This window comes from Halichoerus grypus, chromosome 2 (genome assembly GCF_964656455.1).
Source record: "Halichoerus grypus chromosome 2, mHalGry1.hap1.1, whole genome shotgun sequence".
Classification (NCBI taxonomy): domain Eukaryota; kingdom Metazoa; phylum Chordata; class Mammalia; order Carnivora; family Phocidae; genus Halichoerus; species Halichoerus grypus.
Genome location: NC_135713.1, coordinates 156,347,730 through 156,636,087, shown reverse-complemented (window position 1 = coordinate 156,636,087; position 288,358 = coordinate 156,347,730). Strand labels below are relative to the sequence as shown.

General features: G+C 46.2%; 2 protein-coding genes, 1 long non-coding RNA gene, 1 other non-coding gene and 1 pseudogene across 12 annotated transcripts; 2 read left to right on the top strand and 3 right to left on the bottom strand.

Moving 5' to 3' along the window:
- Nucleotides 1-98,261: 98,261 nt before the first annotated feature.
- Nucleotides 98,262-119,541, top strand: ELAC2 (elaC ribonuclease Z 2). 4 transcript variants are annotated; one of them, XM_036067688.2, is made up of 24 exons: nucleotides 98,262-98,548; nucleotides 99,124-99,174; nucleotides 99,314-99,384; nucleotides 100,134-100,198; nucleotides 102,612-102,669; nucleotides 103,378-103,446; nucleotides 104,527-104,634; nucleotides 106,077-106,135; nucleotides 108,054-108,112; nucleotides 108,216-108,288; nucleotides 108,837-108,949; nucleotides 110,279-110,374; nucleotides 111,222-111,360; nucleotides 111,438-111,523; nucleotides 113,029-113,147; nucleotides 114,189-114,285; nucleotides 115,398-115,536; nucleotides 115,970-116,008; nucleotides 116,131-116,240; nucleotides 116,719-116,818; nucleotides 116,901-117,021; nucleotides 117,122-117,200; nucleotides 117,688-117,832; nucleotides 118,380-119,541. In XM_036067688.2, exons 1-24 carry the CDS (start codon nucleotides 98,316-98,318, stop codon nucleotides 118,614-118,616), a joined length of 2,466 nt encoding a protein of 821 aa, XP_035923581.1. In that variant the 5' UTR covers nucleotides 98,262-98,315; the 3' UTR covers nucleotides 118,617-119,541. The 4 variants fall into 4 exon arrangements, with proteins under 4 accessions (XP_035923581.1, XP_077924059.1, XP_077924061.1 ...); XM_078067933.1 differs by lacking the exon at nucleotides 104,527-104,634; XM_036067689.2 differs by lacking the exon at nucleotides 99,314-99,384 and having other exon boundaries at nucleotides 98,367-98,548.
- Nucleotides 119,510-280,362, bottom strand: ARHGAP44 (Rho GTPase activating protein 44). Of its 6 annotated transcripts, XM_036067685.2 has the most exons (23): nucleotides 279,941-280,362; nucleotides 191,896-191,935; nucleotides 191,409-191,513; nucleotides 179,585-179,661; nucleotides 172,245-172,356; nucleotides 170,157-170,233; nucleotides 163,142-163,259; nucleotides 155,639-155,707; nucleotides 153,335-153,416; nucleotides 152,762-152,889; nucleotides 151,395-151,506; nucleotides 150,895-150,976; nucleotides 147,774-147,854; nucleotides 145,178-145,291; nucleotides 144,485-144,576; nucleotides 143,542-143,722; nucleotides 133,322-133,339; nucleotides 132,358-132,579; nucleotides 129,988-130,026; nucleotides 128,296-128,453; nucleotides 125,281-125,664; nucleotides 122,893-122,943; nucleotides 120,728-120,867 (listed from the first exon to the last, which is right to left on the bottom strand). In XM_036067685.2, exons 1-22 carry the CDS (start codon nucleotides 279,991-279,993, stop codon nucleotides 122,936-122,938), a joined length of 2,352 nt encoding a protein of 783 aa, XP_035923578.1. In that variant the 5' UTR covers nucleotides 279,994-280,362; the 3' UTR covers nucleotides 120,728-120,867; nucleotides 122,893-122,935. The 6 variants fall into 6 exon arrangements, with proteins under 6 accessions (XP_035923574.1, XP_035923575.1, XP_035923576.1 ...); XM_036067681.2 differs by lacking the exon at nucleotides 122,893-122,943 and having other exon boundaries at nucleotides 119,510-120,867; XM_036067682.2 differs by lacking the exons at nucleotides 122,893-122,943; nucleotides 133,322-133,339 and having other exon boundaries at nucleotides 119,510-120,867.
- LOC144381179 (uncharacterized) lies at nucleotides 140,355-147,355 on the top strand. Its single transcript, XR_013446014.1, has 3 exons — nucleotides 140,355-140,478; nucleotides 146,726-146,864; nucleotides 147,213-147,355. It is a non-coding gene; the product is annotated as an uncharacterized LOC144381179 (long non-coding RNA).
- Nucleotides 178,952-179,049, bottom strand: LOC118519948 (U6 spliceosomal RNA). Its single transcript, XR_004909436.2, has one exon. It is a non-coding gene; the product is annotated as a U6 spliceosomal RNA (small nuclear RNA).
- LOC144381178 (small ribosomal subunit protein eS27-like pseudogene) lies at nucleotides 255,015-259,017 on the bottom strand (annotated as a pseudogene).
- Nucleotides 280,363-288,358: the final 7,996 nt, after the last annotated feature.

Sequence of the window (288,358 nt, the reverse complement as noted above, 5' to 3'; positions counted from 1 at the left end):
CAGTCATCGACTCAGACCATACAGTGGCTCTCCATCCCCAAAGTCATTTCTGCTCCAGCCTGTAGAACCGCGCATGTCTCGTGTACATCTGTGCCTACAGCCTCTCCCATCTTTGACTCGAGACCCCATGGTTGTTTCTGAATGCAGCACACTCCATCCCTTTTTAAATGTGCTTTGCCACATGCAACTTTGAACTCCACAAGGAGGACGAGGATCTTTCTGAAGCAAGGAGCCTAGCTTCTTTAAATGGCACTGAACGTAACACGAATCTTGCAGATGAGATAAGAAAATTAGCCAATCAAATATATAAATATGAAAATAGCATGTTCCAGGGGGCCAGGCTTCTGCAGAGAACTCCAGTGGCCCACAGCCTCTGGTTCAGTGTTCAGCGATCGTTGAGGATGTTCCTGCCAAATACTGAGACACTGACCCCTTTCCTCTCTGGAGCAATCGGTAGTCACAAACAATCACAACAAAGACTTGAAGGTAACAAGACATGCTCTTGGTTGAAAATCCATCTAAATGAGAGAAACCATGGAACAAAAGACCCCTGCATTTTCTGTTTACTTGGAGGGCTGTTGTAGGAGAAAGATCCTGGACTTCGGGGTCTGAGAAAGCAAAGTTTGAACGCTGCTTACTAAAAGGGTGAGCCTGAGCAAATCATTTACTTTATCTTAGCCTGACGTTTGTCAGCTGTAGAATATAAAAGACAAGGATTTGAACAACCCAAATATTTACATTTCTGACATAGCCACGCTCTTTACAGATTGAGTCTCAAACTAGCCATCATAGATCTTAAAGGGTGGTTTTAACAAAAGAAAAGGTCAGCCATCATTCGGTAGTAAGAAAGGGCTAAACCATCTTGAGACCCTCTGCTACATTCCCTGAGGAATCCTCTTCTGCCCCAAGATATCCTATATCAGTGGTTTCCAAACCTGGCTGGTGACCAACATTAAATGTAAAACTGTAATAATTGTATGTCCCTGAGCCCTACCCCGTGATATCCTGATGAAGTCTAGAATTGGGCCAGGAATGTCTATTTCCAATAAGCAGGCACAAGGTGCTGTTGAATTCCAACTAGGTTTGGGAATTATTGCCTACCCTCTAGAACAATCTGGAGAATCCTTTGAGCTCAGGCAGTGATTGATGCATTTACCCAAGACCTGCCCCTTAGTCCCAAGCTACGAAAACAAGGAAATCGTCCACGTGAGACTGCCTTACATTTGTGTATGTGTTTGGAAAAACAGACTCCCATTTATGGGCTCTCTGAGATCAAGGGGTGCCAAGGAAATGTTATGGGCTCTCGCCTTGTCCCCTTAAGTTTGATTTCTAAGCAGAGCTAAAAGCAAATCATTGTCACTCAGGTGGGTTAACTGAGTTCTCCTTACAGACCAGATGTCATTCTCAATTCTTAGAGGAACATCGGGTATCCCTTACCTTAAAGACTACATCGAGGCTTGCTGCTCAAGGAATCACAAGGTACTCCCTCCCTGTCCAGGCTAAGAGTGGATACACTTCAGTTATTTGCCAGCCAATTTCCAGGTGAAATTAGATTCAAAATAGAATCCAGCCCATACAAATTCTGGGTATCTGCTCTAGCAATAAGCCTCTCATTGAGGAAATACACAAAACATCAGTGTTCCAGCTAAGTAATGAGCCTCAGTCTTAAAGGACCTGTTTGGATTTGAAACACAGGAGTCAGAAGGTTGGAATTCGGGACTCCAGAGTGCGTGTGTTACTTGTAAATTGTATTCTCATGCCTAGCCTCACACCAGGATTTCCACCAAAGCCCCCAGAGATTAATTAATCTGTAACGGAAATACACTTTTTCTATTCTTTCACACCACGTTGCTTTTCTTCTCTCTCAAATAAATAAAGCATTAAAAGATGCTAAATCCCAGAGGACAAATTTTTAAATGAACTATTGTTTCAGCCTGGACGGGAAAGGACGTGGCAAATGTGCTCAGTGCGAAAACTCTCCACCTAGAAAACTCAAAGCAGAATTGACTTGGTGTTGAATCCAGCCCCCTTACTTCCCTCCGTCCCCCCCACCCTTTTCTCTCTTCTGGGCTGAGGAGAAGCTGACAGCTTCAACAAAGCCCCCGGGTGAACAAAGGACCCTTGTAAGAGATGAGTCTGCGGCCCCTCACCCAGCCTCACCCATCTTCTGCCCCTTCACCCTGAGTTCCAGGAGAGGCTTATTTCGCCCTGAGGAAGAACTGAACTCTTTGGATGATGAACACTCTTTAGCATCCATTTTTTTAAAAACCCACCATTAATATAGACTGACACCGAATCCCCTGGTAATCGGATTAGGGTATATTGCTCAAACTGTCATTCAGAGCTGAAGCCCCTTTATCTCTTTGCTGATAGGAAGCTAAGCTTCTTGACTCACTTTGCTGCTATCTCTTTGGAGTCCTCAAGAATCTGACTTCTTCAAGCCAACAATTTTATTTGCTTAATCTTGGGTGAAGAGATTAGCAATTTAGAGAAGATTTTTCAACATCGCTGCCATCCCTGGTGAGAGGCCAGATTCCTTCCTCCCGTATCCCTTCTCCCTCTGCCAGCAACACACACACCAACCGAAGCAACACAGACACCTGACACACACACCCCAACGAAACACAACACACAGAGATACAACACACACACCCCCAACACACCCAACAAATCCAACACACGGAGATACAACACACACACCCCCAACACACACACCCCAACACAACACACACAGATACAACACACACACCCCCAACACACCCAACAAATCCAACACACACAGATACAACACACACACCCCAACACAACACACACAGATACAACACACATACCAACACACCCAACAAATCCAACACACGGAGATACAACACAAACACACCCCAACACACACACCCCAACACAACACACACAGATACAACACACACACCCCCAACACACCCAACAAATCCAACACACACAGATACAACACACACACACACCCAACACAGAGATACAACACACACACACACACCTAACACACACAACACAACACATAGAGATACAATGCACACACCCCCAACACATCCAACAGAGATGCAACACACACCCAACACACCCAACAAATCCAACAGAGATACAACACACACACACACCCCCAACACACGTAACACAACAGAGATACAACGCACACACCCCCACCACACCCAACACACAGAGATGCAACACACACAACAGAGACACAACACACACAACACACTGAGATATAACACACACAACACAGAGATGCAACACATACCCCCAACACACCCAACAAATCCAACACACGGAGATACAACACACACACACACACCCCCAACACACAGAGATACAACACACCCAACACACAGAGACACAACACACACACATCCAACACACAACACACAGAGATATAACACACACACCCAACACACACAACACACCCAACACACAGAGATACAACACACACACACATACACATCCAACACACAACACAAAGAGATGCAACACACACACCACAACACACACAACTCACAGAGATACAACACACACAACACACAGAGATACAACACACACAACACAGAGACACAACACACACATCCAACACACACAACACACAGAGATATAACACACACATCCAACACACTCAACAGAGAGATGCAACACACACACAACACACAGAGATACAACAAACACACAACACAGTACACACGTTGTTGTGCACATACAACTTAAGAGAAGAAAGAGGAATTCAGGCCTGCTGGTGGTTTCATCAAAAAATGGCACTTCCACAGATCTGGGAGAGCGATTCTCAGAGTTTAGGACGCCACTGAAATCAGCTGGCCAACGTTATGCACTTTTGTTGCAGGACCTGTGAACAATTAGGGTGCTTATACCTTTATGCTCTGCCAGAGGTCAGCTTGGACCAGAGCCTGGCAGCTTTCCAGTGGAGACCCCAAGTGTTGGGGGGTGGGGAGCAAAACTTCCTATTCCTAGGGCCCGATCAGTAACACTCTGCAAATTCCCTGATCCTTTGGGTCCTTTGGTCACCATTCTGCATTAGGATATGTAGCGCTCTATTCAAAAACCAAGCTCTGTAACTCCACTCAGCTTCCATCCCCTAACAAAATAAGACAACCACAGCACAAAAGATAAAATGCTCTCCTAACCTGAGCGCCAAAGGTGAAATTTTTTATTCAAACTAGAGGGGATTCAGAGTAGAGGCACCAAGATGGCCAGAACTCAATAAAGCACATAAGATCACATGGGAATGTGAGTCAGATGAACTCAAACTCCCCATGCGACCCAGCACAAGTCACTTGTCCCTGCTAAAACTCAATTTCTCCATCTCTAACATGGGGCTAATGACAGATTCATATCTGCTTCACTGTCCTTATGGAGTCGTCTGTGGGTCAAGTGAAGTTATACATTAAAAGCTCTGCAGACTAATAAAGACTGTTCATCAGGAATTTGTGTAATTATTGTCATCACTTGCAGGATGAAAAAGCAAAGGGTAAATAAGAGAGCCTAGGGCACGGCACCTAGCTGGCTCAGTCAATGGAGCATGAGACTCTTGATTTTGGGGTTGTGAGTTCGAGCCCCACATTGGGTATAGAGTTTACTTAAAAATAAATACAATCTTAAAAAAAAAAAAAGGTGCCCATGGCTACCTTCAAAACTTAATCAGTTATGTGGAAGAGCAATAGACATGTCTCACATGTGTTCAGGGAAGAATGAATGCCAATACTCAAAATTACGAAGAGGTGGACTTGAACTCAGTTCATCTGAACTCAATCCAAAGACCCCTTAACTGAGCATATCGTATGTGCCAGGCATTTGGCCAGGTGATCGCCTGCTTCCCAGGAGCACATATAAAGGGAAATCATGGTGAGGCGCTGGCTTTGATGAGATGTACATGGTGCATAGGACTTCACCAGGAATCCAGAGGGGAACCGTATCATAAAGGTATGTAGGTGAGAAGATCAGAGCTGGGTTGGGAAACACTCCTCTTGGTACAATATCGGCAGGTGTTTGAGGTAACAGCGGAAAGTCAAGAGATGAGACTTGTCAGGTAAACCGAGGTCGGTCTGTGAAAGGCCTTGTACATCATGGCAAGGGCTAATTCTAAAGGCAGTGGAAGGTACTGGAAGTTTTGGGGCAGTGAAGCAACAAGATTAGATAATAATTGAGAAAACACCTATTACCTATCACTTGCCCCTGATAAGCACCAACCTGAAGACCTTCCCGTCCCTTCAGCAGCACACACTCACATTTTCTGCCCTGCAACCCAACCCCCAACTGGGAGGGTGATCTCCCCAAAAACCTCAGGCTAGGAAAATTGGACAGTATCCGAACCGAAGACCTGCCAATTGGGTAAGGAGATCAGAGACACAGTGAATGAGCCCATGGAAGCTCGTCGAAATACGTTCGTGGTCACAGTGACAAAAGCTTTCTGCTAAGAATGAAGAGTGCCAACGACATTTCTCTAAAATCGGTGAGAACTCGTTTTCGCTCATCCTCTGCGCTTACTCCCACATCTGTTGAGAGCAAGGAGACGCTCCGTGCTTCGCTAACAGATGGCTCCCTGAGCTGCGTGTCGGCAGCACCAACTCTGCATCTCAATGTTCAATTTCAAATTCGTGGCTCCAAGTGGTAGTCACCTCCTCATCTGACTCTGCCTGCCTCTAGGACTCGGAGAGGGGTGGTCAGACATGCTATGTAACCCTATGTCACACAGTGCTAGTTAACGCCTCCCACCTCCCAAGCTGCGCGGCTGCATCCCCCGAGCACCGCCCCGGATAATGTGGTGGGATAGCCCGCGCTGTCAACTCGCTATCCATCTCCCGATGCCTTCGTGCCTCAAAGACGCAAGAAAACAGTACTCGATTCCCACCTTGCCTTCCCTCCACCGCCTTTCTCTCTCCTAAGCTCTGTTGCCAAAGTCTCTATTGCACCCTGCTGTCTGCTTTAGCTCCTGTGTGTTTGAGGGAAAACTCATCTTTATACACTGGAATTTCAACTTAGCAAGAGCTGAGGCTCATAATGGCAATGCAGTGTCATCAAAGTGCTACTGGAGACTATTCCAAAGTGCTCACAGATGTAGGGATAGGTGTTCAGGAAGCAGAGTGAGCCACAGCCTTAGTATCTCATCCATGAGGATGGTTTCAACTGCCAGAAACAAAAACACTTAATTCGAAGTGATGACAATAATAATATCTCCCAGAACAAGATGTCCAAAAGAAGCTATCTATGGGGTGAGTGCAGTGGGCTAGCCGTGTCTTCAACAACCCAGGCTCCTTCCATCTTTCTCCTCTATTGGCATATTGACTTGATCCTGAGGTTTACCCGCTCATGATCACAAGAAGGCTGCTGCAGTTCCGGGCATCACACGATCACACAAAGATAGCCAAAGGCAATAAGATGGGCCATTTCTCTCTATGCATCTCTGTTAACTGGCTTCCCAGAAGCTTCCCAGCAGATTTCCCTTTGATCCCACTGACCTATATTAGATCATACACCCAAGCCCAATCTGCAAAGAAGGCTCTAAGAATAAATATCTGGTATGCCCAGCCTTTACGTTAAGAGGCAGCCTCAGTCATGAGCAGGCAACCAACGGTAGTGTGACCAACTCAACCTAGTTTGCCATGATTTTCCCAGTTTTAAAACTGGAAGCTCCAGGGGTGCCTGGGTGGCTCAGATGGTTGGGCGTCTGCCTTTGGCTCAGGTCATGATCCCAGGGTCCTGGGATTGAGCCCCACATCGGGCTCCTGGCTCAGCAGGGAGCCTGCTTCTCCCTCTCCCTCTGCCTCTCTCCCTGCTCATGCTCTCTCTCTCTCTCTGTATCTCTGTGTCTCAAATGAATAAATAAAATCTTTAAAAAAAAACAAAAACTGGAAGCTCCATGTCCTGGGACACCCCTCAGTCCTGAGAAAACTGGATGATTTCACCCATTTGTCCCAGTGGACACAGGCAGGGTGGTGGAGGAGTGGAGCAGGTTGTAAGGGGATGCTTGCAGTTTCAGGAAGGGGCGTAAGTACTGCAAGAGGCATTTGGGAGTGGGGAGAGGGACTGTCCCGTGAGCTTTCCAGAGTAGAATGGACACGTCATGATTAACATTGGGATGTGAAGCATGAAGGGCAGCCAAGAGTCACTGATGACTCTGAGGTCCTAGCATAAATAATGATGATACCCATTAATTACCTAACTATTCTGTGAGTCAGCAGTCTGAGTACTACATGACTCAGCTGGCTCTTCCGCTTGGGGTCTCAACAAGGCTTAAATCAAAGGGCCCAAGCTCTTTAGAGTTGCTAGCAGAAGTCTATTCCTTGAGATTGTAGGACCGAGGTCCCAGTTTCCCTGGCACGTGGTTTCCTATATCCTATCCTGTCCCTGCCTTAAATCTCTGATTTTATGCTTCCAGCTGGAGTAAGATTTCTGCTTTTATGGGTTCATGTTATTAGATTAGGTTCACCCAATAATTCAGGATAAGCTCCCAAAGTCGGCTGAGCAGTAACCTTAATTACATCTACAAAGTTGTTTTTGCCATGTTAACATATTTACGAGAATAACACTAGGAAGGTCACAGGGGCCAAAATTCTGCCTAACAGAGATGGGTAGGTCAAACACATAGGAGGTCATCAGTGAGATTTTGCCAAAGAAGAAAGATTTTTAGCAATAGAAATCAGCCCTCACTGGGATGCCTGGGTGGCTCAGTCGGTTGGGTGTCTACCTTTGGCTCAGGTCATGATCCCAGTGTCCTGGGATTGAGTCCCACATCGGGCTCCATGCTTGGTGGGGAGCCTGCTTCTCCCTTTGCCTGCCACTCCCCCTGCTCATGCTCTCTCTCTCTCTCTGTCTCTCTGCCAAATAAATAAGTAAAATCTTTAAAAAAAAAAAAGAAAGAAATCAGCCCTCAGACTATCTGTCTTACAAAGCTCGCAGCCCTCCACCCAACAAAGAGAAGGAATTTGGAGCCATCTGGAATGTACTTAAAGAAATCCCTGCCCTGAGGAAGGATAGCAATGGATGGTTCCCAAGATGTCACCTAACGCTACAACCCGCCAATTTCAGTTTTCCAAGTGGAGAAGAGGATAGTGTGTTTGATTGATGAAAAGACAGAAGTTCTCAAAAAAGGCTCAGACCATTCTAATACAGATGTTTTGACTTTCGCTGCAAACGACTTGCAGTAAAACTTGAAAGCAAAGACCTGCAGAAATTGACCTCTCCCTTCCCATTTCATGGAGTTATTAGTTCTGAGAAAGCATGGAGACACTTAGAGATTCCCAATCTTGGCCCTCTTCAACTCGACTTCAGGTGATTGGGCACTATTATGAAACACTCCGTAGAAGAGGCTGTTAGGATATCTTGCCAATGTGTCGTGTTAGGGATCTTTCCCTTTTAGGTGACAGCCAGAGTGCCAAAAGTGGAAACAGACTCTGGCCTGCCCTGAAACAGAGCTTTTATTGATGGTAAAGGCAGGGAAGGGGCAGGAGATGAGGGGTCAGGAAGTCTGCTTTGAAAAAGGCAAATCCCCATGACTCTAAACCCTGTAAGATCGGGCATTTAAGCAGAGTGTCTTCTTTGCATATGAGGCAGACTGACACCAAAGCCCACTGAGGACAGGATGAGGGCAGGTCAAGCAGGGTAACCGTGATTATCTGGAGCTCTGACCAGATGGCAATGTGAAGTAAAAGGCGAGATGACCATTGGCGGATATTCGTGAAGGTGGGTAAATTTGGGTTCACTGTTGACCTAGAAAGACAAAGGGGAGAATGCAGGCTCACCTCCCCGCCCAGTTTTGGAGACCACGATATCTCATCTGGCAGAGCTGAAAAAGTATGCCTGGAGAAGGTCAGAAAGTGCCCAAGGGATGGAACTCCCCAAAAGGGAGCCCTGAAATACGCAGCCTCTGAGCAAAAAAACCAAGACATCACATCTTCCAGAATGTCAGGTAATAAGAAATAAACAGAAAATGAAGTGTAGAGGTTGAGGCATTTGGGGGAGGAAAGGGGTTATAACAGCAGCCACACTGAACACCAGGCAGACACTCCACGTATCATTTCATTCGTGCGCACACACCAGCACGCACCACAAAGCTCTGAGTGAGGAACGTGTCCATGCTCAGCTGAGCCAGAGTAAGGCAGAGTCAGGACATGACCCACAACAGCTGACTGTAGGACGCACGCTCCTAAGCATGATGTCACCGTAACACAGCTTAGACACAGGGGCTGAGCTCTCGGAAATGTCTATAACTTTGTCACAACTACCTATGCAAGACCATGAGGATCACTGTATCTTCATATCCAACGGGACCACAGCAGTCTCTTGCTCCCAATCCCTTAGCCCATATAGGTTACCTTCGACAGCACCATTACCAGATGACTCTCCTTACCTGCCAATGTCTGAAGCTGAACCAATTTCACTCACAGACAGCTCATTCCACTGCCAGCCATTGATGATTGTTAGAAAAGTCTTCCACGTACAATCCGACATCAGCCTGCCTTTGAGCAACTACTGCCCATTGCTCAAAGGTCTAGAGCCATACAGAAAAAGCCTAGCATTTCTCTAGATATAAAATACAAGAGAGAATCAAAGGCACCTATCACTAACCCCAAATCCTTGCTTCTTCAGGAAAAACACTCTCAATTCCTTCAACCATTTTTTAAACGAACGAAGACTACCAATGTCAACCTGGCCACCTCATTAAGACAACTGCCGCGGCTATCACGGTCCCTTCAAGGGTGAAGGAAAAAAGAAGTACTCAGATAAGTGAAAATCTTAACAGGTCAAAGAAAAGCACCCAGTCAAAAGATTCAGAATAACTGTCTCACTACAACAACTTGATATAAGAAGAAATGGGAGCTCAAAAGGTCTGAGCAGACATTCACCGAAGAAGATATATGAATAACAAATACACATGAAAGCATTACTCATTTGGGAAATGCAAATTAAAATATATGTCCACACCTCACCTACATGTGATTTTTTACTCATAATAGCACAAAAATGGAAACAACCCAAATATCCTTCAATTGTCTAAAGAGCAAACAAATTGTGGTACCTCCATACAATGTAACACTATTCCACAATAAAAAGACAAACTGCTGATTCGCACACACACACAAATGGATGAAACTTGAGTGCACTTTTCTAAGGGAAAGAAGCCAGAAACAAAAGCCTGTGTATTGTATGGTTACATTCATAGGTTATTCTGGAAAAGGCAAAACCAACAATCAAACATACAGATCATAGGTTGCCAGGGGTTGGGTCGAGGAGAGGGGTCAACTACAATAGGTCAGCATGGGCATAATGAAACTGGTCTGTATCACAATTGTGGTAGTGGACACACAAATCCCAAACGACAAAAAGACTGAAGTTTACTATATGTTGAGTTTGCAAAATATCAATCAAGATATGGGGGTAACAACACCACCAAAAAGAATATGAACTGTAAAAAATGAACCTGACTGTATTACAAATTAATAAGGTAACCATCATGAAGGGGTCAAAGAAGAAAACTAATCTAAGTAACTCTGGAAAACTATATTGACCAGATATCGTAAGGCTAAAGGCAAAAAGAACTGTACAGATATTTTACCCTAGCTAGTAATTTTTTCCCTCACAGATGGATTAGCAACTCTAAAAATACTTTCCATGTATTCTAGAGTTGAACAAATATATTGTATACAATGAAAGCTGGGTTTGTCCTGTTGGCGAAAGAAGTTATACATAAGGAAAAGAGAAGGAAGGATAGAATGAGCCCTGTGGCGTTGTACTGGAATTAAAGGTATCAGTATGAACAGATGGGGTTGTTAAAAACAGATAACCTAAGAGAGAGACAGAGGCAGAAAGAGACAGAGAGAAATTTCTGTTTATATGTAGGTTAATATATACTCATGTATTTCCAATTTCTTTCCACTGAAAAGAGTCTAGAAGCGATGAAATCTCAGTAGCAATGAGCACACTGAATGCCTAGATCTTGGTTTCTAAATCCCATTCTTCATTGAAAAGAGCCAGGTCTTCTTGGAGAAGGAGCTATTTCTGGGGCTAGAGCAGGAAAGGCCCATGACGAACCACAAGCATCCTGTGGTGCCAGAAAGTAAGATACAGTGCTGAAGGAAGAATAGGGCCACATCAAAAAGACACAGGAGCCAAGTGGAGAAAGTTCCCAACAGCCAAACCTGGATTACTTTAAACAGCAAGAATATTGGGTTCTAATCAATAGAATAAAATGAATATCCATGAGCCCAAAATAAATGGTGGGCAGGGAGAGCTATACCTTACAGGAGAATTCCAACCAACAAATGCAAAGGCAATGAATAGCAAACAAACAAACCAACAAAACACATATATATAGATATCTATATATATATATAGATATCTCAACAGCAATAAGTGGAGACAGGAAACGCCAATGGATGTGAAACTTCCATAGCCAAAGTTTGAGGAGAAACAGGAGATTTGAATAGTCTGCAAATATCTCCCTCAAGATGTAGGACAATAGAGAGAATGAATAGAATAGAATAAACAGGGGGCGGAGCAAGATGGCGGAGGAGTAGGAGACCTAGATTTCGTCTCCTCTCAGGAATTCAGCTGGATAGGGATCAAACCATTCTGAACACCTACAAACTCAACAGGAGATCGAAAAAAAGAATAGCAACAACTCTCTGAACAGAAAAGCGACCACTTTCTGGAAGGTAGGACGTGCGGAGAAGTGAATCCGAGGCGTTATTCGGGAGGATAGACGGCGGGGGAGGGGCCTCCGTCGGCCGCTTCTGGCAAGTGATAGAGCCACGGAGCACAAAATCGGAACTTTTAGAAGTCTGCTCCGCTGAGGGACGTCACTCTGGTGGCGAAGTGGGGGGTGGAACCCTCGCGGGACAGTGTGGTCTCAGGACCCTCGGGGTCACAGAAAGACCGGGGGTACCTGAGGGCGGCAGAGCTCCCAGGTATCGGAGGAGGGAAGCCGGCTGCAGAGACGGAGCCCAGGCGCGGGCTCTCAGCTCGGGGTTGTCATAAACCGTGATCCGCGGCACAGTCGGGCCACTGCTCCTCCAGCAGGGACCCAACAAGCGGCAGATCCGGGGAGACTCACCTTCTTCCCCCGGGAGGAGAGGTGCGGGAGCGCACCGCGGGGATCTGCTGGGTTTGGAGACTCCACCCGGGGTCGGGTGCCAGATAGAAAGGCGCGGTCACAGGCCGGGTGAGCGCGGAGTGTGGCCGGAGACCGGGGAGACAGGAGTGACTGACTGCTTTTCTCTGGGGGCGCACTGAGGAGCGGGACCCCGAGTTCTAGGCTCCGCCAGGGCGGAGACTGGGAGGCCGCCATTTTCACTCTCCGCCTCCAAAGCTGTACGGAAAGCTTGCAGGGAACAGAAGCTCCGGAGAGCAAACCCGAGCCGATTACTTAGCCCGGACCGGCAAGGGCGGGGCAATTCTGCCTCCGGCAAAGACATTTGGGAACCACGGCAACAGGCCCCTCCCCCAGAAGATCAGCGAGAACAGCCAGCCAAGACCAAGTTTACCGATCAATGAGAACGGCAGAACTCCAGCGCTAGGGGAATACTGCACATAGAATTCATGGCTTTTTTACCATGATTCTTTAGTCTTTCAAAGTTAATTATTTTTTTTAACTGTCTTTTTTTCTTTTTTCCTTTTTTCTTTTTTTTTGAATTTTTCTTTTTCCCTTTTTCAACCAACATCTTATCAATCCCTTTTTTAAAAAAAAACATTTTTATTTTTCATTTTTAAAGTCATATTCTATCCCTTCATAGTAGTTACCCATATTTTTGGCATATATATATAAGTTGTTCTCTCTTTAAAATCTTGAGATAGTTTCTTCTAACAGATCAAAATATACTCTAAATCTCTAGTGTATGGTTTTTTTCTACTCCCCTGCCTGATCACATTCTCTCCCTTTTTTCTTTCTTTTTTTTAATCCTCTTCTTTCTTTTTTCAAACAACTTATCAAATCCTTTTTTAAAATTTTTTATAATTTCCATCTTTACAGTCATATTCCATCCCTTCATCATATCAACCCTTATTTTTGTACATATATAAGTTTTTCTTTCTTTAAAATTTTGGGAGGCACTTTCTTTTAACAGACCAAAATACACCCAAAATCTAGTGTGTGGCACTGATCTATAATCCAGCCTGATCATATTTGATCACATTCTGTTTTTGTTTTGTTTTGTTCTGCTTTTGTTTGTTTTTATCTTTATCTTTTTCTTTTTTCTTTTTTTCTTTCCTTTTCTTTTTTCTCTCTTTCCCTTTCTTTTCCCACTGCTTCAGGTCTTTTCTGATTTGTTTAGAGTATATTTTCTGGGGACGTTGTTACCCTGCTAGCATTTTGTTCTCTCATTAATCTATTCTCCTCTGCACAAAATGACAAGACGGAAAAAATCACCTCAACAAAAAGAACAAGAGGTAGTACCGACTGCCAGGGACCTACTCAATACGGACATTAGTACGATGTCAGATCTAGAGTTCAGAATCATCACTTTAAAGATACTAGCTGGGCTTGAAAAAAACATGGAAGTTATTAGAGAAACCCTTTCTGGAGAAGTAAAAGAACTAAAATCGAACCAAGTAGAAATCAAAAAGGCTATCAATGAGGTGCAATCAAATATGGGGGTGCTAACTGCTAGGATAAATGAGGCAGAAGAAAGAATCAGTGAGATAGAAGACCAAATGATGGAAAATAAAGAAGCTGAGAAAAAGAGAGATAAACAACTACTGGATCACGAGGGCAGAATTCGAGAGATAAACGATACCATAAGACGAAACAACATTAGAATAATTGGGATCCCAGAAGAAGAAGAAAGAGAGAGAGGGGCAGAAGGTATAATGGAGCAAATTATAGCAGAGAACTTCCCTAATTTGGGGAAGGAAACAGGCATCAAAATCCAGGAAGCACAGAGAACCCCTCTCAAAATCAATAAAAATAGGTCAACACCCCGACATCTAATAGTAAAACTTACGAGTCTCAGAGACAAAGAGAAAATCCTGAAAGCAGCTCGGGAGAAGAGCTATGTAACCTACAATGGTAGAAACATTGGATTGGCAACAGACTTATCCACAGAGACCTGGCAGGCCAGAAAGGACTGGCAGGACATATTCAGAGCACTAAATGAGAAAAATATGCAGCCAAGAATACTATATCCAGCTAGGCTGTCATTGAAAATTGAAGGAGAGATAAAAAGCTTCCAGGACAAACAAAAACTAAAGGAATTTGCAAACACGAAACCAGCCCTACAACAAATATTGAAAGGGGTCCTCTAAGCAAAGAGAGAGCCTAAAAGCAACATAGACCAGAAAGGAACACAAACAATATACAGTAACAGTCACTTTACAGGCAATACAATGGCACTGAATTCCTATCTTTCAATAGTTACCCTGAATGTAAATGGGCTAAATGCCCCAATCAAAAGACACAGGCTATCAGATTGGATTAAAAAACAAAACCCATCGATATGCTGTCTGCAAGAGACTCATTTTAGACCCAAAGACACCCCCAGATTGAAAGTGAGGGGGTGGAAAACCATTTACCATGCTAATGGACACCAAAAGAAAGCTGGGGTGGCAATCCTTATATCAGACAAATTAGATTTTAAACCAAAGACTGAAATAAGAGATGAGGAAGGACACTATATCATACTTAAAGGGTCTATCCAACAAGAAGATCTAACAATTGTAAATATCTATGCCCCTAACATGGGAGCAGCCAATTATATAAGGCAATTAATAACAAAAGCAAAGAAACACATCAACAACAATACAATAATAGTGGGGGACTTTAACACCCCCCTCACTGAAATGGACAGATCGTCTAAGCAAAAGATCAACAAGGAAATAAAGACTTTAAATGACACACTGGACCAAATGGACTTCACAGACATATTCAGAACATTCCATCCCAAAGCAATGGAATACACATTCTTCTCTAGTGCCCATGGAACATTCTCCAGAATCGATCACATCCTAGGTCATAAATCAGGTCTCAACCGGTACCAGAAGATTGGGATCATCCCCTGCCTATTTTCAGACCACAGTGCTTTGAAACTAGAACTCAATCACAAGAGGAAAGTCGGAAAGAACTCAAATACATGGAGGCTAAAGAGCATCCTACTGAAGAATGAATGGGTCAACCAGGAAATTAAAGAAGAATTAAAAAAATTCATGGAAACCAATGAAAATGAAAACACAACTATTCAAAATCTTTGGGATACAGCAAAGGCAGTCCTAAGAGGAAAGTATATAGCAATACAAGCCTTTCTCAAGAAACAAGAAAGGTCTCAAGTACACAACCTAACCCTACACCTAAAGGAGCTGGAGAAAGAACAGCAAATAAAGCCTAAACCCAGCAGGAGAAGAGAAATAATAAAGATCAGAGCAGAAATCAATGAAATAGAAACCAAAAGAACAGTAGAACAGATCAACGAAACTAGGAGCTGGTTCTTTGAAAGAATTAACAAGATTGATAAGCCCCTGGCCAGACTTATCAAAAAGAAAAGAGAAATGACCCAAATCAACAAAATCATGAATGAAAGAGAAGAAATCACAACCAACACCAAAGAAATACAAACAATTATAAGAACATATTATGAGCAACTCTATGCCAGCAAATTAGATAACCTGGAAGTAATGGATGCATTCCTAGAGATGTATCAACTACCAAAACTGAACCAGGAAGAAATAGAACACCTGAACAGACCTATAACCACTAAGGAAATTGAAGCAGTCATCAAAAATCTCCCAAAACACAAAAGCCCAGGGCCAGATGGCTTCCCAGGGGAATTCTACCAAACATTTCAAGAAGAATTAATACCTATCCTTCTGAAACTGTTCCAAAAAATAGAAATGGAAGGAAAACTTCCAAACTCATTTTATGAGGCCAGCATTACCTTGATCCCAAAACCAGACAAAGACCCCATCAAAAAGGAGAATTACAGACCAATATCCCTGATGAACATGGATGCAAAAATTCTCACCAAAATACTAGCCAATAGGATCCAACAGTACATTAAAAGGATTATTCACCACGACCAAGTCGGATTTATCCCTGGGCTGCAAGGTTGGTTCAACATCCGCAAATCAATCAACGTGATACAATACATTAACAAAAGAAAGAACAAGAATCATATGATCCTCTCAATAGATGCAGAAAAAGCATTTGACAAAGTACAGCATCCTTTCTTGATCAAAACTCTTCAGAGTATAGGGATAGAGGGTACATACCTCAATATCATAAAAGCCATCTATGAAAAACCTACAGCGAATATCATTCTCAATGGGGAAAAACTGAGAGCTTTCCCCCTAAGGTCAGGAACACGGCAGGGATGTCCACTATCACCACTGCTATTCAACATAGTATTGGAAGTCCTAGCCACAGCAATCAGACAACAAAAAGAAATCAAAGGCATCCAAATTGGCAAAGAAGAAGTCAAACTCTCACTCTTTGCAGATGATATGATACTTTATGTGGAAAATCCCAAAGACTCCACCCCAAAACTGCTAGAACTCATACAGGAATTCAGTCAAGTGGCAGGATATAAAATCAATGCACAGAAGTCAGTGGCATTCCTATACACCAACAACAAGTCAGAAGAAAGAGAAATTAAGGAGTCGATCCCATTTACAATTGCACCCAAAACCATAAGATACCTAGGAATAAATCTAACCAAAGAGGCAAAGGATCTGTACTCAGAAAACTATAAAATACTCATGAAAGAAATTGAGGAAGACACAAAGAAATGGAAAAACGTTCCATGCTCATGGATTGGAAGAACAAATATTGTGAAGATGTCAATCCTACCTAGAGCAATCTACACATTCAATGCAATCCCCATCAAAATACCATCCACTTTCTTCAAAGAAATGGAACAAATAATCCTAAAATTTGTATGGAACCAGAAAAGACCCCGCATAGCCAGAGGAATGTTGAAAAAGAAAAGCAAAGCTGGCGGCATCACAATTCCAGACTTCCAGCTCTACTACAAAGCTGTCATCATCAAGACAGTATGGTACTGGCACAAAAACAGACACATAGATCAATGGAACAGAATAGAGAGCCCAGAAATGGACCCTCAACTCTATGGTCAACTAATCTTTGACAAAGCAGGAAAGAATGTCCAGTGGAAAAAAGACAGTCTCTTCAACAAATGGTGTTGGGAAAATTGGACAGCCACATGCAGAAGAATGAAACTGGACCATTTCCTTACACCACACACAAAAATAGACTCCAAATGGTTGAAAGACCTCAATGTGAGACAGGAGTCCATCAAAATCCTAAAGGAGAACACAGGCAGCAACCTCTTCGACCTCAGCCGCAGCAACTTCTTCCTAGAAACATCGCCAAAGGCAAGGGAAGCAAGGGCAAAAATGAACTCTTGGGACTTCATCAAGATAAAAAGCTTTTGCAAAGCAAAGGAAACAGTCAACAAAACCAAAAGACAACGGACAGAATGGGAGAAGATATTTGCAAATGACATATCAGATAAAGGGCTAGTATCCAAAATCTATAAAGAACTCATCAAACTCAACACCAAAAGAACAAAGAATCCAATCAAGAAATGGGCAGAAGACATGAACAGACATTTTTCCAAAGAAGACATCCAAACGGCCAACAGACACATGAAAAAGTGTTCAATATCGCTCGGCATCAGGGAAATCCAAATCAAAACCTCACACCAGTCAGAATGGCTAAAATTAACAAGTCAGGAAATGACAGATGTTGGCGGGGATGCGGAGAAAGGGGAACCCTCCTACACTGTTGGTGGGAATGCAAGCTGGTGCAGCCACTCTGGAAAACAGTATGGAGGTTCCTCAAAAAGTTGAAAATAGAGCTACCATATGATCCAGCAATTGCACTCCTGGGTATTTACCCCAAAGATACAAAAGTAGGGACCCGAAAGGCTACGTGCACCCCGATGTTTATAGCAGCAATGTCCACAATAGCCAAACTGTGGAAAGAGCCAAGATGTCCATCAACAGATGAATGGATAAAGAAGATGTGGTATATATATACAATGGAATATTATGCAGCCATCAAAAGGAATAAGATCTTGCCATTTGCAACGACGTGGATGGAACTGGAGGGTATTATGCTGAGCGAAATAAGTCAAACAGAGAAAGACATGTATCATATGACCTCACTGATATGAGGAATTCTTAATCTCAGGAAACAAACTGAGGGTTGCTGGAGTGGGGGGTGGGGTGGGAGGGATGGGGTGACTGGGTGATGGACACTGGGGAGGGTATGTATCCTGGTAAGCGCTGTGAATTGTGCAAGACTGTTGAATCTCAGATCTGTACCTCTGAAACAAATAATGCAATAGATGTTAAGAAAGAAAAGAAGAAGAAGAAGAATGTAGCAGGAGGGGAAGAATGAAGGGGGGGAAATCGGAGGGGGAGAAGAACCATGAGAGACAATGGACTCTGAAAAACAAACTGAGGGTTCTAGAGGGGAGGGGGTTGGGAGGATGGGTTAGCCTGGTGATGGGTATTGAGGAGGGCACGTTCTGCATGGAGCACTGGGTGTTATGCACAAACAATGAATCATGGAACACTATATCTAAAACTAATGATGTAATGTATGGGGATTAACCTAACAATAAAAAAATTAAAAAAAAAAAAAAAGAATAGAATAAACAGTCACTTTACTTTGGAGAAAGCTAGCAGATCTCAACCAAGTGACCAAAGTCAACATCCAACAAGAAGACGTATCAACATCCAGTAACAAGACACATCAACATCACGCATCCCCTGCACTAGGAAAGGACACATCCCCTCTGTGGGTCTGCTTGCCCAAAATCCAGAACCTCAACCAAATTATAAGAAACCACCAGACAAACTCAAAGGAAGGGACATTCTACAAAATAATTGGTACTATTCAAAAGTGTGAGGGCAAGACAAAGACAGACAGGGAAACGGGCCAGATTGGAGGAGGCCAAGGAGACATGACAACCGAATCAATATGGAGCCCAGGGTTGGAAAACGTTAGTCGAAACAAATGAGATCTGGCTAAAGCCTGTAGTTTACTTAATAGTATCGTACCAATTTCTTAGCTTTGAGAACCGTACTAAGCTTATAAGATGTTACATGCCCTTAGCCAGGGAGCTCTGTACTAATTTTGCAACCTTCCTATGAATCCAAAAATATTTCCAAATAAAAAGTTTTTAAAAACTGCAATCACGGGCGCCTGGGTGGCTCAGTTGGTTAAGCAACTGCCTTCGGCTCAGGTCATGATCCTGGAGTCCCTGGATCGAGTCCCACATCGGGCTCCCTGCTCAGCGGGGAGTCTGCTTCTCCCTCTGACCCTCCCCCCTCTCATGTGCTGTCTCTCTCATTCTCTCTCTCTCAAATAAATAAATAAAATCTTTAAAAAAAAAAAAAAAACTGCAATCACAGTCTCTTCAGAAAGGAACAACGTTTGAAGTTATGCTGTGCATCCAAAGCTAAACTCAAAAAGACATTCCTACTCTTAAATGCCTTTTAGAGTAGGTGCATTCAGGAAATTTAAAAATATGAACACAGGGGCGCCTGGGTGGCTCAGTCATTAAGCGTCTGCCTTCGGCTCAGGTCATGATCCCAGGGTTCTGGGATCGAGCCCCACATCGGGCTCCCTGCTCCGCAGGAAGCCTGCTTCTCCCTCTCCCACTCCCCCTGCTTGTGTTCCCTCTTTCACTGTGTCTCTCTCTGTCAAATAAATAAATAAAATCTTTAAAAATATATATATATGAACATAGACGCATATATCCACAAAACAAGAGAAATAATAAAGATAAAAGTTTCGATAAACTGAAAAAAGAAAAATAGAGCAATGTTAAATGGATCAGAAAGAGAAAACACAAGAATACAATTTAAAGTCTAAGAAAGAGACATTACCATTTATAGCTATTTATAGCCATGGATAGAGGGACAGTTTTTTAAACCGCATTGAACACTGCAATATTAACTTTTTATTTCAGGAAATGGAAATATTCTAGGAAAACATAAATTATGAAAATTGACACAAAATACATAGGAAAGTCAAAAAGCTTAATGATAGAAGAAATTCAGTAAAAAAAAGAAAATTGTTCAAGATCTACACACTAGAGTCCTTGTCTTAACTAGTTTTATAAATAAATCCTTTAAAATGTTCAAGGAATAGTTAACTCACATCGATGAAGCTATTTAGGAGCAGAGGAAAAGAACACTGAACTTGTTCTCCAAAATGAGAACAATCCTGCAGACAAAAACATGGCAAAGCATAAAAACTAAAATGCTCATATTGGGGCGCCTGGGTGGTTCAGTTGGTTAAGCGTCTGCCTTCCACTTAGGTCGTGATCCCCAGGGTCCTGGGATTAAGTCCCACATTGGGCTCCCTGCTCAGCAGGGAGTCTGCTTCTCGCTCTATCCCTCCCCCCTGCTTGTGCTCTCTCTCTCTCATGCTCTCTCAAACAAATAAAATCTTTAAAAAATAAAATAAAATTGGGCACCTGGGTGGCTCAGTCATTAAGCGTCTGCCTTCGGCTCAGGTCATGATCCCAGGGTCCTGGGATTGAGCCCCGCATCAGGCTCCCTGCTCAGTGGAGAGTCTCCTTCTCCCTCTGCCCCACCCTCCCCTACTCGCTCACTCTCTGTCTCAAAAAATAAAATCTTTTAAAAAATAAAAAAATAAAATAAAATGCTCACATTGTATATATAATTACTATGGCAGAGAGTTGCAATTCTTAGGATTTTGTTCAAATGTAGATTGAGAAACACAACACAGACTAAAAATAAATTTTAAAAATGTCCGAGTCATTGTTTTTTCTGCATTCTCTCTTCACTGTTAGACCCCTCACCCAGGGAGAGGCCAGACACACCCCTCGTGATATGATTCGAGTTCGGGTCACATCTCAGAAAGCCTATCTTCCTGGTACTTTTTGCCAAGGCTCGGCACTTTGCTACTTTCCCACATTCCTATTAGCCTGTCTTTTCCATCTCTTCTTTGTATTATGCCCCTCCTTGCATCTCTTGAACGTGTTTTTTTAAAATGGGATTAATCAGAAAGTCTAGCCACATTGATTTTTATAGATGTCTTCCCCTTTTCTTCATCAAAAAATCATTTGTAATTATATTGCCAGAATTTAATTATTGAGAGTATTTTGTCTTTTGTGGGCCAGAGACCTTTTTAATGATTTTGGGCTTGGAATAATGGCTCCTTTTTCTGTAAAGCTTTTGAAATTTGAAGACCATGGGGCTAGGATGCACGTCTGACTGACACTCCCCTTTGGTGTTTGTGAGATGAGTAGCTTTCTTTCTCCCAAAGCTTTCCTTCAATTCTGCTTAACCAACCGTTCCATCCAAGTTGATCCAAAAATTAGCAGTTTCACTACACCTAATTTTTTGGACTTTTCAACAGGTGAGATTTCCCAAATCTCATTTTTTTTTTTTTTTTTTAAAGAAAACCTTCCTGTTTCATAGTTTCATGTATAAGGCAGGCCTAAACTGGTATCCATTTTTCTCACACTGGAACTAACAGCATTAAACAATTCTAGAAATTTAAAGTCTCACTAGGCCTCAGGAAGAGCTCTTACAAAACCAATTAAGCTCAAACGCCTGTTTTCACTTGACCAGTCTGAGAGTCTCCCGCAGACGTTTCTGAGGGTAGGAGAGCCAAGACTGCACCCATGCATCCCCCTCGGGGCTCCAAGAAACCAACAGGGTGCTCACAGAGGATGGGCGCTTTCCAGCGATGATTCTTAAACACATAGGCAATTGATCAAGCGCAAACCACTGGGGTCACAGAGAGCCCAGCAGGTCAAAGGCCTTCACTGTGAAACCACATCCCATCCTTGCTGAAGAGCAACTGCGGTAAAAAGAACAGGACATCAGGAGCCCCCGAGCATCCAGAGGGAGGACACTGAGGGGTGACCTCCCTGTCGGGTTCAGCCACTGAGCTCCACTGAACCCAGAGAAGAAATGGCAAGGAGGTGCCGGGATCATTAATTTGTATTTCTAATTTTTTTTTCCTTGCCTCCTTCCTGCTCACTGCCTGCATTCCAAAGAAGTTGCTAAGCTTTCAGTGGGGTTTTCTTTTTTTTAAGTGTATTTAAAGTAGAAAAAAAGAAAAGAGAGAGAAATGACATACCCAGGGTACCCACTCTCCGGAATTAATGTTAACTTTTTGCCACTTTTGCTTCAGAATGTTTTTTTGAACAATAGAAATAAAACATTCTGGATAGGGTATGCTCTGTTCCCATCTCCAGGGCTCTCCCTTACCCTTTCCAGAAGAAATTACATGCAAGTCTGTGTGCGCACACACACACACACACACACATATATGTGCTAACATGTTTTGTAGTTTTTAAGAAATCCTCATAAATGTATCATATAGCACATTCTTCCTTCTCAGTCTCTTTCTATATGCATACATGAGTGTACTTATCTATCTATATATCTACATGTATGTATGCATGTATCTACCGATGGGCATTTGTAACAGAGACAGAGAGAGAGAGGCTGACTTTGTGGAGGCAGGAGAACGGGAGTGGTTTCCCCCAGACTATGGTAGGTTGATCCCTGGAGCAGTGAAGACCCTCACAGCCCTCAGGGGCAAGATGTGGCCAGACCACAGAGGGACACAGCTTCGTGAAGAACCTCAGGAGACTGCAATAAGGTCCTTAGCCTCCAGGAAGCACAATACCAGCAGAGTTGCCAAACTTCAGAAACCACCTGGACATAAAGGATGGACATCCCAGCCATAACCAGAGAGGAGAGAAGAGAGAGGGCCCTCTCTGATGATCTGGGCAGTTGACCACCCAGGATTATGAGCCCTGGAGGAGGAGAGAAAAAGAAAGCCACGTTAAGAAATAGACTTGAGCTTGGGAAATTATTCTAAAGGTCAAGAAAAAACACTAATTGCACACCTGAGTTTCACCCACAGAAGGGAATTTAGAAATCCTCTCCCCTGTCTTTGATGTTTATTCAAATGAAAATCCCTCAAGGCTATGTTCCCTCAACTTCTCCAGAAAGCCATCTCTAAGGACACTAGCTACAGTTCTATCTTCTTTTACTGAGTATTTATTGGGATGCAGAATGGAATGATTAAGAAAGTGAACTCTGAGTTACCTAGGCCTGCGTGATAACTTTTTCCATGTATTTTTTTTTTTTTAATGCTATTGGTATTGTGACAGGGATTGCATTAAATCTGTAGATTGCTTTGGGCAGAAGGGACATTTTCACAATATTGGTTCTTCCAATCCATGAGCATGGGATATCTTCCCACTTGTTTGTATCATCTTCAATTTCTTTCATCGGTGTTTCATACTTTTTTAAGTACAGATCCTTCACCTCCTTGGTTAAGTTTATTCCTAGGTACTTTACTCTTTTTGGTACAGTTGCAAATGGGAATGTTTTCTTAATTTCTCTGTCTGCTAAATAAATGTAGGAGACGGAAAGGAGCTCCAAGGAGTTGTACAAAATAAAAGACTTTTATAGGCATAAGGGAGTAAGAACAAGGAAGTTAAGTTAGGGACTGGTTAGTGAAAGGTCACTTCCCTTTAGGGGATGGCCAGGGTCTATCAGGCAGATGACCTAACTAGTGCTAACCAGACAATTCCTGATGGACTGGTTTAAGATTCCATTTCTGGAAGGACTGAGACTGTCATTAAGTTAGTCTTGGTTTGGTGATGTGGGACTTAGCAAATATGACTCCAATTTTGGACCTGTTGTCTTGTTTTTAACAATGCCCTCCAGAACTTAGGCAATTTACTCAAGCTCTCTGAGCCTCAGTTCCTCATCTTTTAAAAATGGGGAGAGTATGGGGCGCCTGGGTGGTTCAACTGGTTGAGCGTCTGACTCTTGGTTTCAGCTCAGGTTATGACCTCAGGGTCATGAGATCAAGCCCCACATTAGGCTCTGCACTGGGCATGGAGTCTGCCTGAGATTCTCTCCCTCCCTCTCCCCCTGCTCCTTCCTCTCTCTCTCTCTCATATAAATAAATCTTTAAAAAAATAAATGGGGAGAGTAACAGAACCCGCCCCATAGGGTTGTCGTGAGAATTAAGATATGTCAAATATTTATAGCATAGCTATTTCCTCCAAAATAACTATTATCGTCCATTATCGCACTTATGATCTATAGCACATATTTCAGTATCTCATTGCATATGAGAGCAGTTACATCATTGTATTGTGTGTGTGAACACGTACCTATGTTCTACCCTGTGAACAACTCCAGGGCAAAATTTTATTCATCTTTTCATTTCTAGTACATAATACAGTCTTACGAATAATAGTGAATAACTGACTTTATTAAAAAGTTGACTAATGTTTGCCTTGTGTTACTGGTTCATGTACTGATCAACGTAAGGGGAAAATAAAGATTTTTCAGAATTCTAAAGGTCTCAGAAAGTTTATATCCAATCAACTTATTCTTAGGAAATTACTTGCAAAATAAGAGAATAAACCAAGATAGTGAAAGATGTGGAATCTGACCCAGAAGAAGAGTAAGGAGAATTCCTATGACAGCATTAAGCTAAAGTCACAATTCAGATGGACAGTGATTTTGAGGAGAGGAGTCAGAGTACAAGAAATTGATAGAATAATTCTTAAGACTGAGGACTGGGAATATTTTGAGAATAATAAAGGTAATTACTGGACAGGAAAAAGAAAAAGGAGACCCCATATGAATTTGAACATAGAGAAAGACTGTCCACTGAGGGGCATAGAGATGATCACATCCTACACATATTAGCGGAAATGTAACCCTAGCACATTACTTGGTTCTGCAGAGAACAATCATTACATACGGATAACAGGATAAATGCTGTGGATTAGTTCTCAACTTTTAGAAGCAACTCAAGCCACCATGGGAGGCAACCCTACTTACATAACAAAATATTATCAACCTAAGCTTTTGTGAGAAAACTTTAAGAGGTAGGCTGGGAGGAAGAGTCAGGGATGAGTCAAGGATGAGGGGAGACAAACTACAGGTAGAGAATAAAGATGTCTTATAACTGCTAGACAAAAAAAAAAAAATGTGAATGGAAGGATAAAGTCTGAATCTGCAGGTGTGACTGAAAGATGTGCCGGTTGGTGACAGAAATACACCACGCTTAGGGGATAGGGCTGGTGGTAAGAAAATGACAAGTATTCTCACCTGTCAAGCAGAAAGACAACCATCAGCAATTACAGCAGATTCATCCAGAATTGGTAGTAGAAATGGATTCTCTCAAGGAGACACACACACACACACACACACACACACACACCCGTTAATGAAGGAATAAATGGTCAACCATACAACGCATCCATTTTTAAAAAAATACAATAGGAGACATATACAATATTGACAGCATTGTTTGCCATAGTAGAAAACTGAAAACAACCCCAAACAAGTAGAGACATTGCTGCATTGTAACACAATGCAGTCTGGGGTAACAGTGCAAATCAACTATGGAGAAGGACATCGACACGAATTAACAGAAACACAGTAGGGAATAAAAGAGCAAATTGCAGACCACGCCAACAGGATATCATTTTCAAGTTGATAAAAACAGGTAAAACAAGTAATATATTACCTGGGAGACGAACACATACATCCTAAAACTATTAAGGAAAGCAAGGGAATGAGAAAAAGTAGGGACCCCCCCCCCCGCCCCGGAGAGGTGGAAAGAGAACGGAAAGAACACATATGAAGCTTCAACACCATTGCTCATGTCCTGCTTCTGAACTTGAGAGGCAGCGCCCCAAGTATTCATTTTATTATTATATACATAATTATGTATATAAACTTACATGTGTTGCATTTCTTTTGGTTTTATCAAATATTTTTATTAAAAACAATAGTGTAGATATCGTACCCATGCATTTGTGAGAAACTATATTTATGTGCATATGTAATAAAATTGTTTTCAAATGGGGAACACTTCTACTTTCTGAGATGCAAAGGTTGGAAAGGTGTCACAACGTTATTACATGGAAAAAAGATTAGGACAGAGCTGTGCTCGTTCATGTAACCTCATTCGTGGAGCGGAGAATGATGTATTGCAAATGGAGACTTGTAATACGTAGAAAATATTGGAAAAGACATACACAAAATCACGGTAGGTGCCTCTGTGGGATGGGATTGGAGGACTGGGGGAAAAGGAGATTTTATTTTGCCTTTTATATTGTATGTAAGACTAAGCATTTATCAGATGATAGTAACAGTGGATATCCTTTAACATGAGGTTTGGAGACACTGACTCCCCCTTTTTATGCAGCTGAAAATCTACTTATAACTTTTGACTCCCCCAAAATTTAACTACTCATAGCTACTGCTGACCAGAAGCCTCACCCATAACATAAACAGTTGATTAACACAGATTCTGTCTATGTATTATGTACTATGTTCTCACAGCAAAGTAAACTAAAGAAAATATTAAGAAAATCAGAAGAGAAAATACACTTACAGTATGTACCGAAATAAAACCCCATATTTATTTAAAAAAAAAAAAAAAGACAAACACAGTTCAAACCCAAGCTGTTCAAGGGTCAACTGTATAAAAGTGTATAATACTAAAAATATAATAGTACTATCATCATAGTTAATACTTAACGGAGTACTTAGTACTGACATAGTAAGCACTCAACAGAAGTTAGGTAGTGTTCTAGGGGTACCTGGGTGGTTCAGTTGGGTAAGCATCTGACTTCAGCTCAGGTCATGATCCCAGGGTCCTGGGATGGAGGTCCATGTCGGGCTCCCCACTGAGCAAGGAGTCTGCTTCTCCCTCTGCCTTCCCTGCCCCCCTCTTGTGCTCGCTCTCTCGCTCTCAAATAAATAAATAAAATTTAAAAACAAAAAACAAAAAACAGGTAGGTAGTGTTCTTATCACTCCGAGGCACGCCGCCAGGACCATGAGACACCACCACAGAAGGAACTGTTGAAAGAAATGAGGATTTTTTTTAACCTGGAAAAGACAAGACTCCAGGACATGATCTCTGTCTTCAGATACGGTAAGGACAATCCTTCAGGAACATAACGAGGTTCACTTTGCATGTTTCCAAGGCGAAGGACTACAGCTCTGGACCAAAGCAGCAGGAGAGACAAACAGCCCTTCCAAAATGAAATGAGCCGCCTCTGGATGGAGCACTCACTCACGGTCACCAGCACCCACTGTGGACTTCAAGCTCCGCCCTGAGGACCGTTACTCAAGGACAACCTTTAAGACCTCCTAAATATGAGACCCTGTTCTTCAAAGTCAAAGGCTGCATTGCTGACAGGGAGCGGATACAGCACGTCCTTTCCCAGAGTGGAAAGTGATGCGTTGGCACTTAACATCCCAAGGTAAATGCTGAAATCATCGAGTTTTGCTGGGATCCTTCATACGCTGGGTGAAAGCTACTCTCTTGGTCAAAATTTGCAAAAGAAGGGACACCACCACAAAACCTCTCCTCGGAGGTGGGGAGAATGGGGGAAATCTGCCTGAGACTCAAAAAGAGAATTCTGGGGTGGGGGGTGGGGGGGGCTAGAGCCAGGATTGAAAATGAGAACGAGGGAAGCAGGCGGGCAGACACAGGGCGGGCAAAGGCAGGTGAAAGCTGCCGCCCGCAGGTGGTGGGACCAAGCGGGTATGGACCACATGTTGAATCAGGGATAAACTTTGGAACGGACTATAACCAGGAATGAGAAGTCTGGCATTTTGTAGTTTCTAAAGAATTCCTCCTAAATTCCCTTTCCTTTCAGTAAACACAAGGAAAAACCACTGCCCGCTGTGTGTGTGGTCTCCATGGCACACAAAAGTGAAGGTCAAGGCCAGGACAGGGCAGGAGAAACCCAGAGGCCACCGGTGTCCCAGGTTCCGAGAGGAGAGAGGCAGCCTGCCCTCTACTGGTTTCCCCGGGGCACTGCAACACCGAGGCTCTGAGGTGGAGCCCCAGCCGGTGATGGGCATCTCAAAGCAAGGAAAACATTTGTGAATAGCAAGCTTCTTGGCTAGCTGCAAACAAGACAATGCCTTTCTCTACCTGGACATTTTATTAGGGAAGGGAACCCAAGAAGCCAAAATTATCTTCACAGCCAACTAGACACTTTGCAGAAAAATATTTTAAAACGATTGGTAAAACTGGGTGGGAATCGGAACACCTGGGTGGCTCAGTCGGTTAAGTGTCGGCCTTTGGCTCAGGTCATGATCCCAGGGTCCTGGGTTCAAGCCTTGCATTGGGCTCCTTGCTCAGCGGGGAGCCTGTTTCTCCCTCTGCCTCTGCCGCTCCCCCTGCTTGTGCGTGCACACCCTCTCTCTCTTACAAATAAATAAAATCTTAAAAAAAAAAAAACTATATCAGAATTTTCATCCTAATGACAAACCTCTTTCATCTGCCCGGTGACTGGACGTTTGCAAAAACACTTTGACATTTGTTGTCTCATCAAGTCCCTATGAAGAACTGTTTTCCTCCTTTGCAGAGGAATGCAGTCCATAGGCATCCCCAAAGGGTCCACTGCACAACTAAGGTCCAACATCAACTCCTGGTTTGTCTTTCTACCTTGTCGCCATTTTACCATCCAACCCAAAGACCCCAGGAACAACCCAATAAATCACTCCGATTCATGGTGGTTCCTGTCTCAGTAAGCACAGAACCTCCTCATGGACTGGAAGCCAAGGTCTCAAGCCATTTACTCCCCTGGCAAGGAACCCATATTAGGAAGAAGAAACGAAACCAAGGCCTTTGGTATTTATGGATTATTCATGGGCGCCTGCACGCGACCCACACCATCCCTCTCTTTATGGCATTACTAGAGAGTTCATAAAAGAAGCAGGCTTTTCTTCTCAGCAGAGCTACGTGTTGTGCAATTACAATATAATAAAGGGAAGCTTGTCTGCAATTTTTCCTGGTCCCCACAAGTTAAACTTTTGACACCAAAGTCACCCTGCCATTTGAACCAGGGAAGCCAGGCTGGGAGCTGGTAAGACAATAAGGTCAGTAGCAGATCAAGCAAAGCCTTCTTGTCTTAGCCCAGCAGAGGTGGTGAGCCCCTTAGCACCTTGTCAAACACTAAATTTAATCCGTTTTATTTTTGAATCGCTTTTTAAAAATACACTAACCATTAAGCAATGGGGGGAAAGGTCCTTTTAAAATGATTTATTATGTGTTAACAGCTAAAGAAAATCTAAACAATGTCTCCATAAAGACCCACGATCACGTTTTTAATTAAGAGCCACAACTTTTAATGGAAGGCATAATATGCCCATTCATTTCAGGGTACCGGCCGCAGTTCGGTAATCCCGCAGTCAGACTCAGGGGAGAGTAACAGCTTTTGAATCACACCTCAAAGTCTTCTGTTAAAGAAAATAACAATAAAGTGAGATCCCTTTAAAACTGAAGTTTGAGAATTTCAACACAGAGAAAGGACACATTTTGTTTCATTACAGGGGTGCTTGTTACTGTGTCTACGTCTACAATAGCACACTCAGTGCTCTGAGGAACTCAGACACCTCCTAAGTTTTAATATGCAACTAGGTCGTTCTAAATGTGCCGTGTGTGTGTGTGTGTGTGTCCTGGTAAATTCCTGCTCATACTCTGGGGAGGCTGTGCCCTCTGAGAAACAAATCATTACTGTCTTTCTCAAACTGGTCCCTAAAAGCATTTAGCATTTCCTTCTCTTTAAGACCAACATCTCATGATCTAGGAGAACAGAGCTATGTCCATTTGCACGGTCTCGCAAGGAAATATTCATAGTAACACCCAGCCTTTAGTGGCTGTTTCCCATGTGCCAGGTTCTGCAGGCTCTGTGCCAGGGCTGGCTAGCAGCATCTCACTCGATCCTAGCAATAATGAAGTGAAAGTCTTATTATCCCCATTTGCAGACCGGAAGCTTAGAGAGGAGGAGAAAGTTGCTCCGGTCCCTAAGTAGCACCACACACCGTGGGCTGCAGAAGGGTGGGAGTGGGGTGGACTAACCTATTAGACCCAGTTCTCCCCCTCAAAGAGTTTTAGGTCTTGTTGGGAAGGGAGGACTTAACCACAGAAAAACACAACTAGCCCAGCAGGACCCCAGCGGTAAGAACCCACTGAGAGCAAAGGGGATACATATTAGTGCTGAAGAAGTTCACAGAGGGAACACCTCCTCTGGGGTTTCAGATACAGGGGGATTCCATCTTGACCTTTAAGGACCCACAGAGTTTCCAAAACAGTGACAGAGTGTGGAGGAGGTAAAAGACAAAGATAAATCCTGTAAGCCTGTGTTCACCTAATTTGGTTCTCTGTGCCACCTTCAAAATTTATGCCCCATTCCCATGACACCTGGATACCCCAAGCACTACATTCCTGCCTAGACTCTACTATCATTTCTCAATATTTTTCTTAAAACAGATTACCTTTTTAAAAAAAAAAAAAACCTTAGTGGGGCGCCTGGGTGGCTCAGTCGTTAAGCGTCTGCCTTCGGCTCAGGTCCTGATCCCAGGGTCCTGGGATCGAGCCCCGCATCAGGCTCCCTGCTCGGCGGGAAGCCTGCTTCTCCCTCTCCCACTCCCCCTGCTTGTGTTCCCTCTCTTGCTCTCTGTCAAATAAAAAAATAAAATATTTTTAAAAATAGAAAATAGAAAAACTTTAAAAACCTTAGATGTATTTTTAAAGGAAACTTTGTATCAGTACCATAACTTGAAAAGGAGAATCATATAGTCAAAAGCAAAGTAGTCCAAGACAGAACATGGGGTAAGAACAAAATAATGCTCTCAAGTCTAAAAATTAAATTTAGGAAAAGTACTAGAATACAACTAGAAATGAGAAAAGTCGATAATTTGCAAAAAGATAAAATAAAAACACATGCTTGGAAAGAAGCACCCCTAACTCAATGTCGGTTGGGTAGCTAACGCCAAGCCGACCCAGACTTTCCTGGCTTCCCTGCTGCGTGGTTCCAGAAGCCTGGTAAGTGGGCTCCCTTAGGTAAGTCTTCCCTAAGCCACTGCCCCCAGCACAGCCTGCTGTCCCCAAAGTGGGGGCTGAGGGCCACTTGTTGGATGTAGGGGAAATACAGCAATAACAATTCACTCTACCAATATTTCCAGAAACGTGTGAATAAAGTCTAGCTACATAAAGTGTAAAATATTGATGAGCTGGCAGAGGGAAGACAACGAGAAAGACAAAGATAATTACGTGTCTGGAACAGGCACCGGGGGCGCTCTCCGGAAGCCGCTCCCGCTAAAACGCGTCCCCCGCAGAGCAGAAGCGGGATGCAGACAAGTTCACGCACAAGCCGGCCTTAAAACGCAGGACCCGGCTCCAAAAACCACCAATGAGCTGCCTGAGTGGCCTGCCAGGCTCAACCAATCAGGGCGAGACCCTTCTGACCAATCAGAACGAGGCCCTTCCAGCCAATCAGGATGAGGCATTTTTTTTCCCTTTCCCTAATTAGCATATTGGACCCCTAGCTGGAACCTGGGCGGGAGCTTTTCTCTGTATGAGCAGAACGTCAGGTTTGCACCTGGGGTCAACTTTACTTTATTAGTACTGCGTCTCTCTGTAGCTTTGAGCTGTAGCCTCAATAAGGCCTTGCCTGTGCCTTTGATTTTTGGGGGCTGACCTCTTTGCTATCATTGTGGGATCCAGGCACCCTATACTGGCAACGAAGGGAGAAAGTCCGCGAAAGTGTCCGTCTGGGTCCTGGGAGCTCTCAGCACCTTCCTTGTAGTTACCAGGAATCCTGGCTATTACAACAGCTCCTGTTCTTAGGTACCCAGGAATGTATTCAGGATATACTTTTTTTTTTTTTCTCCAGTGGCTTGTACCCAAAAGATCACTGCCTAGAACATATCAGAAGTGACATGGGGACTAGATAGAAAAGACGAGCAGCGGTTTGAGAGGCAGAGAAAAAGCAGGACATTCAGCCTACGAAAACATCCAGCGTCCAGATCACCCCCAGTGTTTTCCATGGTTCTCCTTTGTCTCTCCATAGCCAGCCCTGCCTGTTCCACAAGATGGACTGAACCAGGGTGGAATTCTAGGCTCAGTCTGTGAACCAGGAATAATTAATCCAGAAAGCTCTTTAGAGCCCAGAGCAGAGGTGGCCGGAAGTCCAGACAAAGCCTTGTGCATGCATGTTCGTAGCAGTGCTATACCCAAACTGTCCAATGGATGCATGGACTGTCCAATGGATGCAATCCTGAGACCCCAATAAATGCCTTTGTTTTATTTCAGTTCGCTTTTCTCCCATCTACAACTGATAGCAATAATCAATCAATACTATATGTAAAGAACAAAGAAGGAAAACCTGCCTAAGCCAAACTTGACAGTCCACATATTTCCAGCAAAATTATCTATAACCAGGGTGCTGGCTGGCTCAGTCAGTGGAGCGGGCAACACTTGATCTTGGGGTTGTGAGTTCGAGCCCCAAGTTGGGTGTAGAGATTACATTTTTTTTTTAAGATTTAGTTATTTATTTTTTATCTATAATCAAATTCTCATGCAAAAAAGGAATTTTAATAGCCCCGTAGTTTTGTTGTTATTAAAGAAGTGAGTTCTGCTAAGAAAATAACTGCAGAATTCAAGTCCGTAAGCTAGGTAAATATATTCCAAATAAAAGAAAATGTTACATACTTGTGTAAAATAAATATTTGCTACTTGTTTGTTAATGATAAGTGATCTTTATTCCCTCATTGCCTTATTCCCCATTTCTGTTATGACCTCCTAAAGTCGGCAGTCAAGTGTCATGGTGAAGAACAAGGCTCTGGACCCATGATGCCAGGACGAGAATCCCATTTCTGCAAAGTGAACTTGGAGGTTTCAGATTCTTTGTCTTCAGGGCCTCATTTGTAAAATGAAGGTGAAAACATTCTCTCCATCCAAGGGTTGCTGAGAGGAGTCCGTGAGTCAGTACAAGCCTCGCACTTAGCACCTGGTCACGGCAAAGGGTTAATAAACATCATCAACATTATTAGCATCATAGAAGTCAGAACTGATATGTAGGTTAGGCAACGCGACCCCTTTAACTACCAGCTGAGGGATCTAAATTTCAAAGAACTGTTCCCATCCAGAGCCTGGACTTCCAATCAAGTCTCCTTTCATGCTTAACTGAGTATCCAGGTGAAACAGAAAGCAAGAGTTGTTTATTCTACGAGTACTTTAAAGGCTGTCTTGAAAGAATTCCATGACAACTGCTTAAGATGTTATTCTCTTAGGAAACAGGAGACAAACAAACCTCTTCATCAGGTCTAGGGGACTGTGGGGCACTGTCTCAGAAACCAGATAGGGCAGGGGATTTATATGGCCTCTGAGTGTTACAAACACCCCCAGGGCTGGATTTACAACCAAGCAGGAATCCAAGTCCCAAAAGTCCTGCCCACCCAAAATAACTCCTGCTGGTGTTCACAGAGCCTGAGAACCATCTCTTCGGACACATGGTGCTGTTTCCTGAAGACCCTGATTAAAACACGGAAGTACCTACCCAACACCACATGCCTCAACTGGAAGCTAATTGAACACCTGTGATTTATTACAAAATAATCAATTTAAGTACCTAAGTTTATAATTTACTCTTTTTCAAAAAAATTAGAGCAAACCCTGATGTATGCCGGTATAAATACTGGTGCGTTCTGGTGTGCCTTTTCCAGCTGGAAGGAAGGGGAAACGTTACAGCAGGCAAGACGAGTTCCTTCTGTCCTCCCGTCCTCCCGTCCTTCCGTCCTCCCATCCTTCCCACACAAGAGCAAGAGTGATCTTAAAGTGTAAATCAAATTGAAACACTCCATCTGTTTAAAATTCTGCAGTGGCTTCCCATTCACTTACAAGAATATTTCAGCCCTTTACAATGGCCCTGCCTTTTCTGGCTTTCATTCCTCCGCTCTCTCCTGCTGCATCCCTTCCCACTGTCCTCCAGCCCTCTGCTAGTCCAATTCCTGAACTCTCTTTTCCCACCTGTGGAAATAAATTGAGACCAATCAAATGAGAAGTAGAGGCTATTGATTCAGAGCTCACTCTTTTTTTTTGCGGTGGGGGTGGTCAGCCACCATCACTTGCATTTTGATGGAGACTCAAAGGCAGGCAGAGGAGTGGGAAGGATCTATAGTGGGGAAAAGGGGAGGCTTCAGGGGTGCCCTGTTGGCATGGGGAAGCTATATGTGGGCTCATTGCAAGTGGGGCATCCTACGTGATAGGTTCACGTGATGTAGCTGTTGTTATACATAAAGAGGTGATCTGGGAGGCCTCCATCAGGAAGGGATACAGCTGAGGCTTAGGGAAGGGACGGACATTGAGAGGAATCCCCGTGATGAGATAGGACAGCATCTGCAAAGATGCAGACATGAGCTAGCATGCAGTGCGAGCAGGGACTGAGGGTACCTTTGTACTGTTGGAGATCAGAATCCAAAGTGGAGAATAGGGACTTAAAGCTGAAGAGGTAAATAGGGGCCAGATTCTCATCTCAAAAGCCACGCTAGTGAGATAGACCAATCACTGTCTCCCCATCTCAACCCATATTCACACAGCCTTGGTGCCCTGTTCCGTACCGTGCCATTCTCCTGTCATCCCTCAATCCTTGCTGGCTGAATTGTCCATGGACCAAGCTCACTCGCTCAAGATTTTGAACCGAGAAATACAGAGATGGGGGGAACTGCTAGCCAGACAGATTGATGGCTCCATGCCAAGGTGAAGGTCCATGAACTCACAACATATTTTCCTAAAGCTACACATGCTGAGGTTGTGGGTATTTCTGAGATCTGCACCCTTATAATCAAACTCCCTTTCATATGAACTAATTTAAACAGGTATCTGTTTCTTGTAATCGAGATGTCCCAGATAAAACAGAAATTAACACCAGGCAATTAGGTTGTGTGTTAAGCATCCAGCTCTGGGAGAGGTGGTGGGGTGGTGGAGAACCTTGATTTGTAACACTGGCTGACTCCATGGTGTAAACAGTCCCATCATGGCCAATTTCAAGCTCCCAGTGTGACTTCTTAGAAGGTGGAGTTGCGAAGACATGCGTAGCCAGACTTGCTGAGCCAGCATGAAATAGTACACATCAGTGTCAGCCTTCTTCAGCATGTTTGGGACAGGTTACCAGGTTATTGGTTATTGGTTCTTGATGTTCCAACAGGAAATAAGATGCTTGATCGTGTCCTGGTATCGCCAGGAAGCCTCCCCTTTTCCCCACTATAGATCCTTCCTGCCCCTCTGCCTGCCTTTGAGTCTCTGTCAAAATGCAGGTGATGCTGTTAGCTGAGCTGATAGTCTGAGCTGAAGAGGTTAGTGATGACCTTGTTACCGAAATCCAGGTTCAGCTGCTCACCACTTGAAAGCCAATATCCGGGCGCCTGGGTGGCTCAGTTGGTTAAGCGACTGCCTTGGGCTCAGGTCATGATCCTGGAGTCCCAGGATCGAGTCCCGCATGGGGCTCCCTGCTTGGCAGGGAGTCTGCTTCTCCCTCTGACCCTCCTCCCTCTCATTCTCTCTCTCTCAAATAAATAAATAAAATCTTTTAAAAAAAAAAAGAAAGCCAATATTTGAGAGAGGAGACAACTGTTGGCTGGAAAGGAAAGTGTGCTTTATTCAGGAGGCCAGCAACCTGGGGAGATAGCTGACTGATGTCCAAAGACTATCTCCGAGGTTCCGGGTTAAGGAACAGGATTTTTAAAGAGGAAATTCAGGGGCACCTGGGTGGCTCAGTTGGTTAAGCATCTGCCTTCGGCTCAGGTCATGATCCCAGGACTCTGGGATCGAGCCCTGCATCGGGCTCTCTGCTCAGCGGGAAGCCTGCTTCTCTCTCTCCCACTCCCTCTGCTTGTGTTCCCTCTCTCACTGTGTCTCTCTTTGTCAAATAAATAAATAAAATCTTAAAAAAAAAAATAAAGGGGAAATTCAGGGTAGGAGATTAGATTCATATTGATGAAAGGGGCAGGGAAACTTATGATTATTCATGAGGAAAGATGGAACATGCATACTGAGCAAACACATATGTAATATACACCCCATGTTCACTTTGGGATGGAGACAACACCAGAACGAGGCAATATCCAGCTCCTGACATCAGGAAGTTACCTTAGGACAAGATGGAGCAATGTGCATGCTCCAAGAGCTGGTATAAACTGGATGGGGTCTTGAGCTCCTTATCTCTAGTAAGGAATGCAGGGCCTTCCTTTTTCTTAGGCTGGAACCATACCAGTTGACCCTGAGTCCAGGCTTCTGCAGAGACAGCTAGTGGATTTGCCAGTGGGGTCTGAAAAGACACAATAGCACATCAGGGAGAAACAGTTCTCTGAAAAACAGGCTTTGAATGTTCTGCTAGTTCCAACCTCATTAACCCTCTGGGGCATGGTTTCCACTCCCCCTTGAGTTCTAATAATTCCTCAATCTTGAGGAATTGGGATGTTGACCAATGGCTCTGGCTATTTCCTTATCTCCTCCGGTGAGGTAGGTTTTGGGTAAAGAGCACTTCTTCCAAATCTTAGCTATAAGCAAAATTCCTTTGATGATTAACATGCTTACATGCAGGGCTAAGCAGAAGTTTCTAACCTATAGGTCACAGCAGCAAGGGAAATAGAAGCAATATGGAGTCAGACATGCTATTTCTTCCCTCCTACACCATCAGCTAGCAAACATTCGGGAAGAATAAGGCTTCGGAGATCTTTCACCAGAGGCTAAGAATATGCATGGAGGGTGAGCTGGGATGGTAACTTCTTACCATACTGGGAAACCAAGAAAAGAATACCACTGGCATCAGAATGCCCATCTCAACGTACAAAAGGACACTTGAGGCAAAGAGGTCCCCTTATAGAGCCAACACACTCAGACTGCTAACATCCAGGCTTAAAATTTATCACTACTGTTGCTCAAAAGCTCACTGACTAAAATAATAACTGGGCCAAGATTCTTCCTTGTTCCTTTCCTTGGGAAGCAGGGATTTGCATAACTGGAGAGGGAATCTCTTCTGGGAAGTAAAGGGCTGGAAAATCTGATCCTGAGCCTCCTCCACAAGCCTTCCCACTGTACCATCCTTACCTGCTTTGACTTATCCTCTTGCTAGGATGCTGTTAGGGGCTCAGGTATGTCTCCCAAGATTCATATGTTGAAGTCCTAACCCATGATTCAGACTGTGACCCGACTGGAAATAGGATCTTTATGTAGGTGCTGAAGTTAAAATGAAGCTGTGGGGCACCTGGGTGGCTCAGTCGTTAAGCGTCTGCCTTCGGCTCAGGTCATGATCCCAGGGTCCTGGGATCGAGCCCCGCATCGGGCTCCCTGCTCCGCGGGAAGCCTGCTTCTCCCTCTCCCACTCCCCCTGCTTGTGTTCCCTCTCTCGCTGTCTCTCTCTCTGTCAAATAAATAAATAAAAATCTTAAAAAAAAAAAAAATGATGCTGTTAGGTTGGGCCCTAATCCAATACAACTGGTGTCCTCATAAAAAGGGGAAATTTGGAAGCAGATATACACATGGGAAGAATACCATGTGTGCATGGAGACAGAGACCAGGGTGATGCTTCTATAATCCAAGGAACAACAAAGATTTCCAGCAAACCACTAGAAACTGTGACAGAAGCAAGGAACAGATTCACCCTCATGGCCCTCAGAAGGAACCAGCCCTGCTGACACCTTGATCTTAAACTTCTAGCCTCAAGAATGGTGAGATGATCCATTTCTGTTGTTCAAGCCTCCCAGTGTATGGTACTTTGTGACAGCAGTCCTAGCAACCTGATACAGATACCAAAGCATGAACATGGGGTCTCTGAGGCTCCAGAACATAGCCTGGCACCTAGTAAATATCCACAGAGATTTTATAAATGAATAAATCAATTGATAAATTAAGAGAATGAGGTCCTTTTGTGACCCAAGTCACAGAGTGTCTGTACATAATTTATAAAGACTATATGATGTTGCTTCCTTTCCTTTGAGGGATAATTTCTTTCCTACTTACTGTGCTCCCAACAGGATAGAAATCATGGTATCCACTGCCCTCCCACAGGGACAAGTACATGACCCAGGAGGATCAGTCAGGAGAACCACTGGCTCTAGGGATTAGTTCAGAGCTGACCATGTGTCTCAATCTGAGCCAAACAGGTACCCACTAAGACTTCTCTGTTGGAGTTCAGCGAGAAAGTCTGATTCTTGTCTTGGGGATCTTAATGTTGGAAAGATGAGCGATTGGTAGCCACCTAACCCATGTGCATGCAGGTCACCCACCGTAAGGCAAGGAAACTAACCAGCATACACTGGGAAGCATTGTCCAGGGAGAGAGAACAGGAGAGAGGCGGAAGGGAAATGGATATAACATTTTTTTTGCCGGGCCCAGGCCAGATCAACCACTGCTTCCTGCTTGTAAAAGCCAATAAATCCCCTTTTCTGTTTAGGCTAGTTTATTTTATGTTCCTGTCACTTGCAGGCAAAATTGAATACTGGGGAATTCAATGCCAGGGCTTTTAAGAGCAGTTGTCCATAGGCCATACATATCTATCACTGTACCTTTCTTAGTAAATCCCTTCAGAGAAACACAGTACACCTGAGTTGCTAACACTTTTTTTCCCTTCCAGCTATTCTCATTCCACATGTGGTTCAAATAACACAGAAACATTCCATGGTCCAGTGCCACACACACTTTGTTTCAACTTTTACTGTCATTTAACTCACTGTCGCGCATTGAGATTCATGCAGATTTGTGGCTGGTGCCGAATAGTTCCAGAAAATGGAAGAAAACCCACTCTCACCCTTCTTTGCCCTTCTTCCCATGGAATACCAGCACCTCTTCTAAATATACATGCAAGAATATTGATTTGAAGATGCCCATGTGTCTCAAAGGGGCCCTGTTTCAGGAGGACCCCCGGGGCCACCTCAAGAGATGGGGGGGATGTTGGAATTCTGTGCCCCAGGAGACACCTGGTCAACCCAGGAAGGTCTTCTTTGAATTATGTTATATACTGGAATATACAATTACTTAATATACTGAAATATGTTATAATATACTAAAAGAAACTTGCTAAAAATAATTGCTTATGACCCTCTAGGGCAGTAGATCCCCACTAAATATTTATTGCATTAATAAGCCAATGGGTAGGCACTCAAGAACTGAGGTTAGTGCCCCCAGCCCAACATCTTCTGAGCATGTACCAGCAGAGTTCTGTGACCATGGGTCTGACATGGGTAGTAGAGCAGAGACAAAGCACTGGTGGCTCAGAGCATGGCACCCCTAATAAATCCCAGCTCTGCTAGGAACTAATTGTGTGGCCTTGGACACGTCTCACAAAGTATCTTGGTCTCCTAGGCTATCAGGTGCAGGATGGTCATCGTGCCTCCTCCCTCATAAGATCATTGTAAGCCCTGAATTCCTCTAAACGTAGACAGCGTTGACAAGAGTGCCTGTGCACGCACAAAACCTGAGGGAAATCCAGGGCATGTGGGGTGGTGGGTCAGCCTCTCACACTCCACCAAAAGCCACTCGGAGCACACAATGTGTTGGGAGGACAACCGTAAGATGAGGGTGCTGGGAAAACCAGAAGGAATGTCCATCGCGTACATCTGTAATTGTATAGTGTGGGACAGAGTGACTTCTTCTCCTGCACACATTTTCCATTATAAAAAGGGGGAAAAAAAAAAAAAGAAAGAAAGAAAAAGAAAACTCTGGCACCATCCGGTGCATCTGTCCCCTGGGTTTTGTATGGAGAATGGCTAGCAATGACTAATCTAATATCAGAGGTAGCTTGACAGCCAAGGACTTAATTTATGAAGTGTTTAGTACATTCCTGACAAAAATCAGCTCCAAAATATGGACACACGTTCATTCATGCCTTATGGTTCCCAGCTGCAGTGCTGTAGCCATAAACACTCCTTGTTGAGAGCTTGGTGGAGGCTGCAAGTGGATTCCCAGGAAGGCCCCCCCGGCCCCACCCCCACGCCTCCCCCCTTCCCCGGCTGGGGCAGGAAGAGGCCTGAGGATTGGGTCTTGCCTGTGGGAAGGGGCTCCTCAGGTTCACCATCTCTGGAATTCAGAGTCTGGAATTCCTTAGAGGGCAAGGGGCAGAGGTGATTTATTTCTCCCCACTTTGTAAATATGAATGCAAGGACTAGGAATGCAAAGGGTGAATTTGTATAACAAAAGGTGTCAACTATTTAATGGGAAGGAAAAAAAAATGTCTTGAAGGCAATTTGGGATGGAGCCTCCTTGGGGCTGAGAATAGGCTGTTTCAGTGGGGAAATGTTAGCTTGGGTTACCCAAGTCAAAATCACTGTTGAAGGTCTGGTGAATGAATGAGTGAGTGAATGGATGTGTACAGGTTGCTCTTTGCAGGGAGAAGGAAGTGTTGTGGAAAACAACTGGCCTGAGAATGAGAATGGATGGAGTCTAGGCTTGTGGATGGTTCATCCTTGTTTTGTGATGTAGGTCCATCCCTAAAACTCCATTTCCTTAACCATAGAAAAGAGCAATGTATCCTGACTACATCACGGGGTGATTGTTCAGCTCAAACAAGATAATGTGTGTGAAGCACATGGTCAACTGAAAAGCCAAATTCAAGCATGAGGGGATGTGATGTAGGTGAACGGTGCCATCCTGTGGCTGTGGGAAGTTCTGAGCCAGCTGGTTGCAGAGAGCGAAGAGCTCAGGGTACAGAAAACACTGGAAACCCTGCTCACCACATACACCAAGAGAACTCAGGACATTGCCAAAGACAGTGTTAGGTTCAAATAATGGTGGACCCTAGATCAAGGTCTTTTTTGTTGTTGTTGTTGTTGTTGGTTATTTTATTTTGTTGTTTATTTTATTTATTTGGGGGAGGGAGCAATGAGCAGTGGGGAGCAGCAGAGAGAGGGAGAAGCATACTCCCTGCTGAGCAAGGAGCCCAATGAAGGGCTCAATCCCAGGACCCTGGGATCATACCTGAGCCAAAGGTAGACGCTTAACCAACTGAGCCACCCAGGTGCCCCAGTGAATCATTTTAATAATGAAATGTAAGAAATCCTACTGACTTGGCAGGTATCAAGTGGGCATCTGAATTATAAGAACTGTGGATGGATGGTGGAGAGAGGATTTGTCAGGCTATTATTAAATTTCCCTTTGCTTTTTATCTTGTGTTTTCTTTGTTTGTTTGTTTCTTTTTTCCGACTCCTGATAAAGTTCTGTTGTGCCCTGACTTTTTTTTCCTGGCAGACATCTTGGTTGTAGTTGAGAATTTATGCAAGGATACAAGAAGCATTTTTTTAAAAAGAGAAAAATCATCTTAGTTTGGGTGTCCCTAAGGAGAGGCTGAGACAAGGATTTGTGTGCAAGTCATTTGTCTGGGACGTGATTCTGGAAGGCTCTGTGAGGATGTGCGGGGAGCATGACTGGGAAGGAAGAAAAGCCAAGTACTTGTCCAGTATGTTTCCTTCCATGGTGAGTAGCCAGGCCTCCATCCTCCTGTGGACCTTTTATGGACTGTGTGAAAGGTGCCTCAGAGTTGTCCGTTCAGGAAGCAAGGAGGCTGGGCTATTTCACTACCAACAGCAATTTGTCCCTGCTTCAGTGACTCTCCTGAGAATTCACTCCCTGGTGCTTCTGGTCAGCTGCAACACAGACTAAGAACACTCCAGAGCCATATAAAACCCTTAGGCAGAGAGAGGCAAGGTCTTAAGAAGGAAGCTTTTAAGGTATGCAAGAACCATCCACTGAAGATGCCGATGGAGGTGTGGTTATGTGCAGAGTAGACCAAGGTCTATGAGCGGGGCAGAAGAGAGTGTATCACACAAAGGAAGCAATCTGGGGAAATAGCCTTAAAATTATCAGTGGTGTGGAGAACCTCATAACAACACCTGACCCCATCTATGACTTTAATGGTTCTGTAGCGTGTGGAACCTAGAACAAGAAGCTGGGGGTTGAAATACCCAATGGAGGAGGCTTTCTTTACTTTCAGCCCAGGATATCCTGTATCCGAATCCCCTGGAGGGTACCTATTAAAAATTAACATCCCAGGCTTACCAAAATCGGATCTGGGAGGTGGGGAGCTGTGGTGCATGCATTCACAACAAACACCCCAAGGGATCCTAAAAGACACTACAATCTTCAGTCAGCTCCCCCTGAAACCTCCAGCAGCTCAGCAATCCCTTGGAGTGTCATCAGAGCAGTGGAAGATGGTGTTTGTGCAGGTACAACCTCTGGGACTTAATCCTAGCAAGGATGCCACATCCTCCTGATGGCCCTGAGCACCTTCCACCAGACAGGTAATGATGCCCAGAGACTCTCTTCACACAGTACCTTCAGACTTAGCACATCCCTCTTAGGGGTCTGCCTTCCACTTCTGCCTACCTCAGGTCCCTACCTTGTCACATGTATGCATTGGTTCCTTTACCCATCTCCCTTGGCTCCTGGGGGAGAGGCCAAAGACAGAACCCATGGGGAAAGATCTAGCACCTTGTGAAGCCCAACACCTGTGATGGGAGGCACTTGGAAGCCTAGAACTCTTTAGATTAGACATGCTTTTTCCCAGGTCCATCCTCCTGTCCGACAGGTGCTAAATAATTGGGGAATAAATGAATGAGTCTCTGTGCGCCCTCTGTGTTTTCTGTCTCATTCTCTCTTCCACTTCTTCTCCCCACACTCTCCACCTCCCCTCCCCCCCCCACTTCTAGAACATTCCTCCTGTTTTCAGACTCCCATTTTCCCCTCAGTCTTCTTTGTATGGCTATAATATAGAATTAAATGATAAATTGATGTGTTATTCTCAAAGTAATTGTATCTTTCTTTAATTTACAAAGTACATAAGACATTTACAAAGTATATAAGACATTTACAAAGCATATAAGACATTTACAAAGACATTTACAATGTATATAAGACATTTCATTTCTCTGGAACTAGTCTACTTTGACATGATAGTTTCAAAGTGTTTTATTTATTTTTTTTTTTAAAGGTTTTATTTGAGAGAGAGAGAATGAGAGAGAGAGAGAGCACATGAGAGGGGGGAGGGTCAGAGGGAGAAGCAGACTCCCTGCCGAGCAGGGAGCCCGATGCGGGACTCGATCCAGGGACTCCAGGATCATGACCTGAGCCGAAGGCAGTCGCCTAACCAACTGAGCCACCCAGGCGCCCTCAAAGTGTTTTATTTTTAATATATGGAGTTCTTCATATATTTTCCCCCAGTCATTGGACATGTAGTAGGAAAAAAGAAACTTTTCTGAGTCTATTACTGTGTGAACACACACACATCAAAATGTCTCAGGGGTAGTACCGACATGGGTTTCAGGTCAAGAAACACGAACTCTTGGTCTACCAACCTGTTTTTGTTTTTTGTCATTCACTCCAATTTCACATTTAACTGAAGATGATTAAATCATTAAGATGATTGAAGGGATTTTTGTTCAAACCCAGAAGAAACCGATGTTGCTTTTAAATTATGTGGGGAGGCAGTGGAGAGGACATAAGGATCAAGCTTTATTCCACATTACAAGCTTAATCTCCTGATAGGGACCCCATACCGCGAGGGGAGAATTATCCTTGACTCACGTGATACCGCTGGCCTGGAGTTTGATTTAAAGAACGTAACATCATTTTAGAGACGTCTGTTTATTATAGCCCTTTTTACATAAAAGTCCATAAATTAGGAAGGAGGAAAAGAGGGATCTGGGTGGGGGCACAAAGGGTGAGTCTCGATGTCTAAAAGGATCAAGGCCTGAATCGTTGATGATTTACAGCTCGTAAAACAAGAAATGAACAGAGCAGGGAGGGCTTCAAAGGCTCTGCTGGCCCAATGCCTGTGATGTGAGGCAGCTCAGAGCCCAGGGACTATGTAGACTACACCTAACTCTTCCAAGTCCGTCCTCCTGTTCAAGGCAGTGCTCAGTGGGTGCCCCTATTTTAGAGATGGGAAGACTGAGGACTGTGGAACCAACTACCTGTAGGAGGTCTCCTGGGCTTTAAATTTACAGGCTAAATCCAGAACTTAAAACCACCAGGGCCTTCGTAGTCAGTTTATAAGGAGCAGTAAAAAGCTTCCCTAGAAACCCGGAGAGGAAGATCAGAAGTCATGGGGGGTGATGTGACCCCTTTGAAAGGGGAGGTGGATTTCCTTGGAACATCTAGAACCTCCTCTCCTCCTCTCCAGATCTCAACAGGGAAAAGACACTGCAGATCCCATCAGTGTGCCTCCCTCCCTCCCTCCCTCCCATGCAAAGTCAGGGGACAGGAGTTGGGAAGGGGGAGGGGAGGCCTTACTGGACAAGCAGTGGTTACATGTCCATGACACTAGGCCAGAGAACGCAAGGGACAGATTCCTGGCCTGAAGCTTGTCTCTCTTCTCAACCATCAGGGGGGAAGGGAGAGGGCATTTTGGTGTAGGTGCAATTGAATCATCTTAGTACCAGCCGCCAGTGATTCAAGTCAGCCCTCAAAGCCACACTGAGGACACACACTTGTGCAAGCTTGTACTCACTGCTCACACCTCCAGGACATTTAAAACAGGGAAATGGGGAGATATAAAACAGTAATATAGAACTGAGGTCCCAGGCCACACTGCCCTCCATGACATGTTGCACAAAGTGGAAAAGTCACCCTGGGCAGGAGCCTGGCTTGCTGAGCGATACTTTCCCGAGGCGTCCTCCTCTGTGTGAACATAGTCAAACCACAGAGTTCATGGGGTGTCAAGAACAGTGTGGGATGAATTCTAACCCCGACACACCCCTCTGCTGGCACCTTAAAGTAAGCCAGTCACCTGGCCTTGCTCTTCTCACCTTCTTTCTGTCTGTCCCTGCTTCTCAGAGGGCCTAGGTGTAACTCAGTCTGAAATATGTCCTTGCCTGAGATCAAGTCAGCCATTTGTCTGTCATTCTTAATGTGGCCTAGACCCTCACTGCATGCAGCAGAGGGTGGGGGCTGGGGTGGGCCCGATGAAGAGGGAGAGGGGTTTTTTCTAACCTTGGAGAGGCATCCTATTTCCTGTCCCACTTCACCACGCAATCCTCCAGTGTTTATCAGGGCTGGAAGCTAAGGTCAGCACACATACCTCTGTGTCCACACCTGGACCGAGAAAGCCTACACAACTTGAAGTGAATCATTCACTTCTTCATTCAACAAACCTGTTTGGAATCCCTGCTACGTAAGCAGCATGGTGGTAGGTACCATGGGAGGAAGAGATGAGGACATTGTCTCTGGCTCTAGGGCTGACCTCAGATAGTGGGACCAAAGAGAATTCCCTAAACCCCAGTGCACTGCCTTTCCTGGCATGAACCCCAGCCTAAAATCCAAGGAATTCCCCAGAGCCCCAAGAGATCCCAGACTGTGGTTCCGCCCCGGCCCCCCTTGGTGAAGACTTCTTGGCCAGCCCATTTCCTGTCCCATTAATAATATCTGTGTCAGGAGGTAGAAGAAGTCAGGGCAGAGTGGAGGAACAGAGGGGTGTGGGAGGATGTGGGAAGGTTTTCTACGAAACATCAAGAACTTTTCCAAGCCAGAAATAAGAACGGAGCTTCAGGTGCCTTTGCTCTCATGTGGTGACCTGTCTTCAGACAGGGATCAGATATTATTTTTCCCCAAATTAAACTCAGAGGCATCTCAGGAGCTTCCTCCCTTTTCCCTCTTGAAAAAGGCTGGGTTTTGTTCAAATCAAACACACAAGGGATAGGGACGCGGGGAATGCATTGGTCCCTGTCCAGGAGCCAGTTAGCAGGTGCTCCAGCTTCTGAATCCGCCCTGGGTCTCCTTGGGCTCCGGTTCTCTCCCATGCCCTAGGCTGCTCAGGTCAGTGACCTGAGCTGCTCGTTACCTCCTACCAAGAATCCTGCAAACACATCCCCTCCCCACACGGAGGCCAGTTCGAAGGCAAGCAGTGGGCAAGTGTGGGAAATCATTCAAAAGACTGTCAGCTTCGTGCTTTCTGTAGGCGATCTGAGCCGCGGGGTCAGAGCTGCGTTGCAGGGAAATCAATGATCACGTGGCATCACGTGTACCCCTCATCCTAAGCTCCCCAAAGCAATCCCTGCATGAGTGTGCCCTTGCGCACACGTGTACGCGCGCACACACAGGTGCCTTGGGGCACTTTGAGTTCTTGGCTGCCCTTTAAGGGGAAGAGTGGGTGCCATATTGGATCTCAGTTCTTCTGCCATTTGATTCTTGGTCAACGCCCCGTGGCTCGTAAATATGACACACTGGCTTGAGAGAGAAAGCCCGTAAGACAGGAGAGGCAAGGGGCCTGAGGCAGCAGATGCAGAGGCGGGTACCCGTGGTGCCTCCCCGACTCCCCTCCAGGACGCCTTTCCTCCACTGAGCATCTAGGAGAAGCGCACTGACCTGGCTTCCAGCCCGGGTCTGCCCAGTGCTGCAGGAGGGCTTGAGATGGTGCTTCTCCAGGGTCCCTTCCAACCCCGATGTTTTACGAGTCTGTGATTACCTAGTATTTGTAAAACTAACACAGGGTCTTTTGTGCGCGCAAAAAGAAACAGAGCGTCTGGCTCAACCCTTCCACCCCTAGGAATTTATTCCTAAAGAGAGAATCTCACATGTGTGCAAAGTTGGGGGCATAAGAATGTTCACCGCAGTGTTATTTATGGCGGCGAAGAACTGGAAAACCTCAGTATCCAGCACTAAAAGACTGGTTAACTCAGCATTTCCCAAAGCGTTCTGTGATATGAATGGGTAGGATTGGGGGGGGTGGGAGGGGGGATAAAAAGGAGGAAGGTTTCGACATTCCGTGGTCAAAGACTTTAAAGAAACATCACCTTAAATAAAGAACAAAGTCAAAAAGATTTCTTTAATGTGGAATTTCATTGGTCTTTTATGCAGTATATATTTAGTACTCAATAAAATCTATTAAATGACTAAACAGAAAATATTTATAGTTGGGGGGGAAAAAGCTGTTTGCTTCATTTTTTTTTTTTTTTTAAAGTCATGAAACATCGGGCCTATCAGTCTAGTTTTCCTTTATAGAACCTAAAGGATAGAGGGTACTTGTTTATCTCCATCTTTATTTATTTTCAGCCTTTTTTTCCAGGAAAAGACTTAAAGTGGGTGAGCAGAATTACATCTTATAAAGTTCCTGGAGGTTGATCACTGATATGAGGAATTCTTAATCTCAGGAAACAAACTGAGGGTTGCTGGAGTGGGGGGTGGGGTGGGAGGGATGGGGTGACTGGGTGATGGACACTGGGGAGGGTATGTGCTCTGGTAAGCGCTGTGAATTGTGCAAGACTGTTGAATCTCAGATCTGTACCTCTGAAACAAATAATGCAATATATGTCAAGAAAGAAAAAAAGAAGAAGAAGAATGTAGCAGGAGGGGAAGAATGAAGGGGGGGAATCGGAGGGGGAGAAGAACCATGAGAGATGATGGACTCTGAAAAACAAACTGAGGGTTCTAGAGGGGAGGGGGTTGGGAGGATGGGTTAGCCTGGTGATGGGTATTGAGGAGGGCACGTTCTGCATGGAGCACTGGGTGTTATGCACAAACAATGAATCATGGAACACTATATCTAAAACTAATGATGTAATGTATGGGGATTAACATAACAATAAAATAAATAAATAAATAAATAAATAAAAGATAAAGTTCCTGGAGGTTGAGGGATCCTGCCTGGGGCACTCTCTACATACAGGACCCTAGGCCAGAAGAAGAGGCAAGTAATTGAATATATTGTCCATGTACCTGTCCCAAAAACCCCTTCTGTTTCCTATAAAAATGATTAGTTCAGAATGGAAATATATATTCATTTGGAATCCCGGATCTCAGAGTCTTCAGCTAGCACCTCCTGACACTGAAACTTTTCACAGGCAATATGTCCATTCTAGGGTGCCTGGGTGGCTCAGTTGGTTGGGCGACTGCCTTTGGCTCAGGTCATGATCCTGGAGTCCTGGGATCGAGTCCTACATCCGGTTCCTTGCTCAGCGGGGAGTCTGCTTCTCCCTCTGGCCCTCTCCCCTCTCATGCTCTCTCCCTCAAATAAATAAATAAAATCTTAAAAAAATATGTCCATTCTAAATAAGATGAGGGATATTTACATTATTTATGACTACGGGCCTTCTTTCCTAGGCTTTTTTCCAGAATCGTGTTCCTGGTGAGCTGGGCTGGACCACATGTGAGTTAGAAAGACTTCTTTGTGTTCCCCGCCCAAGACATAATCTAAAAGTAAACATAATATAGGGCAGAATCAAGAGTTTATAAACATCTTAACAGGCCGGCGTGTAAGACCCAAAGCAAAAAATGTTGTTGGCCATAGTAATGCTAATTAACATTTATTGAGTGCTTAGGGCATGCTAACATTGTTCCAAGTGGCTTTATGTGGATTAATGCATAATTCTTAAAACAGCACCACAAGGTGAATACCATAGTTATCCCCTATTTTACACTTCAGGAAAACTAAGGAACAGAGAGGTGAAGCAACTTACCCAAGCACACACAGCTAATGATAGAACTAAGATTTAGACCCAGCACTCTGTCTACAGAATCCATGCACTGACCTAGCGCATGATGCTATCTCTTAACTGAGACAGTTAAGTAATTTAAGATTAGTAATCTTAAAAACTGTTCTCTAGAAATATAGCAAATGTATGGGACAAATTGATGAGTTTTTATAAAGTGAACGTACCTCATTAGCTACCACCCAGATCATAAAAGAGAACCTTAGCTACAGTCGAGAAACCTGCCTGATTATTCCTCTCTAATAATCATGATTTTGATCACCGTAAATTAGTTTTGCCTGTTTTTGAACTTGACATAAGTGGAATCATAACATATATGCTCTTTTTGGTCACACTTGTCTTCCATTCATGATTATATCTGTGAAGCTCATCCATATTTCCCTTCCTTTCTCTCTCAAGGAGAGGAAATGTTTTTGTCCAGCCCATGAGCTAAGAATGATTTTTATATTTTGAATGGTTGGAAAAGATTTCTAAAGAATAATATTTTGTGATATGAAAATTATATGAGATGCGTATTTCAGTGTTCATAAATAAAGTTCTAGAAACATGGCCATGCTCATTCATTTATGGGTTGTCTGTGTCTACTTTCACACTCCAACAGTGGACATAAGTAATTGTGACAGACACGATATGGCCAGCAAAGCCTAAAATGTTTACTATCGGACCCTGTACTGAGAAAGTTTATGGAAACTTGCTGCAGAATGTTTGCGTCCCCAAGATTCATATGTTGAAATCCTAATGTCCGATGCGATGAAATTAGGAGGTGGGGCCTTTGGGAGATGATGAGGTCATGAGGGTGGAGCCCCTGTGAGTGATTAGTGCCTTTATGAAAGAGGCCCTCTAGCCCCTCCCACCATGTGAGGTTATGGTGAAAAGATAGAGAGCTAGGAAGTGACCCCTCACCAAAGACCAAATCTTCCAGCACCATGACCCTGGACTTCCCAGCCTCCAGAGCCATGAGAAATGAAGTTCTGTTTATAAGCTACCTGTCTGTGGTACTTTTTTATAGCAGCCTAAACACACCAAGACACCTGTTATATAGTGTTCCATGGTATGAGTGAACTATCATTTATTATCTCCTCAAGTGTTGATAGGCATTTGGGGTGTTTCCAATTGGGGAGTATAACAAACAGTGATGTCATGTTGTTCTACACTCTTGTACATGTCTTTTGATGCACACATGTACACATTTCTATTGCTTTACCTAAATATGGACGTGCTTGGTAAGTGAGTATATGTTTAATTTTATTAGGTACTAATAAATAATAATAACAGTTTTCCAAAGTGAGTGGCCCAAACTACACTGTCACCAGTAATGTAAGTGGGAACTTTATTATAAATCAGGTCATTTATAATCGTGTGAATCTGTTTCCGAACACTCCGTTCCATTTCATTGATCAATGTGCCTATACTTATATTAGCAAACCACGGTCTTAATTACTATAGCCTTTATAATGTTGTAAAGTTTAATGATCTTTATTCTTTTCTGACCTTGGCTATTCTAAGCCCTTTGCCTTTCCACATCAATTTTAGAATCAGCTTGTCAATTTCCACAAAAATAAGATCTGTTGGGATTTTGGTGGGGATTGCATTGAATATATAGATCAGTTTCAGGAAAACGAGATCTGGTAACAACACTGAATCTTCCAATCCATGAACATGGTATTTCCTTCCATTTACTGTCAGTAATTATGTGTCATCTTCAATGTAGAAGTCTTGAATATCCTTCTCTGGGCATATCTTAGGTATTTGATGTTTTGATATTCTTATGAACCACATCTCTTCTTGAATTCTCTAAATTCCAAACCTCTCTGATAATCATTTTGACCTTTCACACCATAAATTAGTTTTGCCTGTTTTTGAAATATTTATAGGTAACAATATGGATGAACCTCACAGATACAATGGTGAGTGGAAGAAAGCCAGACCAAAAAGAGCATATACGTATATAAAGTTCAAAGCAGTTCTCCTCATGGCCCCTGAGCACCTTTAGAACATCCTTCTCCACATCTTATCAGTCCCCCTCTTCTGAGATGTCCTCCTTACTTTTCCCACCTACTAGGATTCCAATTACATTTTAAATTCAGAAAAAAAAATCTATCTTTTTGTTGAAATCCTCACAGACCTCTCCAATTACCTCGCTGCAGTAATACCCCATGACCCTCAATTAGTGACCCCTATTATCTGTGTTGCTTATTTACTAATTAATGATCCTTTGATCCTTGGCCTCTTTTGGGAATAGATCAACACACAACTTTTGATGTCTCCCCAAAAGTGCACAATCACTGAAGATAGACATAAATTATCTTTCCCTTTTTATATTCTTCAAGTATTTCAGAGTAATGTGTTCAGGAGGAAACTTAATGCTAGCTCCTTACTTGGTTGAATCCCAAATTCATTTCTCTGTACATAGTTTCACTGGAGATTGATGCGAAGCAGTTATTCATTTCCTATTCTTTCTGTAGTTGATTCATACATTGTACACATAATAATTCATGGGTTTAAAATCTTTTAATGCTTTAAAGCTAAACTTTTCAGTGAATTAAGAGAAACATATTTTTTGTTTTCTTCTTTATTTCTTTTTGATGAAAGATGTAGGCAGCTAGTACAAAAAGAGATTTTTTAAAAACCACTTTATCATTTAGCCTTTTTTTAGCTTATGAAGTTCCATTGAATGATGCCATGAAGCTATAGAAGATGCAAATCCGTTATCCATAATTTGCAGTTGTTGACATGCGAGACCCCCCTGTATGTATTAATAAATCAGTTTTCAAAATGCCAAGCAGCATTTCTTTGGCTTACAAATGGCAGTACTGTGGCCTGTATGACCCAAATAATTTGTTTCTTTAATTGGGAAAGCCTTAGATGTAGCCAGGCAGATTTAGAAAAGAGAAAAGCAGAAATACAGAGAGGAGGAAGAGGGAAATGGCCAGATTGTGATTGGAACCTATTTTACTCCCACATTGGCTTCCATGAATTGGGATTAGGCCAAATGATGAGGGTGGGGAGAGAAATTAGAAAGATTGAGCTTTTGACAAAGGGGATTTTGTGGAGAGTGTATCCACAGATCATTTGGGGCTATGTTTTGTTTTAAAAAACATCACACCACAACAACCAGCCTGATCCCTCAAAATGCCCAGCAGCTGGCTCCGAGAGATAAGGCAGAGGTACTTCACAGTCTAATACTAATCATATTTGAGCATTTCAAGTTAGATTGGACCATACTTTTTTTCCTCTCTCATAATGTTTACTTTTAAGTTCAAAGCAGGAACTTGTTATGTATATGAAAAGAACCTCTCAAGTCTAAAATACAAAACAGAGAGATGGAAACAAGGATGCAGCACGCAAGGCAGGGGGTAGGAGTTAGAGAAGGCTTGCATCTCTCTCCAACAGAACCTGGTCTTTAACGTTGGAATTCTTATAAAAATCCAGGCTCCCCCAGTGGATACCCACATGAGTGGGGGAGGCTGCTACCAGGGTCGCCAGACCTCTGAGCTGGGGAAGGAAAGTTCAAAGACTAGCCATGTCTTAGGATGTTCTAGGATGTCACAAAGAGGAGGACCCAAGGGCAACGAGACACATTTGAATCATGATGATCAGCTTTATTCCTTTGCCAGTCCTCCAGATCACATGTTCCCTTCAGCAAGCAATCCTATAATTCTACATACTCTGTGCATCATCTCCTTGGACCATCATTGGGAAAAACAAACAAACAAACAAACAAACAAACTGTAGTCTATGCTAGAAATGTTCATTACTGATTAGTTTCCTTTTCCTAAAACTATGTCTTCCCAGTCTTGCTCATGTTACAGGCATCACATGTTTTCCTTCATGCGCATTAGACCGGGTATAAGTCAATGACTTCAAGCTACAAACAAATTCCCATCTTTAAATGAGGTCAGCATGCAAGTAATGGTTGGTCATCTTTCCCCCTATTCCAGCTTTTTCTTCCAAATCCCAGTCACCAATCCCAAACCCACATAGGATCAGAGGATGAAAAAACCCTCACCAGCTAATCCACTTTACTGCCACACAGACAAAACATCATGCCCCTACACCTTTGTCATGATTTGTCCTAGAGTTCTGAAGAGCTTTAACTCCTATCTCTGCTTGTTCTGCTCCTGGTTGTTATTCAAGAACTGTACGAATCATCATCTTCTCAGTGAAAATTTCCCTAAAATTCCTAGAAAGAAAAATCTTTTTCTCCATTGTTCTCCTTGAGCCTTCTCCATATACCACAAATTGTGATACTTGGCAAATAATCTAATGATTATAAATCCATTCAATGTCCACTCCTACCAGACCATTAACAAAACAGGAGGGAAACTTTCTTCAGGGACATCAGTGCATCCATAACTTCTAGCTGTAGTTGGCACATGGCAGATACACAATACAACATTGGATAAGTGGATGGGTGGGTGGATGGATGATTTGGTGCTTAAATGGAACTAGAGGAGGATGGTTGTGTTGGTTTTCCATTGTGAGTAGGAAATAGAGTGTGATTCTATTTTTTTTTTTTTAATATTTGCTCATGGTGTTCAAGCATTACCCCCACCCTATTCCTTTTCTGCCCCACACCTGGCCACCATGATAAGAATGCCTGGGGGCATTCTCTCCCTTGGTGTTGATGAGAAGATCAAACCATGCACAGGAACCCCCTGTCCCCAACTCCTAACCACCATAGAATCTCCACATCAGTCCCCTTTCCCTGCTTTCTGAAGCCATTTTGGACCTGCTTGGGAATTACCCTGAAAGCTCCATTACACAAGTAACAAACTGTCTGGATCTCTTGGTACATGTGACATCATTAGCCTTGACATCTGAACCAAATTTTGGGTGGGAGTCCACCCTGTCTCTGAGGGCTGGCCATAACATGCTATCACAAATTACCACCAACTGAGTGACTTAAAACCCAGATTTATTATCATAGAGTTCTGTGGGTCAGAAGTCCAACATGGGCCTCACTGGGTGGGCTGCATCCCTTTCTGGAGGCTATGGGAGAGAATCCATTTACTTGCCCAGTTTCTAGAGGCTGCCTGGATTCCTTGGCTCTCAGCCCCTCCTCCCCCCTCCAAGCCACCAGCAGAGCATTTCTCTGACCCTTCCTCCATCATCATATCTCTCTTCCTCTAACCACAGCTGAGGAAGGAAGGCTTTTCACTTTCAAAGACTCTTCTGATGAGGGTGGGCTCACCCCAATGATTAGAAGGATAATCTTCTAATCTCAAGGTCTGTACCCCTAATTATATAGGCAAAGTTTATTTTGTCATGTAACACCTTATTCACAGGTTCTGGGGATTAAGGAAGGTATGGACATCTTGGGGCTGGGGGTGTGCATTACTCTGCCCACCAGCGTAAGCTAAAAATACACATACGAATACTTGTCAGTCATTTGCTGTAGCTATGAGGTTGATCTTTACAAAAATAAAGCAAACTTGAGACTGGGAGAATCCAGGTTGACAATAACAAAAGCTCAAAGAAACAGAACCAATGGTGCGGATAGAGAGAAAGAGATTTATTATGAGGAATTATGGGGCTCGTGTGATTATGGAGGTTGAGAAGTCCCACAATCTGTTGTCTGCAAGCTGGACACCCAGGAAAGCTGGTGGTGTAATTCCATCCAAGTCCAAAGGCCTGGGGACCCCTGGGAGCTGATGGTGGAAATCCCAGCCCAAGGGCAGTAGATGACTGATGTCCCAGTTTATCAGTCTGGCAGAGAAAGAGAATTCAGCTCTCCTCTACCCTTAACAGATTGGTTGATGCCCACCCACACTGGGGGGGGCAGATTTCTTTACTCAGCCCCCCAACCCAAATACTAATCTCTCCTGGAAACTTCCAGAAATAATGTTTAGCCAGATCTCTGGGCACGCCAGTCCAGCTGACACTAAAATTAACCATCACAGGTAGCATGATATGGAGTCGGGTTTTTATGGTAGCGTTACTTTTCATCAAGGATAATAGGTCACTCCTCAGCCTCTGTGTCCTGTCACTGACATGTAATGTGAGAAAGTGGGAGGTGTTAGGGCCCAGTCTTGCTTGGAAAATTGTTGAGAAGTGTTTGCATCAAACCAGTGCTGCTGGCTTCAGGGGCATCACAGCGGGGAGAGGGGTGCCAAGCCAAAGCACCTGCACATCTGGCCATCAGATTCCTACCTGCTGGCAAGCACAGCAATAAGCAGGTAAATAAGCATGGCCTCTGTTCACCTCAGCAGATCCAAGAGTAAGATAATCTAACATGCCAGTTTTACAAAGGCACAGATTTGCGAGTTTAAGTCAATTGCCCAAGGCTACTCAATTACTAAATGATAGTTCTGGAATTCAAACCAAGCCCCTGACTCCAAAGATGGGGCGTCCCCACCACCACCATTTACCATGACGTTAGAAGACATTTCACACACTCCACAGTGCTGGAGAGTGACGAGAGCGTTCTGAGCCCCGAGTCTCAGATGGGGTGTGTTGCAAAGTGGACCTCACAAAGAGACAGGAAGTCAAGGTTCTGCTTCTTGCTGTCATTTGAATTTATAAGACTTTAAGTTGCATTTGTTTTCTGGAGGTGAGGCCCTGGGACATCGACACATCATTGATTTCAAAGCAGAAGGCCATGTTAGAATATTTTAGTTCCTTACCGCTCTAGGATTTGCTTTCCAGAATCAGATCTCTGCTGTACACCGAAGGCCCTAGATAGTGTCCTTTTAATTGTGCAGTCTCTACTTGTAACTTACAACAACAAAAAAAAAAAAAAGAGAGAGAGAGAAGAAAAAAAGGTTTAGAACAAATCCTTACAGGGACTCACTCTGTCTGATTCAGTAACAGCCAGGAGGTCAACTGTGTAAGAAAGAGCACTGAACCATAAGCCAAGACTCTTCCTCTCTATCACTCATTAGCTGTGTGCCCTTCGGCAAATCACTTAGACTCTCTGTGCCTCCACTGCCTCATCTGTAATATGGGGATAGTATTTGCTGTCCTCTTTTTAATGTAAAATAGAGTATCCTCATCAGTGTGGTAAGAAGTCCACCTGGCCTAGAAACCTGCTGCTGGATGAGAGTCTGGGAAGAGAGAAGGACAAGGATGGGACAGGAAGTGGGGAGGCTATACAAATTCAAAGAAAGTTAATAATCGCCTTTGTTTGTACCTCGAGACAGCAGTTTCTTTCAGTTCTTCATTTTGTCCCCAGTCTTTTCCCAGCCAAAGCTATACTTAGTTTATTTTTGTTTTGCTCCAGTAAATATCATGATGATGAATATTAACAAGGCACGATTGTTCTCCTTCCCTACTCTGGTGTCCTCCTGAAACCCTCCAAGGTCTTTAAGCCATAAAGAGCAATACAAAAGTAAGTCATTGCCATTATTATGATTATTGCTATTATTTCCACGATTATTGGATAATCACCTTTGTGATCATTATTAGATTCAGAACGATGAGATAGGGTAGAAGGCGTGCTGAGCCAGGTACCAAGAAGCCGACCTTGGCAGTACTTAATTGGGTGATCGCGGGCACATCAGCTGACCCCTCTCTGCCTAATGTTCTCCACATCCAAATGGGGAGTCGGACCACGCGACGTCCCGGAGTCCCTTTTAGTCTCTAAAATTTTAGTCTGCAGCATGAAATCATGACTTCTGACACACGCAGTGGCTCACCTAAAGTGTTGGTTCTCAAGCTTGTGGCCTGAATGCTTTTTCTGTCCTGGTTGTTTTTAGCTCTGGTGGTCTTTTTGATGTGTCTGCATCCGCAGAAGCACATGTTAGGAGCAGCCGCTGTCTCCCAGGCCAGGCTGCCTGATTAAAAGAACACATCAAGCCAGCACAGGTCTCCATAACCATCGTTTTGTTGCCCTGAATGCTTGTGTTCTAAAGTCAGATGGGGTCATGCCCAAAGAGTCTGTCCAGCGAGTGTCAGCATAACATACAAGCCAGAAGGGCACCTGATGGTTCAGTCGGTTAAGCATCTGACTCTTAATTTTGGCTCAGGTCATGATCTCAGGGTTCTGGGATCGAGCCCCACATCGGGCTCTGGGCTCAGTGGGGAGTCTACTTGAGGTTCTCTCCCTCTGCCCCTCCCACTGCTTGGTCTCTCTCTCTCTCTCTCTCTCTCTCTCAAATAAGTAAATAAATAAACAAATCTTGAAATAATATGCAAGCAGGGGAGCTAGGGTTCGAGTCCTGCCCCCTCTGGTACCGCTTAGGAGATTTCGGTCCTACACCTCCCTGAAGCCCTGGGCCAAGACTGAAGAATGTGTGGAATGATACGACCTCACCCACTTCCCTTTATCTCATTTAATCTCTCAATAGCCCTGTGCGGGTTTATACATTTTTAGGCATCACAAAGATGAATGAGAAAGAGGGAGTACTGGGGTAGAGAGAGGAAGAAGAAAACAGACCGCCCACGTCCACTGTTCCTGGCTACTGCCTCCTGAGCCATTTGATGGGCTCAGTTCCATTATTTAGGGTTTTTGCTGCATTGCCCACAAATACAATGAGCCTAAAATCTGCCTTCAAACTCGGCATAAGTAAAAATGTCCTATAGGGTAGAGCCCTGTGGTTCACCCTTAGAAACAACCTCTCAGATTAATGCTAATCTTTGTTTTTCATCTTTTGGACCCAGGTGCTCAGTGAAGCATTTTGGACCCAGGTGCTCTGTAAGGTTCAACTAGTCTTAATTATACTGTTATTCAAGCTACAGTTTTCTGTCTATGTGGAGAGACTTGGTACACTTAGCTCAAATACCTCATTTAAATTCAGTGAATTAGTTAAGCAAGAGGTCCGGTAAGAAACACTACGACTTGGGTCAGGGTGGTCAAGAGGAACAAACATCCAGTTGTCAGATAAATAGGTTCGGGGCGTGTAACGAACGACATGGGCTATAGTTACCAAAATCGTATTGTGTATTTGGAAGTTTCCAGGACAGCCGATCTTCAGAGTTCTCATCTTAAGGGCAAAAGAATTGGTAACTGTGAGGTGATGATGTTAATTTACCATAATGATCATTTCCCAATATACTCATATCAAATCATTAGGTTTCATGCCTTAACACTTACACAGTGTTGTATGTCAATTGTATCTCAATTAAATGGGGGGGGGGGCAGAAAATAAATAAATAAATAAATGCAAATGTTTTTTTAAAAAATCCCTCAAACGGTGCCTTGGTGGCTCAGTCGTTAAGCGTCTGCCTTCGGCTCAGGTCGTGATCCCAGGGTCCTGGGATTGAGCTCTGCACCAGGCTCCCTGCTCGGCGGGAAGCCTGCTTCTCCCTCTCCCTCTCCCCTGCTTGTGTTCCCTCTCTCGCTGTCTCTCTCTCTCTGTCAAATAAATAAACAAAATCTTTTAAAAAAAAATCCCTCAAAGATACACCAGAATTGGGGCACCTGACTGGCTCAGTCTGTTAAGCTTCCGACTTTTTTTTTTAAGTTTTTTTTTTTTTTTTAACAGAGAGAGACACAGCAAGAGAGGGAACACAAGCAGGGGGAGGGGGAGTGGGAGAGGGAGAAGCAGCTTCCCGCAGAGCAGGGAGCCCGATGCGGGGCTTGATCCCAGGATCCTGGGATCATGACCTGAGCCGAAGGCAGACGCTTAACCGACTGAGCCACCCAGGCGCCCCAAGCGTCTGACTCTTGATTTTGGCTCAGGACATGATCTCAGGGTTGTGAGATGGAGTCCCGAGTTGGGCTCAGCACTCAGCAGGGAGTCTGCTTAGGATTCTGTCTCTCCCTCTCCTTCTGCCCCTCCCCCGTTCTCTCTCTCTCTCTCTCTCTCTCTCTCTTAAAAAAGAAAAGATACCCTAGAATTGTAGAATTTCCGCACTTCCCATCCAGAAAAGGAGTGGGTCCCGTCTGGAATCACACTCATAAAGAATGTGGTTTTATCTGTATTTGATTGTGTTTTATCTGTACGTATGACATTTCCATTCGTAAGTGCTCAGGATGCCATCAAAGACGCTGTTCGGCAGGCTTGATCAAAAGCTGAAGGAGGGGTTTGGAGGGTAACAGGCTTGCCCCACGCATATTTAGGCAATAATTGCTATCTGCCCACAGTTCTGCTTACTGTTTGAGGCAGTGACAATCTGGGGGCTCTTGCCTCCTCCAGCTTTCTGCTTTCCACCCATGTCCCACAAGCCCTCAATGCGCTCTGGTGATAGTTCTATTCCAAACATCACTCGGGCTTTCAGAAGATTAGGCTAGAGTTTCAGAACGGGATCCATCTCAAGCTCTTCCTAGGCTCTGAATCAGGAATTTTGTATATAAGGACTAAGGATTAAGCTGTTCAATCTCGGGAGCCGGGCAACAACACTGGAATTTTTAAGAGACTTACTCGGTACAAAATGCTTTGCACAGATGTAAACATTGATCGACTTCACATGTTCATGATCCAACTTGCCACTTCTCTTTGCTTCTCCAGTTCCAGGCAAGGGATTGCCTACAGCTTGGCACACGAGAAGCCTAGCGCCTAGGACAGCTCCGGGTAGAGCTAGCTTCTTGGTGATGTTAACCAGAGTTGGCTGCTGGGATCTTAGAGGATCAAAAGGAATTTTAAAAAATTGTGCTTGAGACCAGAAGAAAGCTCATAAAATCACTTCCTTGTGTCTGTGGGTTCCACCCATTAATGGCCTGCCAGACCCAAATACCTGGGAAGAAAACAGGGTACAGAGAGAAGAAAGGAGGAGAAACTGACTCTGGTGGAGAAATGAATCAATCCCCAAACTCTGGATTCACTGGCAAATAATAGAGGCCAAGGGGGTGCATCCTTCCTGTGTATATCATTCGTGTATGATTTTAGGGAGAAAGCTACATAATCTTCTATTGCACTAGCTGACATTCTTCATCAATGTTATAAGAAATCCACCCAGCCTGGAAACCTGCTGCTGAGTGAGGATCTGGGAGGAGAGAAAGACAGGGTGAAAAGAGAAGAAGGGAGAGACAGAGCTAATTCAAAGACAATGAATATCTCGTTGCTTCCACCCAAAAGCAGTAGATGCTTTCAGTCCCTCATTTTGTCCCCAGGCTTTTCCCAGCGAAAGCTCTGTTTACTGCCTTTATTTTTGTTTGGCTCCAGTAAATATCATGACAATGAATATTCACAAGGCACTATCATTTCCCTTCTTTACTCTGCCAACCTCATTAAAGCATCTAAGAAAAGCTCTAATTTGTAGCCAGGCTACTTCAAATTGACTTTAATCACGAAGCCCACCTCCTCTCAGTTTGCCTTCCCTGGACAACCAGGTAAGTTAAGCAATCAGCTCCAGGGTGCCTCTGTGCCTTTGCAGGGCTGTTCCCATCACTCGCATGCTTGTCCTTTCTTACCCACCTGGTCTCCGGACTCACCCAGCACTCACTCCCGCCATCTTTACAGTCCGTCTCCTTCCCATCCCTCAAAGGGGCTCGCAAGCCCCCTGCCTTCCTTTACAAGCCTGTCTCTCCCTATGGTCTTATAACATGTACATTGTTCCGATAGAAGTCTGGTTTTCTCAACTATGAACAACTCAAGGGCAAGATCCCGATCTTATTCACCTTTTTATTACTAGCAACCAGTAAATGATGGTTGAATGACTGATCTTTCACCGGAGGAAGGCTAGCTCTATTCTTTATCCCATCACAAACCTTGCACCTCATCCTCTGCTTACAGTGAGGACAGATAGTCCATATGTAATGGATGGGAAGAGTTGTGCTAATGGGCAGCACTATGACATACGCATGCGTGTGGTTCTGGGTGGGGGAGGGTGGGTTTATACATGGAGCGTAGATGCAATTATCCTCCATTGTCCGTCCATTTATCTGTCTCTTCCCTCTTCATCACATAACCAACACCATGTCCAAAATGACAACAGTGAGAATTGAGGCATATTAAGAGCTTCAGTGCATGCTCAGCAAATGATTGGTAAATGAATTAATTGAATGACGGAATAAATGAATAAAAGCCGTATGATTAGGAGCAAGTTCGAGAGATGTTGGAGCAATTGCCTGCAATTTTCCTTATGGCGTTTGTGCTGAATGCGGCACAAAATGCTTAATAAATGTTAGTCAACGTTGCTGTCATCATCATCACCAACATGGTCATCAAGAGTGCCTGGTATTTGTATTTAGCAATGGATCTATTACTATTAAAACCTTACTAAATCTATTACTATTAATGCCCATCATTATGGTGAATATTTAAGGTTCTGGGAGTTCCAGCCAACTGCAATCAGACAAGCAATAATAGCAGGCTGTATGTGCCAGGTACTGGGCTATATGCTCAAGAGGCAACATTTTGTTTAATCCTCAGAAGATCCCTGTAAAATAGGTTTCATTATTCCTTTTTACAACTGAGGAACCTGAGCCTCAGAAATTGGGTAAATTGCAGAAGATTTGAGCGAGTAGGTGGTACAGTTGGAATTTACCCCAGGTCTGTCTGTCTGGAATAGCCATGCTTTTCTAGCATTATACTATATTGATCTATATAATAAGAAAAAGAAGTAAACGTCCTAAATATCAACACCCATTTCTTGCAAATAAATGATTATCTCTTTGCAAAGCCCAAGACCTCCAACCTACATGAAATAACGTAATAAAACAGCAAATAAAGCTAATTACGAAATAAATGCTCAAAAATTTTGCCTTGTCTATAGATTCCCCAATATTTTGTTCAAGATCGAAATGGTATTTAAAGATCTCTTTCACGGGGCGCCTGGCTAGCTCAGTCGGAAGGCGTGCAACTCTTGATCTGGGGGTTGTGAGTTTGAGTCCCACGTTGGGTGTAGAGATTACTTAAAAAAAAAAAAAGATCTCATTTGCAACAACAATAAAAAGATTAAAATATCACATCATGTGCCCCAGTCCAGAAGGATGTGCTTTCTTGCATGGCTCCCAGCCCAACTCACCCCTGTCCCCTGCCCCAGAAACCCAGGGCTTCTTTATCTTGAGGATAAAAATTTAACCTTGGAAAATTTTGGAAAAGTGGGAATGAAACTCATAAGTAAGATTCAGGACCTATATTAAGAAGACAACTGAAAAACTTTACTAAGGTATATATAATAATGAGAATACATTAAAAGACCTACCCTATTTCTGGATGAGAAGATTTAATATTGATTAAAAAATCAAGTTTTTGAAAATTTAGTTTTACCTTAGTGATGATAAAAACCCTGACAGGACTCTTTTTCTGAAACTTCACAAAATGGTTTTAACATTCATATGGAAGAACATACACAGTAGAGAAGCCCAAAATATTTTGGAAAAGGAGAGTTACAAGAAGGACTTACCACAGAAATATTAACATGTAATATATAGCACAATAATTAAAGCAATATGTTACTGGCACCAAATTAGGAAGACAGAGTAATAAAATGGAATAGAAGTATAATAGCAGACCCAAGTGTGTGTGTGTACACACATATGTAATATTTGATAAAGGCAAAATTTGAAACCAGTGGAAAAAAAAAAAAAGAATAAATAATTCAAGAAATGGTTTGGGGAAACTGGCTAACCCATTTAGAAAGTAAATGTAAATACCAAACTCACACACACTACACCCTAGATAAATTCCAGATGTGCTAAAATTTTAGGTGTCTTACAAAAGTAAACTATAAAACACAGTAAACATTTCTTTTTTTTTTTTAAAGATTTTATTTATTTATTCATGAGAGACAGAGAGAGAGAGAGAGAGAGAGGCAGAGGGAGAAGCAGGCTCCCAAGGAACAGGGAGCCCGATGCGGGACTCGATCCCAGGACCCTGGGATCATGACCTGAGCCGAAAAAGGCAGACGCTTAATGACTGAGCCACCCAGGCGCCCACACAGTAAACATTTCTATGTCGTTTTTAGGAGAGCAGCGCCCAAGGGTCTTACCAAGAGCAGAAATCTAAAAGGAAAAAAAAAAAAAAACCCAGAGATTTGACTAAATACAATTTTGCGATGTTTGTTAAGTAAAAGAAAAAAAAAATTTGAAGACCAAATGAAAAACCCAAACAATCTCTTATAAGTTATATGGTAAAGGCTTCATTCCTCCACATGTAAAGATCTTACGTGAATCAATTAGAAAAGGATAAACATGCCAGAGAAAAGCTCAGGAAAAGCAAGTCACAAAAGAAACACAAACAGTTGTCAACCCTACCAGACTTCCAAGAATTGCATCGCAAAACATCTTTGAGAGGATGCTGCTTCAGCGATCAAAGGGGCAATTGATTTCCTGAACCGTTGGTTAGATTTGAGTAAGAGTCATTTTCATGCCCTGCTTGTGAGGAGTACCAATTTATTTATGCAGGCTTTCTGGACGTTAATTTTGTTACCGATATGAAAAAGACTTGAAATTAACAGTAACCTGCTCTGGGAATAAAAATAAGGAAGTTAACCATACATGCAAATAAACATTTAGCTTTTAGAAAGTTTACGGAATCATTGTTATGGTCATGACAGGCTAAAAGTAGTTTGAATTTCGAACTTTAGAGAAATGATTTTATTTTATTTCGTTTTCTTTTTTTAGAGAAATGGTTTTAAAAATTGGTTGTACATTTCTCTTTCTTTTTTTAGAGAAATGGTTTTAAAAAGTGGTTGTACATTTACACCATGGAATACCGTACAGATATATGAATGGATAAAGAAGATGTGGTATATGTATATTTATATAGAATATATAAAAATATTTATTTTTTATTTATCTTTTTTATTTATTATTTTATTATATCTATATTCCATTATAGGTAATATATATAAATGATACATGTTTATATATAGTGGAATTATTTATTTATAATATAGATAATATAAATGATATATTATTTATATATTTATATTTGTACATTTATATATATATTTTTATATTTATACATTTATATATATATTTATATATTTATACATTAAATTTATACATTTATATATTATAAATAAGCGGTCATTATAAAGGATACTCTGTTGTCATATTTTATGACACAAAAGACATTCACGATCAGTGAGACAAGATGCTAGGTTCCGTATCTGCAAGGCCCGACAACCGACCTGAGTGAAAGGTGGCTGGTGCTACTGAGAAACAGAATCTGTACGTTTAATTACTTTAATTAAGTCTTTTTTTTTAAGATTATTTATTTGTCAGAGGGAGAGAGAGCACAAGCAGGTGGAGGGGCAGAGGGAGAAGCAGACTCCCTGCAGAGCAAGGAGCCCGATGCGGGCTTGATCCCAGGACATTAACTGAACGAGCCACCCAGGTGCCCCATAATTACTTTAATTAATTCTAATTTGAGCAGCCACGAGGGGCTATTGGCTGCCGCTGAGGACCGTGAGGATGTGGAGTTTGATCCTATTTTTATCTACATATGGACCTGCGGTCATAATAATTGGAAAGATATCTACCCGAATGTAAGCAGTGGTTACCCTTGAGGACTGGGACCGGAGGTGTTTTCTTTGTTTAAATATGTTTAAATTTGTTTTAATAGTTAAGGGCAGTTCTTTGACAAATAGGATCACAAAGTGCTATGAACTGTTCGGCAAACACTTCTGTGTGTGGGGAGAGTGGTGACAACTCGGGGCCGCTTACATGGGTCCCTAATGGCTTTGTCTGGCCACCCAGACGGAGGCGTACTTAATTGGGGGTCCCCAACTGTCCCTGAGGATGGCTCCAGATGTCACCACCCCATCTCCCTGCACACCCAAGATCGCTTCCCCCAGAGTGACCGCCCCGGGCTTCGGTCAATGTGCCTTTACCAACCGTTTCCTTAACTGATGGGCGGAGAGTGAGACAACCTTGTGTGGATGATAGGACGGGAGGAGGCCTGGTTTTAATAGAAGCCACACTGACGGGATGGGCTGTGCTGCTCCCATTCTGCGAGGCTTATCTCATCCACTGTCAGAGCTTTTCATCACATCATGCGCCCCAATCCGGGGAGATTTGCTTCTCATTATGGCTCCCAGCCCAGCTCCCCATCCCCGGAGGCAGGCCCTGGCATGCCTCCAGGATGAAAAATTATCCAAGCTGCTGGGCGTTGGGTGTACTTAAGAACCCTCTGGTATTGAGAGAGTGAGAGCAAGAAGAGTTGTGCCAGATGCCTGGACATGGGGCTCCCCCACAACTCTTGGGGGCCATCACGGAACACTCCTTTTGTCTTCACGTGTCTCTGCTTCCCCCCCAAGACTGGCCTGGAATAATCAGGTGTGAACGCCACCCTCTCCTCCTGCTGGCTGTTCATTGATCAGTCCCAGTGAGGACTCAGCAACCTTCTCAATGCATCAAGAATTGACACATCAAAAGAGAGCCGTCTCGCCCCCAGAAATTAACGTTTGTTTTCAGATTGCTCAGTGATAGCGGAGCCCCTGGTGAAAGCAGAGTCTGTATTTTTTGGATATTTGAGAGCAAAAAGCAACGATCACTTATAGCCATTTCTAGAGCAATCTGATGTACATCTGCAAAAAGCTCAATGACCCTGTGAAATAGAGAGAAGGACCCTGATTCTAGCTTTTCCCCCCAACATGGCACTTCTGCTCCGCCCAGCTGGCAGCAGAAAATCCCAAAGAGACCCAAGGCTGCCCACCCCCAGAACATACCAGGGGAGTGGGGAAGGCTGGGTCACCCTCTAGCATTGGGCTCAAAACTTGGCCTCACGGCTTCCTAATTATGTGACCTTAGGAAATTTCTCACCCTCGGTAAATCTCAGTTACTCCAGCTATAAAATGTGGATGGTAAAATCATCTCCCTGGTAGAGTTGTGAAAATCAATCACGTCCCACAGTACCTGGTCTATGGTAGCACTCAGCAAACAGAAGCTCTCCTCCTGTCCTAGGAGGACAACCCCAGGAAAATGGCCCGTCTTCCATTATAGCAGGAGGATCTTTGTACCCCAACCCACCAAGTCAACTGCATAAAAGACTGATACACCACCCAGAAGAGAAGGACTGGGGTCTGGCCAAAGATGAAGAAGGAAGCAGTTGCAAAATTATTTTTCGGGTTCCGGTTGAGGTGGATGGAGATTGGCCAATGGCCTTGGGGAGATCAAGGCTGGGGCCCGGGAACTGAATGGGACCCATTGCGCTCAGAGGTGTGTGTGATATGTCATAGCTGGCTCTAGTAGGGTGCTCTGGAACTATACCACCTCTCGTTGGCCTGGTGCAGCGAGCCACTGCCCCTTCTCTTGGCCTCGACCTTATGCCCAGAAGAATTAAGCCTTCTCCCCCAAGACGGCGGCTCCCGGCAGTGTGCCACCCAGTGGCCACAACTGGTAAGTGCAGTCTTACACTTGGCCAAACACGTCTGCGTTCCAGAGGGAGGTGGGCGGCCGCCTTAAGAGTGAGTAACTTTTTAATCTTATAATGATGAAGTTTCTAGGAATACTTTGTGGTAGAAAGTGGAGAGCATTTATAGCCTAGTTATGGTTTGGAGATGCAATGCACCACCACAGCCAAAGGCCCCCAGGAATGCCAAGAATTCGAGATCCTGACCCCTGTCTGCCAGGTCCATTTCTCAGGGCTGTGTTTGCAGCAGGCAGCCGTCGGGGATGAGGTTCCATGTCCTCCTAGCCGGGAGCAGGCCTGCTTACCACTCGCTAGAAAAACAGTCAGTCCCCCAAGCTCAGGATTCCTCTTCTTTAATGCAACCCACTGTTTGTGAAAGCATCATTCTAGCTCATCGGCATCATCTACCCCGTGAGACATGGGAGTCCCGGGGAACGGCGAGTAGCTTGGAGCTGGGGCCTGGCCCCCGGGCTCTAAGAAAGGCTTTTGGCTCTGACCCAGACTCATCATCTCTGACTCCTGTCCTCTGCCAACATCCAGGAAATAGAAAGGGGTTCCCTTAACAGCTCACAAGTAGGATAAACTCCCGGAACCTTTATAGTTCTTGGCACGTAAACGTCACCTCTTAAACAAAATTTAGCATTTTGTTGGGTTCTGTCTTGGATGGTTTGTGAACTGGGAGATATTGTACTAGACAGGACCACCCTAGTGCCCCCAAGCCCACAGACTCTTCTAAATGAGGCGGGTGGTCCCGTGAGACGGGCCAGGTGACTATCCCCACACTTAGTGACAGCTCATTGGACCTGGAACGGGCCCTGGAACTGAATGCAGCCGATTCATGAGCTGTCCAGCAGTGTGTGATGTGGGTGAGCACAGGACATGAGCTGGGCCAGGTTGACTACATCAAGAAACACGCAGCTAGTGGTGATAGCTGAGCTGAGGCCTCATTGTAGTCACTGGCTGAAGCTGTAAGACAGTAGATGCTAGGAGTGAACAAAACCAATGAGGCAGACAAAGGGTATGAAGAATCAGGGGAATGAATCAACCAGGTAGTAATTAGACAGAAAGTACCAGACAAGGGCTCTGCTGAATTATTATGATTAGTGTTAGCGGTGGGAAACAGAGCAAAGACTCAACAGCTCCAGCTAAGAAAGCCCACTGAGGCATCTTAGACCCCAAACCACCCAATACTTCCTGGCCTTCTGGAAGCCTCCTTGTCTGGCTTTTCCTGGGGTTCTGCACTTTTAATAAGCCCCCATTACATGAGGTAACTGAATTCCCCAGTAAAAGAAACACGTACACACCCCATCCCTTTGCATGGTCTTTGTTCATACAGCAGAGGCATGGTTTGAAGAAAGTTAAGCGGGAACATTTCAGGGTGCTCCCCTGGGATCAGCGTGCCTTTCAGCTGACACTTGCCTGCATGCCTATCCTGGGGCTCCACTGACAGGCATCTCCCAAGGAACCAGCAAACCCTGTAAGCCTTCTAGCCTTTTTTAGTATTTCATGGTTAACCTTGGACAACTCTCAGGTGCAAAGTAATATGGCACTCATTTCATGTAAAAGAAACATAGTATATCTTTGTGAAAACTGTTTTAAGCCCATGTTAGAATACAAATATGGGAATCATTTAATTAAAATGACAATACCTCTTGGGGTACTTGGGTGGCTCAGTCCGTTGAGCTCCAACTCTTGGTTTTCGCTCAGGTCATGATCTCAGGGTCCTGGGATCGAGCCCCACATCGGGCTCTGTGCTGAGCGAGGGGTCTGCTTGGGATTTTCTCTCTCCCTCTGCATCTGCTCCTCCTTGCACTTGTGCGCTTTCTCTCTCTCTAAATAAATAAAATCTTAAAATTAAATAAATAATAAATTTACAATACCTCTCAATACTTGCTTTTCAAATTAATATACGGTAAATTTGTCCGTGTGTGCATACAGTTCTCTGAGTAAGTAAAGATCTGGGTAACTCACACTACAGTAATGATGTGGAATAATTGTGTCATCTCACAAAATTCCTCCATGCTGCCCCTCTTAGGAAGTTAGACCCTCATCTCAACCCTACCCATCGGCAACTACTGGTCTGTCATCATATGCTCCTGTCTTTTTTAGAATATCATGTAGAGGTGCCTGGGTGGCTCAGTCGGTTAAGCATCTGCCTTTGGCTCAGGTCACGATCTCAGGGTCCCGGGATCAAGCCCCACGTTGGGCTCCCTGCTCAGTGGGGATTCTGCGTCTCCTTCTGCCTCTCCCCCCTGCTTGTGCACTCTCTCTCTCTCTAATAAATAAATAAAATCTTAAAAAAGTAGAATATTATGTAAATAGAATTTTATAATATGTCCCCTTTTGAGATTGGCTTCTTTCGCTCAACATGAGGCCCTTTAAATCCACCCATGCTGTCGTGCATACTGACAATTTGTCCCGTTTATTGGTGGGTAGGATTATTGGTGGATGTTCCACAGTTCGTGAATGCATTCCCCTTGCCAGGGCATCCTTCCAGATGCTCCCTGTTTTCTGCCATCTGCCCTCTCCCATCAGCTCAAGGGAAGAGGGAGCTAAGGCGGGTGTCTGATTCTCGGGGTCTTCCTGTCTCCTCCCAGACACGTGCTCCTTCTTTTCCCAAACACTGCTATTTCCACAGTGAGGGATGATACACTGTACGTACCATTGCACTTTATGCATGTGTCTTCCCGATTCTATGTGTAGTCCTGTATACAGAACCCTATTATGGCTTCTCCAATTTCTACATTCCTTCTGCCCTTTCAGATTTAAAAAAAAAAGGACAGTATTGACCCAAATAGTAGCGGCTACGACACATGATTCACAGCCATGACAATATGATCTGACATTTTTTTTTTCACGTTCTTGTTTCCCTCGTTCCCCAGCTTCTGTCCTACATTTAGCATCATATATGACAAACCACATCGGCACGATCCAGTCCAAACCACACGTCACTCTGGGGGAAATTAATAACAGCCCGAAGAACAATAACAGCAGGGCTGAGCGACTAGCTGCGTTTAAAGTAAGTTTTAAGTCATTCCGATTGAGAGAGTCAGTAAACCATCCGGTGGAATCAAACCCAGCAGTCCATGAGGATTCAGAGCAAAGGATGTTGTGATCGTTCTCTAGAAATGAGAGCAAATGCTCCAGGTCAATCATAGTCCAACTTTGTCCATAATGCAGGTAGCATCTGTTGAATATGAAATCCCCTTCTGAGCACCAAAGAGCACAGTTAACATTTCAGGGCTGATGCCAATGATGTCTTGCACTATTTTTAACCACCTCCGTTTGAGATTTCTATTATTTTGCGGACAGCTCGACACTTATTCGATGAGCCATTTGCAAGGGACACAGTGTGCTCTTATCTCAATATCCCCAAAGCCATCAATTTCTCCACGAAGCACATTCTCTCCACCAAATGAGTTGTTGGAAGGCTTGACCAATTGAGGAAGCAAATCAAGCTTTAATGGGCCACCTCATAATTACAAAACAAAACAAAAACAGTTCTACGCATTAAACATCCCCACATATTGACAAGGACTGAGCAAAATTCCTCTTCTAAACCCATACCAGTTCCCCAGCATTTTAATTAGGATGAAACAGTCTGGTTTAGTATCAGATTTCTTCTTGCAAGGGATCTAGCTTCTGCAGGAGTGAGTCTGTGTTTTATAAAGTCTCCTTTCCCCCAGAAAATGCTACTTATTTTCATTCGCATTATGTTAAGGCAGTATGGTAGAGTTACTATTCCATGAAAAGCAATTATCGAGAATTAGCCTCTGGAGACAAACTTACCTGAGTTCAAATCCGAGTTACAACTACGTGTGTAAACTCGAACAAGTTACTTAGTCTCTCTGGCCCTCAGTTTTCCCGACCCTAAAATAGGGACAGTTTTGTTTGCCTAATAGGATTGTGGTGAAGATTAAGTGAGTTATTAATGTAAATCGCTTAGCTCGGTACCAGGCACATGGGATGCATTCAGTAAGTATTAGCTACCTACCGCCCAGAACATTCTTTCTTGTTTTTACCACCTTGCACTAAGGTACACCCAGATCTCAAGAGACCACAAAGAACCACCTTCCACTTGAAGAAAGGGTCTCATTGGTTTCCCTGTCTGTCCCCTGGAGGTTCATGGAGCCCCCAATGTATAGAGAGAACTCTGAACAGATGGGTACAGCCTACTGGATTTGATGATAGTTGGCTCTCCCCAAGGTTGGCTTCAGAACTGTCATGGTTGGATTCTGGTCCCGGCCCCAGTGGAAACAGTCTTCGTCCCGATGGCCAGATATCAGGTTACCACCAACTCCATTCAGCCTGACCTTCTGTACACTCAATTTTTTAATTAACCTTGGATCAGCAAAGCAATATCTGTTCTCCAAATACAGTCATATTTTATGCAAGCAGTGACAAGCTAATTAAGTTAATTATTATAACACCTATCTGTATAATGAAAGTAAGGTTGGATGATCCCAGCTGCTTCTCCTTAAAGTGCATCCCAGCAATGATTAAAAAATAATTAATATTTCACCAAAGACAGGAACAAGAAGTTAATTAAAAGACGGAGGTGCAGTCTTAATGAAACATATCTAATTGTGTTCACGACCGCACTCCTCAGCCAAATCCCTCCTCAGAATGTAGATGAACACCAGGGAACATCAGGCCTTCCTCAAGAGCCTGTAGAGATCATTAACATCTCCCACTTGCCCCATCCAGCAAACATTCTAGAAATTTCTCTTTGCCTTTTAACGCGATAAAGGCAACTCTTTTATTTATTTGGTCAAAGCCAACCAATGAATTCCAAATTTGAACCAGTAATATGACATTTTGGGGGAATTACTTCCTCAAAACGGTCACTTCTCTGAAAGTACTGCTGACAGACATCCCAATGGGTCTCAGCTCCATGGGAGAGCTCCCACTAGTCCCATTTTTATCTAGCTGATTGTCCTACCTTCAAAAGGGAAAGACTAAATTAAATGTCATGGTTGAGAACATTTAGAATTTTCCTTGATTCAGCTGGTTTGACTTAGGTCTTTTGCATTGCGGGCACCGGTTCTCTTGCCGAGGGGGACAGAGATGCCCGAGTCAACAGGATAGCTTGTTTCCTGGGCCCACGGGACCACGAGGACTGAAGTACCACAGATATCCAGGTGGCAGAAAATTCCAGGGCCAGAGCCACACTCAGCCAAATCATCTTGAGGCTTAGGAAGTTGAGACTGGAGTCATCTGCGGAGGGGATGGGGATTGGCAAAGTTCTATTTCAGCCAAAATTAGAACCAAGAACAATGCCCCTCAAAATTGGAAGACCACGGTCCCAGTCCTCATTCAACCGCTGGGCGATTTTGTGTCCTTGGACAAGACGCTTTGCCTTTTGGAGCGTCTGTTGTTTGGTTAATAAAATGAGGGAGTTGGACCTAAACTCCAGTAATGGTGTCATTCGTGGATCTAAGATGTCATCCGAGAGAGTTTCTCGAAGGTTAGAAGGAGATACGAATGGTATTATTACACCTATTTTATAGACCAGAAACCTCCTACTCCTACAACTTCCAGAACCTCAGATTTCAAACTGAACACCAGAGACCCTGATTCCTCGCCCAGTGCCCGACTGTTGGTGCCGAGAGCAATCGCATCCATCAGCAAGGTCCCCAGGTTCTTTTCCTATCAGGAAACCCCTTCCGAGATCTGGGCACGAGCTCCATGAGACACCACTGTGGGTAAACCAGCAGGATTGCCGCTCAGCTGCAGAGCAAATCAGGTGGAGTCAGTTTCCCTTGCTTGGCTGTGTGTTGTTTTCCTACTGGGGGATGCTCCCTAGCCAAAGAGGAAGGAACTCCGTGAAGGGCCACCTCCGTAAAAAGCAAGTAATGGAGTCAATCCAGATGGGACTTCGCTCCAGTCACAGACCCTGTGGCGCTCATCATTAACACCTCATTTGCAGCCCGCTCTCATGGTCTTCCTCTCAGGAAGCAATTACACACACATGCAACCCGCCTTGTCTCGAAATCGTATCCTTGGCTTCGGGTGGCTGGGGCACCAGCAAAACCTGGCAGAAGGGGGTTCCTTTCTCATTTATTTGGAATGGGGGTTTTCAGGGCTGGTGTCACAGGAAAGTGAAGACATTTTCGAAAGGCCTTTGGTGCCCAAAGAGGGATGGGTGAGAAGAAACGGGGAGGGGGTAGTGGGAGGCTGTTCACTGTGGGAGGGGGGGATCCCAGATATGTAAATGGGAGTCTAGAAATCCAGCCTGAGCAATGCCATTGTTCCCGAGGCTTGGGAGGCAAAACAGCCCGGCATCTTTCAAGAGGGGCTCTCTGCTGCCCGTCTCCTGGGGCTGTTTTCCCCTTAGTCCCTGTTACAAAAGGACCATGAACTCATTCCCAGCCCCGGAGGAGCGGGCCTGCATGGGCACTAGGCGCTGAGAAATCACATGCATATGCCCTGGGTAAGAAAGAGCACGTAGAAAAGAATCTCATCTTTGTAGGGAGTCAAGACTGGCTGGGCATTTCCTTGCTGCCCTCCCCACATTGTGACTTGCCAGTGGGCACAGCAAAGAACGTGGAGCTTTCCAGACAGCACTTATTTAATAAAATGTTCTCATAGCCACTGTCTCATGTGAGCTGCATATGGATAAAATGGCTGTTACCATCATCCCCATTTTACAGATGAAGGAACTGAGTCCCGGGGTGGGGGGGTAAGGGGCTTATGGCTAATGTTACATGGATCCTAAGTGGTTCGAGCATTTCTGTGGAGCCCTAACCTGTGAACACTGCTCTCCCTTCACCCACTAACTCTTTCCCCCCAACTCCCCAGAAGGCTGCACCTTCTGAGGCAGAATTCAAGACATATGGGTACCTTTAGAACCAACGCTACTGAGTCCATTGGACACCATCCCTGTACTGGGGCTTAAGATAACTGGGTCCATCAGGACTGAAATTAAGGGGACTTGAGAATGCATTTTTGCATTCCCTAAGAAAACCATGCCTTCCTTTCGGAAAGAAACCCAGGCTTTCTCTATCCCCCTAAGATGCTCTGCGTGTCAGTTCTCCCCTTTATGACATTTTAGACTTTCCCTCCATGTGCTACATGGAGGGGTCCAAATGGCAAGAGTCAATTCAATAAGCATGTGCCAAGCAGGAGAGCCTGCTAGGGAAGAGCTTGGGCTCTGGGGTCTGACCCCTGGGGTTCCGATCCCAGCTTCCCATGCAATACATGGAATTTTGAGCAAGCCACTTCACCTCCCCGACGCTCGGTGTCCTCATCTGTAAAAGGCAGGTAATAACACTGCCTTCCTCCAAGGGTCCTTCTGAGCTAGATCTCGTGTAGATAGATAGTGTTAGCACATCATCTGGCATACAGCAAGAGCTCAATATTAGCTATTACTATTAAATTTCCACAGCTGCTCAGAGTGCCTCACTCAGAAGTAGGTAAGTCCTGCTTTCAGGGACCTTACAGTCTAGTGGCTAAAACCACATACATCACAGGACACTAAGTGTGGGAGAGAAGAGCAGTTCTCAGACTTGTGTGTGCACCCGAATCCCCTGGAGGGCTTTCCTGTGTTTTGGTTTGGTCTTAGAAGCTAGGCCCACCCCCAGAGTTTCTGTTTTAAAAGGTCCAGAATGGGGGCACCTGGGTGGTTCAGTCTGTTAAGCATCTGCCTTTGGCTCGGGTCATGATCTCAGGGTCCTGGCATAGAGCCCCGCGTTGGGCTCCCTGCTCATCAGGGAACCTGCTTCTCCCTCTCCCTCTGCCCCCCCCCAACTTGTGCTCTCTCTCAAATAAATAAAATCTTTAAAAATAAAATAAAATAAAAGGTCCAGAACGGGGCTTGAGAAGTTCCCAGGTGATGCTTCCACCGCTGTTGTGGGGACCACACTTTGAGAACCATGGGTCTGGGGAAAAGATCAGGGTCTGGGAGCACAAAATCCTGGGCTGCCCCTTCAGAGATGTGGGAGTCTGAGCAGGTTGTGTGATGCGGTGGAGTCAGCATTTCTTCTTTTGTGAATGTGGGGGAAGGATTTGAATGGAAGGAGGGTGCATAACTGAGCAATCAGCATATACAGGAGAGATGGGCCTCGCTGTTGGGTCATACTTGCCTTGGCCAACTGGGCACGAGGTAGCAGAAGCTATAAGGAGGCATGGGTCCCAGCTGGGAGGGACGGAGGTCTCAGGGACGGCGTTAAGTTTGAGGAGAGTCCTAAATAGTTGGAAGTCCCAGCGATGGTAACATAAATGCTTTGAACCCTTGAGAACATGCCCTGGGATATTGAATAAGGGAATGATTCGAAGCATATTTCACGCTATCTTGATAGACTTGGACCCTTCAGGACTTTGAAATAAAGAGCGATGGCAGATGACCAAGAGGGACCCAATTCTCTCCACCCAGGATCTCCCTATAAAGGCGGCCACGTACTGTGGCTTCCTGTGGCATCGAGATGGGATTGATATTCCAGGCAGCCAAACATCAGAAACAGTTGTGTCAGACCAAAGAATTAAAATAAAACAAGGAACTTCTGTTACCCACGCTAGTTGGCTGTTGGCACTGGGATCCATTCATCTCACTCACTCATTGTTCCAATTCAACACTTCGCTCACTCGCAGTTTAAAAATGTTGATGTAAAATGTGGCAGACATTTCCTGAACACACCAAAAATTTGACAACCAACTCCCGGGGGAGTCGTTTGAAATCGCTCAACGTACTTGCCCACAACAGACTCCAGCGCCCTGCACTCACATTGGGTTTTCCGTGGTTACAATCCCCTCCTTCTCGGACGTTCGCTTGGATCTCGAAGCCACAGAATATGAAGCGATTTGACATCTGGCACCTCCTGCGAAAAAGCAAAGATGCAGGGTGGGGGTGGGGGGTTCACACACAAGAGAAGGAATTGGGGCTTTGGTTGCATAAATTCGCAGCTTCTGGAGGGAGCCAAGTTAGCCCAGCCTGGAGGGGAGGTCCTGACCCTGCAACCAGGGGAGCCATCTCCCACTTCCTCCCACCATATTCCCACTTCCTCCAACCATATTCCCATTTCCCTGCCCAGTCATCACCCGTCTCTGGTCTTCTTCAGTCCGTATGTTCTGGAATGTTCTGGCTGGTCTGTCCTCATCTCCTCTCCATGCCCACTCCATAAAATAGGCAGTGCTGAGCAAAAGCATGAGTCCCAAACCCTGACCTGCATGGGACTCACTTGGGGCTCTTGTGAAAATACAGATTCAGATCCAGTGGGTTTGGGAGGGGGCCTGAGCTTCTGCGTTTTGGACAAGCTCTCAGGTGATGCTGATGCCTCTGGTCTGCAGACCAGACTCTGAAAAAACACAGTTATGGAAGATCATGGGAAAGGTATTAAACAAGAGCAGAAGTGCCCTATTATTCTGGGTCATCCACTGGGACGTGGGGGTGGGAGGTGATGGAGTTAAATGTATGAATCTCACCTCAGCAATGGTTGGATGCAGATAGATTTTATTTTTGTGGCAACCGCCCATTATCGTGTTCAACTTAGGGGTTCTGGATGCTACTTGGTTGTCCTTCTTGAGTATAGTGACAGTAGAAGGGAATTATGGGAAATGATGCCACCCGGTAGAAACCGGAGCTGCCCTTGGAATCAGAAGACTTGGCGTCAGAGTCAACCTGTTCCCATTGCCAATGGGAGCTCCACACGTGGCTGAGCCATTTGAAAAATGGGACGAAATCATAACTGCCCTATTTAACCTAAGAGGGCAGCTTTGGAGATGGAGCTAGAGAAAATATGGGAAATTCCAATGCAATTTCAAATGATAAAGTATTGACCACCCCGTTGGGCTCAGTGGAGTATTAGCAAGTCTGGGATGCAAAGTAACCCTCTTACAAAGAAGGCTGCAAACGTTTTCACTGTCACACATGGCCACGCCTTATCCTAAGTTGCATTTTAATACACTACCCCATTTTATTATCCTTCTTACGGGATAATAACGGCGCTTGCAGCCAAAGAAGATGTTGTATTATCATTACAGCATTCACATAAAACATAAAGTGATCAAACATCCCGGCTCATTTTCTTAATATCATAACAGTGAGATTTATACAAGTCTGCTTAATTCAGGCTTAGCCGGCTTTCCAAATGAACTGTCTCCAGAGAGTGGCCCTTCTGAAAAATGGCTCACTTGGGCCCCATGTGAATTCCTTTCTAATGTCAAGCCCTTAAGGAAATCATTACTGAAAGTGTCCCAGCCAACACATCCAAGTGTTCCTCTTTGCTCGCGGGAGGATGTCACATTCTTGGACCTGTTTCAGGAGGACCACAAAAGAAGTTAATTTTTGGAAATGGCCATCTAAAAAAGAAGCCCATCTTCATGAGGCTGAAGTCCGGTCACAAACGAGGTCTGTATAAAAATAATCATCCCTGGATGAGCGCTTGCCAATGGGCCCAAGCTTCTGCATCCAATTTGGATCTCATTGAGACAAGCAATGTTACGGCCCTGGGCTTGTATATTACACAATTACAGCAATGTGAGTTTCATTATGTTACTAAAGTGCTAGTTGTTATTACGTTGGCCATGGAGTCATACTCTCTGCAGATGTTTTTCCAACAACACTGTTGTTGCTGCCACCAATGCTGTTACCATCACCAGAATTTCCAGATCCCCATGCCACGTTTGTCCTGGGAATACAGAATCCTGCTGGGGCTCACAGGAAGTCCTCCTTAGTCCCCTGGATTGTTTCTGATTGGGCTCAACTTCTGGGAGAAACTGGACTCCTGCGAAGCCCAGCCGAGTAAACAGAATTCTCCCTCCTGGTCATCGTTAACCCTTTTCTCGGCAGGCAGCACTTCACACAAATTTAAACCAGATGGGGGAGAGTCTTTACAAGAGGGAGGAAAATGCACATGGAAAATGAATAGGGGTGTGTTTCATGCATCGGTTGTCTGTTTCAGGAAATCTGTATTGAGTATTACATGGAGTTGGCTAGACGTTTGGCGGACCTAGTGTGGGAAGAGGTCTTCACCAATCTCGGGTAGAGATGACCCCACTGACCATCCCAACAGCACTTGGGACCGGGATGTTACAGGTCAGACTGGGTCCGTCACCAATCAAAACTTTGCTTGATACTATCAGTTTAATCACTCAGCTACCATTTATTGTGTCTGCTCAGTGCAGAAGGGTCAACAGGCTTCAGACAGGGTTCAGCCCCAGAATTTTAGGACAAGGTCAGAAGATGTCACCTTCTCAAACTGAAGGTAATGAGAAGTAGCATGGGATTGGAGCAATTAGCCATCTGCAGGGGTAAGCTGCCTTTTACATTGCCTTACAGATGAGATTGGGGTGTTTCCTAAATCTCCACCTAGAATGGGGACCTTGGAGGTCTTCATAGCAGTTCAAAGAGCAAACTTTAAGGACTATAAGGCAGCTGTGATTGTGAAGTGCTCAGAATTGGGGAAGGAGCTGCTCCACCTAGCCATGCTCCTGGCAGACGAGCATCTCAAAATTGAAAGGGGCAATTTATCTAGTTACCCCACCTTGAGGGAAATAACACCTGGGAGCAACCAATGCCCTTTGACGAATTTTGTACTGGGCAAGCCAGCTCTCCCTACTGATTGACACCAGTTACCCTCACTCAAGATGGCTCCCATGGTGAACTAATAAATTAAAATTCCGGCAGGTGAAATTTGAGGAACAAATTCACACTGATTAAGTCTGAATGTCCCTGAGGAGATTTATAAAAGTGAAACCTGAACCAGTGAGGACCATACCAAAAAACAGTCATTCATTCATTCATTCAATCATCTATTCCATGAGCTTGTAATAGTGAAATTTCTGTTCTGGATATTGTCTTGGGTCTACGGCCATACCACCCTGAATGCTCCCGATCTCGTCTGGATATTGTCTTGGGCATTGGAGAAGTCAAGTAAATCTCAATGTTCCTGCTCTTAAGAAGCCTCCAGTACATTACAGTGTTTTTTTAACCATGGTTTGTGCTCAAGTAGAGAGTTATGAAATCAATTTAGCTGGTTACAAACAGCACTTAAAAAAAAAAAAGATTTTATTTATTTATTTGACGGAGAGAGATATAGCGAGAGAAGGAACACAAGCAGGGGGAGTGGGAGAGGGAGAAGCAGGCTTCCCGCCGAGCAGGGAGCCTGATGCGGGGCTCGATCCCAGGACCCTGGGATCACGACCTGAGCCGAAAGCAGACGCTCAACCACTGAGCCACCCAGGCGCCCCATAAACAGCACTTTTAAAAAAACGACTTGAATAGAACGAAAATTGATAGAACAGAATAGAAACCATTAGCGTATATTGCTGTTTGTCGTTTTTATGCCCCCAAAACCACCAATTCTCCAACTCTCTGACACGGACTGGTGTCCAACTCAATTCAATTCTGACACTACCTAGAATTAGTGCAGACCCCATAGGTGAGGGGCTCAGTCCGACTTCAGATGCCAACTGCAAAGGGGGTCTCCAGGCACTTGCACTTCTGCCTGGCTGACTACAAATTTGGGGGTTCCCACGACACCCTTCAGCTTTGCTAATTTACTAGAATGACTCACAGAACCAAGAACAGCCTTGATAGACTATATCAAGGATATAAATGAATAGCCAGATGAGAGGTACATATGGGGTGAGGTTGAGGGGGGTCCCAGGCGCAGGAGCCTCAGTCCCCATGGTGTTGATGTGGACTACTCTCCCAGCGCATGGGTGCATTCACCAACCCAGCAGCTCCCCAAACTTCATCATTCTGAGCCTTTTACAAGATTCATTCTGTAAGCATGATTGATTAAATCATTTTCCATTGGTGATTAACTCAATCTCTAGCCCCTCTCCCCTCCTGGGAGATCAGAGGGTAGGGCTGCTGGTTGTAACCTTGGTCACAAGTTTGTACCAGCCCCCATCCTGAAGCTGTCTAGGGGCCCAACTTAATGAGAGTCACCTCATTAGCATAATGCAATGGCTGAAAGGGGCTCCTTGTGAATGACAAAAGACACTCCTCTCACTGAGGAAATTTCAAGGACTTGAGGAGCTGCCATGCCAGGAACCAGGGGCAAAGACCAGATCTACTTTTCATTGTATCACAGTTGCACGTTGTAGGGATTAGTCTTATTTTGTGGCAGTTTTGTTCTCCGTTGTTCATTTTTGTGTATATGTGTGTCCTTCTACTGGATCTTGATATAAGGGTATTTCTTACTATGGATTGTCGTGAAGAGTTTGAAAGTTCAGGCATTTAGACACACCTGCCTCCCCCAGTGTCCCTGGAACCCCGACTCATCCTCTGTGCTGGGGCTTCATGGGGCAGGGGACTGATAGTTGATGTTTGTTTGGATCTTAAGCTCCCCTTTCTGGACCTTCACTTGCCCAGTTCCTCCTACGTCATGTAGGATCTGGTTCCTATAATGAATCCCGCATTCCATAATGTGTTGTTAAAGTTTGAAAACACTTGGCTAGAGGAAACATTACATAGCATTTATAATGATTTGTGTCCATGTCTAGGGGTTCCACTGAAACTTGTAAAACAGACGAAGAAATGCAGACAAGGAGTGATGTGAACAGGTGGAAAGGCTCCTTGGAAGCAGTAGTAACATTGACCGTGGTCTTGAAAGTCAAGCAGGCTCCCCACCAGTGTTAATGAGAGCATTATTCATGACCCTTGTTAAAAATGATAAGGAAGACTTTATTAAAGGGGAACCATGTAGATAAATGTAGGGACCCCTGCAGTCTGGTTGAGAGGCTGGGCTCAACTTGGAACACAACAAGGAAAGGTGGGAATTGATAACCAAGGAGCTTGGTGGGGGTCAGCGGAATGGAAAATTACTAAGAGGAAACATCATTGTATTTGATGGTAATATTTTTCATGTACAAAGACGTTTTCCTGTATTAGAAATGGAGACCCAAGGAAGTGGATAGGCAGGCCCGAGAGCTTCTCTGGCATTTCGACCAAGAACGATACATTGTGGAGACGTGAATGAACATCATAAGCATCCTTGAATATCTTTTGTAATAAACAGGTAATCGAGTAAGTAAACTGGACAAGACAAAGGGAAAAGGGCCGTGAATTGTGACTAGGACAAATATGGAGGAAACGAAAGGAAGATAGGGATAATTTTAGTGGGTTTGTTTGTATAGATTTTTCTCAGAGTGGACTCCCCTGTTCTGGGGATAGGGTTCTCCTTTTCCCGGTACAGGTACAGGGAAGGGAGCTCTCTGTGATATTGCAATTTATAATAAATACATAGTTTGGTCTTTGTTCCTGCTCTCGGCTCATAAATGGGGTCTCCTAGGAGGTAAGAGGAATGGGAGCCTCTTTTGCTGTAATATTTGGTCTCTTGTCCTCAGTTCCCAAAATCACGTCAGAGCCATAAATGTGATACAGGTGTCTTGTTAATCATAACCAGCCCCTTGCAACCACACCTGAGTCTAGGTCATGAGGTGATTCTTGGAAATCCCCTAAAGATGGGGGTTACTTTGCCAGGGGAACCAACCATGGTTAGAGGGCTGGAGTTTTCAGGCCCACCCCTGACCTCCAGGGAGGGGAGTGGGCTAGAGGTTGAATCAATCCCAAATGGCCAATGGTTTAATCAACCGTGCTTCTGCAATGGATTCTCCATACAAACCCAGACAGAGGGGGTTTAGAGAGCATTCACGTTGGTAGACCAGAACACCTACATGTGCTGGGTCTCAAACTCCACAGAGACAGAAGCTCCTGATCTCGGGACCTCACGCTATGCATCTCTTCATTTGGCTGTTCATTCATATCTTTTAATGCCCTTTGTAACAAAGCAGTGATCTAGTAAATAAACTCATTCCCTGAGTTTGTGAGCCGCTCTAGCAAATTAATCGAACCCAAGGGGAGGATTGCTGGAGCCTCCCGTCTATAGCTGGTAGGTCAGAAACACAGGTGATAACTTAGACTTGCCTTTGGCATCTGACGTCTGGGGGAAGGGCAGTCTCACAAGCCTGAGCAATCTTCAGGCAGAAGGTATCAGAATTGATGTGGATCACAGGGTGCCCAGTCGTCTCCAAGAATTGCTTGGAAAAACTGCACATCGGAATTGGTGTGAGAATCGTACTTCCTTGTGGGAAATTTATGACCTGCTTGAAGGTAGGAATGGGGAGGTCAGCGAGCCCTTCCTGCAACTGCTGATTCTTAATTGTCTTCAGCAACATGGCATGTGTTGGGGTGGCATGGTCTGGTCCCCTTCACAAGCAGTGAGGAAGCTGGTCCCGAGGGCAGGGCTGAGCACAGAAGGAGGCAGGCTCTGGAGGGGCATATGCGTATACACGGTGGTTGGCAGGAAGGACGCCATGCTAGATGTGTGACTGGGACAGCTCCTGATCCTTCTCATGTCTCAATTTTCTTGGCTATACAAGGGGAATAAAAATGGCATTTGCCTCACATGATTGCCAGGAGGGTTAAAGGCAGTTAAGGGTATAGAAATGCTTTAGGAAAGTGCTTGGCAGGATCAATATATTAGTTGTGTTTGAACAGGGAGACAACCTTTTTGGTTTGTGTACTTGAAGTGTAAAGGCAGACAGGACTGAGCAGGTGGACGTGGGCTGCATGACGGAGGGCTGACCTGGGAAGCTCAGTTGCGGGCTTTGGTCCCTCCTGTGCGGTGTGAGGGTGGTGGGCCCCCCAAAATGTCTATGTCTTGCTGTTCCCCAGAACCTATGAATATGGGACCTTCCACAGCAAACGTGTCTTTGCAGATGGGATTATGGTAAAGACCATGAGATGGGGAGATTGGCCTGGATTATCCAGGTGGGTCCAGGTAATGACCAGGATCCTTATAAGACGGAGGCAGGAGAGTCAGAGAAGATGCTATGAGGAGGGAAGCCGAGAGCGGGGTGACCAAGGACATGAGCCGAGGCGTGCGGGCGCCTGTAGAAGCTGGAAGACTCGAGGAAATGGATTCACCCCCAGAGCCTCCAGAAGGAACACAGCCCTGCCAACCCATTTTAGACTTCTGAGCTCCAGAGCCCTAAGAGAACAAATCTGTGTTGTTTTAAGCCACAAAGGCTGTGGTCATGTGTCTCATCAGCTCCAGGAAGCTGATCTAGTGAGCAAACGGAGAAATGTGGTTTAAGATGCCTGTGCCAGAAGCCGGCTGGGGCCGGGAGGAGATGTGCCCATGAAGGGGCCCTGGGGACCATCGGAGGCCATGCAAATGCTCCAAAGCCTGATTGCAGTACTATCTGGGGGCATGCCTTTGCGGAAAGTCCTCAAACTGCACTCCAAGTGATAGAGTGGGGACATTTCTGTCTGAGAATTATAGTTCAGTAAACTCGAGGGCCAATGTTTGCAAAAAAGAAAAGCGCCTTCCATTTGTCAAACACGCTCCTTCTCCCTACTAAGCAGAAAGGCAAGAGCGCCCGATCCGGATATTTACCAGGGAATCGGGTCCAACATCCACACTCTGCAGGCGTGGGGACGGAGGCCCAGAGAGATGAAGAGACGTGCCTCAGGGCACATCTAGTTCTGCCCCAGCAGGGACAAGAGCTGAGTGAACATTTTGCTTCCCACCCAGGCCTCTTTCCCCCCACGAGCCCCTGCCTCTCCTGTCTGAGGCTGGAACAGGGAGGAGAATTAGCCATGTCCCTGCAGTGTGTGCTGCTCACTTTTCAGCAAACCCAGAACCTTCCCAGTGCACACGCTGTCTCCCCAAAGTGCTGAGACCTCCCACTCGCCTATTGCCAAGGGGAACGAGGCTCAAACCAGCCTTTTCCTGGGTTCCCCACTGCTGAACACCCGGCTCAGGGCAGAGTAGTTACAAAGACGAAATTGATTTCCTCTCTCGAGATCCCATTTTCCCAAGTCAGGGAGGCACCCACCTTCCTACCTTACCCCATCCGTGTGTCTCACCCTTTTCCCCACCGAGCCGGTTCCCGGCTGCAAAGGGCCCCCACCGTGATGTGAATTTGGCCGCCACCCTAGTTGGAAAGTTCTAACCTCTCGAAGAGGAAAGCGGTGCCTGCCCCAAAACTTGGGACAATTTTCTGTCCTCTGGAATAGTCCACCCCATGTCTGCTTTGCAGGAGCTGCTTTGACAAGAACTCAAAGCCCTTTTCGTTTCCTTTCCCACTTTTCCCACCTCTCAAAAAGGCAGAGAATGGCAAAGATCCGTCTTTTAATTTTGCAGGTGGACAGAGAAAGGCCAAAACAGAAGAGGGGAAAAGAGAGAGTCCCAGAAGATAGAAGACAGAAGATGACCTGGGGCCAGCCTCTGAGCAACCTTGAGGTGCATGGTAGAAAGGTGGAGACAGACAGGGAGGGAGTAAGCACACTTGGTTGCCCTGGATACCATCTGTCGGTGTTATGATGCTGTCAGACCCCCTGGTCTCCCCGCCTTCAAAGGCCAGCTCATTGTCTTTTGGATGCTCAGCAGAAAATCATTCAGTCAAGCATCCAAAATGAAGAGTTGTTGTCCAGCATCTTTTAACATAGCAAAGGATGGAGCTCGGAAACATGGACATCATGAAGCAGTGCTGTTGGTTGGTTTTGTTGGAGTTTGTATGGGAAAGCAAGACTCCGAGAGTTCCTATGATGGAGGCTCTGGGGACGGCCAGGCTGCGTGCATGCCATAGAGGATTCAGGGCCCCTGAGGCTTGAGAACTCGGTGCTGCAGCCTTGCCCCCCAAGTTACAGGCCCCTTTGAGAATCTGACTCAGGCCAGCAGCTCTCCCCAAGAAAGATACGCAAGCAAAGACTTTTGCATACAGTTTTGGGAAAGTGGGGGATGGTCAAAGACCTCCATGAAGCTCATTCACAAAAAGCCTTAAGCATCCAGGGATGTGGCCCAGAATGTCCATTCTGCCGACAGAATAGAACCATCTATCCTTAACATTCATTCCAGATATTTGGATCTGGACCTAGACAGGTCAAAGTGTTGATCATATTTCATTCTTGCGGCTGGAACCGTCCCCTTCCCCCTTCCCCCTTCCCCCACCCCTCCCCCTCCTCCGCAGCAGAGCAGGTCCTCAAGCCTGGCTGTCATCACACACCCCACCTGGGCCTCTAGGAAACCTTGCAGCGCTTCCCCCCACTCTCAGCTTAACGGCTTTCCAGAAGGGGGAGGAGGAGGAGGGCCATAGGAAAACACCTTGTCCTAACAATAGTTTTTGAAATCAAAGCGCAGATTTAACGAGGGAGGAAGAAAGACATTTTTGTCCCCGCTCCGCTCCGTGGAGAAACAAAGAGTGCACCAACCCATCGCCGCCACTAGATGGCGATCAGAGAGACAAATGCTCCACCAGGCCGGACATTCCTAGGGGCCCAAATTTGGCTTCCACGCATCTCTTTCTTGGCCTGCGGAGTGTTTATACATATTTCCGGGAAATTTCACAGAAAAATCTAGGTTTCCAGGCTCCCTTGCAAAACGATCCCAAGATCTGGCACTCTGCAGGCCTGCATCTCTCCGGGCAACCGTCCTTGGGAACTCCACTGGGCTTCTGGTTTGCCCCGACTTCTCCTGGCCCTCCCTGCGGGTCGACTACATCTGCATTCAGGCTCCCATACCCCAAGCTGGGTGAGGGGCCCCTGATATGTGCCCTCACAGCTCAGCACACCCAAGGGCCCTTTCACAGGGCTTACCACCGAATCATCAAAGGTCCAGACTGTCCCTGTCTCTCCCATTAGTATGTAAATTCCATGAGCGCAGGGACCAAGCTAATCTTGTACCTGGCTCTTCAAAGGAGTTCAATAAACAAGGAAGGAAAGAAAGAAGGGAGGAAGCGATGGAAGGCTTTACGCAAACCCATTAGTTCTCAAACCTCAGTAGGCATCAGTATTTCCTGCAGGATTTGTTAAAGCACGAAACAGCTGATTCAGTGAGTCTGGGGTGAGGCCTGAGAATTTGCACTTGTAACAAGTTCTTGGGTGATGCTGATGCTGTTGGACCAGGATCCACATTTTGAGAATCTCTGCTCTTGGCGCATCTTTTTTTGGAAGACCAGCTTCTATAAGTAGTTGACAGATTTTTTAATAATGCTCTCATCTCTGCCTTTTTATTTTGGAATCTCACGGGTGCTCAATTAATAGTGGTTCAGTGACACAGACGTGCGTGGTTTTGCGGCCCCTGCCTGCCCTATAGTGGAGGAAAGGAGCTGCTACGGTGATTTGCTTGCATCTGAAGCTCAAGCGCAACAGGGCAGAGAGACCGTGTATATAATGAGGAAGGCTCACTGCCCTTTCCCGAGCAACATTCAGGATGCCAAATGTGGGGAAAATTGGGGTGGGAGGGGGGGATATAAAACGATACAGATCAGATCAGGATGATGTCAGGTAGCAGGTACCTCCCACTGCCCTCCCCAAATCACATGGTAAGGTAAGAGGGTAGCAAATACGGAGCTGACATTGTCAATCAAGCATCGCATTCCTGTTTTCTGAGCTTGGATGGTAAGGCCTCAGAGTCCTTCTTAACACTCAGAGCAACAACTCAGAAGTAATCTGGGTTGGCACACGAGATGCAAACTACGTTGTGCCTGATACCCTCGAAAGACACTGTTTGGAAAGAAATCACTGCCTTTCTTAAATCCTGGACCCCCGAACAGAGCAGAGAAGATGGACAAATCCACCGTGTCCTGCTGGGAAGGAGCTATTCAGCAAACAGAACCCTGAGTATCCGCCAAAGGTTTGGTTACCTTCAGGTTCTTGGTCACAGGAATGTAGTTGGCAAAGGAATTCTGTGGACAACTGAGTAATGTATGTCAAGTGAAGCCCCCTGAGAACAGGGCCCCAGACTCTTCCCCCTCCTGCCGCTGCTCAGCTGCAAAACAGATGGAGCGGGCAGCCACATTCTTCCTCACAAGCCTCAGTCCGTGGAGCAAAAAAAAAAAAAAAATGAGTGTACGCTGCCACCAAGTGGTCAGGGCCGGTAACACGACGTGGCTAAGGACTAACAAAAACCAGTCAACGTCTAATGAATGGATGCGAGAGAGGAGAAAAACTATCATTACTTTATTTTAGTCTTTTCCAGCAAACTGGAACCCGCATTCCCGTTTTTTTTTTTTTTTTGTATATAAAACGCAAGTATCATTCCCGTTTTTTGTGGGGTTTTTTTTGTATATAAAACGCAAGTATCCAAGAAGGAGAGTCAGAATCTTTTAATATCCCCGACCAGAAAGAATGGATGGATTGGGAATTCAGTTCAGGCCCCTTTGGATCCCATCCAGATGTTCAACCAGCTGGTCACACGGAGTCCCCTCCAGTCAATTACTTTTCTTGATGTTTCTAATCAACAGTATTATATATGTGATGCTATAAACTTTTATATTTAATATTAGCTCATAACTCAGGATCCTAAACCAGATGTTTTGGGTGAGGAAGACATTGATGACTTATCAGTAGATTGAACCCAGGCCACTTGCAGCTCTCCAGGCATTTTGCCAGCCGAACTGTGAAGCAGAGTGGTTGCTACCAGCTCTCTTTGGGGGGGGACGGGGGGGGGGGGGGCGGGGCAGGCGGGGGCGGGGCGGGGCGGAAGAAGGAACAGGAATATGAACATAAAGCTGCAGCGAAGAAGATCTTGATGATTTTTTTTTCTCTCTCTTGAGCTTGTAGTGCTGTCTTAAGTAAATCAGAGTCAGGTATTTGCAATCCGCTGACCCTCCCCCCCTCCCCTTTCTGGCATTATGACGCTGGTGGGGGGGATACTGGGGGGAAAGAGAGAAGAAAGAAAAATCTGCGGCCAAGAGAAGGTGACAACGTTACTCCCACGAACCAAGGGGGATCACGTCTTTGGACTTTTAACTGACTTTTCCTCCCAGAGACTCCCTCTTTGCACTTCCCCCATCCAAGCAGCGGACCACTGGTGGGGGGGATTAGGCAGAATGGGGAGCAGAGGTCAAAGGAGGCTTCCGGGTTTTAAAGATTTTATTTATTTACTTGACAGAGAGACAGCAAGAGAGGGAACACAAGCAGGGGGAGTGGGAGAGGGAGAAGCAGGATTTCCGCTGAGCAGGGAGGCCGATGCGGGGCTCGATCCCAGGACTCTGGGATCATGACCTGAGCCAAAGGCAGACGCTTAACCAGATGAGCCACCCAGGACCCCGAAGGAAGGAGGAATTCCTGCCCCACCACCCCTCTTGAGAAATGTCCTCTGATCTGTGGGGAGGGGACCAGAATTACTGGTGGGTCCCCAAGAAAGAGGTTCGGTGGCTGGCTTCCTGGATCAGAGTCCTGGGGGAGGCAACAGACCCCACACAGGGGCCTGGGTGATGCCAAAGGAGCTAATCCCGGAAAAAAGCAAGCGCTCATCAACATGGTGCTGGGTGCATAGCAAGTGCCCGAAAAATTGTAGCCCTTACTGCTTTTTTCAGGGTCCTTACATCTCGGCGTGATTATCGCCAAAGCCAATTTCCCTGTGGGATGTTCCCTCAGCAAGGGGCAGTCAGGATAGGTCACGTCTCCCCATTTCTACCTTTCCTCCTAACATCAGCCAAGACTAATTTTTTTTTAAGTTTTTATTTATTTATTTGGCAGAGAGAGCGAGACAGTGAGAGAGGGAGCACAAGCAGGGGGAGTGGAAGAGGGAGAAGCAGGCTTCCTGCGGAGCAGGGAGCCCGATGCGGGGCTCGATCCCAGGACCCCAGGATCATGACCCGAGCCGAAGGCAGACGCTTAACCGCCTGAACCACCCAGGCGCCCCCAGACGAGACTACTTTTAACTCAATGTCTAAAACAAGCCAATCTAAACCAATATGCGATGGTGAATGGGAATGTGTCCACTTCGCTAGGCCACAGTACCTGGATATGTAGTCAAATGTTATACTAGATATTTCTGTCAAGGTATTTTTTAAGTAAGGGAAACATTTTTTTTTTTTAAAGATTTTATTTATTGATTTAAGAGAGAGTGAGAGAGACCCCGAGGGGGGGGGGGGTGGACAGAGGGAGAAGCAGACTCCCTGCTCAGCCGGGAGCCCAATGTGAGACTCGATCCCAGGACCTCGGGATCAAGCAAGCCGAAGGCAGACGCTTAACCAACTGAGCCACTAAGACGCCCCAAGGGAAACATTTAGATCAGTAGACTTTGAGTAAAGCAGACGACCTTCCAGAACGTGGGTGGGCTTTGTCCAATCAGTTGAAGGCAGGCGGCCTTCGGATTCATCTGCAACTCTTCTGGGTCTCCGGGCTGTTGGCTCACTCTGCGGATTTTGAACTTACCACCTTCCATGATCACATAAGCCAATTCCTTAAAATAAATGGTTCTCTTCCTACTCCCCACCCCCAACACACACACATACTCTCTATTGGTTTTTTTTTTTTTTTAAGAAGCCTGACTAATACACAATGATTCCACAAAAACACGATGGAATCCACATAAACGGTTTTCCTCGGGGCCATACCACTCTGCTGGACTGGAAGGCAGAGTGCAGGATGTCTGCTGGCGAAATGTTGGGAGAATAAATCTCTCTGCAGCTCAGTTTCTTCATCTGCAGAACCAGGCGATGGGATGATAGCAGGAAAGGCAAATAGATTTAGGTCGCATGCCACCTGGAATCTCTGAGTGGTGGCATCCAGAAACAGTGTTAAGAAGGATTCTGAGGTAGTGTCTGCGGCGAGGGGAAGGGTGCGCTAGGATCAACCCATGGAGTGTGCGGAGTGGGGGTCATGTGACCACTCCTGGCCCCTCCTTTCTTTGGTTCGACTGGTTTCGATCTGACTCCTCGGTGGTTCCCGCTCAGCCCTTCCTCACTGGCTTGAACTCCTCTGCTCCAGTTTGTGGTGTTGGGAATGTTGCTGTGTCTCTGGGTTTGAATGTCAACGAATGCCAGATTATGCCAACACCCTTAAACTCGTCTCGAACCCTGGTCACGCGTACCACTAACTACCTGCCACATCCATCCACGATTGGCAGCCCAAACATAACGCGACAGAAATGGGACTTTTGCTATTCACCCTAAACCTCTTCTCCTCTCTGCCTTCCACCATCCTGCAAAAGGCAACATCATCTGCCTGCTTCACCAGGCCAAATCCTTGGAGTTCCCCTTGATTCCCGAATTTCCTTTATCCCCCACTCCACCCTGCACCCACCAGTGGATTCTGAGGACCCCACTGCAGACCACCGCCTGGTGTGGGGCCAGGAACACACTGGCTTCCCACCCGATGTCCTCCCCATGAGGGCGGCACAGTGTAGAGGGGAGGACATGTACAGAATGACAATCCAGTGGGAAAGAGGGAGGGAGGCAGAGCGAGACAGAGGGGAGAGAGGGAAGGACAGAGAGAAGGATTAGGGGGAGACCGCCGTACATTAATACTTGCTCCGTTTGCAGGCCTTTACCTCTACTGCTTCCTATAATCCTCACCGCAGCCTGGGGAGCTACGAAACTTGCCCCAGGTTACCTGGCTGGTCTAGTTCATGCCCAAGACCTCCAGAGTCCATGGACCCCCGACGGCACCTGCGCCATGGGCCCCCCTCCTCCCCGGACCCCTCCAGACACCTTGGGCCATTAGTAGCCCCCACAGAGGACACACTGGGTTCCCAGCATCCAGCCTCTTGTGTCTACACCCCGCCCCCGACCTTAGGATCCTGCTGTGGTGTTTCTCAAATTCGAGTGACGTGAGGAACCCCGCTGCACGTAAAAATTCTGTTGAAGTCCCTGAGAAAGTATCCAACAACCCCAGTGTGGGCTAAGAATTAAATAGTAAGCCTGGGTCCCTTGGGAGCTCACGTGGCACCAGCAGGACCATGACCAGAAATGCAGCTGTGGGCCCTCCATCATCGGACTTTTGCTGGCTTCCAGGCACATCTCCGGATCCTGTTCCTGGCTCTCCTTCCTCTTAAATGTTCCAGTCATGGCAGCTGCTAAATAATGAGGTGGGGGGGTTGGAGACGGGGGAAGCAGGGGACCCGGGTTTGCATTCTAACTCTGTTATGAGCTTTGCAATCCCGGGCACGTTAATTCATTTGTGCCTCAGTTTCCCCTCTGTGAAATGGGGATTATAATAGCACTCACCGCGCAGGATGGTTGTGAGGGTTACATGATTTACACATTTAAATTCACAGAAGCAGGCCTATCAGGGAGTTGACGCTCAGTGACCGCTGTGGGTCGTCTTCCTGATATACTCCTGTCCTTCATGTCTCTGACCTATTCCCTTGGCTAGAATAGCTTTCCTCACCTTGCCATTCTAGAAGGCTCCCACTAATTTTTCACAATTGCAAGCATGCCCCGTGTTCTCTGAGAAGCCTTCCCTGACACCATTCTTCTGTACCCCAGAGCATGCCCTCATTAACACCCATCCTCAAATCAGTTGTTTCGTGCTGGACTGGATAGGATGCCCAACCAAAAAAAGAAAAAATAAATAAATCAGCTGTGCAAAAATAATTCTATTTCTCCTGCCTGCCTTTGAGCCACCATGCTGGGTTGGTGGAAAATTCAGACCTCCTGGTTTCGGAATCCCCGTGTTTCCCAGGGCCAAGTCAGGTTCATGGGCATCTGCTCAGGTTGCTGTAACAAAATAGCAAAGATGGGGGGGGGGATTCAACAACAGACATGTAATTCTCACGGTTTCTGGAGGCTGGAAGTCTGCGATCCAGGTTTGGTTTCTTTGGAGGCTTGCAGGCACTTGTCACCTCTCTGCGTCCTCGCTTGGACCATCCCCTGGACTTGGACAGTGTGAGGTCATCCCTGGCATCTCTCTTGTGTCCTCATCTCCTCGAGTTACAAGGACATTACCAATCAGAATAGATCAGGGCACACCCCGGTGGCCTCATTTTATTTAATTTACCCTCATTAACTTAATTGCCTAATGCAAAGTCCTATCTCCAAATACAGTCACGACCCGAGGTTACTCCAGGTGAGGGCTTCAGCCCTAGAATTTGGGGGGAACACAATTCCGTCTATCACATGGGGTATATATGAAGCCGAAACATTTATCAAGGCAAATGGGTGGGGAAGGGGACCATCTGGTCCTCAGTCATCAGGCCGTAGGGATCTAAGATGCTAACCATCTTGGTCAGAAAGACCCTGGGTCCCCTCAGCCCAGATGCCCCGGGGCGGCCAGTCCTCCCTGAGTCTTAGAGCCTTCAGGGGACATTAAAGGTACCTCACTAACTGTTTGAAGTGAGAGAGGGGAGACCCAAAAGAAGAAGAAAAAAATCTCGAAATCATGTGCTTCGCTCTGTTCCAAGTGTATAAAAATGACATAGATTGTTGGATGGACAGAAGGACGGACAGACAATAGATACGTGATGAAGCATGCATAGCAAATGTTAACGGTGGGATCTGAGTACCGTAGGTTGGAAATTTCAGTATAAACTGGTGAGGGCAAAATACTATGGTTCACATCTGCCAGCCTCCCAACAGTTTAGAAGCCTCTTGGTGGATGGTGCCTTCTTCCTGGAAACAGTGCTTAGCACTTCAGGGCACTAAAAACAAGCCCTAAAAACAGGCTGTGGTCTCGGTGCGCCCTCTAGTGGCCATGGCGGGCGTCGCAGGGCCGGGAACCGTTTAGCTGTGACCAGGTCCCCCCCACTCTGACACCCGACACCTGTAGGCAGAGCCGCGGGGCGGGCGGATTGTAGGAGCCACCCAGACAATGTTTCACTGAGGATGTGGGACGGATCTCGAAGGTGTGCTGATGATCAGAAGACTTAACTGCTCCTGCCTAGACCTAGCTGAGTGCACCTGCTAGGTCAGGGGAAGGGGTAGCCTCCCCCCACCTGAGAAGAATATTCCTATAAAGCGGAGAGAGAGAGGGGCCTCACAGCCTCTCACTCTGCCTCTAGGTGAGAGTCTGAATCCTCTTATTTCAGACTCTGGTTCAGATTTTGCAGCTGGGCTCGTCCAGAGAGAGGGCCCCCAAAGTTCTCCTTTGCAATGTGCAGGGCAGCAGATAAAGGGGGGGCTGGGGGGCGTCCCAGGTACAAGGGGGCTGGGGGGAGGAGGGGGTAGAGTGAGCTGTTAGGGGCTGAACTGTGCCCCTCGAAATTCAGAGGTTGCAACCCTAATCCCCAGGATTTCAAAATGGGGCTGTTTTTGGAGACAGGATCTTTAAAGATGTGATTATATTAAAATGAGGACATTATGGTAGGCTCTAATCCAATATAGCCGGTGTCCTTATAAGAAGAACAAATTTGGACACGCAGAGAGCCACCTGAGACACACACAGGAAAAGCTATGTGAAGGCACAGAAAGAGGACGCCCCAGGAGAAACCGACCCTGACGACCTCGACCTTGGATGTCCAGCCTCCAGAACAGTGAGAAAATTAATTTCTGTCGTCTAAGCCCCCCAGTCTGTGGTATTATGTTATGGTAGCCGGAGCAAAGGGACACCAGGCAGGCCCTCTATGCCATCAGCGGACACCTACTGAGCCCCTCCACCTGCACCCCAAGTCCTGGGCACGGTGCTTGACAATGAAGATCGAAAATGGACAAAGTGTAGGAGGCATGAACCGTGGCCAAGCGTAGCCTCTCGGAGCCTGGGACAGGTTGAGCCCATTTTTCTTTTTTTTTTTTTTTGAGACTTCTGGTATATTAAAATATACACCAGAGTCTTTTTTTTTTTTAAGATTTTATTTATTTATTTGACAGAGACAGAGAGAGGGAACACAAGCAGGAGGATTGGGAGAGGGAGAAGCAGGCTTCCCGCTGAGCAGGGAGCCCAATGCGGGGCTCAATCCCAGGACCCTGGGATCATGACCTGAGCCGAAGGCAGACGCTTAACCGACTGAGCCACCCAGGCACCCAAAATATACACCAGAGTCTTAAAAACTGTAGTATTCTTTCGTTTGAAATCGAAGTGTAATTAACATACTGTGTTATATTAACTCCCGGTGTACAATATAGTGATTCAACAATTCTATACATTTCTCAGTGCTCATGCTAAGTCCGCTCTCAATCCCCTTTATTTCACCCATGCCCTTCCCCCCCTTCCCCCCTCCCCCCGCCCCGCTTTCCTCCCTTCTGGCAAAAACAGTGGTATTCTTGAAAACACAGAGGTACCTTTAACACAATGATGCAACAGAAGGTTGCTATGCCCAAGAAAACAACGAGATTTATTTTAAAAACTAGTCTACAGGATAGACAAGGGGTCAGCAAACAGCTTCTGTAAAGGGCCACGTAGTCACAGGTCCTCCACGCTCTGTGGCAGTGACCAAGTGACCACATATAAATAAAGGGCGTGGGTATGTTCCAATAAAACTTTATTTACAAACACAGATGGTGGGCTGGATTTGCCCCCAGGCCTTTTCTTGCTGACCTGGGGGTACAGACACCTGGATCCAGGAAGGGCACCTGAGTTTAAAGTTGTATGAAAAGCACTTCCATTCAATCCTGCTCAAGGATTGACTGTGTAACCTCAGGGAGAAATACTATCAAAGTTTAAATCTGAGTCCCTCCCTGAACGAGGAGCCTAGGCCAAAACATCTGAATCCTATCTCTAGGCGCTGATAAGCCGGCCTGTTGGTGAGGCCTTGCAGGCTTTGAAGTCAGGCAGGTGTGTAGACAATAAGCAGGTTATTGAGCTTCTGAGCGTGTTTTCCCTTCTGTGAAAGGGGGTAAGAATTACATGCTAGCAGATTTGTGAGTAGTAGTAAATGAACTAATGCATACAGAGGGTTAGATCAATAAGCAAAGCCTGCAGAGGGCTCCTCCTGCCTGCAAAGGGAGGGGGGCAGTGTGACAGCCCCGGAGAATATAGCTGGGGAGGCTAAGCTAAGAAATCCCTGCTTGAACTATTTCAAAGTTCTTTGTAACTAAGAATACGTAGTTTTGAGAACCTGCTGAGGAACTTGAGGGCAATAGAATTTGTCTTTGGAAGACTATATGATTTGTTTCAAAGTAACGTTTGCTTAAGAAAAGATCTTGAGTTGTCAAGTTTCTGGGGGGGTCTAAAGCAGGAACACCTGAGTTAGACCCAATGAGTTATCTTGCGGATCCGTCAGGTTTCTAAGGGGGGTCTAAACCAGGAACACCTGAGTTAGACCCAAGGAAGACAGCATCATTGCCTACATTCCCCTAGAACATTTTCCTCTGTCCTGGGGCCACACCCCCATCCCAGCCCCCAAGACAGCAGCTTTCTGAGCTTCTGGGTGGCAAGACTATGTTGGTCCTATTCGTTATCTGTACACCGACGTCTTAGCACAGGATCTGGAACATAGTATAAGCTCCACGTGTTGATTGAATAAACACAGGAATGAAGGTATGTATGGGGAACGTCAGTGGGTGCTTCAGGCCCCAAGAGTAGGTAGGTGTCCCCTGGTCTGCTCAGGAGAGCCTAGGGAGCCCAGGATTTGCATCAGCATTGTGGATGCAGAAATTAAGACCTGGGAGGTACACAGAGATGGCTGGGGTGAGGGGACGGACTCATGGCACCCACACCTGCAAGTGTAGACACCGGAGAGCCAAGTAGTAAATTCCACATTTATATTTGTACATCTATAGGAACACCCGTACACCAGGGTTCACCAGCCACCTTATTTGGCCTGATGGCCCCATCTTCACAGAAACTCACAGGGTCATCAGAGGGTTCTGGGGAAGCATGGACTCTTTCCTTCCAGGTGTCTCTCTGCAATGTCTTTGATCTTCCACGACAAGGGGTGAAATGTATTGCCCCTCCCCTTGAATCTGGGCGGGTCTGATTGTGACTTGCTTTGACCCCCGACCCTGGTCCTTCGGGAGCACTGGCGTTTCACGTTTACCTTCTTGGGAAGTTCAGCCTGACTACCCGATGAGAAGGATTTGGGTGGACCCCAAACCTTAGCCAGCACCAAGGCCCCAGACCCGGGAGTGATGCCAGGCAGGATCCTCCACCCACCAAGCTACCCTAGCAGCCACCGCAAGGGACCGAGAGGATGGGCCATCCTCATGAGCAAAACCGTGAGCGTTAAGATGATTGGAAATGGTTTTCAAGCCTCTTGACTTTGGGGGTCGTTTGTATACACGGCAATGGACAACGTTGAGAGACTCAATGCGAGAGGAAGTACTTGGGTTGTATAAAATGCTGGTATCGCTGGATCTGGAAAGCCCCCTGCTTCTGTGTCCACTTTCCCTGTGGCTCTGCTGTCAGGCTCCCTCTACTCCAAGTCTGGAGACACTCTTCTGTCTCTGACTCCTCCTTCTGGAAGCACTGGTCAGACCATCTCATCTGAGAACCCATTTGTTGCTGTCTGGATCGAATGTGGGGCCCTGTTCAATTACAAGGGCACAGATGCATTGAAGCTACTGCGTTCTTCCTAATTTCCTAGTGTTATTTGCCTTCCATAATCCAGGCCCTATCACTAGGAGCTGATGATAAAGCAGAGAACCAGACTGACAAAGCCCTGTACTCAATGGGATTTACATTCCAGGATAAATTCAGATCGGGGAAGTCCGGGCTTTTGTCTTTTTATTTTAGGCATAAAAATAGGACCCAGAGCATCATTGCAGAAAAGCATACCATGCCCTGGAAACAACCTGATAACCACTAACTTGCCCTACCTTCTTCACCCATCTTTGGAATTTTATACAAATAGATGACCAACAGTGATTCTTCCTTTATTTTTTAAGCAGTTTGGGATCACCTGACAGACGGGAGCCTAGAGAACCAGTTAAATAAAACCACAATTTATTTTTGTGTGTGGAATTTAATAGTTTTTAAAAAGATCTAAAGTATTCACCAAGGGGCACATGGGTGGTGTGGCCGGTTAAGCGTCCACTCTTGATTTCTGCTCAGGTCATGATTTCAGGGTCATGAGATCGAGCCCCGTATCAGGCTCCGTGCTCAGCGGGGAGTCCTCTGGAAGATTCTCCCTCTCCTCCTGCCCCTCCCCCCAACTCGCATGCTCTCTCACTCTAAATCTTAAAAAAAAAAAAAGTATTCATCAAGGGGAAAAAAATCAGTACGTTTGTTATTGCACTTTCTAACTTTAAAAAAAAGTTTATTTTGTCCCCCACTTCCCCCCAGCTTTGAGATGTAATTGACCTATAATATTGTGTAAGTTTAAGCTGCACAAGATGATAAGTCTATATCGCAAAATGATTACCATCATGTAAATAACATCCATCACCTCAGTTATTTGTGTGTGTGGTGGTCAGAACTTTTAAGATCTATACTCTCGTAGCAACTTTCAAGCATATAGTATTGTTAATTATAATCACCACGCTGCACACTAGATCCCCAGAACTTATAATGGAGTTTCGTACCCTTTGACCACCTTCACCCTCCACCCCCCCACCCCCAGAGTAACCACCAACCTCCTCTCTGTTTCTAGTGATGTGGTTTTGGAATATAGGTGAGGTCCAGAGCCGATAACCTGCTGGAGACGCCTTTGGTGCAAAAACGGTGGTTTATTAAAGCATGGGGACAGGGCCCGTGGACAGCTCCTGGGAGCTTGAGGACTGGTGATTATATACTTGGGAGTTGGGGGAAGTAAGGAAAAGGGAGGTTTCAAAAGAACTTTCATATGCTAAAGAGGACCGACCTACAAGATACCAACAAGATACCAGAGACCTTGCCATTGTCAAGTTAAGGTTGTTTTCCCCTCTAGCAAGGTATTAACATTAAGATAGTTGGGAGATCCCGGGAAGAATATCACACAGGTCCCACCCGGGGGTGGGGAGGAGGTTGCAGGGTGTCTTTGTCCTCAGCTTGCCTTCTCCCTCATCACTAGGAGTTCAGTTCTTTTTAAATTCCATCTATAACTGCGATCATACAGTCTGTCTTTCTCTGACTTCTTGCACTTAGCATAATGCCCTCAAGTTCCATCCAAGATGTTGCAAACCCTTGTTTGGTGACTAATATTGCTTTATATATATGCAATAATTATAATTGATACATGTTACATACTACTGCATAAATCTTTTATACAAACATGCATATTGTACAATTATAGTTACAAGTCTATATATTTATACAGGGATATACATACATATCTCACATTTTGTTTATCCATTCACCCATCAATGGACACTCAGGTTCTTTCCACGTCCTGGTTGCTGTGAATAATGCTGCAGTGAACATGGGGTGCATATGTCTCTTCAAGACAGTGAATGCATGTCCTTTGGATGTACGCCCAGAAGTGGGGAATTGCTGGATCCTATGGTTCTATTTTTAAATTTTTTTTTTTTTAAGGAACCACCCTATCGTTTTCCCTAGAGGCTGCACCAGGTTACACTCCCACCAACCGAGCACAAGGCTCCCTTTTCTCCATATCCTCGCCAACACTTGTTTCATCTTTTTGATAAAACCGTTCTAAGAGGTGTGAGGTGGTAGCTTGTGGTTTCCATCTGCGTTTTCCTGATTAGTGATGTTTTAGCACCTTTTCACGCACTTGTTGGCCATTTGTGGGTTTCCCTCAGAAGAAAAAGGCGTATTCCTTTGCCCATCTCTAAATTGGATTTTTTTTTTTTTTTTTTTTGCTATCCAGTTGCAGTTCCTTACGGATTTTGTGTATTAACCCTTTAACAGACACGATTTGAAAATCTTTTTGCTCATTCTGTAGGTTGCCTTTTCATTTTGCGGATCAGGTATTGTTTTTATTTAAAGATTTTATTTATTTGACCCGGAGAACATGAGCAGGGGAAGCAGCAGGCAGACGCAGAGGCAGGCTTCCGGCTGAGCAGGGAGCCCCGATGCGGGGCTCCAGCCCAGACACCCCAGGATCACGATTTGAGCCAAAGACAGACGCTCAACCAACTAAGCCACCCCTGTTTTTGTTTTGAATACTTGTGGGGACGGCAGTGCCACAGCCCTTTCTCTGCTTAAGCCCCCCCACTCCCCCCCGACCCAGGCGACAGTAGCCGAGGTGCTATTTCCCGGACCCTCACCAGCAAGGTTACTCCAAGTACAGAAGCTGCATTTTCATAGTTGTGCGCTGCCAGCCTTCCACGAGCCAGTTTCATATCTGGGTGCAGCTTCCAGGTAAACCCAACTCCCTGAGTCAGGGTGCTCCTTGTATCTCTAGAGGCTTTTTAACTGAAATCTCGCTCAGGCAGAAATCCTCATCAGCTACGCGAGGGGACAGTAAGTCCTCTAATGCTCTTCCAACGGCTTGTCCTGGGACCTCAGCCCAGCCATGCCCCCGTCAGCATCTCTTCAGCCACGGCAGGTCGTTTCAAATCATTTTACGTGGCTTGAAGCCTGTTCCTTCCCTTTCATTTTTGCCACCCTTTACGAGCGCCTCATTCCTACCACTGCCCCCGGAAGCGCTTTCAAGATGTTACCAGGTGCTTTCGTTATAAAGACCTTACAGCAGTTACTGTTACTCCCGCCCACTTTACAGATAAGGAAACTGCGGCTCACAGGTCAAGATCACCCGATTAATAAACGAACCAAGGCGCTCTCGCTCCAGAGCTTGTTCTCTTAACCCCTATTTTTGCCCTTCTGTCCCAAAGACCGTAAAAACAGTCATTTGAAGCCTGCATTCCCGCGAATCACGCCGGAAATGAAATCAGTGAACGTTCCTATGTTAACTCTCTGTAACCCACCTCCTCCCGTTTCATCCTAACAACCACCACAAGTAAGAACAAACCAGAGCTCCAAGGGCTGACCCGCCCAGCGGGACAGATCGCAGTCGCTGGAAACAGGGCTCGGGCGCCCTTCACCCGCCTCGAAATCCCCCAAATCAGCTCCCGTGACAGGACGGCTCCTTCCGGCTCCGCGCTCCCGGAACTCCCGCCCCAGGCGAAGGGGAGTTTCCGGAAAGAATCGACACCAGGGAAAGCCGAAAGGAAGCAAGGGACGGGGTCGTCCGGGGCCCTCTAGCCTGCGCCTACTCTATGGTCGTCGCCAATTGACAGGTCGCGAGGGGCGAGGCTCCTCTCTATTGGACGCGCGGCCTCGCGTGGGCGGGCAGCTCGGCTCGCGGCGCGCTGAATGGCTGGGCCTGCCACGCGGGGCGGAGGGGCGGGGCGTGGGGGCACGAGGAGCCGGTGACCGGGCGCGTTAGGAAGGAGGCTGGTGCATGTGGGCTCTCCGCTCGGTGCTGCTGTTGCGCTCCGCGGCCGGGCGCGCCATGTCGCAGGGGCCCGCCCGCCGCCAGCGGCCGCCCAAGGACCCGCTGCGGCACCTGCGCACGCGGGAGAAGCGCGGCGCGGCCTGGGAGCCCGGGGGCCCGAACACCGTGTACCTGCAGGTGGTGGCGGCCGGCGGCCGGGATGTGGGCGCGGCGCTCTACGTGTTTTCCGAGTACAACCGGTCAGTGCGCCCCGCCCGGCCCGCGTGCTGCGCGCCGGGGTCCCCCACGCGTCACTCGTGTGGGATTCCGCTGCTGCAGCCGACGTTGGACCCTCGGGGGGTGGTGGGGGATCCCCGATGCCTTACATCCCACGCCCGTGGAGTTCCCGGGAGCCCCGGAGGAGCCCCAGACTTGGGTGTGAGCGTCCTCTTTCCAGCCCGGGGTCCCGAGGCCCCACTTGGCACACTTGGAGCCGCACTCCCTCCCGTGCGCCCCAAGACCGGGACCTCATGGCCGGCGTGTGGGGTGTCAGGTCAGGTGAGGAGGTGATGGGGGAAAGCACCCACCTTACCCCAGCATCAGCCTGTTAGGCCCCCAGTCCCCTGCTGGCCTCTCCCAGGGAGGGCTCACCGACAGCATCCTCACGCCAGAAATGCAGCCCAGTAGCCCAACATGAGGTTTTGTTTTGTTTTGTTTTGTTTTTTGGTGTTTTTTTGGTTTGTTTTCTGTAGTGTACAATAAAGCATCTAAAACCGCGGCAGAGATTTTACAGAGTCCCATCTCCTGAGTATCTTGCCTAATGTTTGTCCTGTAGGTACCTCTTCAACTGTGGAGAAGGCGTCCAGAGGCTCATGCAGGAGCACAAGTGAGTCAACCATTTTCTTCTGGGGCGGAGATGCTCGTGGGGGCTTCTCCATGGGGAGACATGGGAGTGTTTTTAAAGCAGAAGAGAGGGTTCCTTGGTCGACCTGTTCGGTCCTGCTCAAATGTTTTGTCATTCTTAGGTTGAAGGTGGCTCGTTTGGATAACATATTTCTGACCCGAATGCACTGGTGTAATGTGGGGGGGTTGTGTGGTAAGTATATTCTTTCTGAGGTCAGAGGCTGGGATTTTAGTCAGCCTTGTTCCCCGCCCCCCCATCTTCCAAGTCCAGGGGAGCTGGAATTCTTTCTACGCTTGCCCTGTCAGCCGCAGCTTGGAAAGCTGTGACTCAAAAGGACAGATTTGGACATGAATGCTGCTTCCAAGCATTGTCATCTACTCTGTTTATTGAGTTGCTGGACTGGAGATACGTGCCAGTAAACTGGAGGATATAGTGGGTGATGGTTACAGGACACGCATTTACCACCGAGACGCTCGCCGCCACGCACACATACCCGCTCTCCGGATTACCCCATTGTGCATGCCCACCAACGAGGAAGGTCAAGATTGTGTCGCTGCCAAAGTCCATAAGCTTTGTGACATGGATAGGAGGGAGTGCAGCGTTGAGCCCTTCCCATTCTCAGAGCTGAGACCCTCCAGGGCGAGGCAGTGAGGGGCCTGGGCGACAGAATTTAAGGGCGTCCCATCATTTGGTGTGATTTTGCATCCTGGGTGCTTCACTGCCTCGCCCCAGTCTCAGCCCTGCCCATTCTGGAGGCATCTGGGGAATATCGGGTGTCCCCTACACCTCCAGCAGGAGTCACTTCTGCCCAGGGCCCGTGATCACTGTGCAGAAGCAGGAATGAGGACAGGTAGAGATGTAGCTGGTTAAGTACGGAGTGGGCCTCCTGGTGGCAGCTGCAGCCACCGTGATGAGACAGCTGATGTTCTTTCTCCTTCCAGGAATGATTCTTACCTTAAAGGAAACCGGGCTCCCAAAGTGTGTGCTTTCTGGACCCCCACAACTGGTGAGTCCCTCCTGACTCAGCTTTCAGAGCCGACCCCTCCTTTTTTTGTGTTAGTGACAAGCATTTCTGTTTCTGCAAATTCGTCTTTGGCCCTCCAGAGTTAACAGGCGGTGGAGCCTTTCAGGTTAAGGAGATCTGAGTCCAAAGCCAGATTAACTGTACGACCTTGCACCAGTTCCTTTACCTCTTAGAGCCTCAGTCTATTCATCTGTGAGATGGCTGTGAATTCCATAAAGTTGCTAAGGATTACACGAAAGACACATAAAAAACACCGAACCAACTTATTACATGTTGGGCACCTAGGAGGCCCACAGGGAATGTTAGCATTTATTTTTATTACATTTCAGACCTCTTCATATCTTCCAGAACAGCTTCTGAACATTGTTGAGAAGCTGTGTGCACATTGTTTACACTGCTGGCTGACCATTCATTTCCCACTTGGTAAGATGAAAGGTGGGCGCCTGGGTGGCTCAGTGGGTTAAGCATCTGCCTTTGGCTCAGGTCATGATCCCAGGGTTCTGTGATCGAGCCCTGCATCAGGGCTTCCTGCTCAGCAGGGAGTCTGCTTCTCTCTCTTAAATAAATAATATATTAAAAAAAAAAAAAAAGGTGAAAGGTAACCAGTCACCAAGGCCTGTTCATTCTGTCTCTAAAATAGTGCCTCAAATCCACCCATTTGTCTCCTCCGTAAAGCCTTCCCTGTCTACTGTGACAGCTGCATATCCTTCCCCGCCGCAACAGTAGCCAGAGGAACCTCTGGGCATACGTGTAGGAGTATCACACCCAGAACCCTCGGGGCTTCTCTGCAGTGCAGCGCGAACAGCATTATCGGGCCTGCACTGCAGAGAAGTTGAGTGTCCGACTCGGCATCTGTCTCCAGTCTCCCCGCCGGAGCTCCGTGGGCCACTCTCGGCCCTTCCCTGAAGCCCCTTCCCATCCCATGGCTTTGCTCCTGAGCCTTCAGGGCTCCACTGAAAGGACATGCCACTCAGGAACCCGCCTGACTCTCCAGACAGGTGCCACCCTGGCCCCTGCGTCTCTCCAGCTTCTTGCACATCCTTAGCACAACTGCTGCTACCCAGCTGTCCGTGCTCATCTGTTTCACTTCTCTCGCCACTGGATTTTAAGTTTCACGAGGGCGGGGACCGTGTCCCCTGCTAAACCCTCGGTACCTGGCATATAGTGGACACTGTAAATATTTGTGTAAAGGCGGTTCAAAATACTAAAGTTCATGCTGATGCCTCCTTTTTTTTTTTTTTAAAGATTTATTTATAACTGAGGTGATGAATGTTAGCCACATGGTGGTAGTCATTTTGCAATATAGACAAATCATCATCTTGTGCAGCTTAAACTTACACAATATTATGTGTCAATTACATTTCAATAAAGCTGGCAGGGGGGACAAAATAAACTAACTTTTTTTTTAAAGATTTTATTCATTTATTTGACAGAGAGAGACACAGCGAGAGGGGGAACACAAGCAGGGGGAGTGGGAGAGGGAGAAGCAGGCCCCCCGCTGAGCAGGGAGCCCGATGCGGGGCTCGATCCCAGGACCCCAAGATCATGACCTGAGCAGAAGGCAGACGCTTAACGACTGAGCCACCCAGGCGCCCCTAAACTAACTTTTTAAAAGTTTTTTTTTTCTTTAAGATTTTATTTATTTGATAGAGACACAGCAAGAGAGGGAACACAAGCAGGGGGAGTGGGAGAGGGAGAAGCAGGCTTCCCGCCGAGCAGGGAGCCCGATGCGGGGCTCAATCCCAGGACCCTGGGATCATGACCTGAGCTGAAGGCAGATGCTTAATGACTGAGCCACCCACGCGCCCCATGGTTTTTTTGTCTTGTTTTGTTTTTTTAAAGATTTTATATATTTATTTGAGAGAGAGCACAAGCAGGGGGAGGGGCAGAGGCAGAGGGAGAAGCAGGCTCCCTACAGGGAGCCTGACACAGGGCTGGATCCCAGGACACTGGGATCGTGACCTGAGCCCAAGGCAGACATTTAACTGTTTATCTGACTGAGCCACCCAAGCTCCCCATCTACTAACTTTTTAAAAAAGAGAGTACAATAAAATACTGATTTTTTTTTCCTTGATGGGTACTTTTAAAGATTTTACTTATTTATTTTAGAGAGTGCGTGTGCAGGTGAGTGGGGGGAGGGGCAGAGGGGGAGAGAGAGAGAGCAAGAGAGAGAGAGAGCTAGAATCTCAAGCAGATTCCCCGCTGAGCACAGAGCCCCACGCAGGGCTTGATCTCACGACCCTGAGATCACGACCGGAGCTGAAATCAAGTCGGACACTCAACTGACCGAGCCACCCAGGCACCCCTATGTTGATGCCCTTTGATAATTCTCACGTGCTGCTGTAGCATTCTGCCTTTGTATGACCATAACTGCTTCTTTCTTTGTCTTTTGTAGGAAAAATACCTAGAAGCTATCAAGATATTTTCTGGTCCACTGAAAGGAATAGACCTGGGTATGTTCCTGAATCTGACTCACCATCTGCCATTTCTTTCTTATATATGCCCCAGTCTCCCAAACTAGAATCCATAAAACTTGGACTAAATTAAGCCTTAACATAAAATGCTTCATCAATGAGATGAATTTTGAAAATAGTGCCTGTTGCAATTCCTGTGCCCCCACGTCGTGCCCCCAGATATAGTTTAGAGGTGGTTCTCAGTCGAATTGCTCTGGCGGAGCTGGGAGGCACGTGGCCTCTTCCTGGGGAGAGGCCTAACCAAGGAGGCCAGCAGGGCCCTGTCCTGAAGGCCGCGTGCCTCCCTGGCTTGTCAATGCGCCTCTTCAATAGAAACACTAATATTTACTTCAAATTGAATTCCAGTCCTTACAGTTGAGATGGTCGAGTCCCTGGCCTCCCAATGCTGTGTGTTAACTTATGCCTCTTAAATTTGAGAATTGGTTTTTTTTATTAATTTTTTAACAGGTAGTTATCATATTATGTGTTGTTTTTTTTTTTTTTAGCGTAGTAAATATTAACAGCCGATGAAAATATGTGGGTGCTTCTTTCCTAAAAATTGGCATTTATTCAGAGATTCTGGGTTTAGTGTAGATTCCCAGCCAACTTCCAGGGTAAATCAGTTGCTGTGGTTGGTGATTGGGAAAGCTCATTTTTCCCCAGTGTGTTTGTCCAGTACGATCACTGTCCTTGGTCTTTCTCGCGCAGCTGTCCGGCCCCACTCGGCACCAGAGTACAAGGATGAGACCATGACTGTCTTCCAGATCCCCATATACAGTGAGTGCGCAAGTCCTATTTCCTAGCAGGAGGGAGGGCTGCAGGTCCCAGGCAAGGAAAATGTGGGGTAAAGATAGAAACTGCTGGAATATTGGTGCTGTGTACCCAGTTTTGTGTTTCTGAATATGATTAGGAAATTTAGCTGAGAAATTAAGACATGGTTCCTGCCCTTAGGGAGCTTATAATTTTACAGACAGGCACGTTTAGCCCCTAGGTAACGATCATGGTTATACTTTGGGATGTTATGTAATCAAGTAGCGTCAGAAAATAGACGGCTCTTGGATGTGCACATTCACTGCTTCGGGTTTATTTGTCGCAGATGTAAGTACCCCTTTGGAGAGAGGTTGCTGGAGAGGTTTGCACTGGTAACCCTTTTCCATAAATACTAATGCTGTTGGAAGCGTTGTGAGCAGGTCGGAAGGTCTCATGAAACTTCATAGGCCCCAGCGCCAGATGGTGTGGTTTTGACTTAGGCACACACAGTCGGCGGGTCAGGCCAGTCACATTCCACGCCGGGTTTTACCAGTTGCGAGGAGAACACAGGACGCTGGGGACGTTTCCTTGACACTCCTCTGATGCCTGCCAAGTGCTGAGGGGACACAGATCAAAGCGCCCAGCACGGGGCAGAGAAGTCCGGCCCTGGCCAGGAGACGAAGCTTGCAGGGTGCCGGCAGGGGGTGGGGGTGGGGGGTTTCGCTTGAGCAGAGGCAGACGTGCTTGGGGGTCAGTGAGATAGCCGGTCACATCAGAACTCTCCCTGCCTGGCTCGCTCCTGGTCCGATGTCTTCTCTTCCTGACCCCTGCCGACCCCTGGGCCTGATTTGCGTCCCTCGCTGTTCCTCCCTTCCTAGCACGTGACAGGTGTTTTCTCCGTGAGTCTGTGGCCCGTGCTGGCTGGGGGACCCTCAGCCTAGGTCTGTCTTCTGGGGCGGTGCTGGTGCGTCAGCCGGCCTGCGGTTGTCGTCGGAGAAGGCGGGCTGCCTCAGTGGGCACTCTGCTGCTGACTGGTGGGAACAGCGGGGCTCTGGCCGGGAGCTCACCTCCGTGGCGTGGGGTTTGATTGTCTTCCCTACCAACCAGGTGAGCACAAGTGTGGAGAACACCGGTCATCTCAGAGTCCAGAACGACTCAGTCCAGGGCGGTCTTCGGATTCCGGATCCGCTGAAAAGGAGCAGCACCTTCCAGATGGTAACGCTGTTTACACAGAACAGTGCACCTGCCAAGAGAATGGTTTTCTTTTTTAAAAGATTTTATTTATTTATGAGAGAGAATGAGAGAGAGAGAGCATGAGAAGAGGGAGGGTGAAAGGGAGAAGCAGGCTCCCCACTGAGCAGGGAGCCCGATGCGGGGCTCGATCCCGGGACTCCAGGATCATGACCTGAGCTGAAGGCAGTCGCTTAACTGACTGAGCCCCCCAGGCGCCCTAGAGAATGGTTTTCTTAGTCTCCTGTCCCTTCACGTGCCAAAGCAGCACTGTTAGCCCGTGTGTCAGACAGGTCCGTCCTCCTCGGCGTGCTGTGGGACTTGGCGAGTGTGGGGGGGCAGGTTGCCGTGAAGGCAGCAGTACAGAGCTCTGGGGCCGACCCCCAGCCCTGGCTGGGCCCCAGACTGTGTTCAGTGTCCCCGGAGGAGGGCAGGGTCTGGCAGATCGGTTCCTACAGAGGCTTTCGCGTTTTTCATTAATGCAAAGGAATTTTTCACGAATGCAGAAAACTGAGCCGACCAGTCGGGTCAGTGAGGGGATTGGCCCCCTTCTCTTCCAGAAGGACAGCCTGCTGAGAAGTGGAGTTAAAAATCCCAAGCTTAGATGTGTCGGAGGACTAGGACCCCTTCGGGGGCTGTGGTCCAGTGTTGGGAAGGGCTGCTAACGTTCCTCCTTCTGCCTGGATCGTTTTCTGTCTGATGACCGAGAAGGGGCTGACCCCGGGAGCCGTCCTCCCTGGGAAGGCCGGCTGAAGACCCACCGAGAAGGGGCTGACCCCGGGAGCCGTCCTCCCTGGGAAGGCCGGCTGAAGACCCACCGAGAAGGGGCTGACCCCGGGAGCCGTCCTCCCTGGGAAGGCCGGCTGAAGACCCACCGAGAAGGGGCTGACCCCGGGAGCCGTCCTCCCTGGGAAGGCCGGCTGAAGACCCACCGAGAAGGGGCTGACCCCGGGAGCCGTCCTCCCTGGGAAGGCCGGCTGAAGACCCACCGAGAAGGGGCTGACCCCAGGAGCCATCCTCCCTGGGAAGGCCGGCTGAAGACCCACACCCGCATTTTCTCTGCAGGCCTGTTGGCTTTTGTGGTGTTTCGCATACGCTTGTTTAGAAAGCACGTTACAACTTATTTTTTCTCTCTCCTCCCCATCTGGGTAAAATGGGTCATTTTTTTAAATGTTTCACTAGCTAATTCTAAAGTTTTTCCCCCTGGCGATTTGTGTTTTCTGTTCACTCCCACCTCGGGTGTGAGTAAGAAAAAGAACAGGTCTGCGGGGGAAAGAACACCAGTGTTTCCTTTGGCTTTTCTATCAAACTGTCAATGTCCATTTAATTTGGCACGAAGCCGAACTAAACTTCAGACGATCATCGGTCTGTGAAGCCCATAAACCTTCCCGTTTGCCTTGTTACAATCAGATGTGTTTTTTTCTCAGGTATTGGCCAGAAAAAGAGCGGCAGGGACCCCTCCTTGGTTGTAGCTTTTGTCTGTAAGGTAAGCAAGTGCCTCTCCAGTGGGCTTTCCGTGAGTGTGTGATGGTGACCCTCGGTTAGCTTTCGTCCAGTGACTCAAAGCTAGTGGCTCCTAAGTCCCCTGGTTTATGTTTGCCTATGATTGGCCGCCTTGCCCTTGAGAAATAAAGGTAGCCTTGTTTGCCTTCAGGTGAACTGAGCCTTCGTTCAGACTTCTCCAACTCTGTTTTACTTTGTGTCATTTTACCATAGCTGTTCAACCACTAGCATTCCCAGAGGCCTGTGTCTGCAAATCTGAAGTTGGTCCGATTCTGTGAAAATTCTATTACCATAGGGTGTTTTAAAAATTGGACGAATGGCCTCGTTTTAATAGGGCTGTGCGCTAAAATCTGATTCTCTGCAGCAAACACTTTCATCTGCGGTAAGGCCCTACGTTGTCCTTTTGTGGGCAGTGATTATTTTCTGAGGAGTAATGTTGACTTTAAAATATATTTGCACTTCTTATCCAAATGGTCACACCCACCAGGGATAACCCTTCCGGAAGGTCAGCAGTAATCGTTATTAGCTGCGAGATCATTATCGGTATCCCGTCTGTCACTGTATCTCAGTAGTAGTTTTTATGAAAGTGAAGGATGGTTGTGGATAGGCTTGTTCCTTGTGTGTTTCTGAGTTTTTAGGCAGCAAAATAATTTTCCAGGTAGGTTTCTCTGGTCATCTGTAATTGTATTAGGTCCCTCCCGCCTTCCTCGGTAGAGGCCTTGGGGTAGGATGGCTTGTGCTCTGTGTGCCGGGCCACGCACCCCTGTAGACCCTGGCTGTCCCGGGCCTCGGAGGACTGCATTCTGCTTCGCCTCTGTGTTCCACACGCCCCGCACCCTCGGTGGGAACAGTTTCTTGTGGGTTGAGCCCAGCTCATCGTAGAGGGAGGGGTTTTGCCTGCCTTAGGTCTGCAGGTCCCTGTGAAATGTTAGAGCACTTGGTTGCCATCCTGAAACCCGTTTGGGTCTGTGGAGGGAAGGTTGGGTCACAACAGGCCCTGCTAACGTCATCATCTAAATATGTCATTGGAGTTCATCACCTTTGCATTATATGCACACACTTAAACTGTAATCCCTCCTCTAGGATAGCATTTGCCAAGCCAGAAAATTCTAGAATCCTAGTAAGGCTTGAGGATCCAAATCGGAGACTTTGCCCTAAGAGTAATTTCCTTTTAAAGATCTAGGGAAGAAAAATGAAAATCGAATGTAATTCAATACTCAAAAATTTATTAACATTTTTTGTACTTTCTGATTTTTTTTTATTATTACATATAAATACACGTTTTCAGGGACAGAATGACTGATAATTATGAGGTTTTGTGGCAGGATTATTGTCTGCCCTTGTAACATAATAGCATATCGGGGATTGTTCATTACAGCTTTCCTCCAGGGTAAAAGCAACACCATGTTGCAGGTTTGTGAAAACCACCAGGGAAAGACCCTCCACGCTTTGATTGCCCTGTCCCTGTCATTGCAATATTATGTCGGACAGGGATCGGCATGGTTGGGTCGCGTCCTGTTAGCTCCTGCACGCCGAGTGCAAGACGGTGGGACAGGGGTGTTCGTCCTCAAGGACACACGAAGGAGCCTTTTTGTTTGATTTGGAAATGGATCGCATTTTATTACATTCATAAGAAGTTAACGTGGGGAAGTAAGGCCCCGTGTTTTACATCGTTCAGCTTCCAGTCCTGGACTATTTCAGAATAGAGGACTTCTTCGCGAGATAGCATGGAACATAGAGTACTTCACCTCAGAGCAGTGCCCGGGCTGCATTTTGAGGATCGGGGAGAAGGTGACACGAGGGAGTAAAACCAGAACGGCGTGCTTGGACGGAGGCTGGGTAAAGCCCGGCTGCCTCCTTCCTCCCTGGCTGAGGTGGCGTTTACGTTCTTTTTGTCACAGCTTCACGTGAAGAAGGGCAACTTCCTGGTGCTCAAAGCCAAGGAGCTGGGCCTGCCAGTGTGAGTGTCGGCGGGGGGCGCGCCGTTGGGCCGGGGCGGGGGGGTGGGGGTGCCTGTGTCCCTGCCGCACCCCGTCTCACGGACGGCTGGCCCCTTCTTCCAGCGGGACAGCTGCCATCGCTCCCATCATTGCTGCCGTCAAGGACGGGAAGAGCATCACTTACGAGGGCAGAGAGGTGAGGCGCCCCGTTTTTGCGGTGTTTCGGCAGTGACGGCTGGGGCCTGGAACACAGGTCCAGACCTCCCCTTTGAGGGAAGTAGAACAGCTCAGACTTCCTTCACTGGGCTGAGCGATAACAGCAGGGTCTCTAATCTGGACTTGTCCCGCTTGTCCACGCTGCCTGCCTTTGGGAGCATCTACTTAGCATTTGAGGGATGGATTTTAGGCCCCTGGCCCCAGGGAATGCCACTGTGTTCTTAGCCAGGATGTTTCCTCCGGCATCTAAGGTTGTCAGGACCATTGGCCGCAGACCTGAGGGCACCGTGAATGCCCCGCCTGGTTTCGTGGCCACCCTGGGTTTGAGACGCCCTCTGCAAGCCAGCCTCCTGGGCATACATAAGCAGAGCGTGCGCCAAGGGCATGGGTGGTGATCCTCCTGGTGGCTTTGTGCTTGTTCAGGAGGGATTACGTGTAAGGTGGCCCGTTGACTTGAAGGCCAGTCAGTGTGTTTGCCAAGCTGTGACTCTGCCCTGGGAGAGAACCGTGACCCCAGTGATTTTGCAGATTTTGCCTGAAGAGATCTGTACTCCTCCGGATCCTGGTCTTGCCTTTGTTGTGGTAGAATGTCCGGACGAAGGATTCATTCAACCCATCTGTGAGAACGCCACCTTCAAGAGGTGATGAGGGCTCTGGGGGTGGGGGGAGCCCAGCTGGCATCGACCGGGGTCAGGGTGTCTGCCTGACCCGTGGCTGCTCCTGGCACCGAGCCGTGGCTGCGGAAGGCCACGCTGAGTTCCAGACTCCTGCCGGTGGGCTTTGTGCGCACAGCCTTGGAAGTGAAATTAGAAAAGAACGAAAGCCAGAGACCACTTGCCGACTAGAACACCAGTGGCCTGTTAGAGTGCTAAGTCTAGGACAAATTCTAGAGCTTTCTTCAGTTCTAATTAATACCCCGATCATTTTTGGGTTATTTTTACTTAAGTAAGTTTTCTTCGCTTGCCTGTATTGAATCTGAGTAGGCGGGTCTGAAGGCTGTGAGACCGTCTTGGTCGAGGGCCCGTGTTACGGGACAGACTCTCAGTCTGGACGCACCTTTGGTCTGCTCTTCTGGTGGCCCGGGTGCCATTCTCTCTCGTCGCCCAAGAAAGTGGACCCATGGGCAGCTCAGCTTCAGTCTCGGGGAGCTCTGACCCCCACGTCGCTGTTTTTGTTTCTCTCCCATTCCTAATGGTTTACTCTACGCATATTTCTCCTGTTCCTCATTTGTATTTATGTTTTGCACGTAGTGTTTTATTCCGCTTATCACAACAGATCTTTTTTGGGCAGCTGTAACGCTTTTAAGTTGGCGTTGGCAGCTCTCCCTGAGATGCGCTTGATTCTCACTGGGTGAATCCGGGTTCCGTGGCGGCGCAGGCTTTGTGTTGTCATCAGGTCACCGTTGTGCGGAAGGGAGGGATGGGGAGAAAGTACTGCGTGTATTTTCCGGGGGGAGGAACCGGAAGGAAGCACCTCAGTGTGTTAGTAAGTGACAACTCTAGACGGAATTACAGACAATTTTAATTCTCCACGCCCGTGGCTTGGGTCTGCTGGAAGGCAGACGGCAAGATGGGACTGCGGGTGCCCGAGATTCATGGGGGAAGGTCCTGTGAGAGATAAAGGAGAGCGGGAGCAAGAAGAGGCTGGGAGAGCTTGGGTCCTGCTCCGTGGGTCAGAGCCCTGTGCCCGGAGGGGGCAGGAGGAGGCTCGGGCTCTCAGTGGGAAGGCCCAGGGGCCAGCCCCAGAGCCTGCGGACTAGAGGAATCCTGGGTTGGTGCCCTGCTGGGCTCAGGTACCTCTAGGAGCAGCCCGGGCACAGCCTGGCCTGGGCGCGGAGGCCGTGGGTCCCCGCAGTCCCTGAGAGCAAGCGGCGCGGTGCCCTTCCCTGGCCGCATGGTCACCGTTTGTGGAGGTTGTGAGTCTGCATCGCTGTACAGAGCCCGACTCCCCTCCTCCTCCCTTCCGCCCAGGTACCAAGGAAATGCCGACGCCCCCGTGGCGCTCGTGGTTCACATAGCCCCAGAGTGTGTGCTTGCGGACCCCAGATACCAGCAGTGGATGGAGAGGTAGGACGCATTTCCATCCGTCCTCCCCCTTGCGCCGGGAGGTGCTCCCTCCCCTTCCTGCCGGGGCTCCCTGCCCTCCCGGAGTTCGGGGTGAGTTTGGGGAGCAGACAGCCGTACCGCTGGTGCAGAAAGCTTGTGTCGGGCCCAGCTGGATCCACCTGCCACCCTCCCCACTCTGACGGAAGGAGGACCTGCCGCCCGCTCTCCGTGAGCCTCAGTTTAGGGACTGACAGGCGGGGTGTGGACGGGTCTGCAGCTCATTCCATTCCCTTCCCTCTTGCCACCCACCCTGCGAGGTCTACCAGCGTCTAGTAACTGGAGAAGGGGTCACCTTGCCTTCTCCTCGGGGCCCCACTGGCCAAGCTCAGCAGCTGGGTGGAGGGAGTGTTGGAGCTGAATTCGGAGCCCCCGGTGCCTGGGTGCTGTTCCAGCCTCCCCACCTGCGCGTCCCAGGAGCCCCCTCTGCTCCTTCCTCGCGAGCCCCACAGGCTCCTGCTCGTGGCCCGCCCTCCCTGGAGGGCCTGCGTCCTAACGATCCCTGTACGGTACCGCCCCTTCTTCCACCCCGTACTCCACTTTGTTCTCAGTCCCTGGCTGCAGGCTCCGGACATCTCAGCCTTCTGGGTTCTTCGCGTGCTCCTTCCAGCACAGCCCGAGGCGCTTCGGTCTGGAGAGGGCACTGGGCTTGGAGGCAGAGGAGCGGGACCGTATCGGCCGGTCTTTCTGGACCCGCCGCTTAGTCTCTCTGAAGCCTTCCCTCTACCTTCTTTGCCCCTGGTGTCGCCGCTACCCCTTTGGTGGGAGTCCTCCTAAAGGGCGCTGTGAATGCCCCATCGCTTTGCCGTAGGTTTGGGCCTGCCACCCAGCACCTGGTCCTGAACGAGAGCTGCTCGTCGGTCCACAATCTCCGCAGCCACAAGATCCAGACGCAGCTCAACCTCATCCACCCCACCATCTTCCCCCCGCTCGCCACCCCCCACGGCCAGGTAGTGTCCCCCGCGGCCCCCTGGTCCGCCCCCTCGCCTGTTCCTTCTCTCCACCGAGTGGGATTTGTGTCTTCCAGGAGGAACACGCCGCCTTCCCTGTGCCCACAGTCCGGGGCGAATGTCTCCTCAAGTATCAGCTCCGTCCTCGGAGGGAGTGGCAGAGGTCTGTGGGACTCTGAGCTGACCGAAGGGTCTAGATCGGGGGTTGCCAAGCTCTTCTCGCAAAGGGCCAGGCGGTAGATATTTCAGCCTGAGCGGGCCATGCGGTGTGTGTCCGGGGTGCTGAACTCTGTCCCTGCCGCTGCCGGGGCCTGGAGCACCAGTAAATGAGCCACTGCAGCTGAGTTCCCCAGCAAGATCCGGTTCCCAGAACTGGCTGCTCTGGTCCGGGCTGAGGTGGGAAGAAGAGGCCAGCGGTTATTCTTTCCTAAAGGCGTTTTCCCTCATGATAATGGTGATACTGCTTCTCTTGTTTTACAACAAAGAACGTGAGTGTTTGATGGAGATTAGGCACCCTGGGTCCCATCCTCCGAGATAAGAGAGAATCGTTAACATTTTGTCTTTTAAATTGGAGCACGTGGGGAATGCAGTCTTCTGGAAAGTGTGTGTGTGGGTCTGTGGCCTGACAGGTCCGTCTTTTCCCGAGTCATTATGTAGCCTTCAGGAACGAGACTTTTATGGGTTCTCCACATAGGGACGTTTTGCTCATTTCAGATGTTTCTAGGTGGTTGTTGTTTAATGTAAAGTGTTAAATGTTTCGTGTGTAAATGTCTTGAGTGGAACTCTTGTTCCCTTAGGGCGATTCTTAGATGTGGGATGGCTGGGTTGGGGTGTGACCCGTTCTGAGGCCCTCGGTAAACACGAACGTGACGTCCAGAAAGGCTCTGCCCATGGACGGTCCCACCAGTAATCCCTCCATGTGGCTCATGTGTCCGATCTGCATCTCGAACAGGTCGAAGCTTCCCGTGTGCTGCGTTGTGTCCGTGTTAGTTGTAACTGGATGAGGAGGCTCTGGTGTTGAGTAGTTGGGTTTTCTGAGAGACCACGCGGTCGCGTGACTGGGGCCCACAGATGCGGCCTTGGGATTTCGGAGCCTGGCCGATACCCAGATTCGCCTTTACCTGGGCAGAGTGCACGCCCCAGGCCTCCTGCGTTAGAACCTGGGGAGCTGGGCCTGGCCTCGCTGCGTGAGCTCCCGGGTGAGCAGAGCGCCCAGTCCGGGTGAAGAGCTGCCGATCCGAGGCTGGCCTCTCAGTGTGCCCGGGACCAGCCACGTCGTAGCATCGGGGCCTTGCTAGAAACACAGCCTTGGGTTCCAGCCCCGAGGCGCCGAATCAGGGCCTGCGTTTCCACAGCGTTCTTGGGGGATGAGCTGTGCCCACGTTCGTGGGGGTGCTGGTAGCATCCGGCGGGCAGAGGTGAGGACGCTGCCGGACGTCAGTATTGCCAGGGTCGTCAGACTCTGAGCTGAGATGTCCTGAGGGGCCAAAGCTGTTCAGAACGTGCTCCGAGGCCCCTGCTTCACTGAGAAGGGTTCCACATGGCAGGAGAACAGAACTGCCCCGGGTTACTTCGTCTTCGGTCTTGATTTGGAGAACTTTCTGCAGATGGGCATGTGCTTGAGGCCACGTGCCCGCTTTGGTCACTGAGATGCTGTCCTCCCTGCAGGGATGCTGTTATTGTGTGCAATCCCGATGAATTCATAGCTGAGGCCCTGGAGCTCCCCAATTTCCAGGAAAGCGTGCAGGAATACCGGGAGGCCGTGCAGGACGGCCCAGCCCCAGCAGGTGAGCGGAAGACCCCGGAGCCGCCTTCCCCTCCTGGTTGCTGCCCTCCTGCGGGTGTTTTCAAAGCGCTAAGGAGAATGACAGCCAGGTCTAGTTCCATAACCCCGTGCTGCTTTATTCTCCAAAAACACCCGTGCCCGTGCCTGCCCGCCTGCCCTCCCCACCGAAGACCAGCTCAATGCGAACGTTGGGTGATGGTGCCCAGCCCTTGTGTAGCGGGCACGCACCATGTGCCACGGTTCTGGGAGCTCCTGCAAGACCCTGGAAAGAACTTTGTACCAGGCCTCTGCCGACTCGGGATCTGGTCCTGGCTTGGCTAATAGGGAGCCACGGCAGATCTGGCCACGTCACTCACCTTGCTGGGCTTTCACTGCCCCATCAGGAAAAGTCGTTACGGGGAGCTTGGGGACCTCTGCTCCAGTAGCTGGGTTTTCTAGTCTGCTTTTCAACTAATGCTAGAAGCAGAGAACGCCGGACTAGAAAGCGGGGGGCGTTAATGCAGCCAGGTGGTCCTTACCCCCCCGACGGTAGGTTCTCCAGGGAAGTCAGCCTGGGCTGGTGTAGAGCCTCGGCTTTCATGGAAGGGACGTACCAGGTCTCCCTGGACTCCGGTCCTGGCTCTGCCTCTTCCCATCTGGAGGGCTGACCCTCTGAGCCTGTTTGCACCCCTGTAAAGCCGGGGGTCCCCCCCTCCCCCAGCAGTGTGGTTATGGCGCCCACAAGAAGAACAGGTCTGGTGGTAAGGGCTGGATGCCAGGCAGATGCCAGCCCCTTGCGGTAAATGAATCACAGCCTGAAGAAGTGCCCTTTGTGATGCGAAAGACTTAGAGCAGGTCTCTGGAAGGAAAGGCTCCGGGTTTATCCGCTCTGCCTTCCAGACAGCCACTTATCCACAGACAGCCGGGGGCCCCGCCTCAGAAGGACCCCTGCCAGGTGGGGTGACCAGCCCCTCCTGGGAGGCTGCACCTACCCCTCCCGGGGCTGAATGCTGGCTCACTTCTGACCCAAACAAATGGACCCTTTTGCGTGTGTTTTTCACAGAGAAAAGAAGCCAGTACCCAGAAATCGTTTTCCTCGGAACGGGCTCTGCCATCCCCATGAAGATTCGAAACGTCAGTGCCACGCTTGTCAACATAAGGTACTGCTCTTCTCCTGGGAGACCTCCATCCACGGGGGCACGTGCGTCCGGCCCCCCCCACCCCCAGCCCAGGCTACTTTGAAGATGCAGCCATATCAAAGTGCGTACGCTTGTCACCTTGGCCGGAGCATCCGGAAGGGGAGTAGTGGGCGTTAATGCCTTTAATAGGTTCTGGGGGTCACCAGACTTCATCCCCCATTCTGTGGACAAAACAGCCGGCTCTGCTGTAGGCCGTGCACCTTGCTAAGAAATGATCTCGCTGAATTTTCACAGTAATCCTATGAAGCAGTGATTGCCCATTTCCTTGATCGGTAAACTAACCTTCCAAGAGGTTCCCAGTTGCCACAGCTGGGCAGGGGTGGATCCGGAGCGTGAGCTGGTGTCTGCACCACTGGTTGGGCCGTGTCCTGACTGGTGACTACGGGGGACAGCTGCTGGGTGTGTGCGCCGTCTCGGCGTCAGCCCCCGGACTGGGTGGGTTTTGGGGGCTTTGCTTGGGTTTGCCTGGTGTCCTGGCCCGCAGAGAGGTCAGTCCGGGCCCCGAGCAGTGTTCACGTGTGCAGGAAGTCAGACTGCGCAGTAGCGGGCTGCCTCTGAAATTTGGCTTTGCCGTCTGAGATGCTGGCGGTGGACGGCGGCCCGCCAGCTGACGCGCGGGGCGCACACAACACTCACAAGTGCACCCCGCCAGCAGAAATGCACCGTCTGGGACGCATTCTCTGGCTGCTGAGGGGGTGCAGTCAGGCGGCTCGGCAGGCCCGGCCTGTCCCCGGGGGCTTGACGAGGGCAGCAGGTGCACGCGCATCTCCCGTGTCCTCAGGGCTACGTGGTTTTGCCCTCCCGTTCCCCAAACTGGGTGCCAGCACTGTGTGGCTCAGGGGACTCCGCGTACGTTCAGGGGTTTCAGGGTTCCGTGGCTAATCAGTCCCTTCGTATAACGAGCTCGGCCGTCCAAAACGGCCTTCGTGTTTAGAGAAGCTTCTCGGAATGAGCACGAGAGGTTCTGGAAGAGGTAGGAAGCACACAGCCGCTTCCGCCTCTTCTCCAGAAACGCAAACCCTCCAGACCTCGAAGCCTTTCCCGGCACCAGTGACTGTCGCTCTTGTCCACAGCCCTGACAGGTCCCTGCTCCTGGACTGCGGCGAAGGCACGTTTGGGCAGCTGTGCCGTCACTACGGAGACCAGGTGGACAGGGTCCTGGGTGCCCTCGCCGCTGTGTTCGTGTCCCACCTGCACGCGGATCACCACACGGTGAGTGGCGGCAGATGATGGGGCCCCAGCGGAGGGCACGGGCTGCCCGGGTCAGCGCGACCCCTGCACCGCCCCCCCCACCCCCGGCTTGCCTTTCCTGCCCTTCCTCGCAGACGGCCCCGCCGCCGCTTTTCCTCTCGCTGGTGCAGTCGCTCTGCTGGGGGGGCCGCCTCGTCCCTCCGTGCGCCCCGCTGTCCTGCTGCAGCGAGGCTTTGGCCTTCACCCCGGCTGGCCTGCTCCAGGGGGACCTCAGCCGGAGACGGGAGGCCTGCTGTCCCCGGGCCGGCTGGGTCCCCCGCCCCGGTCACACCGCCCACGGCAGCGGCCGATAGGGAGGGAGGAGGACTCCAGAACCCGGGCGCCGGGCAGAGAGCCGACTTTGGTCGTGGCTGACGCGTGTCCCCTTCTCTACCCCCCCCCCCGGCCCCCCCAGGGCTTGCTGAATATTCTGCTGCAGAGAGAACGGGCTCTGGTGAGTGTGGCCCTCGATCTTCCGGACATTTGAGTTTGGTGGTTTGCACGTTCGCAGCCACACCTGCTCCACCCGGAACCGTTCTTGTCGCTGACTCAACGGCTCCGGTGTCCTTGTCTCAGGCATCCCTGGGGAAGCCGTGTCCCCCGCTGCTGGTGGTCGCCCCGACCCAGCTCAAGGCCTGGCTCCATATGTACCACAACCAGTGCCAGCAGCTGCTGCAGCACGTGAGGTGGGCGCAGGCACCCCGACCCCAACTCCGCCCCGCCCCGCCCCGCCCCGGCCCCGCCCACGCCCCCACGCCGGCCACGCCCCTGCCCCGACTACACCCCAGCCCCCGGCCACGCCCCTGCCCGGCCACGCCCCGACGCTGCCTTCCCAGGGCCCGGGGGCGCGGCGGTGGGAAGGAGTGAGGCCAGTGGCCGCTGCATGCTCGTTTGCGTCTGTTCTCCACCCTCTTTGCGGTTCTGTTCTAGTCTCGAGATTCTCCACGAAACCCTCGAGCCGAGGCTGCCACAGGGCGGGCCCCTCCTGTCCTGCGGGTCCCTTGCCACGGCCTGGGTTGGGGGGCTTGCTTTGGCTCTGCTCTTTTCTTTTAGTGACGGATTGGTGTTTCTTTATGGTAAGGAGTTTGGGGTTCTCTAGCCAGACGCTTGAACTCTGAATCACGTTTTTCGTGTTTGCTGCGTAACCCTTGTGTGTCCTCACAGCCTGATTCCTGCCAAGTGCCTTCAGAAAGGAGCGGAGGTCTCCAGCCCCGCGGTTGAAAGGCTGATTGGTTCGCTGCTGGGAGCGTGTGACCTGGAAGAGGTAAGGGGGCGCCCGCAGGCCGGGGCGGGGGGAGGGATAGGAGGAGGGGGACACCTGCACAGCCGCCCGCCTGCCGCTTCAGTTTCAGACCTGCCTGGTCCGGCACTGCAAGCATGCTTTCGGCTGCGCGCTGGTCCACACGTCCGGCTGGAAAGTGGTCTATTCCGGGGACACCATGCCCTGCGAGGCCCTGGTCCAGATGGGTAAGTAGAGGCAGCGGGCCGGGGAGGAGCCGAGGACCCCGGGCCCAGCGCTTGTCAGGCAGGGAACTCTGCTCCACCAGCCGTGCTCATTATTCTCTAGGGAAGGACGCCACCCTCCTGATACACGAGGCCACGTTGGAAGACGGCCTGGAGGAGGAGGCCGTGGAAAAGACACACAGGTAGGGGAGAGCCCTGAGCTGTGGTCACCCGCTCCCTGCCCCGCGGGGATGCACCGTGCTCCCCAGTGACAGTGACCCGAGGCTGGCCGGCCTGCTTCCCCGCGAGGCCGTGGGGGTTTTTGCCTGCTTCTGCAGCGCTGTCTGGGCAGGGGGCCACCCGGGGCGGGTTTCTCCGAGTATTGCAGATACTCGGACATCAGCTGTCAGCCATGTCAGGGAACTGCCGGGGGAAGGAGGGCCCGGGGCAGCTCTTGGGCTTTGCTGGGACAAGAGTGTCCCCCGAGTGAGGAGCCACCTGCCTGTGCTCTGCTGCTCTCACGGATGGGTGGTGTGCCCGCCAGCGCTCGGCCTGGGCTCCGTCTGGGGGCATGAGTGAGGAATCTGGCCCTTAGCAGAGTTGGTGTCGGCGACAGAGGTGGCCTTCCTGGGGTGCACGGGGTCTTCCCTGCACTTGGGCATCAGCCTTACGTGGCCCCTCTGTCGGCAGCACCACCTCCCAGGCGATTGGCGTGGGGGTGCGGATGAACGCGGGGTTCACCATGCTGAACCACTTCAGTCAGCGCTATGCCAAGGTGCCACTCTTCAGCCCCGACTTCAACGAGAAAGTGGGGATTGCCTTTGACCACATGAAGGTCTGTGCCCCGTGGGCCGGGTGGGGGTGGGGTGGGGTGGAGACGGTGCTCCCTACGCAGGGTGCTTGGGGCCAAGGGTAGGAGGGTCTGTCCATGCCCCCCGGCGGGCCCACCTGCTCCAGGGCCTTCAGGACAGACTTGAGTCTCAGGCTGCTGGAAGTGACGGAGGGACTCTGGCCCACGCCGTTCCCCCAGGCCCGTGACTGGGGGAGACAGGTGTGCTCCCCTCTCCTGCTGGGGAAGCCCCTCCGGCCTCCCTGAACGAGGGTGGGGGCGGGGTGTGCCTCTGACGAGCCTGGTTTTCAGAGTCTGGGCTGCCTCTCTTTTCTGGAGGCCCATTCAGTGGGGCCCCCTAAGCCAGGAGTGGGGAGTCTGTGCCCCTTTCTTGAGAGGGTTTCCTCCCTCCCTCCCTGGCCTTGTCCCTGTGGTCAGCTGACACAAAGGTGGGCGAGAGGGAGCTGGCGCCTGCCCCATGAGCAGAGGGCCCCCTCCGTCCAGCTCTTGCCGGGCCCTGGACGCACATCCTGATTCTGGGCTCGCCTTCCAGGTCGGCTTCGGGGACCTCCCGACGGTGCCCAAGCTAACCGCACCGCTCAAAGCCCTGTTTGCCGGCGACATCGAGGAGATGGAGGAGCGCAGGGAGAAGCGGGAGGTGCGGCTGGCGCGGACGGCCCTGCTGTCCAGGGAGCAGGCGGGTGGCCCCGAGGACGGGACGCCCCTGCAGAAACGGGCCCTCACAGAGCAGCCTCAGAGCCCCCAGAGCAAGAAGGTCAGGGCCCAGTGAGGGCGCGGGAGGGACCCTGGACTTGCAAGGCTGGCGTTCTCCGCACGGCACGGCGTGGGCTCCCCTGACCTGGTGGGAGCCGGAGGGCTCGGTTCGACCGGGAGGCACCAGGGCCTTGGCGAGGGCCCCGCACAGGGACGGCCCTGCTGGACACCTCCTACGGCCGGTGCCTCGGGACATGAGGCTGCTGGATGGAAGACCAGGGACAATTCGAATTCGGTACAGACCGATTTTTAAAGAAGTCACATGGAAAACCGGCCTGCCCACGCCCGAGGCCAGCCACGTCCCCGAGCGCTGGGTGGTGGACAGGACTCCAGGAATAGCCTTTGCAAAGACAAAGAGGCCGCTTGGAACCTGAGTGCTCTGCTTCATCCCGGTGCCACCTCGGAGCAGGCGTCTCCCTGCCCTGCAGAGTTGCGCCACCCGGTCCCCGGTGTGACCTGCAAGCCAGCTCTGATCGCGGCCGGGGCGCCGCCACCCCGCTGTAGCCTAGTTTTAGACCGAGTCAAGCCACGCCAGCAGGATCCGGGCAGCGGCTCAGGAAAACGCAAGTCTGCGTGCTGTGGCAGGGGAAATGGGAGACTACGGATGTGCTTGCCCCACGGCAAGAACGAGACGCCCTCCCTGCCCTCAGAGTGTGGAGAGCTCGGACGTCGAGCCGGCTGTCCTGCCCTTTTGGGATTTAACAACACTGAGGTCAGTGCTTGGAAATGGAATCTTCCGACTAATTAATTAATTTGGTATTTATTTGTGAGAACACAGAGCTTTAAAAGCACAGGTGATCTGGAAGAGACCAACCGAGCATTTTAGCCTGGCCCAGCCGTGACCTCCGATGTCCTCCTGAGGGTCACCTGCACGGAGGCGTGTCCCCAACACAAGAAGATAGGCCACGCTCAGGGATAATAAATCTATTTTAATAACATTACTTTCAACAACTATTTGTACATGTATTTAAAGGTAACTTTCGACCCCTGGGCTCCATTACAAATTGGGTACGGACCCGTCCTTGCCAGGAAGTGAGCAAAGCTGTTAAAGTTGGTGAATCCCACCATCGGGGCAGAGTTATCTTACACTGTTGTCGGGAAAAATAACTAGGCCTTTAAATTTCTCATTGTACACCTATACATTGGTTTAGTTTGAATGGCTCAAATTAAACAAATATAGATTTCATATATACAAATATTATATCCTGTATAGGTATATCGGATCTATTTTAAAAGGATAAAATCAGAAAGTGTGACTTGGCATGCATGACCCGAATCTGTCTTGCTCCTTCAATCCTGAAGTGTGACTGGGCTCCCCGAGAACGGATGGGACTCCCCGAGGAGGAAAGGGGTGGGGGTGAGCCACGGCTGAGCGAAGCCCGCCACCCTGCAGGCCCGGTGGCCTCGGGTCCCCGCGGGCCACCTTCCCGCCCTGCGCATGCTCTGGGTAACAGATTTATTGCTAGTCCCCGTGGCCACCCGGGAGGAGAGGCATGCTCCCGGCCCCCACCGAGCAGAGCCCTCGGTGGGCCGTCCAGACACCCTCAGGATCACCTTTTCAAATTCAGAAGTACAAAACAAGAAGGTAGGGACCGAAGCTCTCAGTCACATGGTCAGGAAAAGTAAAACCGTTAGGAAGTGAAACAAATTGGGTTTGAAGCCATTGACTTTAGAGCCCACGCAGTAAGGGCAGCCTGAACGATTTTTACACGGGCTGGCCCCCTCCCCAGCTTGTGCAGCAGGCAAAGGTCAGTGCCGGGCCTTCTAGAATCCAGAACTCGTGCGCTGTAGGGGAGAGGGTGTGTCCCCCACCCCCCCGGTAGCCACGAGTGGAACCAGGCACCCCGACCCTCCTGCGCACCCCCCCCTCCAGCCTGCACCCGCAAAGGACCTTTCTGACACGGAAGCCCTCGGGCGGAGGGGGTGCCGCTTGGCATGGAGGCTGAAAGTGGATCAAAAGAGGCACAAAGTCAAAAGGCAAAGATCAAACAAAAGGCCAGAGTCCCACCCCGAGGGAACGAACGAAGTCTGCCCGCACAGGGAGGGCAATCTGCACAACTCCCGCCTGGCAAGCCCAGGGGCGCTCCGGGGCGGGGCCCAGGTATGTACACGAGGGGCGGGCGCGGGTCAGAGGGCGGTGCTCTCAGACTCCTCCTCCGAGTCCCTCTTCTCTGTCACCGAGTGTCGCCGCGCGTGCTCCAGGGGGCTCAGGCGGAGCGGTGGCCCGAGCTCTACGTGGATGGAGGGGATGTCAAAGTGGACGAGATCTGCAGGGCGGCAGAGAGAGAGGCGGCTGAGAGCGGCGGCCGGGGGCAGGAGGTGGTGGTGACCGGGCCCCCGGGGCGGCCGAGGCAGCCTGCTGCACCCGTGGGGTTGGGGTTGGGCTGCTCCGCTCCCGCCCCGTGAGCGCGCACGACCCGAGCACCCCAATCGCGTCGCGCCGGGGACGCTCGAGGAGGAGCGCGGCCACAGCTCCCGGGCCACGGCCTCTGCGCACCCCCCAGCTCCATTCCCGGTGGGCAGGCAGCTCAGGACAGGCGAGCCCACGGAGGACACCCAAGGGGTGGCGGCACGCTCAGCCTGTGGACGCTGGGGGAGCACGGTGGGCCCAGAACCGAGGATCGGACGGTGTCACCCCCTCCTTGGCCTGCCTCGTTTCGGGCCCCACTGAGCCTTGCCGTCACCTTGGGCCCGGATGACAGGGGAGGCGTTCCCAGAACGGGGGTGGCCCTGGGCCAGCCTGGGGTGGGTGGGCTGGTTTCTTCGTCGTTAGGATTTTTTTGTAAAACCAACATTGAGCCTAAGCGTACTACACCAGGTGGACAGACAGACATGTGGACGCTGCGCTAAAAGACATACAAACATGGAAGCTCTGGGACAAAAGGTCCTTCTGTCACCAGCCCCCCTCCCCCCAGTCCTCAAAACGTCATTCCTGTCTTCGTCCCGCCGCCTCAGCACAGAGACGGGGGTCCCAGGCTCGGCTCTGCTAGTGACACTCCTCCAGCCTCGGAGTACAGCTGCCGGCCTGTGTCCTGCCCTTCCGGCTGGGGCCCCCTGCCCTGCAGCGTTCTGCTGCTCGGATTTCCAATCTCCTCTCTGTCATGTGGGGAGAGTGGCCTCGGGCAGGTTTACCTGCCCTGTGGCCCCAAGGGGAATCTGAGCCGGATGACAGGTTTGAACAGGACCTGTCAGCTTGGATGCTGGCTGTTCCCTCAGACCCCTCGGGGAAGGCAACTCAGTCACCAGAGAGCAGGATCGAGGGAGAGAAGCCCCCACCGACTGCAGGATCGGGGGAGAGAAGCCCCCACCGACTGCAGGATCGGGGGAGAGAAGCCCCCACCGACTGCAGGATCGGGGGAGAGAAGCCCCCACCGACTGCAGGATCGGGGGAGAGAAGCCCCCACCGACTGCCAGGGTCAGAAGTGTCTGGAATGAGACCTGTGGGTGGGCAGGCAGGGGACGCCCTTGGGTTGTGCTTGCTGCCCCAAGTGTCCACAGGACCCAGGGCTTAGCAGACAAGAACCCCTGATTCCCGCCGGCTTCTCTCCTGCACGTACCTTGGTTTTAATCTTGAACACCTGCCTGCTGTGGGCAGAGGAGAGGAGGCAGAAACCGGTGTAATGCTCCCCCCCCGCCCCCCGATACTGAGCGAGGAGCCAGCCGGCCAGAGGCCCTGGGGGACACAAGCTCTGGCCTGAATCCTACCACTGGGGGTTCTTCAGGGCTCGCCCGCTGTGTTGGCCCTGAGGAAGGCAAGCTAGAGCCCACCTCGCAAAGGGGGGGGGGGGTCTGCCAGGACGACCTCACGGCCGCAGAGAAGCCGCTCCGACCCCGCAGCAGAGGCTGGCCCGCTGTGCCCCAGGACCCTCCTGGGGACACCTCCCCGAGCCAAGGTGTACGCAGCGACTGGGGCACCGGGCACCAAGGTCTGCGGCAGGCAGCCCGAGGAAGAGAGACCACAGGAAGAGCGGACCTGGGAGCCCTGCGGTTCTAGGCCCCAGGGAGAGGGATCGCGGGGCTGACCCGGGTGCCCGAGAGCCAGAGGCGGAGGGGAGAGCCGGCGAAGCCTGCTTGCGGACTTCCTCCCCGTCTCCTAGCGCCAAGCCAGCCAGCCCGCAGGAGGCCAGTGATACCCCCCCGCCGAAAGCCAGAGGAGCTCAGGGACCGGGGCGCTCCCCCCCGCAGAGGCCGCGTGGGGGGAGGCACGGAGCGGAGCTGCCATGCGGGGAGGAGGTCCGAGCCACATGCAGAGCCGAGCAAGCGCCGGGGCCCGGCGGGCTGGGGCCGCTTACCCTGAAATCCCCCTCACACGTATCCCCAACTGCGGCCCTCAGGTCACACAGCTGCAGGAACACAACGACAGGATCGGAGAAAGGCATAAACACGATGAAACGAGAACGTGACAATCGTTACGCCGAGTATCACGGGGGGGGGGGGAGGGGGTCACACCAAAGCATCACAGATGCTGCACCGGCCGAACCCGTGCGGACGGACAGAACGACAGCCTGCTGCCAAAGAACACGACGGACACGCCACGGTGTGGAGGCCGGGGTGCTGGTACCACTCAAGGTCGGCCATTCCGGAAGAGCCCAGCGGAAGGCCCCCCAATTTCAACTCCCATGGCGTTCCCCCCTTCCCGTTCCTCTCCGGTGACACCCTGCGCTCCTTCCGGTGCTTTCAGCGTCCACGCTCCCCGGCAGCCCTTCCCTGGGGCGGCTGGGCGGGGGGGGGGGGGGGGGGGGCCTTGGGCTGACCCGGGGTGACCCTGAGCTCCTGCTGTCACCGTGCCTCCGCCCGCAGACGCTCCCATAGGAAACGCGCATCACCAGTACCAGGGACCAGCGACCAGCGGGAAGTGGTGCTGGCGACTCTCGGGGAGGAATTTCCTGAATATTTTATAAGCCTCGGGGTAGGTGTCAGCAGCTGTTCGTTCGCCACGAATCACACCCACAAATAAAGCAGCCGAACCGCCAGGGGCTGCCTGCTCCCCACAGTATTGCAACCTCCTGGCTCCTCCCAAACACTCCAGCTGGACTGGCCTCGTCATGGGCGCCAGGAGCTGACCCCACGGGCTCACTCCCCCTTCCCTCTGACCGAGGGGGAAAGCCTCCCTCCTGCACAGAAACACGGGCCTGGAAGTACAATCCCCGTCGGAAATCCCAGTGCGCCGACGACGTAGGACCACACGGCCCTTCGGAGCACGTGCACAGATGGGTGTGGGCATGTGCAGGTGATGTGTACTGTGTGTGGTGGGGCATGCATGCGTGCACCTGTGTGTGCGTGCAGCGTATCCGCGTGTTGCACGCATGTATCTGGTGTGTGCATGCAGCGTATCTGCGTGTTGCACGCATGTATCTGCGGTGTGTGTGTGCGTGCATGTGTGTGCACCTGTGTGCGTGCAGCGTATATGCGTGTTGCACGCATGTATCTGGGGTGTGTGTGTGTGCACGCGTGCGTGCACCTGTGTGTGCATGGAGCGTTATCTGCGTGTTGCACGCATGTATCTGGGGTGTGTGTGTGTGCATGCGTGCGTGCACCTGTGTGTGCGTGGAGCGTATCTGCGTTTTGCATGTATCTGGGGTGTTTGTGTGTTGAATCTGGTATTTGTGTAGTGTGTGTGTGTGCACATGCGCGGCATCTGCATGTTGCGTGTGTGTATCGGGGGGGGGGTGTGCGCGTGCGGCATCTGCGTGCTGCGTGCACGTATCCGGGCCGCGTGTGCCTCAGCTGCTACCTGGGGCGACCCTGAACGGACGCGCCCGGGCTCTGCCGTCTGGTGACACGTGGCCTGCATCTCTGCCAAGACACGGTCCAGCGCTTTGTCTGCCTCCCTGAACGAGGGAGACGCTCGCCTGGCTTTAGCCACGAACACGCCCCGAGTGTCTATTGTCACGTGGTCACAGTATCTGGGGAGATGTTGCAAAACGTCCTCTTTCTCCAACCGACAAACGGTTTTTGCCCAATGTGGTGTGTTTGTAATTTCACACTTCTACATTTTTCCGGGACGGCGGGCGGGGGGTGGGGTGGGGTGGAGAATAGCTCCATCTTGACTTTTAAACTTAAAGCAAGACTAAATTTAGTAGCTGCGGGCTTGTCAATAAGCTCCTCAAAGAACCAGGGGGACCGGCATCTTTCCTGAAACTGGCCCTTCTCTAAACACTGCTGGAAATGCAGGTTTCTGATAAGGCTTATTACGTCAGTAGGAAACGGTGTCTGGCTCCCAGCCTCTGGGCTCAAGGTAAGGGTCTGTACCATTGCAGATGCCCGGACTCCACCCAAGGAGAGCCACAAACGCCTCCCCTGCGCTTTAGACGCCACCAGTCTGCGATCAGAGCCCCGCCCCCCGCCCCCCAGCCTCTCCCGAAGCACCGAGCACCACCTCCGAGTCCTCAGTGCCCAACCCCCCGATTAGGAACAGAATCAGGACCCTGCACTGGCGGCCATCCACTGCGAGAAATCCCGTAAAGAGCCCTTTTGCAGGACAATCTGGATCCCGGGGCTGATGTCCACCGGCCTCATGGGGGGAGGGGGGGCGGCTCCCGAGATGATCGTAGAAGCCACGCGTGGCACCACCCCGGGGCAGACAGACGTGCTCACGGGCAGGGGCACCAGGGATCCCGCCGCTGGGCACACCCAGCTGAGGTTCGTGGAAAACCGTGGCGGCACTGTGGCTTGGTTACCTGTCGACATGCTCTCCCCGGGGGCCATGCCGTCCAGCACGGGGTGCTCCGTGGACTGCGGACTCGCGGCTGGCAGGCTGACTGTGGGAGGCTGAGGGGGCGGCAGGGTGGGTCTCTGTCGGGGCTTGGGGGTGGGCCGAGATTTGGCTGCAGTGCTCGGGAAGCCGGCAGGGGAGGTGAGGGGAGGGGCCGCGGCCGCCGCTGGGGAGAGCTGACCGGAGGCCAGGGAGTACCCCTGCGGGTAACTCAGTCCGTAGGGCGATGGGGTGCTCGGCGGGGTGGGGGACAGGCTGAGCGGGGACGGCTGGCCGGCGGACTGGTCGGTCATAGCCCCCGGCTGGCCGAAGGGGACCTTGGGTGGAATCGGAGCCAATTTCTTGGAAACTGAAAGAGAAAACACAGGCACACACAAGGTCATGAAGTGAAGCCGGCTGTCCCCAAGGCCCCCTCCCTCCGCTCCCCCCCCCCCACCGCCACCCCTGCGACCCGGCTCCCGTGACAGCCAATGCAGTTTCTAAAAATTCACCTCAAACTGCAAGTTTTCATGTCTCCCCCTCTGCTCCCTGATCTCCCTTTCCCCGGATTGCTGCCACGATCTACACGGCCCTGGCCGGAGCGGAGAACGAATTTCCCGTACACGGGCCGTGGCCGGCCGCCCAGTGTCCTCACTTCACTTCGTGGTGGTAGAAGGTGTCGGGGGTACACGGAGGAAGGGGGAGTTGGTGACACAGGGCCCAAGAGGGACGACTGGAGTGGGGCGGGACAGGAAACGCTGGCTTTTGGCTGCCCTGCCCACGCCAGCTTCTGGATCCTGAGAGCCACAGACGGCCAAGTCCTCCACCGACTGCTCCATCCCGCCCCGTCCTGTGTACCTGCCTCCCCCGTTTTCCTGTCCAGACTCGTGCCCTCCGGGCGTAGACTCTGCAGATGTATGTACTGCGGGCTCCCCCTCCTCATGCTGCCTTCATCCCCCTCCTTTTATTGACTCGATCGTGCGACACGATGACGAACACTTGACACGTTTCACGGACACTGAACCCGTAAGAATGACCAAATCGGACACCGGGACGACCCCGTCCAGGGGCAAACGTTCTGAGAAAGTGATCACTCAACGTGTCAGGATTAAGCGAGGGCTGCTGGGCACGGCGCTAAGTCCACAAGGAACCGTCTTTTAGGTGCCCAAGGAGGCCTCGGGCACTCTCCTCTCCCAGCTCCGCTCGCCCTCCACCCCCCACGGAACAAAATCTACTCTAACGATGGCGCGTGCTCCCCGGGCTCCGTCAGCGTGCAGCCTGGACAAGACAGGGACATGGGCTCTCCAACGCGGCTTCAGCTCCCTCCCTCGCCTTAACCACCCGGTGCCCTGACAGTTGATCTAAACCTCTGCTCCACAAGACCAAGGACGGTGGATTCCCAGGGTTGTAGCAGTTACAAGGCCTCGTGCGTGCAAAAGCATCACAGAATCGTGACCCGTCCTACAAGCGCTTCTCAGCCATCGAACCCGAGCACCGGGTGGCCTCTCCCAGCAGCTGCTCCGGCAGCTCCCGACGGCCGGGCGGCTGATGCCAGGATCGCTCACTGGGTGGGCAGCCGGCGGGGGCCCTAGGCACCGATGCTCCAACACGTCTTCCCCTGCACGAGCCGGAGGAGGGGAGGACCAGGGGACGGCACCATGTTCGAGAGGGCATTTGCCCCTCCTTGGTGACGACAGGACTAGCCCAGGACATAAAACTGGAGACGCAGTGTGAAAAGACCTAGCGAGCTTAAAAACACAAAAAAGCTACGTGGGAGCTGGTGGTAGGTGGACCTCCCAAAGGAGGACGCTGAGCGGCCGAGTGCCCCCTGGGGGTGGGACCGGAGGCTTTCCAGGCCACACTCCCCATGTGCCACCGGCAGCAGCAGTCTCACTGGCCCGGACCGGGAGGCCCGACCCCATCGGACACCGTGGCTTAGGCGTCACCCTGCCTCCCAGGACTGGAGGGAGGCTTAAAGGCTCTGCACACAAAGACGGCCAGAAAAGTGTGTCCGGACCACAAGGGCGACCCACTGGTGCCGGACGGGGGTGCCGGGATGCTGAAGTCCCGCTGCCACCGCGGTGCCCCAACTCTGTGTCTGGAAGGGAGTCCCCCATCTCCCCACGGTGCCCTGGAACCATGCTCCACGCCTCCCCTTCTGCCGCTCTGACTTTTGGGGGAAGCCAGAAAGGCCAGAACCGAGAACATATTCAAGCAGATGTTCTTTTGAGTAAGTTGGAGGCTTGGCTTAAGAAAGAACGTAAGGTGAGTGCTCAGCACATTTCTTAATAAATGGCTCAGTACAATGAAAAAAAAAAAAAAAGAAAGAACGTAAGGTGAAAACAGACCGGAAAAAAAAAAAGTTTAAGTACACCGTCTGTGCAGCTCTCCGTTTACGAAATGTCACCGCAGAGCATGTCCTTAGCTTTGGGAAGGTCATTTCAGAGAGAATAACTGGGCCTCTGAGCGCGGGTTCCGTGGCAGATCCTGGGTCGGGCGGCTCCTGGGTCATTGTACAGACTCTCAGCCTTCCAGAAGCATCGAAGGCCAGCACTCCCGTAGCCACAATCCCAATTCCCTGCTCCGTGTCACCTTCTAGAAACAACCCCAGGGGGAGGCAGCCATGCCGGACCCCAGCACAACACTCCACACAGCATCTTAAGAGGTGGCGGTAGGGCCTGGCAGGGTCCGTGGAAGACACCTGTCGTCGTGGACAATGAGGTCTGCACAGAGGTCTCAGTGTATGGGATGCAATGCCCTGCGTACCTGCCCCCCCCCGCCCCCCAGAGCCCGCTGCTCAAGTGAGAGACACGAGGAACAAAGATGAAGTGGTCCCTCTTGGAGTTGGTTAACTGCCCAAAGCTCTTAACGCCCAGCCCAGGGGTTTTTCACGAAGTCACACGGTCTCTCAACATCCACGCTAAGCGAGGGGCACGAGTGTCTGGGCAGCGTGAGAGCTGTCCCCAGCCGGAGACCCGCGTGAAGGGTCGCGGTGCCGTACCTTTCCGGAGAGTGTGCGGGCTCTGGTCGGGGGGCGGCTGGCTGGGGCTGGCGCCTGCTTGTGCCCCCGGCTGCGTCCCTGCGCCGGGCGTCCCCTGGCTGGAGCCTGCACTTCCCTTCTGCCCAGATCCCGGAGAAAGCTCCTTGCTTTTCGAAGTGCTGGAACAGAAGCACACGAGACGAGTAAGCGCCCCCGAACTCCGCGAGGCCAGCGCAGCACCAGCCTGTGGGTCGCAATCCCACGTGCTCCGCTGGGCCAGCTCCTGGTCTGCCCCACGCCCTTCGGAGATGCTCCGGGAGAGGTGACTGTCCCTTCTTGGGCTCTGGGGACCTGCGTTCCTCTCCGACCTCCACACCCCAGGTGCAAGCGCCCTCTCCACGCCTCTGCCCTCTGTCTGCCAGGAGCCCACGAGCATCCCCACTCTGTGTTGTGGCCACGGCTCTCTGATTCCCCTGACCTCCACAGCACAGCCCCGAGCAGGGGGAGGCTTCTGGGGCCCAGCCTGGTAGCAGTCCCAGCAGGTGGGAGGGTGAACACAGCCCCCCAACCCCGCTGTGCTCCCAAATATGGCCAGTTCAAGTCCTAGCCCCCCAGGCTTGGGGGGGTGGTCAGGGCCAATGGCAGGGAGGGCCTTTGGCATCCCTTGAACTGACAAAGGGACACCCGCAGTCACCATGTCCCAAAGGGGATGCATCCTTCACTGTTGCCTCTCTGCCAGGCATTGTCCTAAGGAGCGAGCACATACTCCACAGAACAGGGACAGCAAAGAGATGGCCAGCTGGTCACTCCCCCCCATCCCCCAACATGCCCTCCACGGCAGACATTCCTAATCAAGCTCCAGATGTCCCCCCACCCCGAGCCCCTCCAAGGATTCTCGCTCTTTCTCCCACTTCTGCTGGAGGCAGCCCGTAGCAAATCAGGATGAAAACTACCTGTCACCCTTGTTAGAAACCACCTGGATCCTGATGCCCTCGGGTATCAGGCATGGGGCTAGGGACCTAAATCTTTCACAGTGTGAAGGCTACCTCTTCCCCACAGAAACAGGCAGAGCCTATTTTGATCCCTAAATTTATCCAGAGGCCCCAAATATTAAAGACCTAGAGATACGCCACCCCTTCCCAGCGGGGTACGGCCAGAAGGGCTGGGAGGCAGGGACCGGGGCTGGAACAGCAAAATCCAAAGTACAGCTGGTTTTCCCCAAGTGAAGGAGTTAAGGGAACGTCATGTTCAAGGCTGCGATAAGCTCTCTCCTTCTCAGGGTGAGCTTCAAACCACACCTGGGTAATCCCCCCCATCCCCCCCCCCCCCCCCCCCCGCCGCCCCCACCACCAAAGCCATTTCATCCAGAGGGGCTGGAAGAGCGACTCCCTTCTCTGTTTAACGAAAAACAACTCGGGGGTTAAGAACCTGTCTTTTATTCTTCCTCAGGCCCAAAGTCACCAGGCACCCAGGTATTAAGGCCAAGTACCTATGTACCCTTCCCTCCACCTCTGCCACCATCAAATGGAAGTTAAAATGATAAAAAGAAAACATAAAACAAGCAACAAAACTTGCTTCTTGTGGGATACCAGACTCTTCTTCCTTCCTTTGGATTGACAAGACATCTGCCCCGGGAGTCTAGGGACCAAGCAGCTCGTCCTTTTCCCGCCCACCTGATGCGCTCCCCCCACCACCACCCAAACAGGTATTTACCTACTTAGCCTCGCTGCTCTCTCTCCAGCATAGGTGCAGCTGACCCAGTGGGGAGAGGTGGGGCGTAAGATGGTTACTAAGGAGCGCTAGATGGAGGCAGCTTGGTTAGGACACACTCAAGGACAGGTTAGTTCTGGGGACACGTGACGCAGCGAGGTGGGGTGCGAAGGGGCAGGAAGCAGCGTTCAGGGGCAGAGTTAATGCCAAGCAGAGGAGTGGGAAGCGAAGGCTGAGCCTGGCTGGAGAGAGCCGCCAGGTCTGGATGGGGTGGGCCTGGGTGGAGAATGGGGAGGCTGGAGCAAGCCAGAGGGAGGGGAGGGCCTGACATCCGGGGGGTGGGGTGGGGGCGGACAGGAATCCGGCAACTGGAGGAAACATCACCTGGGCTGCAAATGTCCAGAAAACAGAAAAAACAAACAAAAAAACCAATGGAACACCCGTTTGTATTGGGAAGAATCCATGTGGGCAGACAAAAAGAATGGTAGAAGAACATGGGCACCCAAGGGAAAGCCTTGGAGCTGGGCACCCCCAAGAAAAAGGGACGGTATGAGCAATGACAACGGCCTCTTAAATACTCTGAACCCACGGGTGATGCTCCCGGCTCATGAGTGAGTCTCGGGGCCACCCATCTATGACATTCCGGGAACACCTTCAGAAGCCGGGGAAATCCATCTTTGAGGGGCGTTTTCTACAAATATTTTTAATAGGTCAAATAGCGTTTAGCACGGGGTGTCGGTTGTAAGATGGGAAATCAGGATGAAGCCAAGAAGAGCGCAAAAAGGGAACCGTTGGAGATCTCCTGTCTATTCGCTCATTTCCTCCTCGTCAGCCTCTCTGGTCCACGGCGATCCTTCTCTGCATCTCTGCAGGACTTGCTCTCCCGCACCTGCCTCTCCCAAGGGGACCTGACGCCTAGCGACTGCACAGCCAGGGCCGGCGTCCTCGTGCCCTGAGCTGGAGCCATCAACGACCCGAGCACATCCATTGTCAGCTCCCCACTCCTGAACGCTGACTGTCCCATTTTCCTTTTGTCATTTCCCTACTTCATGGGGGAAATGCCTTCTACTCACTAAAAGGGGAGAGAAAAAAAAAAAAAAAAAGAACCCAACCCTGCAGTCCCTTCATTTAGGGAGGCGGTATTTGTGTGTGAGTGTATGTGTATGATAAAGATCGGCTGAAGGGGCGCCATCAAGTGTCCGACTCTTGGTCTGGGCTCAGGTCCTGATCTCAGGGTCATGAGATGGAGCCCTGCATCGGGCTCCATGCTCAGCGCGGAGTCTGCGGAAGATTCTCTCCCTCTCCCTCTTGTGCTCTGTCTCTCTCTCTCTCAAATAAATAGATCTTAAAAAAAAAAAAAAAAAAAAAGGAAAAAAAAGATTGGATGAAAAGGTTCAGCTTCCCAAAGCCTCCAAAATTTTTTTCAGCAGGACATGGAGGAATGCTGCCCCCGCTAACAGAACACACAGCGGCCTCGGATTTGAAGTAGTTTTCCCACTTCTCAGAACTTGTGCCATTCCCACTTCCAGGATGCCCCTTCCGAGGAAGGGCCACACGAGGCCCCCCTCCGCTGGGACCCTGTATGGCCATGTGCCCTGATTCTGTGTCTGGTATCTGCGTGCTGGGACAGGACTGCCTTAAGGGCACAGACCCCACGTTTTATCTCTAGATGGACTCCGCCCCCCATAAACATTCACTGAACTAGGGGTGCCATGAGCTCGCTCGCTTTCTTCTTCCCTGGAACAAATGGAAACACAACCCAGCATCACACTGCACGGGGCCCCAGGCCGCGAGTGACCACATGACCGCCACTCCTTCCCTGATTTGCGCCCGCGTAAGCAGGGAAAACGGCTCCTCCGAATCTAAAGGTAGAGAGGAAAGAAAGGGAGAAATACCGCAACCATGCATTTCAAAACCGGGAAGTCATTCCGGCAGAAGAGGAAGGGGGGACGAGAGTTGGCAACTTTCCGCTCTCACGGCCTTAGCGAGCTGCCACCTTACACGCTTGCTGGGGGATGCTATTCTCGGGAAGCCCGGGAACTCTCGGGAGCAAGGAGGCAGGAAAGGAGTGCCCGCATTTGGCCCTGGGATGCCTGTCTCCCACTCCTGTCTTTTAGGGTAAAGAGCCAAGGGGGCAGGGAATTCAGAGTTCTCAGCCACTCATCATTGGGAAGCTCCATCCGACAATTCGGGGGGAGTTGGGGGGGTGTGTGTGCTGGGAATCCTGGGAATCCCTCGCTGCGTACCAGCAGGATGCAGAACGCCAAACGCAAAGGCTCGGGAACGGGGAGGTGACAGCATCCTGGAGCGCGGCCCACCCGCCCCCGGCCCGCGTGCACGCGCGCGCGCCACGGCCGGCCTGGCCCCGCTTACCTGGTGCGCTCGGCCCCGGGCTGGAGGCCCAAGCCCGACGGCGACAGCGAGGGCGCCGCGGGGCCGTCCAGGGGCTGCTCCGGGAGGGGCGACGGCAGAGGCGCGGCAAGCTCGGCGGGCGGCGCGGGGGGCTGCATGGTGGGCGGGGCGCAGGACGCCTTCCTGCCGGCCGAGGAGCCTCTTCGAGCCACCCAGGACGTGTCCATGACCCTCACGCCCATGCTGGCGAGGGACACAAAGACACCCGCTTACCCACGCGTGACCAGGAGCACGCGCCCTCCCCCGCGCAGCGGACACATTCAAGCACGTCCGCCAGGAGAACAACAGCGCAGCCTTAGCACCCTCCTGGGCCCGGGGAAGCGAGGCCGGGCCGGGGCGCTGCGACCCGCACGCCCGCCCGAGGCTGCTCCGGGCCCGGCCCCCGGCGCGCCGGGCGGCTCCGCTTCCTCCCTCTGCCAAAGCCAGCTGGCCTCAGGACCTGCGTGTGGAGTCCAAGCTCGCCCCCAGAGCAGAATGCAGCCTCTCTGGGGGCACTCACTCCCAACCCCCAAGTGGGAGATGGAGGTGGGCAGGATGGGGGCGGGGGGCGGCAGCGGGGCAGCATCGCACTAAAACGTGGCACTGACCAGCGGGAGACCTCTAAATCTAAATATGCGTCCTTTTTTGTCACTTGGGGTCTAGGGCACGGGCCTGACTCAGGACTCCTGCACTAGCCCGGGAACCCTGGCCGAGCTACAATCTCTGCTGGCCACACCCGCGGGTCTACTCGGCAGGTAAGGGGCTGACCATGCCTATGGTCACTCCGGGCTGCGATTCAGTTTCAACCACGGAGACCCAGCTCCCGTTAAGTCGGCCAAGCAACCAAACACGGCACATCCACTCTCTCGCAGAGCTCACTAAACGCATGGCTTGCTTTGTTTTCAGAGATTGAACATGGCCTCGTAGCTACCCGAGGATACCGTACCTTTGGATTTTCCTAAGGCTGCAGGGACAGAAACATACAGATATTAGTGTCAAAAAAACTATGCCTTCCTTTGGACACCCAGGTTGTCTTGTCAAGGTCAGGGTGTGAGCGTGAGGCTTTCGCTGTGCCATGAATTTGATTCGATTTAGTTGGCCTCTCTAGTTAAAGGGACTCTTCTGTTTGAAGGGGTGAAGTTCCTATCCTTTATTCCAACATGAATAAAGAGAGAAGCTGGAGAGCGGATACTGGTGTGTGTAGGGGTAGGGGTGTCAGGAGTGGGGGCGGAGAGGGTGTCCTAAGGGGGGAATAAAAGTCAGAACTAGCTGACTTCTGCTGGCTTCCAAGTTACATGATTTGGAAGCCTATTCTTTCTTTCCTCTGGTCTAGGAGCTAACTGGTACTGTGCTATGAAGTCAAGACCTTCACTGACGAAGCCAAGACCTGACCTCTGCCGTACTGAGGGAGACACAGACATTCGAGCAGGGAGGAAACCTTCCGGCATCTGTGTCTGCTGCGGATAGAGAGGCACAGTGGGGTGTGGGTAGAGGGTGATCGGGTGCTTACTCTGCCCCACACCGGTCAGAGGCATAGAGCTCATACACTATGAATTCTGCCCACCCAGCAGGGCATTTACCTTAGAGACCAGCAGCGAGATCCAACAAACCAACAAAAAAGGTGCAGGTTTGGAGATGAGCTGTATCGGGTAGGATTTGGGTCCTTTAAGGGAGCGAGCCATGGGGTACAGCCCGCAGTGAGATGGCAGTAAATGACAGCCTCCTGACACTTTTCATGTCCTGTCATTGTTACTATTTCTCACCTCCCTTGTATGGCTCCGAGGAGGCACCTGGGGAGTTGGGGGCGGGGGTTCCGGGGGCTGGGTCTCTTTCCAGGACCCACTAGTTCTCAAGACCTCTTGGGTCTGCAGACCCTCCGCCAATAAATAAGCAGGAGCTCCAGAATCACTCTTGGGGGCCAGGCAAAACTCGGGGAAAAGGTCCAGTTGCATCCCCTGACATTTAAAGGGGACTGCAAGGGACTATCAAACTATGGGCTTCCAAATTTATCAGGATGAAAAGCGCCAACAAGCTTCATATTCCACTTGGGGGAGGGAAGTGGAAGCACTTAGCTGCACTGGTGAGCGAGGATGACATGCATGCAAGATGTCCGCGATGGTGATCAACAGAAGGAGCCCTAGGGGATGTCGGTCTTACCCCATTTTCCTTACCCTATGCTCTTTCCATTTGGGGGTGGGGGTGGGGAAGCACCAGGCGGGCATGGGCTCCAGGATCAGGGCTCCTGGGGGATGCCTTCTACTTCCAACGGCATCTTCAAGCATCAGAAAGCTCAGACACCAGGCGCCCTGGTGATCCGGTTTACCAAGCAAAGGGGTCAGCCAGGGCATGGGGGACACACTGAGCGAGACCCGGGAAGTACCCGTGGCAAAAATCAGCAACCAAGAACCAAGAGCTGAGCACACGCTTCTGCTTTTACAAAGACACCGCTGTGCCGCATGCAATCCCCACTTTCCCCGCTGAAACTCCTTTCTGAGGGGAGGCAGCTCCTCACGGTCCTACTGCACGTGCATCAAACATTCGCCCATCTTTTCGAAAAGCAGTACAAATCTTTACAAATCAACCACAAAGGCAGCGCTCTTGGGGGGGGACTCAACGCATATTTGCTTTCAGGGAAAAAAAAATTGGTATAAATAAATGGAATATTTAAACGTTTGAATGTCTACATAAAACCCAACCTGAAGACAAAAATGGTAAAACTGCTTGGCACACTGCCACAGAGGGGAAGCTATTCAAAGATGGGAGGAATACAACCCAAAGGTTACAGAAGTTTCTGTTGTTTTATCACAGACAGAAGCAACAGTTGTCAGAGTCAAGAAACTGATTGTGTTTACCGAGAGAGGAGTGAAATGGAAGTATAATTAATCAAACACTGTTGACTCCATTAGAAGTCACTGCCCAGATCTCTCAGGCCAGTCTGGATGTCCAAGATTTCCCGTGGCCCAGTGCTTCCTGGAGAAAACTTAGAGGAACTGGTTTTCAGACCCCTTCAGAGATGAATCCAGGGCAGAGCAAGAAGCCAGAGGCCGGGAAGAAGCTCTGTTAGAAGCAAAGGGTTTGGAAATTAATAAGCGGAAGGCAGGAGTATGTTCCAGAATCCTGGAAAGGACCTCAGGGCAAGCCTCGCTTCTGGCTTTTTCTGGGTCCTGTGGGAGGTGGGAGCAAGGAGGCAGGAAAGGAGTGCCCGCATTTGGCCCTGGGATGCCTGTCTCCCACTCCTGTCTTTTAGGGTAAAGAGCCAAGGGGGCAGGGAATTCAGAGTTCTCAGCCACTCATCATTGGGATGCATGGAGGGGGGACCCAATGACAATTCCTACTGACGCGCAATCTGCCCTGTTGAACTCCTCCTAGTCTACCGGACCTTATATTTGTATGGAACTTATCATAGGACACACTTTGTACCTTTCCTAACAGACGGTATCGGGGAATAGGTTCTGGAACCATCCAAGCCTCTAGACCCAGTTAAGCCACTCTTCATCTACAGAATGAGGCTAATACCTCCCATTCCATTTCCAGCATTGCTGTGAAGGTAATTTACCAGCGACTGAGTGGTAAGATACATTTAGCACGCTCTTGGACCCTTAACCTGGGGAAGGAAGCCAAGTGGCCACTCAAGGGGCCACAGTGATGGGTGAGGGGTGGGAAACACAGGGTGTGCCCTATAAGAAGTCCATCTGGCTATGCCAATGGCATTTTACGGGGTTGACAAGTTGGAGAACATAGAGAATCATGGGGCACGTTCATGGAGGGAAGATAGAGGCTGGGTAGCTGGACTGTGAGGAGCTGGAGTGGCAGCTAGGCAATGGGGTGACCCCACTCCCTATCCTGCTCACTCCAGTGCTCCAGGGGAGCAGCACTGCCCTCTGGAAGGAGGGATTTGGGGTTTGAATCCCAGATTTTCCCATTACTGTGTGATAGGGATGAGTTACTGAACAGCTAGTTTCCTCTGATGGTTCTCTGTAAAATGGGAATAATAGTGACCCCTCCTCCTTAGGGTTGCAAAGAACAAGAACAGTGTGTACAAATTACTAAGCACCTGCTAAGAAGCCAACAAGCGGCAGGCTTGATGATGGTAATGCTCTGTCCTAATAGGTGCCAAGTACAGTTTTGTTTTTTTGTAATCCTCATGGAGAAAGAAATAGATCGTGAACCTACGCCTAAAACAGGCTGACAGGAAGGGGACAGAAGCATACGGTGCCCGTGAATCAGGCTAGCGGGAGATGGAGACACTGGGAAGACCCCCATCTGGGTCATGCCACCTGGGTTTACAGGATCTGCCACGAGACTGTCTTCCCTTCTTAACAAAACACCAAAGATCGGGGGGCGGGGGGTTCTCTGGTAGAAGGGGACCGAACAAGAGAGTCCCCCTTTTTCCTAGCTTCCTGAGTCTTTCAGGAATCTGGTGAGATGGGCCACTGTGGGTTTCAGAGGAGGGGAAAGCATCCGTGGAGGACTCTAGGCTTAAGGAACAGAAAAACAAAGAGGGGATCCTCTTCTTTCCTGAAGTCTTACCGCCTAGCCCAGGGCATCTGCGCAGGAAAGAAGGGCCGAACCAGAAAGGTCTCATCTTGGCTGAAAGGTTCTTTGGGAAACAAAACTTATGATGGGGAGCAGGAGGCTCGGGCAGAAACGGCCACAACCCTTCACCCTACAGAAGGCCAGTCCTTCACAGTCCTCGGCCAGCCCCTATTTTGTGCTTGCGAAACTAGCCCGATCGCCTGTGGGTGGGTGGAGACAGACAGACAGACATTCATGGCGTTCTTAGTGTGATGGCAAAGGAAGGGGCCAGGCAGAGTTCCTCCTGGAGAAGCATGCCCAGGCATGTCGCCATCTTAAAAACAGGACAACGGCACTCAAAAACCTAGTCTGTGTCCTCGAAGCAGCTGACGCTTCCCACAGGCTGGGCATTTTTCTGAATGCTTCCTAAGTAAGATTTTACTTAATGCTCAAAACAAACTCTTAGTTCCCCACTTTGCATCTAAAGAAATGGAGGCATGCAGAGGGTAAGTCACTTCCCAAGGTCACGTGGCCAGAATTTGAACTCGGAAGAGAGCCCGACCCCAAAGTTCATCCTTTGCATGTCCATAATAGGGCTCTTTCACGTAAGGGAGATTCTTCTCCCACAAGGCACGTGGACAAGGGAGTAGAAAGGTCAGACCTAGAAATGTCTCCCCTGATGCAGGAAATGAAGTGGTATTCCTGTTGTGAAGTCTGTAACCTGGTAGGCCACACAGGGAAAGCACAAGATCCAGAACCTTAAAAATTAAGAGACAAAGGACTGCACCAGTGGAAGGAAGAAGGAAGAAAAAAAGCCCAAATCTGAAAGAGAGAAGATCAGGCATCTACATAAAGAACGCATTTATCACGGAGCAGAAGTTTGCTGTGAACCATTCTAGGGAATGGATCGTCAAGATTAGCAGGTGCTTTTTGCTTTTTTCCCCTCTGTAGGACAGACATCTGCCACGCTGCTTTTGAATCCTGGTCAGGAACAAGCCTAGCCAGAGGTACTAACTAAAATATGGTTTTGAAATACACAAGTCTAGAGAGATCTGGATTGCTGTTCTAAAAAGCAGTTACATTTGGCAAAGGCCAGCCAAGAGAGAAGAGACAAGAAACGCATCTGCCATCAGATGGCAGAGCCTGGGGAATTTGGGAAGGTCCCCAAGCATCCGTTGAAGACTTGTAAGTTCAGGGAATGTTTAAGATAAACTTGGGGGCCAGGGAGCAGTGGCAGGGGCCTGTGGGGCCCCCAGATGGTGAGTGACAGGAAACCTGAACGTGCTAAAACTTAGCCTTGCCTACACTCACCTGGGAAAGGCCAGAATCAGGTAATTTCCAGTTCACCGGGGATAGATAATTCCTTTCTTAAATACATAACAATGAAGTTTCTTCACCTCCCCAGTACAAATAAAGGCTGGAGTCATCTGGCCACATTTCGCAGACCCAGTCTCAGCACCCACAAACGTGTAAATCCTGGCGGTGTGGAAGCTGTGCTGGGGCCCCAGGCCAAGAATATACCTCTAACAAGGTCCATTTGGCCAATGCAAACCCATAATAGGAGTCAAATTTCCCACTGGTACCCGGGATGGCTTTCTAGGTAAGCTCGTCTTCAGACAGCTTCAGGCTCTATCTGATATAAAATTATTGCACCAGCTAGCCACAGTGACATGCCTTTCGGGGTCATGGTCTCTGTGCCCTGTCCATCCTCCCCCACAGGGTCTGCAGAGCACCCTAATATCTGCAATTATAGAAGCCCCTAGTTCCGGTCGTCGGGTGGCCATGGGTTTTCTGATTTAATAAATCTGGGAAAGGAAGCATGCCACAGCCACCTTATGAAGATCTGTGACCCGTGACAATGTGCTAAAGACCCTAAGAAGTCATACACTACGTGAACTGGCTTCAGTAGCCCATCAGACCCCAGGTTTCTGTCCCCTCCCAACCCAATACGACCAACAGTGGAACCAGTCGTCCATAGAGCACCTTTCACATTGCTCCCGAACCTTCTCAATTAAAGGTGCCTGTTCCAAATTGCTGGACATCTAGATGAAGGTCCAGGTGGGTGGGACAAGACCCATCGCAGAGCAGGTGTCAAACACAGGCGAAGGATGCGTCACACACCAAACTGAGCTCTAGGGGAGACCACATAGATTTTGGGGTTGCAGTCAAGTGGCTCTGGTAGCGCATCTCTGAGGACCAGACCGCTGTGAGACAAGCAAAATGGCGGCAGGCACGTCAAGTTTCCAGACTTGAAAGAGGAGCTATGCATCGGTCTTCCGAGTATAAAGAGCCAAGGCCACTGGGATTTCTGTGGACAGACTGCCATCCTGCTGGGACTCCAGAGGCTAGGACTGAGCCGGCACAGCGGGACAGACGTCAGCCAAGAGGGTAACAGTGGAGAGCATGGGCCGGAGCCAGAAGGCAGCAAACAGGCAGCAGGGAGACTGTGTGTATGGGATAGGGAGCAGTGGTACCAGTGGGGTTTCTGAAGTGTACGGCTGGCAGCAGGCAGGAGGCAGAGAGGAGTAGAAAGGGGGAGGACGAGAGCCATCAGAGGGAGACGTGAACGAGGAAGGATGGTCCACCATGGACATCATTTCTCTTCTCACCTCCAGGCTTGTCCTCTCAACGATCCCAGCTGAGTTTGTTCCGACTCTGCCAGGGACGTGGCCAATGGAGGCATCAGACAAATGCTGAGGGACTATGGGTCCCCCCTGACCAACGGGCAAGAGAGTGCAGACCTCTTGGCCAACTCTTTAGAAGGCAGTAGGGCCCCACTCCCCCTGCTTCTGTTCCCTCTCTCGCTGTCTCTGTCAAATAAATAAAAATTAAAAAAAAAAAAAAGAAGGCAGTAGGGCTCACATAAAAAAATATTTGATGGGACCAGGGATGACACTGCCGTCGTCAGAAAAATAAAAGGGATCTGCAAGATTATTTTCGTGTATTATTTGGGACAAAGGATCCATGAAACAGATGTCGCTATTTTATAAAACAAAACAAAAAGCCAGTACTAACAAGGCATGAAAAATACATAGTAACCTGTAGCCTCAAATTTCCAAGTCGGAGCTCACACAGGGTGCAAGGGCACACGGGGTGACCTAATCAATACTTTGTGGTTCAGAGTGTTGGCAGAGTCAGGACAGCTCGTATCTCACGCCAACACCCGAGGGCTACAGAAGGAAAATTTTGAAAAATTTTTAAAAAATTGTATCCCTGCCAAATTCTTTATTCAGAACGGCAAAATCTTTCTGTGATTCAGTGCTTCTCAACCCTACAGGCACATGAGAATCATCAGCCAGGACACTTTTAAAAAGTACCAGTGCCTGAATCCCAGCCCAGGCCAATCAGGGCAGCCTTGAAGAATGGGGTCGGGGCCACCGGAGAGCAGCCTTCTTTTTTTTAAAAGCTTGTTCTATCTTTTGTTGCGTAACGAGCCACCCTCGAAACGAAGCAGCTTATTTTTTATCTGGGTCACAAATCCACACTCTTGGCAGAGTCTGGCAGGCACAGCTATGTATTGAATACAGCATCAGCTGAGAAGGTTCGGCCTGGCGAGGAAGACTCCGAGACCATTCCCTCCCAAAGCTGGTAAGTGGGTGAGGGCTGTCAGCTCGGTGCTCAGCTGGGGGTGAAGGCCGGGGGCTTGAACTGCTCTCCGAGGGGCTGCCCAGGCTCCCACACGGCGAGGTAACAGGGTTCTAAGAGTGAGTACTCAAGGGACCCAGGCATAATCAACAAGGCTCTTTCTGACCCAGCTTCCGAAGTCCTAGCACATCACTTCTGCCACATTCTGGTAGATAAGTCAGTCGCTGAGGCCAGCTCATAGTCAGAGGGAGTGCGCTTAGATTTCGACCCTCAGTGGGGGGAGGACCAAGCACCTGCTGCCATTTCTACCACGAAGCTCCTGGCATGTGGAGGGATGTATTAGGTCCCCGTGGCTACAGTAACAAGTACCGCAAAGTCGGTAAATGACGGAAATCTAGTCCCTCGCCCTTTTGGAGGCCAAAATCAGTGGCAACGGGCTGAAATCAAGATGGCAGGAGGGCTGTGCTCCCTCCGGAGGCTCCAGGAGAGAAGCTGTTTCTTGCCTCTTCCAGCCTCTGGTGGCTTACATTCCTTGGCATGCGGCCACATCCTTAAATCTCTCTCCGCTCCATCTTCGCATTTTTCCTTCTCCGCGTGCCTATGTCAAATCTCCTTCCGCATTTTATGATATATGGGATTGCATTTAGGGGCCACCCTCGTAATCCAGAGTGGTCCCTCACGGTCCTTATTTTAATCATATCTGCAAAGACCCTTTTCCCAAATAAGGTAGTATTTACAGGTTCCAGGGTTCAAGACCTGCTGCTAGCTTTTGGGGGAGACCATTATTCTGCCAACCACAATAATGAGAAAGGTGGATGTGAGCTCCAAAATCTGCCTCCAGGTCTTGCTAAAGAAACTCAGCTTCCCGAGTCATCCTGAATCAAAGGCAGCAGGACCAAAGCCTGGAGCTGGGATGGGAGTGAACCACTTTGTATGATGTCTAGGTCATAACAGCCATCAGCCAGGAAAATGATATACAATTGTTTGTTTGTTTTTTTTTTTAACTTGACCAAAATGCTTTCGTAAAGTGAGCTTCAATTTGTCAGTGTTTCAAGAGGGTAGTATGAAGACTTTAAAATGTGTCCGTAGATTTTCAGAGCTCAGAAATGGGATAAATGTGGAGAATTCCCCTAGTATTGCTAAAATAGCACAGGGGCCTTCAGCTGATGCAAATGGCTTTCTTCTCGCCCCAGAACACTTACAACTTTAGGCTTCTGTTTCTGGGAAAGCTGGTTAGAAACTGATCATCTGCAAGCTCACTGTACCTTAAAGCACCTGGGCCAGTACCCTAGGCAACGGAGCAAGGGTGACCCTAAACCAGTAAGCCCTCCACTTAATTTCATGTTTAATACAAATTTTAAAATACACAAACCACATCCATTTAGCGTGCAAGAATAATTTATGCAGCGCATCCCCTCCCTATACCCTTAAAGTTGATGGTGGCAGTTTTGGCTTTAAATCAGAACAGTGTGCGGAACGGGCAAATCATTTACCAAGTTCTTGAATGACCGATCGTCATCAGAGAGGAGGCAGTTGCTTAACATATCATCATTCAAGGGGCACCTGGGTGGCTCAGTCGGTTAAGCATCTGACTCTTGATTTCAGCTCAGGTCATGATCTCAGGGTCCTGGGATCGAGCCCCGAGTCCTTGGACTCTGCGCTCAGCAGGGAGTCTGCTTCAGGATTCTCTCTCCCTCTGCTCCCGCCCCCACTCTCTCTCTAATAAATAAATCTTAAAAAAAAAAAAAAAAAAAGATTTAAGGAATTTCCCCTTACTCTCTCCAACTTCTAGGAATTTCTAGTTTTTCTTTCCCCATTCGCTGGAGAAACAATAACCAACAGCACAGAGCAGAAAACTCCCTGGCTGCCTCACACAGCAAGGGTCTCCGCAGGGTGAGGAGACAAGCAGGGATCCATCATCCCAGGACACAGGTCAGGTCCCCAGGGCCAGCTCCCACTCAGAAACCAAGAGGGGTGAACAGTAAGATGCACCCCTACAGTTCTTGGTTTTCAACCTCCCCTCTGAGGCCCTTCCTTGGGAGGAAGGAGATCTTTCTGGCTGCCTCAAGATCTGTCAGGGAGGCGGAAGGTTGTTGTCCGAATCTCTGATAATATATTCCCATTCAGTGCTTTATGCTCCTGGTCCATTTTGAAAGAGCAGCTGCTGAATTTTGTGCTACAGCCGCAATTTTTAATTCTTAACCAAAGTTTACTCGACTGGCTTGCTGGAGCAAACAATGCAATCCCCGTTCCTTCTGTAAGACACATTCCGCTGATGCCTTGAACTTGCGGGGTGCTCTCAATGCACATACTCTGGTTGTCGTGGCTGCCGCTCCGCACGGATCAGCTGTGCTTGTTACCAAACCTGTTTATGCCCACTTTATTGGTTTTGGGAACCACAGTACGCAGTTAACACGTTATGTGACCTGATCTGAATAGGAGTGTCGAGAGGGCCGTTGCCATGTAAATGAAGTTGAATGCATTTATGAGTCTCGTGGGGACTCCATCATAGAAGGTGTAGGTATCAATCATCAACGATGGGAAGGCGTCTTAAACACTTACAAGGACTTTACATTCAGGTTGCTTCAAGTGTAGGTTTGCTCTCTGTTTCAAAGAGACTGAACCTGGAAACGTTCAACCACGCATTCCAGGAGATGCTTATGCAGGAGTGTTGCTGGAGAATGGGAAGGAGCAGAGCCGTTGTCAGTGAAAAACCATTTGGGATTTGAGAACTGACCTACGTTTATACATTTTGAGTGAAAATAAAGTGTTCACGTATTTCTTTTCATTGCCCTTGTTGGCCAACTTTTTTTTTTTTTCCTTCCTTCCGGTGAGAAGTAATCAATACTGCACTTACCTCTGTCGCTAGAGCAAGGGAAGCAAGCCAAGGGACTCAGTCACAACAGCACAGGGGAAACACAGAGAAGGAGGCAACAGCTTAATTGCTACACATCGCCTACACCGCTGCTAGAGAGTGCAACCTTCCCGGCAATCTGGTTTGGTGTTAACTCCCCACCCCTCCCCCCTCCGCCCCTCCAACGCTGAGAAAGGGACACTGGTTCATACCCATCCTTTTTGTAAAACTCCAGCATCATATTATCCGTGGCAACGCTGAGGGGCCGGCGGGCCTGCTCGGGCTGGCGCCGGTCAGCGGGGTCCATGTCTGGGGAGGGCATGGAGCTGTAGTTGGCGTTGTGGTTCACGTGTACGGGACTCCCGTAATTCCCTGTGATGTTGAACTCTATCTCTGCAGGGATGAGAGAATGGGTGTACGCGATCTGTTGGTCACGCCGTTCCCGGCCAGAAGAGAGATGAGCTGATGCGGCCTGTCCTCTACACCTTACCCCTAGAAAACTGTGTCCCGTGGTTCAACGTTAGGTCGTCTGTTGATACGAATTCATCCTAATATAATTCATCCTATTAGCAGGTGAACACAAGTGCTCACCTATCACACTAATATGATGAACATTAAATAAAGCAGTTTCTATTTATGGTTAAAAGCCAACTCAGTGAAACAGGAACAGATGGGTACTCTCGGAAAAAGACAAAATCATCTATCTCAAAACTCATGGTTACAAGTGAAACACCAGAGCAGTCTTAATCAAATCAGGAAAGAGGGCAATGCCCACTCCCACTGCTGTTATTTAACACCACTGGAAAAGTGCTGGCCAATGGAGTAAGTCAAGAAAATAAAACAAGAGGCAGTACTATTATTTATAGATGACGACATTGTCTTTCTGGAAAACCAAAGATAAAACATTGAAAAGGATTGGAAACCAGAGATTTCACTAAGATCGCTATGGTTGTTGGCTGGTTAGTGTGGGCAGTGGACCCCTGTGGCCAGAATGTCGCTCAGTCGGGGATTAGATAGTAAGAAACCGCCATGACTCACGCGTGTGTGTAGGAGGATTAATGACAAACACCTTTGGTTTCAGAAGTTGTGAACTCACAGTAACACTCTTATTCTTCCCCCGGCCCCCAACTCCCGTATCTTGATGCCACCACGTACCCCCAGGGAAGAACCAGTCTGCATGCTGGATGATGGGCTCGATGATCCCAACAATCTGCAGTGAAACTGTGGTCATCATTTCCGTGATGTTCCTGCGAGTACAGAGCAGAGAGGGGGCAGGGCCAGGTTACGAGCCGAGGCAGACCTGGCTGCGCAGCCTGGGAACGGCCCCTGGACCGGAAGCCTGCTGACCTAGGTCTGAGAGCAGGCTTTCTCTTTGGAAGGACACTTCACCTTTCCATAGATGTCCTCCTTACAAGAGACGTGTGAATGAGTAATATATACGAAATCACCAAGTATCAGGCACCTTTCACTGTGAGGTGTGATTCTCACAAATGCGGATTCATCTGCTTTCCAACTCTGTTCTCTCTTTTGAGACAGCCCTCCATCCCCTGCATCCAGATGCTGGGATGTGTGCTCTTCACAGAGCGTGAGGAAGGCTTAGAAGAGCTTGCCTGGCCCACTGCGGACTCAGATTAGCTCAGAGAAGACCCGAGCTCACTGCAGGCCTGTAGCTCTGAGACCATCATTGAGAAAGATCTGCAGAATTCTGGGTCTTCTCCTGAGCCTAAAACATGAGCAGGCCAAGAGAGAAATAGGACTTGACAAATAAAAGAGGCTGATGATTTATCTGGGGCCCTGGCTGTCCCGCCCACACGCCACCCCTCCGCATGTTCCTCCCTGTGCACTCACCCTTCTGCTTGCGGCCACAGGAGGTTGGGTCCTAACACAATTGCCATGTTACTGGGAGTCATCTTGTTTACATCTTGATATTCTGATAGCTTGGATAAAAATTTGATCAAGTATCTGAAAGGAAGACAGAAGGGCCAGGTTCAACTCGGGCTCAACCCCAGCCACATTCCCCCAGCAGAGGGCAGAAATCTCTCTCACGTAGCCCATCTTACTGACAACGAGACTCCTACATCCTGCATTATAATGAAGACGTGTAACGTATCCAGCCATGAGAATGCTTGAGAAACAGACAGACTCCGATCTCACTTGGCTACATGCCAACATCCGCTGCCGTGAACCCTGGCCAGAGAAATTCCCCGTCTTTCCTTCTGACTCAGGCTCTGGTGACCTGAAGTCCCTCCTCCTTTTCAAACCTCAGTCACCTGCCACTCTCCCTGTGTGCAGAGGTGAGAAGCAAAGTGTCCAGGTGTCATCAGCAGGGATCTCTACATGCCAGGGCTGGTGTCCCCTGGGATTCACTTCAGTGGGGCTTTGAGAGCTAATAGGAAAAAAAGCTACACATAGATTTAGCACCGGAGCCAACAATTCACTCCCAGAGACCTACCCAAGAGAAACAGGCCCACACGCAAACTTGTACATAAATGTGCATCCCAGCAGTGTTATGCAAGCCAGCCAGAAAGTGGAGACCATCCAAAATGTCCACCAAGGGAGGAACAGATAAATAAAACGTGGTCTATCCATGCAACGGAATACTATTCACCCATGAAAAGGAACAAAATACTGACGCGCGCTACCACACGGATGGATGAACCTTGAGGACATTATCCTGAGTGAAATAAGCCAGACACAAAAACCCATGTGTTGTAGGACTCCACCCAGGTGAAATGTCCAGCAGAAGCAAATCTGCAGAGACAGAGAAGGTAGATTCGTGTTTGCCAGGGGCCGGGCTTGGGCGGGGGGATGGAGAGTGACGGCTAATGGGAACAGGGTTCCTTTGCGGGGTGATGAGAATGGTCTAAAGTGAGTGGTGGTAGTTGTGTGACTCGACACACGTACAAACAACCACTAAATCGCACCTTTAAGAGGACACAACGGTATGTGAATTATATCTCAAGGAACTAATGAGGAAGCCGTACGTTAAATCGCTCTTGGGACTTTTTTTTTTTTTTTACTTGTGCTATAATCTACATAAGAATTACTACTTTCATCACTCTTAAGTGTATGGTAGCATTAAGTACGTTCGCACTGTGAAGAACCATCACCACCATCCATCTCCAGATCATTTTTAGCTTCCAGAACAGAATCTCTATACCCATTAAACACTCCCCTCCCATCCCATGCTCCGCTCCCCCCCCATGCTCCCCTCCCCCCTGGCAGCCCCGCCCCCCTCCTGTCTGTCTCCGTGAATGTGCGAACTCCGGGTACCTCATATACGTGGGATCATACAGTATCTGTCCTTCTGTGTCTGGCTTCTTTCGTTTGGCACCATGTCCTCAAGATTCACCCGCCGAACATCACATCACATGTATATTTTGTTTATACACCCAGCGATGGCCGTTTGGGCTGTTTTCACCTCTTGGGTATTACGGATGATGCTGTCATGCACATGAGTGTAGCAGTACCAAGTCCCTGTTTTCACATCTTCTGGATCTATATATACCCAGAAGTGCCGTGGCCGGATCAGATGGTAATTCTATGTTTAATTTCTTAAGGGTGAGCCATACCTTCGGCTGCTAGAATTTTGAACAGGAAAGCAGAAATACTCGGGCAGATGGCAACAGGAGCTGAAGCTGGGAGTCTGCATCTAGGGAAGCACGGAGGGGGGGTGGCAGGGCCAGGAGCGGTGCTGGCAAGCCGAAGGGAGGAGGAAGCAGAGAGTGTGAGGAGCAGAAAAGATCTGTAGAGGAGCGGGAAGTAAAATCCCGGGGCCGGGGGCGGGGGGGAAGCAAGGAAAGTGAGAGAGAGAGATGTGCGGAAAAGAGGCGGTGAACGGTAGAGCACCAGAGGATACTCATCTGGCTCCTTCTCCCTGCAGATGAGCTCAAGGACACCTCCACCAAGCAGCTCCAGGTTTGCTCAGCCTCTCCCAGCTGTGCCTGAATACTTATCTTTACAATAAACGCACAATATCGGGGCACCTGGGAGGCTTCGTGGGTCGAGCGTCTGCCTGCCGGGGTCCTGGGATGGAGCCCGGCGTCGGGCTCCCTGCTCAGCGGGGAGTCTGTTTCTCCCTCTCCCTCTGAGCCTCCCCCCACCCACTCATGCTCTCACTCTCAAATGGATAAATAAAAAATCGTAAAAAATCTTAAAAACAGCTTGCATTCATCTTTGCTTCTTGCACATCAGAGAACTCAACTAAATTAGCCAATGGCCTTCCAAAGTCATACAGTGCCTTCCGTTCTGTTCCTTCCTTGGCAACGTGGTCATTAACAACCTCGCAGGGTCGTCTGAGGTTGAAAGGAGACCATGCGCGTTAACCAAGCTCGGCACCCCATAAAATGCCACACGGGCTAGTTACCATGACCCTTAGCCAGGACACCGTGTGTGCGCGGCTTAAATAACCCTGACCCCGCGTCTCCAGGATCCGTCCACTTACCGGATGTTGTTGTGATTGGCCTTGGGCAATTTTTCACAAGCATTCCACAGAGCCTGAAGCCTCTTGTCTTGCTCCTGAATACTGGGGAATAGACAGGAAAGCCACTGGCTCAGCATGGGTCAATCAGATCTCACTGGCAATCATATTAACCAGCTGGAGAATGAGAAGGACCCTCCCGGCGAGCTATTATTAGTCAAGTGCTGAGTGACGACTATTTCCCTCTCTGCGCGTCCCCCGTCTTGTCCTGCAGACCTCCCCGGCACGTGTCACAGGTCTCAGGTGAATGCAGGCCAGGGGAGCAGGTGGGGGCAGGAGGGAAGAAGCCAGACACCCGCTCTAGAGCAAGGCCGGGCCGTGGGGTTGTCAGGAGGGAGACTGGCAGAGAAACCAGGATACAACACACCCGTCAAGAGAGCTCAACCCACTTTCACACCGTGGGGCAGCCTATTGTCCAGTTCGGTAGATGGTACTTAAAGTTCCTTGGCATCTGACGCATCATAGGTGCTCAATAAACACTTTTTTTTTTTTTTTAAAGATTTTATTTTTCAACAGAGAGAGAGAGACAGCGAGAGAGGGAACACAAGCAGGGGGAGTGGGAGAGGGAGAAGCAGGCTTCCCGCCGAGCAGGGAGCCCGATGTGGGGCTCGATCCCAGGCCCCTGGGATCATGACCTGAGCCGAAGGCAGACGCTTAACGACTGGGCCACCCAGGCGCCCCCAACAAACACCTTTTGAATCGGTACATTATATGAGCTCAAAATACACATACGGAAATCTGACCTTCATGAGCTAACTCAGAGATGGATAATTTCCACGAACCAACGATTCTCCACTCTACAAAAGGTCTGCTCCAAGGGTTTTTATTTATTTTTTTAAATTTTAATAAGGCCTCTAAGGATTAAAAGAGACTACTTATAGACTACATTTTATATATGCTTCTCATGAAAATCTACAAGGCACACATGGTTAGGAAGGCCTTTCCGCTCCAAGAATCTTTTCTCCAGAAAAACTAAAAGGAAAACGTCAGCTGGGTGAGGGCTCAGCTTTGACCCCTTAACCTGGGGCCCTGAGGGCGGTGACCATCACCCACACACTTCATTGCCGTGTACCCACAGGTCCACCCACAGATCCTGACCAAGGGGAGAAAACCTCTCTTTTCTCTCAGTTCAGCCTTGAGGAAGAGGTAAGCATTCTCCAAAACACATTTTCCCTAGGACTCTGAAGTGCAAACGAAACATGCCTTTAGAAATGGAAAGGTGAACAGATCCTATTCGCGAGGCGGCTGCAATTTGACCACAGGCTGGACGAGGAGGGTTTGGTGCAGGGAGGTCATTAAAGACCCAGCTCCATCCTGCCCGTGATCTTGTGCCAACTACTGAATCTCTGTGCAACCTCACCTCCCTCATCTGTAAAATGGGTTCATGGGACGACCTCCCGCCTGGAGTCGGCAAGAGCGGTATAGGGGGGCCTCTGTACAAAGTGCTCAGCAGAGGGTCTGGTTGATCTCAAGCTTCCAATCAGGGTCTTGAGGGGAAAGGGCAGACGCTGCCAAGACCCGGCTAGATCCCAATGCCCTGGCTGTCCTCCCTTTTCTAGCTCCTCTATCATCAAGATTGCATATACGGCCCGGAAATAAAAGGGACCATTTCCATCAGAGGATACAGTCTCATTTCTCTTCATCCCTAGGACCACTGAGTGGCTCTAGAAAGGCGTTAAGTGCTGTAGCTAGGCACATGGGTTCCAGACTGGATCCCCTGGACTCAAATCCTCATTCTGCCATTTATTCACACACCTGCTCTGGGACTCACCTTCCTCACCTGTAAGCTGGGGAAAACAGCACAACTCACTTTCAAAGGGTTCGTTCCTGTGACAACTAAACGAGTTAAATGCGTATAATGAGCTTAGAACAGTGACAAGCCTGTAAAAAACCCTCGGCAGAGGTATCGCTCATGATCAGTATCCTCATGGAGCTCACACCCACGCTCCACAAGAGACGTAAGCACGCCCGGTAATCAGCCTGGCTTTTCTGATGCACAGTCTCTACTCTACCTTGGGGAAAAAAGGCCAGCGCCATGCAACATGACTGCAGCTGGTGGGTTTTCTAATGCCACACACACAGAGCCTGGCTTCCCTTGGAGGTCAGCTGGGCTCTTGCAGGGCCCAAAGAAGCACATGCATACTCGAGCATTCCTCCCGACAACCTAAGCTGGCTGTGCTTTGAGACTAAACCTACGACTAGAGAGCTCTAGAAATCATGTCCCTTCTGAGGCACCCGGCTGAGGGCAGCCTGCAGACCAGATGTCAAGCTTTTATATTAGCTACTAATGAGCCGTTATTAATATATTTGTAACGATTACAAGTAAGAGTGAAGACCCTACGGCCCCTCCCTTGTTCTATTCTTCCCTCCAGAAGGAATCACGACGATCCGCTTGTGTGAGCCCTTCCAGAACCTTCTATGCATTTATGCATCTATAGATGCATTCCTAAAATTGTATGGTTTTGACTGTGTTGTGTTTTAAAAAAAAAAAACAGAATATCATATGTGTCCTTATTAACTTGTTTTATTTCACTGAAAAGTTAAGTCTTCCTATCTTTTCGTGTTAGCAGGAATAGCTCGACCAGGGTTTTTTTTTTTAAAGATTTTATTTATTTACTTGACAGAGCCACAGCGAGAGAGGGAACACAAGCAGGGGGAATGGGAGAGGGAGAAGCAGGCTCCCCGCAGAGCAGGGAGCCCAATGCGGGGCTCGATCCCAGGCCCCTGGGATCATGACCTGAGCCGAAGGCAGACGCTTAATGACTGAGCCACCCAGGCGCCCCTCGACCAGGGTTTTTAAGCACTGCAGAGTATGTCACAGTGTAGATATGCCATGGTTTATTTCTTCATGCCCCTGGTCCCCCCACCAATACATCTTTAATCATATCTAAGCTTTTGCAATTCAAAGTAACACTGTCATCGGCATCCTTGTACATGCTTCTCTGGGTACAAGTATGAGCACTTCTCCACGATATATACCAAGAAGTGGAGTTGTAAGATCATAGGTCGCACACTTTCCTAATTTCAATAAATACTTCCAAATAAATGCCACCCAATCACACATTCCAAAACGTGGTGTACTCACTTGGAAGCCTGAATCCACTCGTCATAGAGTTCAAAGGTCATCAGAGGTTCCGGCAACTCTCGGAGGTAAGATTTCAAAGCTCCTGGATATCGACACAATATTGGTTCTGAGCCACTTTACGCTGGCATAGACGCGTCCTACCAGCGGCATCACCCGTGGCACGTGGGTCGGGGGATGGGTGCCCCTGACCCACACGCCACGACCACACAGTGGCTTCCCACGTGACTGGATCGGAGGCTCTGGCAGGGCAGCGGGACCTGGACAGCCAATCACGTTGGTTTCCCCCTCTTATTTCCCACCATCACCTCATCTGCTCTCGGCGCACTGGGGAGATCTTTCCTCAGGGGGCCCCAGCAATCAGGCTTAAAACTGAGCCTTGAGTGGATACATCTGACGCATGCTGGGAAGCCACTGGCTCGAGGGTCATGTGACCACACGCCCTTCCCCGTGAGCCTCTCCAGCACAAGGGAGCCCCTGGCTAAGGGGCCGGGGGCGCCCACCTGCGATGGCGTGGGGGTCTGCTGAGTACTCCTGCACATCCACCACACAGCAGTCCAGAGCGGCCTTCAGCTTTTTCAACTTGGAGGCAGACGGCGCTACTCGGAAGAGTCCCTAAGACAGCACAGGGGGTCAGTGCACAGCCCTGCAACTCAAAGGCACATGAGCAAAAGGAACAAACACAAAGTCTCCCTGGCTCCCTTCCTCCAAAATCTCCTCGATGCGTTTTCCCCATCACCATCTCCCAATATTATAGTTGCCCTGCTCCCTGCAGGGTAAGTGCGTGTGCGTGCGTGCGTGTGTCCTGGGAGATGCAGGGCTCTACTTTTAGAGGCCAAGTCTGTGTCCTCAGGGGACGGGCAAACTAGGGGTGGCTTTTCAGGGAGCGACGCCTTGGTTGGCCCCTCCGTGTTTCATCCTTAAAGTTACTTCTGAATCCCTGTCACCTCTTCCAAGCGAACCACTGTACCTTGTACAAAAGTGAGCTCTGAAGAGAAAGAGAAAGAGGAGGAGGGGGAGGGGGAGGAGGAGGAGGAGGAGGAGAAAAGAAGAAGAATAAGAAGAAGAAGGAGAAGGAGAAAGGAGAAAGAAGAAGAAAGAAGAAAGAAGAAGAAGAAAGAAGAAAGAAGAAGAAGAAAGAAGAAGAAGAGGAAGAAAGAAGAAGAAGAGGAAGAAAGAAGACGACGACGACGACGATGACAAGAAGAAGATGAAGATGGGGGTGTGCTGAAGAGACAAATGCAGGTCACCAGTAGAACGGAACCCCCCCAAGCCACAGGTGAGTTGGACATGGTCGAAGAGCTACTGATTGGTTTCGCTTTCTCAGATCAGATCAAAGGAAGATGGACCAGAGATTTTTAAAATAGCCCACAGAAGGGACCAAACTCGAGGTCCACGTCCCAGGAGACCGTTTACATGGCAATAAAATAACAGTCGCCCATTTCCCATGGACTTCTTCACATGTGGCCCTCAAGACGGGCTTGCTAACGTCACTATCAATCCTACTTTCGGGATCTCTAGAAAAGAGTTATGATCAAAAAGGTTAAAAGGTCTATTTTTAAAATGAGGGAACTCATCAAGCAAAGAAAGAAGAGGAGGAAGAGGAGGAGGGTGTAGAAGAAGTGGAACAGGAGGGAAGGGGGAACAGCCTGGACACATCCTGGGGAATATGGAAACAGGACGGCTGGAGGGCGGCTAGACGTTCCTCGGGGGCCAGCGGTATCAGCCTCCCACAATCCAAGTGAAGGCTCACGGGAGAAAGCAGGACCAATGTGTGTGCTGCGGGACGGGGAGAGGAGGAGATCCCGCAGGCTCTGTGGCCTGGAGAAGACACCTGCTGGGGGCTGGGTTCAGCCGTCCCCGGACCTACCTCCTCCTGCATCCCACACTCAAGCAGCATTGTCACACAGGCCTCAATGGGAAAGGCGATCTCCCGGCCGCTGATCATCAGGTGCTCCTCCAGAGGCTTCCCGAAGGAAGGCTTCTCCACCCAGGCCTCTGAGCGGGGAAGCAAGAGAGGGGCCCGTCAGCAGTCAGTGAAGGGCACTCACGCTCGAATATTTCTTTTCCTCTGGTCAAAGATCTGCCTGACTCCCCAAGACACGGAGGCCCCGCTGAGTCTCCATTCTTGTGGTTTGGGGAGGAGGGAGGAGCCCGGCGGGGCAGACGGCTGGTGAGCTGCGTCCAGACCTGCCGGGCTTTGTGCTGGATATGCACCAACCACACACACCCACGCACACCCCCCAACTCATCCCCTGCGGGGAGCAGTGTGTGTGTGGGTGTGCTGGCTCAAGGGACCAGCATGGGAAGTTCTAGAGGCTCGTCTTAACGTGGGCCTGTTGAGAGGTGCGTGAGGGTGGAGGAGATCCGGGGCCTGAGGGTCTCGTCCCAGCGGGCAAGCGGCCTCACCCACCTCCCCGCTCCAAGGAAGGTCTGCACTTACCCTGTTGTGCTTTTATCTGAGGCAGGACGGCCTGCAAGAGGGCCAGTGACTTCCTGTGGTACTCTGCTTGCACTTCGATGAGCTGAGGAGACACAAGGGCGAGCATCCCCTTTGCTGGAGGGTGGGGAGCACAGCTGCCGTGCGCCGTGGGGGGCTCCGCGGGAAGGTGCTACCTGATTCGCAGGGAGGGTGGCAGGGTCCCCTGCTCTCTCTCAGGCCGCCTCAAGTGATGACTCGAGCTTGCCTCCTCCTTAGCCTCGGGAGCAAAGGAGTCCCCAACAAGTGGACATTTTCAAGGCAGGAGAGCCACTGAGGATGAGGGGGGACCACCCCGGGCCTGGCGCCTGACACAGACGGCTTGCCTTCACCGCAACCTTACCTTGCCTTGCACCCCATGCTCCAAGCAAAGGCAACAGACAGAGGTACAACAGGAAACTATAAACGGGGAACACATTTAGAAATCCATTTGCCTGGGGCGCCTGGGTGGCTCAGTCGGTGAAGCGTCCGACTCTTGGTTTTGGCTCAGGTCATGATCTCCGGGCCGTGGGATCAAGCCCTGTGTTGGGCTCCGTGCTCGGTGGGGTCTGCCTGGGATTCTCTCTCTCCCTCTGCTCCTCCCCCACCCCGAGCATGCATGCTCTCATGCTCTCTATCAAATAAATAAATAAATCTTTAAAAAAAAAAAATCCATTTGCCTAGAAGACAGAGCTAAATGCTAGGGTATATACATCTTGGTTTCTGCAAAGTCAGTTTAATATATAAGTGATCAGAAACCGTGTGGCTTGGTCCGCAATCCTCAAGGACCTTGGGGGGTGAAATTACTCTGCCTCCATGATCTAGCCCCCAAAACCCAAATTCTTTCAATTTCCCTGTTTTGACCCTCCCGCCACTAAAACAGCTGCTGAAATGTTAACAAGAGCAGATGAACCTCGGTAAGCAATAGTCCTGCCATTTCTGTTCTGAGACCCCCACCACACAACTGGGTGTGCTTGAGGGAAAGGGGAGAGAATCGCTCCGTTTAAACGCTTGGCACGGAGGGCAGATACTATTATCTCCAAGTAAAAACTAAACACTAGTTAAGAATTAAATTAAAAAAAAAAAAAAGAATCAGAACATTGGGAAAAAATGGTACATAAATGGCAGGGAGGCAGTCCAAGAAAGCTTTGGAATGTCAAAAATGTCATTAAGTTCCAGAAATTCTAAAGTATTATCTCTGTAAATATACCCAATGGAATATACTTGAGAAAGTGCTATTATTTTAAAATAAACTTTCCAGGCTGGAAGGAATGCTTATCAGTTCTTTTTTTGGGGTCAAGGGAACGCCTCTCAAGGTCTGGACCACTCACTGATCACAGCGCTGGGGTACTGCTACCAGCCCAGGGTGCTTACAATTTTAAAATTTTCGGGATTTCTCCTTCTTTTTCTCCTCTTTACCTTCCTTATCATCCCATCACTTCCCCAATCATTTAAGGTTTGAGTTTTGTGCCCAGCTTAGAAGGCACGTGAACTTAACTGGATTTTTAATTTGTATGTTTTCTCTCAAGTTTTTTTTTTTAATTAGTGCTGGTTTTGTTTTATTTTGTTTTCGACTTGCCTTGCACTTACCCTGGTAGAGAGCCAGGGTCTTAATTATTTGGACCAGATTATTCAAGTATGGATGACTCAGATCCTGTTTCTCTCGGGTCTAAATCTGCTTTCATCGATGAGAATCAGGCAAACAGGCCCCATTAATCACCGTATACCTACTTGTCATTGTCTTCGGCCAAAATCGAAATGAGAAACAATTATGAGCTGGGGGCGGGGTTATCTTCTTCTCCCCAAGTTCCTTGTTTATGACAGACCCGGCTTTTGTGACCTTGGCCCGACTGACATTTGGGACTGAGTCATTCTTTGCTTTGGGGGACCGTCCCATGCACTGGAGGATGCCTAGCCTCACCCTTGACTTCTCCTCCCTACATGCACCTCCTCCCCCTCATGGTGATGGCCTCAAGTGCCTGTAGACATGGCCAGACATCCACTGGAGGAGGGAACAAAATCACCCTCTGGTTGAGAACCACCGCCACAGACCACGGAGTCGCGATCACCTTCATAGATGGGTTGAGTTTTATTCTTAGGTTTTTAGAGAAACCCATACAAGGAGAAATAGAAGACTGGACTTATTCACAGACAGAAGAGTTAAAAACCATACTCTTTCCCATGAGGTGCTCCACCGAGCGCCCTTCGGTTCCATGCCACGTTCCTTCCTGTTCACATCCTGACTCTTGTGAGCAAACCCAACGTGCTCTTACCTTTCTAGACCCTTACCGTTTGAAAGTAGTTTGCATAGTCGATTTCTTTGGCCACAAAACTGTACATGTCTGCTGAGAGCTGGTCCTGTGGAAGGTAAAATGCACAACCGAGGTAAAACAGAGAACACTCTAGCGGCTAATGCATGAGTCTAGACATCGTAGAAGCAAGAACCTTCACTGCTGTCTAATCTCATTTTTAATGATTCCCGCCATGGCCCGGACTTTTCTCATGGGCATTCCCGCGTTTCCCAGCCATGACTCCAGAGAATGAGTAAGTGTGGAAAGAGCACCTCTGCCAGGCAATTTCCCCAGGGATTATAAAGCATGAACCACGTCCAGAGTCAGGAAAGCTGGTGTGGGGGAGTGATGTGCAAATTACTTCCATACATCTCTGTAGTCTGTGTCACCACTCCTGAAAATGGTCCACCCTTTCTTTTCCTTGATGGTTGAACTGCTTTGCTCTCCTTCGCCCCCAACACTGACTGGTCCATCACAAGCATATGGGAAAGAGGCAGAAATACACCAATTTGGGGGAAGTTGGCAAAGACAGATGGGCAGGTTCAAAGGAGGGTTGCTGATCCGAAATTTGGAAAAACCGGGATTTAGTCAATGCCCCAGGCAAATCTCATGGTGTTAACTGTCCTTTGCTATCCAGCTCTGCGTGGGATCAGGGGGCAACGACCTAACACTGCATCTGAATCTGGAATGTGTCCTCCCCGGAGGAGAACGGTTTCAGTTCCACAGAAACACCCATAGCGAAGTACGGTAAAAGTACATTCTGGGAAGGATGCAGACTCGGTCACTAACCATGATTTTTAGCATGCCGTGTGTGTGGACCTTGTCTGCACAAGCCAGGTGAGCTCTAAAGGTCCTCCCTGTCTGGGAGCCTTAAGTAGGAGACCTTTACAAGGGATGCTTAGTCGAGAGAAGAATCTATGATGTCTGCGTTGAAGAAAATAGGAGAACAGCACATGAAAGCTGATCCAGATGCTGAATGAATTCAAGCGACCCACTACGTGCTTCAGCAAGAGCCTGATGCACGGAAACCTCAAGCATTCTGCACCAACTCCACCAACCCTCAGCCCCTCCAGCTGTCCATTAAGCTATTCTCAGTGAGAACACTGGGATGTGAGCAGCAATCTGTTTCCTCTTCAAGTATCCTTGACAGGCAAACCGTGTGGAAGAGTTCTTGTACCCAAGGCACAGAGTTAAAAGGGAAATCTGTTCTCTGGAGAGCTTTAAGCACAGATTAGTCAATGCTACACTTGGTCCAGTTTCAAAGAATGAAGAAAGAGGAGGGGGAAATGAATTAACATTCGTTGGGAACAATCTAAGTGCCAAGCACAATGTCACTTGGAGTTCTCATCTAACTCTCTTAGGGTAAAGTGCTCAATTTCCAATTTTGGATGAGTGGCTACCGAGAGTTCAAGGATCTTATCTCCTGTCTGTCCTCCACCATCTGAAATGTGCTTTGCACATTAGTAGGGGCTTTGTAACTATTTGCTGATATAAGGGATGGAGAAACGCAGGCTCAGCAATGGTAACTTCCCCAAGGAATAAAATGGGTTCTAAGCCTCAGCTCCCCCTCATCGGAGCATCCCGGCAATGAAAGCCTTTGTGGGGCTGCTGAATCTAGCAAAGGTTCTAGAGGAGTCGACTTTGTCTGCCATCCACCCCCCCACACCCCACCCCGCCAAGCAGCTTTCTTTGGTTAGGAGACACCCATCATTGGCAGTCAGTCCTGAGGGAGGTATGTCAAGTCAGGGAAAACACAAATGGTCAAAGGATCAAAATGGCTCAGCAGGCAGAGGAAAAGGAGGGACCCCTGAAAGACTAAATGTCACACTGAACACACCGTCAGTGACTCAGCATTCGAGCTTTGCCAAAAGATAATTCTAGAAAAGGCAGACAGACCGTCTGTGAGTGCCCTCAGGAATACCACAAGGTTTTTTAAAGGTATAATTAGATTACTGTCTTACTGAGTTAACAATACGGGTCCCAAATAAGCCACACTCCAAAGTCAGAAATAAAAGTGGAAACTAAATCCAATTTCCATGTATGTAAATCATTAGTGAATTTTCTTTACAAGGAAAAAAAAAAAAAACAACACATCAATAATCACCAGAGTTTCATGTGCTTCAAAAATCATTTGTTTTCTGATTTGGCAACCAATCCACACTCAGAAAGATACAGAGTGAAAAACCAAATTTACCTGCCATCCCACCACACAGAGATAAGCTCTAAATACCATGATGGCTGATCATTTTGTATCTATTTTAATCAGTCATATGTTTTGTATGATTGCTTGGTTTACAAAAATGGGACCAGATGGTTTTGTAGCTCACTACCCCCCAGATAAACATTCTTTCTAGTGGCCACTCCTTATAGTTAAATTTAAAAAATATTAGCTAGATAGTCATGACTTGGGATATTAGGCTTTTGGTTAAAAAAGAAAAAAAACATGACACCTGGGCATATCATATTCAAACTTCAGAAAATCAATAATAATGAAATATTCAAAGAAGCCAGAGGTTAAAAACATTTGCCAGGAGAAGACCAAAGGTAAGAATTACATCTGACCTTGCCTCAGAAACCATGCAAGCCAGAAGAGGGTGGGGTAAAATATTTAAAGTGTTGAGAAGAAAAAAAAACCAAAACCAAAACCAAAAACAAAACAACAAAAACAAAACCCTCCAACCTAGAATTCTGTACCCTACAAAATTACCTTCAAAAGGGACTTGAAGAAACTTTGTTGCCCATAGACCTAATAAGAAATGTTAAAAAAAAAAAAAAAAAGTTCTTTAAGAGAGAATGAAAAAGATATAGGTCAGAAACTCAGACCTACACAAAGAAGAGAAGAGCATCAGAGAATGGGTAGTGAAGCTACAATAAAACTTTTATTTTTCTTATTCTTAATCAAACTGGTGTTTGTTCATAATGATAGCAACAATGTATCCATATCTATGTGAATGTATCCATGTATCCAGATAAACACACATGAATGCATGGATACATTCATATAAACACACCTGTGCTTATGTCTGCTTATGTACAATATGTACAAGTCAGTGGATGGAACTAGGGACGTTTTCTTACTAAGAGATACTTGCACTATAAATGAAACAGTATCTAGCTATTCCAAAGTGGATTTGGATTAGTTGTAAATGTATACTGCAAACTCTAAGGCAACCACTAAAAAAACCTAAAACAAAAAAGTATAATTGATATGCTGAGAAAGGACAGAAAATAAAACCATATAAAATGCTAACGTAAAACGCAAAAGGCAGAAAACCTGAAGGCAGAAATAGTAATAAAGAACAAGGGCAACCAATAAAAAACAGGAACAATTATGGTAGATATTTTTTTTTTTTTTTTAAAGATTTTATTTATTTATTTGAGAGAGAGAATGAGAGACAGAGAGCATGAGAGGGAGGAGGGTCAGAGGGAGAAGCAGACTCCCTGCCGAGCAGGGAGCCCGATGCGGGACTCGATCCCGGGACTCCAGGATCATGACCTGAGCCGAAGGCAGTCGCTTAACCAACTGAGCCACCCAGGCGCCCAATTATGGTAGATATTAATCCAACTATATTCAATAATTATTTAAACAAAAATGAAAAGACACCAATTAAAAGGCAGAGATTGTCAGAGTGGATCAAAAACCAAGGCCCAACTCTAAGTGGGTTACAAGAAACCCGCTTTAAATATAAAGATATGTGTAGATTATGGGGTGCCTGGGTGGCTCAGTCGTTAAGTGTCTGCCTTCGACTCAGGTCATGATCCCAGGGTCTTGGGATCGAGCCCCACATTGGGCTCCCTGCTCAGCAGGAAGCCTGCTTCTCCCTCTCCCACTCCCCCTGCTTGTGTTCCCTCTCTCGGTGTGTCTCTGTCAAATAAATAAAATCTTTAAAAAAAAAAAAAAAAAAAAAGATATGTATAGATTAAAAGTAAAAAGATGGAGAAAGGCATACCCTGTTAACACTAATCAAAAGAAAGTGGGAGTGGCTGGCTATATGTCCCCCAGACTGGCATTCGGAGTGAGAGAAGTTATCAAGGATAAAGAGGGACAACATTAATGCTAAAGGGGTCATTCTACAAGAGGTAACAATCCTTCGTGCGTGTGCACCTAGCAACACAGCATCAAAGTACATGCGGCACAAGTGATAGAACTGCAAAGAGAAATACAGGAATCCACTCTTATAGCTGGCGACTTTAACACCCATCTATCAGAAATGGACAGCTCCAGCAGGGAGAACTGCAGTATGGACAGAGCTCAACTCAACAGCACCATCCATTAACTAGATAGAGCTGACATCCACAGACTACTTCATCCAACAACAGCAGAATACACATTCTTCCCGAGCTCGCAAGGAATGTCCACTAAGACAGATCACATCATGGGCCATAAAACACATTTTGACAAATCTAAAAGAATCGAAATCATACAGTGTTGGCTCTCTGACCACAGTGGAATTAAACCAGAAATAAAACTACAGAAATAGAGCTGGAAAAAACCCCCAATACTTGGAGATGAAACAACACAATGCTAAATAACAACCTGATTTAAAAATGGGCAAAAGACCTGAACAGACATATCACCAAAGTATATGTACAGATGGCAAGTAAGTGTGTGAAAAGATGTTCATCATCTTACGGCATCTGTGAAATACAATTTAGAACAACGAGACACCACTGCACCTCTGCTGGAATGGCCAATACTCAAAACACAGACCACACCAAATGCTTCAACCTTGAGGTGGAAGATGCCTGGGATATTTTCCCATGCAAAGGAATACACGTATATAAACAAGTTTTTAAATGGCAGACATCAACAAAGCCAAATGGCAAATAGCAGACTGGAAAAATGATCTGCAACACAAGACAGAAGAAAGTTTAATACCCCTAATATGCAGAGAAAAAAATTTATAAATTGATATTTAAGAAAAACAGAAACGTTGGTCCAATTGCCAATACAAATGGGCAATTTGCCAACCTGGGAATGTCTATGCGTATCTGAAGAATATCCAATAAAGACACAAAGATCCACTCAGCATTACTAATAGTCAGGGAAATTAAAATTACAGTAACAGAGATAAGTCAGCTTTTTCCCCCTCACCAGACTGGCAAAAGTTGAAAACAGGAACAATATACATCACAGGGAAAGATGTGGGGAAATGTGCAATTTTGTATATTGCTGGTGGGAATGTGAACTATTTCCTTTTGAGAGAAGTGAACTGTCACTATCAAAATTTAAAATGTATAGTCTTTGACCTAAAAATATCACTTTGGGGAAGCTATCCCATAAAAAAAAATTACCAGTGCATAAGAATATAAAGATGCTGATTGTATCATTCCTGGTGAGGGCAAAAAACAAAACATACTAGTTTGAATATCCATCAATAGGAAAAGAGTTACACAAATCATGGTGTATACGTATCCCTATGATGGAATACTACGGACTTTATTAAAAAGACTAAGTTAGAGCGATAGCTACTAACGTGGAGAGATATCCAGGATGTATTAATTGAGAAAAGCAAGTGGTAAATTAATATAAGCAACAGAACTGTTCTATAAACACACACACACACACACACACACACACACACACACACAAGTAACTAGGAAAATTCTCTCTATGAGCATATGTTTGTATGATTATGAAAAAAAGGGGTGGGAGTCTATATAAAGGCTCTACAGCTGACCTCCTTTATCTTTATCACTTTTATGGCCACTCGGCATGTAACAGAGCACCACTGTTCACAACAATTCCGAATAAATATTGGTGAAGAAGGGGAATTGGCCACTCTCTCTGGAAACAGAGGGGTTGCTCGGTAGGAATGGGGGGCAATTACTGGTGTTTCTTCTTGATATATTTTCATGCTTTTTCACTGGTTATGGCAAAACGTATTACTTCTTTAATCTTTCAAAGGGAACTGAACATATTTTTTTGGTAAAAAAAACAGCACACGTAAAGAGCTACAGAACAGTGAAGGTATTAAACTCCTGTTCCGACGTACTTGGAAAGTCATATCCAGCATCCTCTCAACACCACTGTCTCTTGTCTGTTACGGGGTGATTTTGTAAGAAATGGGACTCTTAACTAAAGAACACAAGTCCACGGTAAAATGGGTAGACACTACACAGAGTCAAAGTGAGATCAGCATGAGAGTTAGACTTCACAAATGGCACCAGCTAAGTATTTGTCTTTTACATGGGAGTTCAACTGACAAATCAGCTGTACTCACGATGTATCTTGGGACCTGATGAAGTATTTCAAAGTCTTACTTTGCTCGAGTCCATGGTACTGTAGGCGGAGAGATCATGAATTCTTTACTGACTCGTCAGGGTTCCTAATTCCAGACAGCAATTCTATCTGACCCTGAACGTCACCTGAATGCAAGGTTAAGCCACCCCGCACAGAGCAGCTATAAAAAGAGAAGCCAGAGGGCAAGCTGACAAGACTAGAAAAAGCCACAAAGAACAGAGATGCCTGCACGCCAAGTGCCGACGCTCTTTTAAAACCGTATGAGATTAGGGGGCGCCTGGGTGGCTCAGTCGGTTAAGCATCTGCCTTTGGCTTGGGTCGTGATCCTGGGGTCCTGGGATCGAGTCCCTCATGGGGCTCCCTGCTCAGCGGGGAGTCTGCTTCTCCCTCTGCCTCTCCCCCAACTCACGCATGCTGTCTCTCAAATAAATAAAATAAAATCTTAAAAAAGCAAAAAACAAAAAACAAAAACGTATGAGATGAAGACAACAGGTGGGTAGCCAGCACGCTTCCAGAAAATGTGATCCTCCTGTTCCTTGGATCTAAACCGGAACGGACATATCTACGTGTATATAGATGTGCATATACACAGAGTCTCATGAACGGGGTCTTGCTAGTTCTGCCCCATACAACATTGGTGGCAAAGATGGGAAACGTCTGAACAGGTGTAACAAAGGGCTTCTGACATTCCCAAGGGCAGAGGCATGGATTTCTTAGAATGCGACATTCCTCTCTTAACAAGAGGGAACTCCTCTTTTCGCGGACTATCTCCCTGGTCAGCATTTCAACTTCATAGTTGACTATGTCCCAGGAGGCAGGAGATGGGTCAAGTGACTCAGGAAATATTATTACCAGGTGAACAAAAAGATAAACAATTTAATACCAACAGCGAGTCAAGGTTGGTCTACTGTCTAAATTCTCAACTGTTCCACCCGGCCGAGAGTCCATTCTGTGGGACTCACGTACCTCACAAAAGCTTCACAGAGATACCAAGGCTACTTCCTCTGTGCCCGATGCACGGGAACCCTGCTGCTAACGCACTGCTGTCCTCCCTGTTGAGGCCGCCTCGAAGCCCCCAACTCTTAGGGCTCACCCCAGGCTCTAGAGACACCAGCAGGCAAGCTTGGGGACATTCAGCTCAACCAGAGCTCCCGCTTAGGTTTTAATAAAATGCCAGTGAGGAAAAAGGGACTCCCTTAGGGTTCCCCCATCTGTCCCGGTAAAGAGGAGCAAAGACGGGGGTGGGGGGGAGGGTACCCTGCAAATCTCCACTCTGTTGGCAGCTTCCTCCATTTCTTCCCTGAGGGCATCAGCTTTGGCACCCGCAGGCTGCAAGCCGCCGGACAGACCTGAAGACTTGGAAGTCTGCTGCCACCTGATGGAAAACAGGAGAAAAAGAGGGGAGGCGTGAGACAGGTGGAGAGCCCTGGGAATAACACCGTGGGGACGCGGAGAAGAGAGCGGCTTACAAACACTACCCAGGAGGAAGGGGGCAGGTGTGGCGGACACGGAGGGGATAGGCATGCCCCAGCCTGCCACCATTTCCCCGGAAATGTGTCGCCCGATGACCATCACCGGTGCTTTGTCCGAGGCCCGGTCTATGTCATCCCCGTACGCTCCCTGCCTTCCCCGTGGGCTCGGAGTCTGGAAACACTCGCCGACGTGGCCGGAGCCAGCCACGGGTGTCGGCTGGGAGGGAGAAGCAGAGGAGAAGCAGAGGAGAATCAAAATGAATCCGGAGGCCCAAATCTCCACCAGTCAGCACAAAAAAGCTTCCCGTCGACACTCGGATACCGCGTTCGTATTTCCTTCGACGTCTGTCCTTGTATGGGGACAGCAGGTGTCAGAGGACGCGGCTCGGGAAAGTGTCGTGGCGAAGTACAGATGTTTCTGCCGGCCCTGGCATTATCAGGGAATTACCAAGAGCCCCGAAGGAAGGTTCCGATCACACAAGACAATATAGGAGTTGCAGCAGGGATGAGCAGTGGGTTCTTTTTCCACGGAGTCTGTACATTCAGAGGCTTATAGGGGCCCTGGAGTAAGAGCACCAAGTCAGATGGGTCAGTATCTTAAAAAACGAGTCCACCCTTTGTTTCCCTACTTGTAACTGGGACAGTTGAGATGCACAACCACTTCACGGCCCTAAGAAAAACAATAGGGTCGTTAGGATGACAAAGGGCGGCCAACAGGGGACTGCAGTCTCTCCGGGGAAGTCGGGAGGGACAGTGAGGGGAAGGGGACCCTGGTGGGGGTGCTGGCCTGCCTCAGTTGACAAGAGACGCTGGAAACCGTCATGTGAACACTCCCAATGAAATAGGGCAACAGACTATAAACAGTTTTGCTTAAATACCATTCAGGCCTGTGGCGTACGGACCCAACCTGACGGCCCTATAGGCCCTATCTGGCTCTTAGGCCATCCATCCTAGAGGCACAAAGCGCAATGTGACCCTCATTTTGAGAGTCAAGAATCCCTAGGTGGTTTCTCTACATGATTTCTTCTTTCTCTGAGTTTGTTATCTGTGGGACAAAGAGAAGAGTACAAGACTATGACACAAGAAAGGGAAATGAAAGTCCTCTTTGCTATTAGCAAAAAAGAATAAAATAAAGGATTCTGTGTTACTTTAAAAAAAATGCATTCATGGGGGGAGGGGGGGCGCCTGGGTGGCTCAGTCGGTCGGGCATCCGCCTCTTGATTTCGGCTCAGGTCATGATCTCAGGGTCCTGGGATCGAGCCCCAGGTCTGGCTCCGTGCTTAGCGGGGAGTCTGCTTGAGATTCTCTCTCTCCCTCTCCCTCTGCCCCTGCTCGCACTCGCTTTAAATAAATAAATAAAATCTTGAAAAAAAAAAAAATGCATTCACAGGAAAAAGACTTAAGAAGCCTTTGGGATGTCAAGCTGGCTTGAAGGTCCAGAGATGGACACACATGTCTTGGGAACCATTCATTCCTCATCCGAGTTAAGAATTCAGGGCAAATTACAAAGGAAATAGTCTACTCAAAGATGTTGAAAAATCTAAACTAACAGATACGGATTGCAAAAATTCCTGGGTAGTTCTTTCTCACATGGTTTGCCCGACAGAAATGATCTGTTTAATAAACTCCCGGTTTAGCCACTTGAAACAGAGTATTAAAGCGTTGTGGGATTTTTTTGTCAAATAAAATAGGAGATGTCGTGGCTATAATTTAGATTGCTGATAATGAATATGGTAGATTATGAGATTAAGCTCAGGGGTGCCTGGCTGGCTCAATGGGTAGAGCACATGGCTCTTGATCTCAGGATCTCAGGGTCATGAGTTCAAGCCCCACATTGTGTGTGGAGCCTACAAATAAATAAACAAACAAACAAACCTGCAACCATCATGTGGCTCATGCTATCTCAAGAAAAAACAACTAACCAACATATGTATGAAAAAAAATCAAGTAAACAGACACTGATTTTTTGAGGCTTCGAAGATCTGGATTCGATTTTTTGTAAAAACCCCAATCATCCTTAATATGTGTCTATTAAAATGAAGATATTTCCCCAAACTACCTTTCTTTTCTTTCCTATTTCCCTCTGTCTTTTCCCCTAAATATCTACTTTAGATAATCTCTTGGCAGTTTAGATCTTTCCCCCTCCCTTTATAGGGAACTTTATTTGCAATAGAGAAGTAACCTACTTTGAGATTACAAAATAGTGATAAGATGCAGAATGAGAGGGGCACCTGGGTGGCTCAGTCATTAATCATCTGCCTTCGACTCAGGTCATGATCCCAGGGTCTTGGGATCGAGCCCCGCATCGGGCTCCCTGCTCCGCAGGAAGCCTGCTTCTCCCTCTCCCGCTCCCCCTGCTTGTGTTCCCTCTCTCGCTGTCTCTCTGTCAAAAAAAAAAAAAAAAAAAGATGCAGAATGAGAGTGTGGAAATCAGATAATAAAATAGCAAGAAAAACATGGGAAAATGTGTATGGACAGTAATCTGTTGGGAAAAGAGACCATGATCATGAATTTCAAGGTATGGTGGCCTTGTCAGACATCTGTTCTATAATAAACTCAAGCACTTTCCTGCTCCTGCAAGAGAAGAAACCAGGGATTCTCGACCAAGAAGTCTGAGCTTTCAAATTTGCAGAGCAGAAAGTTTCAGGCATGAAGGAGGGCACGTGATGTAATGAGCACTGGGTGTTACATGCAACTGATGAATCACTGAACTCTACCTCTGAAACTTAAAATACACTATATGTTAATTAATTGAATTTAAATAAAATAAAAAGAAGAAAGTTCTGCTCTGATGTGACACCGTTATCAGCTGGGAAAGGTGCCATTGCTATAGGTTCTGGGGGAGGTAGAGACAGAATACTACCTTTAATGAAGGCTAGAGGAGAGAAAAGGGCCAGAAATAAGGGTACGGAATTTTAGGGATCAGGAAAAGGGTCAAGAGGGCAAAGGCAAGAGGAGTTCAGGGCAACGGGAAGTCGAAAAGAGGAATTTTTGGAAGGCAGACAGGAGCGTTCCTTTAGAGGGACATTTATTATTTCATCTGTCCAGTCTCCTTTCCTCTGTCATTGGCATCCTCTGGTTTGTGAGGTCCTGCCCTACTCCTGCTCTGATGTGTGGGCCAAAGGGAGCTGCCAGGGTTTTGTTTTGTTTTTTTTTTTAAAGATTTATTTATTTTAGAGAAAGAAAGAGAGAGAGCAGGGGAAGGGGCAGAGGGAAAAAACATCCAAGCAAAGCAGATTCCCACTGAGCAAAGAGCCTAATGCAGGGCTTGATCTCACAACCCATGAGATCAGGACCTGAGCTGAAACCAAGAGTCAGACGCCTAACCAACTGAGCTACCCAGGCGCCCCGGGAACCTGCCGATTTTGCAATGACCCTCACCGTGAGTGGCCCAGGTGAGGGTCCCTGATGCAAGCCAAGCCCACACCCATCCTTCATCACCTTGACCAACTGACAGGCCAAGGAAGTGGCATCTAAGCAAAGTCTAGACAAATGGACCCTCTCCTCTGTACTTTTACAATTAGAACAAAAGGAACAGGTCTCATGCTGGGGAGACAGGAGCCCAAGGGACTATGAAGACACTGGATCTAAGATGCCTGTATGTGGGAGAGGTAGGAGGTGAGGAACAGCTTCTAAGCCAATGAGACTGTGCAGTCCATCCTGGAGGCACTAAAATCTCTCCTAATTAGCTACTTCTTTAATTCCATGAGCTGCCCAGTATCCATCCCCCAACTCTCTTGTTTTATTTATATTAGTTCACCTACTTCCAGAGAAGGCAGGTGTCTTAATCTGCCTGGGCTGCCATGACAATATACCATAGACTAGGTGGCTTAAGGAACAGAAATTAGTTTTCTAGAAGTTCTGGAGGCTGGAAGCTCCAGATCGAGGTTCTGGCAGCGTTTGGGTCTGGTGGAAGCTCTCTTACTATCTCCTCGCTTGGGCCTTTCCTCTGAGTGAGTGTGTAAAGAGAAAGAAATCTCTCCCTTCCTCTTCTTAGAAGGCCACCAACCCAACTGGATTAAGGCCCTACCCTTATGACCTGACTTAACCTTAATTAGTTCTGAAAGGTCCTATCTCCAGATAGAGTCATATTAGGGGGTTAGAGCTTCAACATGTGAATTCGGGGAGGGAGGATGAAATTTAGTCCACAGTTATTCAGCAGAAGCATAAAGCGTTCTGGACCGAGAAGGGTTGATCTTGAGATACATCCTCAGAAAAATTGAGGCAGCCTTTGGGAAGGAACGGGGCTCCTTCTACAACCACTGCCAAACCAAATCTATCACAGAAAAGACATTGTGTATCATTCGATTCAATTCAATTCAATTCGCAATCTTAAATTCAGCATAAAGCTTCCTTGAGTTTTTCCTCCAGCCTCCTTATCTATCATCTTTTACTCAACTTCTAAGCTTCGGTCTTCTCTGAGGATATTAAGGCTTGTACGACTGGCTTTCCAAGCAGACAAGCCAGATTTACTCGAATTGAGGCAAATACACACCTTGGATTCGGACCTAATTAAACATTGGATAAAGGAGGTGGATTTGACAGTATCCGCCCAAGTTGTTGTAGAATTCAAGGTAACTCAGGAACGACAAAAAGGGACTAAAGAAAGGTTTGGTAATCCCGCAAAGAAAAGAACCTACAAAGTGACCACAGTGGGAGGCAGGGTGGGGCGGGGGTGGGGGCAGGAAGAACCCACTGTTCCCTGAAGAGCGGCTGGTGATCCTTGCTATTCAATGGTATAGCATCTGGTCTTACCCTCACTGCTGTATCTTGGGATGCAGTCCTCATGCTGACTCAAGAGTGAGGGGTTAGGGAAAAGGCAGGAAGTTGGGGTGGGTTGGCTTCTGAAAAGACAAAGGTTGTCAAGGGTCTCGACTGAAGTTTAGAAGCATAAAAATTTGGACGGGGGTGGTAGAGATTTCCTGACAATCAGCATGTCTTTACTCCTCGTGTGACTCCCCAGATGTGGGTCTTGAACGCTGATGTCATGGGCGGCAAGCGGCCGTGGTCTGAGGATACGGTAGTCCGTGATGCCAAATCCATACTCCCCACGCAGCCTGCTCGGTCTTCCTCCACAAGCGCTAAGGAGAGAGCCTCAGACCTGGGTCGGAAAAACTTTGACAACTTTCCTCCTCCTCTTCCTTCTTAACAGAAGGAGATGAGCTTCGGGATCACAGCCTTCCATAGGCAACAGGATGTAAAATTTAACATCACTGGCTTTGCTTTTGTCCCGTTCACTTCTGTGTCTACCTGGCATTTACAGCAAAGGGTAGTGCCTTTCGATGTGTGGTAGGGCTCTAACATTTTTTGAACGGATTCATCTTGAAGAAGCGGACCGACTTTTTTCGAGATGCGTGGGTTCAGATGTCCAAAACTGGTCAGGTGGACTGAAGTTTGGGAAACACTAAATTAACGAAAGACATCTTTGTTTCCCTGCTGTTCTAACTTGTTCTATTTCTGGTCTTGGGAGGACCGCCCCACACTTCGTATTGGTCCAGATGCAGAATTCCAGGGTCCCAACTAGCACTTGGGAAGCACTGTGACAAACGTGATCTCAACCAACACTCAACACAACCTCCTCCCGTCAACTCATGAACGGTTTTACTACCTACGCGCACGTGACGGAACTGCAACTCTGGGAGGTTGACTGACTTGACCAAGCTCACAGGTCTCGAAAACAGGTGACCTTGGATCTCACCACCTCACCTCGGACTCCGGCTTCAGGACCCTATACTACATCTCTCAGCCCGAGTAGATCAGTATTTTCTGGTTTTGTTTCTTTTCCTCAAGAAAATTAAAAAGAGGTAAGGAGAGGATTAAAATTGACCTGCAAAGGGCCTCTGGTAGCACCAAAATGTTCCTTCCATATTAATCTTCAGGAACCTGCGTTCCTTCCAGTTGCAGAGTTAGGTGCACACACCACTGTGAGAATTAGGAAGCTGTATACCCACCATCAGGACATATGGCGGTCAGAGTCAATGGCATCTCAGGGCCTCTGGAGCCCCCCTGCTGTAACAGGCACTTTCCAGAGGCTTCTGAGAGACACTGCAGGAGGAGAGCAGCACAGCTAGAATGCTGCTTCCCTCCTACTGGCCTCAGGTTCAGAGGATGGCTACAGAAAGAAGAGCTACATACCACTGGCTTCAGGAAAAGGTGGGCAGGTCCCAGAACCAGAAATTTCCCCCTTCTTTAGACACAACACCTCACCCACCCTGCCTCTTTGAGCTCAGCTCCTACTATGCCCCCCTTGGCTCTTACCCCGGCCACGCCGCCTTGGTGCTGTACCCTGAATATGGCAGCCTGATCTTCCCCTCACCCTCTGCCTCAGGGCCTTTGCACATGCTGTTCCTGCTGTCATGGACCCAATGTCCTGTGCCCATTCTCTGCATGGCTGCCTCCTTCTTGTCATTTAGGTCCCAGATCAAGTGTCATCTCTAAGAAGCCTTCCCTGTTTCAGCCTACCTAATGTTGTAGCCTCCCTTTCTCCATCACTCTCTTCTAAAACTGCACCATGCTACCTTCTTCACAGGACTTACAGACTCCTGAAATCGCTATGTGTTCACTGGCCTATCTAGGGTCTCCGTCTCCCACACTGGGCTACAGCCCCCATGAGAGCGGGGACCCCAAATCTCTGACTCACGACGCTCACCTCCAGTGCCTGCCACGTCGGGGTATTAAGAAAACCTTAAGAGAATGAAAACACACTCAACAAATGCCTCTACCCACAAACCCCTCCCCACCCCCCAAATACAATCACTTTTCCAAGAAGCAAAAAGGAAAGCAAAGAAACGCTTCTGTACCTTGTTCGTGAAGAATCCATGTCCAGCACCAGCTTTGCTAAGTGTTTCCTCTGCTTCTGAATGTTTGGGATTTCCACCTGTGGTTACAGGACAGAGTCAGACTGAAGCTCCAGATGAATTCTTAAGTGGGCTGGAGGCCTCCCAGTCCTCATTTCCAGAGGAAACCCTCAATTCTCTTGCCTGAGCTAACCGCTGCTCTTTCTTCACTGGACACCTGCCAGGCCCTCCATCACCCCGACCCTCTTATGGGACTCTGCACTCCTCTGCTCACTTATTATGCCCGGCCTCATTCTTGCCCCCGCCTCAGCCAGCAAACTCGGACTCCATCCCAGCTCTGTCCACGGCACAAGGGCCATGCGTGGGGAGAAAAGCAGAACAAGCTGGCACACAGACCTAATTCAAAACAGACAGCAGCACGACTAGTCTCAGGAGGCTTGAGAGCTGATGGGGGAATGCAATCAGGATGTATTTTTATAGAAATAAAGTAAGACCTCCCCCCCCCAAATAAATACCCAATAAACATTACCACAGCTCTGTTCGGCTATGACAAGTTCTTCCATAGTGGTTGGTTGTATGTGGATGCTCTTTTTACATTTTTATTTCTAAAAATGACTTCACTGAACATCCCAGTGTGGGACTCTGGGCCCGGGGCTCAACCAAAGAGGGGCAGGAAGTGCGAATTTAAAAGGGAAAACTGACTATATTGAAACCAAAAATCATCTCAGGCCGTGGCTTTTATATAGAAGGGAGAACCGTGAGGAAGGTCTTCGGAGCAGGGGTGAGTAACGTATGGAGGGGAACCATATCTGATAGGGAAGAGAAGAAGTGGCCCCGGGTTCCTCCAGGCACCACGGAGCCTATAAGCAAAGCTGGAGGGAGACTGGGGACATCTGGTTGGTACAAGCGAGTCTCAGCACCCAGGTCAAGCGCGTCCTTTGGGTTTGCTTCAGGCTTTGCCCGAGACCCCAGGCCACCTTTCCGAAGAGCAAAGGGCCTCTCACACATGCACTTGGCTGGGCAACAGCCTATAAGAGGACAGCATCTGAGGAGTCTAGAGCTGATCTCTGTCAAACCACCATATATAGGATTTTCTCCTTGAAAACTTTTAGGCACTCTGGTTAATGATTTGCCTGTCCATTCTGTGACAGAAATTGCACCAGGGGATGGGGAGGTGCTGGGGGCAGTCCAGGAAGGAAACCAGGCCTGGTCTAGGGCAATGCCATCCAATATGGTAGCCTCTAGCTTCCTGTGGCTACAGCGTTTTAAATTCGAATGAACAAAAATTAAATAAAATTTAAAAGGTAGTTCCTCAGTGACACTAAGCACGTTTCAAGAGCTTACTAGCTCCCAGGTGGCTAGTGGATAGCAAACCGTGCAGACACAGAGCATCTGCAGTTCCATGGGACGGGGCTGGGGCAGTCCTAGATGGCCAATTCAGGGCAACTGGTGGGAAGTCAAGGGCTCAAGGCACATAAAATCCCCAACCATTTCCATTCTTACTTGACACAATTTCACTTGGTTGAAGCTAGCCAAATTGTCACGTGGACATCAAGGTGTCTTTGTACCCAAATGGTTTTATTTTGTATCCTTTAAGATCCAAAGATGAAGGGGATGAAGAGTGCACTTATCGCAACGAGCACTGCGGAAGGTATAGAACTGTTGATTTGCTATATTGTGCACTTGAAACTCACAGAATGCTGTGTGTGAACTACACTGGAATTAAAGTAAAAAATAATAAAATCGAATTAAATGAAAGAGAAGGGATGCATGTACACATAAGGTGCCAATGGCCCTACAGACAGTCTCCTCCTGAGATTGGGGGCTGCCATTCCTTTTCCAGAAGACGGGAGATGGGTGGAGGGCAGGGTTGGTATAGTGTGCAGGCTCTGGTGGGGAAGGACGTTGGGAGCTAGCTTTGTTCCTGTCCCCACTGGAACACCAGGGGAGAAGAGTGTGGGTGGGAGAGAGGACCGACAGGCAGCGGGAAGGGCTGCCACATTGGGGAATCCAGACCAGGCGGACGGGCAGTGATAATTCCTGATGAAGAACAGGGTCACCGGGCGGTGTGGCCTCATGCGTGCGGCTTACCTCGGCCAGCAAAAACAGGGGCTCGATCACGTCTCTCTCCACCTGCAGCTCAAAGTGGATCAGCTCCTGAGCCAGCTTGTCCTCTGTCTCTCCGCAGAGTTTCAGCATCTTCCTGCAACGGGAGGAGAAAACCATGCTAAATACCCCACAGAGCAAGAGGTCCCTGTATCCAAGCTGCCCAACTTGTTCTGTTCATTTTGATTTCTAAAATTATCCATTTTTTAAATGATGCAAAGTATCTACCACGTGCCTGGAGTAAAGGTAACACGTAGGGAAATATGAGAGAGAGAGACGTAGGGAGAAAAGACTCCTACATGCTGAATGTACAGGCCTGTAAGACCCAGATGCTTCTATGTCCCCTGAACACTGGAAAATGAACTACAACCGACGCACAAACAGACCAACATCTTTCAACTCATCCCCCAAAACTCAATTTCAGGAGGCTCTTCTAAAAAAAGAACTCCTTCTCCTAAGCCCATGACAACTTACCTTGTATAGAAGGAACAATTATCCAGTGGAAAATTGGAATGGAAAAACCATTACAAAAGTGTACTCATAATAAGCAAATAACAGAAGACCTATGCTATATTCCTAGATGAGAAGATACGTTATTTCAAAGACGTTAATTCCCCAACTGGGTATATGGGTATCCAGGCAGTCCTCCTTTTACATGGTACCAGGCTAACTGAAACGCATGTAAAAAGTTTTTACAAATCAATAAAAGTAGAAGAGGCCACTGATTCCAAAGTTAGTATGTATCTTTCCTGTTCTTCTGTTTACACTTTTATGACATATATAAGCGTTCACATACAATATAGAATACCGATGCCTGACCTAAACAAGTTCACATCCATGGTTTTACACTGAACCTATCCCTCCTGCTTGCTTTGTTCATGCATCATTATCTTTGGGGCTTACGCACCTTGATACACGCAGAATTAAATCATTCTGGTGCATGGAATTTCATCTCACCATTTATTAAGCCTTCCCTTAATCAAGAGGGTCATCATGTCCTTCCCTACCCCAACAGGGCTGTTGTATGCGTGTACGGTCTCTGTTTGCAGGTGACAATTTTTCTGTGCAAAGGAGAGGAGATATGCATCCCCTTAACCTTACTAGATACTTGTTCTCCAAAGTGATAACACTAACTTCGCCCTCACCAGTGCAAATGAGAGTTCCCAATGCTCTACACTCTTGCCAAGCCTCGGTACTGGTAAGGCGTTTAATTTCTGCCAAACTGGTGGATGCCAAATATTACCTCATCCTGGTTTTAATTTGCATTTCTTGGCTACTGGTGAGACTGAGTGCCTTTTCGTCTTTTGGGCCATTTCAAGATCCCTCTTGTAGGATGTGCTTGTTCACATTCGTTGACTGTTTGGGTACCAGGATCTATTTATTTGGATCCATTTGTAGGAGTTCTTTATATATACTTAAAAATATGGGTGTGGATGTAGAAGGCATTCAAATTCTTTTTCCGATCTGCTGGAAATTTCAACTTCCAGGTCGTGGGCTTCTCTTTGTTCCTTTTTTAATGGTGTCTTTTATTTGATTTGTCTATTACTTACCTCCATGCTCCTGATGTTACTTGTTAATCTTTTTTTTTTTTTTTTTTTAAGCATTGGCTATTGACAGTCTACTCTGGAAAATGAGAATTTGGTGATCTTTACATCTGCCCTCCCCGCATTTATTTATATCAGTGGACCTTTAGTATTTGCACTACATTTTGATCCCATGTGCCATTTAGAGTTTGGCTGGGTAGGATATCGTGATCACTGGTCTTTCCCATACATTTGTCCTCTCTATAGAGTTAATAATTGTCTTGCTTTGGTTTGCTTGTTTAGTTTTTCTATAGACCTGACTGAACCCCAAATCCTCCACCACTATTTTGTCTAAGATACTGAACCACACTTGATGTGAATGAATTCCATCTTGAATTCATCTCTCCTGGACCCGTGTCAACCCGGATTGACTTTTCCTTCGATCCCTTGGCACAGCTGTCTTCCTGCACACTTCCTTCCCCATTTCCTGGGATTTTTCTCTCCCTCTGTCCTATGCCAGATAGATCTTATTTCCCATATCTTGTGTCTACCTCTTTCTTGGTCACTCCATTGTAGAGCACACCTTGCCTTAGCTGCCTGAGAAAGAGTGTGCAGGAAGCCAATTTTTGAGACCTTGCACGTCATGACATTCCCCTCTACCCTCACGTTGATTGATAGCTAGGCAGGATATTGAATTCTATGCTGCGCATCATATTCCTTCAGAATTTTGAAGGCATTCCACAGCAATCTCCTTGCTTCCATTGTTGCGTTTGGCAAGTCTGGAAGCATTCAGATTTCTGAGCCTTTCTATGTGACCATTTTTTTTCCTCCAGAAGGTTGTAGAATCTCTGTACTTGTCACTAGTCTTCCCTAGTGGTGAGCCTGGGCACAGGTTCAACTTTTTCTATGGTATCAGGAGCTCAGTGTGCCCTTTCAATATAGGAACTCATGTCCTCTGTTCTGGAAAACTCTTCTGGATTACTTTATTACTACTGTTATTCTTATATTTTAATAATATAAGTTATTCAGGCCTACAGCTTCCTGGATTGGTCCTCTAATCTTCCAACTTTTCTATTTTTCGTGTCATGGTTGTCTTCTCTTCTCTGAATTTCTTTGACTTTATCTTCCAAACTTGCCACTGAAAATGTACTCTTTGTTTCCATGAGCTTGCTCTCGACCTCAGAGTATTTCTTTCCCATAGCATTTTTTTATTGACATCCTGGGTTTTTTAATTCTTTTTTCATTGAGATATAATTGGAAAACATACTGGCTTTCATTCATGGACGCATTATTTTCTCTTAGCACTTGACAATGTAAGCATGTGTTTTCCTGAAATCTCCTTCCCATGCAATATCTATTTCTTCCGAGTTATATTTTCTCTTCCCCTACTGTTTTGGTATGTAGGCTGCAAGTTAGACTTCCTTCAAAGTCTGGTGAGCTTGGACGCCTGTCTATATTTAAGAGTGGGGACTCAACAGCTTGGAGTATGTGAGTAAAGCTCATCGGCTGCAAGCTTATCTATAGGATGGCTGAGCTGGGCCATTTGTTCAAGCATTGCCCCCTCCAGTATCTTTGGGTCTTTAGTTCATTCCCGTTGGGCTGGTCACATTTGCCAGAGAAGGCTCTTCTTGCTTTCCTGCCTAGAGAGGAAAGACCTGGGGGTCGCATGGGTGGGGGGAGAGAGATGCAGGATCTCAGCATCCAGTAGGCATTAGTCACTTTAATGTGTGATACCCTTACATGGTGTCCGCAGTCTGGGGACACTCTGCTTTACACCCTCCAGAGAATAAAGCTCCAGACTTTTCTGCTGGGGCTGGGGGTGAGGAGATGAGGGTCTCCCAGAGCTGTGGATAAGGGCTGGGTTTGAGCCACCCAAGTGGTACTAAGCTAGCTTTCAACACACACTCATAACTTGGATCACCTCCCAGCCCCCAAAGACCCACTCACCATTCTAGAGATCCCTGGGGCCACCACCCCTGAGCCTGCAAGCATTTCAGGATGTAAATGACATTGGCTGTCTGCATATCCTACTTCTGGCTCCAGAGTCCACTTTCTGAGACCTGCCCAGTGAGTTATCAGTCCATCCTAAGCTTCACAGCTCACAAAATTTTGTTTCCTCTCCTGTTTTTCATGCCTTTCTGGGTTCACGTCTTTTAAGAAAAAAAAAAAATCCCTTCATCGTAGTGGATTTGGGAAGGGAACAAAATTCGATGTTTGTGCTCAGTCTGTCATTTTTACCTGGGTGTTCTTCATCCCTTCACCTCCAACCTTCCTGTGTCCCCATGCTTTAGGCAAATCTCAGAAACAGCGTGCATGTTTCTCCACCTGTGGTGCTCTATATTATGAGCCGTCGAGTTTATTCCATCTCTTATGACTGCAGATATAGAGCTCTTATACCTTTACTTTGTTTTCTCTTTCCTTGCTTTTTGCTCTTTTAGACCCTTCTAGGGTGTGGTTTTTTTTTTTTTTTCTATTTTATTTACTTCCCTTTACATCCTGTTACTAATTTTGAAGTGCCACATTCTATTCCTCTTGTGGTTCCTCTTGCTTTTCTAATACACACACTTTACATGAAAATGCAACACCTTATCTTTCAAAGAGTTAAAGACCTTGAAACACTGATCGCCTTCCTAATGTTCCATGCTATTATTTTCTGGTATTTTTGTTTCACTTTGCTTTACCCCCCCACACACACAAATTAATGTTTTAATTCAATGCTTATTTGTATTTCTTTACACCAAAAGGTAGCAGAATATGCCATCCCCAAAATGCTGCTTGGGCATAAGGATTATTTTGAGCTGAAGGCAGTCGAGAAGCAGATACAGAAGAGATCTCTGCCCTCCCCCTCTTTGCCCTAAAAGCAAGACACGGACTGTAAAGCTGTCGTCCTCCCCCCCTACCTGGAAGGACAGAAGTCAATCACCAAACACAACTCCAGAGCCTTATCAGCCAGACATGAACCCAGAAAGGCATCACAGGAACCTACATATAAACCTGACTAATAAGCCTTATCTTCCATTTGCTCCCCCATATATCTGCCACCCTAGGAACTCAAATTTCTTCTCCTTTGCCTTGTTACTTCCCTCAAAATTGTTCTTTTGTAAAAAGTGCTACCTAAGCCCGAGTTCGAACCTGCCTTTGAGTTACTCATCACCGAGTTCTGCCGTGTATGCACTGCACATGTTAATAAAATGTGCATGCTTTCCTCTGTTGATCAATTTAATTTGCAGGGCCCCACTCAAGGAACCTCAGACAGGTAGAGAGAAAGAGAATTTCCATCCCCTGCACGGCACTCACTCAATTTTTTATGCTATCTGGCTACTTGCATGTCATTCCTTCCTTCTGTATGTAACCTGTTTCGTACACCTTAACTAGTTCTTACAGTGAGAATATGCGAGTAGTAATTTTTCCTAAATCTTTGCCTGCACTATCTTTATTTTCCCTTTATTCTTATGTAATGGTTAAGTTCATCATAGAATCTAGGTTTCTTATATTTTCACTCAATACTTGAAGGGATTCCTCCATTACTGCCTCACATTTATTTTGGTTGATGAATAAGCAGTCTGCTATCAACTGAATTACTCTCTTTCTTTTAAAAGATTGACTAAGAGAGAGAGAGTTCGAGCAAGCGAGCAGGAGGGGGAGAGGAAGAGGGAGAGAGAATCCTAAGCAGACTCCCCGCTGAGCACAGAGCCCAATGCAGGGCTCGATCTCATGACCCTGAGATCATGACCTGAGCTGAAATCAAGAGTTGGATGCTCAACCGACTGAGCCACCCAGGCGCCCCTTGAATTGCTCTTTTACATGCAATCATCTTTTCCTCTGCTTGATTTTAAATTTCTTTTTTTTTTTTTGTTAATAATCTGTAGTCTTCCTATCGTGCATCCGGGGATAGATTTCTTTCTGTTGACCTCAATTAGCATATTTTGTGCTTCTTCAATCTAAAGATTTAGGGTTTGTTTGTTTTTTTTTTAAATCTAGAAAATAAAAGTTCCACCGTAATTTCCCCTTGTCCTCATTCTCTTCTTGGGGAACAGCTCCCAGACACAGGTCTGCATTCTATCATCCATGCTTGTCCATTTCCAAATGCCACCTCCCCATCCCTTGTAAATAACTCTGCTCGTTCTTGGTGGCAACTTCCCATCTGTTTGCAAGCTCACCAATTCTTTATTGGTGTGCAATTTCAGTTTATCTCGTTTTTTTTTGTTTTGTTTTTTTTTAAATTCCCTATGCTGCACCTTCCATGCCCTTGACTTGTTTCATAGCTGGAATCCTGAACCTCCCACTCTGCTCCCCCCATTTTGCCCACCCCCCCATACCCCTCCCCTCTGGCCACCATCAGTTTGTTCTCTGTATTCATAGGTCTGTTTCTGTTTTTGTTTGTTCATTTGTTTTTCAGAGTCCATGTATAAGTGAAATCATATGGTATTCGTCTTTCTCTGATTTATTTCACTTAGCATAATATCCACTGGGTCCATCTTTATCGTCACAAGTGACAAGATCTCATTCTTTTTTATGGCTGAGTACTATTCCATTATATATAAATACTCTTATACATACACAGGCAGACACACTCATACACCCCACATCTTCTTTGTCCATTCATTTTATCAATAAATGGACACTGGGGCTACTTCTATATCTTTGCTATAATAAATAATGCTGCAATATAAACAAAGGAGTGCATATACGCTTTTGAATTAGTGTTTTTGTCTTCTTTGAGTACATACCCAGTAATGCAATTGCTGGATCATATGGTTAAGTCTATTTTTAACTTTCTGAGGAACCCCCATACTGTTTCCCACAGTGGCCGCATCAGTCTGCATTCCCACCAACAGGACACGAGGGTTCCTTTTTCTCTGAATCCTCGCCAAGAGCTGGTCTCATGGCTTTAAATTATAATAAGTATGATTTGAATTTTAAAAAAAGTTCTATTTGGTTTTTCTTTAATTCTGTCTATTCTTTTTTTCTTTCCATATCATTTGGTTCTTTGCTCAAGGACTGTTTTGTCTTTTAAATTGAAGTCTATAAGTGACATATAACATTGTATTTGTTTTAGGTGTACAATGGAAGGATTCAACATTTGCATATACTGTGAAATGAGCACCATGGTACGTCTAGTTAACGTGTCACCATACACAGTTACAACAGGAATTTTTTTTTTTCCTTAAAAATATGGAGTGTTTCACACATTGGCCTGTCACCCATGCTCAGGGACCATACTAATGTCTACTGTTCCAATTTTAGCATATGTGTTGCAAAAGCACGCATTGTCCTTACCTAATTTTTAAGCTTCATTTTAAGCATAACTCTTTCATACATATTGATATCTATTACTTCCTATTTTCTTCCATATTACTGCATTATTTTTAGTTCTCTCTGCTTCTCCTGCTGATCGTGCCTTGCTAATCCTCCCTCACGACGATTCTATTTTTAGTTTGTTTTTATTGTGAGCTCAAACTCAGCCCGGGTTGTTCTGGGAATCCTGTAATTTCTGACATCTGACATGGAGAGATTTCCCATTTACTTCGGCTGCAGCCCTGGGGATTTCATTTGTCCTTCAACCGTTTATTGTGTTTATTATGCTAATTTCTCCACCCGGGGAGTTGCCTCCCTGCGCAGCCAATATGACTTTGGAGCCGGGGGTTTTGATTTTTCTCAACAGCAAACCTTTTCTTTTTCCCATCCCAGCCCCAACTAGTCTTCAAGTGTCCTCAGTGCATCCCTGAGAATTTCTGGCCCACTTCCCAGGGATGGGGGCTTACCTAGACTCGACGCAAACCCACACACGGTGTCACCTACCCGAGAAGTGTGTCATCTCCCAGGATAGCTGACCCCTCCATCAAACACTGAGCCAGTGTTGTCAAAGGCAACTTTTTCTGAAAAGGAAAAAAAAAAAAACAAAAAAACCTGTTGTAATGAAAATTACTTCAACAGCCACCGCCTACTCTGAAACAGCAAAAAGTCAAATACTGCCTAGGTATTGTATTAGCTAAGACAAAAACGGACCTTAAAGTATGTTTAAAACCTAAACATTCATGGCATACAGGACAGATTAGACTCAGAGGTCAAAATTCAGAAAATCAAAACCGAATTAAATGTGCCAATCTGGAAAATTAGCCCAAGGTTTACAGGCTGCATTTTAAAATAAAGTGGGATAGGGGTGCCTGGGTGGCTCAGTCGGTGAAGCATCTGACTCTTGATCTCAGCTCAGGTCTTGATCTCAGGGTTGTGAGTTCAAGCCCTGCATTGGGCTCCACACTGGGTGTGGAACCTACTTAAAAATAAAATAGAGTGGGATAGTGGCAAGAAAAAAAAAAAAGACAAGATTTCAAACTTACATTAACAAAGATTTCAACAATGCTTTAATTTCCAAAAGTCAATCTCTCTTTGGAGAAGTGCCTTAGCCCCATTTTACAAACGAGGCAGCTTGCGGCACCTGGGTGGCCCAATGGTTGAGCATCTGCCTTCAGCTCAGGTCTTGTTCCCAGGGTCCTGGGATTGAGCCCTGCCAGGTCAGGCTCCCTGATCAGTGGGGAGTCTGCTTCTCCCTCTCCCTCTGCTCTCCTCTCTACTGGGGCGCACTCTCTCTCAAATAAATAAATACAATCTTTTTTAAAAAAATCAATAAACGAGGCAGCTCATGGTCCAGAAAGAGAGAGAAGTGTTCACATACAATAACAGTGCAAAGAAAATAAGCATAAAAATAAAGGCACGCTCTAAGGAAAATAGAAAATGGCTGATGAGCACAAGAAAAGACACTAAACATCATGAGTCACTAAGAAAGTCCGAAGAAAATCCAAATCAAAGCCACCGTGAGTTACCACCTCACACCCACTAGGATGGCAAGAGGAGTAATAATAATAATCAGAAAATAAGTATTGGTGAGCCCGGGGAGTGCTGCTGAGCCTGTGCAGAACCTTCGTGCCATGCAGGGATAAACATAAAATGGGGCAGCACTGTGCTGAAGTTTGGCAGTATTTCAGTAAATTAAACAAAATTACCAAACGGCCTGGCAAGGCTACACAATGCCATGCAAAATAACTGCAGACTGTCAAACAAAAACCCATGCATGCACGTGAATGCCAGCACTATTCATAACAGCCCAAAGGTGCAAAGAGCTCCAGTGTCCGTCGACTGACGAATGGATGGATTACGAGTGGTATATGCATATGGCGAAATATTATTCGGCTGTAAAAAGGAATGAATGGCTGACACATACTAGGACATGGATGAACCTTGAGAACTTCATGCTCATTAAGCCAGACACACAAGGCATTGATCAGATGATTCGATTTACAGGAAATATCAAAAAGAGGCAAATCCACACTATTGTAGCATGGCCCATTCCCTCCTTGCTAATAAGCACCGAAAAGCCCTCTCCTCACTGAGCCGAAACCACAATGCTACACAGATAAGCTCTTCAACCGGAAAGCAACTGGACTGCACGCAGTCCGGAGCCTCCTGTGTTATTACACAGAGATCTTCAGCTACTCTCATGGACCTTATATTCTACATGCAGGGAAACAAATAATAAACATGCAAACTGTAACAGGGATCGTTTCAAATAGTTGGAAGTGGTATGGACAACAGAAATCAGGACAATGAGGAGTGGGCTGTGGCGGGGCATGGAGCCCTGACACGGGAAGACCTCTCAGAGGGGGTGGCATTCAAGATGCAACTCAAGTGGGAGAGAGTCAGCCACGCCTCAAAAAGATTTGAGAAAGAACAGTCCAGGTAGAGGGAACTGCAAGTGCAAAGGCCCTGAGGTAGAACTAACATGGCTGGCTTGAGGTCCCTGCTTTGAACACCCCCAGGAGATCCACATGCTCTAAGTTATCTCCAGGGAAGACACGGGCAGGTAGGTCAGCCCCCAAGAGTGACGTGGAAATTCATGTGGTTCCTGAGGTAAATCCCGGTAGAGAGAGCCCAAGACACCTGTGTGGATAAGGTCCTTCAGTGGGTCTAAAATATATACCCCTCCCTGTGCTTAGACGTGTCCCCTCCAGAGAAGTCAGATGCCTTTCACTCAAGGGATAAACTCATTACTCATCACTTCAAATAAAATGGGACATTCTTCTTGGTAAAAACTAGACCATGCAACTCAGTATTAATGTATCCAAATTTAAACATCACTTTCTAGTTGTCCTACAAAGGTATTATGTACACATTTTTGGAGACTTAATTAAAGGTGCAGTAAACAGTGTTATGAGAGTGGGTACTCCCACATCGCCTTTTAAAAAAAGTTATTTAAAGCACATTTTTTTAAAAGTGTCTAAAGTGGTTAAAAATGAAAAGAGGCAGGTATGAATATATGCTCACAGAGGCACCGTGACTTAAGGTATTAGCTCTTAATCAGGAGGGATTCTGCCTTCTTGGGAACTTTGGCAATGTATGGAGATATTTTCACTTCTCACAACATGGGAAACACCACTGGCATCTAATGGAGAGAAGCCAGGGACGCTGCTAAACATCCTACTATGCACAGGACAGTCTCCCCAAAATAAAGAATTACCCAGCCCAAAATATCAAGAGTGCTGAGGCTGAGACACCTGGTTTAAGGAGAAAGGTCTTCAATATGTAAATTCCTAAAATATTCCAATAACAAACCAGTGAAGATGCTCTGCCTTGAATGTCAGGTAGAACAATCCTGGTATGGGTTAGCTCACACAGGAAGACCACTTTGGTTTGTGCTGAGCATCCTGGGTCCCATGACTCCTGCCTTTGGGGCAGGACCTCAGCTATCCAGAATCCTTCTTTAAAATTTGACGATGAAACAAAGTAACAAAGACCATGCCTAGAACAGACTAAAGGGGACCTCCAATAGCCTCGAAATTGATATCCTTTGGGGAAATGTATCTACCGGTTGATGACCTGAATTCTTCTAATATGGACAAGGATGAGCTCAATTAGTCCTACCAGTGGGTCAAGCAGGAAACTGGGCCTGTGGGTGGCTAAAGGCAGGAGGGTCAAGATCAAGAGAACAAAAACAGCTGCTGAGGACCGCGAGGCTAGCCAGTGTTGGAGAAGGATGGTGGGCACAGCCAAGTGTCTGTTCTGCACAATCCACACTAGAAAAAGTAGCCTGAAGTGCAGGACTTTATTATTTTCCACCACTTATTATTATTATCTTCCACTCACTTCATCACTTAACACCCTCACTAATGACTCTGAGAGGCTTTCAGGTGGCAAAGAGAGTAGCATCCAGTGACACAGTATCACAAAGTGAGAGTTATTCCTGTTTCGATGGTCTTTTAATCCATAATATTTTAACATGGAGAATAACCTTTCTCTCTCTTGCTCTTTGTTCTATGTATCTAGCTAGCTACGTGTTGGAGGAGGTCACTGAGAGCATGTGACTGCTGACTGACCCGTGAGCTGGACCCAGGCAATCAGAGGTTCCTTGCCCCCCTCCTACGCTGTCTTGCCCAAGCTAGAAGCTGCCCTAAGGACACAGCCCTGGGAAAGTAAGGTGCTGTTGAGACCATCTGGACATATACGTGACTGAACCCAGTTACGGTCTCTTTATGAACTTTTAAGATTTGGCGGGTGGGTGTGGGGATCAATTAGTCTTGTGACCACCCAAGATGAACCTCATATATAAGCTCCCTTGCTTCTTAAACCTGCCACCTACCAAACCTGGAGCGGTCTGTCTCTTTCTGTGGTCTCTCCTTGCCCTCTGTGTCCAAGAGCCAGTTTGCGAGCCAACACTCTAACAGATTTTTAACCAGTAAATACATGCATATGGCACAAAACTCAAAAGTCACTAGAAAGTTTACAGCAGCAAGTGTCCCTCCCATCCTTGACTCTTGGACACCTAGTGCCCTTCACCAGACACCATGACAGCGATAAGTCTTTTGTACATCCTTCCATAAACACTCTAAGCGGATCCAATTATACATATGTGCGTGTCTATTTTTAGTGGATACTTTTCCCCTGCAAATGTTAGCATACTATACCCACCACTCTGAGCCTTGCTTTCCTTTTTGTGTACAGATATCTCTGGGGTCATTTCCCATCATGACACACTGAGCTGTTCCATTCTTCCTCTTTTTTTTTAACAGCTACATAGATCACGGAAGGAAGAGGAGAAAATTCATTTTAACAAGTCCTCTACTGATGGTGTAACTGTCACACCCAGGGCCTGTGCTCACGGCACAGGTGACTCTCAGGAGGAAGAAGCCCCTCTAGGAGGGAGGCTGAGGGTGAATTAGTGTGTGGACTTCCAAGGGCAGGAGTGAAGGGGGTTAACTGGGCAAAACCTTGGTGGAAATTAATGATTTGTTTTTATTTGTATAGATGCTTTTGAAATCAAGGAGTGAGAAGGAAGCCACTAAGCAAAAAGAGGAAGGAAGAAATGAATCAAGGCTGTACACCTTCATGTCAAAAAGGGGATAGTGACAGTGCGTAATCAAAGATGGCAAAAGAGAAGTTAATGAACTGTAATCTACAACAGACTACAAATTAGTTCTGTTTCTAAAGAGATTCTCTGAGAGGAAGGAAAAATTGAGGGTTTGGTGGATGGCAGGCACATTACTGAACCTCACGACTGGTATTATCTGCTTTCTCCCCCCGCCACCCCCCCCCAGTCTGCTCACCCCCACCTTCACGGATAAGGACACTGAGTCTCTTCATGTAAAGGATATAAGGAAGGATTAAACTGCCCAATGATCTACAGAAGCAGCTGAAATTGGTCTCCCTCTATGAACAAGGATCTAGGCTGAGGCCACCCGATGCTCAGGGAGATATGAATGCCTGGGTAAAAAGACCTTACTTAGCAACCTTCATCCCAGCCAGCGATCTTTCAGATCAAAAAGAAGGTATTAAAATAATCTTTCCCCTGACTCTAGAGTACCAATAGAACCTGAAGAATTAAGGTTAGGGAAGACAGAATGTTCCAGGGTTTGGAAGTTGTCAATCTGACTTTTCTGAGATGACTCTTCTCTCTAAAATATCTCGGGCACAAGCAACACAATTTGTAGGATGACTCAGAGACAAAAAGTCTAATCCTAATATCCACTCTGTTTCCCCAACACGCACACACACACCCCCCATACCCTCTAATTCTGAAAACTGCTATCCACTCTCCTCTAATTCCAAGCCCAGCCAAGTAGCTCTCCTGGGGTTCACTCCCCAAAAGACACAGCCCAGATGTACTGCTCAGGGTCAGGAGTCATTTCAGCAGAACAGTGGGGCCGTGATAATGGCAGCAGGTTCTACTTCTTTAATGTTTTCTTATGTTAAAGCATCGTGCTAGGCGTTTACACGGACTAACCTCACCAAACTCTCAAACAACCTTAGTGGGTAAAAATTCATTACTGTTATTACCATTTCCCAAATAAGGAAACCAGGGCCTCCAGAGCTAACGGACTTGTTCAGAAAGCAGGGGAGCTGGGCTTCAATCTTAGGTAGTCAAGCTGCCAGAGCTTAAATGCAGAATCATCATGCTAAATTGCTTCTGTAGAGAACAGGAAAGATTCAAAGTGGTGTGCTGACATATTCTGCAGGTTCTGCGCCTAAAATACTCATGGGCCATCCATTCATGACACAAATGTATTTTTAGCCTTGCCTACCCTGTGGCGGGCCCTGTTCTAGGCATTAAAAATATAGCCATAATGGAGAGACAAGATCCCTGCTCCCATGGAGCTCAACTCATCAGTGATGGGGAACGATCACCATGATTTCAGATAATAATACGCACTCTGAAGAAAATAAAATGGGGCGGTGTGATTGGGGGAAGGAAGGGAACAAACATTAGGAGGGAAGGGGAGCCGTTCTGAGAACCCCAGGGCTAGAATTAGAAAAGAAAAAAGTTGTGGGCATGTCTGTGTTCTGTGACAGGTCAGTGCCGTGGGGGCAGTGATGACGGGGGTGGGAGCAAGAGCCGAGCTCAGAGATGCAGGCGAAGGCGCGTCATGAGGGTCCAAGGGCCAGGGTAAGGAGGTGAAATTTGATTCTACAATGGGAATCCTTTGGTGGGATTTCAGCAGGATGGTGGCTCCATCTGATCTCCGGTGTAGAGAATGGATTATGAAGAGGACAGGGTTGAGGAGGAGCAGGAGACCTGCCAGGGTTGGCCGTGTGGAGGCCAGAGAGGATGCATGCATGGATGAGGGTGGCAAATACTGAAGGCAATGGAAATTGTCTGGAAGAAGAGCAGGTGGGACCTTCTGAAAGTCTGGGTGTGGAAAGAGAAAAATATAGGGTGACCTCTGGGAGTTAGAAATGAGTAGGCGGTGGATTTCCCATACTATTCTTGACTCTTCTGCCTTCTTTGATAGATCCAGCTCCTGTTAGGGCTTAAAATGCTACAGGTCCTGGGGCTCTTGATTCAAGGGCCATTTGTCTCCTTAGGTGATCTCATCAAATCTTATGGAGTCAAGAGTCGCTCAAACCAGAGACCCTGAAAGCCCTCTCCACTCCTAACAACCCCACATCGACTCAAGTCCTGCATGCTCTACATCGTGTATCTACCACATCTGCCGATTTCTCTCCATCTTCCCTGATCCCAATGCATCTCGCCTAGATGGCTCCCATCTTTGTCGGTCTCTTCCACCATAGCTTCTGCCCCCATGTATCCATTTTTGACACGATTGCTAATAAATAAATAAATAAACCATGCCCCTTCTGATTAAAACACTGGCTCCCCCAAATCCTTACCATGGCCTCTAAGGTGCAATGGGGTCCCCGCAGTCCCATCTCCGGCCCCTCTCCTTGTCGCTGTCCATATTCTAGTCACTGGCCACCTTCGTGTCTCTCAAAGATGCCCCAGCTCCTTCCTGTCTCTGAAAATTCTGCAGCTGTTGCCCCATCCTAGAAGCAGCTTCATCCCTTTGGCTGCCATTACCTTCTGCTGCCCTTAAAGGCCACTTCCTCACAGACATCTTCTACTATTTAATTCCTAGTGAGCTCTTCTTCTTCGCCCTGAAACCTCAGCTGAGGAACTAATGACTCCATGTACTGGCTGCTTCCCTGGAAGACCATGAGCTTCCAGAGGATGGGGATCCTGCTGGGTTTGCTCAGCACTTGGCAGATGTACCACCTTGCGTGGTGGACGTGGCGCTTTCCAAGTATTTAGTGAGGAAGGTGGAGAAGGACTCCTGCTAACGGTGTATTTGTTGAATGTTACTTCCCCATGAGAAATGCAAGGACAGGGAAAAACTATTTTCCTTATGCTGATGGTCTTAAAAAACCAATGAAATAACCAGCAATCAGCTTGGACTGAAGGAAGCAAAATGGAAACCTAATTCGTATCCTTTCTATTCTCCATCCCACTTAAGAAATCCAGTTTAACTCTGTGCTCACCGAATAACCCTGCTCTGGTCACTCAGGTTGCGGCCACAAAACTCCACGTCTCTGTCCACTCCCATGGGACAGCCAGCCCCAGCTTTTAGAGCCAAACCTTTAGAGATATATGATAAAAGCTTTGGTGTTGGAAACTGCACTCAACTGCTAAAGGGCTAATGAGCTTGTTTAAAAAGAAGTACAAATAGCAATGTGTCGTGTGCGCCAATAAAATGCCCAACGCTGCCTGGATACTCTTTTTTTTTTTTTTTTTTTTAAGATTTTATTTATTTGAAAGAGAGCGAGCGAGCATGAGGGGGGGAGGGGCAGAGGGAGAAGCAGACTCCCCATCGGGCAGGAAGCCTGATGCGGGGCTCGATCCCAGGACTCCAGGATCATGACCTGAGTCGAAGGCAGTCGCTTAACCGACTGAGCCACCCAGGAGCCCCTCTACCTGGACACTCTTATAGTCCCTTCCCATTCTGAGATGCTAGGACCCCACTTGCTCACTTCAGATGGCCTCATTCCCTCGGAGAACACGCATCTCCTGACCACCTCCCCCCCTTTTTACTTTAGTAGAGATGACACACAATGCCACATTAGTTTCAGGTGTACAACATAGTGATTGAACAACTGTATACACACGCACGCTATGCTCACCGTAAGCATAGCTACCATCTGTCACCATATGGCACCGTTACAATAAGCTATGTTCCCTATGTTGTGCCTTTCATCCCTGTTGACTTGTACAATCCATAACTGAAAGCTGGTACCTCCCACTGCCCTCCCACCCATGTCACCCGTTCCCCCCCACCGCCCTCCCCTCTGGCCGCCATCAGTTTCTTCTCTATATTAACCTCTCGACCCTCTCTTCACACCCAACCTCCCTATTTAGTGTTTGTTCATTGCTTCCCTCACTCCCGCTTTTCCCCCTTCAATTTTTTTTTAAGTTTCTCACTTTTAATCTCTTTTTCTTTTTGCTGTTCCTTAGATCTTGACACATCTCCTTTCCTAATAATCTCAAAGAACCGAGTACATATTTCAGTACCCGAGGCAATTAATAAGTGTCATGTATCCTATTAAATCCCTTGATATGTTACTTTAGAAAAAAACTGGAAAAGTGTATTTGAGTCGTGGCCTTGGACATTTTTCTCCTGCCAGTCTGTGGCTGTTAAATATTTAAAACAGCTCTCTGACTTTCTTTTCAGCCGGATCCTATATTCAGTCCTACGAAGACACGAAAAGACTGATCAGTTCAAGAAATCACTGACCCAGTCAAACACGCGAAGTCTGTGCGGGGATATCACTGACCTATACATACTCGAGCACCCACTTCCAGCACATACTTCCTCCAGGTCAACCCCATGGGTATCCAGCTTGCATGGTGATCACTGTATTAACGTGGCTGCAACCCTCAGGGCCTGATCATACCACTGCGCGCTCTCCCTTCCAACAGAAGCCCGATCACGTGCATCCCAGCAGGTGCCTCATGGCCAGTCAAGGCAAACCCAATTCTCTCCAACACATACTCACTTCCTCAGCCTCCCTTGCAGGGAGACATAAAAGAAATTCTTCCAGGAAAGACTTTTTTCTCCCTGATAAAAACAAACAAAAAAAAGCATGCAAAGATAGTTCATCCTCTTACCACTCACCCTCACACTATATGCCTATGATGTGGTTACATGAAGATGTGATGTCTGGGGCTGCAGCAGCCTCATTACAACTGGGAGGAGCCAGAACATTGCAGAACTGCTGACCCAAAGCTGTTGAATACACCTTGGGACCCGCTACTCCAGACATCTTGTGAAGTAATATACAGTAAGTGCCTTTTTGCTGAAGTCGCAATTAATTAGTGTGTTAACTATGTCTTCTATTTGTTGTATTCTGAGGCTTTGACATCTGGTGTCTTGCTGACCCTGGGGGGACCGCCTCTGCCAGGGTTAGCCAATACTTAGAGACAGTCAACCATTCACGCATGAGTGTGCCTGTCAAATGAAAACCAACCAATCCACAGCCTAGCCTACACCCCAACTACCTCTTTTATGGCGCTCTCATTCTCCAGGCCACTTCCACCTGCCTTAACCCCCTCAGGGCCAGGTACCAGACAACTAGGGATGAGAGCCTGCTGAAGTTTCTCAAACAAGCCCATCCTAAGCTTGTTTATCCTGCCTCATCCATTCCTCCCAGGGGAAAGCACAATCATGTCTCTTGCCCACATTTTCCTCCTTCTATCCTGAGTAACTCTGGTGCTTCCCCGTATGGCCCTGCATGACACAGGGTGCACACACATCAAATTTACGTTTTTAATGCCAGTGATCCCCTGACCTGTTGGCCTCGCCAGATCTTAAATTTTCTATTAATATCCCATCTTTTAGAACACATAGGGAGCCAAATGCCTCCTAACTGATATAGTTTGCAAGACCCTCAATTCAATTCAAACCCGACACATCTAGGCAATTTTACCTCATCCCAGAAAAAATAACGCTAGTAGTAATCAACCTGACAACACCAAAGGCCAGTTTCAACCCTCTAGAGATAATGTTCAGTTGCTAATCCTGATCCTATTCTGTATTGTAGACCAGTTATTTTAAAAACAGCCCTTCTTAGAACAGATGAAAGGAAGTGGGTCATGGCCAGGCCTGGCGGCAGGCCCCTACTCAAAACATCTATCTCCTAGAGTCCCACCTTAGATGTTTGTTTAATGAATGGGTCTCACGTCCAAAGCAATTTTCCAGACTCTCCCTTTAGACTGTTCAGGTTCCCCTTGCTGAAATTCCCGATATACACAGAATTACTTCCATAGACATTTTCCAAACCCGTGAACATTTCATTTCTACCACACATTAAGAGATTCCTGCTGGGAATATTAAGAAAGAAGACACCATTCGTCTGTTGAAGGGCATCCCGGCTCCTTCAGCAGACAAATGGATAAAGAAGATGTGGTCCATATATACAATGGAATATTACTCAGCCATCAGAAAAGATGAATACCCACCATTTGCACCGACATGGATGGAACTGGAGGGGATTATGCAAAGTGAAATAAGTCAAGCAGAGAAAGTCAATTATCATATGGTTTCACTTATTTGTGGAACATAAGGAATAGCATGGAGGACATTAGAAGAAGGAAGGGAAAAATGAAGGGGAGGAAATCAGAGGTGGAGACAAACCATGAGAAACTATGGACTCTGAGAAACAAACAGTGTTTCAGAGGGGAAGGGGGTGGGCGGATGGGTGAGCCCAGTGATGGGTATTAAAGAGGGCACGTTCTGCACGGAGCACTGGGTGTTGTGCGCAAACAATGAATCATGGAAGACTACCTCAAAAACTAATGATGTATTGTATGGTGACTAACATAACGTAATAAAAATAAATAAAAAAGTTAAAATGGATACTCAAAAAAAGAGAGAAGATGACACCAGGGCTGGGAAGAAGACAAAACGATGGACAGGGTAGGCAGAGTGGTGTCTTGTACTGCAGCGTGGGACTGGGATGAAGCGTCAGGACACATCATGTGACCGTCACTAGAAAGGAGGCCACGGGAGCTGGGGAGCGGGTGGGGGGTGGCTCAGAGAGACCACTGGGAAGCAGATGTCAACAGTAACTCCAGGTCAGAGACAATCAGACACCAAACATGTCGACTCTAAACTCAAGGAGGATTAAAACGTCCCAGATTGCAGATCCCTTGTCATAAAGCCAAAGGAACATCTAAGAAAATATTTTAGGCTTTGGTGGAGTTGGGGGCGGGGCAGGAGGTCAGGAGGGAAAGTGAGCCAGCGATGATGATTGTTTACAGCAAGAACTGCTCAACAGAATCACAATACACACCGCCCGTGAGTACTGATACAGGTTACACACAAAGACGTCAGGATACCATCATTTGGCTCTCTTTAACTGTTTCATTATAGGGGAAATCCTTTTCCCAAGGTCTTTATAGGTCACCTGTCACCTCCAAAACCACAGTGTAATTTTTTCCGGGAGATCTTACGGTACTACGGAGGCACATGAAATGGAATCTATGAGCGAGCTGAAGCAGAGACAAGACCCAGGTTTAAGCTTCCCTAACGGTGGACTCCCAAGCACACCCTGGTTGCCCCAGTGCAGGAAAAACAGAGAGAGGGACCGTGTGCTTCCTGCTCAGGGTGGGGGGTGCTTCAAGCAGGTTAAAGGGCGGGAAGATGTGGGAAGGGGCTGCCGCACCACAGAAACACCACCTGACAGCTCGCAGACACAGAAATGGCCGGAGAGATGACACAGCCACACCAAACGAGGCCCTGGGAGTGGGTGCCCTGTCCTCCAGGGGTGAAGCTGTTGGCGGGGCGGGGGGTAGGAAGGCACTTACAGAACGCTTGTCAGCCTCGGCCCCTTGCTGGCCCTGGAGACATGCAGTGAGCTTCTTGTGTGTGCTGTGGGAAACTTGCTTCACCAGTTCTAGGCGCTTCTCCACCTGCAGACAGAGCAGTGGGGGGTCGCGTCACCGCGCGAGGGCAAGGTCAGGAGAAGTGGGGCCATCAATCGGGACGATCGTGGGAGGCGAGTCTGGCCCGTGCTCTGCAGAGACAAGCATTGCTGGGGAGACAACACCCAATGCTGGAGAACTGGAGGGGGGCGGGCAATGGCAGAGTCAGGGGCTCTCTGTGAACCCCACAGTCAAATGACTGCCATGTCTCCTGAAAACTCTTATGTAAACTGGTATTTAAAGACGGTAAAGGAGAAAAGGTTGCGTCTACAGAGATTGCACCGAGAGCGGTCCGAGCAGTTGAAACAGCTCAAGTTGTAATGGGAAGACATATTTGGTGTCCGTATATAGGGGCTGGTGACGACCTTACCTGAAGAAGGTCTTCACTCAGAACTTCAGTCTTTTCTGCCCTAAAGAGAAAATTGAGAAACACGTCAGTAAAAAAAAGAAAAAAAAAAATTAGGAACAGAGTCTCATTCTTATTCCCCACTCTCTCTGTTCATGGCGAGACTAGAAAAACAGCAGAGATGTCTAATAAGAGAAAAAATCCTGGGATTGACTGGGAACTGTAAATCCTCCGGCAAACAAGATCCTCTGCAGACTCTTCTGCTATGGACTGGAACCTGGATGAAGGACAGCAAACACGCTTCTTTCTTTCCAGACATTCTTTTTTTACATAACAGAATTAAGTATGTTCCCCAACCTGTACCGCATGGCCTCCCCCAAATAAGCAAGTAAAAGAAACAAATCTGAGCAGGGATCAATAAACAGCAAAGAAGGAGAAAACACTGAGTTCTGGTGACAAATGCAAACGCCACCACGGAGATATGGCAACCAAGTGTTAGGTGCCCCCACCACAAAGTGGGGGGGCTTGAACCTGAGATGAACACATTCCAAGAAAGAACTTGGACACGGGCTGGAGGGGCCCCAACCAATTAGCAACCCCTGCGTCACATCCGGGGAGAATGAGAATCTTCTTTGGAGCAAAGCATTCTCAATTTCTTGTCTGGAGAATCTCAGAGATAAGGTTCAGTCAATGATTTCTCTCGCATAGATGTGTTCTCTGTGTCTCTGGGAGTCTCTCCTTCTCACGCTCACACATCCAAAGTGCAAATTCCTCTGAAAACAAACTGTCAACACTAAAGGTACAGAGAAAGAAGAAACAACATACGGAGAGCCTGGAGAACATCAATGACCAGAGTTATCAAAGACTGTGACATATGTATGAAATATTGAAGAACAAATGATACATTGAAGTAAGAGTGTGAGAGGGCTTCTGCTTCTGGGAGGATGGAGTGAACACATTTCACCTATTCCCCCTCACTAAGTAAAAACAAAACCCTGGGATCTTATGTATAAAACAAACAAGAGGGCGCCTGGGTGGCTCAGTTGGTTAAGCGACTGCCTTCGGCTCAGGTCATGATCCTGGAGTTCCGGGATCGAGTCCCGCATCGGGCTTCCTGCTCAGCGGGGAGTCTGCTTCTCCCTCTGACCCTCCTCCCTCTCATATGCTCTCGCTCTCTCAAATAAATAAATAAAATCTTTAAAAAAAAAAAAAAACAAAAAAAAAAACAAGAACGGCGCCTGGGTGGCTCAGTTAGTTAAGCATCGGCCTTCAGCTCAGGTCATGATCTCAGGGTCCTGGGATGGAGTCCCACATCGGGCTCTCTGCTTAGCAGGGAGCCTGCTTCTCCCTCTTCCTCTGCTTGCTGCTCCCCCTGCTTGTGCTCGCTCTCTCCCTCTCTCTCTGTGAAATAAATAAATTCTTTAAAAAATAATAAAAAAAAAAAATAAAGAAGAAAACTCTGCAAGGTGGACAGGAGGCAGCCTGGCTAGGTACCACCAGACCCGATGAATGGCATGGCGTGGTGGGGATTTCTGCTTCATATATTCCACACATGGAGCTTCAGAAGCTGTGAACCAAAATACCACTGAGGACAGCCAAAACAAGCCCAACAAAAGCCAGGTCTCTGTAGCCAAAGGATCAGAAACAAGCAACCTGGCAAGATAGGAAATGTTTATAGACAATAATTGCTCACTCGAGCCAAATGCTACAGGAAAAACAAACAAACAAAAAACCACAAAAAACTGTTGTCCTACCCCACCCATACCAGCAAACGCTGGGAAGGGAGCCTAGCCTTCCACACTTGCCAGGCTATATAACAAGGCACTCAACCCTCCCCACCTCCTCCTGGCCAGTGTAGCATCAGAAACGTCTGAGTATGGAGCTGGGACATTTGTCACTGCTGGGCGGTAACAGTGGAAACCATATGAGCCGTCCACACATCTACCCTCACCTGGTGGTGACAAAACATCCCTCTCCCTCCCTGCAGAGGTTGTGTAACAGTAGGCACAGGAGGGAGTCAGGACTCTCACCATCATCCAGTAATAACAAACCATCCTTTGCCAGGGCATCAATGCAAGCCAAATGGATAGCCATAACAAACCACTCCCACCCCTCCCAGTTAGGGAGGTATCTGTGAAGGCCCAATGGGGAGTCAGAATTCCCACTCCCACCCAGCAGTCATGAGCAGCACCACCCCCTTGGGGGAGCCAGTGAAGGCCAAGAGGTGAACCCGGACTTCTGTTTCCACCTGGCAGTAACAAAGCAGAATTCTCCCTTCCCCTGCTGGAATGATATCAGAGAAAATCAGCTAAAAGAGAAAGTTTAAATAAAACCCAGAATTTCATAATATAATATGATACTCAAGTTTCAATTAAAAATTACTTATCATATCAAAAATCAGAAAGATCTCAAATTGAATGAAGACAATCAATAAATGCCAACAGCAGAATAACAAAGATGTTTGAATTATCTGACAAAGACTTTAAAGCATTCACTGTGAAAATGTTTTGATGAACATTTATGAACGTGCTTGAAACAAAACAAGAACAAAAACTAAAAACAAAGTCTCAGAACAGAAGATTAAAAAAGAACAAAATGGGGGTGCCTGGGTGGCTCAGTCAGTTAAGTGTCTGCCTTTGGCTCAGGTCATGATCCCAGGGTCCTGCTCAGCAGGGAGCCTGCTTCTCCCTCTCTCTGCCTGCCACTCCCCCTGCTTGTGTGCACTCTCTCTCTCTTTCCCCCATCTCTCTCTGTTGAATAAATAAAAATCTTTAAAAAAAAAAAAATGAAAATTTTAAAGTTGAAAAATGCAATAATCTAAATTGAAAAATCGTGGTCGACAGGTTCAACTCTAGAATGAAGGAAGCAGAAGAAAAATCAGTAAACTGGAAGAAAGCATAACAGAAATTTCCCAGTCTAAAAAACAGCAAAAATAGACCAAATGGACAAACAAAAACAAGGGACCTGTGGAATTATAACACAGGATTTTAAATATTTATGTCATCAGAGTCCCAGAAGAGGGAAAAGAAGGTAGGGATGGAAAAAATACTCAAAGGAATAATGGCTGAAAACTTCCCAAATTTGGTAAAAGCCATAATATTCAAGAAGCTGAGCAAACCCAAACAGGATAAACATAAAGAAGTCCTCACCAAGACTCAGTCAAATTTCTGAAACTAAAGACAAAGACTTGATGGCAGAGAGACAAAAATCATACCTTATTAACAGAGGGGAAACAATTCAAAATACAGAAGGTTTCTGATGAGAAATTACAGAGGACAGAAGGAAGTGGCACACCATTTTTCAAATACTGATAGAAAAGAACGGCTAACCTACAATCTATTCAATGAAAATATCCTACAGGAATGAAAAAAAATCAATATATTATCAGGTAAAGGAAAACAAACAAAATGTGTCATCTGCAGGCTTGCCTTAAAGAATTGCTAAAGAAGTTCTAAACAAAAAACAAACAACCTTGAAGTATCAGGAAGGAAAAAAAAATCCTGGTGATCAAAAATAGTAAATAAAATTGTCTTCTTTCTCCTCTTGAGCCTTCTAAATTGATGGTTGAAGCAAAATTTATAACACTGTGTATGTGGCTCTAAATGTATGTAGAGGAAATACTTAATACAATTATAATTGGGAGAGTATAAAGGGACATAAAAAGAAGTAAAGTTTCTAGATTTTATTCAAACTGGTTAAATAATGGTCCCAGTAGACTGTGATAAGCTATGTATACATAATACCTAGACCCACCACTAAAATAGCTACACAAGGATATACACTCAAAAATGCTACAGAGAAATAAAAATGTAATCTAACCCAGAAGGGAAGAAAAAGAAAACAAAACAATGAAAAACAGATATAAAACCAAAAATGAAATGGACTTAAGCCTTAAGATAGCCAGACTTAGGTTAAATGTAAATGGCCTAGATATGCTAATTAAAAGACAGAGATTGGCAGAGTGGGTTAAAAAATATGTTGTCTAGGGCCACTTGAGTGGCTCAGTCGGTTAAGCATCTGCCTTCGGCTCAGGTCATGATTCCAGGGTCCTAGAATGGAGCCCTGCATTGGGCTCCCTGCTCCGCGGGAAGCCTGCTTCTCCCTCTCCCTCTGCCCCACCCCCACTCATACTTTTTCTCTCTCTCAAATAAATAAAACGTTTAAAAAAAATATGTTGTCGACAAAAACCTCACTTCAAATATAATTATATAAGTAGATTGAAAGTAAAATTGTAGAAAAATATACCATGTAAACATTAGTCAGAAGCAAGCAGGAGTGACTATATGAACGTATAAAGTAGATTTCAATAGAGAGAAGGGGTGCCTCTCTGTCAAATAAATTTAAAAAAAAAAGGAATAGACAATTTTTAACAAGATTTATTTATTTGACAGAGTCTCTTTCTCTGAGAGAAAAGAGAAACAGAGCACAAGCAGGGGGAGCGGCAGAGGGAGGGGAAGAAGCAGGCTCCCCACTGAGCAGGTAGCACAACATGGGGCTTGATGCCAGGTCCCTGAGATCACGACCTGAGCCAAAGGCAGACGCTTAACCAACTGAGCCACCCAGGCACCTCAGGAATAGACAATTTAAATAATCCTATAATAGTAGGAAATTGAATTTGTACTATTAAGTAACCCCCCACAAAAAATCTTCAGGTCCAGAAGGCTTCACAAAAGAATTCTACCAAATGTTTAAAAAAGAATTAACACCACTTCTACCCAATCTCTTCCAGAATACAGAAGAGGAAGGAACACTTCCCAATTCATTTTATGAAGGGAGTATTCTTTTGATACCAAAACCAAAGAACAGTTAAAAAAAAAAAGATAACTATAGACTAATATTCCTCATGAATATAGGTGTACGAATCCTTAACAAAACATTACCAAATAGGGCACCTGGGTGGCTCAGTTGGTTAAGTGACTGCCTTCGGCTCAGGTCATGATCCTGGAGTCCCGGGATCGAGTCCCACATCAGGCTCCCTGCTCAGCGGGGAGTCTGCTTCTCCCTCTGACCCTCCCCCCTCTCACGCTCTCTCATGCTCTCTCTCTCAAATAAATAAATAAAATCTTTAAAAAAAAAAATTACCAAATAGAATTCAGTAATATATAAAAATAATTATTCACCATTATCAAGTTGGGTTTGTTCCAGGGATAGTATTCCAGGGATCTGAAAATCAATCAGTGTAATCCATCATATTAAATACAGACTGAAGAAGAAAAACCTGATCACATCAAGTGACATAGAAAAAAGCATCTGACAATGCAATTCAATTCAAAACCCATTCTTGGTGAAAACTTTCAGAAAGCTGGAAATAGTAGGGGACTTCCTCAACTTAAATAACATCTGCAAAACAAAACAAGACACAAAATCAACAAAAAAATCCTACAGTTAACATTATACTTAATGGTGAAAGATTAGTGTTTCGCGCCCTAAGACAGAGATCAAGGCAAGTACGTCTGACCTTGACACTCATCCGACATGGTGCCACAAGTCTGAGTCAGCGCAATAAGACAAGAAAAGTAAACAAAAAGGAAACAGATCTGGAAGGAACAAATTTAAATGTCCCTATTTACAGATGACATTATTGTCCATGTAGAAAATGCCAAAGAATCTACAGGGAAAAAATACCTAAAACTAACAAATGAGTTCAACAAGGTTGTATGACATGAGGTAAACATACAAAAATAAAATTTACATCTATATACTGGTAATGAACACATGAATCCTGAGATTAAAAATTAAATGCCATTGACAACTGCTACAAAAAATAAAATACTTACCTACAAATCAAAATATGTACAGAAGGTATGTGCTGGAAACCACAAAATGCTTATGACAAATCAAAGAAGCTCTAAATAAATGGAGACACATACTGTGTGGATTGGAAAATGCAACATAATAAAGATATCAATATTTAAAAATTAGTTATAGATTAAATGCAGTCCCAATAAAAATTTCAACAGGATTTTTTGTAGATACAGCCAAACTGAATATAAAATCGATATAAGACTGAGAAGGAAGTAGAAGATCTAAAATAATTTTTAGAAAAAATAAATTTGTAGGACTCACTACCTAATGTTAAGACTTCTTTAAGTCATCAAAAGAGTATGGTGGTAAAAGACAGAAAGAGCAATAGGACAGAATAAATAAGAAAGATCTAGACAATATAACCAACTGATTTATGACAACAGTGCAAAGGCCATTCAAAGGAAGAAAAATAGTCTTTCCAACAAATTGTTCTGATAAAACTGAATATTCATATGCAAAAAATATGAACCTTGACCCATACTTCACATCATGTATAAAAACTAACTCATAATAGTTCACACACCTAAGTATAAAACATAAGATTATAAAACTTTTGAAGAAAATATATGAGAAAATATCTTTGACCTTGGGTTAGGCAATGAGTTCTTAGATACGATATCAAAAGCATGATCGATGCCCTTCAACAGATTAATGGATAAAGATGTGGTCCATACATACAATGGAATATTACTCAGCCATCAGAAAGGATGAATACCCAACTTTTACATCAACATGGATGGGACTGGAGGAGATTATGCTAAGTGAAATAAGTCAAGCAGAGAAAATCAAGTATCATTATGGTTTCACTTATTTGTGGAACATAAGGAATAGCATGGAGGACATTTGGAGAAGGAAGGGAAAAATGAAGGAGGGGGGGAAACCGGAGGGAGAGATGAATCATGAGAGACTATGGACTCTGAGAAACAAACTGAGGGTTCTAGAGGGGAAAGGGGTGGGAGGATGGGTTAGCCTGGTGATGGGTATTAAAGAGAGCACGTACTGCATGGAGCACTGGGTGTTACACGAAAACAATGAATCGTGGATCACTACATCAAAAACTAATGATGTATTGTGTGGTGACTAACGTAACATAATAAAATAAAATTTAAAAAATAAATAAAATAAAATAACTGATTAAAAAAAACCAAAAAAACCCAAAAGCATGATCCATGGAAGAAAAAGAACTGATGCATTAAACTTCATCAAAACTAAAAGCTTTTGCTCTATGAAAGGCAGTGTTAAAAACTGGAAAGACAACCCACAGAAAGAGAAAATATTTGCAGGTCAGATACATGACAAAAGAATCATAGCCAGAATATATAGAGAACTTTAAAACTCAACAATAAGAAAAAAGTCCTATTAAAAAATGGGCAAAAAATCTGAACAGAAGCTTTATCGAGGAAGATATATGGATGGCAAATAAGCACAGGAAACACTTCTCAACATTATCCATTAGGAAAATGCAAATTAATACCCAAATGAGGTAATGCTATTAACGTGGCAAAAATACCATCACCACCGACAACAAATATCAAACCTCACCATATTAAGTTCTGGAGAGGATGTAAAGCAATTGTAACTCTCCCACATTGCTGGGAGCTGAGGGCAACGCAGAATGTTTTCCCCTATGGAAGACAGCTGGGCAGTTTCTTACAAACTTGAACATACACTTGCCATACGATCTAGCAAGGCTACCTTAGAGAAAATAAAATTTACATTCACACACACACTCCTACAACATCTCACGAATGTTCACAGCAGCTTTACTTGCAATGACAAAAAGCTGGAAGCAACCCAAACCGTCAACAAGTGAATGGATTAACAACAGAACACTACTCAGCAATAAAAAGGATGGGAGCACTAATGCATGCCACAACTAGATAGATCTCAGAAACATGAGGCTCAGTGAGAATAGCCAATTTCAGGTTAAGGTGATAGACAGCTCCCTACCTGTTTGTGGGTGGTGGTTACACAAATCCATGTGTGTTAAAACTCAGAGAACTGCACTGAAAAAGTGAGGTGTACTTTGTGCAAATTTTTAAAGTAAAAAAATAATTTTTTCCAAAGATTTTATTTGAGATAGAGAGTGCGTGTGCATGAGCGGGGGGCAGGGTCAGAGGGAGAGGAAAAAGCAGACTCTCCTTTGAGCAGGGAGCCCTATTGGGGGCTGGATCCCAGGACCCCGAGATCATGACCTGAGTGGAAGGCAGACACTTAACCAACTGAGCCACCCAAACGCCCCTAAAAAAAAATTTTTTTTTTTTTTAAGAAAACTGAGATAATAGACAATAGTTTAAGTTAAGGAGGGAAGATAACTGGAATCAAGTATTCTAAGCTCCCAATACTGGTTGTTGGGAGGTAAAGTGATCATTTAGATTTTGTTAGGCTAAAACATGATAAACATTTGAAGGGCAGCACTAAAAGAGTAGACACAGACTATGTATCTTCCACACTAATAGAGGCAAAAATACAAAAACCGCCTAACAACCCACAGTAAAAACTCGATGAATCAAAACGAGGGGAAAAGACAGGAGTAGGTAAAGGCGTATAAGAAAAAAAGAAAAAATAGCACAAAGTAAAATGGCAGACATCAGTTCAAATATATTATTAATAAAAGTGGGCTAAATATGTCAGTTAAAAGCTAAAGATGTTCAGCTCAGAAATAATAATAAAATAAAAAAAAGTCTAGCTCTATGCTAATTCCAAGAACTGTATCTGAAATATAAAGAATCGGGAAGATTGAAGAGAAGAAGAAAAAAAAAACACATACCAGGCTATTTTTAATTAATATTATATTATTGCTGGCCAGAAAAGACTTTGAGGAAAAAACAAAACAAAAAACCAAAACCACACCAAAAACCAAAAAAAGACATTATAAGGGAGAGAGGAACCCAATACAATGAAAAAGTTTACCTCATCAAGAGCCTGTAAGAATTCTGAACTTGGATGTACCTGATTAGAATCACAAAATATATAAATCAAAACTGATAAGAGCACTTTAGGAAAGCCCTAAAAAATGTACCATAATAGAAGTGTCATCATTTCTCTTTTAATTAATGAGGTAAAGCACACACACACACACAAAGTTAGGAAAGATATAGAGGATTTGATAAACATAAGTTAACAGATTTATCTGACAGACACACATGGAACCCTGAATCTAATCATTATAGAATATAAATTCTTCTCATGCACATAAGTATTCATTTCCAAAAATTAACCACTTAGTAGCCTATAAAGCACATCTCAACAAACACCAAAGGACAGATGCCACACAATGTTCTCTTACCCCAATGCAATTTAAATTGAAATAATTAGCTAAAAAATTAAAAATTTTTTTAAGATTTTATTTATTATTTGTCAAAGAGAGAGAGAGCATGCGCATGCACAAGCAGGGGGAGGGGCAGGCAAAGTAGAGGGAGAAGCAGGTTCCCAGCTGAGCAGGGAGCCTGATATGGGACTCAATCCCAGGACCCTGGGATCACGACCTGATCTGAAGGCAGACGCTTAACTGAGCCACCCAGGCATTCCTAAAAAGTTAAAATTTTAAAAAACACATATACAAGATTTAGAAACTTTAAAACAATTGTGAATAGCTTATAGGTCAAAAAGAAATGGCTAGAAATTTAAAATATTTAGAATTGAACAATTAAAATATCAAACTTGTCACCAAAGTGATAATTTAAAAAAATATAGAAACTCAAATGCTTATTTTAGAAGAGAGGCTGAAAATACTTGAGAAGCATAAGCAGAATAAAATTCAAGAAATGAGAAGGAAGAAAATAACAAAGGGAAGAAATTAGTAAAATAGAAAAATACATGTAATAAAATCAACAAAGTCAAAAGTTAATTCTTTGAAAAGACTAAAAAAATAGCCAATCTCTACAGGATTTATCCAGAAAGAGAGAGAGAGAGAAGGAAACAATAATAGGAAATAAAAGTGGAATATAACGGGATACTGCAGAGATTAAAAAGATAAATGAAAGTTATGAACAGCTTTACTTGAAAACAGACAAAATGGCCAAAGAGCTAGAAAAATAAAGCAAGCCCAAACTGACTCAAGAACAAACAGGAAGTCTGAATAGTCCTATAAACCTTTAAAAAACAGTGAAGTCCTATAAACCTTTAAAAAACAGAAATATCTGTCCACGAGGAAAAAAGAAGACCAAGATATTTAACAGGGAACTTTTCAACAAATGCTTCTTTCCAAACTTGTATAAACTCTTCAAAAGAATAAAAAAAAGCAACACACACGCTCATTCCAAGAGATAAGTAGATAACTTGTTATCAAAACTAGACAAGGATGCACAAAGAAAATTACAGACTGGTCCTATACATTAACAATCATACAAATATCCTCAAAAAAATAAATTAGCACATTATGAACAAATTAGATTAATCGCTGGAATGTAAGAGTGTTTTTTCTTTTTTAAAAGATTTTATTTTTAAGTAATCTCCTACACCCAACGTGGGGCTCGAACTCAAAACCCCAAGATCAAGAGTCACATGTGCCACCAACTGAGCCAGCCAGGCACCCCAGAGTGGTTTAACTTTAGATATCTGCAAGTGTAATTCATCACACTGACAGATTAAAGGATAAACCATGACTACCTCAAACAATGCAGACAAAATATTTAATAAAACTCAATGCCTATTCATAATAAATAGTAAAAATAAGGAAAATCCTTACCTTTGTTTTTTAAAGTGTACCTATAAAACGTTATTCTTACTGGGAACATGTTGAAAATATTCCCTTTAAAGTTAAGAATAAGGGGCGCCTGGGTGGCTCAGTCGTTAAGCGTCTGCCTTCGGCTCAGGTCATGGTCCCAGGGTCCTGGGATCAAGCCCCGCATCGGGCTCCCTGCTTGGCGGGAATTCTGTTTCTCCCTCTCCCACTCCCCTGGCTTGTGTTCCCTCTCTCACTGTGTCTCTCTCTCTCAAGTAAACAAATAAAATCTTTTAAAAAAAAATAAAGTCAAGAATAAGACAACAATGCCTAGTATCACCTTCTCGTTGGCTCAGTAAGTAACTGAAATAGATTTAAAAACTGTAGAGAAAGAACCTAAACTGACATAATCTATAGAAGTTATTAAAAATAATGAAAGTTTAGAATGATAGCTTGATATAAGAGCAATATAACAATCAATATAACCAGCCAATACTTAGAAAATCTAATTTTAAAAATCACTTAACACAGAAAAAAAAAGAATAAATTTAATAAAAGATGGGCAATATCTTATGGAGAAAAATCAGTAGAAGACATTAACAAAAAGACAAATTGAGAGCTACACTGGATTTGTGGATAGAAAGAATTAACTTTGTAAAGATATCAGTTCTCTTTATACCAATGGAACTTCAATAAAAATTCCAAATAAGGACTTTTAGAAACTAATTTAGGGGCACCTGGGTGGCTCAGTTGGTTAAGTCTGCCTTTGGCTCGGGTCACAATCTTGGGGTGCTAGGATCGAGGCCCACATCAGGCTCTCTGCTCGGCGCAGAGTCTGCTTCTCCCCCTCCCTCTGTGGTCTCTCTTGCTCTCTCTCAAATAAATAAACAAATAAAATCTTAAAAGAAAACTAATTTAATGAGGCGAATCTAAAACTTATATGAAAATGCAAAGACATAAGAAAAAACCACGGTCATCCTTAGGAAGAACAGGCTGGGGGAGTTTCATTACCAGATACTGAAACTGACTAAAGTCAAAGCAATTAAGACAGTATTATATCAGTGTTCACACTGAACGTGAGAACAGAAGAGTGTGTCTAGGAATAGACCCACACACGAGAAAATGATAGATGATAGAGGTGTGATCCCGGATTGCAGAAAAGATGTGTTATTCAATATGTAGTGCTGAGTCAATTGCATACCCCTTCCCCAGAAAAAAAAGAAAAAGAAAAGAAAATGAGAATTCTACCCAAAACCATGCATAAAAACCAAGTCCCAATGAATCAAAGACTTAAATTTAAACACAAGATATTAAAACTTCTAAGAAAATACATCTACAATGTCTTATATTTCTGACCATGGAATGAGACTTCGGAGGAAAAAAAGATGAACCATAAAAGAAAAGAATAATAAATATGTTTACATAAAAATTAACTTCTGTTACAGTAGTTGAGAAAAAAAAAATAATGAAAAGAGAGTCAGAAAATGGAGGAAGATATATGTAAAAAAACAAATATAACTGCCAAAGGATTAACATTCATATTGTATCAGAAAGTTCCAAAAGTCAATGAAAAAACAATCAACTCTATAGAAAAATAGGCTAAAGACTAGCACTTCTTAGATGAGAAACTTCTAATCATTAACAAATATATAAAAATATGGCCAACCTCATTAGTAACCAGGAATACACAAATTAATCTACAGAGAAATACAGTTCTCTATCTACCAGCCTGACAAAAATATCTGACAATTCCAAACAGTGAAGATAGGGAGTAAGGGAAATCTCTAAAAAGCACTACTCTAAGTATAAATTGTTAAAAAGCATTGTAGAAAAACAATGTGTCATTATCTGGTACATTTGACACTGAAACTCAGTACCCAAATGAAACATCTTTTAAGAGCACAATACAGAATATTTACTCATATTATTCTGAAGTGCTCTAATATTTTCTACTATGCTCACTAAATTGATTCTATTATCTCTAATAGGTTGGAACCTGTATTCAAGAAACACTATCCTAGAGGAACCCCCACACATTTACCAGGAGACATTTACAAAAAATTCCTAGCAGTTTTTTGTTTTTGTGGGTTTTTTGTAAAATAAAAAAAAAATTAGGGGAAAAAAGTCCATCAAATAGAGAATAAAGATGCACCAAAAATAATAAGATACCTAGGAATAAGCCTAACAAAGAGGTCAAAGACCTGTACTCTGAAAATTGTAAACACTGATGAAAGAAACTGAAGATGACAAAGAAATGGAAAGATATTCCATGCTCATGGATTGGAAGAATAAATATTGTTAAAATGTCTATACTACCCAAAGCAAGCTACACATATAATGCAATCCCTATCAAAATACCAACAGCACTTTTCACAGAACCAGAACAAACAATTCTAAAATTTGTATGGAACCTCAAAAGACCGTGAATAGCCAAAGCAATCTTGAAAAAGGAAAAGAGAGCTGGAAGCATCACAAGTCCAGATTTCAAGTTATATTTCAAACCTTAATCATCAAAACAGTAGGATACTAGCACATGCAGACACACAGATCAATGGAACAGAACAGAATCCAGAAATAAACCCACAATTATATGGCCGATTAATCTTTGACAAAGCAGGAAGGAATATCCAATGGGAAAAAGTCTCTCGAACAATGCCTGTTGGGAAAACTGGACAACTACATGCAAAAGAAGGAACCTGGACCACTTTCCTACACCACACACAAAAATAAACTCAAAATGGATTAAAGACCTCAATGTGTGTGAGACCGTAAAAATCCTAGAAGAGAGGACAGGCGAGGCGGTAACTTGTTTGACATTGGCTGTGGCGATTTCTTTCAAGATATGTCTCCTGAGGCAAGGGAAACAAAAGCAAAAGTAAACTACTGGGACTTCACCAAAATAAAAAGCTTCCGCAAAGCGAAGGCAAACATCAAACTAAAAGGCAACCAACGGAATGGGAGTAGATGTTTGCAAATGACATATCTGATAATGAGTTAGTATCCAAAATATATAAAGAACTTGTAAAACTCAACACCCAGAATCCAAACAATCCAATTAAAAAATGGGCAGAAGGCATGAACAGACATTTCTTCTCCAAAGATATACAGAGCGGACCAACAGACACAGAGCGGACCAACAGACACATGAAAAGATGCTCAACATCACTCATCATCAGGGCAATGCAAATCAAAACCACAATGGGATACCACCTCACACCTGTCAGAATGGCTAAAATCAACAACACAAGAAACAACAGGTGTTGGCGAGGATGTGCACTGTTTGGTGGGAATGCAAACTGGTGTAGTCACTGTGGAAACAGTATGGAGGTTCCTCAGAAAGTTAAAAAGAATTATGTCATGATCCAGTAAATCACAGGATTGGGTATTTACCCAAAGAATACAAGAATACTAATTCAAAGGGATACCTGTACCCCATGTTTATGGCAGCATTATTTACAATAGCAACGGTATGGAATCAGCCCAAGTGTCCATCGAATGATGGATAATGAAGATGTGGTCTATATATAGAATATTACTCAGCCATAAAAAGAAGAATGAAATCTGGCCGTCTGCAATGACAAAGATGGAGCCAGAGGGCATAATGCTAAGTGAAATAAGGCAGTCAGAGAAAGACAAATACCATATGATTTCACTCACATGTGGAATTTATGAAACAAAACAAAGAGCAAAGGGATAAAAATTCAAGAGACAAATCAAGAAACAGATTTTTTTTTTAAAAAAGATTTTATTTGAGAGCGAGGAAGCAAGAGAAAGAGCATGAGCAGGGGGGAGGGGGAGAGAGAGAGGGAGAAGCAGACTCCCTGCTCAGCAGGGAGCCTGATGGTGATTCTTGGAAGTTCAATGCCGAATAGGGAAAATAAATAACAGAAAGACTACTTAAATTATACCATTTTCATAAAGTTCAAAACCAAACACCACTGAACAACATACTGTTAAGGGATAAAATAGGTGTAGTCAAATGAAAAGAAAGCAAGATTATACTCGCAAAATTCAAATAGTGGTTATCTCCAAAAAAAGAAGATAGACTGGATTTGGAGGAATACACAGGTGGCTTCAATGTAACTGGTAGTGAGTTGTTTCTAAATTTGTATAGTAGGTTCATGGCTCTCCTAATGTTTCAAAACATACAAGAATACAGCTAATCTATGTATTAAACAATAGGTAATATAACAAAATAACAAAAACCAAGCATTAAGTATCAAGCATAAACTTTTAAAAATTTTTTTATTGTTATGTTAATCACCATACATTACATCATTAGTTTTTTTTTTTTTTTAAAGATTTTATTTATTTATTTGAGAGAGAGAGAATGAGAGAGAGCACATGAGAGGGGGGGAGGGTCAGAGGGAGAAGCAGACTCCCTGCCGAGCAGGGAGCCCGATGCGGGACTCGATCCAGGGACTCCAGGATCATGACCTGAGCCGAAGGCAGTCGCTTAACCAACTGAGCCACCCAGGCGCCCCAGACAGCATGTTTTTGATGTAGTGTTCCATGATTCATTGTTTGTGCACAACACCCAGTGCTCCATGCAGAACGTGCCCTCTTTAATACCCATCACCAGGCTAACCCATCCCCCCACCCCCCTTCCCCTCTAGAACCCTCAGTTTGTTTTTCAGAGTCCATAGTCTCTCATGGTTCGTCTCCCCCTCCAATTCCCCCCCTTCATTCTTCCCTTCCTACTATCTTCTTTTTTTTTTTCTTAACATATATTGCATTATTTGTTTCAGAGGTACAGATCTGTGATTCAACAGTCTTGCACAATTCACAGCGCTCACCATAGCACATACCCTCCCCAGTGTCTATCACCCAGCCACCCCATCCCTCCCACCCCCCACCACTCCAGCAACCCTCAGTTTGTTTCCTGAGATTAAGAATTCCTCATATCAGTGAGGTCATATGATACATGTCTTTCTCTGATTGACTTATTTCGCTCAGCATAACACCCTCCAGTTCCATCCACGTCGTTGCAAATGGCAAGATCTCATTCCTTTTGATGGCTGCATAATATTCCATTGTATATATATACCACATTCAAGCATAAACTTTTATAAATGATTACCACAATCCCACAAGTCTAAAAACAAACCAAAAAATTATGCCCATCAAGCCTGGGTAGCTCAGTCAGTTAAGCATCTGCCTTCGGCTCAGGTCATGATCCCGGGGTCCTGGGATCAAGCCCCGCATCGGGCTCCCTGCTCAGCGGGAAGCCTGCTTCTCCCTCTCCCACTCCCCCTGCTTGTGTTCCCTCTCTCGCTGTGTCTCTGTCAAATAAAAAAAAGAAAAGAAAGAAAGAAAGAAAAAGAAAAAATAAATAAATAAAAAATAAATTTAAAAAATTATGCCCATCAGATTTTCTATATTCTGGTGTAAAAAAATAGCAATAATACCCACACACGCCTCTCACGTATCATATACCACATATATGCAAAATGTATATATAAACATAAAATATATACCATGTCATTAATTACATATATATATATAAATTTTTAAGTACACATAAATTTTATATATATAAACACTTTCTTTAAAGTTTTTACTACTTTTTGCTTAAAAGAAACAGCTGAGTTTCAGGGCATCCAGACAGTGAGCTAGGGCAATTACTCACACATCAACTACACGTAAACTAAAATAACCAACAAAAACACCCTAGCTACACAGCTGGTAAGAAAGTAACAAGCTCTGCTTCTCTGAAGGGAAGCATCTTGTGCTGGAGACAAATTCTGCTCAAGCCTGTTCTTAAAAATTTGGGGTCATAAACTTATTTGAAGATCCAAAGGATTTAAGAACATTCTAGAACACGTTATACTGAGGGAAAGACTCATCGATACTGAGTTGAAAGGAACAAGGAAGTCAGCCCAATTTTCCACTCCTCTGAGAGACTTCCTTCCATCACTCCCGAGGCATTTCAACAGAGCATTACAGACTGACCAATGGAAGGTAATCTTCGGGGAAAGGAGGTGGGCTAGCAGGTGATGCTATTTTTAGGAAGCCTCGTATTTCTGGCCTCATCCTTGTAAATGAAAGACAGAGCATCATCCATTATCAAGACAATGAATACTATCTACCATTTTCAAGGGATGAGTCATTCCACAGGATGACAAGCACTGTGTGGTGACATCTGGGTACAAGCACTGTGTGGTGACATCTGGGTACAAGTCATGTTTTTTTTTTTTTTAATTTTATTTTTTACATCAACAGACTAAAGCAAAACAGAGCCCCGGCAAACTCATCTAAAAATTGTGCATTGTTCTAGTTACGGGCTTCAGGAGAACAATCCACACCACCTACAAAAAAAATCTTGATTGTCATCAGCATTGTCATGAGTTTGCACGGTCATAGTGGCATTTCCCAAAATGTGTTTCATGAAAAAAAGACTCCTAAGGCACTGAAGAAAAAGATCCTGTGCACAACTAAGTTAAGGAAACACCGAATACTATGTTCTCCATTAATGGAGGCTCATTAAAATTTTAAAGGTTCTAAGAAGTCCTGCAGTAAATAAAATGCTTTAATGTGAGCTAGCCCATTATTTCCCAACTGTATACAAATATGAAACTATATTTCATATGACACCAAGTGCCGAATATGCTTTAGGAAATGTGAGGCAGAAGGGAACAGTCACTATACTACATCTTGATTCTGGAAATCTCCCCTGGGAGTTCTGGCCTCATCACAGAAAGACATTTAGTTGGACGGAGGACTAAAGCAATCAGGACTCCCCAGCTGCCATCACAGAAGTCCTTGAGCGAAGTAGTGAGGCTGCTTTTCAGGCAGAGAGAGTCTCCTTACAAACCATTTCAGATACGAGGTCACCAACTGGCCACACCCAAAAAATTGCCAAATCCTCTTCTTTCACACCACTAATATTTTGCAGCCCCTGTTTCTCCCTTTCTGTTTGGACAGTCCCAGGCTAGCCCCGCAGGGCTCAGCCCTGAACTGCCACTGGATCCTCCCAATTGAGGTTTGCATCTCCACCATCCTCACCCTCCCATGCATCCTTCACGCTGTCCTCAGACATTCTTCCCCAAATGCCTCCCGACTCCCTTTTGCCTAAAGCCTAGGAGGTGTTCTGGTAAGTGCTTTACAAGCATTTTGTCACTGTTTTAAAATGTATCCAGGGTTTGTTCCAATCAGATATGGTAAGACATGAAATTGACAGCCCTGAAGAAATGTATGCTCTGGGATTCCTACAATCAGGAGGCGCTGTGCACCATGCAGGGGGCAAAGAAAGTAAAGGCAAAGTGTGGGTAAGAGCCTTTATTGTAGTTTTCATTGAAAGGAATAAGGGAGGTAAACGTGAGCCAACTGAGCAGGTTTAGGACTGGATAGTTTGAATAATTTTGGTGGGCTCTGGGCTATCAGGGTGGTCCCTAGATGTCCAGTACCTCGCCCTGGGTGACTTTAGGCAGAGGACAGTGTCCAGACTGCAAGAGCCTAATACAAGGTGGGGTGGAGGTACCGACTTAGGATTGGTTGGTCTGCATTTCAAAGATGTGCTTGCAGGCTAGTTGTTTGCTATTTCTAGAAATTAGCTGGCCCTGGGAGGGGCGGCATCTGCCAGGTCAGTGAGGATGCAGATGCCAGAGCATCAAGGATACAGAAAATATAGTTCATTCAGTCACTCATTCCTTTAAAAACCTAGAAGGTGTTATTATACCCATTTTTTTATACATCGTCACAGCCTTCCCTAGACTTACAGCATCAGTGTCATTTAGAAACTTCTTAGAAATGCACATTCTCCAGCACCAGCTCAGACCTACGGAGGTGGAAATTCTGGGAGGGAGGGCCAGCAGGATGTGTTTCAAGTAGCCCTCCAGATGATTCTGAAGCATGCTAAGAAACCCTGGTGCATGGAATAAATTCTAAAATCCCTGCTCTGGAAAATCCCACTCTGAGTCAACAGATTTAGCTCTTCAAGGTCCTCTAAACTATCCCCATTCTTCTACTCCCAGCCATCCCCTGCCCTTCATTCTGTCCCTCTCCTACCCTGCCCTGCCTGATAAACTCTTTCTTTCCCTTGTTCCCACTGGGACTCAGCACCCCCTGCACTAGCATAGTACTGAGACAAAGCGAGTGCAGGTTTCCTTCCCTTGCTATCCAAAAGTACAGCAGTCCTGAGAAGCCTTTTCTAAGCTAAAATGAGGTAAAGGGAAGAAGCATGAATTTATACAGAATAATGTCTGAGCTGTTCCCAGATCCAAAAAAAAAAAAAAAATAAAATAACCTCCCTTAAACATTTCTGATATCTGAGGACACATCTTGCTGACAGACGCACAAAACAAATCGAGGGAAAGCACAGATGCCAACAGACAGAGTTCAAGGCTACGGCAGCAGGACACTGAGGTGCTGAGTGTTCCTGGGAAGGAGGGTGGAGGGGTCACTCGTAATCCCTGGGGTGTGTGCTGCCTCTCCAACAGCTTGCTGCAAGACCAATGCTGAACGCTATTTTCTTTTCTCACCTTTTTTCATAAATGCAAAAATAAGCTTTGGATTTCCTTTCAGTTAGCAAAAACAGGTACTAACGTGGGTCTTTTGTAAAAGCAAAGTGGCACAAGTGAGAACTTTCCCAATGGCGGGGGATGCCTGCACTCTGTAAATGCCTATTAAGATGGAGTACAACCTTGATAGAATTGGGCACAATCGCTTTTGCTCACTGTCTTGCCCTGACTTGCTTGTTACGGTAGACTCCGTTACCTGGCTCTCCTAAAGCCACTATCCACCACTGCCTTCTTTGCTATAGAAGGTAGAAGGCCAGTACGGACCCAGGGTCCCCTGAAATTTGGAGTACCTATGGGACCTGGTCCCAAGCCATGAGACAAAAGCAGAAGTGTGCTATAGGGTCATCCGGACAAGCTCTGCTTTCCTGCTAAAAATGAACAAGACACAGCTGTGGAGCCTTGTCACTTCTTCCTGTTTTGAATGCAGATACGATGGCAAGAGTGGTGGCAGCCATCCTGTAACCATGAAGGAGTGGCAAAGAGAAATGAAGAGGGACGCCTGGGTGGCTCAGTCAGTTAAGGGTCTGCCTTCGGCTCAGATCATGATCTCAGAGCCCCACACAGGGCTCCCTGCTTGGCAGGGAGTCTGTTTGTCCCTCTGCCCGCCCCCTCCCTGCCCCCCGCTCATGCTCGCTAATAAATAAAATCTTTAAAAAAAGAGAGCAATAGGGCTCCTGGTGGGCTCAGTTGGTTAAGCGACTGCCTTAGCTCTGGTCATGATCCTGGAGTCCCGGGATCGAGTCCCACATTGGGCTCCCCGCTCAGCAGGGAGTCTGCTTCTCCCTCTGACCCTCTTCCCTCTCGTGCTCTCTGTCTCTCATTCTCTCTGTCTCTCATTCTCTCTTTCTCAAATAAATAAAATCTTTAAAAAAAATAAAATAAAAAAATAAAAAATAAAAAAAGAGAGCGAGAGAAATGAAGAGATGATGGACCTGACCTGGTATCACTGAGTCATTGATCCAACCACCAATTACACATGGGCTTATTTCTGAGAATAATAAACCGTCCAAAGCCATCCTAAGTGGATTCTCTGTTACAACAGCTCTATACAATCCCAGCTTAATATACTGGCAGTGGGGGATCTCGTCCTATGACTAATTTTATCCTGAGTAAAAGCATAATTATTTGTTATTCCTGAAATTACCCATGGTTCTCCAGTCTTAAAATCATCAGAGCAATTATTAACTTTTCCCTAAAGGCCCTCACGGAACACCAAGCTGTACCAGGATGTACATCAGAGGGAAGGGGGCTGCAGTCGTTGAGAAAGGGTTCCTGAGGGGGGGCACTGGTAGGCATTGAGGGCTTGGTAGGATCTGCCAGGCAGAGACATGGGAGAAGGTCCAAAATGGTGGAGCAACCACCACAGACACTCTCTTAGCACAAAAAAAGGCTATAAAATAGAGGATTCTGTTAAGGAGAGGAAAATTCCCTCTTGGGAATTAAGGGCGAAGAGAGAAATGGGGAGCAACACGTAGCAAAGTTATTCTAAAGGTGGGACAAATCTGTATTTTCAAACCAACATGATAGCTGTGCTCTTTTGAGGCACAGAGCATGCTTACAGTAAGAACCAAAAAAGTATTACTAACTAGTTTCTTATGAGACCTTCAGGAAGAAAAAGATACCTATAAACCAAAAAAAAAAAAAAAAAAAAAAAAAAAAAATGAATGCTATGAAAAAGAACAGCTAGAACACAGGAGAAACTTCTGAAAGTAAATTATAATACAAGTCCCTGGGGTGGGGGGAGATAGGAAAAAAAATGGGAAATTATTTTTTTTTTAAGATTTTTAAGTAATCTCTATACCCAACATGGGGCTTGAACCCACAATCCCACAATCCCAAGATCAAGAGTCACACGCTCCAGTGACCAAGCCAGCCAGGTGCCCCAGAATGGGAAATAATTTTAAAAGACAGACAGACGGAAATTATCCTAGAACTGAAGACGCACTCAAGTCCTCAAACTGCAAGGATCTGAGCTGTCAGATGCAGCCTGGAAATGAAGAAGAGCTCCTAAAAAGCTGATGGAGAGGAGGATGGCATGAAAGCTGCAGCGATCAGACCAGATGTAGAAATTATAAACAAGAACTGATGTTAGAATAAAACAGAACAATTCCAAAGTTCTTACTGAGAATCCATTTCAATCTAAAAAAAAAAAAAAAAAAATTGTACTATGGTAACTTGTCAGCCAAGTCTAGAAGCAAAACAAAATCGTTTGTAGAAACAGAAAAGGAGAGAACCTCCTTTTCTGAGAAAACTCTTTGAGGATGCACTCCAGAAAAATCAGGGTAATACTTGAACCAAGTAAGAAATGATAGAACTAAGCCTGAGAGCAACAGGAGGATGCCCAGGATTCCAGCCCTGCAAGAGGCTTAGAAAGTAGCAAATCCACATCAAAATTCAGTAGCCTTTAAAGTGAGGAGCACAATCAAAATAATAGATGGAATGAGTAAGTTGGAAGGTATGAGAGCATAGGATTCTCCCACTAGGAACAAAGAAAAAAGGGTAATCCATACAATTCCAGGGAAAAAAATGCCCAAAAAAGATAGGATTTGAATACGAATCAAAGCAAAGTGACGCATGACTGGAGAATTTGGTAGAATGTTAAGAAAGGGGATTCTATGTAGCCTTGGCACTATTCTGCTCTGTGTGATCAGGTCTCCAGAATGGGAAATGTCATTGACATAGTACTGGGCTCTGCAATCCACAATATTTAAGTAGCCATACAAGCACTTAATTGACTTTTGAACTTTTACAATCAGCCTAGGACAAAGCATGGAAGACCTAATGATGATGGTCCCAGGAAAGAAAGAATGTAAATGAGAAGAAGAGGAAGGGATGGAGGTAAAGAAAGGAAAGAGGGGTGCTTGGGAGGTTCAGTCGGGTAAGCGTCCAACTCTCGACCTCAGCTCAGGTCATAATCTCAGGGTCCTGGGACTGAGCCCTGCATTGGGCTCCCTTTGCCCCTCCCCCTGCCCTGCTCTCTCTCTCTCTCAAGGGAAACTGCACCATCCACAGCAGGGAGGCTTGAATGTAACAAGTAAAATGGCATTACATTGACTTCAAAATTGGGTACGGAGGGGAATGTGGGTGCTAGAATTGAAGTCTCCTCTCCCCAACAGGAAGTCAATGGTGTGTAACGTGTGTATGTGGGGGTATGAGCGAGAACTAGCAATATAAGCCTTTGTTTAGGGGTGTGGGAGGCAAACCCCCAGAGGACCTAAAAACAGAAGCCATTAAACACAATTGCCTCCAGAGAACAGGGCTGGGAACGACATCAGGGTGGGAGGGCTGATACCTTTTCATTCCAAGTTCTTCTCTACAACTTGATTTTTTAGAACCACATCCATCTATTATTATTTGTTTTTTAAGGAACAATACCCATGACTACTGGAGATGGAAAATAGGCATGCTCATCCACAGCTGCTGGAATCATTAAATGGGCAATTTGGCAATATGCCTAAATAAAGCCTAAATGTAGAAAATAACACTTAAATATGTAGAAAACCTTCCTCGAAGTAACTGAAATGGAGGAACTCATCCTGGAGAAACAATTGAAAGTGTAGACAGAGGGTTAACTGTAAGAAAGATCATCAGAGCATTGTTCATAGAGGTCTACACTTCTACTTAATCTTCTGTCCCCGGCTCTTCTCCGTATGGACATATTGGAAAAAAAAATCCAAAGATTTCCCCCCAAGGTCCAAAGGGGATTGTTTAAATAAATGGACTTCCATGTGAATATTAAAAATGAGAACATATATTGTCATGTCAAGTTACTGAAGATATACTAAGGAAGAAAGCAGGCTACAAGCCAACAGACACTGTAAAAAGTTACATGTACGGATACACAAAGGGGAAAAACATGTTAAGGGATATAACAAAATGTTACTAGCCAGTCCTCTGTTTTGCTCTTACTATTTTAAATTTTCTAATTCCTCTACAATGCACAGACTAAGTATTATAAAATGTATTGCAAAGGTAGTTGCCAGGGGCAGGGAAGGCAGGTAAGTTACTATTTCATGGGGACAGTTTCAGTGGTTGCATGATGGATGGATGGACGGCGGTGAGGGTAGCCTACCAATGCAAACTGACTTAATGCTGCTGAGTTACATATTTAAAAATGGTTAAGATGGTAAATTTCATGTGTGTAATTTGCCACAATTTAAAAAAATAAAAAATATTTTAAGGCCATGAAAATACATGATATTACAATGTTGCATGATATTATATTGATGTATCCATCAATGCATCATTACACATTTGTCCAAACCCATGGACTCTACAACACGAAAAGTGGGCTCTAACTGGGGTGCCTGGGTGGCTCAGTCAGTTAAGCATCTGCTTTCAGCTGAGGTCATGATCCCGGGGTCCTGGGATCGAGCCCCATGTTGGTCTCCCTGCTTCTCCCTCTCCCCCTGCTTGTGCTCTCTCTCTTGCTTTCTCTCCCAAATAAATAAATAAAATCTTAAAAAAAAAAAAAGAGTGGGATCTAAGGTAAACTGTGGACTTTGGGTGATTACAACGTAGGTTCATCCCTGGTAAAAAATGTGCCATTCTGGTGAATGATGTTGAGAATGGGTTAAGCTATGCATGTGTGGGGTTAGGGGGTATATAGGAAATTCTGTGCCTTTCAGCTTTGTTGTAAATCTAAAACTGCCCTTTAAAAGAAAAAAAAAGTCTTTAAAAATTAACATAAGTGTATTACAAAATAATGTACACTGGATTACATGCCACATATGATAAATTTATGAACAAATCATGTTATAAAAAACATATCCTAATATTGCTAAGGTTAACCAAATGAATACATTTGTAAGAGGCATTTTAGAAGTATTGCATATATTTTACATTTTCTCCAAATGATACTTTTTCCCTAAGTCCCAAAAAGGGAATTTTCCTGCTGCTCCCAAAATATCCAGGCATTATTTTTTAATCTTTAATCCAAGCCCTACCAATTCTTCATTACTTCCTTTCAGTCCTTCCAAGAATATCAGTCCTTCCCAAGGGCATTTCTGAGCCCCAAGATTACCACTCTCTTCTAGAAAAACAAGACAAACCTTGAATGTCTTAATATACATTATAGCAAGTCTTTAAATATGAATTTCTTTATGTCCCACAAATAATTTCATGCTCCATTAGGCTAAGAATATGTATATAATTATAGTATGTATATGTTATAGTATTATTTAATAATTAATATTAATTTTAGCAATACATAATATTTATAAATACTTATATTTTTATGCACATAAATGTGGAGTTTTTAAAGATTTATTTTAGAGAGAGAGCGTAAGCAGGAGGGACAGAGGGAGATGGAGAAGAGAATCTCAATCAGACTCCGCACTGAGCACGGAGCCTGATGCAGGGCTCCATCTTACAACCCTGAGATCATGACTCGAGCCGAAACCAAGAGTCGGACACTCAACCAACTGCACCCCCCAGGCACCCCTGAATGTCTTATTTTAAATGTCTTTTTTGATTTTCCAATTTCTCACAATTCATCATACATGGACCAGTGTGGTACGGAATGGGTTCCCTCATGATTCCAAAAGTGGTTTTGGGATGTGGTCTTGGTACTATCTGATCTCTGAATTTGTTATGGGCTAAAATATGCCCCCCCAAATGCGTATATTGAAGTCCTAAACCTCAGTACCTCAGAATGTGGCTGGATTTGGGGACAGAGTCTTTACAGAGGTCATTACTCAAGGTCATTAGTGGCCCTTATCCAACATGACTGGGGTCCTCATAAGAAGAGTGTAGGACACAGGCTCACACAGAGGGAAGACCCTGTGAAGACACGGGGAGGCCAAGGAGCAAGGCCTTAGAAGAAATTATCCCTGTCCACACCTGGATCTTAGACTTCTAGTCTCAAGAGCCACGAGGAAAGGAATGTCTAGTAGTTAAGCATCTGCGGTACTTTGTTCTGGCAACCCCCAGACAACGCATCGTCCACCTGAACCCTCTCTTTGTCACTGTGAATTCCAAGGGTTTGGGGACCTTTGTGGTCTTAAGGGTAGATTCTAACATGATCTTGGAGCCACAGAATAGCGTGAAAAGCATGGCGTATATTAATCACTTTACCCCTCTGTTTGTCAGAGACCACAGTGCTTTTCTGGTCCAGTGACTGACAGAGCAGGGCGTGGCGTGTAAATAGAAGAGCTTCCTGAGGACAAATGGATTCCTTTAGATCATTTTTCTTGATACCTGTCATTGCAGAAAGGTCCTCTGGGGTGGAGTTTAAGTGTGATTCTCCCTGAAGTTAAAGACAGACTCAATGTCTTGCCAAGGTCTTTTTCTGGTCTATGGTTCTGGGCACAGTTTTAAAAATAAACCCATGATCCAGTCCAACGGAAAGTGGCTTGCAAGTCTCGGTCTCCAGCGTCCAAGTCTGTGACACTGAAAATGGCCAAATATCCTGCGCACAGTTCCTTGTGACATGGAGGTTTTACCCAGGCTTGGGGACTGCTCTGTTACTTCCTTCTTGTAACTGTTACCTGGCCTGTTGCCTAGGGGATGGGAGGTGCACATTCTAGATCATTTCTCCCACGTCCCATAATCCCACATTCTTTCTTCCTTTTTTTTTTTTTTTTTAAGATTTTATTTATTTATTTGACAGAGACAGAGATAGCGAGAGCAGGAACACAAGCATTGGGAGTGGGAGAGGGAGAGCAGGCTTCCCGCCGAGGAGGGAGCCCGATGTGGGACTCGATCCCAGGACCCTGGGATCACAACCCGAGCCAAAGGCAGACGCTTAACCACTGAGCCACCCAGGCGCCCCTCCCACATTCTTTCTTAAGTGGGACTCAATCTCCAAGCCACACTGGGAAGGCTCCTAGGTAGATGTGCAGTTATACATGAAATTAGGCAGACTGGGGTCTAGGCTGCTGCTGTGGGGTTCAGAGCAAGGGTGCAGAGGATGCTCTCAGGTTAGAGTTCACAGAGAAAACATTTCCAGGCAAAGTAATCCAAACCTAAGTTTGTCTGGGGTCAAATATATCAAGATAGACAATGAGATGGAGATCTGCAAGCTTTCTCCCTGATGTAGGGCAACTATCCAGGAGAGGAGAGAACCCCAATTCAATTCATAAAGGAACTTCCTACCCCTAAAATCATAATTGAACCCATGTACCTCTAGTAACATATCAGAAGATAATTATGTCCCCTCCACCAAGCTGTTGTACATACTCAACAGGAAACATTTAGAAGACATTTATTTTTCCAATTGCCCTCCCTTACCCCCGAATCCCACCCCCTTGTTCCTGAGTCTGGTTGAGATGTGACTTCAGGATATTGTTACATTTTTCCCTTACACTTTGTCTGTTTTGTTGCAAGAATCATGACTTAACGTACACTATAGATTCCTGGTAAAAACGGTCTCATCTGTTTAGGCTAAACTATACATTCATCACAAGATCCACTGCTCACCACTCTTCTCTGCTCTCTTATCCTCCAGTTTCTGGAGATTTCTACCAGATGGGCTGTTTTGCCAACTGTCTTCCCCCAGCTAAATGACATGGATAATAAACTCTGAGGCCGTCATGCCCTTAATACGTAATAAGTTACATGAGTAAAAACAGATAAATTACATGAGTATAAACTCCAAGACTTTAATGTGCTAACCTTGCAAATGAGTGGTAATTGGGTTTGCTACAGGATTTCTCATCACAACCTTTTTGTCCCAAAAGTCTACATACATGGTCCTAACTCAATACCAGTAGCCTAACCTGTCATCGTTACTTTAAGCAACAAGTTTGGGGGTGATTTGTTACATCACATTAGATAACCAGAATAGCCATCATTTTTTCGTTGTTGTTGTTAACCAAGCTATTCCAGACAAGACATCAAGGACATGCACTTGGACCAACTCCTCCCCAGAATCCTCCAGAATTCATACTTTGATACAGAATTTTCACAGTTCTTGAGGATTTGGTATTGTCCCCAGATCTCCGCTTGGTCTCAGGGATGGCTTTAAGAAGATTCTAGAACCTCCACTCCTTTGGCACTACAATGACTGTCAGTGAGAGATAAAATGGGAGGAAACTAGCATAATACAATAATTTTATTTTATAAAAATACACTTAGCAAAAGAAGACATGCTAAATGTTATGTCAGTTCTCAGGTAGGTTGAGACTCAAATATCTGGAGTTATCTTAGTGAATGACATTAGATTTTACAAATTTAGGGGAATGCACTTAACTAGGTCAAGGAATTATAGAAATGTGGTATAATGGGATTAGCGATCAGAAGTCCTTATTCTCTTGGGGTTGTTTCAAAGCTGTTCATTCCCCAGCGAAGCATCGTCGTTTCTCTGGGTCTCAGTTCCCTCAGCAGTTAAGTGAGGAAATTGGACTCAACGACCTTTCAAAGGATCCTACCGGCTCGGCAATTCTGCAGAAATTTAATGAACATTCATAACGTAGATACCAAGAACATACTGTCCACTTGACCTCATCATTTCACAGATGCAAGAACTAAGGCAAACCTGAGACATTAACAGGCAAGTGAGAGATGAGGATCCAGGGGGATAGGAAGAAACAGAATTCTCACCCCTGGAACAACATGCTACCATGAAATTCTACTTGTGGGGTATCAATCCAGATGTTCCCAATATATAGCTGCACCCTGTGTCCAAAAAAGCAATAAAAGAGGGACTCATTCATTGCCTATTTGTGTGATCTTTGTTCCTCATCTCGCAAGGAGGAGACATATAATGATGGACCGAATCAATGACTAAAAAGTCTAAGTGGGCTTCAGTGGCCCTAAGGACAGCATCAGGACTTGGCCTGGCTCCTCCTATCATTCAGGTCTGCTCTGCCCAGCATGTGCTCCATTCTTTAGCAGACCCTCCCCTCACAGTTCCAAGTCAGCAGTTCCAACTTTAAAGCCTATCTTCTCCAGAATGCCAACAGAACAAGATTCTCTTTCCAACAAACCCAGCAAATGTTGCAGAACTGAATCTCACCCACTGCAGTAGGCAGATTCCTAACCCCCCAAAGATGTCCATACCCTAATCCCAGAACCTGTGAACATATTCCCTTACATTGGAAACAGAACTTCAGAGACGTGTGAAGGACCTTGAAATGGGGAGATTATCCCAGATTATCCAGGAGGCTCCAATGTAATCCAAAGGTCCTTAAAAGTGGTAGAGGAGGCAGAAGAGAGGTTCAGAGAGAGATGGGACTATCGGAGGGTCAGAGATGCAATGTGAGAAGCCTAAGAACTGCTGTTGACTTTGAAGGTGGAGGAAGGAGCCACCCACCAAGGAACATGGGTGCACTCCAGAAGCCTGAACAGTCAAGTAAATTAACTCCTCCCCAACCCCAGAGCCTCCAGAAAGGAACACTGACTGCCCTGGTGACATCTTGATTTTAGCCCAGGAAGACCTGCGTCAGGGGCACCTGGGTGGTGCAGTTGGTTGAGCATCCGACTCTTAGTTTCAGCTCAGGTCATGATCTCAGGATTGTGAAATCAAGACCTGCATAGGGCTCTGTGCTCAGCATGGAGTCTGCTTGAGATTCTCTCTGCCCCTCCTTCCTGCTGACTTGCATGCTCTCCAGACCTCTGACCTCCAGAACCATAAGATGATAAATCTGTGACCACATTTGTGGTCATTTGTTACAGCAACAACAAGAAACTAAAATGCCAATGGACTGGTCCAATCTGGTTCCCCTCCTCTACCTAAACCAATGATTTCAGCTGGATCTGATTCACATTCCACCCTTAAATCTGAGGGTGAGACCACCCCACTGATAACACATGGACCCAGAGTAGGGGAGGAGTGGTTTCCTAAAGAAAATCACAGCTTAGTACCAGAAGGACAGAGATGAAAAATGACCTGGAGTCTACAAGAAGACAAACGGAACAGCCAGAAGAAACCCTGAATATATCTCTGAATGCTGGAAGTTCTGGAAAGAAAACTGAGGCTCCTGGTGGCATTTCAACTTTGCTTTCCTCTGAGGGTCACAGCTTTCAAAGAAAGAAGAAATATAAATTAAACAACAGGGTCCATGGATGTCTGGTGTTAAATAACAAGGATGGAGTTTTTGGACAGTCTTTTGACAAGAGACAGAGTATATCTTGCAAATGCTAGAGAGAATACGTTTGTCAGGAGGCTTTGTTAACTTATCAAGGATTCTTTAAAGTGTAAATTGGAGGGGTGGAAATAGCCAAACAAACAAACAAAACTGTACAACTGGATAATGCAATATATTAACTATGTTTTTTTCTTTTCTGTATTCTTGATGCTCTGATATTTGGGGTCTTGAGGACCAGAACCATCACTCCCAGGGCTGGCTGATTCCTAGAGATAACAAACGAGTCACCTACCAGCATGCCTTTGATAGGCAAACCAACTAATTGAGTCCATACTACCCACCTCCTCTTTTTATTAGACTTCTGCAGTCAGAGACACTATTCCTCAGCCCTAATCACCCCAGGGACAGGACTACCCCTATAACCCAGAGCCCACCAAACTATCCAGTCATGTTTGTACTACTTGCTTACTTTGCTTTACCCATTTTTTCCCACTTAAACTGAAATAAAGGCCCCTGCCCACAGCTCCCCTCTTTCTCTTTGCCTGCTCACCTTGCTTTGGTGCTTCTCCGTGTGGCCCTGCATGGCGTGCCATGAGTGCTGTCTCTAGGGAGCTCTGAGTATAACAAAAAAATGCCTTACTCTACCTGCTCAAAACAAATGATGGCAGTGGCAGATAGAACTCAAAAGAATAAATGGGACCCTCGGGAAGCATTAAGAGGGAACAACAGGAGTCGAGAGACAGTGTTTGGGTCCTGGGTGAGAACCCAAAATGTGGGCAGGAGAGCAATGTGGAAGTTGTAAGTGATGATGGGAAGATAGTCGTCTGGGTCTGACCCAACCTGATGAGGCAATAGGTTCATGCCAGGAGGAGGCGGATCCTCTTACTGGGACTTAGGACAAGCTCCTACATCATTTTCCTGGGACTTTCCCAACAAAGTATCACAAACGGGGGTGCCCCAAGAACAGCAAGGTATGGCCTCCCAGGTCTGGAGGCCAGAAATCTGAAATCAAGGGGTTGGCAGGGTTGGCTCCTTCTGAGGGCTGTGAGGGAGACTCTCTCCTAGCTTCTGGTCACCAAGGGTGTTTCATGGCTGGTACATGGCATTCTCCCTGTGTCTGCACACTGTTTTCCCTCTACGCATGCGTGTCTGCCTCTGTATCCAAATGTCCCCCCTTTACGAGGACACTTACACAAGGCACACTGGATTAGGGCCCTGCTGAATGGCCTCATTTCAGCTTGATCGCGTGCAAAGACTATTTCTAAGTAAGGTTCACATTCCCAGGTACTGGGGGTTAGAACTTCAACATCTTCTGGGTGGGGACATGACTCAATCCCTAGGAGCTCCCTGTCCTTGGTGTGTGTGTTTTTTTTAGTTCCCCACAATGTCCCCCTCTTTGATTCTTCCAAAGTAAAACCCAAAAGGCCAGGCAGGATTGGGGCCCTGGGAGGATTGTTTTAGTCTGATCTGACGCTAGAGCCCTCACACACCTGTAGGGTCCCAGCTGATGTCATCACACACTTGGCCAGGAACCCCCCTGGCTCTCCGAGTCTTCCCTCCTGGGCCCCTGAAGAGTTGGTGAGTGGGAAGCTCTGCTTGGGCTTGGGGGATTTCGGAGTCCCGTCACAACTAACAGAGGAGGGCAGGGCAGGTAAAGGAAGGGAATGAGACATGGCCGCCATACACACATTTCCTCTATTCGGTTGACACGGGTGTTTTTAGAATAGCAGACTTGGTTGGAAGTTTCCATTCAGAAGATTCCTGTGCCCACACACTGTGGGCTAATACAGAGCCAAAGGCTTACTACAGACTTGGCATAAGCCTTACTCCCGTTCCTCCTTCCAAGCTGGAGTAAGCGCTGTCGTCTCAAAATACATCGAAGGGAGAACCTACGGGGTCCCGAGCACACGTAATAACAGTGATACCAGGACAGACAGGATAAGCAGCAGCAAAGCCCAAACCCACTAACAGTGGCTGAGCACACCGTGCTTAGCAGCGACCCCAGCCCCAAAAGCAGATCTGTCCAAAACTGGACACAGTCTTTAGCAACATCGGATGATATCTGCTGCATCGATTTACAAGTCCCTTTTGGCGTGGAGCGGGACATAAACAAGTAACATGAACAACCGATGCAAGTAAAGTTTAGCAGATAGGGCATCCTGTTATAGAAAAAAAGGGGCACGAGTCATTTCCGAGAAAAGTCGGCTAGCTTCCAAGCTCTTCCACCATTATGGACAGCTGCATTAGAAAGTCATATTTTTCCTCCATGGGAATTGAAACCACTAATAGAAAAACCACTCAGAGAGTGGACACTCAATGGGCAGGTATCTGTCCCCCATCTGTCTTAGACCATGCGGGCTGCCCTAACAGAATACCAGAGGCAGGGTGGTTTATAAACAACAGAATTCATTTCCCACAGTTCTGGAGGCTAGCAAGTCCAAGATCAAGGTACCAATGGATCTGGTGTCTGGTGAGGACCTGCTTGCTGGTTCCCAGACCACCATCTTTGGGCTGGGTCCCCACATGGCAGGAAGGGCGTGGGAGCTCTGTGGGATCTTTTATAAGGGCACTAGTCCCATTTATGAGGGCTTTGCCCTTATGCCCTAATAAGCACCTCCCAAAGACTCCACCTCCAAATACCACCACACTGGGGGTTAGGATTGAACACATGAATTTGGGAGGGGACATAAACATTTAATGCACAGCATGGTACCATCTGTGTAAGGAGAGAGGGGACACCTACGTATCTTAACTGGCCTTTGGCCAATTCCCATACCTCCTGGTCCCCAGGGTCCACACGGAACTGTGGACCAGGCATTGGCCACACTTGGGCTGAATCATAGTGGGCTGGAAACAGCGGCCAGAAGGAACACTGTGTGCTGGGGCATTCACTCCATGGCATGTATCTGGCTTTTTGACAAAATATTACTTTCTAACTCTCTAAGCTGGACATTAATAATAAATATCTAATCTGTCCTGAATTGCAGGTTCTCCAAATCTTTCTCCAAGTCACCAGTTGATGAACCCAGGTGGACTATGTAGGGTCTGGCCAACGCAGGAAGCGGCAAACGGATAAACTTTCCTTTTCGGATAGGGGCTGGATTCCCATTTCATAAAGTGCCTGAGTGCCACGCGAGGTGACTTTTGGTATTTCAAGGTAGTTCATTTCCAGCCCCTGCAAAATGCTGGGAAGCAATGCCTAAAATACCACAATGAAACAGTCAATCCTTCGGTGGCTTGAGATGTTATCCTCTTAGACGTCATCAGCCACTCAGGGCTTGGCAGGAAGGATTTTTAACCAGGTCCTTGTAAGAACAAGCTTCCACGGGAAGGGACAGGAAGTGGATTATTAGGGGCTTGGGAAAAAGAGGCCAGCTCTCGGATTCAGAAATGGCTTTGCTGCTAATTAGCAGCATGGTGTCGTGGTTCAGCAAAGCAAGGCAACCTTCTTTTATAGAAAACCTGGCAAGAGGTGGGGAAAGGAGATTTTCCTTGCAAAAGGTATATTCATCATTCTACTTCTAATGATATGTTACATTCAGAATACAATTACAGAAAGCAAATGTCAAAATCTGGGGAAAGCACAGGGATACACAGAAAATGCAGAGAGAATGGATAATCACGGGCAGCGTCCTTACTCATTAAAAACCCCCAAAAGAAACATTTATGAAGACCCCGCAAATACCCTGTGGTGTGTTAAAACCTGACCTTCATTTAACTTTCACAAAACCCCTGAGGTCGGGACTATTAATAACATCGTTTTATTGATGGGGAAATGGAGGTTTAGGGAGTTTACATAACTCATCCAAGGTCACAAAGCTTAGAGAAGCAGATGATGACCCCACTCTGAGCTCAAAGCTCATGGGCAGAGCCTCCACATTATCACAGCTTTTTAAGAAGTTTATAAATGCTAGCAATCCCCAAAGTGCCTTCCAAAGAAACTTCTACTGTGGAAGACAGTGAGGGTGGAAATGTGAAAATAAACCTCACCTACTTCACAGTTGCTTAGGGCTAGCTCTTGGTATGTTTCTATATATAGTCTGGCTGCTTTTAAAAAACAGCAGAAAATCCTAGCTCTCAGGGGACCTACAGGGAAGCAGAGAGGAAGGACCTTTATCTGCCATGCTCAATAGTCTTCTGGTCTCATCTGCCCTAAAATTTCTGGAAGCAGCCACCCCACAGTCAACTCCCATCCCTGCAGCCAGAATTGATGGGGGTGGGGGTGGGGGGGACGGGGGTGGTGGTGAAGATGTTAGGACTAAGTAGATTCTCTTGGGATTTTAAACAGGAGAGGACAGTTAGCTAGGGATGGGCTCATCAGGGCCAGGGGCTTCGATGGCCCATCTGTAGAGAAACTTGCAGGAAGAGAAGTGGGGAGGGCAGGAAAAGACAGGATAGCATGGCGGACGTGGCCTCTTGGCTCCCAATGGCAGCTCAGCTCTTGCTACCATGACACCTAGCTAATTCCTAGGGGGTCAGCATCACTGAGTGCGCCGGATGCTGGGAACTTACAATGAACTCCCCCCTTTCCCAAGGCAGCCTGGAGGGTCTTTTGGTCTTGTTTTGTTTTGCATTTTGCAATCCAGAGCTTTGCCCAGAGCGCTCATACAAGTAGGGCTTTCTTACCCACATATCCTACCCCACGTATTTCAAAGTCTTATAGCCATACATCGTTATTTTTATTTATGGCTCTGGGTTATAGCTGCCCCTTTCATTTAAGGCCCAGGCAACACTAGATTATTTATCACACAAGTACCTCTCCAGTCTTCAGCATCAATGGGCCCCTTAATTGGGCTTCTGTAGACACACTGACCCCCAACTGTAGACAGATTTTAGTAGTAAGCGGTCCAAGCACGTATGGGAATTTAGAATATACAAAATCGATTGGTCAATTGTTTAATAAAGGGTGTTGGGACATTATTCATTTGGAAGCATTCCATTACTTAGATCACATGGAAAAATAAATATCAATTGGATTACATAATTAGTTGTAAAAAATAAAATAAAATGACAGAATCAAGGGTGGAAGAAACCGAAGACAATGTATAATCAAAGTGAGAAAGGCCTTCCCTGGCACGATTCCAACTTCAGAAATCATACTGTAGGAAGGTTCATGACACAAATTTCTTAAGCTGCTAGAGGAGAAAAGACATGACAATAAATGAAAAATGACAGACTTGAAGAAAATAGTCGCCATATACGTAATAAAGGACTGATTCCACTTTGCAAAAGTTGCCACAGCATTTATAAAGCACGGGGTGAAATGTGAAAGACCTTTCTCCCCATCTACCTGGACCTCTGCCCCGAAGGAACTCCTGAAACCTGCCCTTCCTGTCCTTTTTCTGTGTATTACTAAAGTTGCTTCCAGTGTTTCCTATTATAAATGACGTGCCCATCAACAGCCTGTCCCTTCACCTCTGTGCACATATATCATAGTATTGTCAAATGGAGAAAAGGTTACAAAACTATCTATATGTGATAACACCCTAACTTGTTTGGTTTTTTTTTTTTAAGGTTTATTTATTTGAGACAGAGACAGAGAGTGCACACGTGGGGGGAGGGGCAGAGGCAGAGGGACAAGCAAACTCAACACTGAGCGCAGAGCACTCTGCTCAGGTCATGAGGACCTGAGATCATGGACCCAGGACCCCGAGATCATGACCTGAGCCTAAGTCAGACGCTTAACCGACTGAGCCACCCAGGTGCCCCCCCACCCCAACTTGGTTTTAAAGACAACTACACACACAGGTACAGAGAAAAATCGATCAGAACAAACACACCAAAATTATCGCAAGGGAATACAATCTGGTAACTGGACTGAGTGGTATGTTTCCTTTAGACTGTTGGGGTTTGTAATTTTCATAAAATGAACACTACAGTTTAATCATCAGAAAAAAATAAGTTTTGGTATGAGTTAATAAATTCTGAATGGTGGCATAAAGTCCTCACTCTTGGTTTATAGCAATGATTTTGATCACTCGGACGCCTTTCCCACTTAACTTCTGGGTTCTCAGCTGTGTTCTAGAGGGTGGATGTTACTGAAAGAACAGCCTCTGGGTAAGAACAGATTCTTGCATATGTTTATGTATCTCGTAAGAGTTGAGAACCGAAGAGCTGTGACAGATCATCCGGTATTTAGCACACCTGTCAGCAAAGGTAGGAAGCGTGGCTGCTCTCTTAAGGGGGGGATGACAAGGCTGCAGTCTTCAGGCAAAGTCAGTGGTCAAAGCTGAGGGTCCCTGAAGGACCAGAAGGGAGGCCCAAGAGTTAGGTTGCAATACCCGAAGAAGGCACCATAAGCATTCTTTTTTTTTTTTTTAAGATTTATTTGAGAGGCGGGGAGAGAAAGAGACAGAGAAAGCGCAAGACGGGGGAGAGTCAGAGGGAGAAGCAGACTCCCCACTGAGCAGGAAGCTGGACACGGGACCCGATCCTGGGACTATGGGATCATGACCTAAGCCGAAGGCAGACGCTTAACAGACTGAGCCACCCAGGCGCCCCCATCATAAGCATTCTTGAAACTGGTCCCCTAGGAATCACTGTCCCTCACCCCAAAGGACAATGAGATTACCAGGAAGTAGCCCTATTGGGTAAGACTGTGGAGGCCTTAAAGCTACTATATTAATCATGTGGACATAATTAAATGGACAACTGACTGTTCACATCTGGGGTTCATTTATTTCTTTAATCAGAGCTGCCTTCCAACACAGCTCCACCTCCAAACTCCTAACTTCCCCACCCTCACTCCGGCTCCTCTAGAAATGTCTAGCCTCCTTGGTCCCTTCCAGGCTCTCAGCCTGGGACAGTGGCAATGACAATGGACGAGGATGCCCAGCCATCATTTCACCTGTGGTCAATGAAGCAAGATGGCGGTCATGGCATGGTAAAACACCTGTGCCTCACATCTGAATGACAGATTCAGGTGACGCGGCCTGTCAGTGATGGTTTTTGCAAAGGTCATTTTGCTAGAGTGTAATGTGGCCAGAGAATGAAAGGCTGGGAAGCCCCACTTGAGACTTCTGCAGGCAGGTGGGGCTTCCCTTGGATGAGGTAAAGAGGACCCAGGAGTCCTGAGATGCAAGGCTTACTAAACATCCCTCTCTGTACTATCCTGGGGTGGGTTCCATTACCTTCAAATCCCTCTGCACGTGAAGCCTGCCTCCCCAACTTCCAGGTCATTGGCTCCCCGCCAGTACCCCCCCCCCAATTAGCTCCCTAAATTCCCATTCAGGGACGCCACACGCAGAAGGGAAAGAGAATGCTGCAGGTCAGACCTCTGTAAACACACTTTGACTTTACCCCTGATCCCTGCTCAGTCTCCTCGCTTGCTGACACTGCAGAAGCTGTTTAAAACCTCTGCCTCCTTCCTCCCCTGCCACTCCCCATCTGGACTGCGGCCATCTGGGAAAGGCTCCTGCCCACCAGCACCGTGGCACAGCACATTTGCTTCTAAATCTAGCCTCTCGCCCTTGCCGCACCCAGAGGGAACGGGGCCCTGCCTCATCCCCACCCCGCCCCTTGATGCGCCAGGCCTCGGGAAGCCTGTGGAGCAGTGAAGGGCAGCGTGGCCTGGGGAAACTGAGGCACGATTAGTAGAGACCAGAGGGCATCGGCGGTACAAGGAGAAGTCAGGGTTGGGGGATGGCATGAGCGGGGTCAGCACGCACAGGCAAGTGGGATCAGAGGCGGGTGTTCTCACCAGGCAGAGACAGAGGACAAAGCCTCCTCCGAGGAGAGGAGGGAGGAAGGCAAGGGGCAGAATGCTGATTTCAGGAACTAGGAAATCCAGAGCGAGCAAAGGTGCCGAACACAGGGGACAGGTAACAGAGGACGCGGAGGAAAGGCTCTGCTGGCTCACCACGGAGGATTCTAGGCACAGTGGATTTGGGTAATTAACACCTGACTCACGCGAGGGATTGAAGGTCAAACATACAACTATTCCCGATGTGACATCCTTCGCTTGCTCTGCTGCTTCTAGCTCCCGGTTCCCCCCAGCCCTTCCTCACATTGTACTTCGGTCCTGTTTCTGCCAAGCTGTTCTCACGGATGGCTCGCCTCTCCATTCTCAACACTCATTCTGCTTCCTCTCCTCCAGCCTGTTTTATCCCCTCCCGCCCCCTTGTAGATCCGACAGGAGCCGGGCCCTGGGCAATCCATTGTTCATTTTAGTTAGACCCTTTGGTGCTTAATCCGCGGCCACAAATGCTCTTTTTCCTTTAAAAAGAAGAAAACAAAAAGACAAAAAACAAAACAAAACCCTACCTGACCAGGCAATCCTGTACCCATGTCTCTCTTAAAAAACAAAACAAAAACAGGACAAAATCAAACAAAATAGTAAATAGAAACAAATAGAAATATATTACTTATGAATGTATACATAAACACATACAACACTTATAAATATTTATATTTATATAAACGTAAAAACAAAAAAGAGACCATAAGAAAGAAGGGGATTCACCAAAGGTACTATAGGTTCTTTGAAAAAAAAACATAAAATCGACAAGTCCCTGGGAAGACTATGAAAAATTCAGCACAGGCACAAATAACGAATATTAGGAGTGAAAAAAGGAGTTTTTAAAAAAAATTTCTAGAACCATATAAATGACTCAAACCGGACAAAAGAAAATCTTAAAAACTAAAGACCTAACAATGAAGTAAATTTAATCGAAATTTAAAATCCATCCTCGACGTTATCACAGCTCCGTAACACAAAAAAAAACAACAAAAGAGCTTCAGAGGGTCTCGAAGGTAAGCCGAATACCTGGTTAAGGAACAGGTAATTTCGATCTTACCTATTCAAACTACTCCAAAGAAGAGGGGAAGCGGGGGCAATTCTTTTCTACGTCCTTGAAACCACAATCACATAAAGGACAGCACAGGAAATGGAGAGGACATGGTCATTTCTAGAACCACTGCCATTGCGCTAAAAGATTATAGTCCCCAACCTCCCTCCGACTTCGATGTGGCCATGGTCCCTACTTTGGGCCGAGGAGATATGGACAAATGCATGTACACCTTGATTTCTAGAGTTTTCTCCAACAGACGTCATCTATTTAGAAAGTCATTCCCTTCTTCTAGTTAGAACGTAAGGATGATAGCATGGGTAGGGGAAGAGGGAGGAGGAGATGTCTGTGATGAAATTTTAGGTCCTCAATAGCAGGTGCAGCCTTCCTACCAGTTGGATTTCTCCAAACATGAACAACAAGCTTCTACCTTTGTCAAGGCTTCCATTTTGTTTAAAGCTCTACCATCTAGGATATTTCCATTATAAGCAATGCAAGCCAGTTCCAATGGCTGGAGTTTGGGCCAACTGAGCAAGAGAGACCCAGAGGGATGCAAGAGCGAAGCTACCAGCCTTGCCCACGTGCAAAGGAGAGCCCTGCCAGGCAGGACCTGAGGAATCCAGGCTTGGCTACTCATGGTGCTGACAAAGGGTCTCAGAGTCACATTACGTGGATGCTTGAGCACAGAAGCAAGAGAGCAGAGAGGGACCCTGCAGGTCATCTCATCCAACCCTCTCTCATTTGACTGATGAGCAGAACAAAATGACTCCCCAAGTTGATACATTTATATAATTCTGATTCCAATTCCAGTGTGTGTGTGTGTGTGTGTGTGTGTGTGTGTGTGGTTTTTCCCATATCATGAAGCAATTGTCCCTGCACCAGCTGGGGGTCTTACAATTCAACTCGATTCTGACATTCCCTGGAGAGAGCATCAGATCCCACAGATTAAAAGCTCAGTCTTCTAAGACTGTGGCCCCACCCCTGACTTCAGAGGCCAACTGCAAGTCCAGGTTGTCACCTGTGCTTCCAATCAACCTGCTATAGATCTAAGGTCCCCATGACCCCCTCCCCAAGTTCCATGAATTTGCTAGAGGGGCTCACAGAACTCAGAAATGTTTTATTTACTAGAATACTGGTTTCAAGGCTAGAACTCAGGAACAGCCCCACAGAAAAGATGCACAGGGCAAGGTCTGGGGGAAAAAACTCAAGAGCTTCCACAGTGTGGGTGTACCACCTTCTCACTACCTCCAGAAGCTCTGTGAACCCAATCCTTTTGAGTTTTTATGGAGGCTTCAATACATAAGCTTGGCTGATTAAATCACTGGCCATTGGTAACTGACCCAACCTCCAGCCCCTTCCCCTTCCCAGAGGTCAAGGGGGTGAGACTGAAAAGTTCCAACCCTCCAATCCTATGATTGGGTCCCCTGGCAACCAGCCCCCATCTTTTGGAGGTTTCTGAAAGTCACCTCATTAACATAAAGTCAGGTGTGGTTGATAGGGATTTGTTATGAATATCAAGACACCCTTATTGCTTTTGTCACTTGGCAAATTCCAAGAGTTTTTGGAGCTCTATGCCAAAAATGGAGACAAAAACCAAACATAGATTTCTTATTACAAATCAAAATATTACAGTTGTTCAAGGACAAGGTGGGGAACAAAATCCAGTGCTTCTGATTTTCATCTAGGTTCCAGACTGTCAGTTATATGCATGATTCTCAGTGGTTACAAGATGCTTCTATCTTTAGCCAAATATAGCCATTCATTCACCACTTACTGAGCACCTGCCATGTACCAGAAACTGATGCAGGCCCCAGGGACACAGTAGAGCGAGCTCTTTGGAGTCCTGGCACTTTGTGGTGACCCAGTTAGAGGAGGATCAGTGCTGATATTTCCAGGCACTTACCAGGGGTTGGTAAGGCTGGGTGTGCTGGTGAGATTGGGGGGCAGGTGAAGGAAGGTGAGACAGTATGGAGCCCTTGGGCTCTCTCGCTGCATCTTCCCATGTGACATGGAAGCCAGCAGAGGGGTGATCTTCAGAGCATGAGAAAGCTCCTCGTGTTCTCCTGACCCCTGTCCATGGATGCACGGGCTCAGAGAAAGGCTATCTTACCCACTACACACAAGAAGGCAAAGGATCCCTTATGGGTCAATGAAACGGAGTAAGGCAATTGTAATTTCTAAAAAAGATTTTGCTCTGCTCCATGTCCCTTATTTTAAAGTTGGATCCCATTAATATGTAACACATGCAGTGAAAAGCGATTGCCTGCACACAATCTTGTCACTATGACAGCCCGACTCAGTCCAGGCTCCTTATCAACCAGCTCTGGGTTGGGTCTTGGGCAATTTACTTCATCCACGTTGGACTTCATGTCCTCACCTGTAAAATGGAGCTGGCTGGAACAGGCTCTTCTGAATTTTCTGGACTCTAAAATTTGATCCTTTTTGATTTATATTTGATTTATCCCTCGATGAGTCTTTATATGTCAGTGACATTCAACTTTGGCAATGCTTACCAATTTCTATCCTAGCAGGCAAAAGTGAATCTGGTGCCTTGAACTGAAGCATAAGGAAAATCTGAATGCTCTTTTATGGGCAATTTTTTTTTCGGTCTTGGACAAAATGAACATTTCAATGACAGACAAACTGAATCATCACAGAATCATCCAGTCAAACCAACACTTCCTGGATAGCCATGTCATGCGCGGTCATGCACCATCAAATACTGCCTGAAAAAAGGCAAGGAAAGTTCTAAGTGAAAAAATGCTGCATCTCTTTTATAATAAACACCATCATAATTTTGGACCTGGCAGGGATTAATATTTGAGAAAGCCATTAACTAACCAATACTGTTTAACTTTATGGTCAGAACCTTTTAGAGTCTAGGTTTGGGCAATTCTTACTGATTAGCAAAAGCAGGAGTAATTGGGGTCGGACACATCCAAGGCAAAACACTAGAGCCTAACAACAACAACAACAAAAGAACAAAAATCAGAAGGAAAGACTAGGTTACTTGATAACGTCAGAAGAGATCGGGTTCCAGGGAGCAACCATGATTCAAACCAGAAACAGAACATGGGATTCAGGCTAACAAGCCAAGCCAAGATCACACTCAGGTAGAGAGAGTGTCAAGCACTGTAAGCACCGTGCATAGACTCACAGATTGGTATGGGGTCAGGCTGGAAAGGCAGGTGATGAACAGAATGAAGAAAAAAGAGGGGCAGATTCGACACTGGGTTATACAGCCCTGTTCACCCAAATGCTTCCAAACAGACTCTGAGGGGCACTTGGGTGGCTCAGTCAGTTAAGCGTCTGCCTTTGGCTCAGGTCATGATCTCGGGGTCCTGGGATTGAGCCCCACTTTGGGCTCCCTGCTCAGCAGGGAGTCTGCCTTTCCCTCTCCCTCTGCCCCTTCCCCCCCCACTCATGTGTGCTCTCTCTCTCAAATAAAGAAATAAAATCTTAAAGAAAAAAAATCAGACTCTAAAAAGTGCATTATACAGAATATGACAAGTCCAGACACACACACACCCCCCTCAGGAAAAGATCTCTGACATGTGGACCCTTGAAAGGATTCTCAGTCTTACATAAAAGATGCATTTTTTTTTTTTAAAGATTTTATTTATTTGACAGAGAGATAGAGAGAGCACAAGCAGGGGGAGCAGCAGGCAGAGGGAGAGGGAGAAGCAGGCTCCCTGCTGAACAGAGAGCCCGATGCGGGGCTCGATCCCAGGACCCTGGGATCACGACCTGAGCCAAAGGCAGACGCTTAACGACTGAGCCACCCAGGCGCCCCATAAAAGATGCATTTTTAATGATCTCTGCATCTAGATCCCAAAGACTCTTTTATGGGCTAGAATCTGTATGCTAAAATTTAGTCAACATTAAATTTGACAAACAAACGAGTTTTGTGTTCCTTCTAAGAACATATGATACTGCCCAAAAGAAATGGTCTCTGTCCTCAAGGACCTTAGAATCTGCTAGAGATGGCGAAGCAAATCAGGGATTTCAGAGGCAGAGGAGTGCCCTGGCATAGGTTTAATGAACATTTACAGAGAACTTGGTAACCAATTTCCAGAAGGTTCTTCTGACGGGGGAAGAAAAAATGCTGGCTTTGGCATCAATTACAGGAAAAATGTATTAGCTGGAATTCTTGAAGGATACTCAGGTTTCATACCCAATCAACAAATTTAATAAAAAGTGAGAAATGAGTGGGTTGATGCTGACAACGTGATTGAGGCAGCACACAGCGTTTCCATGCAGAAATAACAAATCATTTCAAAGGCTGGAAATCTACACCAAATATGGCAAGAAAGGAAGTCCAGGAGAGATGGCAATTTGAAGAGCAGTACTTCTACCCTTTGATTCACAGTTATTAATAATATCATATTCAACAGAAAGATATCTAGGCGACACTTCATAAAAGAACATGCAATGAGTTTTCACACTCTCCATTCTATTCTTATATTCCACATATCCCATTTCATCCTGTGCCTGTAAGTAGCAGATAACAAGAAACAGACAGATAACTGTCTTTATTTGAGATCACATTCTAAGTGATACCTGTGTGGCTGTTTGATCACCTCAACGTTATTCATAGCTATCGGATACAGATACTCCCACTCAGTGTGACATGTGTTCTCCTGCAAACTCATCAGTAGGCAACAAGGCACACTGAAAGGAAAAACATGGTTCTAGGAAAAATGGGGTTGGAGAGAGCCAACTATGTTGCAAGCAGAGCATTAACATAAGCAACAGCAACCCCAAAAAAGACACTAGCAGGGTTGCAAAGCATTCTAAACCTCAAATTATTCTTTTTGAAAAATTCAGCTCAATTAGGTCTTTACCTTAAAAACACAAACAAACAAACAAACAAAAAAACAAGGTGAGGGGCGCCTGGGTAGCTTGGTCAGTTAAGTGTTCAACTCTTGATTTCAGTTCAGGTCATGATCTCAAGGTCATGAGATCAAGCCCCGTGCTGGGCTCTGTGCTCAGCGGGGCGTCTGCTTGAGATTCTCTCTCTCCCTCTCCCTCTGCTCCTCCCCATCACCCACCTCCCACATGCTCTCTAAAATAAATAAAATCTTAAAAAATATAACAACAAAAAACAAGGTGAGGTAGCTTGAAGGAAGGGGTAGGGAAGGATTTAGCTCACTAAGTTATGGAGAAACGAACAAAATGCACAAAGATCAAGGAGGACACCCTCTCCCCTACAACACTCCCACCCAAGCCCTTCCACCAAGACAAATCACTTGCCCCAGCCCAGCCAGAGGCAATGAATGGGCATCATGACTGGTAGCTTATTCCTCTTTACCCAGGTGTGTTCAGCTGTGTTAGTTTCTTTTGTATTCAGCTCCAGTTACTTGGTATAAGAAAATATTAACATACCGGGGAAACTATCTTTGAAACAATGCCACTCCCACTTTGGAGAGACAGCTTTCCTCCATTTACCAATCACTTGTGATCTATTAGCATTTTTTTTTAGAGTGTCCAAACAGATTTGGTAGCAAATCAGTTTGTACTATTATCCCTAAGTATTATTTTACATAAAGATACAGAGATATATACATCAAGAACTTAAGGTATCAAATTAGGTCAATCAAACTGTGCTGCATTATGCCAAGCTAAAGACAGATTTTAAAAGACATAATTCAAAAAGGGCTGAGGCACAGTTAACTGTGTTCCACTTCGATGACTTTGTCAGCACTGTGTTGCCCGGTGGGTTAACCTGAAACAACCTAAAAACGTCATGGGAAACTCAGCTCCACTCCAGTACCATAAAGGTTTTCCCCTGAATGAGCGATCATTGAAAACTACTTTGTAGCATGAGTCAACACTATGACTGACATGCAGTCAAAATGAATTTCAATTGCCTTGTTAAAGGAACTAAGGAAACAAGTAATAAAACTGTTCCCCAGCTGAAATCACTTCAAGTACTCTATGATCTAGTCTTTTCATTAATTCCAATCCTGTCTCTTTTACTCATATATTCAGCTCCAAAAGTGGCATTATGAGAGATGCCATGGCATTTGAAGATGTCTCAGGTTGTCAAGGTAACCAGAAACACTGCAAAAATAATTTTCATTACTACTTCTTTGACAGATTCCAGTCTCAGATCATTTTGTTTAAAAAGTGTTCTTCTGTAGGGGACTGGATAAATGCATTGTTACATATCTGCCTAATGAAATACTACACAACCATAAAGAAGCACAACATATCCATATGGGTTAATATATGTAAGTATATATAAAGCACAAATGTGTACAGCATGTATCCATATGTTTTTCAAAAGGGAGGAGGGTACACAAACACACACACACACACTCACACACAGATGCATGCATAGCAAACTGAGTATCCTAAGTACTATCAAGGGTAGTTGCCTCCAGGAAGGGGGACCTGGGAGTTAAAGAGTTGGGGAAATGCTACATTTTTAATTTGCACTATTACAAAGGAGTCACCATGTTTATGTATTTGTTTCCCAATTTAAAAATAGTTAATTAAAAAGCAAAGATTTTAATTTCGAGCTAAGTGGATCTAAGTCTGCATTCTCCAGTGTCCTTAAATTGATCCATTTGCCAGCTAAACATTTCCCCTAGAAAACACTCTTCTTCCTAGATCATATCCCTAAAAACAGGGTGAAAAGAAATGAATTTAGAAAGGTCAAAAGTTTTCACTGTCTGTTTTTAAATATATTTTTGTAAATAGGTTTTTTTTTAATCTAGGAAACCTGTCTTTGATTTGTTTCTTATGACACTCTGAACCTTAGGGGATTTTTTCCCCCAGTACACAGGGATTTATAGGGACTAGCTCAATACTTTACACAGAATACATACTCCATTAACATTTGCTGCATTGAAAGGAGAGCTTCCATGAACTACTGAGTTAAACTGTATGTGTGTTGGTGGGAGCAGGGAGCCTTAAGTATCTCTAATAGCAGCTGCTAATAAGTTACTTATTTTTCTAAACTTGTTCTATGGCCTTGCTGTGTTTCTGTTCTCAGGGATGGACATTCAAGGTTTGGTTGGCATCACGTGCAACCCACATCAGCTAGGCCAGTGGTTCTTCAACTGTGATGCCAGCCCTGCAGTGTCAGCAGCGCCTGGACACTTGTCAGGAAGGCAACTTTTTGGGTCCCCTCCCCCAGACCTACTGATTAGAAACTCTGGACACAGAGGTTGGAGAACCAATGAACACAGAACCAGTCCATGTTCTCAACCTTGGCAGCATATTCAAATCACCTGGGGAAATTTTAAGAACTCCAGGAGCCAGGCTGCACCTCCAAGCTCATACGATCCTGGGCATACTGCTTCATCTCTCTGAGATGCAGCTTTTCGTTTTTAAAATGGAGACCTGAGGCACATTCACTTTTTTTTTTTTTTAAGATTTTATTTATTTTTGACAGAGAGAGACAGCGAGAGAGGGAACACAAGCAGGGGGAGTGGGAGAGGGAGAAGCAGGCTTCCCGTGGAACAGGGAGTCCGACGTGGGGCTCGATCCCAGGATGCTGGGATCATGACCTGAGCCGAAGGCAGAAGCTTAACGACTGAGCCACCAAGGTGCCCCAGATTCACTTTTTTTTAAAGGCATGAAGCTTACGTGATTTGGGCAGTGGGGGGGTGGAGGGGCTTCTTAAAAAACAAAGTTTTTATGGGGTGGGATCTGGGCATCGGTACCAGCAGCTCCCTATGTGCTTCTCCTGTTCTGCCAAAGCTAAGTGCCACGGCTGCACCACACCACCCTCTGTATTCTCACCCCAGAGACCATGCAGAATCACTTCTTTTCCCCTGAAGTGGTTATGTGGTTTCAACTTCCTTGTTCCCACTATTCCCTTTACCTGGGATGCTCTTTCTCCAACGCGTTTACGTAGTTGTATTTGGAAATTTGGCGAAAGAACGAGTTTTTAAACCTTACGTTAAGAAAGCTCCCCCCACCCCAAATCACATAAGCTTCATGCCTTTAAAAAAAGTGAATCTGCCTCAGTGGTCTCCACTTTAAAAATGCAAAGCTGCAGCTCAGAGAGGTTAAGCAGTATGCCCAGCATCACATGACCTAGGTAGTGGACATGAAAAGAGCCCAAATGTGTCCTTACAAAGACCACATTTTGAAGAAGAATCTAAAAGTCACTGGCAATCCCATTGCCTAGTTCTGGGCCCTCACTCTCCAGGTCAATTTTCTCTGTAATATGCTTACACCAAGCTACATTTTCCTATATACAAGTAAGACAGCAATAGCTCAGGATCTGCCTTCATGCAAAGTGGAAATGACACTCCTTCCTCAAGTAAGCTATTTTAAGATTATACAGTGTGAAGAATTCTGCCTGGAGGGGGCTTCCAGAACTCTGGTGGGCAGCAGCCCTGGATGAACACACAGATGTGACCATGCCTCTCGGCCAGCTCACAGGGACCTCAGCTGCTGGAGAGAGCACAGGACCCAGCGCGTGCACGTGCACACTGCCCCCCCCCCCCACATTGAGGGGATGATGCCAGGGTCAGAGTCCATGAGAATAAGAAGTGCTTAGGGGCCCAGTCAAGTCAGGGTACCCCTTTCGACATAAAGGTCAGGGTATACTGTGGGCAACAGTGGGTTTATGAGGATGGGGTTTCTCCTGCAGCTCCATGACTCCACTAAGAAACCAGGATTTACTATCTGTGCCTTCTGGGGTGAATTTACGTCTCTGATGTGAACCATATTCCCTGAAGGGTAGCACCTGGGGCACGTGAAACCCGGAGTCCCCTTTGCAGGGGGTCCCTGAACAGAATCCCTAATCTACCCGCACCCCCCACCAAGACCCAGATGAGCCAACCCAGAACCACTTCTCGCTCACCCTACTTGGCTCTCCCAGGCCATCCACTGTTTGTTCCTATCTCACAGAAGAGGAAGAGGTGGTCTGGGACACAAGTGGATACCCCAAGAAACTGGGAATCAAAGAAAGCAACTAAAGGATTGTTGAAGTGAGTCATCAACTAGTGATGAACAGAAGTGCCTTCTCTGACCTTGGCTCCTTAGGCCAGCATCAAGAGGCCCTTCAAAAGGCCTGTGGGTCATTGGTTGTGCAACGAATTTGCCACGCCTTTTAAATCAAAGATGAGGTAAAAACTAGGACATGGAAGGGCCCATATGACAAAGCTGAGAACACAATCCTGGGGCCTTTGGGCCACAATAAACTGCTTACACAGCCTCCCCACAGGCACACTTCTAGACTGAAATAGTGAGGGGCACCAGCACGGGGTTGCACAAAAAGACAGGTCATTAAAACAGATCACACTGAGATACAGAATAAAATATTTTATTATTAAACTTTCTGATGACACACACAAAAAAACACCAATCTGGATAGTGAAAATCTAAATCATAAACAAGTGATTAAGAGACCACATTTTAATGACTACACCCACAGCAAATGACAAGGCAAAATTTATGCTGTCCTTTCAGTAAAAAATAATGAACGTGTTTTGCTAAAGCACAACGAAGAGCTGGAGTAGGGAAGACCTCAAATTTCTGCAATTGTTTGGGAAAAATAAAATTTTTGCAAGAAAATAAACATTTGAGTGTAAATGGTGGTTATGTCTTGCCCTTTTTAGGTGAGTTTTGATCTAGGTCACAGGATAAATCAAACAAGGGTATTATTTACCTATACGTGAGGGCTTGACCTGTTTTATTTCTGGGTTAACATCTTAACTGTATTTGGAAGTACACAATGAGCTGTGTGAAGATGAGGTCTAATCTGGAAACCCAAGAAGAGCCAGAAAGAAAGCAAAAAATAATACCCTTTTAATGTAAAATACTGAATTCTTCCTTCTTTAACAACGACAACCAAAAACTATTTTAAGCCTAGGGTCATTGGTGAAATACCTCTACTAAATCTTTGCAGGTTTCTGCTCACCTGGTTTGAAAGACTCAGAAGTGGAATATAATCCAGCCAAGAATCTATAAATAATTCCCGGCAAGGTCAGGCATGGCAACAAAAGGCGTGTGGGACCAAGTCTCATCAGTTAAAGTCAAAGAACGGACTACACCACTGCCCGTCATTTTGTTGAGCAAACTGGATCTCACTGCTACTAATAAAGCTCACAAGATGTGGTACGGAAGGACCCAGAAGAAGGTGACTGAAGAGAAAACCAGGCCGGCTCAAAGATGCACCGCTTGCAAGGGCCAGGAACCACTCAAGAAGCATGTGCTACACAGATGCATGCCAGCAGTCCTCAGTTTTGAGACAGGAAGATGACCACCTTCACAAAGGTAAGCCCCTGGGAAGAAATAAGATGCTCTGGGCCAGACCGTGACAAATGGCCAATCTTTAACTAATGATCCAGCTGGTCAACCACTGCATAGACAGCCAAGTAGTGGATCTTTTTGCTGTCACTCCACCTATAGAATTTTCTAGAATACAATCAAAGAGGGCTTGGTGGAAATGACATAAGGTAAGGAGCCTGGTACATGTAAACACTAGTTTTAAAGGTTGGAGCTGGAACAGAATGGGAAGGGCAGGGTTGAGGGGCTAAGTTTCCCAAGTCCTCCTACACCCAAACCTCCAATTCAGAAGGAATTTTCCTCATGAGGCTACCTCACTTCCAATTCCTACACCCCCCCCCCATATAGAGGACTCATTCACTTTTTTTTTTTTTCTGATTTCATCTTTATTTTTCCCTACCTTCCCCTATGATCCTCTGTTTTGTTTCTTAAATTCCACATATGAGTGAGATCATATGATAATTGTCTTTCTCTGATTGACTTATTTCATTTAGCATAATACCCTCTAGTTCCATCCAGGTCATTGCAAATGGCGAGATTTCATTCTTTTTGATGGCTCAGTAATATTCCATTGTATATATACACCACATCTTCTTTATCCATTCATCTGTCGATGGACATCTGGGCTCTTTCCACAGTTTGGCTATTGTGGACATTGCTGCTATAAACATTGGGGCGCACATGCTCCTTCGGATCCCTACATCTGTATCTTTGGGGTAAATCCCTAGTAGTGCAATTGCTGGGTCGTAGGGCAGCTCTATTTTCAACTTCTTCAGGAACCTCCATACTGTTTTCCAAAGTGGCTGCACCAGCTTGCATCCCCACCAATAGTGTAAGAGGGTTCCCCTTTCTCTGCATCCTCACCAACATCTGCTGTTTCCACCTGGCTAATTCACCTTAAAATAGGGACATCTAGGGTACCTTCTAAAGTTGGAGACCAACGATTCCTGGTGCAGGAAGCACATGATAGTCAAAGACGAATCTATGCAACAGAAAGTCGACCACTTGGAAAACACAGGGAATTGCCAAAGAAAAAACCAGCATCTGGAAGAGTCACACCTTTTCTTAACTTTTGGAGGTATTTTCTTTCAGCCTTTTGATACCTAACACATAGGGATTTTTAAGACGACTATGAACCTATCCACACAAACACAAACATGTTTCCTACTTTTTCTCTGACTTAATATTGTCCAGGGAAACACACCTCACCATGTCTTGAGAAAACTCTGGGCATTACTCTTGCAAAAGGACGGTTTTCTTATTTTTCTAATAAAATGTTAATTTTTTTATAAAATATTATTCAAGTATTTATTATGATGAGGAAATGAACAAAGAGAGATGACAAAAAAGTGCCAAAAGCAGGTGGCCATAAGTTGACAGAAAAGTGGGAAAGTCTGTAAGTAGGAGGAGGATTCTGGAAAAGTCAAAAGATGAGTTCTGAATGGAGCATATTAATCATCTTTAGATATGAGATTATAAACCTGATTATTTACTCAAACCATCCTTCAACAGGGCAGGGTCCTCACAGCACCATACCATAAACCACGCCCCCTGCAACCTTCTATATAAAATAAGGTATTTTTCCAGTTACCACCCATTCTAATGAGACCACCATCCATCTCCTCGTATCATCAACAGAGTCACTGTCCCCTCTTGCCAAAACCATCTACATGCATCAGCTCTACCATCTGTCTGCATCTATAGGCCTAGTGGCTGGAGTATTTTTAAAAATGAGATCAGCCTCCCCTAACATATGCTTACTCTTCTCAGGCTAGCTCTTAATGACCACTGCTTCCTTTTCTAAATTTCTACAAGTCCACTCATTCATTTGTCTGAGCGTCTTGCTTGGGATTTGAGTCAGGCATGCCAATCAACTAAACATTAAAAAATCTATCCTTTTTTCTTTAGGAAAAAAAAAAAAACACTAGCATGACTTTGTTCAAATCTGCTTCTTCCAGCATTCCTGTCCTTAACTGCAAGTTCTTAAAAGTTACCGTCATTCCTGCTTCTGGGTATCCTTCCAAAATTTGAAACCAGGATCTTGAAGAGACTTTTGCCCACCTGTGTTCACAGCAGCATCGTGCATGGCAGCTAAGAGGTGGGAACAACCCAAATGTCCATCAATGGATGAACAGATAAACAAAACGTGTCATATGCAGAAAATGAGCAATTATTCAGCCTTAAAAAAAAAGGGAAATTCTGTCACATGCTCCAACATGGATGCACTTTGAGGGCATTATGCTAAGTGAAACGCTAGGCCCAACACAGTAAGACAAGTGCTGCTAATCAGATCCACACAGACAGAAAGTAAATGGCGGTTACCAAGGGTGGGCGGGAGAGGGAAATGAAAAGCTGTTTAATGGGAAGAGTTCCAGTTCTGCAGGATGAAAATATTCTGCAGATCTCTTGGAGAATCATGTCAGTATACTTAATACTCCTGAACTGTAGACTTAAAAATGGTTAAAGTGGGGGCCCCTGGCTGGCTCAGTCGGTAGAGCACGCAACTCATGATCTCAGGGTCACGAGTTCAAGCCCCATGTTGGGTGTGGAGCCTACTGTAAAAAGAAAAAAGAAGAAGAAGAAGTTAAGATGGTGAATTACGGGTTTTACAATTTAAAATTTTTTTAAATTATGTAAAGAAAAATTTATCAGCCATTGTTTGGCAACTGGACCAGGCGAGGTGACAATGGCAAAAACAAGGTAAACTTCTCTTACAAAATCTGAGGCTTTCACTCCAAATACTAAAGCTCATTTTACCCCTTTAAATCAGAAGATCACTCTTTTCAGGAGATAGTAGCAAAGACCAATAGAGAAGTCTAGTTTTCTCCAACTACAGCATCAATCCCAAGGAGTTGGCTTATCTTTTCTACTCTTCCTCACGAAGCTCAGAAGCAGATATTTCTTATTCTTCATCTTGTTCGAACACAACCAAAAAGATCCTACACACACACATATGCCTTTCTTGATCTTAAGAGCTTGAGTAAAACTGTACTCAACTGGGCTTTAGGATTTCAACTAAAACTCATACCGATTAACACCATTTACTCATTTACATACTAGTTGAAAATGTTTTCCCCTGGATTGATAGGTCCTTTCTAAATTAAACTTGTCAAAGGACTAGACCCTGAAGCCCCAAGGGTTTCTTTGGAATGTTCTCTTTCCTTAGGCTCACACTGAATCTCTGTCTTATATGAGACGATCTGGGAAGAGGAAAAATATGTTTAGTTTTTCAGGTCACTGATTACAATCTGTCCATACCACTTTACTTTGGTAAAAGTAAAATTTGGAAATAAAATAACTTGTACATAAAGGAAGAAGGAATAGCAGGAGGCAAGCAGGGAGCCAGGCTCTGGCTGCTGGGCTAGTCCAGGAGCCGTGCCACTTCGAGATATTATCCAGAATCTGAAAAAGGAGACGCCACCCCATTCCTCACAAGAGGTGCTGGCGAATGAAAGAAGTAAGAGATGGCATGAATTCAGGGTCACGTCTGGAATATAGTAAACGCTCAATAAATAATTCCTAAGAAAACCAACAGGTATCAACCTCCAGGAGGGTTCACTGAAACGGTGCAGGTGAACGAGAAACCAAACACAGGGAAATGTGACACATTTAAAGAAACATGTGTCCCCAGATGAAATCAGCTTTATCCTCACCTCTCTTCTAAGATATATGGGATAATGTTCCTTTAAACCACCTCACCAAACCACATTCTGAAAGTGGGCAGTTGCTAAGTGATGCTGAGGGATCCAGGCTAATCACTGTGTGTAAATTAAGCAAAAACACCAGATGAGAGCTGTCTGGAATAGCTCCCTCTCAAAACATAACAAAACAAAAAAAGTTAACATTATCTCCTAGATTTGTGTTCGTTTAAGCTGAAGGAAAAGAATTTACAGGGCACCCTAATCTGACTCCCACATTTTACAGAAGGGAAGTCTAAAACCTCCAGAGGTTCAATGACTTGCCCAAGGTGTGCCAAGGTAAGGAGTGGTGAGACTGGACCTACAAGCCAATCTGATCACATCTTCCTAATGCCTCCCAGTAACAGCATAAAGGAAGACAACACAGACCAGGGGGGGAAAAATCCCTGATGATAACAAGAAGCATAAGGCATTAGACTTCAAGCAATCTGAAAGTGAAGATTTGACAGTCTGAGAAATCAGTCCTCCCCCGCTCCCCCCCACCCCCCCAATGAATCTAAAAGGGACACAGCTGAGAGGCTGAGCCCAGAATATCAGAGAACCAGGGTTGAACACGGAAGCGCCCCTCTTGTCACTAGCACCAGAGAGCATATAGGATGATCCTACCAGCAAAACATCTAAAGACAAGAAATCAGTTCCTCTGCCTAAGAGACTTTAAGCAATCAGAGCAAAAAGACTCACAGCTTTTTTAGGCAAAGAAGGAAAGCACTGGATTAAATATTTAAGAAAAGACTTCACTCTCCTTGCAATCCCAAACCCCCAGGGTTTCTGTAGGCAGTACCTCTTTGCTGCCACACAGTGGTAGGAAGCCTAAATTGCAGGGCAAGTTCTTAATCGAAAGCTGGTGTATTTTATTTTATTCACGCATTCTAATATTTACTGAGTGCCAACTATGTTACTCTTTTAAATTTTTTTTAAGATTTTTGTTTATTTGAGAAAGAGCGAGCAAGCATGAGGGGGGGAGGGGCAGAGAGAGAGGGAGAAGCAGACTCCCCCCTGAGTGGGGAGCCCAACACCAGACTACATCCCAGGATCCCATGTTCATGACCTGAGCTGAAGGCAGATGCTTAACTGACTGAGCCACCCAGGCGCCCCTACGTTATTCTTTTTGACACAAAATATATCACTGAACAAAACACCAAAATTTCTGTCTCTGAGGACCTTACATTATAGTAGGGGGCAGAAAAAAAGAAGTTTATATGTACAGTGAGTAGGAAAAATAAAGTGGGAGAAAAAAGTGTGGGAAAATAAAGTGGGGGAAAAATAAAGTAGGATATGCAGGGAGGATTGTGAGTGCTGAGACAGAAGACTGCAGTTTTAAATGGGGTGGTCAAGATGGGCTATACCAAGAAAGTAACATTTGAAAAAAGATTTACTAAAGGTAACAAAAATGCTTGCAGGTCGAATGCAGAAGAATATTCCAAGGAGAGAAAAAAAAAAATACAGTGCAAAAGCCTTAAGGTGAAAATATGTTTGGCATGATTATAACAAAGAAAAGGCCAGTGTGACCAAAGGTGAGTGTGATATAATCAAATGATCACCATTAACAATGAGAGCTTATAATAAACTCCTGGCACTCTGAGGCTTAAAATTCAGATTTATAGGAGAGAGCCATGGAGGGCTCCTAGACACTTAAATACGTGGGGATAAATAGTTATGCAAGGAACTAATGCTAAGGGTCAAAGAATGAAACAGACAATAAATGCTATAGGAAGCTAAACATAGGAGGGCTGCTGGAAGGGTGATGCTCAAGAATGATCTGAGAGGTTACTCTGGTCCTTGGAGGATGAGGGTGAGATAGAGGAAAACGGAGTCACTAGGTCAAGGACAGCAAGAGAAAACGTGCTGAGACAGAAACAGGAACAATGCGCCACCTTTATTAGATAGAAGAACACAGTCAAGGTTAGGTTAAACAGGTAGTTTGGACCTGTGAAAATGAAAAAAGGAGACCTCATCTAAAATGGAGTCAGAAAGACCTGAAGGGAACGCTCTCCTCACCACTACCACCTGCTACTGTTCACAGACCCCAGAAGGAGGAATCCTTTCCCACACAGGAAGAAGCTCACCTTACTACCCTGGAGGGGGAAGGAAGAGTTCCTCCTTGCCCAGCAACCCAGCCAATGACCACCAGGACCCAGCCAATGAGAATCACCGTGACCCAGCCAATGAGAATCACTGCGACCCAGCCAATGAGAATCACTGCGACCCAGCCAATGAGAACCACCAGGACCCAGCCAATAAGAACCACCAGGACCCAGCCAATGAGAATCACCGCAACCCAACCAATAAGAATCAGGGGGATCCAGCCAATGAAAATCACCGTGACCCAGCCAATGAGAAGTCGCCAGAGCCCTCAACTCTCCCTCTACCCCAGTGGACTTTTATTCCAACAGTATCTCCCCTAACCTTCTTTCCTCGCTAAAAGAAGGCTCCTCTCCTTTGTTGTCTACACTCTGGGATGATTCACCATAGTATCTGCATGTCCCCAATTGTAATTCCTCTGCTATCCCCAAATAAACGATTTATTTTTATGGCTGACAGACTCCAAGACCCAATAGATTTTAGGTGAGCTCGCCCCTTGATGGAACAATTAATACCTACTTTATTCATACTGTTCCAGAAAATAGATATGAAAGTTGCCAAACTTAATGAGACTACTTTGCAAACTTGATTTCTTTTTTTAAGATTTTATTTATTTGACAGCAAGAAAGGGAACACAAGCAGGGGGAGCGGCAGGGAGAGGGAGAAGCAGGCTCCTTGCTATGCTGGGATCATGACCTGAGCCGAAGGCAGACATTGAAGGACTGAGCCACCCAAGAACCCCTTGCAAACTTGATTTCTAAGCCACAAAAGGATTATAAGAAAATAGAGTTATAGACCAGTTTCCTTATGAATGTAAGATAAAAACCCAAAATAAAATATTAACTAAACAAATGCAATTGCATATTTTGAAAATATATCATAATTAGTCTTTATCCCAGTAATGCTAAGATGATTCAACATAAAAATCATCTGTCAATTTCATGAACTACACGTATATATAATAAAAGAAAAATTATATGACTATCTCAATGGATACATAAAGACCATATAATTCAGTATCTATTTGAGATTTTTGTTTTTAAATGAAAATATTTCATTGCAAACTAGGAAAAGAAGGAACTTCTTAAACTTGATAGAGTATCTACACATGAACGAAAAACCTAGGACAAATATAGTTAACAGGAAAGCTCCACAGTACTCATTAGCAGTGCTATTTAACATGGTCTAAAACTTCTAAAACATCGAGAGAGAAAAGAAATACAAGGTATAAAACAAGAGGAAAAAACTATCATTATCTGCGAATAATATAATCATTTTTGAAAATTTTTAATTTAAAAATAAAAAATATACTCATTTTTAGGTTGAACCATTTGAAATTAGTTTTTGTAATGCTGTAGGCAAAAATAGTCAAATATCAGTAATACCATACAGTTCGGTGTAATATTAAGTTCGTACACAGCCAACTATGAGATGAATAAGAGACTCCATCAAGGTTGCTGACATAGGCTAATCTATAAAACATCAATCTCATTACTGCAGCAAAACCCAACTATAAAATATACCTTAATAATATGTCAATCACAAGAATGATATAAACCATGAAATACATAGAAATTAACCAATATATTAGATCTCTACAGAGAAAAGTACTAAACTCTAATAAATACAGAGAGTGATGCGAATAAAAGAAAAGCAACAATTAGAAGCACTGGAGAGTATGTTCACGCTGTATCATGGACAGATCTGAAAAGTGGTGATATATATAAAACAAAATGAGACCTAGAGTACAATTCATGTAAATACCCAAAATGACAAGACACAGCTTATAAGAATATACAGAGACTAAAGACAATACATTCAAACTCTATGGAGAAAGCGCCAAAAGGGGATTAAATAATGATATATGCCATGATCTGAAAAGTTAGATGAACATAACCCTCTGCCTTAAAGGCCCAATAAAGCAAGGAAATAAAGTGTGTGACTGAGTGTCAGGAGTTGGGAGAAGAAAGTGTACTCAAGCTAATACTTAGGAAGATTCACCTGGCATTGCTGGCTACAGCAGGTTGAAGTTGGGAGAATATAGTGGTAGAAACAACCAATAATAGATCTATTATTATGCATGAGCTCATGAGGGCTTGTTGGAAGAAATGGAAAAATAAAAGGATCAATTTTGAGGGACCAAATTTTCAAGAAAGAACCAAGAAAATCTTGTAATTGAATGGGAACGGTGGGGGTGGAAAAGTCAAGGATGACTCCAAGCATTCTTGTCTCACTGTCTGGCACCAATGACAGAAATAGAAAACTCTGGAGACAGGGCCAGAATAAGTTTGGGTTTAGAAACAGAAAATTCAGCACAATGTGCTTCTGTAGCCAAAATGGCCAATAAAATCGAAGTGCATTGGGAAATAAAAATGCAATTATCTCCTCAAATAAAGTCATGGTCCAGTTACACAGGGACAAAGTTGGCTCTGGTTACTACACCCAAGAAAACAGGAAAAAGACACAAAGAGGAAGACCAGAGAAGAGTAAATCAAATGGTTAAGTCAAATGGCTGATAAAGCTTCCTTATGAGACTCCTTAAGAAAATTTGTAAAGAAACAAGCTAAGAAGGGTGCCTGGGTGACTCAGTCCATTAAGCATCTGACTCTTGATTTCAGCTCAGGTCATGAACTTACGGTCATGGGATTGAGTCCAACATCAGGCTCTGCACTCAGCGGGGAGTCTGCTTGAGGATTCTCTCCCTCTCCCTTTGCCTCTCCCCTTGCATGCTTATGACCACTCTCTCTCAAATAAATAAATCTTTTTTAAAAAAGTAACAAGCTAAGAGGGACTACATGAATTACAAAGAAGAAAATTTGTCAAAAATCAGAGATATTTCTTGTATCAAAAAAGTGTTTAGCAGAAAAATATTTTAGAATGAATGCAAAGAATGACTCTGAAGAACAGTGCATGCAGCTATGAAATGCATTACCCCCACTGGTGTTGGCTACAGGTAGAAAAATCTAGAAATCCAACACTCCCAAACCCATTCAATCAATATTTATTGAGAGCCTTCTACTGATCATACAATGTTGGGCTAAGACAGACACGGTCCCTGTGATGGTTAATTTTATGGGACAACTTGGCTATAGGCAATGGTATCCAGTTTTGGGTCAAACATCAGTCGAGGCGTTGAAGGTATTTTTTAGATGTGAATAACATTTGAATTAGTAGACTTTAAGTAAAGCAGATTATGCTCTGTCTTGGTCCATGCGGGCTGCTGTAACATAATACCACAGACTAGATGGCCCTACAAACAAGAGAAATTTATTTCTCACAGTTCTGGAGGCTAGAAGTCCATGATCAAGGTGTCAGCAGATTCTGTGTCTGGTGAGGGCCCACTTCCTGGTTCACAGATGCTGTCTTTTTACCGTGTCCTCATGTTCTAGAAGAGGACAGGAATCTCTCTGGGGTCTCTTTTATAAGAGCAATAATCCCATTATGATGGCTCCAGCCTCATCTCCTATCACCTCCCAATGGTTCCACCTCCAAATACCAACACACGGGGGAATAGGTCTCAACGCATGAATTTTGGGAGAACACAAACATTCAGCCTACAGCACTCTCCATAATGTGGGTGAGCCTCCTCCAATCAGTTGAAAGTCTTTAGAGAAAAGACTGAGGTCCCCTGAGGAAGAATGAATTCTGCCTCAAGATTGCCTTCAGACTCAAGACTGTAATATCAACTATCCCCTGTGTCTCCAGCCTGCCGGCCTGCCCTACAGATTTCAGACTTGCTAGATCCCACCATCACATGTGCCAATTCCTTAAAATAAATCTCTCTCTTGTCTACATGCATACATCCTATTGGTTCTGCTTCTCCGGAGAACTCTGATGAAAACAATCCTTAATGTCATAAAAAGATAGTAATCAAATTACTCTACAAATGAGTATATATTTGGGAACTAAGAGAAGCCTAAAAAAACTAGGGTCAAACACTATGGGAAATCTTCACCAAAAATGATATTTTAGCCAAGATTCTAGAACAATAGCATATGCGTAGGCAACAGGGATCGGGGGGCAGAGAGCAGTGCAAGCAGAAGGCAGAACAGTGCAGAAGCAAAAGGAGGGAAGGAGGAAAGGAGGTTTCAGAGGTACATCAAGACCAGACTGTGAAGAACCTTATATGGACACTGTAAAGCTTTTAGTCATTACCTTCAGAGTGATGTAAACAGCACTAAAAAAATAATAATAATAGCCTGGGGATGACATCAGATCTGCATTTTGAAGACTATGAAAGCTACTGTATAAGAAACAGTGAGAGGAGACCAGAGTACATGATGGCGAACTGGAAGGAAGAGGTGGTATGATGGTTTGAATGCCTGTGTCCCTGCAAAATTCCTACGTTGAAATCCTAAGTCTCAAAGATGATAGTATTAGGAGGTGGAGCCTCTGGGAGGTGCTTGGGTCATGAAGGTGGAGTCTTCATGAATGAGATTAATGTTCTTATAAAAAGAGGTTCCAAAGAGATCCTTAGCCCCTTCCACCATGTGTGGACATAGCAAGATGGTGCCGCCCGTGAACCAGGAAGAGGGTGCTCACCAGAACCTGACCAGGCTAGTATCTCAGTCTTGGATTTGCAGCCTCCAGAACTGTAAGAAATAAATTTCTGTTGTTTATAAGCCACCCGGACTACGGTATTTTATTACAGTAGCCCCAACTACTAAGACAGGTGGGGTCAAGGTATCTGACCAGTCCAACTGGCCAGATGGTGATGGCAGACACTACAATAGGGAAGCCCAGGCAGAAGATTATGAAATAAGCCTTGGAAACATTGAGTATGAGGTACACCTTTGAATATTCCACTGGAGATGTCCCCAGGACTTCTTTTCTGGATATTAACCTCATAAGAGGTTTCCCTGCTTCCACTCTTGCCTCTGTTTATTCTGCACATACCAAGAAGAAGACTGATCTTTTTAAAAAGACAGTAAAATCCTACTACTCCTTTGCTCAAAATTCAAACTCTTTTCCATGGCATAGAAAGTCCTGTGGATCTGCTATTGCAGCTCAAAGAGGACTATGAGAAGTGTGAGTCATCTGCACAGAATGATCACCGAAGCCAAGGGCATGAAGGAAATTGCATAGGGAGAGATTATAGAATGATCCATGAGGAAATCCATTATTTCCTGCAATGGAGACAGGTAAGGAATGGCCAGAAAAACAGGAAGAGCCCCAGCAGAATATGGTATCACGGAAGCCAAGGAGGATAAAAAAACCTTTTGAGAAAAAGTGATCAACAATACCAACTGCTGCTGAAAAAATAATAAAGACTCAAAGATGCCCGTGAAATTTAGCAATATGGAATCTGCTGCCTCTTTGGTACCTTACTGAGTTCAGGCAGAAAGGTGTGGGTAAGGAATAAGGCCAGAAGCCAGATAAGGTGGGATACAGAGTGAATGTGAGGCCAAGTAATGGAGACATTGAATACAAACAAGTCTTTCCCAAAAATCTGGAGAGGAGAGGTAAGTGGGGGTTGGAGAGGGTCAAGGGAAGTTTTGTTGCTGAGACAGAAGGGACCAACATGTTCAAATGTTGGTGGAACCAACTACTTGAAAGAGGAATTGAATACATAGGAGAGAGAAGGGATATTTGCTAACATGAAAAGGTTCAGGAGGAGATATGACCCAGAGCAGAGATTGAAGGATAGGAAAAGACAGAAAATAGGACACCTCCTCCATTAGGAAGAGAGAAATCTTTAGAGATTTAGGTGATCTTTGACTTCCCAATGGAAAATGAGATTATCCCATCCATCTAATAGAGCTTCAATTTCCTCTAGAAAGTAGGTGAGGGTGGCCATGAGAGAAAGTGTTGGAAGGCGGAAGTTTGAGGGAAGTAGAAAAAGAAAGGAATACCATTGTTTTGGAGAATGAAGAAATGGATCTGGCAAATGGTAGGATTCAGAGGCACCAATGGGGGCCCACTGGAGTTGGGTGGTAAAGAACTCAGAGAACCAACTTGCCTTGTTGAGCCACTTCCTCCAGCAGGGTTAATCTCCTTAGGTGCAGGCACAAAGATCATACGAAGTACTTCAAGAGCGTTTGATGGTCAAGTTGATTAAAAGTATTAAGGGAATCTGGGACTCTGAAGATTCATTTTATCACAAAGACAATCACGCCCTCCCAAGAAACAACCTGTTGGTGATTATCCATTGTCGAGAGCGATTGCCAGACAGAGCAGTACTCTATGTTAGAGAATCACACCAAGTTGTAGATTTTACCAAGGCAGATTTCTGAGTTAAGAGATCCTGTGGATGAAAGAAGACGGAAAGCAAAATCTATCCGTGTAGTGCAGCAGATGTTGTTATGAATAAAGAGTGGTACATTTGTTGCAATTGATGAACCTACACTGATGCATCATTAGCATCCAAAGTCCATAGTTTACATTAAGATTCATTCTTGGTATTGTATATTGTGAGTTTGGACAAAGGCCCAACTCAATGATGACATATATCCATCATTATAGTAACATACAGTGTTCTTTCACTGCCTTAAAAATACTCTGTGCTCTGCCTATTCATCCCTCCTCCTCCTCCTCCAAATACCTAGCAACCACTGATCTTTTTACTGCCTCCATAGTTTTGCCTTTTCCAGAACATCATATAGTTGGAACCATAATATGTAGCCTTTCCAGATTGGCTTCTTTCACTTTTTGACTATTCTAACAGGTATGTAGTGGTATCTCATTGTTGTTTAATTCACATTTCCCTAATAACCTGTGACATGAAGAATCTTTTCATATGCTCATTTGCCATCTATATATCTACTTTGGTGAGGTGTCTGTTAAGATCTTTGGTCCCATTATTTCACGGGGTTGTTTTCTCTATTGTTGAGTTTTAACAGTTCTTTATATATTTTGGATAACAGTCCTTTATCAAATGTGTCTTTTGCAAATATTTTCTCCCAGTCTGTGGTTCATCTTCTTGTTCTCTTGACATTGTTAAGATAATAAAAACGGTAACTTTCATTTTGTCAAAATTAAAAGCTTCTGTCCATCAAAAGACATTAAGAAATTGGAAAAAGCAAACAACTAGCAGAACGCGTTCTTAATAATGTAAAAAAAAGGACTTCTTCCAAAATATATAAATAACCCCTACAAATCAATAATGAAGAGTCACAGAATCTAAGTATGCACAAAAGATTATACAGACATTTCATACTGTCAAGAGAACTTCTGCAGAGCAGAAAATTTAATTTTCATAAAGTCCAGGTTATCAGTTATTTCTTTCATGGATCATGTCTTCAGTTTTATATCTAAATAGTCAGGGGGTGCCTGGGTGGCTCAGTCAGTTAAGCGTCCAACTCTTGATTTCAACTCCAGTCATGATCTCAGGGTCGTGAGACTGAGCCCAGCATTGGGCTCTGTGCTCAGTGCAGAGTCAGCTTGAGATTCTCTCTCTCCCCCCGCCCCCCCCCCACTTGTACATGGGCTCTCTCTCTAATAAATAAATTAAAAGCAGCCACTCTGGAAAACAGTATGGAGGTTCCTCAAAAAGTTGAAAATAGAGCTACCATACAACCCAGCAATTGCACTACTGGGTATTTACCCTAAAGATACAAATGTAGGGATCTGAAGGGGTAATGTGCACCCCGATGTTTATAACAGCAATGTCCACAATAGCCAAACTATGGAAAGAGCCAAGATGTCCATCGACAGATGAATGGATAAAGAAGATGTGGTATATATATATACAATGGAATATTATGCAGCCATCAAAAGGAATGAAATCTTGCCATTTGCAACGACGTGGATGGAACTGGAGGGTATTATGCTGAGCGAAATAAGTCAATCAGAGAAAGACATGTATCATATGATCTCACTGATATGAGGAATTCTTTTTTTTTTTTTAAAGATTTTATTTATTTATTTGACAGAGAGAGACACGGCGAGAGAGGGAACACAAGCAGGGGGTGTGGGAGAGGGAGAAGCAGGCTTCCCGCAGAGCAGGGAGCCCCATGCGGGGCTGGATCCCAGGACCCTGGGACCATGACCTGAGCTGAAGGCAGACGCTTAATGACTGAGCCACCCAGGCACCCCGAGGAATTCTTAATCTCACGAAACAAACTGAGGGTTGCTGGAGTGGTGGGGGGTGGGCGGGATGACGTGGCTGGGTGATAGACATTGGGGAGGGTATGTGCTATGGTGAGCGCTGTGAATTGTGTAACACTGTTGAATCACAGACCTGTACCTCTGAAACAAATAATACATTATATGTTAAAAAAAAGAAGAAGAAGAAGATAGCAGCAGGGGAAAAATGAAGGGGGGGAATCGGAGGGGGAGATGAACCATGAGAGATGATGGACTCTGAGAAACAAACTGAGGGTTCTAGAGGGGAGGGGGGTGGGGGGATGGGTTAGCCTGGTGATGGGTATTAAAGAGGGCACGTACTGAATGGAGCACTGGATGTTATACACAAACAATGAATCATGGAACACTACATCAAAAACTAATGATGTAATGTATAGTGATTAACATAACATAGTAAAATAAAAATAAATAAAAATCTTAAAAAAAAATAGTCATGCCATACCTAAGGTCATCCAGGTTTTCTCTTGTTATCTTCTAGTAGTTTTATAGTTTTGCCCTCTTACTCATTTTTGTGTTCTCATGATAGTGCCAGGCACACAGTATAGAGTCAATAATAGTTTAATAATGCATTTCTCAGGTCATAATGTGAAGGTAAGTCTTAATGAAACAGTTTTCACCCTCCATAACTAGTAACTTTTTTTTTTTTTTTAGTGGAAGTTTTTAAATGTGTTATAAAATATTGAGTAGTTAACAAAAGATTTAAAACATGTAAAAGATGGGTAAAATGCAACAGAAACAGTCCAGAAACAGACCCGCATATACTGTCCATTGACTTGTGACAGAGAGATTAAGTGTAATACAATGAGGAAAGGATGGACTTTTCAATACATGGGGCTAGGGAAATTGGGTATCCATCTAGAAAAGAAAGATAAAATTGACCCCTATGTTAAAACACACTCAGATACTTATTTAAGGTGGGTTATAGACCTATGAAAGGTACAATAATTAGCAAGAAAATACAGAATAATATTTTGTTCTATGGGATAGGCAATGATTTCTTCAACAGGATACAAAAACTACTAACCCTACAAGAAAAAATGATAATGTGTATTTTGTCAAAATTTAAAACTTCCATCCATCAAAAGACATTAATAAAGTAGGAAAAACAAACAATAGCTGGCATAATGTTACTAATACAAAAGATTTCTATCCAAAATATATAAAGAACACCTACAAATCAATAATGAAGAGATACAGAATTTAAGTATGGGCAAAATATTATGCAGGCATTTCACAAAAGAAGGTATTTGAGTGCCCAATAAGCTCACGAAAAGGTTTTGACATCTTTTCTTGTTAGTGAAATGCAAAATAAACCCAAATGAGATACCACTACACACCCAGTAAGTGATAAAAATCCAAAGGACTGGCAATACCAAGTATTGATATAGGTAAGAGAGTAACTGGACTCATACATAACTGGTGGGTGTAAAATGATACAAACACTTTGGAAAAATGTTTGACAGTTTTTTATAAAATTGACCAACATTTATACTCGTGGGTATGTATCCAAAGAAACAAAAGCATATGTTCACAAAAATATATAAGAATGTTCAGAGCATATATTTTCAGAAAAGCCTAAAACTGGAAATAATCCAAATGTCCACCAGTAGGTGAATAATAAACAAATTATGGTGATAGTTGAGCAAGGGGAATACTAAAGAGGAAGATACATACAACAACATGGATGAATATCAAAAGTAATACATTGAGAGAAGCCAGACACAAAACAGGAGATGCTACATGATTTATGTGAGGTCCAATTGTTCCAACACCATTTGTTGAAAAGACAATAATTTCTCCATCAAACTACCTCTTCATCTTTGCCCAAAATCAACTGACCAAATTTGTGTGAGTCTTTTTCTGGATTCTCTCTTCTGTTCAACTGATCTAAGTGTATATGTCTTCATCAGTACCTTAGATGATGATTATAGTAGCTTCATAGTAATTATTAAAATTGGGTAGTGTGATCCCTCCAATGATATTCTTCTTTTTCAAAATTGTTTTCAATACTCTAGTTCCTTTGCCTTTCCATGAAAATTTTACAGTTAGATTGTATCTACAAAAATATCTTGCTGAAATTTTTATTGAAATTGCATTAAACCTATAGATCAATACAAGGGAGAACTGACATCATAACTAAATTGAGTCTTGCAATCTTGAATACAATCTGTCTCCCCATTTATTTAGATCTTTAATTTCTTTCATCACTATTTTGTAGTTTTCAGTATACGGATCCTACATATGTTTTACTAGATTTATCTAAAGTTTGTTTTCTAAATTTTACTTCCAATTGTTCACTGCAAGTATATAAAAATACGACTGACTTTTGTAAGTTCATTTTGCAACTTGAGACTTTGATAAGTTCACTTACGAGTTCTAGGAGCTTTGTCATAGATTCCTCAGTATTTTATTTTATATACAATTTGAGTTCCTAATATAATCATGAATAGATTTTAATTTTGTCATAGGTTTTTTTTTTTTTTTTTTTTTTTTTTGGTCATATGCTTTTGCTGTACCAGTTGATATGAGTATTTGTTTTTTCTTCTGTCATTTAATGTGGGAGGTTACACTGATTTGTGAATTTGGACCAATCACATATTCCTGAGATAAACCCTACTTGGTCATAGTGTATTATTCTTTTTATATATTGCTGCATTTGATTTGCTGATATTTTGAGGATTTTTGCATTTATATTCATGAGGGCTGTGGTCTGTGGTTTTCTTGTAATGTCTATGCCTCGTTTTGTTATCAGGGTAATGCTGTGTCCTTCACAAACTAGGCAGGGAGTGTTCTCTTCTATTTTCTGAACTGAAAATTGTGTAGAACTGATGTTATTTCTTTAAATGTTTTGTAGCATTCACCAGTGAAACCATCTGGACCTGCAGTTTTGTTTTTGGAAAGAATTCAATTTCTTTATAGATGTAAGACTATTCCAGTTATCTGTCTCTTTAGTGAATTTTGGTAGTCTGTGGCTTTCAAAGAGTAAGTACAGTTCAAGTTGTGCAAGTTATGTGCAGAGTTGTCTGTAGTATCTTTTAATCCTTTTAATGACCTGTCGAGTCAGTAGTGATAGCCTCTTTTATTCCTGATAGTGGTCATCTCGGTCTTATTTTTTTTCCCTAGTTGGTTTTGTTAGATCAACTGTATTGACCTTTTCAGAACATCATCTTTTAGTTTCATTTATCCTCTCTACTACTTTGGTATTTCACTGATTACCAATCATCTCTTTATTCTTTATCACGTCTTTGTTTAATTTGGTTTTATTTTGTATTTTTTCTATTTTCTTAAGGTAAAAGCTTAGATTATTGATTAGAGACTGTTCTTCTTTTCTTTCTTTCTTTCTTTTTTTTTGTATCCAAAATCTGTTTATTGGGATAGTTTCCCACTCATGTTGATTCATGGTGCTTTTAGTGCTGCTTTCATCTGAAGAAGCATCCTTCTGTAAGCCTTGCTTTTCCTCCTGTGGGCTGGCAGAGGACAATGGAGCAGCAAACACAAAACTACCATTTGTGTGTGGCTAAAGATGGTGGTGACTTTGTATCATCCCAGGCACCTCACATCCATGAAGTAGGAGTTGGGGCTCTGCACCAGGCACTTCTTGTGCTTTCTCTTCTCTTCCAGGGATGGGGACAGGAGGTCCTTCATGAGGGGCATGTTCCCGTGGGGGAAGTCATCACCACCAGAAAGTGACTGTTCTTGTAATATAAGCATTTAAGGCTATTAATGCCCCTCTAAGTTTAGGGGCATCCCACAAATTTTGATGTGTTGTGTCTTCATATTCATTCAGAACATTTTTAAATTTCCCATGAAATCTCCTCTTTGGCTTATGGATTGTTTAGAAATGTATCATTTAACATCAGGATTTTTTTAGTTATCTTTCTGTTACTGGTTTCTACTTGAATTCAATCATACTTTATATGATTTCAAAATTTTTAAGATTTATTTTATGACCCAGGTATGGTCAAACTTGATGAGTGTCTCAGGGGCACTTGAAAAGAATATGCATTCTTGGAGCACCTGGGTGGCTCAGTCGGTTGAGTGTCCAACTCTTGATCTCAGCTCAGGTCTTGATCTCAGGGTCTTAAGTTCAAGCCCTGCACTGGGCTCTATGTCTGGGCTTGGAGTGTACTTAAAGAAAGAATATACATTCTCTTGTTATTGGGTGGAGTTTTCTACAAATGTCAATCAGATCCAGTTCCTTTATAGTGTTATTTGGTTCTTCTATATTCTTGTTAATTTGCTGTCTACTAATTTTATTAATAACTGAGAGTGGAGTATTGAAGTCCCCATGTAGAACTGTGGATTTGTCTACTCCTTTCAGCTCTATCACTTCTTTCTGCATGTATTTTGAACCTCTATTCTCAGGGTGCATACACATTTAGGTTTATTAGGTCTTCTTTGATGAATGGAACTTTTTTATCGTTATGTACTGTCTTTTTGTATCCCCGAAATTTTCCTTGATCTGAAGTCTACTGCATCTAATATTAATATATTTACTCCTTTCTTCTGAATGGGGCAACCCTGATAAACTCTTATTATTATTTATTTTCAGGGTTTTGGGGGTTTCCACATAGATAGTCATACCTGAAAATAATTATAAAGTTTCTTTCCAATTTTCCTAGCTTTTCACCATATTTAGGAACTTTTTATGACTTATTTATCCTTAGAATGGCAAGGATAGATATGTACCATTGCTACCCTAATATAATCCCTCATCACATTCTACTCAAGTTACAACTTACTCCTTTTTTAGCCTAAATGCTTATGCAGCAGTTTTAGCTAAGGGCTGTGTGGTTACTTTTATGCCTTTTCAGTTGGAGAAGGTTGTGTTCCTTGCTCAAACGCACAGCTTAGGATGAATCAAAGAGTTTCGGTGACAAAGAAAACCATTACCTAGCTGCCCAAATCTGCCTAAAAATCCAGAGGCTCAACCAGATTTGCCTTCTACTCTCTTTGTTGGCCTCCTACATTCTAGGCTGCCCCTTTTCAATCTACCCATACACAGCAGCTAACATGCTGTTCCAAGGACAACCGTACCTAGTAACCCCACTTCTGCTTTTCGAGGGCCTGCAGTAACTCCTCATTGCCTAACAGACCACATTCCATGGCTCCCCAACGCCAGTCTCCCCCAGTACCTGACTTTCCACCAAGCTCCACGACACACACTCCCTTCTACAAAGTGCCCCTATTCCCACTCACTGTGCAAACAACATCCACTCCCACCTGCGCATGCTTGGTCTCCTTCCTACGGACTGTCTGCTCTTCTTCCTATTTAACTCTGAACTGCTCTCAAAGGCTCCCTTTCAAGTTGCACCTCCTCCAGGACGCTTCTCAAGCAACAAAAGGAAAGAGAATTTCAGAGCATTCCGGCGCTCTTTGTATCTGGCCATGGCCAGTTCGGGACTGGGTAGTGCCTGGATTCAACTGGGTTCTACTGTGCCGAACTTGAGCAAATCTCTTACCTTCTCTTGACTAGTCTGTGCTCCTATAAAATGGAGTCAAGGGGGCTCCCACTGCACTGAGTTTACACATTTACCATTGTCCTCATGATCATTCCACTCCCACTCCAAATCTTTCTGACCTTTGACTCAGCACCTCTTGGTTGCATGCTACATTCTCTTGCTAATCCTTCTAGACGGATCTACCCCATCAGGACTATTTCTGTATTTTTCTCAATATTGAACACAATAAACATTTATTGAATAGGAGGGGAAACTGCTTATTTCTCTCACAGAATAGATATAAGGGGGGTGTGTTTGCAAGGAAACCCAACAGGCACATTCTAAATGCCTCGAGGATAACCACTAAGGGAGCACTGCTTCTCCTCCCTCCTCTATTATATTCCACAGAATCCAAGGAGACTGGGGACAATCAAGACAGGCAGGACAACAATCTTCTTAAAAATCAAAGAACAACCTGCAGCAGAGTCCTTTATCCTCACTTTTCTGTAAAACCAGGAGATGCAGAGTAAGGCCAGGTGGGAAGGGTTTCGTTGGAAACACAACCAGGGTTTCCAATGCAGTAGGGGTAGGTGGGGTGGGGAAGGAAGTTGAATGGCTTTCTAACAACAATCTGACCCTGATGGTTAACCGTGATTCAGGATATCTACCACTTTAAGATTTGTGGAAAGTAAAGGAGGTCTTAAAAAAAAAAAAAAAAAAGGTAAAGAGAAAGAAGAAATCAAAAGTAAAAATAAGGAAAGAGCGGGACATAATAAAGGAATACAGAAAGCAGGAAGGGTACCAAGCTGGACGAGCATACCAGATGGAAACGAAGAATGAATATGCACATGTATGTGCACATATTCATATGTACATATGAACTTCCTTGTCTTTCACTCCAGCCTCTGTAGCTGCTCAAGGTACAGAAAAGTTATAAAACAATCTTTGTAGGTTTATGCACAATGACAGGATTGGGTGTGTGACTTGGCATGCCCCACCCCCATTCAAGAGAGGGTGTATCAGGATCTGAAAGACCCCAGTGAGGTGGTGCACTCTACAAATATTAGGCTTATCAAAAAGGGCATTAAAAGCCTAACAAACATTGTCTAGATAATTATACTTTTAGCCAGCAATAAAAATACAAAATGCAGGGGCGCCTGTGTGGTTCAGTCAATTGAACGTCTGACTCTTGATCTCAGCCCAGGTCTTGATCTCGGGGTCATGAGTTCAAGCCCCACGTTGGGCTCCACAGTGGGCATAAAATGCAGTCAATAACTCTGACAGAGAAGGAAGCAACTGCCCTTCTGAATGTTGAGGAGAAATCCCAAAACCTGACACCCAAGACCTGAGGTCCAGATGCTTGTGAGCCACAGACAGGAGTGATTTGAGTGAGTGAGCCCCATTCCATACTGACACCCTCAGTCACCTGGACCAGGAGAAACGTCAGCTTCTCTGTGGCATTCTGGGACAAACTTGTCCACAGGAGGGTCTTGGTGGAGGAGGGCCCACCTTCCCGTGACCATGCTTTTGTGCATGCTGAACTGTGCATGATGGTTTCTGCAGGTCCTTATGGCGTGCAAAGCAAATTCCCATCACAAGAGAGAGTGAGCAGAAAGGTGCACAGCAGCACAGAGATGTGACCACAGCCTTGGGCAACAGCGACAGGTAAGGAAGCCTAACTGTCCATTGAGCCCACGGGCCCAGGTCTGTTTGCATGAAAACTGCTGCTGTGTAATGAGTGGATCGAGAAAACCAATACTCCAAATACACAGAGAATGTTCTAGAACACAGTTATGGCTGTGACTTGTCAAGTCTGTGGCTTCTATTAAGAGAAATAAGGTATTTCAAAATGCAAAAGCAAGGTCCGTTAGAATAGTAACTTGTTTTGAAAAAGAGTTAAGACTGGCTCACACGTGCAGGGAGAAATGCAGTCTCCCTCTGTCTTCTGTTCCCAAATTACCAAGAGGGACTGTTGGCAACTTTTTAATAGTCTTCCAGAGACACTGTATGCATTTACAAGCATGGTAACTGTGAGTACTTGGGAGCCTAATCACCTACCATACACTAAAAACTTAGGTCGAATACCACACGAGGTGTTCTGCGTCTTGTTCTTTGCCTTTGTTGGTGTATCATGCAGATGGCTGCATATTGGTGCATTTAGATTTGATTCACACAGTGTTTTGTCTGTACATGTCTCTTAACCTAATTAATGAGTTAATAATTGAAGAATACATTCTATATGCATCCAGATTAATATCTTAGATTTGTGTGTGCACTTCGCTACCTTAAATCTTCATGTCCATCATTCCCTCATCTCCTTCTGTCAGAACCCCATGCTTCCTTCCAGGGTCCAACTTACACCACTTTTTGCTTCTTGAACCCTGATTTACGACTGAAGCCGTAAGTGACTGTCCCATCGTCCCAATCATTCTGACATTTCATACCATCTTAGGGTATTCATAAAAACCAGCCTCAAATAGTCACAATATGTTCTGTCTTATTTTCCCTACTGGAGTAAAGGGCCTTGAGGGCAAGATTATCTGACTGACTTATCTCTCTTGGCCTCAAGACCCTCACACCACCGTGCTTGGCACAAAGCGGAGAGAAAAAAAAATAGTGCTTGTGCAATGAGAAATGCGTGCTTCGTGGGTGTTGTGGGTTGAAGTGTGTCATCCCCTGAGAAGACAGGATGAAGTCTTAACCACAGGAACCTCAGAATGTGACCTGAGCTGGAAACGGGGTTCTCACAGATAGAGGTATGACGAGGTTGTACTCAAGTAGGTGGACCTTAATCCAATATGACCGGGGTCCCTATAAGTAGAGACGACACATACTGAGAGAAAGACGTGGGAACAGAGGCAGAGACTGGAGGGATGTGTCTATAAGCCCAAGAACACCCAAGGAGTGCTGGCAACACCAGAAGCTAAGAAAAAGTCCTGACACTTTTTCCCTGATACCAACCAGTTGTCCTACAATTCGATTCCATTCTGACACTAACCACCCAGGGTTAGCACAGACCCCACGAGTTAAGGCCAAAGTACTTCCCAGGATTGCCCCTACCTCAGAGGCCAGCCACAAGTTTCGGCCGTCCCCAAACCATCCATAAATCTGCCTAGCTGGCTCCAAATTCAGCACTTCCCGCAACCCAGTCAGGTCCCATAACCCATTAGAACGACTCACAGAACTCACCAAAAGCACTATACTTGGGAGTATAATTTTATGTGCATGGATAAAGGTCACAGCTCAGGAACAACCCAACGAAAGACATGCACAGGGCAAGGTCTGGGATGGGCCGGGGAGCTAGGTCAAGTTTCCATGAGCTCTCCTCATGGAATCTAGGTGCCTTTCCAGCACATCAATGTGCTCCCCAGCTAGGAAGCTCTACGGAACTTCAATCCCCAGAGCTTTTCTATAGGGTTTCATTATGTGGGCATGAAGGAGGAAGTCACTGGCCACAGCACTGAACTCTGCCTCCCCTCACTTCCCTGGAGGCTGTGCTGGCCCAAAGTTCCAACACTTTAATTATGTGGTTGGTCTTTCTGGTGACTAGAACCCACCCCAAAGCTATGTAGGGGCCCTGCCACGAAGTCACTTCATTAGCATGAGAAAGCACAACTATCACTCCAGAAATTCCAAGCATTTTTTAAAATCTCTGTGCCCAGAACTAAGGACAAAGAGAAGATACTCTTTATTATACCACAGCAAGGAACAGATTCTCCGGGAGAGCCTTCAGAGGGAGCCTGGCTCCGCCCACACCTTGATTTTGGCCTTTTGGCCTCTAGAACACTGAGAGAATCGTTTGGGGTTGTTTTAAGCCACTCATTTGTGCTAATCTGTTATAGAACTGTAGGAAAGTAACACAATGGGTGAAGCAAGGCTTTCCTTTCTGGGTAACACTCTATCTTAAAATGGGGGCTACCAATGTATTCCCCTTGCTTCCGGCCCATCTAGTATTTCCTGCCACCCCTCCCCCCAGGCCATTCTTCAGCCCTGGGCTCTTCTCAGCACTCCCCCCATTCCCAAGCTTCATTTCTACCCACCTGCTGAGGATTCCCAGCTCCACCTCCCAGACCTCTCTCCCAAGCTCCAGCCCCTCATCCCAGCTGCCCACTGACTCCCCCATGCCCTTCTCTTGGGCTCCCTCTCAGTGACTGGCATCCACATCCACTTGGCCCAAACCCAAACCTCAGCAGCAGCTTATTTCCTGCCACTCCCCCAAGTCCTACCAAGGTCCCCTGACTCAACGTCTTCGATATCTCTGGAACCTCTGCAGATCCCGCCTCCTCATGGCCACAGATCTGCTCCAGATGCCCAACATCTCACTGGGATGACCAGCTAGTCTCCTAATCAACAGTTATCATCTCCTAATTAGTGGCTCCACACCAGGTTTGCTCCCCTCCGTTTGGTTCTCCACTCTGCATCCAGACTCGTCATTCCAAAACCCAAATCTGACCTTGCTACTCCTCTGTTTAAAGTAACAACAACAGCATCTTACACTCACTGAGGTCTGCTCCATCCCAGAAACTATTTTAAGTACTTTATTGTATTAATTCATTTCAAACAATATCATAAGCCAGGAATTATTAATATTCCACTCTGCAAATAACACAATTGAGGCTTATAAAACCTCAGTGACTGGCCTATAGTTTTGCAACTTGTACATGATGGAGGCATGATATAAACCTCAGGACCCAGGCTCATAACCCAAAGACTATGGGAAAAGGTCAAACGATCACTCAGTAATTTACCCCTGGTCCTTAGGTAAAATCCCAATCTACTGAATCATGTCTTAGAAGTAGGGTAATTATAAAGTTTGCTCAGGTGTTTACCTGCTGCCCTGGCCCTATTAATTCTGTAGTCACTCTCAGAGGTGTCCTTGTCTGGGCAAGAGAGTCATCTGATTTATAAACCTCATCCCTACTCCCAGTGACATTCCAAACACAGAGATCTTACTTTACTTCCTTGAAGGAGCCACCCCCTACATCCCTTGGCATTCATACACATCATCTCCACTTGCCTTTTCCTAACAGTGCCTCTCCCTTCAGGTGTCACCTTGCAGGACTTCCTCCCAAACCCCACTCCAGCCAAACCCAGTGATGTTCTCCTGGTTCCACGAACAACTCCCCTCTCGTCCAAGCCCCACCTTCTGGTAATGGCTTGTTTACTTGTTTTTCCCACTCTCATGCTTCTAGCACAAGATATGGCACATGGTAGATACAGCGGACACTGTTCCCCTTCAGGAATGAAGATCTTATTCCCCAGCTGCTGGGAAGGCAGCCAGATGACCAGCCTCGGCTGTCTACCCCTCGACACTGCTTTCCAGGGAAAGCCCAACTCCAGTGACCAATCAATGCAGAGATGTAAGAGCTCAGTCCTTTCTCCCCAACTCAGGACAACGTTGGGGAGACACCCAAGCTCCAGCACCCCACATGGAACCAACAGAGGCCTTTGTTGGGTCCACATCACAGCCTAACTTCCTCTCCCTAGTCCCACTTCCTTTCGTCTCTTCCACAGGTACGGATGCTAACAGCACTTCCTAACAAACATTGTGCATGTTATTTTCAGTATCTGCTTCCCAAGGACCCAACTGCTGACAGTAGGTGGTCAACAGATACCTGTTTGATGAATGCCACCTTTTTAAGATTTTATTTATTTATTTATTTACTATTTAAGAGAGAGAGCAAGAGTGAGAGTGAGAGAGAAGGAGCAGGGGCAGAGGGAAAGAGAGAGGGAGAAGCAGACTCCCTGCTAAGCAGGGAGCTCAACGTGGGGCTCGATCCTGGGACTCGGCAGTCATGACCTGAACCAAAGGCAGACACTTAATCGACTGAGCTACCCAGGCGCCCTGATGAATGGCTTCTTTACTCACTAGGTTGTCATGCCTTACACATTCCTCCCAGCATATGTGACTATGCAGGGGCATGGGTATAAGTCCACTGGTCTTTGCTACTCATAAGTATGATTAGAGAATCATACTTTTGAATTGAAGGCAACCTTTATTAAGGACTAATCCTAAAGCCATGTCCTATTTTTGCTAATAGAATACAATCTTGGGAGATCACCAAGGCACGATTATAAGCCTACAGCTAAACATTTAGCATGGGAAACGTCAATTTTGTGGTGATAAAAAAAAATCCATTCTGGGGCACCTGGGTGGCTCAGTCGGTTAAGCGTCTGCCTTTGGCTCATGTCATGATCCCAGGGTCTTGGGATCGAGCCCCATGTGGGGCTCTCTGCTCAGCGGGGAGTCTGCTTCTCCTCCCTCTGCCCCTTCACCTGCTCATGCGCACTCTCTCTCTAATAAATTTTTTTTTTTTTTTTTAAAGATTCTGACACCTGTTTGAGCAGCCTCATTTCCAGCACCCTGATAAGGACCGGCTCCTGCTGTTTGCAAAGCACCTTGGACAACACATACAGGACACAGAAGAGTAAGCCCCAGCCCCTGTAAATACAGCTCCCAGTCCAGTGAGGCAAACAGAACCAATGGCGACTAGAATCAAAGCAGGGTGAAAAAAGGGATAAAAGAGGACAAGCACAGTGCCGTGGATGCACAAAGGAAGAAGCAACAGTGGGAAGAGGCAGGACGGCCTGACATCTCCACTGAGCTATGTGCATGAATTTGATAAAGGGCTCTTGAGTCCCTTCCGTATTTTAGACACTGTGCTGGGCATCTGCGGGCTACCTGACTACAAGATGACAACAGACGGACGTATGCAACACCGTAACTATACTATAGTGTGCCAAGTTTTATACATCACTATGAACCAGCGCTCTGGAATATAAGAAAACAGTCCTGACAAACAGAAAGGAGAGGCTTGATCAACGGTGAGGAAGATACCGCCAAAGTAAGATTCAAACTTTCTTGACTAACATTCCCCGCGATAACGTGCTACAAACTCTAGTCGAAGGAATGGATGTTCACGGAAAATGGTTTTCCTACTCAAAATGCTGGGTTGAGCAAGCTACGGTGGACACTGCTGCCTACCCAGAATGCTTCGCTCCTTCTCCCTTCCGAACAGAAGTCTGATTTTTGTCCAGGTATCAGTTGCTCCCCTGTGAAGCTCTCCTGACTCAGAAGACGTTTCCCCCTGCCCAACTCCAGCAAGGTTCATAAATGGCTCTAAGCCAGTCTTCATAATCCTACCTCCCCAGCCAGTGACTAATTCAAAGACCCAGGCTGGAGGCCCATCAGCATCCCTTCCCTCCAACCTGTGTTAATGGTCAATAGCACACATGTGAATGAATTGCCTTAGACTGGAGGAAAGGACTCTTATCTTCTCCCATGACTGGAACCCTGTGGGTTGCTCTTCGTCTTAGTTCCTTTGAGCTGCGCTAACAGAACCCCGCTGACCGGGGTGGCTTAGAAACAACAGGAATTGATTTCTCACAGTTCTGGAGGCTGGAAGTCCGAGATCCAGATGCCAGCTGATGTGGTGGGGGGCTGTTTTCTGGATCATCTCAGTGCCTTGGTGTTCTCATGGTGGAAGGGACAAAGGAGCTTTCCAGAGCCACTTTATCAGGGCATGAATCCTATTCACGATGCTCCACCCTCACCCTCCACAAAGATTCAGACCATGGCACCTCTCTTGCCTCCTGTTTGGTTTATAAGCATGGAAGCAGATTACTTCAGCTTCCGCTAACAGCTGTATTCTGAGCAGAAAAAAAAAAAAACCCGATCTGAGGAAGAGGCCAATGCAAAGATGAAGGCAAAGCAATGGAAGACAGCAGATGCCCTGATCACAAGGCATCTGGACTCTCCCTACCTTTGGATGCCCTGTCATCTGAAACAGTTACCTTATAGTTTAAGCTGCTCTGAACTGACACCTGCTACTATAATTCAAGGCATCCTAAGTGATACAAATGATCAACAGTTTTCCTTACTGCGGAACTTCTCAGAGCCTTAAATACAAATGCGGATTGTACATTTCTAAGATGAACCGACAGTGTGTCACATTTCCCACAGTCCTAGCGGTCGCACCCCACCCCCACAGAACAAAACCTGTTAAAAAAGGAAAAGGACATTCTTCTGTCCATGGATTAAAAAATATACTCTGGCCAGTGTTGCAGGAAGTCAGAGAGAGAGATTCAAGGCAAGAACACAAATGAAGGACCTCTGCTCTAGGAACACTCCCTGGTCATTCCAATTCCGCGACTACCCCCATCCTTCCCAATCTCCTCTTCTGCTTAGATGAGCCCGAGTCCATTTCTGGGGCTGCAACCAGAGAACCCTAACCTGCCATGGGGAAACACTTGTCCTCAGCCTCGAGTCATGCAGACAAAGTTTCAAAACGTTCTGTCTTTAGAATTAGCAACCCGAAAAGGCTATTAGCATATCACTCCTAATGACAGACTGTTTTATTCTATAAAATGAGATCTGACATCATGTCCTTTCCAGAGCATAAAGATAAGAAGTTTCCCATGTTTGAAACCAAGGCTCAAGAGAACTTCAAGCATATTTATTTAGACCTTCCAGGGCCCCGAACTTAAAACATCATTATGAGAACTTCCAGCTACATTTTACCTTTGCCCCCTTTTGAGTCCTGGGAGGATTTTTTTTTTTATAAACATATAAAATGCATGTTTAAAGAATTTGGAATTTTTTTTAAAAGTACAAGCAGCAAGAAATCAAACCACTCATAAGCCTGCCCAGAGATAAATAACCCATGCTAAGCCTTCCAGTCTTTCCTGATTTCCTTCCAGTCTTTTCTATGCAATTTTTTTTTAAAACACTGTGCAGTCTCAACTCTGTATGCACTTCTGTATCCTGTTTTCTTATCTCAAGCATTTCTCTCAAGCCCTCAAATTTTTGGAGTGTTATGAAAACACTGAGATTGTTACGATTGTATAGATGTGCCACAATTAATCACTCCACTAATATTGGACATTTACATTTTTCTCCTTTCTCCCCTACTGCAGTTGGTAGAGTACAATGATAAACAACATCCTCCTCCGAGCCAGGGGGTCTGGGAGCAAATCTCAGCTCCCAACAGTGTCACCAGCAGCAACAATGCACCTGCTCTGAGGCTCTGCAGAAAGCAGGGAAACTTCACAACCAACCCTGGGAGTGTGTGAGGATTAAGCAGGACTGTCTGGAAAGCACCACACCAAGTGTCTGTCACGGGGCACGCTCAGTAAAGAGCAGTTATGACCACGAGTGGGTATACACATACGCCTGCAATCACAGTGACATGCACCAGGAGACAGAGCTAAAAGCTCTGTCTGCTTCGCATATTCCTTATTTTTTAAGGTCTCTTTGCTTACTACGCTATGCGGGAGTCTGTAAGGGCTTTGGTGGGTACCCACAATGCTTTCTTTCCACAGCGAGCACAGAGAAAGAAAGAAAGGAAAGAAAGAAAGGAAAGAAAGAAAGGAAAGGAAGGAAAGGAAAGGAAAGGAAAGGAAAGGAAAGGAAAGAAGGAAGGAAGGAAGGAAGGAAGGAAGGAAGGAAGGAAGGAAGGAAGGAAGGAAGGAAGGAAGGAAGAAAGAAAGAAAGAAAAGAAAGAAAGAAAAGAAAGAAAAGAAAGAAAAAGGAAGGAAGAAAGAAAAGAAAGAAAAAGGAAGGAAGGAAAAGAAAGGAAGGAAGGAAGGAAGGAAAAGAAAGGAAGAAAGGAAAGGAGGAAAGGAGGAAAGAAGGAAAGAAGGAAAGAAGAAGGAAAGGAAAGAAAGAAAGGAAAGAAAGAAAGAAAATTACTTTCAAAGGGCATTTCTCTTACCCTTTCTCTGGAACTGCAGTAAGGAAATAAAGTGAAGAATTTTCTATTGGCAGAAATTTCATCATATGCTCTCTGTGGTTAAGGCGACATACAAGATACCCATTACCTGAAGCGAATGTGACATTATTTTTATTCAAGTCAAGAGCAGTTAATTAGCATTTGCAAAACCACCTAAACTGAAGTAACTGGAGGGACCCCGAGGCTACAGAGATCCACTGTTGGGGAGAGCAAGACCAGCGGACACATTTGCTTGTACCTGACCTACTTAGGACCCAGCCTGAATCTGGCTCTGTCCCTTTCTTGGTCCACCACTTCTAGCCTCCATTCCCCACCTGTAAAGTAAGGCTATAAAGAGCACCCAATTCATACAGATATTGCAATGAGTCCATAAAAGTAATGCTTATGAAGCACACAGCCCAGGTCTCGGCTTCAGGTGACATCGCTATGGCTTTTGAGGTTCTGTTCTTTCTGGGTCCATGAAGGACTGCCTTTGCCCACCCCATGTCAAGTGAGGTGTGGCCAGGTGATTTAGTTTGGCCAATGAAATGTGAGTAGAAGTGACATGTTACTTCCAGAAGAAGATACCAGGAACCAGGGTGTGACTGACCACATCCTCATTTACTGCCTCTGCCATCAGACAGGCAGGTGTGGAACAGAGCTATGGCAGCCTGGGTGCTCGGGGGACTACTCCCAGTCCCCACCAGCCAGGGTTGTAAGGTGCAGCGACGGGGAGGGTTTCTGACATGGTGGCATAACCTAGACCACCCCAAGTAATACAACAACTAATAGTGGGTATTAAATGAATGAGGCCATGAGCGTTATTGATACCTCCAGATTATTTCAAGTTTGTGACTAAACATAGAACAACCGGGTTTGATTTGGGAAAATAAGACAAATGGGTATGAATTTCAAGCTGTAATTCCCAGGTACTCAAGCCTATAAATAAAAATCAAAATGAATGCCTCATGTCAAAGAGACTTTCAGCACAGCAAGGGATAGTGGTAATACCTATGATTTATTGAGTGCTTATTATTCTCAGGGGTTATGCCAAGGATATTATATTTATTATCTTATTTAACCCTGGCAATAATCCCATAAAGTATGTGACATTCCAGTGTGGCAAGATGAGAGAGAATTTCTGTTCTCATTATTCTTCTCCCCATTGTAAGAAGGGCTTTAAAAAAAAAAAATCAAAAATTAATCTTGACATGAGAAATAGTGGACGTCAGTAAGTCTGTTATCCTAAAGATGCTCCTCTGAAGGATCTCACAGTTTCAGATGCTCCTCTGAAGGATCTCACAGTTTCCTACAAAGGACAATGAAAATCAACAACTCCAGGGGCGCCTGGGTGGCTCAGTCGTTAAGCGTCTGCCTTCGGCTCAGGTCATGATCCCAGGGTCCTGGGATCGAGCCCCGCATCGGGCTCCCTGCTCCGCGGGAAGCCTGCTTCTCCCTCTCCCACTCCCCCTGCTTGTGTTCCCTCTCTTGCTGTATCTCTCTCTGTCAAATAAATAAATAAAATCTTTAAAAAAAAAAAAAAAAAAAAAAAAAAAAAAAAGAAAATCAACAACTCCAATCATCCAGAGTTGAAAAAGAATGACCTTTGGTAGGCACAACTGTGGAGGGGCAGGGCAGAGGGCACTGTGTGGAGCAGGGGAACAAGAAGGAGTTCAAAGATGGGCAGTGGGAGAGGAGAGAGATTATACTCCTGGTTATACAGCCGTGGTAGAGGCCCCCATCTCCTGTCATCCCCAAGGAGGCTTTGTGACTAGTTCTAGCCAATGAAACATGAGCACAGGTGACATTTGTAAATTCCAGACCCCGGCATTTAAGCCAGTATGGCATCTCTACATTCTCTCTTCATCTCTAGCAGTGATTGAAAGCCATGTATTGAGATGAAGGAGGTGCAGGCATGGGGGAGGGAGGATGGATGCAGACTGGATCCCTAAATCACACATGGAGGAAAGCGGTCCTTGGAAGCCCCCACACTCACATCACATTTCATGTGAGCTTAAAATAAATTTCTACAAAGTTCAGCCACCGAGGTTCCAGAGCTCACGCGTTACCACAGCAGAGCCTAACCTACCCAAATACAACACAGAAGACTAAAGACTAAAGAACAAAATCAGCCCAAGGAAATCAAGAGGGAAAAATATTTTAAAAAGCAAAATTTATGACACATAGAAGAAGAAAACACTGATCAGGAGCTAATGAGAAAGAATTTTTTTTTTTTTTTTAAAGAAAAGATTAAACCTAAGAGCTGATTCTACGGGATGTGGAGGAAAGTAAAGCCCCTGGCAAAGCTGGTTAGCATGAAGAAAGAGAAAGAAGTGCAAATTAGGAGCTACGACTCTATACTCAAAGATTCTATTAAATTTTAAAATCATAATGAAACGAATGCCTTTCTACAAACTATGTTACTAAAAACAACTCAGGAAAAGACAGAAAGCGTAAATAGTCCGATGAAGAAATTGGGAAGCCTGTCAAAGATCTACCTCCAAAAAATGTCCTGGAAGAGTTGTTTCTAACCTTCAACGAACATGTTAGTTCCTTAACTCACTGCCCAGAAACAGAAGGAAGTGGGCAATTCATTTCACAAGGTTATAAAAATTTGGCAGGTGTAGCAAAAGAAAAAAAAAATCCAGATGTTCTCATTTATGAATACTGAATGCCAAAATCCTAAATAAAACAACAACAAATTAAATCTAGCGGTATTTTTAAAAATTAACAAATCATAGTCAAATAAGATTGATTGCAGGGAGACAAGGAGAGCTCAATATTAGAAAATCTGTAGGGGGTCAAACTCATAAAACACAAGTTCTTCAAGGGTAGGAACTCTATTGCTGGTGTATCCCCAGTGAAAACAATGTCTGGAACATAGTAAGTGCTCAATAACGAATTTACAGCATAAATTGCTGAGTGAATATAGTTGAAGGGAAAAGATATGATGATCTTTAAAGACCATGAGAATACATTTAATCAAATTTAACTTTGGCGCCAAAGAAAAACCCAAAGTAAAAGAATAAAATTATGTAATAGGTAACGTGATTAAAAAACAAAATCTCTTGAGCCAATTATCATGCATTTCCATGAAGGATAGTAAAAAGACATGGAAGCCTACTTATTGCCCCAATAACTTAACACTGTTCTGTAAGTCCTAGACAATGCGATTAGACAAGAAAATAAGTATAAATACTGGTGAGGAAGAAGCAAAATGATTATTTGCAGAAAATATTAATGTCTACCTGGAAAAGTTGATAGCCTCAATTTTTGTAAAAAGTATTTAAAACTAATGAGATTGTTTAGGACAGTGGTTGTTAAGACAATTACACAAAAATCAATAGCTTTCTTACATTCCACCAATAAAGAGTAAAAAAAAAAAAAAAAGAAGGCAAGAGTTGTGACAATGACAAATTACCTAAAAACAAAAGCAAAATCGTGCAAGACTTAAACAGACAAACCTGATTTTATAGGATCATAAACAGACTTGAATAAGCATACCCTATTCCCACAGGGGAAGAATTCTCCGCATACTCACTAACATAAAATTGTCAATCTCCTCCATCTTAATACATTCACTTATAAAAATGCCGAGGAAAAAAAATAAACAGGTAAGCAAAGCTAAGGAAACATAAGCAATTCTAATTTATAAGGCAATAATGTGTAGATTAGCTGTGGTAAAGGCACAACAAGATCCTCAGGCAAAGCTGTTGAGTTCTAATTGCCAAGCCAAGGAGTTGCCCTGGAGAAGCTGAGATTTGGGAACCAGACCAACTCCACTGCTCCTCCCACCCAAAGCATGGGACATCAACCCACCACTGCTCGCCTGGGCAGGTGGGCCTACCTCACATTCCTGCCAACTGACAGGTCAAGAGAACAAATTAGAAATCCTAGAAACAGATCCAAGTAGGTGAAACCTTTTAGTACATGATGACACTTCAATACAGTGGGACTGAACCACATTATTCAAGTTGATAGTAGGGTAACTACTTGGGGTTTCTAAAAGATTTTATTTATTCATTTGAGAGAGTGCATACACGAACAGGAGGGAGGGGCAGAGGGAGAAAGAATCCCAAACAGACTCCCCACTGAGCACAGAGCCCTACGCAGGGCTCGATCCCATGACCCTGAGATCCTGACCTGAGCCCAAATCAAGTTGGACGCTCAATCGACTGAGCCACCCAGGCACTCCCCTTTTTTTTTTTAAAGGAAAATTAGATGTGACACCCTAGTCATGTCATACACCAAAATTAATGACTGATGAATTTAAAGTCTGATGGTAAAATTAAATCACATAAATGGTAATGAAAACGTATGAATTTTTATGTAATCTCAGGCTGGGGAAAACATTCCTAAGCATAATATTTAAGCACAAACCATAAATTGATAGACTTTAGATCACAAAATATTATAAAAGACATAAAATATAAAAGGCAAAGAAACTACAGGGAGATGGGTGGGCATATGACAAAGCACAAATATGCTTAATATATTAAAAATTACCTAAAAATCAATAGGAAAACAGTTATGACATGACTTTAGAAAAATGGGCAAGACATATGCAGGCAGTTCAGAAAAGGGAAGAAACGTCCAGTCAACTTAAAAAATGCCCTGCGTCACTGGAAATTGAAAGAGAAGCAAAGAGGTTTTTCATTTATGCATTAACAAAGTTGTGATATTACTTCCTAAGAGGGTTAGGGGGAAGAAATTGGCAATTCTGCTGAGGATGTAAATATAACACGTGTGTATGTTTGGATGTATAAAATATACATTCAGGTGGTCTTAAAAACTCACATGGTCTTTGACCCAGAAATTCCACTTCTAAGACTTCATGCTAGGAAAGTAAACTAACGAAAAGTATTTGCTACGTGATTAGCAAAAGGAAATTGGTTGACTGTGGTGGAATATTATGTACCCTTGAAAAATTATACTATAGATATATAGTTGTTGACAAATAGTTGTTGAAACGAGGTGATATTCAAGATGTAACACAGGAGGATAAAGCAGATTGCAAAAGAATAGACAGGATATGGTCTCTATCTCTTTTTTAAGAATACATGCCTATTAAAAACATAGAAAATGATATTCAAAATATTAAATGTGGTCCCCAGGTAGTGAGATTACTGGTCATGTTTTTCCTTCTTGCCCATCTATAAGTTTCTAAATTTCCTACCATAAACAAATATCATTTATGTAACCCAAAAGAAAGTTAAAAAAAGTAAATTGAATTCTGTGGGAAAATAAACATTTACTCTAAAAATAAACTCTAAAGTTGGAAAATGAAAGCAAAAACATCTGCTTTCCGGACAGAAAGGATAGTTTTAAATTGCTAGATGGCCACGTGCTTCCCAGGGGCGGTGGGGTCCCAGGTTCCAGCGTACTGAGATGCCCAGCATGCAATGAGAGCGCCCCTTGCTCTCCTCCTCTCCCCACAACCTTCTCTCTGACCTACGCCTGACTCGACGCAGAGCTGAAGCACGATTTTATTATTTGCTGTCATTACCAATATAGCATTTGAAATCCACTGTTCATTATTAATAAGAGGGATGCCTACTAATCCCCTCGAAAAGGGCCAACCCTAAATTACTGTTTTACTCACACGGCTGCTGATGCACTTTCTCTAGAGGCAAAAGAAAAAAAAAAGTGGTCCTTATCACCCACCCTGAAGAATACTAATGAATACTGATACATTTCCTTGGTGGAGGTGAAGTGGGAGGGGATGTCATTAATTGCTGGTGAAGAGAACGGGTCTCTCGCAATGACTTGCAGGTCTGGGGTAACAGCATTCTGCAGGAAGCCCTGCCAGCCTTACACGGATTGCTGAGAGCCGCCCAGCAGAAGGCTGAGAGCCGGCAGGTCTGCACAGTAAGGAGCTCAGAAGACGCCCGCAAAGAATATTCTCTCCAGATTTGCTAGCCTGCTCATCAATTGGTGAGTACATCCTGTTATTTCACATATATATACCAGAGCGGGTGGCAAGACATGAGCTTCCATAAAACTTGAATGAAAAACTTCGCGCTGAGACCTCATAAACGTGCACGGTGCTCCTTGCAGGGACCAGTGTGGGTCTGCCCAGCCCTGTGGGGCTGGCTAATAGGAGGACGTACAGGGCCTGCGTTGGTCTGACACAGGTCCGGCTCACGGGGCATCCATAATAGGTGGGGAACGAAGCCTTCCGATGATTAATTTAGAATCGGTTCTGACTTTGCCCCCGATGTCCTATGGACCGGGTCAGGGCTCTTAGGAGGCGTGCTGATGGGCAAGGCTGTGTCTCAGAGAAACCTTCAAGGAACAGATGCTCCTCGGCTTGGCTGTTTTAACCTAGAGGCTCTGCATCCTCAGCATCCAGCTCGGTCTGCCTGGCCTGCTGCATCTCCATCCCGAGAGCTGCATAGTGGCAAAGATGCTCAGCCAAGCTGTGCACCAAAAACCAAGCCCACCCGGGGCTGCATGCTGAGCAGTCTAGGAATGGAAAGTGGGGCTCTAGACAGAACTGTCTTCCGCTCCCAGCTCAGAGCCTCCAAAACCAAATAATCCAACCTGACTGCCCTGCTCTTGGAACGTCCATGCCCCCCTCCTGCACTTCCATTGCTCCTTGCCTACTCCCAGACACCACGAACATCACCCATTGTCACAGAGGGGCACGGTGCCCATTCAGAGCAACCACGGGACAATGGCCGTCACAACCTAAGAAGCCCTTTATGCTTAAGAGGCCAGGAGGACTGAGTGGGCAACAAGAGAAAAATGACAACGAACTTCATCAACCATTTGCTCAGCACTTGATGTGAGCCAGCCTCCCTTCAACCTCATAACGGTCCTCTAAAGTGGGGGCTACTGGGACCCCCATTGTGCAGACTTGGGTGGGGGAGATGGGAGAAATATCCTCTTCACCAGATCAAGGTGCCAGTTTAACTTCTCTTGTGTCTTGCAGTGAGCAGGTCTCTAAATTTCCGCTCAGGGCTTTATTCCACCCAACACAAACCAGTGCCACTTCCAAGAAAAATGGTATGCCTTTCAGGGTGCTTCTCACCCCAGCAACCAACAGATGCCCTTGAAGGTACAAAATGGCATATAAATCAGGCATGAACTAATCCCAGGAGTTTCTCCCGCCTCTGAATTGCTTTGCACGACTTCCGGATCCACAACACCTGGACCTTTGGCTCCCTTATTCATTCGGTTGTCAAAGAATTTCAGAGAACCTACTGTATGCCAGGTGTTAGGGCAGTTAGCTGTCCCTGCCCACAACGAACCTGAAGTCCAGAGGGCAAAATAAACAAGATAAAAATTGCGATACAACTTAAAAACAGCATGCCTTTAGAATACAGATTCCAAGAGAATGGGAATTTTGTCTACTCTGCGCTGTAATGTTTCTTGAACTCCAGCAGCGCCCGGCACAGAGCATTCAATAAATATTTACTGAATGAATGAAAAAATGGATGAACATATGGGTGCGTGCACGCCATAATGCATGTAACCCAGTAGTGATGATAGCGTTTGTCCAAAGATGCCTACAGCCGCTCTTGATTCAGCATTTCCTAGTGCAGAACGCGGTACAAGGCACATGGGGGCCCAGCCTTGCAGGGCCAGGGAATGCTTCCCAAAGGACGGAGTGAAATGAAGACATTGAAAGTGGAAAATTCAAAGCAGAAGGAACCTGTGCAGAGAATGGAGAAGCACACCCAGGAGGAGATGAAGCTCTTCCCAGTTAAAGGCAATGGGTTTTATAAACTCTCTTCACAGCCACTGAATGCCCTCTCTACTCAGATGTGAGCACTTAGGGGGAAAATACTACTAACTCCATGGTGGACACTGAAGCACAGATACTCCTATGTTGTTCAAGTGACTGGAGCTAGTCCCGAGCAGCTCTATATTCAGAACTCCAGAACCTACAACTTCCGGAAGGCAAGTGGGTAAAGAGCTATGGGGAGGGGCGCCTGGGTGGCTCAGTCGGTTAAGCGGCTGCCTTCGGCTCAGGTCATGATCCCAGGGTCTTGGGATCGAGCCCCGCATCGGGCTCCCTGCTCAGTGGGGAGCCTGCTTCTCCCTCTCCTCCCCGCTCAGTGTTCTTACTCGCTATCTCTGTCTCTCGCTCTCAAATAAATAAAATCTTAAAAAAAAAAAAAAAAAAAGAGGTATGGGGAGGAGCGACCCCCACACCTATTGCCTGTCTTCCCTCAAAGACAGGAAAGCCATCACTTTCCAGACACCCAAGGACAAGAATCCAGTGGCTTACCAAAGCAACTCCATAAAGCAACCCAAACATTCAATCCGACGGCTTCTACGGATTCAAGAAATTAAAAAGCAATGCTAACCTCCTGCCTCACTGCAGTCTCAGGAAGTCAAAGTAAATGCTGTCCCTTTAATTTACCTTTTTATTTACCGTGGATGCTACAGTGAATGGTTTTAATCTTTTCAATAAGCATGAATTGAGCATCAACTGTCTACAAGGCATTGGGCTATAGACACCATACAATGGCGGTCAATACATTCTATTGGAGGCAGACAAGAAGACAAAAGATGAAAGCTAGGAGCATTTCAGAGCGAGGGGCACGGTGACAACCTTGAACAGGATGAGGGGTTAGACAGTGAATGGTGGAGGGTGGCCTCTCGAAGGCCTCTGAGCTAAGACCTGAATGATGAAGAACAGGCATATGGGCAGCGCAAGGGGGAAAACAGCAAGAACAAAGCCCCCAGACGGAAATGAGCTTGGGGTGTTCGGGGCAAGGAAGGCCACTGCGGCTGGGGCACAGTGAATGAAGAGCGGGTAGGACAGAATGCGTATGGAAAGACAAGGAGGAGTCAAGTCGGTAAGGTCTGATAGGCCCCCAGAAAGATCTGGGACGCTAAGTGCAAGGAGATGCCACTGGAAACTCTTAAGCAGCAAAGAAACATGAACTGATTTTTGCTTTAAAAAGTTCACTCTAAAGGTCATCAAAACGGATACGTATTAGCGAGACAGGGGTGGACTGGCCCTCACTTTCCCTGGCGCGTAACACAACAGATACCATCTGATAAAGACAGCATTCATCCGCCAGCATCCACCAGAGTCCCGACAAACAAGTGGAAAGTACCACTCTCTTGGTGACCAGTTGCTTGGACTTCCAAGAATGTGCTTTCAAATAAGCTCACTTATTCTGAAGCCCAGCGTCCCCTCTTCCTGGGTCATTCCCTCTGTGGAGGAGGGTTAAAAAAAAAAAAAAAAAAGGTTCTATGCCCAAGGCTCATAAATCTCACCACTTTGAAAGACGCCCTGGAAAGAGAAAGAAGAGTTGGTTGGTTTCCGGCGCGCCAGGGAGAAAGCCTGAATACCTTGCTCACATTTCCATTCAAGCACTGAACTGAAACCCCAAGACCAAGCAGGACCAGCAATCCCAGTTTATGGTGGGGGCGGGGGGGGGTGGGCTCCTGATCGCTTTAGAAAGAAATCAAGATATTCAAGACAGGTCAGCTCGACGGTCATCTGCTAAACGACCAGGACAGGAAAACACTATTTCAGTGTCCAACATATCAGAAAAGCAGCCCACGTGAGGATCTATCTGTGGCCATACCATGCCAGAAATCTGGGCTAATCTGACTCTGCTATTCATAAATTCTCCCTCATGTGAAAGCCCATGTGTTTGGGAAAGGGAAATGAATCCAAGTCAATTTTAGACATTGTTACTTGGAAACCATCTGGAGTCCCTGGAAGCAGAAGAAACCACCGCATCCCCTGCCCTCGGATGCCCACCAGAATTAGGGCAGTATGCTTACCTGGGAGTTTCGCCGGCCCTATTCCCCAGGGATGTCCCCACCCCCACCCTGCCAGATGCCAGCCAGGCTCCACTACCCACCCCAGAAAGGTATTTGGTTTCCGCGTAAACCTAGTGGAGAGCCCTCCATGTGTGGAGCCTGCTCTTGAACTGCACCCAAGGCTGGGTTCTCAGCTTTCCACTTTGCTTTAGAAAACTGCACACCTGAATTCCTCGGCCACACAGCAGCAAGGGAAATCCCTCCCCAGGAGCAGAAGTTCCATGAAAAATCCCCTCTACCCAACACCCCTGTGTTCACAGCATGTCTAGCTTTGGAAGAGACCCACCAGAATCCTTATGTAACGTTAATAGATGTTGGCACCCTGCAGAGCGGCTCCTGGAGACACTAGCCCAGATGTAGCCCATTTTCGAGGCAATGACAGCAGGCTGGGTCCTGCAGCTTCCTAGGGCCCGGCTCTTCCTGACTGTAGGGCCTCTCTGTTCCCCTCCCCTACCTGGCTGTGATCCTCCGCTTATCTCATCTTCCAGAGGAGTTGGACCTCCCTTTCTGCAGGCTCCCTCCCTCTGCTGAAATCAGTCTTAGGACCAAGCCGACAGCAGCGCCATTCCACCAGCACCTTCCCTGCCCCCTCTCCCCCTCACCCCTTCAGATCCCCTCTCCAACACCTATGGCCTTAAGAAACCCGGCCAATGAAGAGATCCAGAATCTCGTACAGTCATAGTCCCAGAAAACAAACACGGCAGGAGGCGCAGGCTCAGCTCTGCCAAGCCGACCAGGCCCAACACTTCCCCCCGGACCCCCCGGGAAGCCTGAACTCGGCGCAGGGGAGGGAATCTTCGGAGAGCGACTGCGGGTCGGCTGCCTCCAGCACAATCAGAGCAAACACCTGTTTCCAGGAAGCCAGGCGGCCGGGGGCGGGGTGGGGGGGGGGCAAGAGGGGAGTCCCGGGGAAAGGCAGGGAGGACAGGGTGAAGGGGCAGCCGGGGACGCAGGTAAAGGATGCGTCACACTTTGCGCTTGGCAACCGGAGCCCGGGCGCAGCGGGCAGAGCCAGAGAAGGGCTCCCGGGGCTGGGAAGTTCCGAGAGGAGGGGTCGCGCCCGCGAGCAGTCCCGGAGGGGCCGGCGCAGGGGCAGGCACGGCGGGGAGGGAGGGAAGGAGGGAAGGGAGGCCGGGAGGCCGGGGGGGCTCCATCACCTGCGCGCCCGGCGGCGGCAGCCTCGCCGGCGCGCACCGGGGAACCTACCTGCCCACCGTCTGGTTGGCCAGCTGGCGCATGCGATTGAACTGCTTCTTCATCGTGGCCCCGCTGCCGCGCTGGCCCGGGAGCTGGGCAAGGACGGAGCAGCCCGGAGCCCGCCGCAGGTTACATGGCTCCCGCGCCGAGCCTCCCGGGCGGCGGCGGCGGCACTGCGGAGCCTCCGGGAGCCGTCTGGCCCGCGCGCGCGGCTCCCTCCCCAGGGCACCGCCGCCTACTCCTCCGCCCGCCGCGGCGCCCGCTGCCGCATCCTCCTCACGCGCGCCGCCGCGCCTGCATGGTGACGCCCGCGGCCGCCCTCCGCGCCGGCCAGGTCCGCCCGGCCGCCTGCCCCCAGCCCCTCTCCGGCGCGGGGACCCGGGAGTCTCCGCAGGCTGCTGGCCGGCTGGCCGGGTGGTCCCCGCTGCGCCTGTGCGGCGGGCGCCGTGCATTCTGGGACTTGTAGTCCTGCGACCCGCTGCCCACCTTTCCGCGTGCAAAGTTTGCAAGGACCGAGGTGCTCGGCGGGCGGGTGGGGAGGAATGCTTTGCACTGTAGCACTCCAGGAAGGGAGAGGTTTCGACGCTTTAAAAATAGCAAAGTGGAACCAAGACTACAACAGCAAAGAAGGAAAGTGAGCATCTGTCTTCCATTGTATTTTAAGTGAATGTGAGGCATGGCTGTTTTGAATTCACAGGAAGGAGATTTATGCAGGCGGGTACGTGGCTCATAAAATTGCATAAGGCCACCTGATACTTGTTGAGGTGCCTAGTTAAGCTCCGCGGGCCCAGGGCCTGACCGAGCATAGCATGCATCCCAGAAGTTTCGTCCTTAATTTTTACCAAACACAAGAGGTAACCAGAGCCAAAATAGAAGAAGGGTGTAAGAATAGTGTTACCTACCGTGCCTATGGAACCAGACTGACTGGGGCAACTTTCTTGTATGACTTAGATTCCAGTCTCATAACTGTTCCCATTTCCCTTGCACCTCCGGGGGACCAAGGGGCATCAGCTGTGGCAGGCCTGGAACAGTCTACACAGCAGTTTCCCATTGGCATCAGTTGGCTCCTTGAAAAGGGGTCCTGACCTTCTTTGTGCAGGCTCCATCCTTAGGAAAAAGATAGGTGATTGCAATTAGGTTTTTTTTTAATTATTATTTTTTTTAAAGATTTTATTTATTTGAGAGAGAGAGCATGAGAGGGAGAAGCAGACTCCCTACTGAGCAGGGAGCCCGATGCAGGACTCGATCCCGGGACTCCAGGATCATGACCTGAGCCGAAGGCAGTCGCTCAACCAACTGAGCCACCCAGGCGCCCGCAATTAGGTTTTATCATCCCCCTGTCAAGTAGTCGGGTGGTAGGGGCTTTGGATCAGATAAGAGTTCGTATATTGGACTTCTAAACACCAATTATATAACCTTTGGAAAAAATTACATAATCTCTGTAAGCCTTGGTTTTCCCATCTCTAATAGAGAAATAATATTGCCCGGTAGGTAGCAAAGATAGAGAACTATTTGCTAAATTACCACTAATTAAATAACATACATTTCTATGTAGTACATTATGTCATATTCGTTTACTACAAATATGATTATAGTTAGCATAATAGAGCAGAATGCCATTCCTACAACAGAATTACTAATCTGATAAATGAAAGAACTTTTTCGCAGTGGTGTATTTTGCATATGTTGATTATAGTTGCAAGATGTCCTAAATATGGTTCAAAGTATCTTGCTGGCCTGCTGAACAAAAGATGGTTTGAGGCAAGTCTTGGCTGAATGAACATGAGATCTTTAATTAATTGTGAATTTAGCCTCTGCTTATTAGGTCAGGCAGCTCCAGCCAATTAATAAGTGAAGGCATGATGTGCTTAGTTTTATACAAACTGACATTACGTCCACTTTGAGATATTTTTAACAACCAAGACACAGCATGGTATTTAAATGTATAAATAAGAGATATTAAAAGTCACTGTATGACTTTTAGCAACACTATCTCTAACATCTAGAACTGCACTGTCCCATACAGTAGCCACCAATCGCAGGCGGCTATTGAAATTTAATTAAAATTAAATGAAATTAAAAATTTAATTCCTCAGTCATCCTAGCCACATCATAAGTGCCTAATAGCCACACGGGCTGTATTGGACAGTCTAATATAGAATATTCCTATCCTCTCAGAAAGTTCTACCGGGGGTGGGGGGAGGTGGTGCCTGGGTGGTTCGGCTGGTTAAGCATCTGCCTTTGGCTCAGTTAAGCATCTGCCTTTGGCTCAGATCATGATCCCACGGTCCTGGGATCAAGTCCCGCAATGGGCTCCCTGCTCAGTGGGGAGCCTGCTTCTCCCGCTCCTCCCCGCTCCTGTTCCCTCGTGCTCTCTCTGTCTCTCTCTCAAATAAATAAATAAAATCTTTAAAAAAAGAAAGCTCTATTGGACAACACTAGTACTAGGGAACTCTGTAAGACAATTCCAAAATCGTGTCAGTCTGTCTTCAATCCAGGGACATATCAGTTCTAAAAGGGGACTTTCTACTTATTCACAAACACAGTCTACCCTGCTAGAGTGTTTTGTTTTGTATTTTTTTAATTAACGGATGGCTTCTTTACATATTTCCTGTTCTCCTATGAGATTTTCCTCCACTCGGGAAGCAGCTCATGTTTTTTTCTTTCCTACCCAGGGACGGGATGACAGTGCAGAAAAAAGAGAAAGGGGTGTCAGGTCTACTCATCTGATCTTTCAAAGCAGGCTTCAGAAACACGTGTGAGAATAGACTTTTTAAAGAAAAGTGTCTTTGAGTTTCAGGAATACAGGCTTTGGAACTTTAATAGTCCATACCAAAAATGGTTGAGTCTGAAGAACACACCGTCCTGCCTTTTCTAGATAAAGAATTCCCAGGCTGTGAGGTGTTGAAGATGATGATAGGGGAGTGGAAGGGGAGAGAGGGCGAGGAAAAGGAGATGACTCCTGCAGAGATTTGATTATGGTTCAAAATTTCGCTGCCTGTACCTATGAAAAGGGATTATACTTCACCTTCCCGATGAGGTCAAGATCGATCATGCAATTCTCTTTGGACATAGAACATGCACAGGGTGATTGGTGCCACTCCTGAGCAGATTGGTAGGAGTCATTTTGTGATCCTCCCCCCTCCTTTTTTCAGTCTGCCTTATGACCAGCAATGACCCCATTAAGGGCTGCCGTGGATCAGAGTCACAACCATCCAGCGGGGGTGAAAAAGAATACCTTTGTGGTTATAAGTCAGAGGTCTGGGGATTATTTGTTATAGCAGCATAATCAAGTCTGAGCTGACTACTACAGAGCATACCTCTAAGGAAGATCACTTGCTCCTGGCTCCTTCCCATGGTCAAAAAAAAAAAAAAAAACAAACTTCAGTTTGGTTCAGGGAGGCTGGAGGTAACTCTATCAGGAAGCTGTAGTACAGGACCTTTGCATCACTTCTTCCATGGGAAGGCTAGTAGTGGCAAAGCTCACAGAGACCCTGTGCCTTTGAAGGCCCAGGGGCAGTAAGGATACCCATGTGGAGTGCCCAAAGTCCCTAACCCCAGTCCTCGGGTGGCTCCAGAGTTCCCTGCACCAAGCCATGTGCAAGGGTTTGTATACCATGAGGGTATACAAAAGTACCTGAACGAGCTGCGTGTTTTTGCCACTGGGATCGAAGATGACAAGAAAGCAAGCCACGGCCAAGATTTGGAATACAGAAGCTCCGAATTGCCAGAAATTAAATAAGAAGAGACTTCAAATTCAGTGCATTTGAAGGAGGAGAAGGGGAGGAGTGGAGAAGGAGGAGGAAAAGGAAGATGGAAGAGGGAAAGGGGGAGGGAAGAGAAAGGGAAAGAAGAGAAGGAGAAAGAAGGAAGAAGATTCTATTTCTTATATACTCGACTTTGATCTATGGAAGGATTTCACTTCCGGCTCCGTATTGCCCTTAAGTGCAGCCACATGACTTGCTTTGCCCGACCAAATATGGGCTTCTTACTTCCCTCAACAATGTGGTAGAACTATTTATCCGAGATGTGCTTCCTTTGAAATCCGATATGCCACTTAGGAGGCTCTGAATTAGAGTGGTTTTAGCATCTTCATTCTGAGTCCAAACATTCGGTCCAATGTGGGCATCAGCAGAGACGTGTGGTTATTTAAACATAACTTTAAATAAAGTTATATAAAATTAGAAATTCAGTTCCTCAACTACACTAGCCACTTTTCAAATACCCAAAGACCCTGTGTGGCTAGTGGCTACCATATCAGACAGCGTAAAATAGAACTTTCGCAACATCGTCACAGTAAATTCTTTTGGACAGCGCTAGTCTATAGAACAGAATTCAAAATACAGGATCCAGCAGAACAGAGAAAACTGAGCAGCAGGTGACAAAACTCAGTGTAATTATGGCCCGTTATTTTTTTTTTTTTGATCTCTCCAGGCTACTCTGCTCACCTACTACATGGGAGGTTGTAGTATAGAATCTCAAGCCATAAATTTTGGGGGATCAATGAATTGACCAAACAATTTGCTCAATAAACTGCTTTTGCCTGGGTATGCCTAAGCCTTCCAGCCTTTAAGACATCCCAAATAATATCCAGTGCTACGCTATAAATAAAGGGTATTACTTATCCTTTTTAGATTCCAATCACCTTTATACCTACAGGTATAAAATCTACACCATTGAGCCGTATCTGGTAAGTCTAAAGATTCTTTTAAACAAGGTGATAGATGTTGCCACCTTCGGGCAGTATCAGTTCCAATGTTTCAGCTTTCTTGGATCTGTACCCTGGCCAGAGCCTTATCATGGGCAGAGCGTATTTCCCTACCTAGTAACTTTGGACCCGACTGTGTGACTGACTCGGCCAATGGCACATGGGTAGAAGTGACCTATGTCACCTCCAGCCTGTGCATTATGAGGCTTTGTACATTTTCCCTTTGTCCTCTTCACCTTTTCCACCAACATTAAGAAGCACTTCACCTAGGTGCCCATCGTCTCTCACCTTGGGCTATTTAACAAACACTTGACGGGCGCCTGGGTGGCTCAGTTGGTTAAGCGACTGCCTTCGGCTCAGGTCATGATCCTGGAGTCCCTGGATCGAGTCCCACATCGGGCTCCCTGCTCGGCAGGGAGTCTGCTTCTCCCTCTGACCCTCCCCCCTCTCATGTGTTCTCTCTCATTCTCTCTCTCTCAAATAAATAAAATCTTTAAAAAAAAAAAAAATAAATAAAAAAAAAAAAAAAAAAAAAAAAAAAACACTTGTGGGGCAGACCACCGCTGAAATGAAAGAAGTAATTGATGAATTCACTTTAGGACAGGTTATTTTTAAAAGATAGATAAAGCTAATAGGTCTAAAGAAAGGGAAAAAGAAGCAAGACGGAGACACATCACCTTAGGAACGAGAAAAAGGATTTAATCATAGGTGCAAAAAAATTATGAGAGAATGTGCAATTTTATGTTTACTTATTTTAAAATAAGCTCTGTTTTCACTCGGGAAATATAAATTGCTACAGATGTTTCAAAAGTGGGCGGCAAGAATGAGTAGACCAAGAACACTAAAGAAATTGGAAACATTGTCACAGAATAACACTCTCCAAAGTAATCAGGCCCAGATAGTTTTATGGGGAGCTGTTTAAAAGATTCAAGGAACAGATTAATTCCTCTGCTATTTAAAGAGTTCCAGAACACAGAAATAGAATGAAAGCAACCCAATTCATTTTATGAAATTGGCTTAACCCTGTTACCTAACCTAATGAAGATAGCACAAACACAAAAACAACCTACCAATATCACTTACACAATAAAAATTGTGAATAAAACAAATTAACTAATAAAATGTTAATGAATAAATTCTGACAGCTTATGTGCTTATGTATAAATGCATATACATTTTAATGGTGTTTATTGAAGAATAAATAATTCAGATAGATTAAAAAATGAAAATCATGCATATTCTCGCTAACCAAGATAACATTATGAATTTATAAATATATTTCAAAAATGGAATCACACTTGTTAGGTCAATATGTTCTTTGCTGTCTTCTGTTATTCTAAATATCTCTATGATTAACACACTGGTGGCTGAAACTACACACATACTTATTTCCTTAAGATCAAAATTGAAGAATTAGAATTTCTGCACTATGTTTTTTTTTTTTTTAAAGATTTTATTTATTTTTTTGACAGAGAGAGACACAGTGAGAGAGGGAACACAAGCAGGGGGAGTGGGAGAGGGAGAAGCAGACTCCCCGCTGAGCAGGGAGCCCAATGCGGGGCTCGATCCCAGGACCCTGGGATCATGACCTGAGCTGAAGGCAGACGCTTGACAACTGAGCCACCCAGGCGCCCCTGCACTATGTTTTTTAAGCTTCTTTTGTATTGCCAAATTATTCCTCTAGATAAAAAATAAAAACATTTTGCAGGCCCACTTCTTGTGCATAAATTTTCTATTTTCCCCACACCCTGACCTACACTATTATACTTTTGATAATCTTGCCAGATGAGTAGATGAGAAATGGCATTATAGTGCTATTTTAATTTGCGTTTTTAAAAATCACATTAAGACATTTTGCCCACATGTTTCATGACTAGTCAGGTTTTCTTCTTCAATTAATTGCTGATTTCTTCATCTCCTCAGCCCATTTTTCTGTGATGGGCTTCCATATATTCTCAGTGATTTTTAAAAGCTCATAATAGGTAATAGAATTTCCAGAGCAGATGATGAAGAAATAAGCATAAAAATGTTAAAAAAAAAGAACTCAACATTTTGCAAAGCTGAAGAAAGGCTCAAGTCAAAATTAAAATAATTTACCAAGTGCCAGAAAATATTACTGTGGGGAGGGAAGGGGGAACCCCATACACATCTTGGTAAAACTTCTGAATTTCAAAGATAACATGCTGTACTGTATATTTGAAAGTTGCTAAGGGTAAATCTTAAGAGTTCTCATCACAAGAAAAAAAAATTATAACTATGTATGGAATAAGTATAATGAGACTTACTGTAGTGATCATTCTGCAATATATACTTACAGCAACTCATTATATTGCACACCTGAAACTAATATAATGTCATATGTCAATTACATGTCAATTTTTAAAACCAAAAACAGCAACAAACAAGAAAAGATACAAGCATATATAGGTACTATTCAGAGAGAAGTTTGTGAAGAAAAAAGCTGATTCTCTTGTACCTGTAACACTCAATGCCAATAAAATTTGGAACCACATTTCCAGAGCTCCAACAGAAACAGGTTGTGGCTCAAATGCAACTCAAAAAGTTTGTACCTGGTCCAACATTCACAAACAATGGCAAAAGAAAGTTATTTTTAAACATGTAATGACTGGAAAGGTTTATTGGCCGCCCATTCTCTAAACTATATTACTAAAAAAATCATTCCTTCCAAAAGAAGTAAAAAATCAAAATAAAGAGCAAGACAGAACGATTTCTGCATGATCTTGGGGGGAGACAATGATTTCTTGAACATGACACTAAAAACTCTCACCTTAAAGGAAATATTGGTAAATGGGACTACTTCACAATGAAGGACTTTGATTTATCAGGTGACACCATTAGGAGAATGAAAAAAACGATCGATGCTCAGAGCACAAGAAGTTGTTTACAATATACAAAACAGTCAAAGGACTCAACTTCAGAATATATAAAGGATCCTACAATCCAATAGGAAAAAGGCAGAAAACCTAAAAGAAAAATGGACGAGACTTGAATAGCCACTTTACTGCAAAGACAAATCCCAAATGGTTGAAGAATATATGAAAAGTTGCTCGGCGTCATTAGTCATCTAGTATATGCCAATCGATTTTACAGTGAAACACCACAACATACTCACAGAATAGCTAAAATTGAAAAAGACTGTTAGAACTGAGTGTGGTTGAGGGTGCAGAGCAACTGGAACTCATATGTTTTGGGCAGAGGGAACTCAGTACAAGCACTTCAGAAACTGTTTTGCATTATCCACTAAGGCTTAGCAGTAGGCATACCCCATAACCCAATAATTTCAATGTTCTACAGAAATGTGTATATATTTCAAAAATCATGCGCTAGAATGTATCAGCAAAATTTCTGATAGTCAAAAATTGGAAACAATTGAAATGTCCATCAACAGGAGAGCAGATAGGGGCACCTGGCTGGCTCAGTCCGTAGAGCCCACAGCTCTTGATCTCGGGGTCGTGAGTTCGAGCCCCACGTTGGGTACAGCAATTACTTAAATAAATGAACTTTAAAAAACAAAACAAAAGGGGTGCCTGGGTGACTCAGTCAATTAAGCATCTGCTTTTGGCTCAGGTCATGATCCCAGGACCCTGGGATCAAGTGCTGCTTTGGGCTGCCTCCTCAGCGGGGTGTCTGCTTCTCCCTCTGCCCCTCCCCCACTGCTCATGTGCTCTCTCTCAAATAAGCAAATAAAATCTTTAAAA

Bases quoted from the DNA above. Each gene is read 5' to 3' on its own strand.
- ARHGAP44 (XM_036067681.2), bottom strand. From the start codon at position 279,993: ATGAAGAAGCAGTTCAATCGCATGCGCCAGCTGGCCAACCAGACGGTG. The intron at 172,357-179,584 runs GTAGGTGACACC...CTCCCGTTGCAG, and splicing joins GGAGATGACACACTTCTCGG to GAAGATGCTGAAACTCTGCG. The intron at 128,454-129,987 runs GTAAATACCTGT...CTTCTGTTCCAG, and splicing joins AGAGCAGCGAGGCTAAGTAG to CACTTCGAAAAGCAAGGAGC.
- ELAC2 (XM_036067688.2), top strand. From the start codon at position 98,316: ATGTGGGCTCTCCGCTCGGTGCTGCTGTTGCGCTCCGCGGCCGGGCGC. The intron at 99,175-99,313 runs GTGAGTCAACCA...TGTCATTCTTAG, and splicing joins AGGCTCATGCAGGAGCACAA to GTTGAAGGTGGCTCGTTTGG. The intron at 100,199-102,611 runs GTGAGTCCCTCC...TGTCTTTTGTAG, and splicing joins TTTCTGGACCCCCACAACTG to GAAAAATACCTAGAAGCTAT.